Here is a 288,358-nt window from a genome sequence, read left to right on the forward strand (position 1 = left end):
ACATGAAGGGCTGTCATGCAGAGATGTAAGTTTTCTCTGAACTATGAGGGAGAGGGGGAATGCCACCAAATGTACAGAAATTCTTGTTTACCACTGAGCTGTCTGGACCGCAGAACCCTGGCTGATGCCTGGAAATTCCCCACCAACGGCATTGCTTAATCAGAGCTTGGGTAATCTGTACTGCATGGAAGTCTCACAGAGGAGGTTCCCGCACTGGCTGGCTGCCTGCACCCAGTAACCCCTGACACCTCTCCCAGGCCAAAGAAGGCCGTTAGAAGAAAACTTTTTCCACCTTGATAAGAAGTAGCTTACAACTGACTTTGTGTTTAGTTTGCTTAGGTTGGGGAAAAGAAAGAACATTCCATGCATGTTTTTAATAGTAAGAATTAAACCGGAAATATTATATTCAATAAACATAGAAAGTAATACTAATAAATGTATTTCGGTTGCATATTATGCCAGAAAGAGAGAAAACGAGAAAAAAAGAAATAAAGATGAAGAAAAATTGAGAAGGAATGATGGAGATAAAAGAGAGGAAAATAAGGCAAATAAATGGAAAAAGAGACAAAGAGGGACAGGGAGAGAGGAAAGAAGAAATGGAGGAAAAGAGTGAGGAATCAGAATATAAAGTGATATAATTGATTTCCTTCTCTTCCTTCCTGAAACATGACACATATCATGGCTAGTGCAAAGTGAAGGTTTTCTTTGTTTAATTTAGATCTTATGTTTATCAAAGATATGCATGTATTTTTAATAATTAAAAAAATAACCATGGCTGGGTGGGGTGGTTTGTGCCTGTAGTCCCAGCTACTAGGAAGGCTGAAGCAGCAGGATCACTTGAGCCCGAGAGTTCAAGGCTGCAATGAGCTATGATTGCACCACTGCACTCCAGCAAGATCTCATCTCTAATCATCATCACCATCGTCATCATCATCATCACCATCGTATAGTTCTACGAGGCTTATCATGAAAGCAACAGCTCCCCAGTCTCTCAAACCCATATCCTGTTTCCCATAGGCACCAATTTCCAGCCCTTCAAGTCTTACTTTTTATATTTATCTCCACTTTTCTAAATAACACAATTATACTGCTATTCTTTTTTTTTCAGTCTTGTGATTATCCATTCCAACTGTAAGGAAAAGAGTTATCTCTCTTTTACTCTATCTCCCACCCATACACACACCTTCCCCCATCCTCCTCATAGAGTTAGATCATCCTTTTGTTTAGATCATTTTTCAGCTACGATGTGAAGGCTGGACTCAACTGGGACTGTCTACTGGAGCACCTGCACATGGGCTTTCAGTGTGGCTGGATTTCTCCCAGCAGGATGGCTGGGATCTGAGAGGGAGCATCCTCAGAGCAAGCATTTCCGGACCACCGGGCAGAGGATGCGTGGCCTCTTCTCAACTAGCTCTGGAAGTTCTACAGCATCCTTCCCACTGCACTCTATGGATAGAGGAAGTCCCAGGCATATCCACATCCAAGGGGAGAGGACATAGATGTCACCTATTACTGGGGCGGGGGGGGTGTCAAAGAATTCGGGGGCTATGTTTTACAACTGTCAGGTTAGTTTTCAAATTAGATTGTTCTCCAGTCTCTCCGCTTTGCCAACTCCCAAATTAGGATTCAATTTTTCTTGAGTCTGTCAAGTCAGTTAGCACTTGTTTTTCTGCTTTTCAGCTTCTAGAATTTTGTTGCCTTGTCTCACCCATTCTCTTTGACCAAGTTTACAGTTGTTTTAGTGGGGTTCTAAAGGCAGAAGAGATAACTGGCTGTATTTGATTTTCACATTTAACGCAAAGTTCCATTTACTTCCTTAATTTTAAAAATGTTTTGGTCATATAATTTTACACTAATTTGTTACTATGATTGTGTCATCCATGATTGCTTTAAATAATTTTTATATCATTCTGTATATGACTGTATCTAGACCCCTCACCAGGCTGGCCACCCTTTTCTGGACAGTCTATTCTCTTTCAAAAACTTGTTAAAATGGACCACTTGACATTGAACCCAGGTCTATGGATATATGGCACTGTGAGACAACTGCCCCCTTGTTCTGAAGGAAATTCTTTGCTGTCACAGCCTGAGGCTGAATGGCGTTGCTAACTGCATCTCTACACTGTTGACTTACACTGAGCCTATTACCCAAGCCACCTTTACCCACAGGCTACTAGTAAACCAGTTGGATTTTTGTTGTTGTTATTCCAATCCTGTTCTTGTGCAGGGGGCTTGTGGACCCTGAATGGAATACTTTACATTTATCCCCAGCTACATTTCATCTTGTTAGCTTCCGATACAGTTAGGCTTTGTATCCCCAACCAAATCTTATCTTCAATTGTAATCCCTATAATCCCCACGTATCAAGGGAGAGACCAGGTGGAGGTAATTGAATCATGGGGGCAGTTTCCCTCATGCTGGTCTCATGATAGTGAGTTGGTTCTCACGAGATGTGATGGTTTTATAAGAGGCTCTTCCCCCTTTGCTCGGCACTCCTCCTTCCTGCCGCCTTGTGAGGAAGTTGCCTTGCTTCCCCTTCACCTTCTGCCATGATTGTAAGTTTCCTGAGGCCTCCCCAGCCACGCTGAGCTATGAGTCAATTAAACCTCTTTCCTTTATAACTTACCCAATCTCAGGCAGTTCTTCATAGCAGCAACACGCTAATAATACAGCTTCCATTCATGACTCCAGCCTGTTGATATCATTTGAATTCTGATTGTGCTTTCTTAGTACTAGCTAATCCCAGCTTTGTGTCATTTACAATTCTGATCAGCCAGCCATCTGCTACAACCAAGCCACTGGTGATACTCTGTAAAGCTCAGGACTGAAGATCTGGGCAACCCCATCAGCCCCCTCTCCCCAGCTGGGTGCTGATTCCCTGGGCACTGTGCCCAGCTCTTATAATCCCACTTGTAGCTACTTGGCATTCAGCCTATATTTCTTCATCATGACCACAGGAATGGCATGAGTCTTTTTGCTTCTCTGTGTGTATGGAAATTGTTTCAAAACATACTACATTAATAGAAAATGTGATCTATGGTAAAGCCAATAGATCAGGAGACAACTTCCATTGAAAAGGTAGTTTGTTACTCACAGTTCCCTAGAGAAGGGAGCAGGTCATATCACAGGGGACCACACGGGAAAGCACCAGAGGTGGTCAGGAGGCAGAGGGAAATGGGGGAGCTACAGTCAAGAGCCAGAAAGAGTGGGTGAGGCAGGGTGAGCAACTTTGGAGTTGGCTGGTATTAAATGAAGTTCAGCCTAATGCTGCCTCCTTACATATTTTAAGTTGAGCCTGAAGCTTTCTCTGTACAAAGCAAATTATAACCTAAATAGAGATGTAAACAGACTGTAACCAACTCTTAGGCCAATCACTGAGTTTTGGCCAATCAAAGGGGGCCAACTGCTCAAACCATGTTCAAATAAGGCAAGTTACTTACTATCTCTAGGAATTGGTTAGCCCTATCACGGGCAGTCCTTTCAGGGTAGCAAAGCCCTAGATGTCAAGGCATCAAAACATGTAAGATAAAAGACATGGTTAAAACACAGATATAGCGTACTTATCCTTCAGCTAATGTTGATTCAAGGCGGGCCTGTGAGACTCTCAGAGAAGTTCTGCCTCACTGTTCGTGACACTGCAGGTCTGATCTCTCGCTCACCCAAAAGAAGAAGAAAAGAAAGTGTCAGAATAATCTGGCCTTGGCCAGGCATGGTGACTCACACCTGTAACCCCAGAACATTGGGAGGCTGAAGTGAAACGGTTGCTTGAGCCCAGGAGTTGCAGATCAGCCTGGGCAATATAGACAAAATACAAAAATAAATTAGCCAGGCATGGTGGCACACACCTGTGGTTTCAGCTACTGGGGAGGCTGAGGTGGGAGGCTCACTTGAGCCCAGGAGGTGAAGCTGCAATGAGCCATGACTGCATCACTATACTCCAGCCTGGGTGGCAGAGGGAGACCCTGTCTCAAAAAAAAAAAAAAAAAAAAAAAAAAAAAAAGGAAAGGAAAGAAAAAGCGTGGCTACTATTCCCACAGGCCATTCCTATAAGCCCTCTCTGCTCATGAGCACTGGAGGTTCCCCTGGGGAGGCAGTAGAGATTCAGCACAGAAGAGATAGTCAGCATTCAATTATTGCATCCCTATACTCCTCGGTATGTTCCTTGGGAAGCGTGTGCATGTGTATATACTTCTCAGGGTAGATCTGTTCCTAGAACAATAGTTTTCCTAGTCTCCTAATTCCTATTGCAACTTCTTTTTTTTTATTTTTTTTAATTTTTATTTATTTATTTTTTTATTATACTTTAAGTTGTAGGGTACATGTGCATAGCGTGCAGGTTTGTTACATATGTATACTTGTGCCATGTTGGTGTGCTGCACCCATCAACTCGTCAGCACCCATCAATTCATCATTTTTTTTTCTATTGCAACTTCTTATGCATGAAAACCCCAAATCAAAATTCAAGACTGAGTTAGAATGAAGAACTGCTGGAATTAAGTGTCTATTTCCTACGAACCACTGAGATAAGCTAAAAGGGGCCACTGGTAAGAGTGAGTGACCATCCTGTGCTGTAGGTCATATTTCTCTCTCTCTGGGTGGGTGCATTTGGCCACCTCCTCAGCAGGCACTGGCTGTCTGCCACACACATGCCAACATGTGCCTGACAGAGCAGGCTGCATGCACCGGGATTTTAGCACGTGTCAGGAGCAGGCTCGTGAATCTCAATGTCTCCCCCTGGAAACTGCCAGTTCCTTGAATGAGTACAGAGCAGCTGCCAGGGACCCAGAAACCAGGTCTCAGCTGGAGGCAGGGGCTGAGTCCCAAAAACTGCACCTGAGTAACAATGGCCCTTCCGCCCTGGTGTCCCCACATCCCCATGTGTCACCAATGCAGCCAGCAGGTGCCATCAGCATGGGAGCATTGCTGAATCTCCAGTTGGTCCCCTTCCTTGGATGGCCATCCGCTGCCACAGCAGATGGAAAGAGAAAGCCTCTCCAGGCTCCTCTCCCTCCACAGCCCTCCACACATGCTGTGATCCCAGCATGCACGTTCTGGATCAGTAAGAGCCAGTAAGAAAATCTCTCCGGTCCCTTCCAACTCTTATGTGTCCCCACCCGCAGGTTGATGGATGGACCCCTCCTTTGGAAACCATCCTCCCTGGAAGCAAGGCCTGTTTTCCTGTTTTCTTCTCTGAGGGGCCCTCTCCCTACCACATCTCCTAAAATTGGGTGTGCACAGTTCCAGGGCACGGTTGATCTGCAGGCTGGCAGCAGAATCTTGGGAGACCATAGGCCTTTTGCTGAGGGTTGAACCCAAGCATCCAGGTGCCAACATGCCAAGCCCACAGCCTTGGCTTCCCTGAACTCTGCAGGCTTCCCAGGCCCCTTTGGAGCTAATGTTCCAGCATTCAGACCAGCACACCCGAGCCTGCAGTCTCGTGTTACTAAAATAAGCAAAGACATAAGCAAAGACTGCATGGGGGGCCCCTTCCAGGCACCAGGCCTTCTTTACACCTCACGCTTCCTAATGAAACAGAGAGAGCACTTCCCAGGGAGTCCGGGGACCTGCCACTAGCAGGATGTTAGAGGAATAGTGATCCTTCAAGTATACAGCGGTTTTCCTAAGAGTTGTCACTGTATTCTACATGGAAAGGAGCTTTTACAGGAGGTCAAGAGGTAAAGGAACGAACAGAGTTAAGAAGGTTTGTCCGATAACCCAGGAACGCTCCATCACACAAATCCAGGGGGCGCCACTCATACTGTGTTTGCTGGGAACTGCTCCCCCTGGGGCTGCGCAGCTTTCTACCTACTCTTTCCTTCCCATTTCTTCATCCAGTCCCGTGGTCATTTGGGACACAGTGCCCTACACTTTTGGCAACTTTCAAGTTAGTCTCTTAGAATGAGAGAGCCAGAGGGACCATCGGGTTTATGGCATCCATTCCTCCACTTTGGAGATAGGGAGGCTCTGGTCTGAAGAGGTAACTTGTCCAGACATCCTAGGCAGAGGCAAGGCCCAGATCCAGCGCTCCTGACTTCCTCTTCTGCAGCACTACCCTGTGTGTGGCTGCAGACCTGGGAGCCTCCTGGAAACACAGCTCCTCCAGCTCCAGCCCCAGACCTGCTGAATCAGAACCAGCCTTTGATCAAGCCACCCTGGTGACTAGCACATGCATGTAAAAGTTCTAGAAGGACCGATCCTTACCCACACCCAGGAAGAAAGGATAGAGCCCTCTAAATACACTCTTGTTTCCAAAATAACCCGCATTTCCTGCACTCTGGAAGGAAAAGGACATATCAAGTATGGAAAAGAGAGGGAGGGACTAAGGTGTGTTCATTTTGCAAAGCTGCTCATGTGGAGAACCCTGCCCTCCAGGTAGATGGGCTCAGAAAGCACGTCTGTGGGGACGGGCTCACGAAAGCCTGGGGAAATGTGACTCTGCAGTTCCCTCTCTGACTTATGCAATTGTTTGTTTGGACTCTTGACTGACACAAACATAGCCTCTTCACTCCTCACCCTACTGACGTCAAGAATACAACCCTTTGCAGAGAGAGGAGACCTCAGAAGAGTCTTGAAGAGGCCTTGAACTTGAACCCCGCAGAGCCAACAGCTGGACTCACTCCCTGCCTCCCAGAGGCATCATTCTGCAGGAAGAGGCTCAGCTCCTGGGCAACCAGACCCTCTCCCCACAGATGCCCCTTTGCTCTTCATGCCACTCTTGGTTTGGCTTTGGTTAACAGATGTCATTTCCTCATCCCTGCTAGAGTGCAGGCTGCTGCTTCTTCCCAGGGGCCAGCAGCAGGGCCTTGTCCACCTCTGCCCTAGGCCTCCCCTGGTTCTAGGAACAGCAAGCAGTTGTTAGGGGCTGAATTTTGTACCCCCAAAAGTCATATGTTGAAATTCTCCCCATTTCCTCAGAATGTGACTGTATTTGGAAACAGTGTCTTTAAAGAGGTAATTAGGGTAAAATGAAGCCATTTGGGTAGACCTTAATCAACAGGATTGGTGTCCTCATAACAAGAGATTAGGACACACAGAAGGTCACCAGGGGCGTGCGTGCGCATGTGCACACACACACACACACACACATGTAGAGGGACGACCATGTGAGGACAGGGAGAAGGCGGCCGTCCACAAGTCAAGGAGAGAGGCCGCAGGAGAAACCAACGCTGCCAACACTTGGACCTCATACTTCCAGCCTCCAGAACTGTGAGAAAACAAATTTCTGTTACTGAAGCCTCCCAGCCTGTGGCACTTGGTCACAGCAGCCAAGCTGACTAATGCACTCATGAGTAAGCACGATGAACCCAATTCTGACTTCACAGCAGCTCCTTCTCTGGGAGTTACCCATTGTTATCCATTCCTGTGAGGAACTGGATGGAAAGACTTCTTTTGATTTATTATAAACACGTGATAGAAGGATGTAGGAGTTTGTGCACAAAACCTAAGTAGTTTTTTCTCCACTGGAAAAGAATCTGCAATGCATCCAATTGTCTTATGATTGAGGTCTTTTTGTTTTTTTAATTTTACTTTAAGTTCTGGGATACACGTGCAGAATGTGCAGGTTTGCTACATAGGTATACATGTGTCATGGTGGTGTGCTGCACCTATCAACTCATCATCTAGGTTTTAAGCCCCACATGCATTAGGTATTTGTCCTAATGCTCTCCCTCCCCTTGTGGCCCACTCCTGGCATGCCCTAGTATGTGATGTTCTCCTCCCTGTGTCCATGTGTTGAGCTCTTTATTGGCATGTTTTTCAATCAGCAGTATTGTAAACTCCTTCTCTCAGTCATGATTAGATTTCCTTTACAGCTAGAGAACCTAGTCTATGGTTCTGATTTGGTCTGTTGCCCATCAGCCCACTGCCAATAGAAGAAGAACAGCACTTTTCACAAAACAAACAAACAAAAAAACGGCGATCATGGTGCCTATAATCATCGCGTGCATGGCTACATGGCTACACTCAACCATAAGGGTCTTGTTTGTATTACCAAGTTATTACTCTGTTTTGTGGCTCCTTCTTATTTCTCTGCATGCCCCTCCCTAGTTTTGTTTTTGTTTTTTAAATCATGATCCATGTTAGTCAAGGGATGGCCTGTCCCTGTCCTGGGCAATCTGCCCCTGCTCCCCTGTAGCTGGTGGTAAGCACATTCATGGCCCCTCCTTAACTATCGCTTTTAGAGATCAGGTGTGATTCTAAGGAAATGGGGTGTTACCTTTAGTTTCTTTCCAGACCTGAGGTTCTAAGTTTCCCCTCTTCTCCTCCCAATGTCCCCAAATGGGACAGGCTCAAACTGAGCCTCAGCCTTCATCACTGAGGGGTAGAACCCTCACCCACACACATGGGTAAGCAGGATTAAAACTGCCTTTGCAAAATTACGTCCGTGAGAAAATTATAGCAGTGAGGGAAATCTGATCTTGCCAACCCCCACTCTCTTGCCTTTAGCTTTCAAGCTGCCTTAATTACTCCTGGGCTTAGGCCAAGCTAACTTTGGAAGACATTTAGGTTATAGTTTAAATAATAGCCCTAAATAATAGCCCTCCTCCCAAACTCGACAGCCTTTGAAAAGCTAATGAGAGACCACCAAGCTAGGGCGAGGAGAGGAGCCTGAATTCTGCCAAGGCGTAGACATAAATGACTGCCAGCCATTATTCCGGAGGTGCTACAGATAGTGTCAGTCCTGTAGATTGGCCTTTTGAGATATCTTTTCAGGTTTTTTATGTGTCTGACACCCATGGCTCTACTTGGACCCACCAACCAATGGCTCCTGTGACCCCACCCAGGAGCAATTCAGCTCAAGAGGACAGCTTCGACCCTCTGTGATTTCATCTCTGTCCCAACCAATCAGCAGCAAGCACCCATTGCCTAGCCACCCCCACTCCTTCCCTCAAACCGTCCTTAACTCCTAAACTACAAGCCTTCCATGAGATGACATTGATTTGAGTAATAACGCCATCTCCCGTGTGACATGCCCAAACTCATGTCAATTAACTCTTTCTCTACTGTAATGCTGTGGTCTTTGTTTGCACAGCAGGCAGGAAGAACCCACCAGGCAGTTACAGGGTGTCTTGCCATCGGGCCATGGGGGCGGGGTCCACACCCAGCAACCTCCCTCGTACGCCAAATCTCCTGCCTGCCCCAGTTACCCAAGGAATCAGTCAGTGTCACTGGGGAGCCATAAATCTCACCAGTTATTTTAACAGAGAGAATTTAAATTAAAGGTTTGCTGACTAGGTATGAAGTTGATAACGAGGTAAAAGGAAGGGAAAAGAGGAGACCTCTTGCCAGTGGCTAGTGATGGAAGAGGGATGTGCCCCACTTCTCTGAAGGTCTGTGGGGCAGAGCAAAGGCCTCCCTGTCCCCTCTCTCTGCTTCCACTTCAATCTCTAAGAAAGCCTGAGCCAAGCCTGGCCTCTGCCCCCATCACTGGAAACTGCTTCAGGGTTAACCTTTGAGGAGAAACTTTGAACTGTAACCACCAAATGGGTTCACCTTGCCCGCTGCCTAGACAGAACCAATTTATCAAGACAGGGAAACTGCAATGAAGAAAGAGTAATTCACACAGAGCTGGTTGTATGAGAGACTGAAGTTTTATTATTACTCAAATCAGTCTCCCTGAGCATTCAGGGGTCAGAGTTTTTAAAGATAATTTAGTGGGTAGGGGCTTGGGAAGTGGGGAGTGCTGATTGGTCAGGTTGGAGATGAAATCATAGGGGGCGGAAGTGAGGTTTTCTTAATGTCTTCTGTTCCTGGGTGCGATGGCAGAACTGGTTGGGCCAGATTACTGGTCTGGGTGGTGTCAACTGATCCATCCAGTGCAGGGTCTGTAAAATATCTCAGGCACTGATCTCAGGTTTTTGCAATAGTGATGTTATCCCCAGGAGCAATTTGGGGAGGTTCAGACTCTTGGAGCCAGAGGCTGCATGACCCCTAAATTGTAATTTCTAATCTTGTAGCTAATTTGCGAGTCCTGCAAAGGCAGACTGGACCCCAGGCAAGAAGAGGGTCTTTTCAGGAAAGGGCTGTTACCAATTTTGTTTCACACTCAAACCATGAACTAAATTCCTTTCCAAAGTTATGCTTCAGCTTCTGCCCAGGAATGAACAAGGAGAGCTTAAGAGCTAGAAGCAAGAAAGAGTTGGTTAGGTCTGATTTCTTTCACTGTCATAATTTCCTCAGTTATAATTTTGCAAAGGCAGTTTCAGAACCAGTGAAAGGTGAGTGCTGGGTTAAGGGGGCTTGAGGGAACTTCTCCTGGGTGTTTCTCTTTTGTCCCATTTTCCTTCTTCCCACATCTCCATTCTCTTTGCTTTTATGCCCCTGCCCTGCCTGGGCACCAACCACTGTCTCTTCTCTCATGGCCTGAAAGGTTGCCCGTAAAGATGGAAGTGCTCAGTGTCTCTCTGTTCTCAGTGGGCTGTTAAAAACGTAATTGCACATCCCTGATCCACATACACAGTCTGCTGCTTACAGGAGAACTTCTCAAGTTTTAGGGTACTGAATTATAAGGTCTCCAAAGCATAGAGCCCATGGAGTTCAAGAACTTGAATTTATGTTACCACAAAGCAGTGATTAAAAAAAAAAAATACTCCAAGTCTGAGCTCTGCTCCCAGAGATTCTGATGTTGGTGTCTGGAGTGGGGTCCACTTGGGCATGAGGATTTCAAATAGCTTCCCAACTGCTTTAAAAGTGCAACCAAGGTTGAGAACTACGCCCTAAGATACACACAAATACAGCAAATAAATGCCATTGTCAAAATTTTAAGAATGGAGCAGTCTCAGTGAGGTGTAAAGAAACATGTGGCTAAGCACAATCCTCCATTGTCATCAATCCCCGCTTTCTGATGTTGGCTCCACCCAACTGGGCTTGAATAGGAATCTTTGACTCATCTTGAACTCTTTCTAAGACACTGGTAGTTCCAGAGTTTTCAACAATTCTGCCAGATTTTTATAAACTTCTTTCTTTTATCACAGGTTTTGATTTATCTGACAGAGTGAGAGACAGAAAGAGAGGGAGGGAGGAATGGAGAAGGAAAAGAGAAAGAGGGGAAGGGGAGAGATAGGGTACAGAGAGAGACAGGAGATGGGGGAGAGAAAGAGAAAGGATGGGGGAGAGAGAGAGGAAAGAAAAGAGAAAGGAGGGAGAGAGGTGGAAGAGAGAGGACAAAGAGGAAAGAGAGAGGGAGAGAAAGGGAGAGATGGGGAAGAGAGAGGGAGAAGGATAAAGAAAGAAGGGAAAAAGAGAGGGAAGAGAGAGAGCATGGACAGAGGGAAAGAGAGACAGGGAGGGAGAGAGGGGGAAGAGAGAGGGCAAAGAGGGAAGAGGGAGGGAGAGGGACAGATGGGGAAGGAGAGGGAGAGAGAAAGAGAAATGGGGGAAAAAGGGGGAAGAGAGGGAGCAAGGACAGAGGGAAAGAGAGACAGGGAGAGGGGGGAAGAGAGGGTGAAGAGGGAAGAGAGAGAGAGGGAGAGAGAAAGGGAGAGATGGGGAAGAGAGAGGGGGAGGGAGAATGAGAAGGAAGGAAACAATGGGAGGGAAAGGGGCAAGGAGAGAGAGAGAGTGAGAGAGAGCAAGCAGTTGCCTTGGACCCCAAGTCTCAGGCAGCAGTGACAGCTTCCTCCCCACCAGCTAAACAGGGCCTTTACTTGTCTTCCAGCTCGAGGGAACATCTGCCTTTCCTCCGCAGTGGTGCCATAAGAAAAGCTCACGGTCATATAACCTGTCAACTTGTCTGTCCTCTTTCTAGCATCAAGAATTCACAGGTTTCTTCCAGAGGGAAAAATAAAAGAAAGAACTTTTATAGACACTATGCAGCAGGATTTGAAAACATAGACTTAACACGGTTTTGACCATAGAGGGTATCTAGAATGCAGTGATCCCATTCAGGGATCACTATCAATTTCCTCTTTGTCCCTAATCAGATCACAGCATGTGGTTGAGATAAGGGGGGTGTATTGAGGTATGGGGTGGTATTCAGACAGAAGAAAATAAACAGACACAAACTCATCTTATTCTGGGTAATTCAGTTGGAATGGAAAGAAAGGGAAAAGGAATGAAGGAAGAACCCAAGGTCAGCTGATAGCGCTGCCTGCACACGGTGTGACGCCTTCAGAGCAAATGAAAACACGGCTCCCTTTTCAATGCTCTCCCTGGTATGGAGATGCTGATGTTGTATTTTAATAATATAATAACATTTCAATTAACCAGCCTTGCAGCCGTGCTCCACAGACAACACATTCCTTTATGTCATCTGGCGCTTTTTATTATTACAGTTTGGATGATGTATCCTCAACAAGGATCATTTCTCTCCTTTCTTAAGCAGAGCTTATTGGTTATAATTTAACATTGGAAATGAGCAAGAGTCACCATTTATGATGACTGTAAGGTACTTGTGCAGGATGAAAGTGGCATCTCCCAAGGGAGAGAGTGGGAATCAGAAAGGAGCCACTCTAAGCTGTTCTTTAAGCTGCACCACCCCGTGGAGATGGATAAGACAGGATCCGTCTCTGTTTAAGTGGTGGCTTTAGTGATATCAGCCCGGAACAGGGTGGAGAAGAGGCCCCTTAGCAGGATCATGCTGAGAAACAGGGTCCAAGAGTAAGCCCTCCTCATACAGGACAAGGCAGTGTTGTGTCCTAAATGATAATAGGAATCGCTTTGGAGAGATGCACTTGCCCACAGACAATCTGCAAAGCTACAGTTCCTGCTGAAGATGCTGAAGCCATGGGATCAGAATCCATTTCTTCCATGTCAGCGTTGACAAACCCGGACGGAGGAGGGTCTCCATTGACTTTTGGCCAAAGCCTGAGCTCTGGAGTTTTCCACTGAGAGGTGGAAAAGGGTAGAGTTCCCAAAGGAAGGGGCATAGGGCCCTGGGCAGGAGAGCTGTAGAGGGGCTCTTAGGAGCAGAGAGACTGAGAGATCGGGAGAAAGATAGCCTTGGAAGGTCTCAGCCTGGGAGACTCCTCTCCTTAGCCACAAAGGCTCAGACTCTTGTCCTCCCCTGCTGTGCAGGGAAACAGCCACCTGACCCTTCGGTGGTTCAGCCAGACTAGGGAGACAGAGAAGCTTGAGATGGGAAGGTATTTGCCTCCTGGTTGCCACAGGCTGAAATGCAGTTAAGGGTCAACCCCCATTTCTCCCCTCCTCCATCCACACTTAATATCTCTGGTCGTGCCACCCTGATCCCTGGCAGCCATAAACAGGCGATATTACAGGCCAAATGGCTGAGAGACTTGTCACTGATGGTCCTCAACCTCCCTGCCCTGCATACTCACCTCCTAGGCTACAAAAGATTGCCCCTCAGGGCAGAAAGTGAGGGACCCTTCTCTGCACCCACGCTAGACTGTGTCGGTCTTTAGTTTCTAGTTTCCTCCCTCATTGTCAAGCTGTCAGTGTTGTGTTTATTATTATTATTAAAAAGGGACAGGGGGCATTGATGTGGTTGTTTTAGCCAAAGATGCATATTCTAAACCCAATCACGAAGAGACATCAGACAAACCCACATATTATAAAACAACTGGCCTGTACCTCTCGAAAATGTCCATGTTGTGAAAGGTAAGGAAAGGCTGAGGAAATGTTCCAGATTAAAGGAATCAAAGAGATGTGATAAATACGTGTAACACAACATCCTGGGCTAGATACTCTACTGGAAAATGTTGGCATACCAGCTATAACTAGAACAACTGATGAGATTTGAATGCAGATTACAGATAAAATGATAGTATCTTACCCATAATCAACGTTCAATTTTCTGAATTTGATCATCATACTGGGGTTATGTGAGAAAGTATACTTGTTTTGGGGGAATACGCAAAAATGTTAAGGGATACAGGAACATGACATATGCAACCTACTCTGAAATCATTCAGAAAAAGTATGCACAAATAGACACACACAGACAGGCAAAGAATGATACAGCAAAGCAAATGTAGCAAAATGTCAACAAGTTGATACAGTGTATATAGGAGTTCTTTATACTATTGCAATTTTTCTGTAAGTTTGAAATTCTTTCGAAGAAAAAAGAAAAATATCAAAAGAAAGTGATGGGGAACTCCAAAAGAAAAGATCATGGGCCGGGCGCGGTGGCTCAAGCCTGTAATCCCAGTACTTTGGGAGGCCGAGACGGGCGGATCATGAGGTCAGGAGATGGAGACAATCCTGGCTAACACGGTGAAACCCCGTCTCTACTAAAAATAAAAGAAACTAGCCGGGTGTGGTGGCGGGCGCCTGTAGTCCCAGCTACTCGGGAGACTGAGGCAGGAGAATGGCGTAAACCCTGGAGGCGGAGCTTGCAGTGAGCTGAGATCCGTGCAGTGAGCTGCACTCCAGCCTGGGCGATAGAGCGAGACTCCATTTCAAAAAAAAAAAAAAAAAAGATCATGGAAGGACTATTTAAATAGAAGCAATTCATATAGAAACTAGAGGAGTTCAAAAAAAGAAAAAGAAATAAGTAAATGGAAGCAATTTGAATACATATGAAAAAATGTTCAACGACACTAACAACCCAAGCAGTACAAGGTGGTACTTTTTAAAATCTCATCCCATTAACCTGCTGCAGAAAAGGGTAACAACCACTTTTGGTGAGGGATCAGTGACACAGCAACTCTCATCCCTGCTCGTTAATGGACAGTGTTTCTGAAAAAGAACTTGAGACTGTAAAATGCTTTTAGACTCAGACCTTGAATAGAATTCTTAAAAACGTATCCAAAAGAAAAAAAAATCATTGATAGGGACAGAGATTTATATCTAAGCATATTCTCTGTGATGTTATTTACAACGGAAAAAAACAGCATGATTTAAGTGTCCAAAAATAGCACAAAGGATAAATAAATAATACGTGTATATAGGAAAATACTGTGTAGTCGTTTATAGCTGTGTTTCAAAAAAAAACATTGTTTTCCCTGGCACAATCCTACCACCTCCCAACCTTCTCTCACTCTAGCCAGTCTCCTCTTTCCTGGGGATATGAACCTGCTAGGACTTCAAACTCACCACGGAGCCCCTGGGGCACACTAAGGATCACAACAAAAGACTTTTGCTCGTAATTTTAACCTATTGATCCAGCAGCCCTTTTTCCTGAGTCTCCTGCTTCTGGTTCCTGAATCCTCTTGATTCTATCCTTGGCTTTTAAGGTTTTTCTTCTTTTATTGCATCGGTCTGAATTTCCGTCCTGGATTTATGTCAGTTCTTCCCCTTTTGTTCCACTCTGCCAGTGCAGCTTTCCTGACTGACAGCTCTTCGTTGCATTCTTCAGGCAGTTAACACATAGCCCCACTGCCAGTGCCAGCTCTGGCTTTCTAAGCTCTGGCTGGAGTTAACTCCTTGGCTTCTGATACCAACGAGGTAATTTTATTTGGTGAAAACTAAGATTTGGAGCAGAGAGATGTAAATCTAACACGATCTTAGTCCACAGCCCTCACTTGTCTCATGGGTTATTTAGAAGTGTGTTTGGTTTCCAAATATTTGAAGGCTTTTCCAGATTTCTTTTTGTTATTGACTTCTAATTTAATTCCACTGTGGTCAGAGAACATACTCTGTATGAGTTCCATATTTTAAAATTTATTGAGACTTATTTTATGACTCAGGATATGGTCTATCTTGGTAAATGTTCCATGTACGCTGGAAATCAATGTGCACTCTGATGTGGATTACAGAGTATTCTATAAATCTCAATTAGGTAAAGTTGGTTGATATGCTGTTCAAGTCTTTAATATTCTTTTTTTTATTATTATACTTTAAGTTCTAGGGTACATGTGCATAACGTGCAGGTTTGTTACATATGTATACTTGTGCCATGTTGGTGTGCTGCACCCATCAACTCGTCCGCACCCATCAATTCGTCATTTATATCAGGTATAACTCCCAATGCAATCCCTCCCCCCTTCCCCCTCCCCATGATAGGCCCCGATGTGTGATGTTCCCCTTCCCGAGTCCAAGTGATGTCATTGTTCAGTTCCCACCTATGAGTGAGAACATGCAGTGTTTCGTTTTCTGTTCTTGCAATAGTTTGCTAAGAATGATGGTTTCCAGCTGCATCCATGTCCCTATAAAGGACGCAAACTCATCCTTTTTTATGGCTGCATAGTATTCCATGGTGTATATGTGCCACATTTTCTTCATCCAGTCTGTCACAGATGGACATCTGGATTGATTCCAAGTCTTTGCTATTGTGAATAGTGCCGCAATAAACATACGTGTGCATGTGTCTTTATAGCAGCATGACTTATAATCCTTTGGGTATATACCCAGTAGTGGGATGGCTGGGTCATATGGTACATCTAGTTCTAGATCCTTGAGGAATCGCCATGCTGTTTTCCATAATGGTTGAACTAGTTTACAATCCCACCAACAGTGTAAAAGTGTTCCTATTTCTCCACATCCTCTCCAACACCTGTTGTTTCCTGACTTTTTAATGATTGCCATTCTAACTGGTGTGAGACGGTATCTCATTGTGGTTTTGATTTACATTTCTCTGATGGCGAGTGATGATGAGCATTTTTTCATGTGTCTGTTGGCTGTATGAATGTCTTCTTTTGAGAAATGTCTGTTCATATCCTTTGCCCACTTTTTGATGGGGTTGTTTGCTTTTTTCTTGTAAATTTGTTTGAGTTCTTTGTAGATTCTGGATATTAGCCTTTGTCAGATGAGTAGATTGCAAACATTTTCTCCCATTCTGTAGGTTGCCTGTTCACTCTGATGGTAGTTTCTTTTGCTGTGCAGAAGCTCTTTAGTTAATTAGATCCCATTTGTCAATTTTGGCTTTTGCTACCGTTGCTTTTGGTGTTTTAGACATGAAGTCCTTGCCCATGCCTATGTCCTGAATGGTACTACCTAGGTTTTCTTCTAGGGTTTTTATGGTATTAGGTCTAACATTTAAGTCTCTAATCCATCTTGAATTAATTTTCATATAAGGAGTAAGGAAAGGATCCAGTTTCAGCTTTCTACTTATGGCTAGCCAATTTTCCCAGCACCATTTATTAAATAGGGAATCCTTTCCCCATTTCTTGTTTCTCTCAGGTTTGTCAAAGATCAGACGGCTGTAGATGTGTGCTATTATTTCTGAGAACTCTGTTCTGTTCCATTGGTCTATATCTCTGTTTTGGTACCAGTACCATGCTGTTTTGGTTACTGTAGCCTTGTAGTATAGTTTGAAGTCAGGTAGCGTGATGCCTACAGCTTTGTTCTTTTGACTTAGGATTGTCTTGGCAATGCGGGCTCTTTTTTGGTTCCATATGAACTTTAAAGCAGTTTTTTCCAATTTTGTGAAGAAACTCATTGGTAGCTTGATGGGGATGGCATTGAATCTATAAATAACCTTGGGCCGTATGGCCATTTTCACGATATTGATTCTTCCTATCCATGAGCATGGTATGTTCTTCCATTTGTTTGTGTCCTCTTTTATTTCACTGAGCAGTCGTTTGTAGTTCTCTGTGAAGAGGTCCTTGACATCCCTTGTAAGTTGGATTCCTAGGTATTTTATTCTCTTTGAAGCAATTGTGAATGGAAGTTCATTCATGATTTGGCTCTCTGTTTGTCTGTTACTGGTGTATAAGAATGCTTGTGATTTTTGCACATTGATTTTGTATCCTGAGACTTTGCTGAAGTTGCTTATCAGCTTCAGGAGATTTTGGGCTGAGACAATGGGGTTTTCTAAATATACAATCATGTCATCTGCAAACAGGGACAATTTGACTTCTTCTTTCCTAACTGGATACCCTTGATTTCTTTCTCTTGCCTGATTGCCCTAGCCAGAACTTCCAACACTATGTTGAATAGGAGGGGTGAGAGAGGGCATCCCTGTCTTGTGCCAGTTTTCAAAGGGAATTTTTCCAGTTTTTGCCCATTCAGTATGATATTGGCTGTGGGTTTGTCATAAATAGCTCTTATTATTTTCAGGTACGTTCCATCAATACCGAATTTATTGAGCGTTTTTATCATGAAGGGCTGTTGAATTTTGTCAAAAGCCTTTTCTGCATCTATTGAGATAATCATGTGGTTCTTGTCTTTGGTTCTGTTTATATGCTAGATTACGTTTATTGATTTGAGAATGTTGAACCAGCCTTGCATCCCAGGGATGAAGCCCACTTGATCATGGTGGACAAGCTTTTTGATGTGCTACTGAATCCGGTTTGCCAGTATTTTATTGAGGATTTTTGCATCGATGTTCATCAGGGATATTGGTCTAAAATTTTCTTTTTTTGTTATGTCTCTGCCAGGCTTTGGTATCAGGATGATGTTGGCCTCATAAAATGAGTTAGGGAGGATTCCCTCTTTTCCTATTGATTGGAATAGTTTCAGAAGGAATGGTATCAGCTCCTCTTTGTACCTCTGGTAGAATTCAGCTGTGAATCCATCTGGTCCTGGACTTTTTTTGGTTGGTAGGCTATTAATTATTGCCTCAATTTCAGAGCCTGCTATTGGTCTATTCAGGGATTCAACTTCTTCCTGGTTTAGTCTTGGAAGGGTGTAAGCGTCCAGGAAATTATCCATTTCTTCTAGATTTTCTAGTTTATTTGTGTAGAAGTGTTTATTCTCTGATGGTAGTTTGTATTTCTGTGGGGTCGGTGGTGATATCCCCTTTATCATTTTTTATTGCGTCTATTTGATTCTTCTCTCTTTTCTTCTTTATTAGTCTTGCTAGCGGTCTGTCAATTTTGTTGATTTTTTCAAAAAACCAACTCCTGGATTCATTGATTTTTTGGAGGGCTTTTTGTGTCTCTATCTCCTTCAGTTCTGCTCTGATCTTAGTTATTTCTTGCCTTCTGCTAGCTTTTGAACGTGTTTGCTCTTGCTTCTCCAGTTCTTTTAATTGTGATGTTAGAGTGTCCATTTTAGATCTTTCCAGCTTTCTCTTGTGGGCATTTAGTGCTATAAATTTCCCTCTACACACTGCTTTAAATGTGTCCCAGAGATTCTGGTATGTTGTATCTTTGTTCTCATTGGTTTCAAAGAACATCTTTATTTCTGCCTTCATTTCGTTATGTACCCAGTAGTCATTCAGGAGCAGGTTGTTCAGTTTCCATGTAGTTGAGCGATTTTGATTGAGTTTCTTAGTCCTGAGTTCTAGTTTGATTGCACTGTGGTCTGAGAGACAGTTTGTTATAATTTCTGTTCTTTTACATTTGCTGAGGAGTGCTTTACTTCCAATTATGTGGTCAATTTTGGAATAAGTGCAATGTGGTGCTGAGAAGGATGTATATTCTGTTGATTTGGGGTGGAGAGTTTTATAGATGTCTATTAGGTCCGCTTGGTGCAGAGATGAGTTCAATTCCTGGATATCCTTGTTAACTTTCTGTCTCGTTGATCTATCTAATATTGACAGTGGAGTGTTGAAGTCCCCCATTATTATTGTATGGGAGTCTAAGTCTCTTTGTAAGTCTCTAAGGACTTGCTTTATGAATTTGGTGCTCCTGTATTGGGTGCATATATATTTAGGATAGTTAGCTCTTCCTGTTGAATTGATCCCTTTACCATTATGTAATGGCCTTCTTTGTCTCTTTTGATCTTTGATGGTTTAAAGTCTATTTTATCAGAGACTAGGATTGCAAGCCCTGCTTTTTTTTGTTCTCCATTTGCTTGGTAGATCTTCCTCCATCCCTTTATTTTGAGCCTATGTATGTCTCTGCATGTGAGATGGGTCTTCTGAATACAGCAGACTGATGGGTCTTGACTCTTTATCCAGCTTGCCAGTCTGTGTCTTTTAATTGGAGCATTTAGTCCATTTACATTTAAGGTTAATATTGTTATGTGTGAACTTGATCCTGCCATTATGATATTAACTGGTTATTTTGCTCATTAGTTGATGCAGTTTCTTCCTAGCCTTGATGGTCTTTACATTTTGGCATGTTTTTGCAATGGCTGGTACCGGTTGTTCCTTTCCATGTTTAGGGCTTCATTCAGGGTCTCTTGTAAGACAGGCCTGGTGGTGACAAAATCTCTAAGCATTTGCTTATCTGTAAAGGATTGATTTCTCCTTCACTTATGAAACTTTTTGGCTGGATATGAAATTCTGGGTTAAAATTCTTTTCTTTAAGAATGTTGAATATTGGCCCCCACTCTCTTCTGGCTTGTAGAGTTTCTGCCGAGAGGTCTGCTGTTAGTCTGATGGGCTTCCCTTTGTGAATAACCCGACCTTTCTCTCTGGCTGCCCTTAAGATTTTTTCCTTCATTTCAACTTTGGTGGATCTGGCAATTATGTGTCTTGGAGTTGCTCTTCTTAGGAGTATCTTTGTGGTGTTCTCTGTATTTCCTGAATTTGAATGTTGGTCTGCCCTACTAGGTTGGGGAAGTTCTCCTGGATGATATCCTGAAGAGTGTTTTCCAACTTGGTTCCATTTTCCCCCTCACTTTCAGGCACCCCAATCAGACGTAGATTTGGTCTTTTGACATAATCCCATACTTCTTGCAGGCTTTGTTCATTTCTTTTTCTTCCTTTTTCTTTTGGTTTCTCTTCTCACTTCATTTCATTCATTTGATCCTCAATCGCTGATACTCTTTCTTCCAGTTGATTGAGTCAGTTACTGAAGCTTGTGGATTTGTCACGTATTTCTCGTGTCATGGTTTTCATCTCTGTCATTTCGTTTATGACCTTCTCTGCATTAATTATTCTAGCTATCAATTCTTCCACTCTTTTTTCAAGATTTTTAGTTTCTTTGCGCTGAGTACGTATTCCTCCTTTAGCTCTGAGAAGTTTGATGGACTGAAGCCTTCTTCTCTCATCTCGTCAAAGTCATTCTCTGACCAGCTTTGATCCGTTGCTGGCGATGAGCTGCGCTCCTTTGCAGGGGCGATGCGCTCTTATTTTTTGAATTTCCAGCTTTTCTGCCCTGCTTCTTCCCCATCTTTGTGGTATTATCTGCCTCTGGTCTTTGATGATGGTGGCGTACTGATGGGGTTTTGATATAGGTGTTCTTCCTGTTTGATAGTTTTCCTTCTAATAGTCAGGACCCTTAGCTGTAGGTCTGTTGGAGATTGCTTGAGGTCCACTCCAGACCCTGTTTGCCTGTATCAGCAGCAGAGGTTGCAGAAGATAGAATATTGCTGAACAGCGAGTGTACCTGATTCTTACTTTGGAAGCTTCCTCTCAGGGGTGTACTCCACCCTGTGAGGTGTGGGGTGTCAGACTGCCCCTAGTGGGGGTTGTCTCCCAGTTAGGCTACTCAGGGGTCAGGGACCCACTTGAGCAGGCAGTCTGTCTGTTCTCAGATCTCAACCTCCGTGTTGGGAGATCCACTGCTCTCTTCAAAGCTGTCAGACAGAGTCCGTTTGCATCTGGGCAGGTTTCTGCTGCTTTTTTTGTTGTTGTTGTTTAGCTGTGCCCTGTCCCCAGAGGTGGAGTCTACAGAGACAAGCAGGTTTCCTTGAGCTGCTGTGAGCTCCACCCAGTTCGAGCTTCCCAGCGGCTTTGTTTACCTACTTAAGCCTCAGCATTGGTGGGGGCCCCTCCCCCAGCCTCGCTGCTGCCTTGCAGTTAGATTGCAGACTGCTGTGCTAGCAATAAGGGAGGCTCCGTGGCCGTGGGACCCTCCCGGCCAGGGGTGGGTATAATCTCCTGGTGTGCCCGTTTCCTTACAGCGCAGTATTGGGGTGGGAGTTACCCGATTTTCCAGGTGTTGTGTGTCTCAGTTCCCCTGGCTTGGAAAAGGGATTCCCTTCCCCCTTGCACTTCCCAGGTGAGGCGATGCCTCGCCCTGCTTCAGCGCTCGCTGGTCGGGCTGCAGCAGCTGACCAGCACCGATTGTCCGGCACTCCCTAGTGAGATGACCCCAGTACCTCAGTTGAAAACGCAGAAATCACTGGTCTTCTGTGTTGCTCGCACTGGGAGTTGGAGACTGGAGCTGTTCCTATTCGGCCATCTTGCTCCGCCTCTCCCAAGTCTTTAATATTCTTACTGAGTTTTTCTACTTGGTCTATCAGTTATCAAGAGGGAGTACTGAGATTTCCCACTATAATTGTGGATTTGACTATTTCTCCTTTGAGTTTCATTAGTTTTTGCTTTGTGCATTTTGAAACTTTGTTATTAGGTGCATAACTAGGATTATTATGTCCTCTTGATGAATTAACCACTTTATCACTATGCAACGATGATCTTCCTGATCATTAGTAATATTCCTTGCTCTGAAATTTACTAATATTGATATAGAAACTCTGTCTTTAGATTAGTATTTGCAAATATCTATCTTCCATCCTTTTACTTTTAACATATTTATGCCTTTATATTTAAAGTGGGTTTCCACTAGACAACATATACTGAGGGCTTCTTTTTTAAAAATCCAACTTGGTAACTACTGCCTTATTTACTTAGTGTTTTAGACCATTTACATTTAATGTGTTTATTTATATGATTGGGCTTAAATCTACTATCTGGCTGTTTTCTATTTGTACCTTCTATCATTTTTTAATTTCCTATTCTTTTCTCTTTTCTTGGATTATTTGATCATTTTGAATATACATTTTATCTCTAAGTTGTTTGGTAGATGTAACTCTCTTGTTTTTCTAATGGTGGCTCTAGGGTTTCTAGTATATATCTTTAGCTTATCACAGTTTACCTTATACATTATATAACTGTGTTTATTGTCTAAAAATCTTGCAACAACATACTTCCATTTCTCCCTTCTTGCCCTTTGTGCTTTTGTCACACATTTAAATTCTACATGTTATAAACTCCAGAATGCATTGTTACTGGTTTTGTTTTAGACAATCTTTTAAATAGATTTGAGAAAAATAAGAAAAAGTATTTTATATTTGCCCACATATTTACTATTTTTGGTACTTGCTTTGGTATGTCTGAAAAGTCTATTTCACTTCATTTTTGAAAAATGTTTTTTGCTAGATGAACAGTTTTTTCCTTCAATTTTTAAAGAGGTTACTCCACTGACTTTCGGCTTACATTGTTTCTGAGGAAAAGTCTGCTGTCATTGTTTTTATTCCTTTGGATGTATTATCCACCACTGCCTTTGCAGCCTCCCCCTCAACCCCCCCTCCACACACCCAGCTGGTTTTAAGATTTTCTCTTCACCACTGGTTTTCAGCAATTTGATTATGATGTGTCTTAGTGTAATTTTTCTTATTTTTCTTTTGCTTCAGAGTCATTGAGCATTTTGGATCTGTAGGTTTGTAATTTTTATCAAGTTTGGGAAAACCTCAGACATTCTCTTAAATATCTTTTCTTATATCCCCACCTCTTTACCGTTCTTCTGTGGTTCTAGTAACATATTTTAGGGGGCTTGATGTTTTATTGATGCACTGTTCATTTTTTTCCTCCTTGTGTTTCATTTTGGATAAGTTCTATTGCTCTGTCTTCAAGTTTACTTATCCTTTCTTCTACCCTACCTAGTCTGCTGTTAATCCCATATAGACACTGAGACTTTTTAAATCTCTCCAAGTTCTATTTGAGTCTTAAATTTCTTCCATTTCTCTTCTCATCGTGTTTATGCTTTATTCTATCTTCTTGAGCATCTGGAGTAAATTTCTTACCACAATTTTAATAACCTTGTCTAGTAATTCTATCACCTGAGTTATTTCTGGGTCTCTTTCTATTGACTTTTCTCATCATTGTTCATATTTTCCTGCTTCTTCATATGCCTGGAAGTTTTTGTTTTGATGCCATGCATTGTCAGTTTTCCATTGTTGAGTGCTGGAATTTTTTATTCCTAAATGTTTTCATATTCTGTTCTGGGATGCAATTAAGTTACTTGGAAACAGTATGATTCTTCTGAAGTTTTTTGAAACCATTATTAGGTGGCTGCATAACAGCCTTTCATCAAAGACTATTTTGTCCCCACTACTAAGGCAATACTCTTCTGATCAGTCTACTTGATGCCTCAGGTTTAAGGTCTTCCACTATGGCTAATCTAGCTTGAACTGAGCTTTGGGAACTTTTCTGCCTGCTTCATTCCAGTGGTTCTTTCCTCATTTTTGATAGTTTCCTCACAGGCATATGCCAATCAGTACTCAGATAAAGAATCAAAGGAGACCCACTTCACTTCTCTGTAGCTCTGTCCAGCTCTCTTCTCCATGGTAATCTTCCCTGTGAATTCTAATCGCCTGACTCTTCAAACTCTGATGTCTGTCTGCTAAACTCAGGGACTCAGTTCCTTTGGGGCTTCCCTTCCCTATGCTGTGGCCTGGAAACTCAACCAAGGCATAAGATAGGGCACTGTAGGCATCACCTTATCTCTCTCCCCTCTTTCAAGGATGACTGTGTTGTGCTGTTTTCCCATATCTAAAAATTGTTATTTCATAATTTTCGTTTGTGTGTTGTTGTTGTTGTTGTTGTTGTTTAGCCAGAGGGTAAATCTGGTCCTGTTACTCCACCATGGCAGGAGGTGGAAGTCCTCTACATCCCTCTCGTGAAATATGAAAAGTGAACTATACAACCTGCAATAGAATGCTATGTGTTTAGAAGTTTAATATGAAAAGGAACCACTGAGACCTAACTACATGGCTAAATCCCTTTTTCTCCTACTTAGGCAAAAGATACTACAACCAAAAGAAAATAACTTAAAATCCTAGAATTTCAAAGAAGCAAAAGATGTTTTAATCATCCAGTTCATCTCTTTCCTTTTGCATATGAGGAAATAAAATCTCAGAGGTGTTAAGGAATTGCCATATTAGTATTGGTCAGAGCTGGGAACAGAACCCAAGTTTCCCAACAGACAAACCACCAAACCATGTTATTTCCATTCTGCCCATAAACAATACTGACCATTTATCAAGTACTATTAAGTACAATGTGTCCATATTTTGTAAGCATTATCCTAAACTTCCTGACAACCCTAGTACTATCAGGGTAGGTACTACCATTGTCACCATTTTACAGATAAATTACCTGAAGCTCAAGGGGTTTAAATGATTTGTCTAAGACAGCTGCTCTCCAAGTATGGCCCCTGAAACTCTTCTGTGGGGTCTGCTGGGTTAAACTATTTTTATAATAATACTAAGATGTTATTTGCCTTTTCTACCATGTTGACACTTGCACTAAAGGTGTAAAAGCAAAGGTGGGTAAAACCACTTGCACCTTGGCATGAACCAAAGCAGTGGCACCAAACTACATTCAAAACTCTTGTATTTTTCACCATCATGAACTTGCAGGGCTTTTAAAAAGCCAGTTGGAACTTTATAATGTTCTAAATGAAACAGTATGTTATTAATTGTATTAATTATGGACACCTATGTAGCTGTCATTTTATTATTCTGTGGGACAAAATGGGAAATACACTGAAAGCACTTCTGCAAAGAAAAGTATTTCCTTGAGTGTTTGAGTTTCAGGATGAACTTGACACTTTTTTCTTGGAACATCATTTTTATTTGAAATAATGACTGACAAACTATGGTTTGTCGTATGCAGTTATATAGCAAACATTTTCCCAAAAATGAGGAAAGTGAATCTATCACTTCAAAGAAAACAACTGACAATATTTGTCATCAATGATAAGACGAGCTTTTGGGGGAGAATGGAATTTTGTAAAACTTATATTTTTCACTGTGAGCTTGACAGCTTCCCAATACTTCAAGACTTTCCTGATGAGATTGGTGAAGACACTAACAAAATGATTTCATGGTATTATACAATAAAATGCACCAATATTTGGAATATCTGCTTAACTCAGTGAATAAATATTTTCAAGATGAACAATGCCTGATACCCCAAAATCATGCATTAGTAAAAAAATTCATTCAAAGTACAAAATCAACCAATGTATTTTCATGTAATAGCATTTGAAAAATGTTCACTGATAATGCCTTCAGATTCCACACTGCAATTAACTGTTAAGAAACTGCCATGTCTTTGTAGAATCAAAAAATATCCCAAAATTACCTGAAAAAGCTATTAAAATACTTCCTTGTATTCCAACTGCATATCTGTGTGAGAGTGATTTTTTTTTTTTCATATACATCAACCAAAATGACATATTGCAACAGAGTGGATGAAGAAACTGATGTGAGAATCCAGCTGTGTTCTATTAAGCCAGGGAATAAAGAGATTTGCAAAAGTGTAAAACAATGTTACTCTTCTCAGTACATTTTTTTTTTTTGGAAAATAGCTTTTTACATAACAATGTGTTATTTTTGTTAACATGTAATGGGTTTATTATTGTTACTTCTAAAAAAGTTAGTAAATAATTACTTACGTTTTCTCCTATTTAATTTTGAATAGTCAGTATCAACAGACATAACCCACATAAACAAACGCTCCTCAGGGTCCTTTAAAAGTGAAGGGTCCTGAGATCAACATGTTTAGGAAGTGCTGGTCTTAGATAACACATCTGAGAGGTGGTGAAGCCGGGTCTATGTTCATCTGGCTCCCAAACCCATTTTGTTTCCAGGATACAATGTTGTCTGCCTCCTTACCCAAAGTCTCATCAGTATTAAAATGAAAAACAGAATTGGATTCCTAAAAGCTTTATTTTGCAATGTTTTCTATAATACTTAAGTTTTTCAATGTTCAGGTATTTTTCTTCTTCGAAGGATGAATTTCTTTTTATGGCTTGTTTTATATCTAGAAATGTTTTTTCTATAATGTTTAAGTTTGTGTGTGTGTGTGTGTGTATGTATTTTTTTTTTTTTTTTTTTGAGTAGTAGTCTCGCTCTGTCGTCCAGGCTGGAGTGCTGTGGCGCTACCTTGGCTTACTGCAACCTCCGCCTCCTGGGTTCAAGCAATTCTCCTGCCTCAGCCTCCCAAGTAGCTGGGACTACAGGCACATGCTACCAAGCCCAGCTAATTCTTTGTATTTTTAGTAGAAATGGAGTTTCACTGTGTTAGCCAGGATGGTCTCATCTCCTGACCTCATGATCTGCCTGCCTTGGCCTCCCAAAGTGCTGGGATTATGGGAGTGAGCCACCGTGCCCAACGATGTTTAGATATTTTTGAGGAAGCAAAAGTTTCTTGTCCTAAAGCTTTAGAACGCCATTAGGTATTGAAGATGACTCTTTTTGGGCTATAAAATAAAATGTAGTAAACATACTAGTTTTATATTGCATACAAAGTCCAAATAGTTGACAGCAGTCCTCTATTAGATTTCACAAAACAGAAAAAATTCTGAGCCAGGCACGATGGCTCATGCCTGCAATCCTAGCGCAAGAGACTGAGGTGGGAGAATCACTTGAGGCCAGGAGTTTGAGACCAGCCTGGGCAACAGAGCAAGACGCCATCTCCACAAAAAATTAAAAAATTACCTAGGTGTGGGCTGGGCATGGTGGCTCATGCCTGTAATCCCAGCACTTTGAGAGGCCAAGGCAGGTGGATCACGAGGTCAAAAGTTCAAGACCAGCCTGGCCAAGATGGTAAAACCCTGTCTCTACTAAAAATACAAAAATTAGCCAGGTGTGGTGGCGCACACCTGCAATCCCAGCTACTTGGGAGGCTGAGGCAGAGAACTGCTTGAACCTGGGAAGCGGAGGTTGCAGTGAGCCGAGATCACGCCACTGCATTCCAGCCTGTGCGGCAGAGCAAGACTCTGTCTCAGAAAAAAAAAAAAAAGTACCAGGCTGGTGGCCTGTACCTGTAGCTCTAGCTGCTCTGGAGGCTGAGGCTGGAGGATTGCTTGAGCCCAGGAGTTCAAGGTTGCAGTGAGCTGTGATGGTGGCACTGCACTCCAGCCTAGGCAACAGAGGTAGACCCTGTCTCTTAAGAACAAAAACAGTAATTCTAATTCTCTGACTGTGGGCTTATTTTTCATCCATTGAGACTAAGCCCTAGGAGTTACAGTGATGTCCCAGGGGGGCCAGCCTTGCTGGGAGATGCCCTTAGGAGGAACTCTTGCATGCCCTTCCTCAGCCGTGCATTCTCCGCAACCTCCCTCAGGCTTCTGTGCAGCTTCTCCATCTCCTTGTATTCACTCCCAACATCTATAGGAGAGCAGAAAGCTCACATCAGGATTTGGCGTCCGTTGCAGAAACGTCTCCAAAAAGCAAATCCCCCAACAATCCTGTCACTTGTCCCAGAATATGGATCTGGCGTGGTGCTTACAGATCAGACATCAAAGCAGGTATTCCTCCTCTTACCAGAATGCTGTCTCAGCATGGGGTCACCCTCAAAAGAAATACAAACCTACCCACAAGAAAAACCCTGAGAAGTCACTGAGTCTGTATTAAGGCCTCACAGGCGTGTGATATACAAAGCACACTGCACAATAACACCTCCCCTAACTCCTCTCCAGGCGGCTCCCCCTCTTCCCCCCACCCCAATCCCTATCCTCCCAGCACAATCCATTCTCAGTGAATGTTCTCTCTCTGGCATCTCAGGTTTTCATCCCATGATCTTCAATCAGATCATGTTCTCACAATGGTTAGTTTTATGTGTCAACTTGTCCAGGTCACAGGGCCCAGATACCAGGTTAAATGTGAGTCTGGATGCCCCTGGGAGGGTGTTTTTGGATGAGATTTACATTTAACTCAGTAGACCTCAAGTAAAGCAAATGGCCCTCCCCAGTGAGGGTGGACCTCAAACAGCCAGCTGAAGGCATGCATGGAGCCAAAGGCCAGCCTCCCGCAAGCAGGAAGGGATGATCCAGTGACAGCCTTGGGCCTTTGAGATGGAATTTTGCTCTTGTCACCAAGCCTGCAGTGCAATGGCATGATCTTGAATCACTGCAACCTCCGCCTCCCAGGCTCAAGTGCTTCTCTTGCCTCAGACTCCCAACTAGCTGGGATTACAGGCGCCCACTAGCTCACCTAGATAATTTTTTTTTTTTTTTTTTTTGTATTTTTAGTAGAGACAGGGTTTCACCATGTTGGCCAGGCTGATCTTGAACTCCTGACCTCAAGTGACCCACTCACCTCAGCCTCCCAAAGTGTTGGGATTGCAGGCGTGAGCCACTGTACCTGGCCAAGCCTTGGTTGGGCCTTTGTCTGCAACATCGGCTCTGCCTGGTTCTGCAGGGATGGCCTCTGGACTCGAATTGCCTCTCTTTCTGGAGTCTCCGTCCTGTGGGCCTCCCTGCATCAGATTTTGGGCCCACCAAGCCTCCACCATTGTGTGAGCCAACTTCTTAAAATAAACCTCTTCCTTCATCTATCCACACATCCTACTGGTTCTGCTTATCTGGAGGACGCTGACTAATGCAGTCCCCTTTGAAGGGACACTTCAGACTGAGCCCTGAATGCCTTTCTAATCCCCCCTGGCTTTCTGTACCCCAGAGGGTGACTCAGGCTGACTGGCCCTGAGCCTGGCCAGGGATGGGCCTCATGAGCAGAGGGGAGTTAGGACCCGGAGTCTTTTTGTTCTGTCCCATATCTGCAAGGCCTCCCTTCTCTCTGCCGCTTCTGAAATCAACCTAACCTTTGAGGTTTCCCCCAGGACCCAGCTTCACGGAAGTTTCCCCGTGTCCCGGCCCTGAATAACCACTCTGTCTCTGAACTTCAAGAATAACGATCTGAAGTCTGACTGGGTTCCCTCCCTCAGGGCTTTGCTTCAGTGTCACATTCCCAGGGAGACCTTCCTTTACCACCCTGTCTCCTACCCCAGCATCCCTTCTTCCCTTTCTTTGTTTCGCCTCCCTGCCTCATATCTCACTTATTAGTTTGCTTACTGCCTGCCTTCCACCACTGGGCTGTGAACTCCATGAGGGTAGGGACTCTTGCTTGTATTGGTCACCACTGTGTCCTCAGCACCCAGAACACTGCCTGGCACCCAGGAGATGATCAGAATTGTTTGCTGAGCAAATGCAAACTCCCCAGTCTAATGATGCACATTCTTACACATCTTGTCTTACCAACCAGGTAAGGCCCTGACAACAGGGACTGCCTTTTAGATTTCTGTATAAAGCATGCCCCCCACCCCCGACATGATGTATATTTGTTGTCAATGGTGAAGAGAAGGAAATAGGCTTAAATTATAGCAGGTGCAATTGACATCAAACTGAGGGAAGCACCTGGTCAAGGTCTCTGTGAGACCTGGTCAAGATCTCTGGCAAGCAGGAGTTCTTTAAAGAAGGCACATTGGAATGACTAGCATCTTAAAACTTAAGATTTCTACAGAGGCCTGGACAGAAGGTCGTGAGAGTCCACTACATTATAGTGTGAGGGTGTTGTATCTCCTTCCCTGGAGTCCGTTAGGATCAGGTTAGAGGTCCATCTAACCAGCCATAAATGGGGCATAAAGATTCCCAGAGAGATGGAGAAGTGCAGAACAGATCTTTAGAAGTGGCCATTGTGGCTGTGACTTTGGGAACAGCTCTGTCTACTTTCACCCTGGCAAACTCAGTGGTATCAGACCTATTCATTTCAGCAGGCAACTATCAATGTGATATAAAATATAAAAGGCATAAAATATACAGGGTGCAGAGCAAGGCTCCCCACCCTCTCCTACCCTCTAGCCTTCCGGTTCCCCACCCTCTCCTACCCTCTAGCCTTCCGGTTCCCCACCCTCTCCTACCCTCCAGCCTTCCGGTTCCCCACCCTCTCCTACCCTCCAGCCTTCTGGTTCCCCACCCTCTCCTACCCTCCAGCCTTCCGGTTCCCCACCCTCTCCTACCCTCCAGTCTTCCGGTTCTCCACCCTCTCCTACCCTCCAGCCTTCCGGTTCCCCACCCTCTCCTACCCTCTAGCCTTCCGGTTCCCCTCTTTAGAGGCAACGAGTACTGTCAGTGTTCTCTGTAGTCCATGGAGATTTTTACGCACATACAAACATATACATATGTATTTCCTTTTCTCACCCCCCCACTCACAAATGGCAACATATCATGTACATTTACTCACTTTGCTATTTTCCACTTTGTAATATATTTTGGAGATCATTTCATACCACTACCTATAAAGCTGCTTTATTTTTTCTAACAGTTGCACAGTCCTCCACTCGTTGTGTATTTAATTTAAGCAGTGCTTTACTTACAGATATTTGAGTTGTCCCCATTTTTGACATTAGAATGTTACCCTGAATAACCTTGTCTACATGCCACTCTCCCCCCATATAAGGATATCTGTAGGGTTGCTGCGCCAAATGATATGTGCATTTTAAATTTGGCTAGAAATTACTTACTTGCTTTTTCTACCAGTTTACCCTCTCCAGTTTATACCGGGGGCCTGATGGAGCCCATGGCCAGAAAGGGACATGGTTGCCTACACCAAGGTCCACAGCTGGGGCCACATCCCCAGGCTGCAGGTGGATTAAGAGAAGTCTTTCTCCACCATCACCAGACCATGAAGTTCTTCATAAGGAGGCATCAACTTAAAAGAAAGGCCTTATGGAGACGGCAGGGCAGAGCTGTGGATTTAAATTAGCCACTTTCCAGCTATGGGACCTTGGGGGCATTTCCTAATGTGAGTCTCTATTTCTGCCTCTGCAAAATGCAGCAACAACATCTATCCCTGGGAGCTAATGTGAGAATTCAGTGAAACCATGAGCACAAAGCTTGAGTATAATGCCTGCTCTCAGCTGGGTGCTGGGCAAAGGGTGGGGCTGTCGTTATCGTTATCATCATCATCATCATCATCTCCATTCCTTGCCCTGCTGATTCTTCCTAACTTAATACCTTTAAATTCAGGAAGGAGCAACCACAGCCAGGGCTGTCTGCACAATCACCCTGCATGCAAAGCTTTGGCATATTTACCTGCAAGCTCCTTGTAGAGGCCATCCCCCTGGGACGAAGCAAGGGTTAGCATGGTGGCGATGCTGCCCTTCACCTTCTCCAGGATCCCAGTCTACATGACAAGGACATTCAGTACGTTAGGATGGTGCAGCCCAAGGAAAAGTGGATCTTACAAAAGGGACCCCACCCAATCCCCCAGCCATAGAAGGTACAGACTGGGGTTGTCAAAGTAAGGCTTTGCAACCCAGTTGCAAAATGGTGAAACACTTTCGAGGACATCAAATGGCCCAGGAGGCAGCAAGACAACGTTTCTGTGGGCTCCCATCTGTATAGTATCTCCCTCCTTGCCTACAGACTTGTGGGGAACTGAAGCTCTGGTGCCAGCTGATCAAATCAGGAGCTAGTGGGGAAGCATGAAGGCATGGGGGAGAGAACGGCAATTGCAGAGACGGGAAAAGAGGGAAAGAGCCGGTCGCTCTCCCGCTGTCCTCTCCTCCATGCATCTGCTCACTAGGGAGATGTCTACTGTACACTTGCTCTGTGCCACTCACCTTACTGTACATGTCTGATTCTTCCCAACTGCCTCAGAACTGTCTTCTTGCTACTCTTAGTCCTCTCATCAACTAAAGCTCCTTTCTTCCCTCTTCTGTTTCTTGTCTTCCTTTGAAAAAATGTCAGGCTCCTTCCTCTAGCCTGGCAGAGTCTAGTTTTGAAGTTGGATCTCCTATGCTTTTTCTTTAACATTCTAGATTCCAGATCAAGAGCCCTAAGTGTACATCTCAGCTCTAGGCATGGGCCTGGAACCTATGACTCAAGGCCTCTAGGTTCCCACTTCCTTTAAGATCAGGGAATGACAGATTCACAGCTCCTAAACCAGGAGAAGCAGTCACCTCACGCTAGAGTGAAAACGAAGCAGTAAGCCACATTACTGATCAACATATCAGAGACTAATCTGTATATTCAACAAAATACTATTCCATTGTTTAATTTACAGGACTATTGCAAAGAGGTAATTTTAAAAAAACAGTAAATCTTCAAACATTATGTATAAAAAGAAATTTCTTCCACTGTATTGAACTAAAATATTTTAAACAATTAAAAGTTAACTGGCATTCTGAAAAAATAATCACAGAATGGCAACACTATGGTCTTGCCCAGTTTTAACTTCCTATGTTTCTGTAATTTCAGATACATTTGTACATGGTCAATACACACATTTTTTAAGCGACATTGTTTCCTGGGTGTCTTAAGATCCAGTGTCTATGTACGCAACGGGGAAACGGGAACCGGCTTTGTGGAGTTCCGCCAAGTTCTTGTCCATGAATTTGTAAACTGTGATAACATGTTAAAGGATTGAAACTAAACTGCTGCTGGTGAACAAGATGCCTCTTAGCCTACTCCAAGGGAAATTATATGCATTGAAGTGTAAAGAAGAATATTTTCCAAAACTGCAGTAGTGGTAGAGGAGAGGAGATTGGGCAGAAACAGGTTGGAGATGTTTCAAGAAGGCTGGTTCTGAGGTGGACCGAGACAGAAATGGGCCAGCTTCCTTGAGGGCTTGGGAACAGGATCAGCCAGCCTGGGTTGAGGCAGAAAATGCGGAGCCTCACATGGCCAGGGAGGAAGCCCACAGTGGCATGGACGTCAAGGATCTCTACTACTTGGGGGACAGGGGGTGGCAAGCCATGAGGCCCAGAGCAGAGGCAAGATGGTCCAGGTAGGCTTGGCAGAAGCATTTAGGTCCAAGGAAACCATCAGGAACTGTCTTTGGGGGTAGATAAAATTAAAGCTGAATGTGTGCTAGGTACCATAACTGACTGGCCTTGAGTAGTGTGTCGATATTTACTTATTGACTTTTTTTTTTTTTTTTTTTTGAGACGGAGTCTCGCCCTGTCGCCCAGGCTGGAGTGCAGTGGCCGGATCTCAGCTCACTGCAAGCTCCGCCTCCCGGGTTTACGCCATTCTCCTGCCTCAGCCTCCCGAGTAGCTGGGACTACAGGCGCCCGCCACCTCGCCCGGCTAGTTTTTTTTGTATTTTTTTAGTAGACGGGGTTTCACCATGTTAGCCAGGATGGTCTTGATCTCCTGACCTCGTGATCCGCCTGCCTCGGCCTCCCAAAGTGCTGGGATTACAGGCTTGAGCCACCGCGCCCGGCCTACTTATTGACATTTTATGTAGACAAGACATTTCCCTATTTAAACAATCTGTTTTGAGATCATGCTATTGTTGGACGTGCTGGAGCCAGGCTTCCTTATCCCATATCCAGCTGTGCATCTCCCTGGCTGTGTGGCTGGTTGATACAACTCTCGCTGCTGGAATTTTCTTCTCTATAAAATGGGAACAATGATAGTACCTACCTCACAGACTTGCTGGGAATTAAATGAGCGAACTTAGTCTGTAAATAGCTGAGCACATATCTAGCTATTACAGTCGCTGTGCTACTGGTGACTCAGGAAAGAGGAGGGGTGCAAGAGAGTGCTGGAAGAGCTGCAGCTCTCAGGTCAAAGCCCCAGAAAGCATCTGTTCCATTTGGGCCCAAATGCCTACTACGTCTTCCACCTTCTGCGCCCGCTTCCTGTCCTCTCCCAGGGCCTCTCGGGGTCTAGGATCTAGGCTGTGGGTGTAGAGTACCTTCAGCTGCTGAAACTGGTGCTGCATCCTTTCCTGGGCCCTTTCAAACATGCCCTCAGCCACCTGCCGGTCCACTCCTCTTCTGATGGCATCTTTCATCCGCTCACACGCTTTTTTGCCCGTGATCTGAGCTGCCTCTGGCAAAAATGATAGCCACAGTCACACCACGACAAGGACCTGCTTAGAAATCTTTGGCATCATGACTGGGCATGGTGGCTCACACCAGTAATCCCAGCACTGTGGGAGGCTGAGGTGGGCAGATCACCTGAGGTCAGGAGTTCAAGACCAGCCTGCCCAACATGGTGAAACCCCCGTCTCTACTAAAAGGACAAAAATTAGCTAGGTGCTGTGTGCACATCTGCAATCCCACCTACTTGGGAGGTTGAGGCACAATAATTGCTTCAACCCAAGAGGCAGAAGTTGGAGTAGGCTGAGATCACTGCCACTACACTCCAGCCTGGGCAACAGAGTGAGACTCTATCTCAAAAAAGAAAAAGAAATAGAAAGAAAGAAATCTTTGGTATTAGAAAGAAAAGCAAGCCAAGCAAACAAACAAACAACAAAAAGTATATATATATATGTATGTATATATATGCACTTATATAAAAATAACACTTTCAATATTTAGATAATAACCAGCATTCAGAAAACCTAATGACTGAATTCAGCTGAAACTTGCAAAATCACTCCCTACCCCTCAAACAATGGAGCCACCAAAACAGGAAAGAGACTGAAAGTGAGTTCACAAGTGAGTGAGTTCAAGTATTTGTGAATACTTGGAAAAAAGAATGAGAACCTGGACACTGGATTCTACAGCTAAATCAGCTGGGATGTTGTATGGAAAAAAGCAGGGTGTCTGGACCAAGGGTGGACACACAGAGAAGGGTCCTCACGCCCTGCAGTCATGTGGTTGCAATGTGTGGAATGAGAGAGCTGCAAAGACTTAGGGTGCAAAAGAATAGGGCCTTTGAGGGAGCTGCAGAAAAGGATATGAAAGGTGCTGACAGGAAGTCCCAGTGCAGGTGGCAATGCTGTCCCCCTCGGCCCCCACCTTCGTAACATAGCTTCAGGTCGCTCTGGACAGAGGCGGTGAGGGACTCATAGACCCTCCTCTTCCTTCTGAGGATGTGGTCCTCCAGGCCCCCGAGGATGGCGCTTATCTGGGAAGACGTGGCAAAAGAGGCCGTTGGTGACAATTCCTTCAATGAAAGCAGGTCAGGTATCCCAGTGCGTGGCCACCATTCCCTCCACCTTATATGATGCCTGGCTGTTTGTCTGCCATCTCCACAATTAGGCTGTGAGCTTCTCGTAGGCAGGAACTTTGTTCTAAGCATCTTTATACCCCAACTGCTTCCCTTGGTGCCTGGCACCTACAAACTACTCAATAAATATTTGCTGAGTCGAACTCAGGCACAGTCAAGGTCCTGGAATGGGCCCTCCCTGGGGGGCAGAGGAGATACAAGCTCTTTCCCTAGCATTGCCATGTAATTTGGGGTGGCACTGGAAGAAAGTGAGTCACAGACAAGAGTCTTGAAGCCTCAAAACTAAAAATTGACCTAAAATTGAACAATAACAACAAAAAGATTGACTTCTTTAAGTTTCACTGCATCGGATGCTACTTTATAACCTTGGCAAAAATGATAGATTAGTGAAAATGGTTCCAGTTGATGCAAATTTTCATACAATTAAGGCTTCTTTAAAGATTCTTCCTGGAAACTGAGTCAACTTTGCAACCTTGGCGTGTGCTTTCAGTTACTTCACAGTGGAACAAACTGTCCCACACCTCCTCTGAGGCAGTCATGCCCGCTGCTCTCCCCACATCCCATTGGGGTCTGTATTTCACAGCGCCTCCAAGGAGGTACTCCCAGACCCTGGACACTCCAGGGAACAAGCGGGAACAGACAGGCAACCTACAAAACCGGCCTGGGAAGAAAGCCATGCCCAACCTCACTGCTCTCCCCACTTTATATGGAACTTACCTCCTGGATCAGGAAATTGTTTTTGCAGCTATCATATTTCCAGCCACTTCTTATCCCAATTTCTATCATTTTCTCCTGCAGGGAGTGCTTAAAAGCATCAATGTGAGGCATCAGAGCTGAACCAGTGGGCTTCCCCGTCCTACAGAAGAGAGTGTCAAAAAAGTTTAAGAGAATGGTGGCTGCAGTGAGGCTGAAACAAACATGAAACTAGCTGGTGTCCTTTTATTCATTTAAAAGAAGGAAGATGAGATCTAACAGTTATCATATTCCTATAACGTGCCAGGCACTGTGCTGTGCCAGGCCTTTGACATAAAAACCTATGAAGTTTGTGAGATAATGCCCATTTAACAGGTGAGAAAATTGAGGTTCAGAGAGGACTGCTGATGTGTCCAAGGTCACACAGCTAGCAAGAGGCAGAGTCAGGCTTGGAACACTGCTTTAGACTGCAGGACGCACAGTCTTTCCACTGCCAACATGTGTCCACTTGAAAGGGTGGAACTTTAAATATACCTAAAAGTTGGGTAAGATCTGAGGAAGTGGAAAGAAGGAATTACTCCCCATTGGACAACATGGTAAGCACAGTGGTTTCAGAATAGCTCAGAAATAGGAAGTGAGAGGTTGCAGAGGAGAGAGCACAAGCTTTAAATCCTAGCTCTCTGCTCATGAGCTGGGTGCCATTGGGAAAGATGCACAATTTTCTGAATCTCAGTTTGTTCAGATGTAAAAAGACAGAAGCTACTCCTTAGAGTTGCTGGGAACATCCGATGAGCTAATGCATTCCAAGTGCTTAGCACTGATGCCCAGGACAGGTAGCTGCTCTCTCTTTGTCACCCGCTGGGTGGGCTACAGTGGAAGGCTACAACCAGGCAGCGGTGCAGGCAAAGGTTGGAAAGGCAAGCTGCAGGCAGGTGGAATGTCTTGAATGCATTCTAAGGAATTTGAAGTTTAGCCCACAGAATTGTAAACAGGGCGGGGGTGCAATTGGTGGAATGACACAATCCAAGACGTGCTTAAAGAAAGGTGGGGCAGGGACGGGGGCTCTGAGTAAGACACAAGCAAAGGCTGGAGAATGGTTCGAACAGCCACCAATGGGCAACCACATGAGATGCCAGTGGGAACGACAGAGACTAGGGATGGGCAGCTGTACTTGGGGACTGGGAGATTCTGTTTCTGTTGATGGAGTAAAGAATTAGAGGTCAAGGAAGGAGGGAAGGAGGAAGCACCAAGGAGGTATGGTCCCCAAACCCACACCATGTATGTGAGCAGGCAGAGTGTGTGAGAAACAGACACAGCATCTTCAGGGCATTCAGGGAAAGCTCTGAGGCTGGGTGTGGTGGCTCACGCCAGTAATCCCAGCACTTTGGGAGGACGATGGGGGAGGGTCACTTAAGGTCAGGATTTCAAGACCAAACTGGTCAACACAGAGAGACTCTGTCTCTACAAAAAATATTTTTTAAAAGTTAGCCAGGCATGGTGGCATATGCCTGTGGTCTCAGCTACTTGGGAGGCTGAGATGGGAGGATTGCCTGAGTCCAGGAGTCTGAGGCTGCAGTGAGCTAGGATTGTGCCATTGTACTCCAGCCTGGGCAACAGAGCAAGACCCTGTCTCATTTTTTTAAAAAAAGGAAGAAAGTAAGTTCTGAAGGCCATGTGTTTGCTTAATTTCACTCTCTCCAATCAAAATACCCTGTCCTGGGCTCAGATCCCTAAGAAAATGTATCCCCTGCTGCATGTATGAGATTTTTGAAAAATAATGGGAACCATAATATTAGTTTGAATGCAGCATCTTAATCTGTGTCCAGGTCATCATGGGAAATTTTTAAGTAAACCAAACCAAGAAGGCTTTTGTGTTTTGGCGAAGACTAAGCTTTCCTTCTCCAGTTACAAGCTACTCTTTACACTTACAGATCCAAAGTCTAAATGCTTAAAGACTGGCTCAACGTTCTTCTGATGTTTGTTCCCGAAGGTGCAAGATGAAAGATCCTTTACCTAAAAATGCTTCCAAAAACAGGGTCGATCTGGTCATAGATGGGCTGAGTGAGGGCTTCGTTTAGATCAATTCTTGCCAGAGTCCTGGAGGCATAGATGCCATTTTTCAGGCAAACAGCTTTCAGGGTCTGATGAAAACCTTGGTTTCCTTTACTCCTCTAGATAGTCAACAACAAATTAGCAGAGTTAGCAGGCATTAACTGGAAGGTCACTGGATTAGAATTGCCTTGCCCTGGCCAAAGATCATTACCAAGAATCACAGGAAAGGGTCGAGACAACATGCTCTTTAAACATATGATTAAACTAAATGAGGGAGGACAGTGGTCATGCCTCTAGGTCGTCTGGGTGCCGCTGCCATGGGCTTCCTAAGGTCCCTGTGCTCAGTTTGATCACAACCGTTCTCAAGCGATTCTGTTTGTGTTAGTTTACTCATTTGTCCGGCTCCTGTACTCGGCCATCAGCTCATTGAGATCAGGCACAGCATCTCATCCATCTTTACGTCCTCAGCTTCTGGCAATAACGTAAGTAGTGTTTGAGAAACATTTGCTAAATGAGCAATTATCGAATGAATAAATAAATGAATGAATGCCAATGTGCTATGACCCGACAATAAGTGTATGTCCTGAATTTTCTAAGGAGAGTCCAGATTTCATAAACTTTTTGTTAAACTTTTAATGAAATACAATTTGATTTGTATGTCTTGGCGATATTTTTTTCCCAGGGAAACAAATACACAAATGAGAGGAAAGAAAAATATAAAGCTAGACCTATGACAGACATTAATCAATTTCAGCCAGATGGTAATCATTAGTAAAGAGAGTAAAAATGTGTTTGCTAAAATTTCAGTAGAGAGCTCTGTGATTTTTAATCAATGATATATGTTTTAAGGGAATGGCCACATAGCATTGTATAATTCATATAATTCTTTTTTTTTTCTCTGCTCTTTTTACTTAGTATTACAATATGAGAATATCCCCAAATCATTGTAAATATGTTCCAGGCTAGCTGCAGTGGCTCACACCAGTAATCTCAGCAATTCGGGAGGCCAAGGCAGGTGGATCACCTGAGGTTAGGAGTTCAAGACCATCCTGGCCAACATGGTGAAACTCCGCCTCTACTAAAAATACAAAAATTAGCCGGGCATGCCTGTAATCCCAGCTACTCAGGAGGCTGTGGCAGGAGAATCGCTTGAACCTGGGAGGCAGAGGTTGCAGTGAGCCAAGATCACGCCACCGCACTCCAGTCTGGGCAACAAGAGCGAAACTCCATCTCAAAAAAAAAAGTTTCAAAAATGGCACTAATAACCATTTAATATAGTATTGTATGGATGAAAAATAATTCATTTTACCTCTCTCTTGTTCTTAGACATTACGGTTATTTTCCTATGTTAAATAATGATATGATGTTAATATATAAATGTCTTCCCAAATTTTTGATCTCAAAGAAACATTGTTTATCTGATAGGAGCACCTTGGGAATGTTTGTAGTCACAGAGGAAGAAGTCATTAAAAGGGTGATGAGAGGGGACAGTTGCGGGGGTAAAGTCCTGGAGACGCCCGAAAATGTCTGCAGTGGCTTCCTCCGCTCACAGCAAACTCTCAACAGGGTGGTCTCTGCCTCATGTCTTCGTCCTCTCAGCTCCCACTCACTCATTCACTTTCTGTGATCTGTGTTCTTCAATTATGGGATAGAAACAGCTCTATCCAAGGTAACTTCGTTAGCTATTGCTATGAAACAAATTACCCCGGACGTAGCGGTGCAGTGGCCTAAAAACAAACACCAACACCTGTCATCTCTCCATGATTCTGTGGGTCAGGACTGGGATGGCTGGGCTGGCCACTCTGGCTCAGGATTCTCCTGAGGTTTGGTCAGGTGTGGCTGGGGGCATAGTCATCTGGGGGAGGCTGGCGAATCTGCTTCCAAAGATACCCGGCTGCATGCTGGTGCTGGCTCCTGGCCTCAGGTGGGGGCCTTAGTTGCTCTCCATGTGACCTCTGCACCCAGTGGCTCAATTTCAGTACACAAAGGCGTCCCCCTGAGAAAGTGACCCAAGAGCCACCATGGAAGCTTCCACGGCCCTTGATGGCCTAGCCTCAGAAGCCACACACCATCACCTCTGCAGCATTCTCCTGCTCAGAAATCAGCCCTGATTCAATGTGGGGGAGACTCCATGAGGGCATAAATACCCAGAGGTGAGGACCCTTGGGGCCACTGGTGAGGACCCTTGGTGGCTGCCTAGCACAGTCACCAGTGAAACCCTCAGTGGCCAAATCCAATGGCCCTGGTTTGTTTGTTTGTTTTTACCTCTCAGGAGCATGTGATGTTCTTCTTAACAAACTTTTTTTTCTAAGACAGGGCCTCTCTCTGTTACCCAGGCTAGAGTGCAGTGGCACGACCACAGCTCACACCTGGGCTCAGGTGATCCTCCTGCCTCAGCTTCCTGAGAAGCTGGGACTACAGGGGCATGCCGTCATGCCCAACTTTTTTTCTTTTTTCTTTTTGAGATAGGTTCTTGCTATGTTGCCTGGGTGGTCTTGAACTCCTGGCCTCAAGCAATCCTTCTGCCTCAGTCTCCCAAAGTGCTGGGATGACAGGCAGGCATAAGCCATTGCACTCAGCCTTAACAAACTTTATTACTTCAGTTTTCTGATTGGAAAATAAGAAATTAAGCATTACACTAAAAATAAACATAAAAATAAGAAAATAGGCATTACACGATTTCCTTCTGCTACCTCTCAGGCTTTTCCTTCTCTGCCCCTCCCTTAACCCTCTTTATTCTTTTGCTTCCTTAACATGGCCTTTGTATGAGGCAATGTCCTATCACTGTCCTTGCCTCCACTCCTCCTCAATCCCATTCACTGGTATACGTGCATCAACTCCACGCAAGTGACAGCTACATCCTCCAGCCCCATCTCTCTCCAGGCTTCAGTTCCACATTTCCATCATTGCATTAGACATTCCACCTCCATGAAACACTAAATACATGATCTTCTGTAGTGACCATATTGCTTCCCCAACCAAAGGATAAGCTCCTCCCTGTCATATCTCCTTAGATCTTCTTTAAATTGAGGTGATTTGCTTTCTCTTGGGTGCAAATCTTCCCCAAAATGTTGCCACCTTGTTTTCCCATACCCCCTATGTCTGAACTATTGACAATCCTGATTGAGATGTCCTTCAGATTTGCTCTCCCAGTCACCTCTTCCTTCCTATTCCGTCTGCCACAACCTTTGTTGAGACTTTACTGTGTCTCGTCTCAACGAAGCAGCTACTGTAAGGGAAATGGCTGCGCTTTAGTCAGGAGTAGGCGGAGGCAGTCTTCCGGCACAGCATGACTCAGCAGGTTTGGAGTACAGGTGCACAACCCTGCACATGATGTAACCACGCCACATGAGGCGCATTAGATGATCACCCACATGAGCTCGTGCTTGGCTCAGAATCACTATTGTCTATAAAAGATATAATTACCCTGCTAATGCTGTATATGCAACTTGCTCATGCCTAGAGAAAGAGTAAAGCTATGTCAAAACTGTCTATGACTCCTCGTTTTTCCAGCTACCCACCACTCGCCCACTGACTCCCCTTAGACCTGTTAGACCCTGACACTTCCTAGCCAGGCTTTCTGCCTCCAGTTTTTCCCCAAGCATTACGCTTTCCAAAGCATTCATTCTGATGAAGCTATTCTTCTGCTCAAAACTTCACTATGTTCCAACTCTTCAACCTGGTCTAAAGTCTGCAGCAAGCTGTCAGCCTAATCCCCCAAAACCCTGCCCTGTGTACTTACGCTGCAGTTAGGTGGTACCTTCTGGCTCCCACATGAGCTCCGGCCTTCCTCCCCTGAAATGCCTTCCCTGCCCCTCCACTCCTCTGCCCAAAGACACACCACCATCCTCCAGGGCCAGGCTCCAACAACCTCCTCTCTAGAAGGTTTATTGAACTGTCCTCTAACCTGGCCTGCGACTTCTTTTCCAATATCCACCCCTCCTTCTCCAGTGTCACCTCCCTAGTCCTTCTGTTATGGAGAAAATGAACTCTATTCCTGCCCCCAGGATGGGACACACACACCGGCCTGAGCTATTCAGCACAAGACATTCCCTTTTTTCAGGGGTCATTTTAGAAATAGGTATGTGACCCATTTAGAGCCAAAGAAACACAGTGAGAGCTTTACTGAGGTTTCTCAAAAAGGTTCTCCACTCTTCTGAAAGTGGGCCTGGAAACGGCCATTCCCTTGTTCCTCTAGACCAGTGATTCTCAACCGGGACTCATTTTGTCACAGCTGAAGAATGGGGGCTGTTACCAGCACCTAGAGGGTAGAGCCGAGGGATGAAACAACCTGCAATTCACAGGACAGCCCCTCACAACAAAGCATGATCCAGTCCCAGCTGTCAATCATACTGAGGTTAACAAACCCTGCTCAGAGCTCATGGTGTTCAGATGTGAGTGCAAGAACAGCTGCAGCCATTTTGCCATCATGAGAGAAGCAGCCTGAGAATGGAGCCCACAGAGGCACTGGATTCAGCTCATCCCCCAGGCCCTCTCTTCCCATGGCTCTTGGGCACGTGGGCCAATACGCTTCCTCATGGCTAAGAATGGCTTCAGTTAGGGACTCTGATTTGCAGCCAAAAGATTCCAGACTGCCACAGCCCCCACCAGAATGCTCTCCCTTCTCTAAACATTCAGAGAACTTTCTGACTGTCCTGTGGTCCTTACCAGCATGCTCTTTTTTATTATAGGTCCCCAAATGCTCTCTTAACTATTTTAAGCAGGGATGTATCTTTCTATCCCTGAAACCTAATAAGAAAAACAGTTGACTTGTTAGACACTCTCTTTACGCTGAGTGCGTTGGTCAACCCAGCATTATCCCTCTATGGTCATTCTTTCAAGTTACCTTTACAGCAACCCTATAACATAGGTACCATGGTCCTCAACTTACACAGAGTAACCTGAGGCACAGAGAGGTTGAGTAACTTGTCCCCGGTCACATAGCTGGCGGATGGGGAAACTGAGGTACAAACCAGAGCCCATGTGGGATACGAAGCCTCTTGGCAACCGTGCCTTGTATTCCAAAGTCCTTGTTACGTGCAGAAATGAATGAATGAATGAATGCAGCAAAATGTACTTTTACGGGGATTTATGGATGTTAAACTATATAACTGGTTGGCAACTACAAGTTGCTGCAATCCTTTGCAGAGTAGTTTAGGAGATGCAACAGGTGAGTGCAGCAAGGGTTGGGTGTCCAATTATGAAGTTAGGCAGGCCTGGGTTAGATGTGGAGTCCATGCATGGCCATGGAGAAGGTATTTAGTCTCTCTAAGGCTATAAAATTAAAATAATAATAAGGGCATTTGCCTCACAGAATGGTTGTAAGGATCAGATAAGGTAACATGCAGTACCTGGTTCCACAGTCAGCATTTTGCTCCCATTTGCTGACTGAGTGCATGCATGCATATTATACGCATGGATACTTGGCTACCCATGCCCAACTGCATGGAAGACACTCCAGCTGTCATCCTCCTGTGTCCACACACGGACACTTTCCCCATTGACCCCAGAATCACCCCAATTTATCTCCTCCTTTACTCTTGGTTCTTTCAGCATTTATTCTTTGTCTTGTGCTACAGGAATCTCCTCCTTTCCTTTCATCCAAATTGCAGCACATGCACCTACTTATCTAGATTCTTTTTTTTTGAGATGGAGTCTCACTCTGTCACCTAGGCTGGACTGCAATGGTGCCATCTCAGCTCACTGCAACCTCTGCCTCTCAGGTTCAAGCGATTTTCCTGTCTCAGCCTCCCCAATAGCTGCAATTATAGGTGCCACCAACACACCCGGCTAGTTTTTGTATTTTTAGCAGAGACCAGGTTTCACCATGTTGGCCAGGCTGGTCTCGAACTCCTGACCTCAGGTGATCCACCCACCTCAGCTTCCCAAAGTGCTGGGAATACAGGCGTGATCCACCACACTCAGGCTCATCTAGACATTTAAACAAGCTTTTACACAAAGCACACAGATAACAACACCCAGAAGAGGCCAGGTGCTAGAAAGCCAGTATCACTGGTGCACATAGAAAAGCCTCCAGGAAGCTAACCACCCCATCACACTCACCTTTTCACACATTTTCTACTGCTTACATTCCAACTTTCCAAGGCCCATTAAAAACTATAACCACACACCATCCATGCCCTTCTCCCAGCACAGGGGACACCAAGTCATCTTTGTTACATGAGCAGTGTTGTCCATCACATCTTCCCCTTAATGGGTGCTACGGACTAAAGTGTGACCCTTGAGGTTCACATGCGAAGCCCTAACCGCCAGGGTGACTGTGTTTGGAGACACAGCTGGTAATGAGATAATTAAGGTTAAATGGGGTCATAAAGGTGGGCCCCTGATCTGACAGGTGTGGTGTCCCTCTGAGAAGAGAAAGGGATCCCAGGAGTGTGCGTGCACAGTGAAGAGGCCATGTGAGGACACAGCAAGAAGGTGGCCATCTACTATCTCCAGAAGAGGAGAGAAGCCTCAGAACTCACCCTGCTGATACCTTGATCTTGGACTTCCAGCCTTCAGAACTACGGGAAAATCAATGTCTGTGGTTCAGGCCACCCAGTCTATAGGATTTTGTTATGGCAGCCCAAGCAGACTAATACAATGGGCCTCTTTTTTCACCCCTTAGTCTTAGATAAATACTGCCTTGCACTTACATTTTCATCCTTCAGAAACTCTATACAACTAATTAAGAAATAAAACCACAATTTGAATGCCAAGTGAGAGGTTACAAGATGTTTCCTTATTGTGTAAGCTAATTGATAGACATCAATGCTACCAGATAGGTAGGGCAAGCGTTGAGCATCCTCATTTTACAGAAGAAAACCAAGAAATTTTTTAAATGGGTCTAGGGCTTTGCCAGGGGCTACAGGGTAGATATTTGGTGGAGCTGATACTCCAACCAAGACCCTAAGATCCCAGATTCCCACTCTGTCTTTGCTGAACTGTGCACCTTCCTTGGTCCTTTCGAGACACAGATGAACAACTGGTATTTACAATTTTCACTCTCTGCTACCCTCCTCTAGCTTTTTTTTTTTTTTTTTTGAGATGGAGTCTCACTCTCTCACCAGGCTGGAGCACAGTAGTAAGATCTTGGCTCACGGCAACCTCCGCCTCCCTGGTTCAAGCAATTCTTCTGCCTCAGCTTCCCGAGCAGCTGGGATGACAGGCACGTGCCACCACGCCTGGCTAAGTTTTGTATTTTTAGTAGAAATGGGGTTTCACTATGTTGGCCAGGATGGTCTTGATCTCCTGACCTTGTGATATGCCCACCTCGGCCTCCCAAAGTGCTGGGATTACAGGCGTGAGCCACCGTGCCTGGCCCTTTATCTCTTTTGAAGGGAATGGGATGATGCAAAAGGAGCTTGGGGATTGGGCAGGCCTCCCGGAATATCCGAGTTTTCCCTGGAGGGGTCACTCACCACCAAGCATGCCCTGAGGATGCAGCGGTAAGAAGTCCTGGCAGTCCTGACCCCTTCTTGCAGAGGTTGCTCCATGCAGGTGAAGCACTGCCCGATGGCCTTCTCCAGAAGCTCAACCTTCTCTTCCGCAAATCTCCGCAGGACACTCATGTGCAAGTGTTCATTCTAGGGACAAGGACCATAAAAGCATCAGGCCACCCCCTCCCTAAGGGCACCTTCTCCTCCAGCTTTGCTTCCTTTAAGCTTGTCACCAGCTTAAGATTCAGCTTATCACTCAGAGCTGACTTCTCTTTATTGTCCCCATGAGACCTTACTCATTGCACAGACCCCTTTGTGGGGTTAGAGAATAGAACAAATACCTGCCTGGTGCAACTTATTTCATTTCTTAAAAATCACAGTCTCTGCTTATTCAGCAACTTATTTCAGATGTATAATCCATCAAGCTATTTGGGGAAGTAGCTATCCACATATAAATCAAATTGTTATTAAAACAGGTTTTTCCAATGACATCTGATTCAACAAACATTTCACAAGCTTTGACTCTGCACGAAGCAGTTTTTAGGATAATGCTTCTCAAATTTTAATGTGCATACAAATCAACAGGAGATCTTAAAGTCCGAAATCCAAGACCCTGGGATTCTGCATTTCTAGCCAGTCCTCAGGTAATGCTGGTCTTCTGAGCTATGGACCACACTTTGCATAGCAAAGCTACAGGACCACAAAAATAAATCCATGCTTCCTTCTTCAAAGAATATAGTCTAATCAGGGAGAAAACATATATTCAAATAATACAAGGAAGTGACCACCAGAGAAAGCCTTGACTCCTAGGTGCCTGATATGGTTTGCTGTGTACTCACCCAAATATCATTTTGAATTGTAGCTCCCATAATTCCACGTGCTGTGGGAGGGACCTGGTGGGAGACAACTGAATCATGGGGTTGGCTTCCCCCATACTGTTCTCACGGTAGTGAATGAGTCTCATGAGATCTTATGGTTTTATAAGGGGAAACCCTCTTTGCTTGGCTCTCATTTCTCTTGTCTGCCGCCATGTAAGACGTGCCTTTTGCCTTCCACCATTATTGGGAAGCCTCCCCAGCCACGTGGAACTATGAGTCCATTAAACCTCTTTTTCTCTATAAATTACCCAGTCTCAGGTATGTCTTTATCAGCAGCACGAAAATGGACTAATACAGTGCCAAACTGGTAACCCATAGTGTTGTTCCCTGCATGGGAACTTCCGTGGTGGGCCCCAACAGTGCCTGCAGCAGACAGAGCCACACTCCCCAGCTTGGCCTTTAAGGCACTTCACAGCCAGAACTCATCCCACCTCTCCAGCACCACCATCCCTGTTTGCCCAACATGTCCTGCCAAGTAGCTACCCCTGGACTTGCTGCTATTCCACAAATGTGCTGTTCGTCTCGTGCCCTGTGGGCCTTGATGATTTCATCTTTGTTTCTTCCCAGACAAAGCTCAAAGGTCCTTCCCATGAGGCACCTTCCCTGAGTCCCCAGGTAGAAGTGGGACTCTCTGTCCTGTTCTCCCACTGCACTTCCCACAGTTCTGCACCACAGCACGTCTCCTATCGTATGACTTCTCTCTCGTTCCCTGTGTCTCCTTCCCTGGATAGAAACTTGCCAAAGGAACAGGCTCTTAGTCATGTTCTTTTATTTCAGGGCTTCAGGGCACAGCACAGACAGCAAAACCCACAGACATTTCTGGATTGAATGCATGGCCCAGAGAAACTGCGAGATAATTTGGGCTTTTAAATTCTATTCCAAATAGACAGAAATAGCTCTCGAATGGATGTGTGACATGATATAGGTAATTTAACTTCTCTGGTTCTCAACGGTATCATCTTTAAAGTAAGTGAATTGGGTTGAATGATCTTGAAAACAACCTCACATTCTAAAACTTGGTGAATCTTGGAGTAAATACGTTTTAGCGTTTATGGAGACTGTTTAGAATTTGGTGCACCCTGGGAATTTTCCTCATTTTCACCATTAAGAATTCTACAAAGCATTTTTCCCAGGACATCCTTTAGATTCTTTTGAATTTGTGTTGTCACCAATGATGAAAATGAAAGAAGAAAGAAGTCATGGAAAGAAAAACTGTGGCCATGATTCTCACAATGCCTCACTGTCAATAAATCCCTCTTGAATAAACAAAAGAATGATAAGAAAGGGAAGAGTGGAGAACAAAAGAACAATAAGAAACAGAGAAGCTGGCCCTTAGTATGAATCAATGCAGACTTTATTTGACATTGAGATGTGATCATCAACTTCCCATGAATTCTTAAAAATAATGATTGCTTATTTAAAATCACTACTCACACTCTAAATTTTTGGTTTCAGTGATCATCTTTGAAAAAAATCAATCATACACATATTTAGATTTGATTTTTCAAAATTCAAAGGAACTGACAAATTCTTGCCTTCCAACTTTCTATCAAAGAGCTAAGAGTAAGACCAATATCTAAGGCCAAGGAATTTTGAGCAAAGTTGCCAGCAACTCCCTAACATAGCTATTGCAGAATTGCCAGTCAGCCCCCTTCTCCTCTGTGTTTTCCGCTGCTTGGAGTTTGGCTGCAAGGGTGAATCTGAGCCCCTCTGAGCACTGCACTTCCATATTAGCAAAGAAAAGCACGTGGGGTGGGCACTTCCGGCCTTGATGGCAAAATGCCTTGTCCTTATGTGTGTAAAATACACCAACCACACACAGCCCACATCGGATTCATTTTCCATCAGCACTTCCAAAAGCAATCTTGTGCTGGGCAGAGAGACAAATTTCACCCTGAAGAACTGCTTTGGGAAATTGGAAGGTCAAATCCTTCCCCAACGATTTCAGCAGACAAACGTCAAATGAGAAAGTATCACATTCCAAGAGTTTTGTTTTGTTTCTGTCTTGTATAACTAGACCAAAACAAGTCATAAGAAATATGATTTAAAAAAGATTGAATTTTGCTCTATATGCCCCTTTTATGCAGAAGAAAGATCCCACACCACTAAAGCCTTTTTACAAGCCTTTATACACAACCAAAGGCTCCAGGTGGCACTGCTTACTCCCACGTGGAAGTCAGGTCTCGAGTGTCTGCCTCCCCTTGCCACCCCACAGGATCACCATTGGCCCACCTTCCCCATCCTCAGGATCAGCTCCTCGACCACTCACAGAGCCCTATTCATGTACTTCCTCTGCCCCTTCCCTGTTCCGGCCTAACAAGAAGACAAACACCTTGACTGTGCACATCTGATGGGTGAAGGCAAGTGTGGAAGTAAGTGAGGACCAACCAAACAAGAACAGGCAGAGGCTGTTTATTCAGAGCTCACTACAGCAATGGAGTCAGCCACCATTATTTGAGTTTAGCAGAGACTCAAAAGCAGGCAGGTGAGTGGAAAAGCTTCATGGTGGACAAAAGGAAAGGCTTCAGGGGTGCCCTGATTGGAGGCTGTTGGCCTGGGGACACTAGAGATGGGCTAGATAAAAGCAGAGCAGCCAATGTGGTTGGTTAGGTATAGACATTTGACTTTTCCAGTTGGTAGTAAGTTGGAAGCAGGGAAAGAGATTAGGGAAGTTATTCATCAAGTCCTGGCCATCTGGTGCTGATTGTTAACAGAGTTATTCTTCAACCTCCTGGATTGTTATTAGAGATAGCAGTTTGACTTCCTGCAAGTCTGACTTACAGATAGAAGGCTTCCTGGACTGTTTATTGTAGATAAGAGGTTGGTTTCTGGGCAGGTTGCTGCAGGTTGTGGGTCAGAGATCTATTTTTACACATGGTCCAGCCACTGTCTTTGTATAGTCCATCTCTCATAAGGAGACAACACAGCCAGTGACTGATGACGGTAAGAGGTTTTTCTCCAAAACCCCCCAAGTCTCTAATCTAGTAGCTTATCCCTCTTATTTTAGTGTTAAAAAGAAATCATCCATGACGAGATAAATACGTCAATTACTATGAGAAAAGTAATTTTAACTAGTTTTTCAGAAGGCCTGCATTCTTGCCAGTGAAGATAACTATCAAAACTCTACTGGAATTCCCTCCGAGCTTCCATCCTCTCACGTTATTTTCCTACGCTGCTCTGAGCTTGAGATTCTGACAGCACCAGAGACAGATGAAATATTTTTGGACTGTGTACATAAGCACGCCTCTCCAGGATAACTAAGAAGAGTCTGTATTCCACTAGAAGCAAGCCAAATCACGCCTGCCATCGCTTAAACACATTCCACCTTGTTCGAGTCTCAGGAGAGATGGAAAATAGCTACTATTTTGACATTTTTCTCTCAGCCCATCTGTCCCAGGTAAAATATTATTCCTTTCTCTTTTACCCAAATGTTATGATTTTAACCTTCTAATGATCTTTTTGTTCTTTTAGACTCTCTGAACTTCATATCTTACTTTAATATGAAAAGAAAAAATATCATAAGTTAATTTTCTAACTTGGTAAAAGGAAATGTCCTGCCCAGGTACGGGGAGAATATGAAAACCCAGTGTCTTCCATACCGGCAGGTTTTGTGTGGAGCTCAAACTATCTGTGAGGAGCAACAGGCCAAAGGCTTCAGTCACATACTTGGTCACCGTCCTCCTCTTCTTGTCCAAGAGCCTCTTCCTGACGTATTCTCTTAACTTAGGGATTTCTGGAATTCACAGACAGTAAAAATAATTGTAAAAGGCCAGAAGTTTATGGTCAATAGAATTCATAAAAGTTGAAAGACCAAGATGGCGGTCTGAATGAACTAGAGTTGAGATCCCAAGTGGGCTTGATACCTACAGAATTAACCTTTCTGAAAAGCACTTTTGCCGTGTCTAGGATCAATGACCGTGATGAATGGTAGATCAGCAATATTGCATATTCATTTTATTTAGCCGTATTAAAAAAACTACATGGAAAAGAACAGGCTGGTTGAAAACATGGGGTCTTTCCTTTGGACAGCTATCACCTACAGAGGTAAAGCAAAGTGCTCACAATTCTACAGTCTCAGCCCTTCGGTCCCCCTAGACTTTTCTATCTATGTCAACTAACCCTTAACACTGGAATAGCCCATGCTTGCTGTAGAAAGGAAGAAGAACCTCTGACATGCAGGATTCTAGATGTGACAGGATTCCTGTCACATCCTAACCCATTGTTGGTCAGAAGATAATAGATGCCACTCTACCCTTTTCCCCATTATTCCCATATGTGGCAATTTCTCTATATTATTCCTCTCCATATACCATGCTAATTTTGTCTTTTATACCCTTAATCAAGCAGTTCCTCCATCTCTGCGAACATTTCACACCTTTGCTCCTTAACCTCCACGCACATACCTACACGTCTAGTACAATGCATGCACGTCGCAAGCCTTGTCAAGTTCAGATGAGAATGCAGTCCTGACCCTGCCTGCCCACTCACTTTCCACTCAGTGTCTAGTGCACACAGAGCTCTAGATTCCCCGGGCTGCTGTTGCACTCATGGTCAGCAGCAACTAACTAAGCCTCAGTTCTACTTCAATTTTTGCACTTGGGTTAGTATTAGCTCCTCATCCATATTTCAAGTTCTGTGAAGAAAGAGTCACGCCTTATGCTTTCCCTGCCTCGCAGACAAAATATACAATAGTCGCTCACAAAATAATTCTAATGCCCATAGTTGGGTGGGAGGGGACTAAGGAAATAACCCAGTATTTTTTTTTTTTTTTTTTTTGAGACAGAGTTCTGCTCTTGTCACCCAGGCTGGAGTGCAGTGGCACGATCTCAGCTCACTGCAACCTCCGCCTTCCAGGTTCAAGCAATTCTCCTGCCTCAGCCTCCTGAGTAGCTGGGACTACAGGTGCCCGCCACCACGCCCAGCTAATTTTTATATTTTTTAGTAGAAACAGAGTTTCACCATGTTGGCCAGGTTGGTCTTGAACTCCTGATCTTAGGTGATCCACCTGCCTCAGCCTCCCAAAATGCTGGGCTACAGGCATGAGCCACTGCCCCCAGCTTTTTGTTGATGTTTTTTTGAGACAGAGTTTCGCTCTTGTTGCCCAGGCTTGAGTGCAATGGCACAATCTCGGCTCACTGCAACCTCTGCCTCCTGGGTTTAAGCAATTCTCCTGCCTCAGTCTTCCAAGTAGATGAGATTATAGGCATGCACCACCACACCTGGCTAATTTTCTATTCTTAGTATAGATGGGGTTTCACCATGTTGGTCAGGCTGATCTCAAACTCCTGACCTCAGGTGATCTACCCACCTTGGCCTCCCAAAGTGCTGGGATTACAGGGGCGAGTCACCACATCCGGCAACCCAATTATTTGACCTTTACCAACCCACGGTAAGATTTGGAGGCAAGAGGAATTGTGGTCTCTGACACCATAACAATGCAAAGAAGGGCCGGGCGCAAGGCTCAAGCCTGTAATCCCAGCACTTTCGGAGGCCAAGATGGGCGGATCACAAGGTCAGGAGATCGAGACCATCCTGGCTAACCTGGTGAAACCCCATCTCTACTAAAAAATACAAAAAACTAGCCGGGTGAGGTGGCAGGCACCTGTAGTCCCAGCCACTCGGGAGGCTGAGGCAGGAGAATGGCATAAACCTGGGGGGCGGAGCTCGAAGTGAGCTGAGATCCGGCCACTGCACTCCAGCCTGGGTGACAGAGCGAGACTCTGTCTCAAAAAAAAAACAAAAACAAACAAACAAAAAAAACAACAAAAAACATGCAAAGAAGAAAATATCTTTATTTGCAATTGGTATTAAAACCATGGCAAGCTGGAAAAAATTGTGTTGCACAAAAAGTTCTAGAACAGGAAATTTGAAGTGCCACTTGATCTTCAGAATTTCAGTGCTGGAGATTAAAAAAAAAACATAAATTACCCGTTTCCTCCTCGGTGAGGAGAGCCTGCTGCCAGTACTCCTGGGCGCTGACTGTATACACCAGATCTGAGGCTTCCAGAACCTTGAAGTCAGCTGGCAATTTTCTCTGAAGTGAAAGAGTCACACAGAAAACAGAATAACTCAAACCACAGCAAAGGCAATCATGCACAAGACCCACAAGAGCCTTCAGCCAATTTCAGCTCACTCACTTTCAGTTCTCCATGACCCCCTCTGGGAACAGACAATGTTCTCAAGGTCTGGTGTTGCCATCTGTCCAGTCCTAACAAGGTCAGAAATTATGAGGGAACTGCTGCATAGAAACTATTGTCTTGGGAGTTAAATATCAATTCTAGAAGAAAATGTGTAGAGAAAATAGTTCAAAGGTGTATTTAAATGTTCAGAGGAGTAATAATACCAGGATCCTTTCTCAAAACAGAAGTACATGCCTGGAATGGGCAGTGGTGTGCTGCAGCCAGCTCATACCAGCTCCTGAAAGCCAACAGCACACGCCACTTTCCTACTCTGCATTCCGTGACGTCACACTGGTAGCTTGAAATCGACAATAGTGGGACTGTTTCAATCCTGAATCTCAAACTGATAACCCAAATCCATAACCACATTGTGATCCCCAATTTACAACCAAATAATTTCAGCTGACATGTGACCATAGCTTATCAATACTAAGAGGCACATTGTTTCCCTGTTTAATATTTCTGAAATTGAGATGCATCTTGCAACTGCTGTAGGCCAGGTGGCAATCACAAGGTGGTTGTCACTGGCTGCATGTTAATGAGCTGAAATGTATCCCCCTCCAAAATTCACATGTTGAGGTCCTAATCTCCACTAACTCCTATTGACACCACAGGAATTGGCAAATGGTACACATCAGCCCTTTTTTTATCGTTTGTTTGTTTTGGGGGATTTTTTTTTTAAACAAAGAGCTAGTTGTTAAACATTTGCAAGTGCAACACAACACAAACCTGGCTAAAGTCCTATAAAAGCAACAATTTCTTAGGTAGTGAGTGATCATACACATCTTAATGCAGACTAATGTTGAAACAAATTATGATGTTAAATGTCAAGCAATTGGCTGGGCATGGTGGTTCACACCTGTAATCCTAGCACTTTGGGAGGCCAAGGTGGGCAGATCACGAGGTCAGGAGTTTGAGACCAGCCTGGCCAATAGGTGAAACCCCATCTCTACTAAAAAATACAAAAATTAGCCGGGTGTGGTGGTGTGCACCTGTAGTCGCAGCTACTCGAGAGGCTGAGGCAATATAATTGTTTGAACCCGGGAGGTGGAGGTTGCAGTGAGCCGAGACCATGTCACTGCACTCCAGCCTGGGTGACAGAGAGAGACTCCATCTCAGGAAAAAAAAAAAAAAAAAGTCAAGCAATTAAGAATTATTTGAGAAAGTCTTTTTTATGCTTAGAAAAACATTGTCGGCCGGGTGCAGTGGCTCAAGCCTGTAATCCCAGCACTTTCGGAGGCCGAGACGGGCATATCACAAGGTCAGCAGATCGAGACCATCCTGGCTAACACAGTGAAACCCCGTCTCTACTAAAAAATACAAAAAACTAGCCAGGTGAGGTGGTGAGCGCCTTTAGTCCCAGCTACTCGGGAGGCTGAGGCAGGAGAATGGCGTGAACCCGGGAGGCGGAGCTTGCAGTGAGCTGAGATCTGGCCACCGCACTACAGCCTGGGTGACAGAGCGAGACTCTGTCTCAAAAAAAAAAAAAAAAAGAAAAAGAAAAACATTGTCATGGAGAAGTCATGCTAGAATCATACATAAATAGTATTCCATATTCTTTCATTCTTCTCACTTAAAAAAAGAGAAAACCATTCACCTACAGAATGTGCATGCGTGGGTGTGGGTATTTGAGGGAGGTAGAAACCAGTGGAGAGTTGTCAATCTCTTTCTGATGCAAAGATATAAAAGAGCTGAGTGAGTAGATGCCCTGCAGTCCACTGAGACTGGTGAGAAGCCGTGTCCCTGGCAAACTGTAAGCACATGTAGTTAAGGCTGGAATACAGATATCTGTGTAGACTGCCAGAAGCCCACCCCTACCAACCCTCTTATAGAGTCAGCTGAAGTTGCATAAAGAATCTATCTGCTGAGATTTTGCTTTGATAGAGTTTTCACTCTAGGAAAAAGTTTAGGGAAAGCTGAAATTATTTTCTACTGGGAGATGAAATTAATGTAGAATTAAGTTTAAGTAGGGTTTTAAAACAGTTCCAAGAAAGGCATGTGCTTAGCTGTGCCCAGATGTTTGCATTATTTAAAATCTGGACCTAAATCTTGTATAACTTTTCTAAAAATTATTGAAGATTAGTTAACATTTATGCTTTTTATTATAGCAAAAAGAAATGTTTCTATAGTGTCAATGAAGTGACTCTAGTATAAAGGGTTCATATTATTGTAAAAGATAAGTAGAAACGGCTATAGTTGGAGGTAGGATCCAAGATGTTAGTAGATATTCATCAAATTACACCACAGAAACATTAGATACTGCTCTAATTTAAACACATGGCTTATGATAATAAAACGTAACACAATATATTAAAGTTTGTAGAAAGATATTGTATGTGAAAGAGGAGAAAATGGAGAAACTCATACCAGAAGGGAGGCCAGGCGTGGTGGCTCACACCTTGTAATCCCTGCACTTTGGGAGGCTGAGGCAGGCAGATTGCCTAAGCTCAGGAATTCAGGACCAGCCTGGCCAACATGGTGAAACCCCGTCTCTACTACAAATACAAAAAATTAGCCGGGCGTGGAGGCACACGCTTGTAGTCCCAACTACTCAGAAGGCTGAGGCAGAAGAATCACTTTAGCCTGGGAGCTGGAGGCTGCAGCGAGCCAAGATCGTGCCATTGAACTCAAGCTGGGACAACAGAGGAAGATGCTGGAAAGGAAGGAAGGAAGGAAGGAAGGAAGGAAGGAAGGAAGGAAGGAAGGAAGGGAGGGCGGGCACAGTGGCTCATGCCTGTAATCCCAGCACTTTGGCAGGCCAAGGTGGGCAGATCACCTGAGGTCAGGAGTTCCAGACCAGCCTGACCAACATGGATAAACCCCGTCTCTACTAAAAGTACAAAATTAGCTGGTCGTGGTGGCACATGCCTGTAATCCTAGCTACTCGGGAGGCTGAGGCAGGAGAATCCCTTGAACCTGGAAGGCGGAGGTTTAGATGAGCTGAGATTGCACCATTGCACTCCAGCCTTAGTAACAAGAGCAAAACTCTGAAAAAAGGAGAGGGGAGGGGAGGGGAGAGGAGGGGATTCAATGGAAGCAGAATTAGAAAGGACATAGTAAAATTGGAGTTAGATTGAAATCAGTAACATCAATCATGACCCAGCTGGGCGCAGTGGCTCACGCCTATAGTCCTAGCACTTTGGAAGACCGAGGCAGGTGAATCACCTGGTGTCAGGAGTTCCAGACCAGCCTGGCCAACATGGTAAAACCCTGTCTCCACTAAAAATACAAAAATTAGCCAGGCGTGGTGGCACATGCCTATAATCCCAGCTACTTGGGAGGCTGAGGCAGAGAATCTCTTGAACCCAGGAGGCAGAGATTGCGGTGAGCCGAGATCACGCCACCGCGCTCCAGCCTGGGCAACAGAGCCAGATTCTATCTCAAAATAATAATAATAATGATCCAATTTTTAAATCTTTTTTTAATGGTTAATTATGTTACCTGAAATCAGTAACATAAATCATGACTCATTTTTTAAATCCACCTTTTCTAGTTTTGTCATGAAAATTATGTTGCAGTGACATCACTCTGCCACTCTTACTTGTATGAAATAATTTTATCTGTATTGCTAGCACTCTGACTTTTGCTGTTATTGTTAGAGATGGGGTCTTGCTATGTTGCCCAGGCTGGTGTTGAACTCCTGGCCTCAAACGATCCTCCCATCCCGGCCTCCCAAAGTGCTGAGATTGCAAGTGTTAGCCAATGTTCTCAGCCCTATTTATTTATTTATTTAGAGACAGAGTCTCGCTCTGTCACCCAGGCTGGAGTGCAGTGGCACAACCTCGGCTCCCCACAACCTCTGCCTCCCAGGTTCAAGTGAGTCTCCTGCCTCAGCCTCCCAAGTAGCTGGGACTACAGGTGCATGACACCACACCCAGCTATTTTTTTTTTTTTTTGTATTTTTAGTAGAGATGGGGTTTCACCATGTTGGCCAGGATGGTCTCGATTTCTTGACCTCGTGGTCCACCCGCCTTGGCCTCCCAAAGTGCTGGGATTACAGGCGTGAGCCACTGCACCTGGCCAAGAATGTTTTGTAAATGCTAAAGGGAGTAATGCTAAAGGGAGTCAGCTAAAAGGGCTCCCACTAGCCAAAAAGTGACACATTGAGCATCAAAAAGAACACAACAGTTCTGTGAAAAGCTATGAGATCATTATGATCCTGAAACTGAGTAAATAAAATAAGGTATGTTAAAGTAAAGGCATTAACCAGTTCAAACAACATGCCTGAGACTGTCAAAATACAGTCTATAAATTCCACTTGGTGCGAGTCCTAAAAGTTTACCTAACGTATGTAAAAGAATGTTAACTGTCTTAGCAGGGGCACAAAAATCCCATTAGGTCAAATCAGGCAGTAAAACTTTGTAAATTAGGTTAAAATAAAAATCGTGTGAGAGTTTACAGTAAAAACAGAGTCAAGGCAGCCAGCTGTGGTGGCTCACGCCTATAATCCCAGCACTTTGGGAGGCTGAGGCGGGTGCATCACCTGAGGTTGGGAGTTCGAGACTAACCTAACCAACATGGAGAAACCCCATCTCTACTAAAAGTACAAAATCAGCCGGGCATGGTGGCACATGCCTGTAATCCCAGCTACTCAGGAGGCTGAGGCAAGAGAATTACTCGAACCCGGGAGGTGGAGGTTGCGGTGAGCCGAGATCGCGCCATTGTACCCCAGTTTGGGCAACGGGAACCAAACAAACAAACAAACAAAAAACTGGGTAAGACAAAATTTAAGGGAAGGTCAAGTGACCCATAACATACCAGGTAATAAGAAAAGATGTGGAGCTGGAAAGTCGCATTACTATAGGATGGGGCCCAAATCACACATCTTGGAAGGATCTATGTGCCTGTGTCTCAGTCTTGAATCTCAAACTAATAACCCAAATCCATAACTACATTGTGATCCTCAATCTTCAACCACATAATTTCAGCTGACATGTGACCACAGCTTATCAATACTAAGAGGCACATCGTTTCCCGTTTAATATTTTTGAAATTGAGATGCATGTTGCAACTGCTGTAGGGCAGGTGGCAGTCACAAGGTGGTTGTCACTGCCTGGGTGTTATGGGTTGAAATATATTCCCCTCCAAAATTCACATGTTGAGGTCCTAATCTCCACTACCTAAAAATGTGACCTTATATGGAAATTGGGTCATTGAGGATAAAATGTATTAAGATGAAGTCATACTGGAGTAGGGTGGGCCCCTAATCCAATGACTGGTATATTTAAAAAAACAGGAAATTTGGATAAAGAGACATACACATGAGAAGAATGGCATATGAAGACTGGAGTTGTGCTGCCACAAGCCAGGAATTACCAGAAGCAAGGAGAGAGAACTGGACCAGATCCTTCCCGCAGCTTCAGAGGGAGCATGGTGCTGCTAACACCTTAATTTTGGACTTCCAGCCTCCAGAACTGGGAGAGAATAATTTTCTGTTGTTCCAAGCCACCCAGCTGTAGTGCTTAGGAGGTTCATACACTGCACATGGTGAACTTGGTCACAGCTGTTTACATTGCCCTTCCTTCTAATGAGTTGTATGCATTACTTAACTGCCATTTAATATGCCTTTTAAAAGATTATGTTATGATTCAGCATTGAAAGGTCAGCATTTTCCAGGCCTTTACATCAAAAGGCCTGGAAATGGAAACATGGGGCATATATTTGATGTTAGTGGAAAAAATGCTCCTGGTTGGTGGAGTAGACAGTAATTCCAGATTTTCTTGCAAAGCAACACTGAAGTGCTTCAAGGGACCTAGGAAAGGGAGACATCCACATACAGATGAAGCTGGGTTGTGTTTTGATACTGAGGTATGTGCAAAGTGACTGCCTATCTCAAACGCAGCCAAAAAAAAAAAAAAAAAGTGATGGAAACTCAAGGAATGCCTTATCAAGAACTTCCGTCTCATGTTTCCTGTGATTAAAACTAAATTTGCTCCAAGGCCAGGCACTGTGGCTCACACCTGTAATCCCAGTGCTTTGGGAGGCCCAAGCAGGAGAATTGTTTGAGCCCAGGAATTAGAGACCAGCCTGGGCAACATACCCTGTCTCCACAAAAAATTTAAAAATTAGCTGGATGCATACTGGTATACCGGTAGTCCTAACCCCCTGGGAGGCTGGTGGGGGTCGGGGGTAGTGGAGGGCAGGCAGAAAGATAGCTTGAGCCCAGGAATTCAAGGTTGCAGTGAGCTATACTTGCGCCACTACACTCCAGCCTGGGTGACAGAGTGAGACCCGTCTGGAAAAAAAAAAAAAAAAAGTTCCAAACGATGGCATGTAGCACAAGTCAAGGTTTCACAATATTTCAAACTGAAATAAAGTGGTTGGAGAATGAAGGTATCACCTTGCCATCAGAGGTGTGTGTTGGAGGCCTCAGAAGAACTTGCACCATAGCAGTGACAGCTATAGTCACCCTGCAAGCTGATGTACTGCTGCCCAGGCCCTAACTTATACAAACCAATTCGGCATGTTTACTGGTATAGTTGTAAATTGTGTATTGAAGTATTCCATGTTTCCATTTCCAGGGATAATATGATCAGGCACTCATACAATGCATATTTCTTTAATACCAAAAAGAACAATTTAGGAGACCATGACCAGCTTTACTAAATTTTGCCTCATTAAAACTGGCATTCAAGAATTGCCTGGTACAATATTCTGGCTTAAGCATGAAGCCTAATGATACTGCGCTAGAAACAAAAGCTTTGAAATTTTCAGTTCCACGTTGTACAGCAGACGTTTTCTGTATCAATATCTTTGAAGACAAAATACAGAAAGAAATTGAATATAGAGCTGGACATCGGCCAGATGGTTTTACTACTGAATCCAATACCGAAGATTTTGTTTCAGCCAAACATATCATCTGTCACATTGTACTTACTCTGATATAGTCCTTATGTTATTTTGTTTATATTTTATCTTAAACTTGGTTTTAGTTTTATAGTTGTATAAGATTGTTATAGGCCAGATGCGGTGGCTCATGCCTGTAATTCCAGCACTTTGGGAGGCCGAGGCGGGCAAATCACCTGAGGTCAGGAGTTCAAGACCAGCCTGGCCAACATGGTGAAACCCCATCTCTACTAAAACTACAAAAATTAGCTGGGCATAGTAGCAGGCACTTGTAATCCCAGCTACTTGGGAGGCTGAGGCAGGAAAATCGCTTGAACCCAGGGTTCGGAGGTTGCAGTGAGCTGAGATTGTACCACTGCACTCCAGCCCAGGCGACGGAGCGAGATTCTGTCTCAAAAAAAAAAAAAAAAAAAAAAAAAGACTATGATAGTAGGGAGTTGTATGTTTGTACCCATTTTAGTGATAAAATAGTAAAAATAAGAAAACACTAAACGCAGCTCAGGCCTTATCCCCATCCACCCCCTCTTACTCCCCCTCCGAGCCTTTCCAAGCTACTCACCTGTCATTCACCAAACACAGCAGCCTATGTCAATGGTGTTCTTGCTTCTGCCTCAAAAGCGCCTTCTCGACTTTTTCACCTCACTAAAGACTAGTTTCTTTAAAACTCTGCTCTGCAGAGCACTGTGGTGCCTGCTGAGCTGTAGTGCCAGCTACGTGGGAGGCTGAGGCAGGAGGATCATTTCAGCCCAGGAGTTCAAGACCAGCCTAGGCAACATAGTGGAAACCCAGTCTTTAAAAATAATAATAATAAAATTGGCCAGGCGCAGTGGCTCACACCTGTAATCCCAGCATTTTAGGAGGCTGAGGCAGGCAGATCACCTGAGGTCAGGAGTTCGAGACCAGCCTGGTCAACACGGTAAAACCCCGTCTCTACTAAAAACACAAAAATTAACTGTGTGTGGTGGCATGTGCCCGTAATCCCAGCTACTTAGGAGGCGGAGGCAGGAGAATCCCTTGAACCCAGGAGACAGAGGTTGCACTGAGCCAAGATTGTGCCACTGTACTCCAGCCTGGATGACACAGCGAGACTAAGTCTCAAAAAAAAAAATAATAATAATAAAGTAAAATTCTGCCCAGAGGCTGAGTTTTCCTTGCATACCTCCCCAGTCCCACCTCCCCTGCCACCAGTGTGACCTGGCATCTTTCCTCCATGTCCCACAGCACTCCAGAGTTCCTCCACTGTATGGAGATCCCAGACTCATGTGGGCCTCCTCCTCTGTGGACCACAGGCTCATCTGACCCTCCCGACAATCACAGGAGATAGATATCATTATCTCCCCACTTTAAAGATGAGAAAATGGAGCCTCAGAGGTAACTGAAGCAGTAGGACTGAGTTAAATCCAAAATGTCTCCTCTAGGTCAGTAATCTCAGTACTTTGGGAGGTCAAGGCAGGTGGATCGCTCGAGCCCAGGAGTTTGAGACTAGCCTGGACAACATGGTGCAACCCCATCTCTACAAAAACTACAAAAATTGGCCAGACATGGTGGTGCATGCCTATAGTCCCAGCTACTTGAGAGGCTGAGGTGGGAGGATCTCTTGCACCTGGGAGACAGAGGTTGCAGCAAGCCGAGATCACACCGCTGCACTCCAGCCTAGTCAACAGAGTGAGACCCCCGCCTCAAAAACAAAACAAACCAAATGAACAAACTGTCTATTCCAAAACTTTGCCCTTGCAACTACACAATACCAGGTATACATTTGTATCTCAAAATCTAGTTGCTGGGATACAGAAAAACCCATAGGGAAACCTGTTAACTCACCTTCAGCTTTTCCTTGAGAATTCTAGTCCTTTGTAGTTTTATCATTTCATTTCTTTCTAAAACAGCCTCTCGCTGACTCTGAATAGCTTGCTAGGTTGTAAAAGGAAACAGAAGCATGCAGAGAGCAGTGTTATCAACAGTAATGAGGTGGCAAGACACACATTTTTTTGGCAGATCTTCATTTGGTCCAGACAATCAAATATGCATGCACTGTATTAGAATTATACACAGTTGCCGGGTATGGTGGTTCATGCCTGTAATTCCGGCACTTCGGGAGGCCAAGGTAGGTGGATCACGAGGTCTGGAGATCGAGACCATCCTGGCTAATCCAGTGAAACCCCATCTCTACTAAGAATACAAAAAATTAGCCAGGGGTGGTGGCACATGCCTGTAGTCCCAGCTACTCAGGAGGCTGAGGCAGGAGAATCGCTTGAACCCAGGAGGCAGAGGTTGCAGTGAGTTGAGATTGCGTCACTGCACTACAGCCTGGGCGACAGAGTGAGACTCTGTTTCAAAAGAAAAAAAAAAACACAGTTGACCCTTGGACAACACGGGTTTGAACTGCATGGGTCCATTTATACATGGATTCTTTTTCAATAATTGAAAAACATTTTGAAGATTTGCGACAATCTGAAAAAACTCACAGACAAACCCTGTAGTCTAGAAATAACAAAAAGTTAAGAAAAAGGTATGTCATGAATGTATAAAATAGATGTAGATCCCAGTTTATATTTGATCATGTACTACCATGAAATGCACGATTCTATTATGAAAAGTGAAAATTTATCAAAACTTCTGTAAACACCTATAGACTGTACATGGTACCATTTGCAGTCAAGAGAAATGTAAATAAGCATTAAGATGCAGTATTAAATCATAACTGAGCAAAATTAACTGTAGTACACACTATACTACTGTAATAACTTCAGAGCCACCTCCTGTTGCTGTTGTGGTAGCTCAAGTGTTTCAACTATCCACTTAAAACGCCAAACACCACGTGATGCTAATCATCTCCAGGGAAGCAGTGCATCGCTCCAGTAAATTGCATACGGCACTAAAAAGTGATCTCTTATAGTTCTCATGTATTTTGCAGCCTGTTTAGTGCAATACCCTAAATCTTGAATAACACCATGGGACCCATCTGAAGTCCAGTGATCCTGGAGCAGCTCCCAAGTCACAGAGAAAAGTCATGACATTGCAAGAAAAAGTTGAATTGCTTCATATGTGCCATAGATTGAGGTCTGCAGCTGCTATTGCCTGTCATTTCAGATGTACAATTCATCTTGTAAACAGATGAAGTAAACTTACTCTATTGATAAATACAGTGCCGTATTGTAGATGTATTTTCTCTTCCTTATGATTTTTTTCTTTTTTTTTTTTGAGACAGAGTCTCGCTGTTGCCCAGGCTGGAGTGAAGTGGCGCCATCTTGGCTCACTGAAACCTCCGCCTCCCAGGTTCAAGTGATTGTCCTGCCTCAGCCTACTGAGCAGCTAGGATTACAGGTGCGCACCACCACGCCCAGCTAATTTTTGTGTTTTTAGTAGAGACGGGGGTTTCACCATGTTGGTCAGGCTGGTCGTGAACTCCTGACCTCGTGATCTGCCCACCTCGGCCTTCCAAAGTGCTGGGATTACAGGCATAAGCCACCACTCCTGGCCGTGATTTTCTTAATGACGTTTTCTTTTCTCTAGCTTACTTTATTGCAAGAATACAGAACATAATACATATACAAAATACATATTAACTGTTTATGCTATCAGTAAGACTTCCAATCAACTGTGGCTATTAGTAGTTAAGTTTTTGGGGAAGCAAAAATTATGTGTGGATTTTTGACTGAGCAGGGGTAATAAAAAAATAAAAAACTAGTTCATACTTACATTTCCCGCCTTTCTTTCTCTGAAATGAAATTAGGAAAATGTAACAATTACTTAACTTTTACGATGTGTCACTGCAGTCTTTGACTTTCCCTAAAAGCAGCACATACTGCTCTGTGTCGTGCCTTTTCATAAGCTCTTTCTTGGACCCGATGCTCTCTCTTCTGACCCACCTCCAGCGTCCACTTGAGAAAAGTGCCTTCATTTCTCAACGGCCAGCCGGCGTTTTGTCAGCTGTGAACATTTTCTGTGACCTCACTCTCTGTCCCAGTCAAAAATGCAGCCCTCTCACCCTGGATTCCCATAGCATCTGGCTTGTTCCTTCATGTATAACCTTTAACCCTCTTTTAGATGGTGAGCTCAAAGACTGGGCAATGTGCCTCTGAATCCACAGCCCCTACCTATGTTCAATAAATGCTTATTATTAACACATTAGATTTTATTATTATTATTATTTTGAGACGGAGTCTCGCTCTGTCGCCCAGGCTGGAGTGCAGTGGTACGATCTCAGCTCACTGCAACTTCCGCATCCCGGGTCCAAGCGATTCCCCTGCCTCAGCCTCCTGAGTAGCTGGGACTATAGGCACACACCACCACGCCCGGCTAATTTATTTTGTATTTTTTAGTAGAGATGGTGTTTCACCATGTTGGCCAGGATGGTCTTGATCTCCTGACCTTGTGATCTGCCCACCTCAGCCTCCCAAAGTGCTACGATTACAGGTGTGAGCCACCACACCCAGCCTAATTGTGTCAATTTTAATGTTGGCATTGGAAAGAGAGGGCTGGAGATATTCTCTGCTGGGTGAGATGAGGAGAAATGCAGGAGAAAAAAATGAAGCTGCAATTCCAACCCAGACCATGACAGCAAGTGAATTCCTGAAGACGGCAGTCAGACCTAAGCTTCAGTGAGTGGACGAAATGGTGGAGGGGTGGTAAAGGAGCTCCTGTTGGAGGTGAGATGCATCCGTGACATCATATCCCGTGAACACACACCCCATGGATACAGGAAAGCCCAGTTTATGCCCACTGATCCCCTCTAAGGACTAATCACACCCCCTCTCACTCTCAAAATTGTCCCAACATAGAAGGTTAGTTATAGTCTTCCTAGCTATAGCGACAGCAGAGCTCTCCATGGAAATCAACATCTATTAAGCCCACAAATGCTTACCTTTTATTTGTTAGAATACAGCTCTTAGAGAATGCATCTACCTTCACCTAAAGTTCTACAACTTTTGAGGACCTGTTCCAAGTGAGTTAAAAAGCTCAGGAGTCTCTGGCTGGGGATGCTGGGCTTAATACCCAGGTGATGGGTTGATCTGTAGAGCAAACCACTATGGCACACATTTACCTATGTAACAAACCTGCAGATCCTGCACATGTACCCTGGAACTTAAAATAAAAATAAAAATAATTTTTAATGATTTTTAAAAAGCTCAGGAGTACAAAAACCTAAAACATCAAAGCTGTACCCTGGGCTGGGTGTGGTGGCTCACTCCTGTAATCCCAGCACTTTGGGAGGCCAAGGCGGGCAGATCACCTGAGGTCTGGAGTTCAAGACCACCCCGGCCAACATGGTGAAAACCCATCTCTACCAAAAATACAAAAATTAGCCAGGTATACTGGCCGGCATCTGTAATCCCAGCTATTCAGGAGGCTGAGGCAGGAGAATCGCTTGAACTCGGGAAATGGAGGTTGCAGTGAGCTGAGATTGTGCCACTGTACTCTAGCCTGGGCAGCACAGCAAGACTCCGTCTCAAAAAAAGAAAAAAAAAAAAAAAAAAAAAGCTGTACCCTGCCAGGTAGGACTATGGGTTTGTACTTCCTAGTTACAGGGGTGTCTACACTTTCTACATCTGTGGAGCAGGTGGGATCATCAAATCGCACAGTGCAGGAGGTACCATCTGCATCTGGTACATGTGAGTAGCACCCTCAGAGCTGTGTAGGGGACACCAGCTTGGCACTAAGCAGCTACCTTGGAAAGTTCAGATTCCCGAGACAACCCAACCAAGGGTCCTGATGTCCCAGGAAGTCACCCAATCTTTTGTTTCCTCCCCAACAGTCACTTCCTGAAGCCCCGTAACCATGTTACACAGTCAAGCTCCATGCTACTGTAGTCGGGACACACAGAGGAAAGCCCCTGAATAAAGCGCACATCCCCGTGAACCCAGCACTATACCTTAGGTATTCTGGCAAGTGGAGTTTGTCCGTCTTGGTGACCACAAGGGCCACGTCCCTACAGAAGCCCCGCTGGCAGGCTTTGATGCTCTCATTCAGAAGGTCTTCGTGGGCTCGTCCCCCAGAAACTCGCTCTATGTCACTGATCACCCAGATCACTGAGCACTTGTCAATGGTCTGCAAAACATGACCACAGCATGTGTCAGCACAGGAATGGAGTCACAGTTCCTGAGGACCGATTCCCTAACGTATCCCTTAAGTCTCTCCCTCGAGTCCCACCCCTCACCGCTCCCCACCACACTCTGTGCACTAGCTGGACTGAGCTACGTGCCATTTCTCATATGTGCCTTGTTCTATTAATTACCTGGCCACAGTCTCTGCCTAGCCCCCATCTGTCCCTCAAGACTGCGAAGGACCCCTCAAGCATGGGCTGGCCTCTGCATCCTGTAACACCTGGACTTACCTCCCGCATCGCCTCTGAGACACAGTGACGGCACCAGGTCTGCTCTCTGCCCCCTGATGGGAAGTGACCATCTGCACCTTTCCTCTTGGGATCCACCTCACCTCAAGCCCAGTGCTTAGCACACAGGAGAGGCTTCATAGTAGTTTGTGCCATTAGAGATTGACAGAATTCCCTAAATCAGTCCTCCAGTCCCAGTCCCAGATCCATCACTGGCTTGCTTTATCTCAGTTGTCCCCTGGGGAAAATTCTTGTTTTTCCAGGGCTAAGTTTGGTGGCGCACATACCCCCAAGCTGTCACCTGACGGCATCATTTTGATGTTTGACTGCCCCTGCATGTTTAGTACAATGCCACCAGACGGCAGCAGGGAGCCAGAAACCACATGACAAGTTGCAAAGGCCAATGAACATGAAATAACAACATATTAATGACATAAATGTTGCTTTACTAAATATGCAACTTTCACGTGATAATCATGCATAGCCTTGTGACATTTCTCTAACTGTATTGTTACTCTTGTCTTACCTCTACATAAATGAAAATCTGGTTCAACTCAGGGATTGAGTTCATCTGTGGTTCCTCAGTGCTTTGCATACAAAGGGGTGACAAGTTTGTGACCTGATAATTAAATCATCATTTTGCTTTATACCAGTAGTATTTAACTAGTAGAGTTTTTGTGCCCCAGAAGATATAAACAGTCTCCAACTTGTGATGATTCAGCGTACAATTTTTCTTTTCAACTTTACAATGGGTTTACTGAACGACTGGTAAGTCCAGGACAATAGGGACTAATGATGGTTATGATTCCAGCTTACAGGGGGCTTATCAGGATGCAATTCTATGGTGTGTCAATGAGCATCTGTATTTGGCAATGTCTGGAGACATTTTTAATAGTGACAACTTGCGGGGTACTTGCACGTAAAGGCCGAGGATGCTGCTAAACATTCTTCAATGCCCAGGACAGTCCCACCCCCGCCCCCATCCCACAGAGAATTATCTGGCAGCCCAAAATGTCAAGAGGTTGAGAAACCTTGATCCAGGGCAGTGGGTTTCAGCTTGCTTTTAGCAGGGGAGACTTTTTCAAATGAAATCTTAGTTAGAATTCCAACATATAAACTTGATTTTTAAAAAGCAGAACTGCTGTGGTTGAATTGGGAGTGGAGGACCCAGAACCACCATCTGCACAATACCCTCTACCCTCTGTCCATGAACCTTTTGGCTCCATAAATCATTGCTTAAAAAGCATCAGTTTCTCGAGTTAGACAAACCTCTTGGATTATAGGGAAGTAAATGAGGCCCAAGTGGTAAAGAGACTCGTATAGGGCCACACAACGATGGATCCTGTCTCTCCTTTATAGGTGAATGGACTTTGACTTAGGCAAGAAAATAAAAACCATCACAGTCCTTCTGCTTCCCAAACGATAATCAACTTAGAAAAGCTTTGGGCTTGGCCGGGCGCGGTGGCTCAAGCCTGTAATCCCAGCACTTTGGGAGGCCGAGACGGGTGGATCACGAGGTCAGGAGATCGAGACCATCCTGGCTAACACGGTGAAACCCCGTCTCTACTAAAAAATACAAAAAAATTAGCCGGGTGAGGTGGCGGACGCCTGTAGTCCCAGCTACTCGGGAGGCTGAGGCAGGAGAATGGCATGAACCAGGGAGGCAGAGCTTGCAGTGAGCTGAGATCTGGCCACAGCACTCCAGCCTGGGCGGCAGAGCGAGACTCCGTCTCAAAAAAAAAAAAAAAAAGAAAAGCTTTGGGTTCATCCTAAGTCAAAAGAACAAAGCTGGAGGCATCACGCTACCTGACTTCAAACTATACTACAAGGCTACAGTAACCAAAACAGCATGGTACTGGTACCAAAACAGAGATATAGACCAATGGAACAGAACAGAGTCCTCAGAAATAATATCACACATCTACAGCCATCTGATCTTTGACAAACCTGAGAAAAACAAGAAATGGGGAAAGGATTCCCTATTTAATAAATGGTGCTGGGAAAATTGGCTAGCCATAAGTAGAAAGCTGAAACTGGATCCTTTCCTTACTCCTTATACAAAAATTAATTCAAGATGGATTAGAGACTTAAATGTTAGACCTAATACGGTAAAAACCCTAGAAGAAAACCTAGGTAGTACCATTCAGGACATAGGCATGGGCAAGGACTTCATGTCTACAACACCAAAAGCAACGGTAGCAAAAGCCAAAATTGACAAATGGGATCTAATTAAACTAAAGAGCTTCTGCACAGCAAAAGAAACTACCATCAGAGTGAACAGGCAACCTACAGAATGGGAGAAAATGTTTGCAATCTACTCATCTGACAAAGGGCTAATATCCAGAATCTACAAAGAACTCAAACAAATTTACAAGAAAAAAGCAAACAACCCCATCAAAAAGTGGGCAAAGGATATGAACAGACATTTCTCAAAAGAAGACATTCACACAGCCAACAGACACATGAAAAAATGCTCATCATCACTGGCCATCAGAGAAATGCAAATCAAAACCACAATGAGATACCATCTCACACCAGTTAGAATGGCAATCATTAAAAAGTCAGGAAACAACAGGTGCTGGAGTGGATGTGGAGAAATAGGAACACTTTTACACTGTTGGTGGGATTGTAAACTAGTTCAACCATTATGGAAAGCAGTATGGCGATTCCTCAAGGATCTAAAACTAGATGTACCATATGACCCAGTCATCCCACTACTGGGTATATACCCAAAGGATTATAAATTGTGCTGCTATAAAGACACATGCACACGTATGTTTATTGCGGCACTATTCACAATAGCAAAGACTTGGAATCAACCCAAATGTCCATCAGTGACAGACTGGATGAAGAAAATGTGGCACATATACACCATGGAATATTATGCAGCCAGAAAAAAGGATGAGTTTGCATCCTTTGTAGGGACATGGATGCAGCTGGAAACCATCATTCTTAGCAAACTATCACAAGAACAGAAAACCAAACACCGCATGTTCTCACTCATAGGTGGGAACTGAACAATGAGATCACTTGGACTCGGGAAGGGGAACATCACACATCGGGGCCTATCATGGGGCGGGGGGAGGGATTGCATTGGGAGTTATACCTGATATAAATGACGAATTGATGGGTGCTGACGAGTTGATGGGTGCAGCACACCAACATGGCACAAGTATACATATGTAACAAACCTGCACGTTATGCACATGTACCCTAGCACTTAAAGTATAATAATAATAATAATAATAATGAAAATAACTTGACTGGAAAGATATAAAAATAAAAATAAAGGACCACCCTTTCTACTTCCATCACCAAAAAAATAAAAAATAAAAATAAAAAAAGAAAAGCTTTGGGCTCTGGGCCAGATGTGGTGCTCACATCTGTAATCCCAACACTTCAGGAGGCTAAAGCAGGCAGATCACTTGAGCTCAGGAGTTCAAGGCCAACCTGGGCAATATGGTAAAATCTCATCTCTACAAAAAAAAAAAAAAAAAAAAAATGAGCCAAGTGTGGTGGTGTGCACCTGTATGTAGCCCAGATCCTTGGGAGGCTGGGACAGCAGGATTGCTCAAGCCCAGGAAGTCGAGGTGGCAGTGAGCCATGATTGTGCCACTGCACTTCAGTCTGGGCAACAGAGCAAAATGCTGTCGCAAACAAAACAAAACAAAACAAAAGTAGAAGCAGCTTCCAGCTCTGTAGTGTCAACAGTGGGCAGAGAACGGTCCAGCCACTGGAAGGCCATAAGAATGCCAGGCTGGGTGCTCCTCAAGGGCAGGGCCCCCATCACCTTTATATTCTCCTTGGTCCTGGTAAGCCACAGGTGCTTAGTGTTCACTAACATGAGAAAAGGACAGCAACCATAAAGGGTGCAGTGGTTAAATTTCAGACCCCACACAAAGCTCCCCACTGCCAGGGTTTGGTAAAGTTAGTGTCATAGAAGATACAAAAAAGTTTTTCTATAAAACCAGAACTGCCAGACTGAGGAGTAGATGAGATGGCACCCCACCACCGCCACCTGCATCTCCCCAGGCCCCTGCGATGAGAATGGGACTTAGAGGGGTTCAGAGACATGCCTCAAGTCACATGACTTCTAAGTGGCAGATCAGATTCAGGGACATCTGAATTCATAATGGGTTTTAGGGAAGGCAAGGCTGGCAGCCTGACAGAGGGAGGGCGACTGTCTTATTCTCCCTGCAAAGAGTGGGGTCTTGAGTAACTTCTTGTGAGAGGAGGTCAAAAAAACCCACAAGAATGCAGGGGAGCCGGGCCAGGCAGAGCACGCTGGGAACCATCCCTCGCTTCAGCCTGACCTCTTCAGAGCACATTTTCTGAGCCAGAGCTGCTGGCTTTGATAAGCTGCCCAGTGTATCTGAACTGGCTGCAGCCGCAACTCCATCCAGGGAGAGGCCCTGGCAGCCTTCCTGGGCTGTTGCTCTCTTGGCCAGGCCTGGAACTAGCCAAGGTTCACGATTTCCACTCCAGGATCCGAGGTCTTACAGAAACTAAGGCTCACAAGGCCAGGTCTGAGCCACCAACCAAGGGGAAGGACACAGGGACTGCCTTTCTCCTACAGGAGGTGAATAATGTACAGCATGCCCTGGGGGAGGTGGGGTAGACAGAGCCCCAGCAGGGAAGTTAAGAAACCTGCTCTCCAGTTCAAGGCTGTGTGGTCCTGGACAAGTGACTTCCCCTCTCTGAGCCTTCATGTCTTCACCTGTACAATCAGGGCAGAGGCTAGAGCTTGCCCTAGATTGTGACTGGAAGCTGTGGTCAGCAAGCTCCCCTGGCGCACAGTCATTCATCTAAACAAACCTGTGGAGTTTAAAGAACTGAATTCTTCGGCAGCTGCTGTGCTGCTCACAACTCACTGATGCTGGTCCTTGCTCCCAGTCCCCTTCCAGCTCCTGGGCTTCTGTGTTCCTCCCACCCTCTGCTCCAGAGTGCCTCTGTTACCGTGCCCTTTCTCAATCACATGCCCCAGTCCCTCTCTTCCTGCAAGTTTTCCCAGGAAGCCAAACTCTGGAGCAGTAGTACTAAAGACCTGGAACTTTTCCAGGCATGTCTTCCATAGTCTCCCTCCTCCACCGACCCCATGCTCCTTCTCCCATTCACCCAGGAAGACTCACCCTGCCCCCACCACACCAGCTTCCTCAGCCCTCCAGCTCTGTGCTGATGCTGCTTACAGTCAACACAGTTGCAGTCTCTTGGGTTCTGGGTGACTGGCTGCAGCTTCTCTGCTTTGTCCCCAACACTTGGCCTCCCAGTTCCACTCTGTCCTTGGTCACTCTGATTCCTCTTAAGCCACTCTATTGCTCATCTTTCTCATACATCACACACACTTGTCCTGGCTCCAACAGTCATGTCCTATAATTCCTCCCTCCCTACTTTCTCTGGCCACCATATCCTGCCAGGGCCCTGAGACTTAGAACATAGAAATTAGAAGAATTTAATTCCAATGAGCTCATAAAATCCCTGAAGCTGAAAGCAGAGCATTCTTTGTTGCTTGAGAAAGGGTAGAGGAGTTGAGGGAAGAGAGAACTAAGCCTATGAAAGACAGTCACCTTTTTCCACATCTCGTCCCTCTTGCTGTTGAAGTCGCCTGTGCCTGGGATGTCCACCAGCACGACCCCTTCTGGGATCAGGTCGGATTTGGGAAGAGTCACTTCCACATGTTTGATCAAGGGCCAGATGTGCATCTCAGCGGCCTCTCCATCCCAGTCTCTCCTCTGTGTGCGGATGTAGGGGTCCAGCTTGATGGACAGCTCTTCTGCCTGAAGAAGAAGGACAGAATCACGCATGCCAGCCTTGTTCCCAGCTCTGTTCATCCTGGTTGGCTGTGATGCAGGTTCATGGTAAGTATGCTTAGTAAGCATAAGAAGTGCATCTGACAGAAGGCCTGAAATCAGGTCTGTAGGACCTAGAACCTGAGAGCCAGGAAGGACCCTGGAGATGAGGAAGTTCAAGCTCCTTACCTTGCAGATGAAAAAAAAAAAAAAACAAAGTCAGCTAAAATGGGATGTTAGGGAAGTTATAGCATTGCTGAATAATAGATTTATCTTCTAAACTGCATTCAATTCTGAAATTAAGGTAATATGTAATTGACATTTTCATTACCAGAAAGCTAGCAATGACTATAGAAAATTAACAGTGATATGGTAACTATATTTTCCAAATTGAAAATTGATCTGAAATTGGATCTTAAAAAGGGTTTTTAAAATTTATCTTCCGATTACAAAAAATACCTTGATATGTAGGCATTTCTAGGATATTTTAATGATGGTGGGTGAGAGAGGGAATAGTTCTTAAACCACGGTTTCTGCTTAAACATGTCTTGGGACAATGACACATCCATGCCAGCAACTATGACAGTAAATCTCAACTGGGGTACTTCAGAGGACAGAGGATTTGGGATGTATGGTGGTCATTGTTAAATACATTTCTATAGAATAGTCCTGAAAGAAAGATAAGAATATCAATTCCTAAGAGAGTTTAAATTAAATCGCTGGATTTGTTGCAGTCTGGGTAAGGAGTAAGAGATTTCATCAATTTCAACCAAATGATAAACAGCGAAAGAGGAGATAATAAAAGCTCTTTAAGATATTGTGATTTTAAAATAGAGCAGATACCGTAAGAGAGAAGTCCAGGAAAAGACATGGGCTTGAAAAGTCTCTTTCTACTAGAGGGCTAAGCCCAATAAACTGGTTCTGGGCAAACATCATTATAGAAGGCAAACTCGGATTCTAGGATCTCCAGTGGAAAGCCTGAATTTGTAAGCTCACTTATTGAGATGGTAATTCTGTTCACCTTGTTTCCGTGGGTAAATGTATGATGCTGGGAAGGAGTATTTCTAAATATAGAGTTGGCGAAGACATTGATATCCTTGTGTAAGCTGTATGTATTCAGATAAAGTCACTAGTTTTGTAATCATTGTGTTTCTCAGACATAGTCTATGTTTTAGATATTAGAAGTATAATCATTTTAATAGTAATATTCATCTTAAAACTATAAGAAATGGGTACTGTGTTTGATTTTCCAGATATACAAGAGATAGCAAAGTGCTTTGAAAAGGTTTCATTCATTTGATTTTTAAGTGTGCCTAGTCAAGTATTTAAACATTTTAGAGACTCAAATATATCGAACTTTAACCGTATGCAAAAAGCCTAAGGAAATGTGATTAATTATGTAAGTATCATGGAATATTTAAGGAAGGTTTGCTTTGTTAATCAGGAGATAATTGAACATTAAACTTTAGGACGCATATAAAAATTGTACCCATTTTACCAACAGTCACTAGATTTATAAATAGAATGGCAATATTTTAAAGGTGTATTTAAAGGTGAGAGATACAAGAAAAACTAGGTTTTTAAATGTATAGCTTTCCTAAATTGAATGTTGATTCCACAAATATTTTGTTTTAATTCAGAAATTGAATTTTAACTTAAAATAAACATTGTTTATAAAAGCAAGAATACTACTAGTTGCCTATCCAATGTCCATCCTGTTCCTCCTTTATGCCAGCAGAATCCTGATTTTCTATCTGATTGGAAAGGCAGTGGAGTGAGACTGGTCTAAGCAAATCATGACAAGTCTGCTTTTCACTTTTTCTGGACCCCCTTTCAGCCAAGAAGGGCCATGTGGCTCAGTTCTGAACTCTGAAATCTACAAAGAAATTTGTCAGAGGTATTTCTGGGAAAGCTTTTACTTTCTCATGAAAGGGGAGATGTGGCTGACGCCAACTTTTTCTCCACTTCTTCCTTCCAGGAGGCTAGCATGAAGTCTAGCACTTCGGGAGCCATCTCATGACAATGGGGTCGACGGAAGGCCAAGGGAACCAGAGATGCTGATCTTGACATTGCTGAGCCACTAAACCAACCCCACCCCTACTGCTCCCAAACCTCTTACATGAGAAAAAGAATAAATCCCTGTTTGTTTAAGCCACTATAAGTCTTCTTCAAAAATCACTGGCAGCCCAAACTATCCCTAATTATTCTCAAGTAACTGTAAATAGTCTTATTTTGTGCACAAGAGCTCCTCCATTCACATACTAAAAATTCCCATTTGATAGCCATAAATAATGAGGATAACTTGGGCTATGGATACTTCTGATTTGGGTAGTAACTTATTTCTTATTTCACACAAACACTGTACCACAAGCCCGTCCCCTGAAACAGATTCAACTGTTAGACATCAGACGCAGGATGAAATCAAGAAAAAAACGAACTTGATGCTACCTCTTCAGCCTTGAGGGTGATGACTCTGGAGGTGGGGATCTTCCTTTTGGGCTTCGCCCTCAGTAACTCCTCATAGTTCTTACTTTCTGCCCCATTTCCATAAATCATTTGTAGCTTCCAGGTGGCTTCCTCCACTGCCTCATCCCTGTTCCATGCATCTGCCTCTTCTCTGCCCAGCTCCTCCGTCCTGTGCAGGAGTTTAGTCAGGTTCTTCAGCTCCTCCCTCCATTCCTGCCAAGGCAGAGTAGGGCCAAGCCCCTCTTGACACAGACACAGAGAACACCGACAAACAGAGGCGCCCACTGCCCCCTGTGGAGGGCCAGGGGGCTGCATATTCAGAAAATCTAGGTCGTCTATCTGGGATCTCGAAGAGGGAAATGGCTTGCCCAAAGTCTCATAACAATGCAAGCATCAGGCTAGACCCCCCTAGCTCACTTGATTGAACTTCCTCCTGGGATGGGCTCTTTTCATTAAACAAAGGCATGAGCTATATTTGCAAGGAATATAATGTTATCTCTGAGAGATAGTGAGAAGGAAAGAAAGAAAAGCGAGGAACAAAAGGAAGGGAAAGAAGAAAGAAAGGAGGGAGAGATGGAGGGAAGAGGAAGGAAGGAAGGAAAAAAGAAAGGAAGGAAGGAAGGCAGGCAGGCAGGCAGGGAGGGAGGGAGAAAAAGAAGGAAGGAACGGACGGAGGGAGGAAGGGAACACTTACCTGGTCAGACAGAAGGTGGATTTTGGCCTCATACTGTGCACAGCAGCCGGAGCTCACTTGTACAATGCAGGAAGTACATATGCTTTCTCCAGACACTGGTAGAAACATTGCTTGCTGGATGATGGCATTGATCAGGGAGCTCTTCCCAGCCCCGGTGCTTCCAAGTAATCCAATGTAGATTGGGTCCACTGTCGGCTTTTCAATCAAGGCAAGGAGCCTATTTCTGGGTGAATTTTAAAATGTACATTGTCATGACCATCAAAGTTTAGAGGGAACAGCATTGAAACAGAATGCAAAGGAACTGAATTCTAATCCTGGGCACGTCACTAAAATCTTCTGAGTCTCTGTTCTCTCCTCTGTCAATGGAGAATATCAATCCCTATTTGCTACACAGAGTTGGCCTGGGGATCAAATGAGATTATGCAAAAATATTTGGTAATGATCATTCCACACAATCCCTATAATGTCTATATAGATGTGAGGTATGTTTATTTGTATTCACTGGAAATTGCATATTCTTTGTTTGTTTGTTTGTTTATGTGTCTGAGACAGGGTCTCACTTTGTCACCTAGGCTGGAGTGCAGTGATGCAATCATGGCTCACTGCAGCCTCAATCTCCTGGGCTCAAGAAACTCTCTCGCCTCAGCCTCTGAAGTAGCTGGAACTACAGGCGTGCCCCACGACACCTGACTAATTTTTTTGTCTTTTGTGTAGAGACAGGGTTTTGCCATATTGCTCAGGCTGGTCTCAAGTGGTCCACCTGCCTCAGCCTCCCAAAGTGCTGAGATTACAGGTGTCAGCCACTGCATCTGGACAGAAATTGCATATTCTTGACCCTAGAAATACAGTGTATACAGAGGTGAAGTATTAATAGTGTTAGGAGCAACACAGAGTCTTACTGAACAGAAGTTACAGCCTCAGCACCACTCAACTCCTTCAAGTCACAGAGGACAAATAGTTGGGGACATGAGCTCAGAGTCACACAGCCTGGGGTGAATTCTGGACCCTCTCACTGACCACTGGTGTGACTTTGTTCAAGTCTGGGCCTCTCTGAGCCTCACTTTCAGTAAAATGGAAGTAATCATAATAGTTCCTACTTTATAGGAGTCTGGGATGGATTAAATTATATTTCACATACATATATATACACACACACACACATATATACACATACACACACACACATATATATAAAGCACTTAGCAGATTACCTAACAGTGACAGCTCAATGAATGGCAACTATCCCATAGCGACAGAAATTTGTATCCTTCTTTCTTAGTTTCTAATTAAATAGTCCCTTTCCTTGTTGGGGGGAAGCACCTATAATAGCCTAAGGACAGATACTGACATAAGATTTCAGGGTTGCAGATTTCAGACTCACATGAGATATTTGACTCCATTAGGGATACTATCGTCCAGGAAGACAGACTGAATTAGTTTCTGATAAGTGTTGCTCAAAACTCTTCTGGTCCGTGATTCCAATTTTTCATCTGGAATTAACAGAGAGAGGTCACCTGTAGGTACCTGGCAGGGATAAAGTACTAGGTCTCCAAAGGAGGTGTCTGCTGAACATCACAGAGAAGGAAAAAAAAAAAAAATGAAATGAAAAGCCGATTAAACAAGATAGCAGGTTATCTCACACTAGGGATGGTGGCTCACTAGAGATAGCGATCATTGGTTCTGAAAATCTCCAAAGAGCCAGGCTGCTCTGAAACTCTGGTAACAGAAGTTATGGTATGCTTTGCCATGGGCTTCAGCCCATTCTAGATTCTTCCCTCCTGTGTCATAAAAAGAAAAAAAAGTGCAAGGACACCATGTTGACACCCACCGAAGCACCAACCTAATCATCTTCACAGGCTTTGTTCTAAGCAGGAAGAAGTTATTTTGATAACAACCCTCCTGCCCAGAGATGCCTGGAGACAAATTGCCTAACTGCATACTGCTGCAGAAACTTCGAGCCCTCTCTTTCCAAAACAGGTTCATTTGAAGATGTTTCATCCAGCTTCAGAATTTAACTTCCTCTTTCTTTGACCATTTTAACATACTTGGAACAGAACAGAACCATGTTAAAACAACAGTTTCAGGACACTCACATTCCTTAAGAGCACTCTGCTCCACAGAAGGAAATGCTCGGAAACGCTGGTCTCGATCTGATTTCCTTCTTTTTCTCATTGGTTCTTTATATAAATCATCTTCAACTAGAGATAAACAGAGGATATATAAGATTATACGGGTTGGGGCATGATATTCACCTCAACCTCTAGAGTAGCTGGGACTACAGGCACATACCATCACACCTGGCAAATTTTTGTAGAGACAGTTTTTCACCATGTTGCCCAGGCTGGTCTCGAACTTACCAAAAACACAAAATGTTTTGGATTAGCTAGGTGTGGTGGTGCATATCTGTAGTCCTAGCTACTCAGGAGGCTGAGGTGGAAGGGTCACTTGAGCCCAGGAGTTGTAGGCTGCAGTGGGCTATGATTTTGCCACTGCACTCCAATCTGGGTGACAGAGCAAGACCCTGTCTCAAATATATGTGTGTGTGTGTGTGTATATTTTTATATATATAAAGAGGAACTGCTTCCAGCTCTGTCTGCCCATAAACTCATTGGGGAAAAAACACTGTTGGATCATTCCAGTTTGGTTCCTACTTTCCAGAGTCACAAGACTGTCTGCATTTGGTTCCAAAACGTAGAGTTCAATCTATCTCCCCAGATAAAAAGCTTCTATTTGCAACTCCTCAGAAGCCAAAGTGGCTGGACATTCTTCACCAAACGCCAAGTTTTAGGAAATCAACCAACTGTGTAGAGAAAAGTTGAAGACAGGGTTAAGTGTGCAGTGAGGAAAGGCCTCTGGGTCTTGTCAGACTAGGAAAGAAATCGGCCTGGTGCAGTGGCTCACGCCTGTAATCCCAGCTCTTTGGGAGGTCAAGGCGGGCGGATCACGAGGTCAGGAGATGGAGACCATCCTGGCTAACAAGGTGAAACCCCATCTCTACTAAAAATACAAAAAATTACCCAGGCATGGTGGCGGGCACCTGTAATACCAGCTACTCAGAAGGCTGAGGCAGGAGAATGGCGTGAACCCCGGAGGTGGAGTTTGTAGTGAGCCGAGCTCGCGCCACTGCACTCCAGCCTGGGCGACAGAGCAAGACTCCGTCTCAAAAAAAAAAAAAAAAAAAGAAAAGAAAAGAAAAAGAAATCAACTAGAAGCAGAATGCAAAGGAAAACAGGGGCCATGTGACCAGGAAAAATCACATATTCTTGAGCCTCAATTTATTCATCTGGAAAATGAGAGAACTAACAACAACAACAACAAAAATACACATGCATTACAAGAGTTTGGATGGATGCCCTCCAGAGATCCTTAAAAATTGGGGGAAATTTTTTCCCTTCTTCGCTTGAAGACATCAGCAGCTGCTTCCTTACATAAGCAAGAACAGAAATCACCTAGAAGCAGATCTTTGTAGCTCTGTGGAGATTCATTCACTTAAGTTGTTTCCCTTGGTTATGAAGTGAAGGGCTGGTTGGGCCCATCATCCTAAAGAAGGGGTATAACCAAAATGTTGTGTTTTAGACAGATTTTGGAAAACACCCCTTGGTCATATTTACCTGGCTAGAAAGGGGTAAGAGGTGGATCTTTGGGGTGAAGGTTGTTGAAAATGGTTCTAACCCAGGGCTCCTGGGGCTGGCCCGTGCCTTAGAAAATGGCCATGAGGTGAACTGAAAGAGTTGATCCCCAAGAATCACAGGGAGGCCATGAGGCTCCAAAACTGAGTGTGACAATCTGAGGTCATTCCCTGAAGAACCACAGAGAAGAAACGTCACATGGCACCCAAGAATGGCAGCCCACACAGAAGGCCCAGTCTCTGCCCGTGGGCTCCAGACACAGATCTCCCAAACAATTCAGGCAGCCTTCCCTCTCTGTTCAACCTTGCATCTTCCAGCACAAATGGAAGCCAACGCACACCCCGTAGAATATTCTAGTGCAAGTCATGCTATTTGCCAAGGCCTGAATCTCTGCCACCTCATGCTCCACGCTCATGCTGCAACTGAGAGCTGAGAGAGGTTACACTTCAACCCTTCCGTCTCAGACATTCTAACTGATGATTGAGCTCAAATTCAAGAATTCGCCCTGGCTCAGTTTGAGGACTGCCTTAGAACAAAATACCAAGAGGTTGCTGGCTCGGTGGCTGGAGCTGGAGAGCAAGAGGCAAAGAAAGAAGAGTCTGCTGGTTAGGCCCCAGGCCAGTTACCAACTGAAGAATACTTTAATCTGTGCTCCAAAAAGCATCTCAGAACTCCAGGATGTGTCCACGACCTGTCTGTGGAAAGAGTGGAAAGGGATGTAGACTTTGTAACTCAGGAACTCTTTTGGATAAACAATGTTTGTCTAATCTCTTAGCCATGTGTATAAAACAAGGGCCAAGTTCACACATCCAGGGCCCTTATTTCAACATTGTAAGGACTGGCAACAAATCTGATAAGAGTTTGGAAGTTTATTTCTCAACTAAAGCAAAGGCTAGGAAGTCCAATACAGCAGGGTTTAAAACTTTTTCTTCAATTTCTAAAATGCAAAACTATCCGGAAAGGAGAAAATATTCCATCTTGGATTTATACCATATAAGGGTAGTATTTTTATATTAGATTGTAATAAAAATAAACTAGTCTGAACTTAGATCACAGATCTTATTATTCTTGTTCATCACTTAAGCCCTTCCTTGCCCTTTCCAGCACTCCCCATCAAATCCTCCGAGGAGCCAGCGGTTGCGGTGGATAGCGGCAGTCCAAAAAGTGTAGTATACCACTGCTGTTCCTTCCTGCTGCCACAAGGTGTCACTTTTGAAAACTGATCCCCCAACAGCCTGAGCTGAGATGCGGTTTCATTATTGATTGTTGAACTTTTTTTTTTTTGAGACGGGTCTCCACTGTCGCCCAGGCTGGAGTGCAGTGGCAGGGTCACAGCTCACTGCAGCCTCAACCTCCTTGGCTCAAGCAATCCTCCGACCTCAGCTCCCAAGTAGCTAGAACTACAAGCAGTCACCACCACGCTCGGCTAATTTTTTTTTCTTTTTTCTTTTTCAGCGATGAGGTCTTGCTGTGTTGCCTAGGTTGGTCTTGAACTCCTGGGCTCAAGAGATCCTCCTACCTTGGCCTCCCAGAGTCCTGGGATTACAGACATGATTCAGACCATTGCCAGAAACTGCCAGAAATCTTCCAAGCAAAATGATCCCATTCCTCAAGCTCAACTGAGGGAACCCCAAAGTGGCAGTTCTTCCTATATGCCTGTTCAGGCTTGCTTCAGATGCTAGCATCACCCCCACTAACCCAGAAACACTGCTTCACCTTGCCCCTAAGGAAATCTATCCCCTCGGAGTGGGGAAACGTTCCCTCTTCAGTCCTCAAAACACAAAGGATATGATACACGACTGTTTTCTGCAACTGGGGGTTACATCCCTGTCATCGTCCTATAGGGAAGGCTCCCTCATTGGCTCCAGGGGCCCTATATCTGCCTTCTGAGGAAGGGAAGCCACCCATACTGACTCCAATGTGAGTCACCCTTCCATGAGCCACTCCAAGGCACCTACATCTCTCCTTCTAAGGAAAGCCGTCTAATGTCATTCCAGGGGTCTTGTAAGAGAGGCTACCATTAGAGTGTTCAAGGTGACTTTCTGGAACATTATTATTATTATCGAGATGGAGTCTCACTCTGTCACCCAGGCTGGAGGGCAGTGGCACAATCTTGGCGCACTGCGACCTCTGCTCCCGGGTTCAAACGATTCTCCTGCCTCAGCCTCCCAAGTAGCCAGTATTACAGGCACGCACCACCACACCCAACTAATTTTTGTATTTTTAGTAGAGACAGGATTTCGCCATGTTTGGTCAGGCTGGTCACGAACTCCTGATCTCAGGTGATCCACCCACCTCGGCCTCCCAAATTGCTGGGATTACAGGCGTGAGCCACCGTGCCCAGCCTGGAACATTATTTTTTTTTAAAGGAAAAAGTCCCACTTATTTAACTGCTGGCCAAACAGTTCACTTCATGATGAATAGGCTATTTCAGTTACTGTTGAAATATCTGATCTTCATTCACTATTTAAACTTGTCATGAGAAAGCACCTTCTGAATAAAGAGTAAGGAACAATGACAACAGTTAAATACAGTCCCAATCTATTTGCCTTTTATCCTATAACAGTAATCAGTTCCTATATCCTCCATTAGAAGATACTGCAGAGGTGTTACCTGGATGTGGTTCCTGGCCAAAAACATCCTTCATTTCTGCCATTCCTTGTTACGTGAACTCCTGCTCTTCTCCGCTTAGGAGAACCAGCCTATGAAGACAAAGTACAAAGACAGGTGGGGCAGCAGAATTTGAAAATACAGAAAGCAAAACCTAAGGATGTGTCAATCTGCTTGTGCGGTGTTTCTGCCCATTCCAACAACTTATCTCTGAATCCCTCACATCTAGTACACTACTTGATGGAAATATAACAAGATTAGTGTTTGAACACCGATTTCCAATATTTAGGCCAGGTGTGGTGGCTCACACCTGTAATCTCAGCTCTTTGGGAGGCCAAGGGGAGGCAAATCACTTGAGGTCAGGAGTTCAAGACCAGCCTGACCAACACGGTGAAACCCATCTCTATGAAAAATACAAAAATTAGCTGGCGTGGTGGTAGGCGCCTGTAATCCCAGCTACCCGGGAGGCTGAGGCAGGAGAATCGCTTGAACCTTGGAGGCAGAGGTTGCAGTGAGCCGAGATGCAACCACCACACTCCAGCCTGGATGACAAAGTGAGACTCTGTCTTCGGGGGGGGGGAAAAAAGAGTCTAAACCAATAGTACCTGAGAGCTTTAGGATAACTCATGCTGAAATGAGAATAAGCCTCTGGTGACCAGAGCTGTGAAGGTGAGTGTATATAGTAGCTTCACTGCTTTGGGTGGCATCGGTGCTCCACTGGGGCAAGCCTTGAACCCTGTGCCAGTGATATTTAGTTCCAGTAAGTCTCAGCAGGAATCTGGGAGGTAGATGGAACATTAGATATTCCTAGAGTTCCCTTGAGTTGCTTTGGGGGACTGCTGACTGGGGAAGGAGATGCAGTGACTTGGTTCCCTGGACCTTCCTCACCAAGCGCAACTTCCACCAAGAGGACACCCCTCCTGGGCTCTCCTTGCAGCTTGCAGCATAGAGGGTCTGCGGGAGGGAGAGGAGAGGCACATCCGAAAGAAGAAGGGACAGATTCAGCTGGTCTCCAGTCCACTGGCAGATAGGGTTTGGACACAGAGGGAGAACTCGACCCATGGAGGCTCAGAACAGAGGGCACTGCGCAGATAGGGTGGAATCTGCTAGCCTGGAGCTGCTTCATCTCCACCCATAGAGAAGAATTAGAAGAACATGAGTGGGAAACACCCAATGTGCTTACTTGCCGTTATCTGATGTTTCTGTTTGGATCACTCAGCCGTGTATTTCCAGAGCAGAGTCACCAGCCCTTCTGAAATATGCAAAATCACCCCTGATCTGTCCTACTAGACCTACAGGCTGTTATTTAGGGAAACTATGTCTCATTTACACATTAACCCCAAATTAAAATCACCATCATCAGTTAGTCTTAGTTTGGTTTGCAGATATTAACTGACTAAACGGCTTCTGTATTTGGCAGGTGCTGGGTGAATGGGGTGAGAACCCCTATTAAGTGCGAGATTCTGAGTCTTAGGTAGACCTCTTTCCCTCTCCCTTCCTCCTCTCTGCAGCCCACTTTCAGACCATCCCACACTCTTTACAGTTCTCCAAAGCAGGGTATCCTATTGAACTCTTGAGCATTTTAGCACATGTGGGATGCCCTTCCCTTCTTCTCCCAGGTGAATTCCTGCTCTTGCCTCAAAATCCTATTTTAGTGTTTCCTCTGTGAAATGGTGTCTGATACCCACTCATTCCCCTCCTGCGTTCCTGCTGCTCCATACACACCTGTGTTATAACACTGATTGTACTGTGCTTACATCTCTTCTTCCTGGTTGAACCACTCAAGGTCAGAGGACTGCATTTTTTTCAGTGGTGCATTTCTATCAAGAAGGGCAATGACTAACTAAATGTTAGCTGATTGAATGGATAACATAATGGATGGGAAGCTTTTGATAAGATTCTACACCAAAGGATGTTTAAAAGCTAAATTTGTTGTTTTTGTCTGGTGGTTTGTTTGCTTGTGACAGTCTTGCTCTGTTGTCCAGGCTGGAGTGCAGTGGCACGATCTCAGTTTATTGCAACCTCCACCTCCTGGGTTCAAGCAATTTTTCTGCCTCAGCCTCCGGAGTAGCTGGGATTAGAGGCATTGCACCATCATGCCTGGCTAATTTTTGTAATTTTAGTAGAGATGGGGTTTCGCCATGTTGGCCAGGCTGGTCTTGAACTCCTGGACTCAAGTGATCCACCTGCCTCAGCCTCCCAAAGTGATGGGATTACAGGTGTGAGCCATCATGCCTGGCCCTGAATTCATTTTTGATATGTTAGAGTCCTTGCTTAACGAATAAAGCAAAGAGTAGAAATCAATAGTCAAGCATGCAAATGAAGCAGCACTCACAGTGAGGACTGCTCCACAGGGATGAGGAGTATTTGATGTGAGGAAGGGAAGACACAGGTAAAGGCAGAAGATGGTGGTGGGGGGCGGGGGGGCTTCATGGTGGTCTTCAAATGCATTACCTTACAGTTGCAAATAAAAGAGACATCCTGCATATTTTCTAGGGTTCTCAGAGGGTAGGAATAGATCCACTAGGTGGAAGGTACAAGAAAAAATTTTGGCTTAACATTCTCAAGTAATCAGAGTCGTCCAAGATAGAATGAGCTCCCTTACGAAGAAGTGAGTTTTCTGCCTCTAGAGGTGTCTGAACCTATATTGATATGACCACCTAATAATGACATTGGGATAGATAAATTTTAAGCCTTCTTCAAATCCCAAGATTCTATGTTCTTACTTGAAAATTTTCACCAGGAAAGCTGGTAGTAGAAGTGTGCTAATGAGGTCACCAAATTTCACAAGAGGCACAAGCAATTTCTGGTTTGGAATACTGAGTCAGAAATGCTAACACACATCAAAACCTAGGTGCGTTATGAGAAAAAAAGATAGATGGGCTATAAGTGGGTAAACATACCATAACGCATGTCAATAATTTTAGGCAGGGTATGATGGCTCACATCTATAATCCCAGCACTTTGGGAGGCTGAGGAGGGAGTATCGATTGAGCCCTGGAGTTTGAGACCAGCCTGGGCAACCAAGTGAGATCTTGACACTACCAAAAAAAATTAGCCGGTTGTGGTGACACACACCTGTAGTACCTGCTATTTGGGAGGCTGAGGTGGGAGGATCCCCTGAGCCCTGGAGTTCAAGGTTGCAGTGAGCTATGATTGCGCCACTGCACTCCAGCCTGGGTGACAGCAAGACCCTGTCTCAAAGGAAAAAAAAAAGCTGGATATAGAACTAGGATTACCCCTAAGAAAAAGATCTGTTGTTTTCTGAAGAGAGCAGCTCAAGGAGCAAATCCTATGAAAGGTTAGGCATCATATTATCACAGTGAGCACTGGAAGCAAAACAAAATGTATGATCCAAGCAGTGGATAAATCCACGGTCGACCTCCAGGACAGCTGGTGTGCTGGAATTCAAATTCTAGGAGGAAACCGTGGAGCCAGATAAAGTACAAAAGAACTGACAGGCCAAGTTGATAAGAGGCGTGGTCATACAGACACTAAGATTAGGGTCCTTCAGTTGAGAGAGCTGTGGATTAAAGGGCAAAAAATCAAAGGGCTTTGAGTTTAGAGCAGACGCAGTTGTGGTCACTGAATTCTGGAATACGGGCGGTGGTTCTGGCTTCTTTCGGAATCACAGGAACTTTAGTTCATTTGACTTTATTTACTAAATCAACAGTACACAAAGTCCGGCAAGGGCCGTTAGCATGTAACTAGCTGGGGTTGGGTTGGGTTTAGCTGCATGCAACAAAGACAGAAAACCACACACCTTCCTCCGTAGCAGCATCTATGGTTTCCGTATACAAGTAATGTGTGAACTCTAACTGAAATTTGGAATAATTGGAAATTATGTGGATTTGGTTGTAGTGGATTGGGCTTCAAATTCCTTTGGCCAATGTTCAAAGACTGGCGTGAAGGGATCATTTGATGACCAAACAAAAACACTGGCAAGTGGAAAGGGATCATTTGCAAAAAGGCTAAGCGGACAGAAGAAAATAAACACCAAGTACTTAAAAAGGAACAGCGATAAACAAATGGGGGTAGTTTGGTACAGACATTCAGTATATAGTTATTGGGTTGAACTAAATGATGAGGTGGGAAGAACATTAGGCTAGAAATCAGGTGTGGAAGTTTCCAGCTCCAGCTTTGCCGCCAATCAATAAAGCTGGAGGACTTCAGACAAGTCGTTTTATCACCCTGACCTCAGGTTTCCCAGGTGTAAGGCAAAGACTGAACTAGTCCTTAAAGTGTGAGTGTTCTCTGATTTAGATAGGTGGTAAAAAGATGAAAATTCTCATTTTGAAAATGTTACTTGTTATTGAAACCAAGACCGTACCAATGATTAGGGATTCCGTGTGGCCAAGAGCAGTACACCGAGAGCACTGTGATTTCAAGTGCATTATATTAAGGAGAAAATGAGCCATAGGAGTATAGTCCTTCTTCAAATCATCCTGCAGTCTATTTCCCCCCAAAGGGAAGGAATGGTGGTGTTCACTGTGAAAATTTGGTTTCTGTGGAGAAGCAATTGGTAACAGTCCAAATGTATTGCTCAGATAGGCAAAGTTCTGCCTGTGTGGTTTATTTTGCTTGTATTTCAGCTATGTGGTTAGCACTGAAGTTTTGCTTTTAGTGCTTATTTACATTCCTGTGCACTGAACCGAAGAATAGCATCTTTTAAATAAGATTGTGGACATTCAGCTAGATATAGGAAGGTCACACAGAACTGGTTTCCTGATAAATAATTGTAACTTTTCACAGTTACTCTTGCTTCTCTCCCTCTCCTTTTCTTCTGTTTGTTTTTTGCTTATTGTCTTTTTCTTACAGGAATATCACAGAGGCAACACAAATGCAGGTCATTCCTGTACTAGAACGGCTGCATATCATGGCATTGAATAAAGAATGCGGGCTGGGTGTGGTGGCTCACGCCCGTAATCCCAGCCCTTTGGGAGGCTGAGGCAGGTGGATCACGAGGTCAGGAGTTCGAGACCAGCATGACCTGCATGGTGAAACCCCCATCTCTACTAAAAATACAAAAATTAGCCAGGTGTGATGGCACGCGCCTGTAATCCCAGCTACTCACGAGGCTGATGCAGGAGAATTGCTTGAATCTGGGAAGCAGAGGTTGCTGTGAGCTGAAATCACGCCACTGCCAGCCTGGGCAACAAAGTGAGACTCTGTATCAAAAAAAAAAAAAAAGAATGCAAGGGCCCCTTCTTCTACAGATCCAGACCCTGAGGACCAGGAAGGGGAAGAAACTTGTCCAAGGTCACATAGTAAGGTTATGGCAATGAGGGCTGAAACTCAGGTTTCCTGACTCCAAGTTCAATGTTCTTTTCATCACATTCAGCACCTCTAATAGGCACTATTTAAACAAGCCCCCTGGAGCTCAGGCATAGGGGAATGGAGGAAGTGGTGCCCACAAAGGAGGGTTCCCTCAAACGCATAGCAAAGGCATTTCATGAGAAGGAAGGCTGTTGAGTGGGGAGAGTAGCAACTTTGTATGCAGGAACTCAAGCTGAAGCCACTGCCTGCAAACTGCTTTTTTGTTTTTTGTTTGTTTTGTTCTTTTTTTTTTTTTTTTTTTTTGGGATGGGGTTTTTGCTCTATTGCCCAGCCTAGAGTGCAGTGACACATGATCTCAGTTCACTGCAACCTCCACCTCCCAGGTTCAAGCAATTCTCCTGCCTCAGCCTCCTGAGTAGCTGGGATTATAGGCACCTGCCATCATGCCTGGCTAATTTTTGTATCTTTAGTAGAGACGAGGTTTCACCATGTTGGCCAGGTTAGTCTTGAACTCCTGACCTCAGGTGATCTGCCCACCTTGGCTTCCCAAAGTGCTGGGATTACAAGCGTGAGCCACCACATCCAGTCTTACTGCCTGCAAACTCAAAGACACCCTCAGAAGTAAAACAAGCCAGAGAGAGACGAGAGAGAGAGAGAGAGACTATCAGAGGAGTACATTTTCACTGCATTTTTTCTGTGTTCAATGCAAAATTCAATGTGTTTATTACAAATGACAAATGTCTTTTTCTTTTCCCCTAATTATTCTCCTTAGGCAGAATCTCATTTCACCCTACCTTGCCTCGCATCATTAACCCTTGCCAAAACTATTTACTTACTTAAATTTAAATACTTAAATTAGCACAGTTTCTCAAAGGGGCATTCTGGTCATTAACATTGGTTTACTCTCTACTTTTAATAAATATGGGAAGTGCTTGGTACATAGCAAGCACTAAATAGTCTGTTGAATGAATGATGGTAGATATAATTTTTTGAGATCTGTCTATATCTAGATATAGATATATAACTTAGATGGTAAGATTAAGAATAGCAGGAATTATATTTATTATTTTATTTACTCATCCATTCATTCAACAAATATTTGTGAGTACCTATGGTGTACCAGGTACCGTTCTAGATACTGCGGGTACAGCAGGGAACAATATAGGCACGGTATCTGCAAACAAAGGGCTTCCATATTCCAGATGTGAATGGTGGAGTGAGAATTACTAGGGATTTGGAGTCAGAATGCCTGGATTTTTGCTCCTGCTCCCACACTTCAGTACAACACAGAGCAAATCACCTGATCTCTCTGAGCCTCTATTTCTCCAAATAGAGGATAGAATTGGTTAAAAAAAAAAAAAAAAAAACTTTATCAAGAGTTAATTGGCCGGGCGCAGTAGCTCATGCCTGTAATCCCAGCACCTTGGGAGGCCAAGGTGGGCAGATCACGTGAGGTCAGGAGTTTGAGACCAGCCTGGCCAACATGGTGAAACCCTGTTTCTACTAAAAATACAAAAATTAGGGCTGGGCGCAGTGGCTCACGCCTGTAATTCCAGCACTTTGGGAGGCCGAGGCAGGCGGATCATGAGGTCAGGAGATGGAGACCATCCTGGCTAACATGGTGAAACCCCGTCTCTACTAAAAATACAAAAAATTAGCCGGGCGTGGTGTGGTGGCGGGTGCCTGTAGTCCCAGTTACTTGGGAGGCTGAGGCGGGAGAATGGCATGAACCCAGGAGGCGGAGCTTCCAGCAAGCCGAGATCACGCCACTGCACTCCAGCCTGGGCAACAGAGCCGGACTCCATCTCAAAAAAATAAACAAACAAATAAATATATATATATATATATACACATTCATAAATTAGCCGGGTATGGTGCTGCATGCCTGTAATCCCGTAATCCCAGCTACTTGGAGGCTGAGGCCAGAGAGTCGCTTGAAGCCAGGAAACAGAGGTTGCAGTGAGTCAAGATCGCACCACTGCACTCTAGCCTAGGCAACAGAGCAAGACTCCATCTCAAAAAAAAAAAAAAAAATGAAAGAGTTTGTTGTGAGAATTAAATGTGATAATGAATGCAAAATTGCTCTACAGGCACTTATGCATCTGTAAAAATGTTATTTTTTTAATATTTTGTGAAAATAGTTAAACTAGAAATGAGTACCAGTATCATCCAGGCCACGTCTGTTAGTCTTTGGGGAACAAATGCCACCTTAGCTGAGATCCTGACTCCCATTCTTGTCTCCACTGATTAAGCACATTGAGCATGCTCTACCATCTTCCTTAAAGAATCTTTGATTAGCTGGGTGCAGTGGCTCACATCTGTAATTCTAACATTTTGGGAGGCCAAGTCGGGCAGATCGCAAGGTCAGGAGTTTGAGACCATCCTAGCTAACACGATGAAACGCCGTCTTTACTAAAAATACAAAAAATTAGCCAGGCGTTGTGGCACACACCTGTAGTCCCAGCTACTCTGGAGGCTAAGGCAGAGGAATCGCTTGAACCCGGGAGGCAGAGGTTGCAATAAGCCGAGATCATGCCACTGCACTCCAGCCTGGGCGACCGAGTGAGACTCCGTCTCAAAAAAAAAAAAAGAATCTTTGGTCAAGTTTTTTCGTGCTCTCACAAGAAGGCGAGCTCAAGAATGAAAGAAGGAAGAGGAGGAGACTATTAATGAAATGATAGAATGTTGATGAAATTTAGAATTTATTTCCTTTCTCTTTGAGTTTGGGTTTAGGTTTAAGTAACTTTGGTGTTGGCAACATTTCCTAACCACCTTGTTGGCCACTGCACTGCTCTTCCAAATAGGGATGTCCCAGGAGGGCAGTTTAAACACATTAGCTCAGAAGCAAAAGTGAAACAAGGGCCTCCAAATCTCTAAAGGAAAAGAGATATGTTTTCAGCATTAACACATCGGCTAATGTGTTCAGCATCAGAAGTGTGGACACCAGAAGCAGTCATAGCAGAAGCCAGGCTTTGGGATGACATGTTTTTCTCCATCTTTCTTCCCTAGGTAAAGAGGTAAGCAAAACAAGCAGATATTTTCATAACGTATTTTAGCAGATTCTAGCGAAGCGAATTTGAATCTTCTCATATTGCTCTCCCAAGCTTGTTAAAGCTAATGAGGCATAAGATGACACTTTCCTCCTTATCAGGAATTCATACATCTGCCAGTAATTTCTGCAATAGCTGTTTTCTTTTGGGAGGAATGATTAATGACTTGCCTAAGATCACATTGTTCAGTAAAATTCAAACTAAAACCTGATTCCCCCCATTTCTAGCCCACTGGCCTTTTTACATAGCCTTAAAATTCACTTAAACAGCCTGGGCATGGTGGCTCACGCCTATAATCCTAGCACTTTGGGAGGCTGAGATGAGAGGATCCCTTGAGTCCAGGAGTTTGAGACCAGCCTTGGCAAAAAAGCAAGACCCTCATCCCTACAACATTTTTTTTAAAAAAGTAGCTGGGCGTGGTGGCATGCATTTGTAGTCCCAGCTATTCAGGAGGCTAAGGCAGGAGGATTACTTGAGCTAGAAGGTCAAGACTGCAGTGAGCCATGTTCACACCACTGCACTCCAGCCTGGGTAACAGAGCGAGGCCTTAAAAACAAACAAACAAAACCCCCAAATTCACTTAAGCAAACAGAAAAGTAGTTTTTCCCTCAAGAAAGTATTTCCCTCAAGAAATAACTTGCTTTAAGAAAATCAAATGAGAGAGAAGAGATAAATGTCCCATATACAGAAGAATTCCAAATAATTTACCTAGCTACTCCATCCTCAAGGAGGTAGAACAAAACTCCCTGCTCCCTAGGTAAGTGCTGTGCATAGCAACTTCTTTCCAAAGAGAACAGGGCAGAGATTAGAGCAGGGAAAGGGTCACTTTATAGCAGAGAAACCACACAAGCATTGCCTCCGCCAGGTGGTCAAGGTCAACACCAACAGTCCTAAATCATGTTGACGATGTTGTCCCTTGATATGATGTGATGAGAACAGCACTTAAACTCTGTGACTCCTTCCCCAAAACCTGTAACTCCAGTCTAATCATGAGAATAACCTCAGACAAATGCCAATAAAAGAAGCCTACAAAATACCCAACGAGTACACCTCAAAACCACCAAAAAGTCTGAGAAACAACATTACAGCTAAGAGAAGCCTAAGGGAACATAACTAAATGTAATGTGCTATCCTGAATAGGATTCTACAGTAGAAAGCAGACGTTAGATAAAAACCAAGAATCTGAATCAAGTACAGACTTTAATTTAACAATAACATATCAGTATGTGTTCATCAGTTGTAACAAATGTACCACACTAATATAAGATAATAGGGGAAGTTGGGTGGGAATTACATAGGAATGCTCTAAACTATCTTCTCAGTATTTCTGTAAACTCAAAACTGTTCTAAAAATTAAGGTCCATTTTTAAAAAATCAACCACAAGTTACAGTATAAATTACATAAAAGAAACAACTTACCAGATGTCACTGAACAGAAAACAAAAAGTTCTGCTTTGGTTATAGGAGTCCACAGAGGAGATGGTGGCAGCTTCTCCTTGGTTCAGGTATTTGGAACCAGCTGGGGTACGCAGCCCTTTGGGCCACAATCGCAAAGCCACGTTTACAGAACAGAAGTGAAACTGACTTGCCATCAGGGAGCTATTTATCATGGTCTCCTCCCACAGATACTGATTTATGCTGTCTTCTTTCACTGAAATCTACATTTGCCAGGGGTGGTGGCTCACTCCTATAATCCCAGCACTTTGGGAGGCCAAGGCAGGCAGATCACTTGAGGTCAGGAGTACAAGAGCAGCCTGGCCAACATGGTGAAACCCCATCTCTACTAAAAAAAAAAAAAAAAAAAAAATTAGCCAGGTGTGGTGGCAGGACCCTGTAATCCCAGCTACTCAGGAGACTGAGGCAAGAGAATTGAGCCTGGGAGGTAGAGGTTGCAGTAAGCCGAGATTGCGCCACTGCACTCCAGCCTGGGTGACCGAGCAAGACTCCATCTCAAACAAACAAAACAAAATCTAAATGGTACATGAAATGGGGATCTTGCATCCTTCTCTGCCATATTCCTACAAGTAGGCAGATCTGTCTTTTTTCCTTTCCAGATGCATCGCTGCGTCCCTCCACAGCATCCTTTCCCTGAGGGTGAACACTATTCAGATGACTGGCTCACTGGAGCAGATAGGAAAAATGCCCCAGTTCCGAGAGAGACAAAGCACTGGCTCCCAGACACCCAACTATAAGACATGACTGGGAGAGATGGAGGCTATGAGATAATAAATATAAACTTATTCTTGACCCAAAGTCTTAAAATTCACCAAAAATAACATCTGCCAAAAATAAAACAACACTGGATTGTTTGAGAGTATAAATGAGTGATATACTGCTTTACATCTCTTTCTGGAACTTAAATTTTAAATCCGTATATTTTTATTTTATTTCTTTATTTATTTAGAGACAAGGTCTTGCTCTGTCACCCCCAGGCTGGAGTGCAGTGGCACGATCATAGCTCACTGCAGCCTCGACCTCCCAGGCTCAAGCCATCCTCCCACTTCAACCTCCTGGGCAGCTGGGACCACAGCCATGTGCCATCATGCCCGTCTAATTTTAAATTAAATAAACCCAGAAAACAAAAATTTTAAAGTACTGTCCAGGAGAGAAGAAACTAAAACTCACTCCAAATACAGGGAGAAAGCTGTTCCTTGAACCCTCAGCTTCAGGGTGTAACTTTTTTTTTCTTTTGGTGAGACAAAGTCTCGCTCTGTCACCCAGGCTAGAGTGCAGTGGCATGATCTCAGCTTACTGTAACCTCTGCCTTCTGGGTTCAAGAGATTCTCCTGTCTCACCCTCCTGAGTAGCTGGGATCACAGAGGTGCACCACCATGCCTGTTTTTTTTTTTTTTTAAATTTTAGTAGAGACAGGGTTTCACCATGTTGGCCAGGCTGGTCTTGAACTCCTGACCTCATGTGATTCGCCCACCTTGGCCTCCCAAAGTGCTGGGATTACAGGCGTGAACTACTGTGCCAGGCCAAGGGTGTATGCTACCTCTAAAAGCCAACTCAGTCATTACCAAGACGACCCTCAGTACTCTAGGTATATATTTAGTCCGAAGAAGGGATTCAGAAGGTAAAGAGGTCAGAACAGGGAAAGAATTTAAGATAAATGTTTAGACTGTGGTCTTAAAAACTGCTTTGAACTTTTGGCAAGATGATGTCCCTCCTCCATAAGAAAACCACAGAAACAGCAAGCTAAAGTTCAGAGCAAAGAAAATCAGCACAAATGCCACCCTGGGTGCTGAGTCTTATACTGATCTCTAGGCAAAATCACACCTTACACTTAACATTCATGTCACGCGTGCTCAGCTCTCCCTCTACTGGCTATTTATTAGCTTCAACAATTCACCACAAATGCTACTAAATTACTTAATTACTAAAATTAATTTTGAGCATGTTTAAAGCTTCCTGGGGCCAGGCACAGTGGCTCACGCCTGTAATCCCAACATTTTGAGAGGCCGAGGTGGACGGATCACCTGAGGTCAGGAGCTCGAGACTAGCCTACCCAACAGGGTAAAACCCCATCTCTACTAAAAATACAAAAATTAACTGGGCATGGCGGCACACACCTGTAGTCCCAGCTACTCAGAAGGCTGAGGCAGGAGAGTTGCTTGAACCCGGGAGGCAGAGGTTGCAGTGAGCGAAGATCAGGCCACTGCACTCCAGCCTGGGTGACAGAGCGAGACTCCATCTCAAAAAATAAAAATTAAAGCTTCCTGGGTTCCTTTGTTTGCTTGTTTGTTTTAGACAGGATCTCACTCTGTCACCCAGACTGAAGTGTAGTGGCGTGATCACGGCTCACTGCAACCTTGACCTCCTGAGCTCAAGTGATCCTCCCACCTCAGCCTCCCAAGCAGCTGGGACTACAGGCATGTGCCACCACACTTGGCCTAAAAAAAAAAAAAAAAAAAAAAACTTTAGTAGAGATGAGGTCTCCTTATGTTACCCAGGCTGGTCTCAAACTCCTGAGGTCAAGCGATCCTCCCATCTCAGCCTCCCAAAGTGTTGGGATTACAGGTATAAGCCACCAGGCCCAGCCTCTGGGGTTCTTCATGGTAGTCCTTGGCACCTGCTATTGGACACCTGAATGCTAGGCCTGTTAGATGTTTCTCCATTCTCTCAGGCTGAATTTCCATTGAACTTACAGAAGCAATGAGAACGTCAACAGAGCGTCATCATCACACCCAACCACCTATCCAGTGCTCTGCCCTCCAGCCTGTTACTAGATGAACTATCCATGCACCCATTAAAGGCCAATCCCTTCTCTGTGCACCAGATTCCATCCCTCTCTCTAACTGAAGAACCACGTAGAGTACCTCCTCCTCTTCTCTAATTCACCAGACTTTCACTCTCCACTGGATTATTCCCATCTGTGAACAGACTTGATGTCATTTATTCCACCTTAATAAACACTCCCCTGAACCTCCATTTCCCTGCCAGGTATTAGTACATTTCTCTGCACTTCTTTATGACAAAACTCCTAGGCCAGGCAGTGTCAGCACTTTGAGAGGTTGAGGCAGGAGGATCACTTGAACCCAGGAGTTCAAGACCAGTCTGGGCAACATAAGGAGACCCCCCATCTCTACAAAAAATAAAAATAAAAATTAGCCAGGCACGGTGGCACAGGCCCGTAATTCCAGTTACTTGCGGGGCTGAGATGGAAGGATCACTTGAGCCTGGGAGGTCGAGGCTGCAATGAGCTGTGATTGCACCACTGCACTCCAGCCTGGGTGACAGAGCAAGACCTTGTCTCCAAAAACAACCAAACAAACAAAACCCCACAACTCCTCAAAAGAGTTGTCTCTACTTACTGTCTCAAATTCCTTTCCTCTCAAGCTAATATAAACCTATTCCAGCCAATCCTTCACCCTTCCCATTCCAATAAAACTGTTCTTGTCAAAGTCCACAACGATCCTGGTCAATTTTCAACCTTTATCTTCCTTGAGCCATCAGGAGCATTTGACCTGGTTGATCATTTCCCCGTTTGACAAACTTTCTACACTTGGCTTTCAGATAACCACTGCCATAGTTTTCATCCCATCTTCCTGGAAGTGCCCCTCAGTCTCCTTCGTTGGTTATTCCCTTGCTCCTCAACCTGTTAATAATAAAATACCCCAAGGCTTCATCTTTGGTCTCTTTCCTTTCCACAGCCACCTGTTTCATAGCTTTCAATTTTGCTCACATGCCGATGGCTCTCGACTGATATCCACTGTCAACCTCTTTCACGTCTTCCTGTTCACTAGTCATCAGAAAATACAACAGGTTCAAACCAATCCCCGCCAGCCCCCTGAAACACCTCTCCACCTAATCTTCTCCATTTCAGCTAATTATAACTACATTGTTCCAGTGCCTTTGTCCAAAAGCTTTGGTGTCACACTTGATGTTGTCGTCTGCCTTTCATATTCCACATCTGATCTGTCAGAAAGTCTTGCTGAAATCTTCAAATTATATTCAGAATCTGAACACTTCTCACCACTTTCACTGCTGACTACCCCGATTTGAGTCACAATAATCTCTGGCCTCATTCAGTGGTTCCTAAACGTTGATGCACGTTGGAATAACCCAGGCTCTTTTAAACATGCTAATGCCTGACTTCCACCCCTTGATATTCTGATTTAATAGGTGTGGGATGGGATCTGGGCACTGGGATTTTTCACTGTTCTCCAGGTGATTCCAATTGCAGCAAAGTTTGGGAATCATTGGCCTGGCTATGGCAACCGCCACCCACCTGATCTCCCCACTTCTACACCAACCCCCTCCCGCAGTCTATTCTCAATGCAGCAAATAGACATGCTCTACATGCAATTCTAGTAGGGTACATGTTCCTGTCTTTATTAATGGGAGAGATTCTTAATCTCCAGCCCATGGACAAAAGAGATCATAGATGGGTTTCAGGAAAACATCCCAAGTCCTACCTCCAAATTTTGCAAAATTTTGTGCCTGTTTTTCTGGAGAACGTAAACCAGTGTCTGAGACAGATCTCAATCTGGAGGTTTGTTCTGCCAAAGTTGAGGACACACTCAGGAAAAAGAGACATAAGTTATGGTGGAATCTGTGGCCTGTGGTTTTTCCAAAGGGAGTTTTGAGGACTTCAATATATAAAGGGGAAAGAGCAGGCAGGAGGGGAAAGAGAAACAATGCATCCATTTCACACTCAGTAAATCTGCCTTTTACAGAAGACAAAGTAAACACAGAGGAAGGAGTCAAATATGCATTTTTCTTGGGGTGGGCTGAAGGGTGATTTCTAGTCTTGTCTTTGTCCCCTACCTGTTAATTTACACGGTCAAGCTGGAATTCAACAAAACTGTTGTAAGGTGAAGATTTTGCCGCTCACAAGGAATTTCCCTGTGAACAACTCCTCTGGGAGGATACCTGGGGAGATACGTGGCCTTCTACCTTTGCAACTGTTTAGGAACAGAAGGAAGGCAGTTTTTGCATGACTCAGTTCCCAAACTTAACTTTTTGTTATCGTTGTTGAGACAGGGTCTCACTCTGCTGTCCAGGCTGCAGTGCACTGGACAACAGAGCACGATCTCCACTCACTGCAACCTCCACCTCCGGGTTCAAGAGATTCTCCTGCCTCAGCCTCCCTAGTAGCTGGGATTACAGGTGCGCACCACCACGCCTGGCTAATTTTTGTACTTTTAGTAGAGACACGGTTTCACCACATTGGCCAGGGTGGTCTTGAATGCCTGACCTCAGGTGATCTGCTGGCCTCGGCCTCCCGAGGTGGGCATAGCGCTGGTATTACAGACGTGAGTCACTGCGCCCGGCCCCAAGCTTAACTTTTTTCTTTGGCAGAGTTTAGGGTCCCGAGATGTTATTTTCCTTCCACAAGAGACATCCACAGCTTTCATGATGGTTACCGATCATATGTGCCATTCATCTAAGACCAAGGTGACCACTTGTTCCCAAAGCCTGCACCTTGGATTGTTACTCGATTCCTGCCTGGTCTCTTCCAGGCCCTCGGTTAGTTTCCACAACTGGTGAAAGTTCCTCCTCCTTGGTCTCGCCCATTCACGTTCCCACCAGCCCCCCCCGCCCCGGATGTGACGACCCTGGGCTCCCACTCCCCCTCATGGGAGACTACCCACTTCCACCCTTTTACTTAGACTTTCTGACGTAGCCTCTATCCAAGAGCTGTGTCCCACATTTGTACTGCCCAGGTCGAGCTTTCTAACCCCAAGATACCACTCTGTTCAGACGCTCCCATCCTCCGTCCCTGAGACCCGGGAAAGGCTCGCACCTGAGGGGCCTCTGGCGCCGCAAGCTACCCTGCTAGTCGCAACAAGGGGCGGGGCGTGGCTTTGTGCACGTCGGTCCGGGAAGAGCTTTACGATACGTTGACCGACATTTTACGACAGGCGGGGTTGCTTTGTGGCTGTGAGCTTTCCCCGAGGTCTGAGTTTGTGGCTGCAATTTTATACCTGGTGGCTCTGCTACGGCGGCGCAGGAATGAGGCAGAAGCGGAAAGGTGCGAAAGGGGAAGGATATGGGGAAAAGGGGTGGTCTGAAAGGGGCGAACGCCCAGGCAATCAAATGCTGAACCGAACTTTTCCCGCGAGAATCCGCTACCCAGTCCAGTCGCCCCGCCACCTAGGGTCAGTCTGTCCATTCCGGCCCCCCAGCCTTCTCGTTTTTCCTGTTTTGCTTTTGGAAGCACCCTACCTTTCCTCTTTTCCTCTTTGGCAGTCACTTGGTGTCTTTTGTTTGAATGGCAGGGAAACCTTTATTCCAAGATACGTCCTCCGAGGAGTTAACGTCGATTTAACGGGTTGTGGGACTTTTCATTTGTTAAGATTTGTTTCACGACACATTTGACATGTTAGTTTGAGAGTTTCTTTTAAAGCCTTATGTTAAGATATGAAAAAAAAAAGCCTTAATTATCCTTGGATTCAGTGTAACAGTTGTGCATGCAATTATTCTCATTTTTATTACCTCCTGAGTTAGCATGGAACAATTCCACCTTTGGTTTTTCAACAGGACGGATTCAAATTTGAAATATTCTCTCACAGGTTCTGTTCCTGTTTCTATGCACTCGTTTGACCAGCTGGTCTAATCATGGTAATGGTTGTCAGAATAATAGCTACCATTTATTGAGCCTATATTTTGAAGTCGGTATCATTTCCATTTCACAGATGAAGCTGCGATTCAAAGAGTTAAGTAACTTTCCCAGACCAAAATTATACTTAGGTATGGAGCTGGTTGGCCAGGCTGTATCTATGACCTCAAAAAACATAAAATGGAAGATAAATATATCGTTAGTCACTATGCTTCTTGACATTAACTGCTATTTTTCTTGCAAGCAACAATTCTAAGTGTCCAAGTTACCTTCGATTGGGTCTTGTCATATTTGCATGCCCTAAATCAATTTGTTATCTCACTCTAACTTGCTCCTTCTCTATCTGTCGGGATTCTTTTAGCGTCTTCTGTCACCAAGTCATGTTGGTTCTTACTTAGAAATTACCTCTTGAAATAGTTTATTCCTCTTCATTTTGGCCGCCAACCTCCTAACCCACCTTCATCACTAACTAATATTTGAATGGTATTTTAGCTTTCATATACATTATTTATGTGAATCTTAGAATGGTTTTGTGAAATTTGGATGTATTATCCTAATTTTGCAGACAAGGAAATGGGCGCTCAAAAGTTGTTGATCTCGGCCAGGCGCTGTGGCTCATGCCAGTAATCCCGGCACTTTGGGAGGCCAAGGCAGGTGGATCACTTGAGGTCAGGAACTGGAGACCAGCCTGGCCAACATGGTGAAACCCCGTCTCTACTAAAAATACAAAAATTAGCCGGGCGTGGTGGCAGGCGCCTGTAATTCCAGCTACTTGAGAGGCTGAGGCTGAGGCAGGAGAATCGCTTGAACCTGGGAGGTGGAGGTTGCAGTGAACCGAGATCGCACCCACTTCAGCCTGGGTGACTGAGCAAGACTCTGTCTCAAAAAAAAAAAAAAAGGTGGATCTTTTCCTTTACCACACACCTAGTAGGGATTGGGACTGGATCCTGTCTTAGATTTTGTGGGTTTTTTAAAACAATGTTGCCTTTCAAGAGCCATTTGCATAGTATCCAGATTATATGTGTTCTTTTTTACTTTCTGAATCATTCTTTGTACCGATAAATATTCTTACCTTCCTTAAACATTACTTTTATCTTTTTATTTCCAAAGTTGAGAATATGTAATTCTTCACTGTCTACTGCATTCCATTTCAATGCCTTTGCCTAGCGGCCAGGGTCCCCTGTAATCTATTCTTTACTAAACCCTGTTAGAAAGGTGGATTCTAGTTAGACCGTGCTCTTTCACACAAAGATAGGTAATTCCTATGCCTGACATTATTTGTTCTGGATTGCCTTCTGTTTTGCATGTCCAAATCTTGCCCTATCTTTAAAGATCCCTGTGCCATTTCCTCCATGAAGCCTTTTCCTACTCATTTACTCTTACAGTTCTTGATACACTCAAGAGCTATACAAGTGATTTCCAAGTATTTTTCTCTTCTTATCGGCTGATCCCCTTTAACCCTCCAAATAAATTCTTATACAGAACCTCAATATCTAAACAGCTGAAAGCAGAGCTGCTGTGGTGGAAATAAAGAGACCCCCTCCTTTTTTTCCCCCCTGCCCTATTTTTCTCTTCCCTTCTCCCTTCCTCTGCCATGACCACCACCAGTCCTACCTCTGTTACATAGCCCCTGAGGCACCTTTGTAGAACTCTGAAAGTGCTGAGTTACATGGTTTGGAAAGCATTTAGCCTTTGATTATAGATGGACTTTGTTTCTCTCAAAAATTGTGTATATGTTAGCCTTGCCTCATTAAATTAGATGCAGCGTGCTACAGTGAAAAAAGCATGGAAGTTGTGGTGAAAAGAGCTGGATTTGAGTCTTGGCTCTGCTGTTTACAATGGCTTGTTAACTTGCCTTAGCCTCATTTTTCACATCCATAAAATGGGGTAACAGTACCTACCTTCCATGTTACTGTAAGGGTTCAAATGAGATAAAGTAAATGTGAGGCCTCCATAACTGCCAGGGCCTTCCATCCACACTTTTCATTATCTTTTAGCTTTCTCTACAATATGAGTTCTCAACCCCCTGGGCCGCGGACCAGTACCAGTTCATGGCCTGTTAGGAGCTAAGCCACACAGAAGAAGGTGAGCAGCAGGCGAGCAAGTGAAGCTTCATCAGTATTTGCAGCCACTTCCCATCACTCATGTTACTGCCTAAGCTCTGCCTCCTGTCACATCAGCAGTGGCATTAGATTCTCAAAGGAGCCTGAGCCCTGTTGTGAACCGGGCCTGCAGTGGATCTATGTTGTGTGCTCCTTAAGAGAATCTAATGCCTGATGATCTGTCACTGTCTCCCATCACCCCCAGATGGGACTGTCTAGTTGCAGGAAAACAAGCTCAGGGCTCCCACTGATTCTATGGGAATAGAATTTATTATGGTGAATTGTATAATTATTTCATTATATATAACAATGCAGTAATAAGAATAATAAAGTGCACAATAAGTATAATGCGCTTGAACCATCCCAGAACCGCCCTGCTCCCCGGTCTGTGAAAAAATTGTCTTCCACAAAACCATTCCCTTTTATCAAAAAGGTTGGCAACCACTGCTCTATAGGCAAGAAGCTTGCTTGCCTACAGCTTCCAAGCTGATATGCCACAACTTTTGTCCCTGGGAAAAGACTGGCATTTTTTACCTTGAAGAAAAGAGCTCAGATTGGCCTGGCTTAGAGATATGCCCATCCTTGAACCAATCCTTGAGCTGTGCTTGAGTAGATGAGGTCATACAAGAACCTGTGAGCTTCTGCTGTTGCCTTTGGATGAGAGCGGGAGCTCCAGTTGCCAGAAGCTCATGATGGTGGACAGACAATATTTTAGAAATGCATTAAGATTCTTAGGCAGATACCTGGGTTTGAGTTTCAACTTTACTCCTTGATAGCATCTTTATGTAATAGGCACATATTCTTGTTCTGTCTACCTCTGTTCTGAGAATCACCTGAATTCATGCCTCTAAATGTTCTTTATGAACTCTAAAGTAGTATGCAAATATTAGTAATTACAACTCTGGAGATAAAGGGAAGAGAATTACTTTGGTCCTTTCGTGTGTGATTAGGTTCTTTCTCACCTTGTTTCTACTCCTTCTTGTATCCTTTCCTGTATGTATTTGTAATCATCTCATAGAGTATGTGCTTCTAAAGGGAGCTTTTCCCATATCTATGTAAAGCCAGGTTTGTTTTAAATTAAAGATACAAAAGATATGATCAAATCGTAAATAATAGAGGTTTAGCATCTTCTGAATTTGAGCTATTCATTTGGCATATTTGTATGGTTTTGGAAGGAAAACTGCTACTAAATCAGATTTTAAAATCTTGATTGAATGATATGATTTTTGACATTGTTGAATATTAACTTTCCAGGAGATCTCAGCCCTGCTGAGCTGATGATGCTGACTATAGGAGATGTTATTAAACAACTGATTGAAGCCCACGAGCAGGGGAAAGACATCGATCTAAATAAGTAAGTGGATATAAAAAGATAGCAAGCTTGTTCTCAGGTAGCAGATCTCTTTTACGAAATTATCTAGTACTACTTGTTTTCCAGCTCAAGTTTTGTTTCAGTTGAGAATTTTAGCTTTCTGCCTTGCCTTGTCATTCATTTCTTAATGGCAAAATTGTCTCAGCTTAAGAATACTAATAGCTTCTAACGTTTATTGGGCACTTACTGTATTCCAGACGCTGTTGCTAGTGCATTATATGTATTTGCTCAGTTAATCCTCTCAAAATTCTGTGAGATAGGTACTGATATCAGCCACACTTGACAGGTGGGTAATCTGAGCCAGAGAGTGGTTAAATAATTTGTCCATGGGTAAGTAACTAGTAATTGGCAGAGCTAGGATTTAGAATTAGGTCAGCCATCTCCAGAGCCCATGTTCTTCTGTGCTGCATTGCTGCACATCCTACTTTCCTTCCCTACTGTCTCAGCTGAAGCAGCAGCTTTCTGTCAGGAAAACCCTCGCTTTGGAGCCCCTGATCTAATCCAACCCTCCCCTACTGTGGAACTTCTTTGACACATTCATCCACTTCCTCTCCATAATCATATTCAGCTTGGACTTTCCTACAGTCTCAAATAAGAGTTGTCTTTCATCTCTGCATCTATTTTTTAAAAAAACTATAATATATAGCTCTGTGTAGATCTTCCCAAATGAAAGGGTTCTGTCTCCAACCCTAGGTCATCTAATCACCACGTACAGGAATGACATTTTTTGAGACGTTATGCTCTGATACTTGAGATGCTGCAATATTTTACCCCTTCCTTGAATCCTCATGCTTAGTAAATATTTGCTACAGGAATAAATAAGTAAATAATTATCCTCTTCTGACTATAAAGTTATTGTATTTTACTGATTTTTCTACCATGTCTTTAGCAGTTTTTCTTCCTTTTTTTGTTATACCCCTGATTATACAAATCTTCAATTTCTAGTGAACATTTCTACATCTTACATATATTTGTTGTTCTCTTTAATTTAGCACATCTAAAGCTAAAGTTGCCATCTTCCTTAAAACTCGCCCCTCCTCAGATGTCACCAGCCTATTATTGGAAGGTCTCTCAGTCTGGCTTCAACCTGCTTTTCCAAGTTTTTAAACCTCTGTACCTTTACATTGAAAATCTGCTTTCTGTCAAGTTGGTCTACTTGTATTTCTTAAAATATATGCATTCCTGTTTTTGCATCTGCACATAAATCAGCCTCTCTGCCCTCCATGTCATCTTTGTGTCTTTACTGACTAAGACCTACTCTTTCTTCTGTGCTCATTTTCCATGAATATCTCCCCGGCACACATCAGATTCCTCCCTGAATTCTGGAAGCACTCATTGTTGGTATGTGTGTGTGTTTTATGACATATGTTTTAATCATTTATACATTAATTTTTTCAGCATGCCTGTCTGCAAACATGTAAACATAGAACATGAAAGGACTGTGCCTTGCACATTTGAACATACCAAGTATTCAATGTTCAGGCAACCTCTTGTACACGTTAGGTACTCAGTTAATATTTGTTGACAATGATGTGAGCACTTCACAGATATTTCTAGATGGATTAAAGTTAGAAGACAGGGTGACTGTTAGAGTTTGGCTAGCAGGCACAAAGAAAAGCTGGTGAAAGTTTTTTTAAACTTTCAAAAATACATACTTTATTTCCTATTTGGTTCTGTGTAGCCTTGATTTTTTTTTTTTTTTAATTGTTTTGCCTAGGACAGTAGTTGTCAACCAGGGGTGATTTCCTCCTCAGGACATTTGGCAACGTCTAGGGACATTTTTGAGTGTTACAACAGGAAGACAGGAAGAAGGCTGGTAATGCGTAGAGGCCAAGGATGCTGCTAAACATCCCTCAATTCACTGGCCACCTGCCACAGGAAAGAACTGTGTGGTCCCAGACATCAGTAGTGCTGAGGTTGAGAAAGGTGGAGTCAGAATAGTCATTTGAAGCTGCAGCACTATTCTGAACTAGATCTATATAGTGTCATTGTCCTTCTCCCTCCATAGTCCTGGTTTTCTTTCTGATACTCGAGGGTGGGAAGTAGTCATTCACTCGTGAATTTTGTTCTTCTCTTTCCCTGATAGTCACAGATCTTAAAACTATTCTTGTCACATGATGAAGGGATTAGAGAGTGACAGTTGTTAATGATATTGTTTATAGATCATCCTCTTAATAGCTTGTCCTTAAAATACCATGATCTTGATAATGTGAGATGCTTTACTTTCAGGGTGAAAACCAAGACAGCTGCCAAATATGGCCTTTCTGCCCAGCCCCGGCTGGTGGATATCATTGCTGCCGTCCCTCCTCAATATCGCAAGGTCTTGATTCCCAAGTTAAAGGCGAAACCCATCAGAACTGCCAGTGGGGTGAGTGATTCTACTCATGAAGTGTCGACACACTGGGTATCTGTTCTGGCAGAAGTCCCTGCCTCATGTAGCACCCGTGTGGTGAGGTGGAGGTTGGGGATTCTGACTAATGAAGTCCCCGTATTAGGATACGTGCTGGAATGGAGACCTGTGCTGAATGCAATGAGAGCAGAAAAAGGAAAAAAGTATAATTTTGATTAAAGGAGTAGAAGACGTTTTGACTTCTTTAAAAGTATAGATTCAGGCTTGGTGACAATCACAATAGGATAAATGTTGGTCATCTTAAGCAGGTAGCTTTCAGTATAATTGATGCTTATGAAAGGTGCTTTTGAAAGGCAGTTAATGGTGCACAGTAGTTCTATATATGGTCATTATGAGCACTGTGGAAGTCCAGAGGACAGCGATGTCCCTGCAGCAAAAGGGGCTGGGGAAGGCCCAGTAGAAAGCACAAAGCTTGCTTGACACATAAGCCAAGAAGAGCAGTCTCGAAGCATCATGGGATCTAGGACAGAAGGGCTAAAGCACAGAGGTAGAGAATGACAGGAAGGGTGTGGTGCATGCAGGGAATAGCGAGTATGCCAGACCGAAGGGCGTTGACAGTTCAGGAGAGTAGGACTGTGCATTGAACAGGTAGTTTGGGATCAGCTTATAAAAATCTTAAATGTCTAGCAAAGCAGCTAGATAATAGGAAACAAAAGTTTTGAAAAAGGGAGTAATATGAACAAAGTAGATTTTCAGAAAATTTATTTGGATACAACATGCAGGGTAGTTTGGAGACAAAAAGACTAGTTTAGACGTTCTTGGTATGATCTCAGTATGCAGTGTTAAGGACTTGAGTTAGGAGGGAGACTCTAGGATGAAAAAAGATGAGGGTGAGATACATGCGCGGAAATCGATAGAATTAAGACCCTCTTGACATATGGTCCCCAGAACGAAATTCTCTTCCTGATGTGATCCCACAAGTTCATTCTGTTATTTGAACTGGGATATTATATTCCAAGCAGCTTGTGTTGACTTAGTGACCATGTCTCCTGGATCACGTTACGTTTGTGGCTGATTAAACCCTAAAACTTGAACATACAATGTACCACCAAACCTCATTTCTTCTTCTTTGTACTTAAGTGTTTTATTTTGTTTTGTTTGTTTGCATCTAGTGTAAAAAGTTTGTTGACCAGGCACGGTGGCTCACGCCTGTAATCCCAGCACTTTGGGAGGCCGAGGCAGGCAGATCACGAGGTCAGATCGAGACCCTCCTAGCTAACATGATGAAACCCCATCTTTACTAAAAATACAAAAAAAAAAAATTTGCTGGGCGTAGTGGCGGGCACCTGTAGTCCCAGCTACTCTGGAGGCTGAGGCAGGAGAATGGCGTGAACCTGGGAGGTGGAGCTTGCAGTGAGCTGAGATTGCGCCACTGCGCTCCAGCCTGGGTGACAGAGTGAGACTTTGTCTCAAAAAAAAAAAAAAAAAAAAGCTTGTTAAGAAAAACTAATAGTCCATGCCCCACCTCCCTTTTTCTACCCTAGGGCAACCATTTTTAACTCTTAGCCAATTTCTTTAGCATTAACTTCCATATCCCTAAATAAAATAACATTCTTTATATAATAGATAAGTCTTGACTTTTTTTTCCGTGAGACAGAGACTTGTTCTGTCACCCAGGCTGGAGTGCAGTGGCACAATCTTGGCTCACTGCAACCTCTACCTCGCAGGTTCAAGAGATTCTTGTGCCTCAGCCTCCCAGGGAGCTGAGATTACAGGCATGTGTCACAATGCCCAACTGATTTTTGTATTTTCAGTAGAGACAGGGTTTCACCATGTTGGCCAGGCTGGTCTCGAACTCTTGACTTCAGGTGATCTGCCCGCCTCAGCCTCCCAAAGTGCTGGGATTACAGACGTGAGCCACTGTGCCTGGCCGACTTTTTAGGGTTAAGCATTATGTGTGGGCTTGCCACTAAAGAAGACAGAAACTTAGCAACCTTTCAGCCTGCCTGGTAAACTGAGGCTTCTGTGATACCACCCTCTCTGTTTTTCCTTCTATCTCTGATCATTTCTGTCCTTCCTTTGAGGGCTACCCTTGCTGTGCTTGCCTCTGAAAGTTGGTGTTTTCTTTTGTCCTGGGCCCATTGTGTTTGGTGTTTCACATGCTTGCTTTGGTAACCTCATCCATTGGATGATTTTACCGTTGCTGTATGCTGACTCCCAGCATGAACCATTCCCTGAACTTCAGCCTCCTGTCAGATTGTCAGTTAGGTATCTGTCCTTTGACTGCCTAAGAACCTCCTCAAGTATAACATAACCCAAACTAATACCAAACGTGCTTATTCACCTTTCCTGTCCATGTTACTTCATGGTACCACTGTGCACTCAGTTTCCAAAAAATATGAAATGCATTTTCCATTCCTACTGCCACTGGTAGGAATGCTTTGGCCTTTATTATTTCTTGTTTAGATTATTTCAGTCATTTCCTTACTCGTCTACTTTGTCCTACGTGCATGAAATTCATCTTTGACAGTGTCACAAGAGTGATCTATTGAAAGTATCAGAAGCACACAGCTGGTGGCCATTCCTTATCTACTGCCATTCTCACCTCCATGCCTTTATTCTTGCTGTTTCTCTGATGGTGCTTTGTTTATTTTATACAGTAGTTTTAGGTTTACAGAGAAAAAAAAATTATATACTTCCTCTAGCGCCTTCACATCTACTCCAGTTTCCCTATTATTAATATATTGCATTGTTTGGTACATTTGTTATAATTGATGAACCAATATTGCTGTACTATTATTAACCAAAGCCTGTGGTTACATTAGAATACTCACTGTGTTCTACATTCTGTAGGTTTCACCAATGCATAATGTCATGTATCCACTATTACAGTGTCGTACGAAATAGTTTCACTGCCCTAAAATCTCCTATTTGTGGCTGGGCGCGGTGGCTCATGACTGTAATCCTAGCACTTAGGGAGGCTGAGGTGGGCTGATCAGCTGAAGTAAGGAGTTCGAGAACAGCCTGGCCAACATGGTGAAACCCCATCTTTACTAAAAACACAAAAATTAGCCGGGCGCAGTGGCAGTCATCTGTAATCCCAGTTACTTAGGAGGCTGAGGCAGGAGAATAGTTTGAACCAGGAGGCAGAGGTTGCAGTGAGCTGAGATCATGCCATTGCACTCCAGCCTGGGTGAGAGCGAGATTCTGTCTCAAAAACAAACAAAAAAACCCAGCTCCTATTTGTCCCTCTCCCTCTCCATGCTCCAGACGTAACTTGACTACCACTGAGTGTTTTACTGTCTTTAATAAAGTTCGATTTTTCCAGAGTTTCATGTACAGTAATTGGAATCATACAGCCTTTCCACTTAGCAATATGCGTTTAAGTCTGCCATGTCTTTTTGTGGCTTGGCAGCTCATTCCTTCTTTTTAGTTGCTGAATGATATTCCATTGTACGGATGTACCACTATTTGCTTATTCATTCACCTATTGAAAGACATCTTGGTTGCTTCCAATTTTTGGCAGTTTTAAACAAAGCTGTGTGAAGGTTTTCAGCTTACTTGAGTAACTCAAGAAGTGCAACTGGTAGATCATATAGTAAGACTGTGTTTCACTTTGTAAAAAACTGCAAACTCTTCCGGTGTGACTGCACCGTTTTGCATTCCCACCAGCAGTGAGTGAGCGCTGTGATGTCCACATCCTTGCTAACACTTGAAGATGTCGGTGTTTTGGATTTTATTTAATTAATTTATTTATTTTGAGACAGGGTTTTGTCCTGTCACTGAGGCTAGAGTGTGGTGGCATGATCACAGCTCACTGCAGCCTCAGCCTCCCAGGTTCAAGCTATCCTCCCACCTCAGCCTCCCAAGTAGCTGGGACAATAGGCATGCACCACCACACCAGCTAATTTTTGTGTTTTTTTGTAGAGACAGGGTTTCACCATGTTACCTGGGATGGTCTTGAACTCCTGGGCTTAAGGGATCCTCCCACTTTAGTCTCCCAAAGTGCTGTGATTATAAGTGTGAACTGTGGTGCCCAGCCAGTGTTTTGGATTTTAGCCATTCTCACAGTTGAACAGTGGTATCTCCTTGTTTAGTTTGTAATTCCCTAATGACATGATGTTGAGCATCTTTCCATACACTTATTTGCCACTGTATATCTTCTTTAGTGAGATATCTATTCACATCTTTTGCCCTGTTCTTAATTGGGTGTTTTTTATTAGGTTTTAAGAGTTCTTTGTATATTTTAGCTGGAAATGGTTTATCAGGTACCTATTATGCAGATATTTTCTCGCAGTCTGTGGCTTGTCTTTTCATTGTCTTTCTTGGAGCACAACTTTTAAATATAGACAAGTAGGTTCATAACCCATTTTGAGTTTGTATTTGAGTTCGTGTTTGTGTTTTCCTTGAAACACCATGGTTGTTAACTCGGATACATTACTGTCATCTAAGCCTCAGACCTCACGTAAGTTTCACCAACTGTTTCAGTAACGTCCCACAGAACCTAGTTCAGAATCACCTATTGCTTTTAATTGTCATATCTCTTTAGTCTGGACATTTCCTTTGTCTTTTTTGGACTCCATTACCTTAACACTTTTGAAGATTTCAGGCAAGTTATTTTGTAGCATGTCCCTCAATGTGGGTTCATCAGCTGTTTCCTCATCATGAGATTCAGGTTATGCGTCTTCAGCCTGTGCATCACAGAAGTGGCACTGCGTTCTTCTCATTATCTTCCATCTGGTGGTGCCTAGATTCAGCTTTCCTATCACTGACATTTCTTATTTTGATCAGGGTGCTGTCCACCAGACTTACCCTCTGTCAAATTATTTTTTCCCACTTTGTATGAAGAAGTATTATATGGAGAAATACTTAGAAACTAGGTAAATATCTTGTTTCTCATCACATACCCAGTTCACACCTTTATTTGTGTGAAGGAATAAATGGTTTCCTATTTGGTGGGTTGTCATCTGTTACTATTTATTTTGATGCACAAATTATTGCAGACTTGACCAGTGAGAGCCTTTTCAAGGTGATTTCTATATCTTTTTAAAATGTCCTCATCATTCTTTGAGCAGTTTCTAGCTTTCTGTCACAATAAAATGTTGCAGGCTCGGCCAGAAATGGTAGCTAATGCATGTAATCCCAGCACTTTGGGAGGCTGAGCTGGGTGGATCACCTAAGGTCAGGAGTTCGAGACCAGTCTGGCCAACAGGGCGAAAACCTGTCTCTGCTAAAAAAAAAAATACAAAAAATTAGCCAGGCTTGGTGGCACATGCCTGTTATCCCAGCTACTTGGGAGACTGAGGCAGGGGAATTGCTTGAACCCAGGAGGTGGAGGTTGCAATAAGCCGAGATTGCGCCCTTGCGCTCCAGCCTGGACAACAGAGTGAGACTCTGTCACCAAAAAAAAAAAAAAAGAAAGGAAAGAAAAATGTCCCAGGCTCATCTTAGACTTTCTTTGCTCCGGCCCTGGAATCAGCCATTTCCCCAAGGAGCCCTGATTTCTTTTAGTGGAGAAGGATATTTGGAAACTAAGACCTGAGTACTGCTTACTGCTATTAGGGTGTTACTGCCGCCAGACTCTCTCAGTGGACCAAGCGAGGACATATATATGTATAGCTGCATACATATATGCACACATATACATGTAACACATTTCCATTTGTATTTATTTATCAGTCTACCATATGTTGAACACTCTGATTGACCACAATACCTTTAATTCTACCCAGCCTATAGAATTCATTCTGCTTTTCTCTCTTTCCATGTTTGTAGCTACTTCTCTGACAGTGAGAAGCCTGGCTTGCATTCGCTTTCATAAATGGCCAGATTTGACCAAGTGCCCTGGATGTAACCAATCTCACGTCTCTGCCACTGCCTCCTGTCCTCACCTCACTGAGACTCTGTCAGACCCCTCTGAAGTTACTTACACCCAGACCCTGAAACATGAAGCTGTTAGTTTAATAGTCCCTGCTGCAAATATTGAGATCCAGTGTGTTCATGAGACATTTGAGTCACAAAGGTTAGGTTTATATATAACTTCATAGAATTGCATAAAGTAATTTTTTTCTTACAGGCTATTTAGTAAGACAATCAGAGAGAGAAAGACTAAGAATCACTGTGGCTTTAACAATTTAGTTTGTACTTAATTTATTGTAAAATGGAATATAAATTCACATATATAATACATATGGACAATTTAAAGATAATTAATATTAAATAGAGATCACTCTTGTACCCAGTGCCCAGCTTAAGAAATACAGCCTCGTCAGTACTTTTGAAGCCCGTTCTTGCCACTCTCTGGTTACATTCCTCTCCTTCCTTCCGAGGGATAATCACTCTGTGGAGTGTTGTATTAATTATCCTATAATAGCTTTTTTATTCATCTTTCTTTTATAGATTGCTGTTGTGGCTGTGATGTGCAAACCCCACAGATGTCCACACATCAGTTTTACAGGAAATATATGTGTGTAAGTATGGTGATTTTGTTAAATTGTATGTGTGTGTGTTTTAACTAAGTATGCCCCCTCGAGCCCTTAGTCAGTACATGCTGGTAATATTTAAAACTTCGACTTAATAGATTTATAGATTACTCCTTTCAAACAAGCAACCATTAGATATTTTAGTGCTTTAAAATTGGAATATATGGGGCCGGGCACAGTGGCTCACGCCTACAGTCCCAGCACTTTGGGAGGCTGAGGCAGGCGGATCACCTCAGGTCAGAAGCTTAAGACCGGCCTGGCCAGCACTGTGAGACCCCATCTCTACTAAAAATACAAAAATTTAGCTGAGCGTGGTGGCATGTGCTTCTAGTCCCAGCTACTTGGGAGGCTGAGGCAGGAGAATCGCTTGAACCTGGGAGGTGGAGGTTGCAGTGAGCTGAGATCACACCACTGTACTCCAGCCTGGGTGATAGAGTGAGACTGCATATCAAAATAAATAAATAAAATTGGAACATATGGATATTTTAATTTGTTGCAATATATAATTTTAAAAATGTAGGTTATGGAACTCAAAATAGTAGACATTGGGATATGCAACTCAAAACAGCACATTCTGTTTAACTCATAAATGAAACATGGGAACATGAGCTGCCTAAATTCCACGTCAGAAATTTAAAATGAATTTGGATCAGAAACGTATCAAAATAAAAAATTATCCTTATATGTAACCTTTAGATTTCTCAAACTCACCTATTTGAAAGAATTAGCTGAAAAGTTTGCATGATTCTGGGTAGGAAGATAAAAAGGGGGAAAAATTTTCTTGAGTGTGGTTCCCAAGAGAACATTGAGTATTGATTCAAACTTAGGAAAACTTCATTTTTGTTATTTGTCTCTAAAAGCTTAAACCTCTGAAATAACCACAACGGTAGTATTTTGAAAATGGGTGTAATAGTGTCCCTTTACATATTTATCTTATTTACTTGTTGGTAGAAAATAACGTTATTTACAGATACTGCAAAGGTAGATTCTTCTGTTAGGATTTGAAAAGGAAGCGCGTTTGTTATCAGGATTCTATGGAGACGGTAGATGCTTGGAACTAGCCGGCTGAACTCAGTTTTGCATCTGACATTCTTATTCTTTTGTTGTATTGGCAGATACTGCCCTGGTGGACCTGATTCCGATTTTGAGTATTCCACTCAGTCTTACACTGGCTATGAGGTACAGTAACTTTGAGGCCGTCCTGATGAAGTGTTGCATCATGCTTTACTTATAGTATGGTTTTACCAGTACTGGCTTTCTGATAATTTTTTGTTTTTGTTTTTGTTTTTTTTTTTGATTATGAAAGCTGTTCATTCACCAAATATTTACCAGTGTCTACTAGTGTCCTAAATTGTTCTAGCCACTAGAGAAATACTTACATAAGCACTTCTTATCCCAAACGTTGTTCTAAGTGCTTTATAACTGTAAACCTTATTGCAGTGTTTTGAAGATAGACATTATCATTATCCCAGTTTGCCGATCAGGAAACTAGGGCATAGTGGGCTTAAACAGCTGGCCCAAAGACACACTATTAGTAAGAGACAAGCAGGTTTCGAACTCTGCTGCTCACCACTACATTGTACTGTTGCTTTAGCAGTGGAAAATGGAGAGGGTCCCTTTGTCTTCCGGAATTTACATGTTTTTTTCTTCTTTTTTTTGAGATGGAGTCTCGCTCTGTTACCAGGCTGGAGTGCAGTAGCACGATCTCCTTCACTGCAACCTCCACCTCCTAGGTTCAAGTGATTCTCCTGCCTCAGCCTCCCAAGTAGCTGGGACTGCAGGCAAGCACCACCACGCCCAGCTAATTTTTGTATTTTTAGTAGAGACAAGGTTTCATCATGTTGGCCAGTCTGGTCTCGAACTGCTGACCTCAAGTGATCCGCCCGCCTCAGCCTCCCAAAATGCTGGGATTACAGGCATTAGCCACTGCACCCAGCCTGGAATTTGTATTCTAATAATGGAAGGTAGACAGTAAAGACACAAGAAAAAGTATCAGGCACTCAAAAAATGCTAAGCAGAGATGTAAAATTGAGTAAGGTGATGGCAGCTGAGATGGTTTAGCTGTGGTGGTTAGGAAGGGATTCTGTGAGGAGGTAAGATTGAAGCGAAGTCTGAATGACAAGGACCTAGTCCTAAGAATATGTGGAAGGGGCATTCCTAGCAGAGAAGTCACTAGAATAAGACCCAAGGAGGGAAAGACATGGGGGTGTTGTGCAGTGCAGAGAGTGAGGGAAGCATGAGGCTGGGAGGCAAATGAGCTGGGGTTTGTAAGCAAAGTTAAGGAGTTTCCATTTTAGGGTAGGAGTCATGAGAAGCTATTAGGATTTAAGGCAGGGGAATGATACAATCCAATTGAGTTTTTTTAAAGATCATTTTGATGGCCATGTAGAGAAAGGGTTAGAGTGGGAACCAGAAGGAAGGTAGGAGGCCAGTGAGGCACTTTTGAAGGAGTCACCCTCCTCAGAAGAGCTCAGAAGCCAGGAAACCTTGTGACTTTTTTCTCATATGTGTTTTCATTTTTTTTCCTGTTTTCTAGGGTTCAAATTTTTTAAAATACAAGAGGAATGATTTTGTGAAAAGGCTTCCTGTCATTCCTATCCCCTAGCCATTTTTTGCTCTTCCCCTTACCACTTAGTGTCGTCTATTATTTCCTCCCCATCCTTCAGGGATATTTGAGGGAATACAGCATACACAGATTGCCTATCCCTTATGTGAAATGCTTGGGACCAGAAGTGTTTCAGATTTTGGATTTTTCTGGATTTTGGAATATTTGCATATGCATAATGAGAAATCTTGAGAGTGGAACCCGAGTCTGAACATGAGATTCATTTTTGGTTTATGTACACCTGATACACCTAGTCTGAATTAATTTTATACAGTATTTGTAATAATTTTGTGGATGAAGCAAAGTTTGTATTAAGTACTTGCATGTGGAATTTTCCGCTTGTGGCATCATGTTGGCACTCAAAAAATTTTGAGTTTTGGAGCATTTTTGGTTTTTGCATTAGGGATGCTCAACCTGGACATATTCTTTGTTCGACTGATTCCATATAAGGTCGCATATCAGAGTCCTCTTTTGCTTTGCCTTTTATTTTACAATATTTTAGTGAACATTTTATGTCAGTACATTGTTTTGTGGCTGTACAGTTTTCCACTGTATGATGGTAGCCATTAAAAATTGTGTGGTATTTTAGAAGCTTATTTAAAAGTTACTTTAGGCCGGGCGCGGTGGCTCAAGCCTGTAATCCTAGCACTTTGGGAGGCCGAGACGGGCGGATCACGAGGTCAGGAGATCGAGACCATCCTGACTAACACGGTGAAACCCCGTCTCTACTAAAAAATACAAAAAACTAGCCGGGCGAGGTGGCGGCGCCTGTAGTCCCAGCTACTCGGGAGGCTGAGGCAGGAGAATGGCATGAACCCGGGAGGCGGAGCTTGCAGTGAGCTGAGATCCGGCCACAGCACTCCAGCCTGGGTGACAGCACGAGACTCCGTCTCAAAAAAAAAAAAAAAAGTTACTTTATTACATGACTCTAGAATATGTATGCACGTCTGTGTCTGTGAGCAGAACACTTTGGTGACCCCGGGATTCCAGACATGTTTATACAAAAGACAGATGTGATCCAAGGAGACACCCTGCTGTTGAGGTGCTTGTGACAGTGCGGGTGGACACCTGCCGAATGTGATTTAGAACATTGTTTTGAACCCTGACAAGACTGAGAAAAATTAATGGGGGTACAAGCCATGTTTCAGTGTTCTGAACCATGGAGAGTTTTTTTTTTTTTTTTAATACAATCCTTTTGAAACTACTTTTTATTTTTAATTCAGTGTGAGCATAACAATATTTTTCTCTTCTAGCCAACCTCCATGAGAGCTATCCGTGCCAGATATGACCCTTTCCTACAGACAAGACACCGAATAGAGCAGGTACATTTTTTAAAAACATGTTTTTAAAAAATTAGCTGTTTATACTTACTAAGAAGTCATTGTTGGTTGAGTCAAATTGAACCTGAAATAATGAAAAACGTGTTTTTCCCCTTTTTAAGTTTTCAGTATCCGTCTGAGGGAGGATTTGCCATGCCTAGCAAGGTGAAAAACACTGCTTTCTTTAAAGGCTGTATTTATTGTTTAAGGGTTTTATATTCTCTAAGTTTTTTGTATTTGTAGAAAATTATTAGTAGTATGAAATTTGTGGAATAAAAATGTATGAAAGTTCTTAGACAATAGGTGGATGTGTTGACTTTTAACTTCCAAAAGTCAGAATAAGAAGTATTTTGACTGGCCAGGCCCAGTGGCTTATGCCTGTAATCCCAACACTTTGGAAGGCTGTGACAGCAGATCACTTGAGCCTAAGAGTTCGAGACCAGCCTGGGCAACATAGCAAAACCCCATCTACAAAAAATAAAAAAATTTGCATGGCGTGGTGGTGTGCACCTGAAGTCTTAGCTACTTGGAAGGCTGAGGTGGAAGGATCCCTTGAGCCCAGAAGGTCAAGGCTGCAATGAGCTGTGGTCATACCACTGCACTTCAGCCTGGGTGACTGAGCAAGAGCCTGTCTCAAAAAGAAGTATTGTGACAGATTTGTTGGGTGGAAATAGGAAATTTCCTACAAAGGAATACAAAGAAACTTGTGGGGGTATGGCATTATTCTATCTCATGATCATGATCATGGTGGTGGGTAGATAATTCTAAATGCTCTCATCCATTGTACACTTAAAGTTAGTGGATTTTATCGTATGTAAATTATACCTTGGTGTAGCTGACTAAAAACAAGTACTACGTACATGACCTTGCACTGTTCAAGAAATCTGAGCATTAATACAGATTTTCTTTATTTACAAGTTTATTTTAAACTTGTCCAATTTAAAGAATGTAAAGCACTGTCCATAGTAACAGTAATGTATAGTAGGCACATCCAAGTCTAAAGTAGATAGTAATACATGCTATAGTGGATAAGTTGTGTCTGGGTTTATTTATTGGCTTATTGGTGAATACTGTTCAGTTTTCATATCCACTTTGCTGTCACCCAAGCGTATGAGGAACAGGATTGTCAGTGACAGGAGAGGACCCCACGTGGGGGAGCCTGCATTTTTCCAAAAAGTGGGTTCTAAACTGACCTTTGTTTCAATTTCTTTTTGAGCTATGATAGTTAATTCATTTAAAATGTAAAACTGTTAAGCATGAAATGTTTATGTTTACCAAAAAAGGAGCATAATTTACAAGATTTAGAAATGAATATAGAGCAGTGATTCTTTTCTTAAATGCACTAGAATTACCTGAGTAACTTCTCCAAAACGTGTCAGATCTTCACCTCTGGGTGTTCTGATTAAGTCAGCTTTAAGGTTCTAGCAAGATATTTTAAAAAGCTACCAGGGTAATTTTGATGAGTATCTCTTGGAAACAACGATAGATATAGAAATAGAGTATTATTTTAGTGTTGATATATGTACACACATGCATATATATAGTTTTTCTGTATAAATTTTTTTGCTATTTTCAGAAATTACTGTCAATACCTATTTTTAAAAATTAGAATCTTGGCTTATTGTAGTCAACAAAATGAAAGATTGGTATCATTCTCTTCCCTAGTAGAGGAGACCTAATATTTATTAATTAATTTATTTTTTTGAAACAGGTGTCACTCTTATTGCCCACGCTGGAGTGCAGTGGCACAATCGCAATTTCGGGTCACTGCACCCTCCGCCTCCTGGTTCAAACCATTCTCTTGTCTCAGCCTCCAGAGGAGCTGGGATTACAAGCACGTCTGTCTAATTTTTGTATTATTAGTAGAGATGGGGTTTCACTTTGTTGACCAGGCTGGTCTCAAACTCCTGACCTCAGGTGATCTGCCAGCCTGGTCCTCCTAAGTACTGGGATTACAGGCATGAGCCACTGCACCTGGCCTGAATATTTCATTCTTAATCAGACTTTCACTTTTTTTTTTTGAGACGGAGTCTCGCTCTGTCACCCAGGCTGGAGCGCAGTGGCCAGATCTCAGCTCACTGCAAGCTCCACCTCCCGAGTTTATGCCATTCTCCTGCCTCAGCCTCCCGAGTAGCTGGGACTACAGGCGCCCACCACCTCGCCCGGCTAGTTTTTTGTATTTTTAGTAGAGACGGGGTTTCACCGTGTTAGCCAGGATGGTCTCGATCTCCTGACCTCGTGATCCGCCCGTCTCGGCCTCCCAAAGTGCTGGGATTACAGGCTTGAGCCACCGTGCCCGGCCCACTTTTTTTTTAGAAAGCAGATTTGAAGTGCCTCCTGTGCCTAGAATCATCCATCAATTTTAGACTGCTGTCTTCATTTTTCTTTCTAATTTATTCTTGTTTTCTTCCATTACATCAAATTCTTATTATATTACATAATCATTCATGTATCATTGTTGACCATAAATGCCACCTTTTTGTCCCCTAGGCTTACCACCAAGTCTGACATAAAATACATGATCAATAAATACTTATTATTCTGCATATTGTATTATATTTGTCTTTACTGGTTTCTAGTTTATATTCTTCGTGTTTTTAAATTTCCACTTTGTACGTATTAAAGTCACACCTCTTATTTGTTATTTTATGTTCTCATTCTCCTTATTTGAGTTGTACTCACTTTTTTTCTTTCAGACGAGCCTATTTTTTATCCACAGAATTAGCTGAATGTGTTTCATTACTTCTGATTTTTAAACTACTGATGAAAACACCGCAAAATAAGAGATTTGCAATGCCTTCTTAGAGTAGTTGCTTTTGCTTACATCATTCTAATGCTGATGAATTTGTCTTTCAGTTAAAACAACTTGGTCATAGTGTGGATAAAGTGGAGTTTATTGTGATGGGTGGAACGTTTATGGCTCTTCCAGAAGAATACAGAGATTATTTTATTCGAAATTTACATGATGCCTTATCAGGACATACTTCCAACAATATTTACGAGGCAGTCAAGTAAGAAATTCTTATTTTATCACAGTCTCCAGAGTGATTGTCAGTTTATGCTCCTAGCATTAGCTTACGAGAATGCCTTCTGCCCTGCATCCACATTCTTACTTCTCATAGTCTTTCTCGTTTCGTGGAAAGTTCTCATTTTCACGGAAATAATCCTTTCACTGAAATAATCCTTTTAAAGAAAAAATGAATATAGTTTGTTGACATAGTAGTGTTCTCAAACAGAGAGATTCACCAAATATGGTCCATGAAGGTCTTTTCAGCCTTAGGCTCGTCTAAACAACAGTAGTTGTGATTGGCCTAATTAAGTTTTTCAGCCCACCTAAGAAGGGGACTGGGAGTGTGCTTTATTTGAAACATTTAACTGCTGTAAAATCAGCAAAACAAGGTACTGGTAGTTAAAAACTTAATTTAGAGTACATATTTCATAATTATTAAATAATAACTTTATGATTGGGATCTTAGTCTGTCTTGTGCTGCTGTAACAAAATATCTGAGACTAGGTAATTTAATGAACAGAAATTATTGACTCACAGCTTTGGAGGTTGGGAAGTCCAATATCAAGGTCCTGGCATCTGGCAAGGGTACGTCATCACATGGCAAAAGGCAAGAAAAACAAAAAGCGGGCTAATTCACCCTTTTATAATGGCATTAATCTTACCCACAAGGTCAGATTGCTTCTTAAAGGCCCCACCTGTTAATACTGTTACAATGACAATTTCAACATGAGTTTTACAGGGGACAAACTCATGTTTGTCAAATCATGTGTTATTCAAACCACAAGTTAATTTACTCATTTTGAATTCTAGTTGACAAAATTATGCATTATTTTGACTCCTTGATTTTAGCAAGAAGAATACTACAGGTTAGTATGTAGTTCAGTGATTTAAGAAGTGAAAGTCTTAAAATAGTTTTTGTTTTCAGGAATTGTGGGAACACCTGGATAGTTACTGTTTTCCTTATTTAACAAATCCTTCTTGAGGGCCCACTAGATACTGTGTGCTGTTTTAGATCCTGGAAAGTGGTGATGTTTAGGCTGAGCCTGAAGTACAAGGAGAAGTTAGGCCAACAGCAGAAAGGATAAGATAAAGGCCCTGAAATGGGAAACAGCTTGGGTGTTCTAGGGACAGAGAAGAAGCCAGCATGGCTAGATCTTGTGTTAATCCATTTGTGTCACTATAAAGGAACACTTAAGACTAGATAAGTTATAAAGAAAAGAGGTTTAATTGACTCCAGTTCTATAGGCTTCACATGAAGCATAGTGCTGGCATCTGCTTCTGGTGAGGCTTCAGGAAGCTTCCAATCATGGTGGAAGGTGAAGGGGGAGCCAGTACATCACATCACGGGTTGGGGAGGTGGCACACTCTTTTAAACAACAGATCTCACATGAAACAACTGAGCGAGAACTCACTTATCACCAGGGAGACAGTGGTAAGCCATTTATTTATGAGGAATCCAGCCCTAGGACCCAAACACCTCCCACCAGGCCATACCTCCGACATTGGGGATCACATTTCAACATGAGATGTGGAGGGGACAAACACTCAAACCATGTCAGGTCGCAGTGAACAAGAGAAAGAACATCATGAGATGGGGTTGAAGTGTTAGGTAAGGGCCAAGATACATGCTTTTGAGGAGTTGAAATTTTATTTGAAATGCAGTAGGAAGCAGATGAAGGGGAAGTGGCATGTTCTGGTTAACAGGTAGGGTCATTCTGTCTACTGTCTGGCTAATGGATTAGAGGAGTACCAGGGTGAAAGTGGGAAACCAGATAGAAGGCCATCTGATTACATCCATCCCTGCTCAGCTGGGGGCGGCAGCAGTGGTGATGGAGAGGAGATTGAGATAGAGAAAGGGATTAAGCCTGACACTAAGGTTCTGGCTGTCAGAAATGGTAGGAAGGTAGGGTAGGGCTGTATACTGAGGTGGAAAAAACAGCGGAAAAAGCAGAGAAAAATCTCAATGGGAGAAAAATCAAGAGTTCTGTTTTGGGTGTGTAAAGTTTGAAGTGCCTCTGATACATTCAAGTGGAGATGTCAGTGGGCTCTGAATACAAGAGAAGTCTGAGCTGGTGGTACAAAACTGGGGATTATCAGCTCATAGGTAATGTTGCCAACCATGTAAATGGAGGAGACCACCTCATGGGACAGTTGTGGATCTCCAGAGTATACTAAGTGAAAAGCAATTTTTAGAGCAATGCTTACAGTACAATCCCATTATTTGTGTGTTCATGCACATACACACATACACATCTGTAAATAAATGCATAGAAAAGGTGGCAGAATAATGGTCATCATAGATCTTAGAGCTGAGGAGGAAGGGACATGGGAAATGGGAGCAAAGGAGGATATTTCCCTTTGTTCCATGTACAGTGGGCCATGTTGTCATGGTGTTTAATATTCACTTATTTAATACTCATAGTAAACCTTTGAGTTAAGTGTTCAGATTATCCCTGTTTTTCAGGTGAGGAAGCTGAGGCACAGAGAAATGAAGCAGTTTGCCCAAAGTTGCAGAGGTGGTTGGTGGTAGAGTGGGATGTAAACCCCAGGTAGCTTTGCTTTCAGAGCCTAACTTTGCAAGCTGTGCTAGGTGTCAGAATGTGAGTGTGTCTGTATGTATGTGCACGTGTGTGCACATCGTCGGAGCTTGAAGGTCTTGGGAGGAATATGGCCTGTTTTTCCTTGCCCCTCTTCCCTACCACCCTCAGGCTTTTCTCTGGCTTCTTTTTTATATGGGGTGGGGGTTTCATATAGCTAATTATAAGTTTGTTCAAATAGTGCCACCTCTTAAGATTTTTTGTGTGGGACCAAATTTTGAGTAGACCTAAGAGTGGTTTTTATTACCCTGTAAGTAAAACAGTTCTTGGCACATAGTAAGCACAAGCAAATGCGTGAATGAATTTCAAATGAATGATCAGTTAGCTAATGACCTGAGTATGGTTGCCTCTTGGAAATGGGGGCAGTCACATCTTTTTGTGCCCTCCCCACTCCCCTGCCCACTTAATTTCCTTTGTTCTCCTTGGGTTTGTAAAAGTGAAAAGAAGAGAGGAGCTTTTTCATAAAATTTAATACCAAGGGTAGCTCAAAGAGCCCATGTGAAAAATTCGGCAGCTGAGAGAGTTTGTGTGCACAGCATCCCACTTCTGTTCGATTGACTCTAGGGAATGTAACAGGCGAATTCTGTGTCCGTGAACCTGGACCTGTAGCATTATGATCTCTTCCTCCTGCAGGGGCTTTAATAGCAGATGAGATGGTGACTATGTTGTTATTGCTCATTCAAAACTGATCAAGAGGCCGGGCGTGGTGGCTCACGCCTATAATCCCAGCCCTTTGGGAGGCCGAGGCAGGCAGATTGCTTGAGGCCAGGAGTTCGAGACCAGCCTGACCAACATGGCGAAACTTCCACTCTACTAAAAATATAAAAATTAGCTGGGTGTGGAGGCTGGTGCCTCTAGTCCCAGCTACTCGGGAGGCCAAGGCACAGAAACACTTGAACCCAGGAGCTGGAGGTTGCAGTGAGCTGAGATTGCACTACTGCACTCCAGCCTGGGCGACAGAGTGAGACTGTGTCACAAAAAAAAAAAAAAAAAAAAAAAAAACAACTGATCATTAATGAGTCATTCTTAGTAAACGCTGAAGTCTTCAAACTTTAGAGGAGTAATGATGTCATCCAGCTAATTACTCTTAATAATACTGAAAAATCAAACTATACCTTGCAATTGAGGAAAACCAACCTTTATTAGTTCAAAGCCAGGAGACGGGAATGGCAGCACAATGTTCTCTCAGAGGGTTACTGACCACAATTTATTCAGCTCTGAAAATTCCCTGGCAGGGACATCTATCAAGATTAGTTTTTCTATGCACGCTTATATACTTCTATACTCCCTTCTTGGACCTTAATATGTAAGGTCTTCAAGATAAGAAGAGGAGTACCAGGGTGAAAGTGGTACCAGGTCTTCAAGATAAGAAGACCTTACATATTAAGTGGAATTGAGCTGTAAATATCTTAGACTTGCCTGTCTCCCCCATACAAATTTGCCACTAAGCTTTTCATCACCTACAGTTTGGGTCTCCTGAGGTATATGAAGCAGGCCAACTAAGATCTGCATAGTGAACTTTTAGGATGTATCTAGTTTGACATTTTCATCGATTGAAACTAAAAATTTTGCTTTATTCTTGGTGTAACGTTTCATTTTTGCAGAAATGTTCTAGTGCTAGTGGTGCTTGAATGTAAGTTGTCCATCATTGGGTTGAAAATAGGGTTGTCTAGTACAGCGTACTCAGTGTTTGTAGAAAAAAGCCCTGTGAAAGAGAAAGCCTCTTTCAGTAATATTCTAGGCAGTGCCAGTGTTGTTTTGTTTCTGTTCCTGAATATACCTCAAGAGGGCAACAAACACTTTATTTTCAGATAAAAATTTATATACGATTTGGGTTTTCATTGCAACACATGTCATGAATGGCTCTTGAGAAGTAATAAAAGTACAATCTGGGAGCCATAAAACCATCAATAAATTACACTGAATTCTGCCAACACATATTTTAAATGTTTTGCTGTTTTCTCTTAGTCTCTATATTTTTGTGAGATATTCCAAAAAAAAAAAAAACCCGATTTGTGGCATTTTGTTTCTTTGTTGGGGTAGAGTTTTACTACAGACCCCTCATAATAGAGTTTGTATTTGTTTTGAGGGAAACTTTGTATTTGAAGAAATAATAGTCTCGTTTGTGCTATAGAACTAGAGACAGAAAGTATTTTCAAGTGTTGGCATAATTGTGAAATAAAAAACAGCCAGCCCAGAGAAGTTGTGGTTTTGACATAATGTGGCCCTCGGAAATGTCTGGATTTGACCTTGCCCTTCTCTCTTATCCTGCACAGAGCGTGTGCGTGAAAACTGGTTGGTTTGCACAGCGTAGCCCACCGCTCTTAGATGTAAGGTGATGAACTTTGTTTATTTTACTTTGGTTTTTGCTTGCTGGACTACATAGATGTAAACTGACTTTCATTAGCTTAGCTGGGTTTTTTTAAAGATTAATTTTAAATTAGGTTAAAGATGATATATTGAGACCGATGAGTCAGCAAGCAGCGTTTAAGGTTAACAGTCTGTTCACATTAGGGTCAAGTTTTACTGCTGTGTTAGCTCAGGTGTCCCTGCTGTGTTTTCATATGTTGAACCTAATTAAAGTTTTGCTTCTTAAAATAATAGGAGTTAAGGTAAAGAAAAGCCCCACCAAGCAGAGAGCCTGGTTATTATTTATGGCAAGCTAGTAGCAAGCCATGTGTTACATATTCTTGCAGATGGAAAAATTCGAAAGTTGAGTGAACAGAGAGTTCAAGGACAAAACAGGTATGGCTTTTGTGAAGGCTCATTAAATCAAGCAAAGTGCTAATCACTCAGTACTATCAGCTGGACTGAGATTCTTCCATAGTCTCCAGAGAGCAACAATTACAGGTGACTGTCATCGGGTAACAATCAGGCTCTGGCGATGAAAAAGACCGGTAGTGGGGTCTGAGTCACCCATTCACTAGAATGCAAATGTTGCCAAATAACTCTTAAAGGGTTTTGTTCCTTTTTAATCAGCTTTGCCCAGAAGCAGTTTTACATTCAATCTTTAAGGCTCCTTGGCTGTTTTCACAAGATGCAATTTAAAAGGGTAGTTACCCATTAAAAAGTGGGTGAGTCATACTTTCTCCCTGTGGAATTTTAAATTCATTTCCGTTCCTTCCTCTTTTTCCTCCCCATTAACGACTTTAAATCCTCCAACTGTGTTCTTACCTGTCTTAGAAAAGCTGAAGTGTGGCCGGGCGCGGTGGCTGAAGCCTGTAATCCCAGCACTTTGGGAGGCCGAGACGGGCGAATCACGAGGTCAGGAGATCGAAACCATCCTGGCTAACACGGTGAAACCCCGTCTCTACTAAAAATAAAAAAAAATTAGCTGGGCGAAGTGGCGGGCGCCTGTAGTCCCAGCTACTCGGGAGGCTGAGGCAGGAGAATGGCGTGAACCCGGGAGGCGGAGCTTGCAGTGAGCTGAGATCCGGCCACTGCACTCCAGCCTGGGGGCAGAGCAAGATTCTGTCTCAAAAAAAAAAAAAAAAAAAAAAGAAAAGCTGAAGTGCTAGGTAATGCTAGGTACCAGGCCCAGAAGACAATTTCATAGACTTGCAGAGCTGCGACAGAAGCAAAAGGAACCTACAGAGGCCTGAGAGTGGCTGACTGTGTCCCTGCTGCCCTGGGCCTCATTTCTGGCAGCCCTCAGGACCTTCTGCATTTCTGGGCTTTGACACTGATACTCCCTACCTCTCACTTTTTCTGTTGACTGTTTTGTTTTTTCTAAGACCACCAGATCGGGCGCAAAGGAACCAGCGACTAGGCAAGGGTAGGAGCAAAACTGCAAGTTTATTTTGGTCACCTAGCTTCAGGGGAAGAAGGTGGGTAAGGAGAGGTCTGTTGGCCTCCGGCAAATGAGGCCCACAGAGTTCTCCGTGCTGCCCTCGGAGGGAGTTCCGACAGTCCCGACTGCAGTGAGGAAGCTGGGAAGTCCGCGCGTGGCACTCGTCCGGAGCGGCTTTTCTGGGAGTGGGAGGGGGATAGGCGGGGCACGGGCGTGTCCGGGGGCGTTCTGCAGGTGCGACCAGGTAAATCTTGGTCTCTTCAGATTGACGTCACCTGGCGCATGCCCAGTTGGTCTGCACCTTCCCGGGTGTCGGCTGCATTTTCGCGCCTGCGGGAAAAGTTGGAGGGGGGATGAAGAACCCGGAAGTGCGCCATCTTGCCTCCGTTCGTCCAAACATTGACCATTTTACTTTCTCTTTTGGTCACCCAGATTTCCATACATGGTGACCAGGATCCTTAACATTGGCCGGAGAACGTAGGATACAATTTTAGTCACTTTAAGAGAGTTGATACTGTTTTTCTTTCAGCATTTTATTTGAAACAAATAAAAATTAAACAGTTTTCAATGAGCATCCACATACCCATCATCTAGATTCTATAATACTTGCTTTATCACATATCTGTCAGTTCCACTATCCATTCATCAGTCTCTTTCATGCATACTTGCGCTCTTTTTTGATGCATTTCATAGTAAGTTGTATGCTTCATTATGCTTCTCCCCAGATACTTCATCATGCATCACTGACTAGTGTTCACTGTTTGCAGTGTTTTTCTTTCGAAGTAAATTTACATACAGTACAAAACGTGTGGCGTAATATATATATGAGAAACACATATATTAAATATACCATTTGATTATTTTTGACAAATGCATATACCTGTGCTACAAAGTCCTATTAAGATACAGAATGTCACTGTCATCCCAGAATGTTTCTGGGGAAAGTTCTCACATCCCTCTTCCTAGTAAATCCTCCCCTGCGCCTCCCAAAGGCAGCCATTCTTCTGATTTTTTTCACCATCACAGATTAGTTTTGTCTCTTCTGGAACTTTATATAAATGGAACCATATAGCATACTCTTGTAGGCCTCTCTCACTGAGCATAATATTTTGAGATTTATCCATGTTGTTGGGTGATTCATTTGTTGTTACCTATTTAGTGGTGAGTTATTCTATTGTATGCAGAGATCACAGTTTGTTTACCATCATTCTATTGATAGATGCCTGAGCTGTTTTGTTTGTGGCCATTATGAATAAAACTTCAGTGTACCTTCTTGTATAAGTCTTTTTGTGGCTATATGTATTTATTTCTCTTGGGGAATAAATAGACATAGAATTGCTATATAAGTTTAGTTTTACAAGAAACTGCCAGTCATTTTCCCAAAATGGCTCTATTATTTGTACTCCCACCAATAATGTATGAGCATTTGGTTGTACCACATCTTCACCAACATATGGTGTTGTCAGTCTTTTTAATTTTAGCCATTCTAGTGGGTGTATAATGGTGTCTCGTGGTTTTAGTTTGCTTTTTCCTGATGACTAATGATGTTGAACACTTATGTGCTTATGCTATTTGTATATTTCCTTTGTGAAGTATCTGTTAAAATCTTTTGCCCATTTTTGATTGGGTGGTTGTATATGCTAGCTGCCAGTCCTTACCCAGTCTGCAGTCTGGCTGTTTGTCATATTAATGATATCTTTTAGCCAGTTTTTAATTTTGATAAAGTAGAATTTAGCAGTTTTTTCTTTCGTGGTTATTGCTTTTCTGTATTGTCTCTAATAAACCATTGCACATTCCCAAGGCACAAAGATATTCTCCTGTGTTTTCTTCTAATTACAGTTTGAGCTTTCACTTGCAGGTTTATGTTCCATCTGGAATTAATTCTTATGTGTAGTATGAGGTGGGGATCACGGTTTCTTTTTCCCCATATAGACATCTTGTTGCTTTAACATTACTTCTTTAAAGACTTTCCTTCCTCATTCGGATTATATTTCACCTTTGTTAAAAATCGAAGGACTCAGTAAATGTGGGTTGGACTCTTTTCTGTTTCATCGATCTGTTTTCAATCCTTATGCCAGTGCTACACTGTTTTGATTACTGTGGCTTTTTAGTATGTCTTGAAGTCAAGTAATGTGAGTCTTCTAACTTTGTAATTGTTTTTCAAAATTGCTTTAGAAATTCTAGATCCTTTGCATTTCTATGTAAAATTTAGAATCAGCTGGCCAAAGTCTATTAAAAAGTATAATGGATTTAGAATTGTGTTAAAACTATAGAACAAATGGAAAGAATTGACAATTTATTGCTTCTTCCAATTACAAACATAGTCTATCTCCTTGTATACTTAGGTTTTTAAATTCTCTTAGCAATCTTCGTTGTTGAGATTTTGTAAGCCTTTTGTAAACAAATTTTTTCAAAATATTTGTATGTGTTTTGGTGCCACAGTAAATGAAATGTAAATTTCATTTTAAAATTTTTTATTATTATTATTTTTGAGTGGGAGTCTCGCTCTGTCACCCAGGCTGGAATGCAGTGACACGATCTCAGCTCACAGCAACCTTCACCTTCTGGGCTCAAGCCATTCTCCTGCCTCAGCCTCCCGAGTAGCTGGGATTACAGGCATCCGCCACCATCTCTGGCTAATTTTTGTATTTTTAGTAGAAATGGGGTTTCACCACGTTGATCAGGCTGGTCTCAAACTCCCGGCCTCAAGTGATCGGCCCACTTCGGCCTCCCAAAGTGCTGGGATTATAGGTGTGAGCCACCATGCCCAGCCATAGATTTCATTTTTTCAAATTTTTGCTGCTAATATATATATACATACAATTGATTTTTATATATTAATGTTATATCATAAGACCTTACTAAATTCACTACTTAATTCTAAAAGCTATTTTTGTAAATCCATTAATATTTACTTCCTAAACAATCATGTCATCTGCAAATGTGCATTTTACTTTTCCCTTTTGGATTTGCATGCTTTTCTTTCTCTTGCCTTACTGTACTGCCTAGGACCTTCAGTACAGTGTTAAACAGAAGTAGTAAGAGTGGGCCTCTCTGTCTTGTTCCCAGTGATACAGGGAAAACATTTTTATTTCAGTATTAAGTGCAGTGTTGCCTGTGGATTTTTTATAGTTACCTGTATTAGATTGAATACGTTTATTGAGAGGGTTTGTCATTAACTCATTTGTCTAATGCCTTCTCTGCACCTATTTAAATGATCATATGATTTTCCTCCTTTATTGTGATAATATGGATTATTTTGATTTTTTTTTTAACACTAAACCTCACAGTTCTAGGATAAACCCTATTATATCATCATCTTTACATATTGTTGGATTCAACTTACTGATACTTTGTAGAGGATTTTTGTGTCTACGTTTATACGGGGTGGCAGCCTGTAATTTTTATAATTTTGTTGTCAGGTATTAGTTGTTGGTATTAGTATAATTCAGGCTTCACAAAACAAGTAAGGATGTGTTGTTCCCTCCCCTGTTTTCTGAAACTGTTCATGTAACATGAATGTGATTTCTTCCATAAATGTTTGCTAGAACTCACCAGTGAAACTATCTAGGGCTGGAATTTTCTTTATGGAAGGGTTTTAGATAATTAATTCAGTTCATTTAATAGATATGGAGCTATTCATATTTTCTGTTTCATCTGTGTCCATTTTAATAAGTTATGTTTTTCAAGGATTTTGTTTCATTCATTTTGTCAAATATTTTGGTATTACGTTGCCTTATTAGGCTTTTAATGTCTGTGGAATCTTAGTGGTCACCCCTGTTTCAACCCAGATACCCATCATCTGTGTTCTCTCTATTTTTCTTGTTTACCCTAGTTAGGGGCTTATCAATTTTGTTGTTCTTTTCAAAGAAGTAGCTTTTGGTTTTGTTTATTTCCTCTACTCTGTAGACTTCTGCATTTATTTATTTATTTATTTGTTTGTTTGTTTGTTTGTTTATTTATTTATTTTGAGACGGAGTCTCGCTCTGTCGCCCAGCCTGGAGTGCGGTGGCCGGATCTCGGCTCACCGCGAACTCCGCCTCCTGGGTTTTACGCCATTCTCCTGCCTCAGCCTCCCGAGTAGCTGGGACTACAGGCGCCTGCCACCTCGTCCGGCTAGTGTTTTTGTATTTTTTAGTAGAGACGGGGTTTCACCGTGTTAGCCAGGATGGTGTCGATCTCCTGACCTCGTGATCCGCCCGCCTTGGCCTCCCAAAGTGCTGGGATTACAGGCTTGAGCCACCGCGCCCGGCCAATCTGCTTTTATTTTTATTCCACTTTCTTTCGGTTTAATTGCTCTTCTTTCTCTAGTAAAAGCTTGACCAGGCACGGTGGCTCATGCCTGTAATCCCAGCACTTTGGGAGGTGAGGCGGGCAGATCTGGCCAACATGGCGAAACCCCATCTCTACTAAAAATACAAAAATTAGCCATGTGTGGTGGCGCGCACCTGTAATCCCAGCTACTGGGGAAGCTGAGGCAGGAGAATCGCTTGAACCTGGGAGGCGGAGGTTGCAGTGAGCTAAGATCACGCCACTGCCCTCCAGGCTGGGTAACAGAATGAGACTTGTTCTCAAAAAAAACAAAAAGGTTGGCCATCATTTTAGACCTTTTCCTCAAATCACTGCTTTAGCTGAATCCCACACATTTTGATGTGTTGTATTTTAATTATTCAATTCAAAATATTTCTTAATACCCTTTATATATATATATTTTTTTGATCCATGGAATGTATAGGAATGGGGTGTTTAATTTACAAATTTCCAGACAATGAGGTTTTTCTTGATATCTTATTAATTTCTAATTTATTTTCATTTTGGCCAAAGAACCTACTCTGTATAATTTTGGTGTTTTAAAATTTATTGAGACTTGTTTTATGGCCCAGCATATGTGGTCTCTCTTGGTGAACATGCCATGTGTGTTTGTAAAAAATGTATATTCTCAGTTGCTGGGTGTCATGTTCTATGAATATCAGTTAAACCAAGATGGTTGGTAGTGGTGTTCAGGTAGATTTTATTTTTTATTATTTTGTAGTTCTGTCAATTGCTAAGAGATTGAAATCTCCAACAGTGATTGAAGAACTGTCTACGTCTCTCTTCAGTTATATTAATTTTTACTTAATGTAATTATTTTGAAAATCTGTTATTAGGTGCATACACATCTATGATTGCTGTGTTTTCCTGATGTATGAGCTTTTCACCATTATGAAATTACCTCTTTATCTTCATGAGATGTCCTTCCGCATCCCTGGTCTTGCAGTTTACTTGGCATTAATTTAGCTGTCACAGCCTCATGTGCTTACTGTTTGCCCTGTGTATTATCCTTTGCCATCCATTTGCTTTCCACCCGTATGTTTCTTTATCTTGAAAATGCATTTCTTTAGACAGAAGTCTACAGTAATTGGGTCTTTTTTTTTTTAATCCATTTTGCTCGTGTCTGCCTTTTAATTGGAGTGTTTAGTCTGTTAACATTTGTTGTAATTATTGATACATCAATTTAAGCTGATGGTTTGATTCGTATCTACCAGTTTAATCATCTCCTCACTTTGATTTTCAGTAGCCAAGAATAATAGTTGTCATGAACACTATTGTGGTCTAATTCTTTATAATGTATTTTTTTCTATATCCTTTAATAGGGAATGTCTTCTTAAGAGAAAAGGAGAAGACTCCTTATATCTAGTGCAATACCTTAAGCATAGAATTCTGGTACTTAGTAAATGCTCAGTGAATGCAGTGGAAAGAACTTTCTCTTAAGAATCAGGAGACATAGCCTCCAGACTTATTTATATTATTATTTTGCATTATTATCTGGTTTAATTCACTATTTTGTGTGTGTGATTTAGTTTCCTCATCTATAAAAATGAGGAGGTGTAGGACTATATTATCTCTAAAATTATATCTGTCATCAATGATTTGAAGCTTTCTAATGGAATGAGAATTTTTATCTAAAAGATATGTTCACAAGTTATTCTTCATTTAGCAACCACTTTCTGACAATCATTTTCTATGTTTTTATGTATATAAACCTTAAATTTCAATGTGGATATAATATTAAAAGAATATAATATCTGTGATTCTTTTTTCTTTTCTATTAATAATGTGTTGCTGCTCGTTCTTTACCTAGACGAGGGGACTACAAAATGATAGTTTTTGTCAGCCATGAACAGAATCAAACCTCAAACAAAATGTTATAGGTTGTTTTTATGTATCTTAAGCCCTGCCAGCTAATATGATAGGGCACAACGGTCTTTGATTAGTCTGTAAGCTACAGTGCCACCAGGTTGGTTTTTCATAGGTAGTACTCATTTTTAAATCAAAATTCTGTTCTTTGTTACTTCATTTTGTGTTGGGCAGTGGTTAATTTATAGAACCTCATGACAAAACCACCAATATCGAGGAAGCAGACTTGACTACCATCTCAAAAAAAGATTGGGCGGAATAGTTATTTTTAAATCCTCAAGCACATCAAACAACTCATTTAAGTCTAGAGTATCACTAACAGAGCATTGGGCAGAACTTCAAATTTTATTGAGGTATTTTCAAGATATGGTAATAGTTAAGAAGAGGAATTTGTTCATGGTGCTGCTGCCAAGGAGTTACACCAATAACTCGAGGTGTTATCAACAATTCAGACAAATCTGGCTGTTCAAAGAAGTGAGTATACTCCACTGACTTGTTTTGGGACCATAGATGGAGAAGAGATTATATGTTGTGACTAACGAAAATGAATATTTCATCTCTGTACCATTTTTTACTGTGCGGTCTGGTTTGAGCAGGTTGAGTATGAGGTTGCAGGATGTCCACAGAGGGAATGTTCTGTAAGCCGTTCAGGAACTTTGGCCTTGAGTTCTTGTGAGAGTTTAAGCAAGACTAGACTCAGGCACATCCAGTTGCAGTAAGGACAGAGGTTTTGAAAGAGGAGCTGCCACGAATTATTCGTAATGAGAGGTGCCCTATCTGATACCACAGCTTCTTGGAGTGAAACAAAAGATAGTTTCCAGAAGATAATACTGAAGAGACTTTAAAATCAGTGTGCTATCTTCCTTCCATCAGTGTCCGCCTGGTTGGGCCCTTAGTGCAAGGAGACGGTGATGATGGATAGTGCTTTTGTCAAAAGGTCGCTTTCTTCTTTCCAGAAATAGAAACATGCTTCCCAAGAAACAATCTAAATCTATTTATATTTCTGCCACTTCTAGCTTTTTGTTCTGTAGTCGTATCTCTCTTTCTTTTTTTTTCTGTAAGTCTTATCCCCCCAGCTAGATCCTTAAGCATGTCTGGGACAAGAACTATTATAGTTTTACTTTCTGAAGAATACCTGGCCTACTGCTAGGCACCTTCTAAGGTTAACTTTTTGCAAGAGGAAAGATAAGCTGTAGATGTATCTAGAGGCTGCTGTTGGAGTGAAGAGAGACCTCCTGTGTTCCCGATTATGCCTAATTCATTTATTCCTTCTTCAAATTTGTAATTTTTTTTTTAATTGACAGAATTTTTAGTGTTGAAGCCTTTTAGCGTCTAGACGTGTTTGAGACTGCCAGCTTTCAGAGGCTTCCTGTCCAGATGGAGAGACAGACATATCCACACATAACAAGGCAGACTACTTGTAGTGTGGGCAGGGTGCTTTGGGAATGGGAGCGCTGAGATCTCACTGGGGGCAGAGGGGTTCTGGGAAGATGTCATCGGGGGAGAAATGTATTGGAGCTCTGTTTTGAAGGCTGATAGCTTTTGGTTTTTGTTTGCTTTTAAATTCCTGGGTTATTGTCCCATTACTCTTCACCCCTGCTCCACAATTTTTAAAAATTCTGTCAGCATAAGGTTTTGGCTTAAGCTATGCTTCAGAGAGAACATTAGCATCTTTTATAGCTGGTGCCATTCCTATGGCATACAGAAAAGCGTAGGATTCAACATAGCCCCATATTGTTGGGCTGTACAGGCTTAAAATGAATCTGTAATACCACAAAAAGAGCAGTAGAATTGGAATGAGAGGATCCCTTTTGAGTCTTGGCTTTGTCTCTCAAGAAGTTGACAGAGTTGCTGCATGCAGAAGAACTTGTAGCCCCCAAGAGTATGGGAGTTGGACTGGGTACTGAAAGAGAGCCATGCTTTGGGATGGCTGTCTAAATGGCACATACTGTTGGATAGCTACCTTAGTGATACAAGGGGATCACATTAATAACAGGCCATAAAATATCAGCTTAGATTGGTTGAAAGCCTGTATGCGCATATTTGCATGTTAAAGAATAGTTATGTTGATATGTTTACATCTCTGTTAAATGAATAGATTTAGTGAGATGTAGGATTAGATATAGTATTATCCAAAAATTTTCATGAGAATACAGTAAGCCTATGGGAAAAATACATTGTTTTGTCATTCAAATTTGATACAAATTTCTGTTTAATTGCTTTTTGGATGAAACTATAATTCTGGAAAGAGGAAATACAGTGAAAGCCTTTTTATAAATATAAAATATTGACTTTTCAAAACCTGAATTGTTTTTTTCTTCCTCCATTTCTGTTAATGCAAAAGGTAATGACATTTCCTGCCTGAGGAAAGACATTTTTGAAATGGAGTTAAATTATTATTTGAGAATAAGGTTTCCTTCTATGGCCTGTACTATATTCTGATGACTTATAAAGAGACCTTGTACAGCAGTGTCCTCTGTATGTCCTTGGTGGGGCCTTTGACATTCTGTGCAATAGGAAGACTAGCTAATAAATTTTCTCTTTCCTCTACACAGATTCCCATTTGTGTAATTGCCTCCCCTCTAGTTGTTCCCAGTGATGTAAGCTACTATTATGCCACTACGCTTGCTAACTTAATGGTATCACTGTTAAGAAATAACTACAGGTTTTTAAAAAATACCAATTGGAATGCCTCATTCTAGGATATTCTCATTTACCTTTAAAAACGTAGTCATTTAGAACTTTTTGCTTTCTGTTTTTTTTTCAACCTTTGTATTGTGTGCCTTCTTCATAGTATATGAATATTTATTTTTATTTGAAAAATGTTTTCCCTCAAACCCAATACTTGATGCTAGAGGAAGGTGTGTTACGTCTCTCCTGTGGCATCATGTACTCCTGTTACTGCGTGCCTTAGTACCCACCTGTTTAAGAGGCACAGGACCTGATGATTCTATTGTTTCAGAGAAGCCAAATTAGTTTAAATCCTGTCTTAGGCAAGATTTGATAAGGTCTGAGCCTTTTTTCTGTCTCATAGTTCATCTTTTAGTTTGAACTACTTGTTTACCTTTAGTCCTGTTGCCTCTGGTAATCCTACCTAAAACCTCGTGGAATACAGAAATAAACAATGCAAAAGAGTTCAAATGTCCAGAATGAAAGACTTGAGAATTTGTTCTCTAGATTGGTGATTCTTAGCTTTCTTAGTTATTATTACCAATAAATAAGTCCGTTTTTATTGACAATTAAGAATGAAAGGTGAACCTCACGGAATTAGTTACAAAAATTACAGAAATTTTATGATTTTTACTTTTCAATAAAGAGCAATGAACTTCTTCAGAAAGAAAGAAAATAAATGGCAATTTTTTTTAAGGCTTCTCTTATCCTCCCCCCAAAATTGAGAACATTGTAGAAGGGTGCATTAAGAAAAATGGTTGGTTCTAAGAATTGAGAGATGCTGGCTGGGTGCAGTGGCTCATGCCCATAATCCCAGCATTTTGGGGGGCTGAGGCAGGCGGATCACTTGAGGTCAGAAGTTCAAGACCAGCCTGGCCAACATAGTGAAACCCCGTCTCTACTAAAACTGCAAAAAGATTAGCTGAGCGTGGTGGCACGCGCCTGTAATCCTAGTTACTTGGGAGGCTGAAGTACGAGAAATGCTTAAACCCAGGAGGTGGAGGTTGCAGTGAGCCAAGATCGCGCCACTGTACTCCAGCCTGGGCAACACAGTGAAACTCTGAATCAAAAAAAAAAAAAAATAGATGTTGAAAAGCAGAGAAGTCTGGGGTCCATACTGAGTTGTCTAAACAGTGTGGTAACTGAAATACAGAGCAAGGACTTTGAAGTCAGGTGGACCCAACTTCAGATCCTGACTCCAATTTTATTAGCTCTGTGCCCTTGAACGCGTTGTTTACTCCCTTTCAACTTCAGTTTCATCACTTGTGAAATGGAGATAATAGGACACACTTCATAGAGCTGGTGGGAGGATTCAGTACTAGAGTGTGTGGCACAGAGCTTGGCCCACAAAAGACTGTAAATGTGAGCTCCTATCCCCTCACTTCACTAGCCTGCTAGCAAGAGACTTACTTCTCTGCCTCTTTGGCCATCATTAAGGCCACTAACTCAAACAGCATGAATCTAAAGTGGTGCTTGCTACTCTGATACGTGATTTTAGTAAAAGACAAAAGTGATTGGTAATTTCGTAAATCATTGCTAAGATTACTAGACTCGGTGGAAAGACTTTTGTGTATATAGAAGACATTTCATCTAAACTATTCCTGTAATCATTACATATACCCTCCCCCCTTTTTTCTTTCATTTAAAATGACTCAAAAATATAGAGTGGGAAATAAATAATGCAGATGGTTTTCACTTATGTGAAAAATGGTTGCTAGGAATTGAAAAATAGGTTTTCACAGTTAAAATCACTGCTTTCAAGGAGATTATGGTTGCAGCTTACTGCAGGAGAATAATAATGATAATGATGATAATAACATTACTATGCTAGCTCAGTCACATCAATCCTATGAGGTGTAGATAGTATATTATCCTCATTTTGCAGATAAAGGAACCGAAGCACAAAGAGGTTAATAGCATCCTCATGTGCATAGTTAGGAAGTAGCAGAGCCAGGATTTGAACTTAGACAGCCTGGTTCCAGAGCCTACACTCTTTACCACTATCTCATGCTAGGAGGACAGAGAGAAGGCAGTTTTTTTGAGAGGGAGTAATGTCTTAAAACCTGCAACAGGTTAATTATTTTAGATTTGCTCTACAGGTATTCTGAGAGAAGCCTCACAAAGTGTATTGGAATTACTATAGAGACCAGACCAGATTACTGCATGAAGCGGCATTTAAGTGATATGTTGACCTATGGCTGCACAAGGCTGGAGATTGGGGTGCAGAGCGTTTATGAAGATGTGGCTAGAGACACCAACAGGTAAGATGGTGGCAGGTGATCTTGCACAAGCCTTCCTCCAGCTTCACCAGTTTTCTCTACATTCATACCCAGCCTTTCTTCCTTCTGACCTTAGGGGAAGAAGCATGGGTATTCCTCCTTTTCGAAGTTCTTTCTTCTGTCTATCCTCTTACTTCCATCCCCTCTTTCCCTCATTTTCAGTTTTTCTCTAGTGACTCTTTTCCAGCAGCCTGTAAACATGCTCATCTGTCTCCCTTTTCTTGTCCTAAGCAGCCTTGTCCATATAGAAAGCAGGGGAGAGGACTCAGGGTTAGTAGTTTAAAGCAGGAGAGAAGGCCAAAAACAAAGAAAAGAGTGAGTAAAAAGAACATCAGGGTAATGTTGAAGAGATTCATTTTTGTGGAGCAGATACCAACTAGCAAAAAGTATGGTGATGCCATGGTTGTTAACTTTGAGAAATTTGGGACTGCAAGGAAATAAGAGTTGTTAGAGCTTTATTATGCTCCCTCTAGAAATATATCTTTTAGTTGAAAAGAAAATGCCCGTGAAAGGTTTGCCCGTGAAAGGTTAACTGTATAAGGAGCTTCACAGTTAATTGCTAAATTAGTGGAGTAGGGGAGACAATTGAGAGTTTATTAGGCAGCTGAGATGATTGACCAAGAATTGTAATGGTGGGCTTCGGAGGAAGGATGTGTTGAGTTGGATGTTAAAGGCCCCTTTATTCTGTAGGGATTCGGTAGATGTGGTTGGTGTTGTGCCAGGAGAAGGAAGCAGAGGGGAACTAGGGAGACAAGCACTGATCAGCATCTTAGAAACAACCAAGAGGAATGCCAGGCCGAGGAGGATGGAATTTTCCCTTAAGGAATAGAGATCTGTTGAATATTTTTTAGCATGGGGAAGAATCTCATGGATATAATGTTTAAGAAAGAGTAACTGAATAGGATGCTCTTATGTGGGAAAAGGCTTCAACTAGGGAAACTGTGGAGTGGTGTAGCCTTCAAGGGCTGTGCTAGAGAGACACCTGTGCAGATGGAGGGGAAGGTGAAGCTTTCTGAAGAATATGACATCTGAGTTGAGACTTCATGGAAGAGTCTGAGTTCGTCAGGTGCAGAAGATGAAGATTGAGGCAGAAAGAACATATGAACAAACTCCTGGAGATGGGAGTGCGTGGCACATTTGGGGAATTTGGAGTGGCTTAGTTGGGTTAGAATGTGAGATAGGAGAATGATAAGAGATAAGGCTGAAAAGCAAACAAAGGGCCCGATTATTAGGGGCCTGAAGAGTCAGCCCAGGGAGGCTGGACATTAATCCAGCGGAGCAAGCCACCAGCAGGCTGAAAGCTACAATGTGATGGAGCATATCTGCAGCTTAGAAAGATGCCTTAGTTACAGTGTAAGGGGCAGGTCAGAGAAGAGCAAGTTGGAAGGGAGATCGGGTACGAGGCTGTTACAGAAATTAAGCAGGAAATACAGATGTCCTGGAAAGAAGTGAATGGTGGTGCTTGGTGACTGACTGGAAGTGAGGATAAGAGAGAATGGGAAGTCAAGGAGGCTTGGAGAGAACATAGGTTTCATTTGGCTACACTAAGGTTCAGGTACCTGTAGAATAGCCAAGTGAAGGTTGACTTTAGAGCAGGACTAGGCAATAGACAATTCAGCAGTGGTCAAAATGTTCTGTGCCTGCAACCAAGTTTTCCATTTTAATTCTTCTAAATATAAATTTTAATAACCACACGTGCCTAGTGGCTGTTATTTTAAATAGTGCTGCTTTAAAGTATTGGTTATTTGGGTTTGGAATTCAGGAGACAGGCCTGGCCTTGTCCTAGGAATTGGGAAGTCATTAGCAAAAAGAGATTAGAAATTGAAGTCATGGAAATGGATGGGAGCATTCTGAGAGAGTGAGATGGAGTCTGTGGTTTTTAGGATCCTTCTGCCGTGAATGGGAACACCTTGGTGGCGGAAGGATTGCCACAAGGCTTCAGTCTAGTTGCCCAAAACTATTATTAGGACTTGTTTCCTGCTGGATGTGGCTCTAGAATGCTAAATTAAGATGATTTATCCACGTGACCCCAAATGACTCTGCCTTCTCACTAAGTCATTCTCTCTCTCTACTGTTTTTTAAGGCTCCTCCAAACCCACCAGTGAAATCTATTTTGTCTTATAGGTTTCAGTCTTCCTCTCTGTCTACAAATAATTTCACAAGATCTTTAAAGGAAAGAACATAGCAGCTTGCTGCTTCTGCATGGTTTTGAGCTTTTAATTTTTAATACAGATACTTACATTCATAAGCTTATTTTGACTGGTGATGCTAAACCAAATAATTTTAATACACCTTAACTTTTGCTACCCCAGTGCTTTACTTTCAAGACTTTGAGTAGATGCGTAAGGGAATTTCTGAGAAATATCTCAGAAATAAAGTTATTTACTTCCAGGCCTCTGAGAGGTGGGGATGTAAAAAATAACTTTCTGAGGTGTCTTTTCCCCCAGCCATATGATTTTGGTTATGGAATTTCTGTTACCTGTCTCAGAGATTGTTTTCCCCCGTTCCTTGTGTTAACTTTGTCACCTATTTACACAAATAGGTAGTGATTTTCACAGGTAGTGATTTTCTTTCCTTAGGGGTCACACTGTGAAGGCAGTGTGTGAGTCATTTCACCTGGCCAAAGATTCCGGTTTCAAAGTGGTGGCGCATATGATGCCTGACCTGCCAAATGTGGGACTAGAGAGAGACATTGAACAGTTCACAGTAAGTGTGGCTTCAGCCAGGCGCGTTCAGAATGCCTCTGCATGTTTCTTATCCCATCTGCTCTTGTTGCCTGTTTACTGATGTTTTCCATTGTTAAACAAATGCATCCTTATTATAGAATACTAGAAACACAGTAGGGTAAGGGACATCACCCACAGCCCCATCAGACAAAACTCTTAACATTTTAATGGATTCTTTCCAAGATTTTTCTATGTTTAGGCTTTTTTGAGGGTGAGGTTGTCTCTGCAAATGTAACACAGACATACAAATATATATGACATAGAAAATTATTGTAATAATTTTTTCACTTAACATTATAACAAACGTTTATCCATGTTGTGGCATTGTCGCTGTTAACATGTTAACATATTTAAATGGCTTTTTAATTTATTTATTTATTTTTTCCTTTTTTTTTTATTATTTAAGTTCTAGGGTACATATGCATAACATGCAGGTTTGTTACATATGTATACTTGTGCCATGTTGGTGTGCTGCACCCATCAACTCGTCAGCACCCATCAATTCGTCATTTACATCAGGTATAACTCCCAATGCAAACCCTCCCCCCTCCCCCCTCCACATGATAGGCCCTGGTGTGTGATGTTCCCCTTCCTGAGACCAAGTGATCTCATTGTTCAGTTCCCACCTATGAGTGAGAACATGCGGTGTTTCGTTTTCTGTTCTTGTGATAGTTTGCTAAGAATGATGGTTTCCAGCTGCATCCATGTCCCTACAAAGGATGCAAACTCATCCTTTTTTATGGCTGCATAATATTCCATGGTGTATATGTGCCACATTTTCTTCATCCAGTCTGTCACAGATGGACATTTGGGTTGATTCCAAGTCTTTGCTATTGTGAATAGTGCCGCAATAAACATACGTGTGCATGTGTCTTTATAGCAGCATGATTTATAATCCTTTGGGTATATACCCAGTAGTGGGATGGCTGGGTCATATGGTACATCTAGTTCTAGATCTTTGAGGAATTGCCATACTGTTTTCCATAATGGTTGAACTAGTTTACAATCCCACCAACAGTGTAAAAGTGTTCCTATTTCTCCACATCCTCTCCAGCACCTACCTGTTGTTTCCTGACTTTTTAATGATTGCCATTCTAACTGGTGTGAGATGGTATCTCATTGTGGTTTTGATTTGCATTTCTCTGATGGCGAGTGATGATGAGCATTTTTTCATGTGTCTGTTGGTTGTATGAATGTCTTCTTTTGAGAAATGTCTGTTCATATCCTTTGCCCACTTTTTGATGGGGTTGTTTGTTTTTTTCTTGTAAATTTGTTTGAGTTCTTTGTAGGTTCTGGATATCAGCCGTTTGTCAGATGAGTAGATTGCAAAAATTTTCTCCCATTCTGTAGGTTGCCTGTTCACTGTGATGGTAGTTTCTTTTGCTGTGCAGAAGCTCTTTAGTTTAATTAGATCCCATTTGTCAATTTTGGCTTTTGCTACCGTTGCTTTTGGTGTTGTAGACATGAAGTCCTTGCCCATGCCTATGTCCTGAATGATACTACCTAGGTTTTCTTCTAGGGTTTTTATGGTATTAGGTCTAACATTTAAGTCTCTAATCCATCTTGAATTAATTTTCGTATAAGGAGTAAGGAAGGATCCAGTTTCAGCTTTCTACTTATGGCTAGCCATTTTCCCAGCACCATTTATTAAATAGGGAATCCTTTCCCCATTTCTTGTTTCTCTCAGGTTTGTCAAAGATCAGACGGCTGTAGATGTGTGGTATTATTTCTGAGGACTCTGTTCTGTTCCATTGGTCTATATCTCTGTTTTGGTACCAGTACCATGCTGGTTTGGTTACTGTAGCCTTGTAGTATAGTTTGAAGTCAGGTAGCATGATGCCTCCAGCTTTGTCCTTTTGACTTAGGATTGTCTTGGCAATGCGGGCTCTTTTTTGGTTCCATATGAACGTTAAAGCAGTTTTTTCCAATTCTGTGAAGAAAGTCATTGGTAGCTTGATGGGGATGGCATTGAATCTATAAATAGCCTTGGGCAGTATGGCCATTTTCACGATATTGATTCTTCCTATCCATGAGCATGGTATGTTCTTCCATTTGTTTGTGTCCTCTTTTATTTCACTGAGCAGTGGTTTGTAGTTCTCCTTGAAGAGGTCCTTTGCATCCCTTGTAGGTTGGATTCCTAGGTATTTTATTCTCTTTGAAGCAATTGTGAATGGAAGTTCATTCATGATTTGGCTCTCTGTTTGTCTGTTACTGGTGTATAAGAATGCTTGTGATTTTTGCACATTATTTTGTATCCTGAGACTTTGCTGAAGTTGCTTATCAGCTTAAGGAGATTTTGGGCTGAGACGATGGGGTTTTCTAATATACAATCATGTCATCTGCAAACAGGGACAATTTGACTTCTTCTTTTCCTAACTGAATACCCTTGATTTCTTTCTCTTGCCTGATTGCCCTAGCCAGAACTTCCAATACTATGTTGAATAAGAGCGGTGAGAGAGGGCATCCCTGTCTTGTGCCAGTTTTCAAAGGGAATTTTTCCAGTTTTTGCCCATTCAGTATGATATTGGCTGTGGGTTTGTCATAAATAGCTCTTATTATTTTGAGGTACGTTCCATCAATACCGAATTTATTGAGTGTTTTTAGCATGAAGGGCTGTTGAATTTTGTCAAAAGCCTTTTCTGCATCTATTGAGATAATCATGTGGTTTTTGTCTTTGGTTCTGTTTATATGCTGGATTACATTTATTGATTTGCGAATGTTGAACCAGCCTTGCATCCCAGGGATGAAGCCCACTTGATCATGGTGGATAAGCTTTTTGATGTGCTGCTGAATCCGGTTTGCCAGTATTTTATTGAGGATTTTTGCATCGATGTTCATCAGGGATATTGGTCTAAAATTCTCTTTTTTTGTTGTGTCTCTGCCAGGCTTTGGTATCAGGATGATGTCGGCCTCATAAAATGAGTTAGGGAGGATTCCCTCTTTTTCTATTGATTGGAATAGTTTCAGAAGGAATGGTACCAGCTCCTCCTTGTACCTCTGGTAGAATTCAGCTGTGAATCCATCTGGTCCTGGACATTTTTTGGTTGGTAGGCTATTAATTATTGCCTCAATTTCAGAGCCTGCTATTGGTCTATTTAGGGATTCAACTTCTTCCTGGTTTAGTCTTGGAAGAGTGTAAGTGTCCAGGAAATTATCCATTTCTTCTAGATTTTCTAGTTGATTTGCATAGAGGTGTTTATAGTATTCTCTGATGGTAGTTTGTATTTTTGTGGGGTCGGTGGTGATATCCCCTTTATCATTTTTTATTGCGTCTATTTGATTCTTCTCTCTTTTCTTCTTTATTAGTCTTGCTAGCGGTCTGTCAATTTTGTTGATCTTTTCAAAAAACCAACTCCTGGATTCATTGATTTTTTGGAGGGCTTTTTGTGTCTCTATCTCCTTCAGTTCTGCTCTGATCTTAGTTATTTCTTGCCTTCTCCTAGCTTTTGAATGTGTTTGCTCTTGCCTCTCTAGTTGTTTTAATTGTGATGTTAGAGTGTCAATTTTAGATCTTTCTTGCTTTCTCTTGTGGGCATTTAGTGCTATAAATTTCCCTCTACACACTGCTTTAAATGTGTCCCAGAGATTCTGGTATGTTGTATCTTTGTTCTCATTGGTTTCAAAGAACATCTTTATTTCTGCCTTCATTTTGTTGTGTACCCAGTAGACATTCAGGAGCAGGTTGTTCAGTTTCCATGTAGTTGAGTGGTTTTGATTGAGTTTCTTAGTCCTGAGTTCTAGTTTGATTTCACTGTGGTCTGAGAGACAGTTTGTTATAATTTCTGTTCTTTGACATTTGCTGAGGAGTGCTTTACTTCCAATTATGTGGTCAATTTTGGAATAAGTGCAATGTGGTGCTAGAAGAATGTATATTCTGTTGATTTGGGGTGGAGAGTTCTATAGATGTCTATTAGGTCCACTTGGTGCAGAGATGAGTTCAATTCCTGGATATCCTTGTTAACTTTCTGTCTCGTTGATCTGTCTAATGTTGACAGTGGAGTGTTGAAGTCTCCCATTATTATTTTATGGGAGTCTAAGTCTCTTTGTAAGTCTCTAAGGACTTACTTTATGAATCTGGGTGCTCCTGTATTGGGTGCATATATATTTAGGAGAGTTAGCTCTTCCTGTTGAATTGATCCCTTTACCATTATGTAATGGCCTTCTTTGTCTCTTTTGATCTTTGATGGTTTAAAGTCTGTTTTATTAGAGCCTAGTATTGCAACCTCTGCTTTTTTTTGTTCTCCATTTGCTTGGTAGATCTTCCTCCATCCCTTTATTTTGAGCCCATGTATGTCTCTGCATGTGAGATGAGTCTCCTGAATACAGCAGACTGATAGGTCTTGACTCTTTATCCAGTTTGCCAGTCTGTGTCTTTTAATTGGAGCATTTAGTCCATTTACATTTAAGGTTAATATTGTTATGTGTGAACTTGATCCTGCCATTATGATATTAACTGGTTATTTTGCTCGTTATTTGATGCAGTTTCTTCCTAGCCTCGATGGTCTTTACATTTTGGCATGTTTTTGCAATGGCTGGTACCGGTTGTTCCTTTTGATGTTTAGGGCTTCCTTCAGGGTCTCTTGTAAGGCAGGCCTGGTGGTGACAAAATCTCTAAGCATTTGCTTATCTGTAAAGGATTTTATTTCTCCTTCACTTAATGAAACTTAGTTTGGCTGGATATGAAATTCTCGATTGAAAATTCTTTTCTTTAAGAATGTTGAATATTGGCCCCCACTCTCTTCTGGCTTGTAGAGTTTCTGCCGAGAGGTCTGCTGTTAGTCAGATGGGCTTCCCTTTGTGGGTAACCCGACCTTTCTCTCTGGCTGCCCTTAAGATTTTTTCCTTCATTTCAATTTTGGTGAATCTGGCAATTATGTGTCTTGGAGTTGCTCTTCTTGAGGAGTATCTTTGTGGTGTTCTCTGTATTTCCTGAATTTGAATGTTGGCCTGCCCTACTAGGTTGGGGAAGTTCTCCTGGATGATATCCTGAAGAGTTTTTCCAGCTTGGTTCCATTTTCCCCCTCACTTTCAGGCACCCCAATCAGACGTAGATTTGGTCTTCTTACATAATCCCATACTTCTTGCAGGCTTTGTTCATTTCTTTTTCTTCTTTTTTCTTTTGGTTTCTCTTCTCGCTTCATTTCATTCATTTGATCCTCAGTCGCTGATACTCTTTCTTCCAGTTGATCGAGTTGGTTACTGAAGCTTGTGCATTTGTCACGTATTTCTCGTGTCATGGTTTTCATCTCTGTCATTTCGTTTATGACCTTCTCTGCATTAATTATTCTAGCTGTCAATTCTTCCACTCTTTTTTCAAGATTTTTTGTTTCTTTGCGCTGGGTACGTAATTCCTCCTTTAGCTCTGAGAAGTTTGATGGACTGAAGCCTTCTTCTCTCATCTCGTCAAAGTCATTCTCTGACCAGCTTCGATCCGTTGCTGGCGATGAGCTGCGCTCTTTTGCAGGGGGAGATGCGCTCTTATTTTTTGAATTTCCAGCTTTTCTGCCCAGCTTCTTCCCCATCTTTGTGGTTTTATCTGCCTCTGGTCTTTGATGATGGTGACGTACTGATGGGGTTTTGGTATAGGTGTCCTTCCTGTTTGATAGTTTTCCTTCTAACAGTCAGGACCCTCAGCTGCAGGTCTGTTGGAGATTGCTTGAGGTCCACTCCACACCCTGTTTGCCTGGGTATCAGCAGCAGAGATTGCAGAAGATAGAATATTGCTGAACAGCGAGTGTACCTGTCTGATTCTTACTTTGGAAGCTTCCTCTCGGGTGTACTCCACCCTGTGAGGTGTGGGGTGTCAGACTGCCCCTAGTGGGGGATGTCTCCCAGTTAGGCTACTCAGGGGTCCGGGACCCACCTGAGCAGGCAGTCTGTCCCTTCTCAGATCTCAACCTCCGTGTGGGGAGATCCACTGCTCTCTTCAAAGCTGTCAGACAGCATCGTTTGCATCTGCAGAGGTTTCTGCTGCTTTTTTTGTTGTTGTTGTTTAGCTGTGCCCTGTCCCCAGAGGTGGAGTCTACAGAGACAGGCAGGTTTCCTTGAGCTGCTGTGAGCTCCACCCAGTTCGAGCTTCCCAGCGGCTTTGTTTACCTACTTAGGCCTCAGCAATGGCAGGCGCCCCTCCCCCAGCCTCGCTGCTGCCTTGCGGTTAGATGGCAGACTGCTGTGCTAGCAATGAGGGAGGCTCCATGGCTGTGGGACCTTCCCAGCCAGGTGTGGGATATAATCTCCTGGTGTGCCCGTTTGCTTAAAGCACAGTATTGGGGTGGGAGTTACCCGATTTTCCAGGTGTTGTGTGTCTCAGTTCCCCTGGCTAGGAAAAGGGATTCCCTTCCCCCTTGCACTTCCCAGGTGAGGCGATGCCTCGCCCTGCTTCAGCGCTCGCTGGTCGGGCTGCAGCAGCTGACCAGCACCGATTGTCCGGCACTCCCTAGTGAGATGACCCCAGTACCTTAGTTGAAAATGCAGAAATCACCGGTCTTCTGTGTCGTTTGCGCTGGGAGTTGGAGACTGGAGCTGTTCCTATTTGGCCATCTTGCTCCGCCCCCGGCTTTTTAATTTAATATGCCATATCTTGCTTAACCCCTTGCAAGTTTTTCAGAATAAGGTATTACTGGTTTTTTAATATTATTTTGAAAACACTGCAGGTAAATGAGTTTATGTGTATAATTTTTTGTCGTATTTAGGTTAATCTGTTTATGATAAATTCCATGGAGTAGAATTATCAGGTAAAGGTAGAAACATTTTAAGAATCTCACTCTATTAATAAGTTGCTTTGCAGAGAGTTATAACAATTTATACTCATTTCAGCAGAGTTTTTCTTCACAAATAATTCTCTCCTGTTTATTTTCTATATATGCTTATACATGCACACACACATATGTACATATATTTTACTCTTTGCTAGTTTGATCGAGAAAAGTGCCATTTTAACTTGCATTTTGAAATTGTGATAATACATTTTTCAAGTTTGTATTTACTAATTACATTTCTTTCGTATTTTTGGAATTGTGTGTTTTTATCCTCTGACTCATTACTCTATTGGGATAAGAATATTTTTAATATTAGTTTATATGAACTTTTTAGGTAAGGAGATTATGGACTCATTGTTTTTTATATTTGTTTCAAATATTTTACTTAACCCGTTATTGACCTTTTAGTTGTGCTTCCATTAAGTCGATCTTTTTTTTTTCTTCTTCTAATGCTTCTAAGCGTAGAACTATCTTTCTGTTCTTTGAATTTTCACTGTGGGTTGTTTTATTGTTATTTTAACCCTCACAGTTTCTTGATCCATGTTAACTTTGTTGTGGGAAATGAGATTGGTCAGGCCTTTTGTTTTTCTTCAGATTCTCAGATAGGGCAAGTGTGTTTTAGGGATATCCTTTTATTGAAGGTGATGACAATGTTTGTTAAGTTATTTCATCTGTAAAAGTACTTTTAATTTGCTCTGTTTAGAAAAATGCAGTTCACCATGTCTTATTTGTGAAGTTAATAATTCTTTCCTCTCAAGAAGTTTACTTTTATTATTTTTTAAGTTGGTGAACTGCACCTGAGGACCTGTTTATGAGATAACATTATTTCACAGATATCCCTCTTCGTAATTCCCCCACACTGGCTGTGTAATAGATTGTGAGTCTGGTATCCTCCCCTCAGTAACTAATAGCCAGGTGCTCAGAAACCAGGCCAAAAAGGCACCTGAAACACATATTGTTATTATTATTATTACTACTATTTTAATACTTTAAGTTCTACGGTACATGTGCACAACGTGCAGGTTTGTTACATATATATACATGTGCCATGTTGGTGTGCTGCACCCATCAACTTGTCATTTACATTAGGTATTTCTCCTAATGCTATCCCTCTGCCTGCCCCCCATCCCACGACAGGCTCCAGGGTATGATGTTCCCCGCCCTGTGTCCAAGTGTGAAACACACTTTTCTTTAGCACAGCTCCTAGATGGACCAGTAGGATAGCCAGAACTCATAAAGTGTAAGTGCTCCTGAAAAATACAGTATGTTTCATACTGTAGCAAGCCATAGCAAACAGCTGAGTCTTGCTATGTATTTTCCTTGGTGTCTTCAACGTAAGGAATAGTTCAGTAATAATAATGAAAGGACTACCCTTCCTGTAAACAGATTTATTCACTTGTTTGTAATCTTTGCAGGGAAACACACAGGGAATATGAGTGGATCATATTTCTTTTCTAACTGCGTCGTAGTAAAGTAACAGAAGGGAGCTAAAATGAAAAATATGAGTTCTTTCTAGAAGAATTCTCTACAAATTAAATTGTTTTAAAATAAATAATTTTTAGAAATTGATAAGAGGCAAACAGCTCAGTAGGAAAATGGGCAAAAAAACTTGAACAAGCATTTCACAAAAGAGAATATTCAAATAGCCAATAGACCTATCAAAAAGTTCTCAAAGTAATTAATCTTCAAAGAAGTGAAATTTAAAACTACAATTGGTTTCTCAGTTTTCTGTAGCACCTTGGTCTTGTATTATGGATGTAATTTATCGCTGAAGAAATTTATTACAGATATTTTTTATACATTTTATTTTTCTTTATGCAATGCCTCTGTTTCCTCCAAGTGCCTTTTTTTCCTTTTTGTTTTGGTTGGCCCCTTAATGTCCTAGGCTTTCCCCAAATTTATGATGATCTTCAGTCAATTTCTTATGCCTTTTTTTTTTTTTTTTTTTTTGAGATGGAGTCTCGCATTGTCACCTGGCTGGAGTGCAATGGCGCAATCTCAGCTCACTGCAGCCTCTGCCTCCCGGGTTCAAGCAATTCTCCTGCCTCAGCCTCCTGAGTAGCTGGAATTACAGGTGCCTGCCATCATGCCTGGCTAATTTTTTGTATTTTTAGTAGAGAGTGGTTTCACCATGTTGACCAGGCTGGTCTCGAACTCCTGACCTCGTTACCCACCTGCCTTGGCCTCCCAAAGCGCTCGGATTACAGGCGTGAGCCACTGCGCCTGGCCTAAAGCAATTTCTTATGCTTTTAAGAGTAGGGGATTGAAAAACCGGATGGCAAGGCCTGTGTGCCTAGCTTGCAGGTGTGCTTCACTGAAGAATGCTCTTTTAGCAATAAGCTCTCCTTTCTTTAGGGGATTCCTGAATGTCAGTATGGTGAACTCTTATGTAGAGCCATTTGATTCATCCAGAGATGAACTCTCCAACTTCCTGCTTTGGGCTGGGTGGCCTGGGTATATCTCAGGAAGTTGGTTGCTGACATCCAGAGAGTGGGGTGGAGAGTCCACCAGTCTATGTGCTGGCTTTTCCCTGTTTTCAGCCTTGGTCTTCATGTAGACTTTCCTTTGTACCTGGAATCTCAGAGCCCGGAGGCTTTCCAGTTTCTCCAGGGACTAAACGTTCTCATCTGCCTGTTCAGGAAAGGCTAAGGGTTAACAGATAATTTCCTCTATGTACACACTTGATCCAGTACCCCTGTTTTTATTTCCATGTCTCTCCGCTGTCCTGCCCAGTTCTTGGTACCTCTGATCCGTGAGCCTTTCTGGGACTCGGCAGTGCGATTGAGCAGGGCTTTCGTTTCTGTCTCCTTTTGCTGTTTTCTTTACTTGCAAAGTCATTCACAAGCCTTCCTAGTTTCTGTCTTTGAAGAATATGTTGCCATCTTGGGTCTCTTCCTTGCCTCCTTTCTAGTCCTCTTTGTTATTCTGGGTTTATACTTTTTAAAAAAATTCTTTCCTGTTCCTTTTCTTTTTTATTTCTTTTGAGACGAAGTCTCGCTCTGTCGCCCGGGCTGGAGTGCAGTGGTGAGATCTTGGCTCACTGCAACCTCCGCCTCCCGTGTTCAAGCGATTCTTGTGCCTCAGCCTCCTAAATAGCTGGGATTATAGGCACGCACCACCACATCCAGCTAATTTTTGTATTTTTAGTAGAGACGGGGTTTCACCATGTTGGCCAGGCTGGTCTCGAACTCCTAACCTCAGGTACCTGATTTGCCTGCCCCGGCCTCCCAAAGTGCTGGGATTACAGGTGTGAGCCACCGCGCCTGGCCCCTGTTACTTTAGTGTGGTTTTGGAGGGAAAGAAAAACATTTGTTTTAATTCTCTAGTGTAACCAAAAATTGAGAACCAATCAGTTTTCATTCTTTCCAAAGGAATGTATCAGTCCATATGTCTCCGAAACTTATTTTACAAGCACCAGAAGTACCTTTCTAAATCCCATGTTCAAATGTGGATTCAGACTGGGTGGACAATGGCTTCCATACGTGCTCTTTGTGGAATGGCTGCAGAATATTTATTAAAGACCTGATGATTCTTTAAAATACATATGTTATAGGAAAATCACACAATTACAGAAGAAGATCTCTGAAACTAAATAGTACATAAAGAATACAGCATTTAAGAACATGACAGATGTCAATGAGAGATGGAAAGGTCTATCGTTACATTTCTTTGTAAAGCAAGTTTAACAATGAAGAGCTTTGTAAGAATGATGTGGCAAAGATAAAAAGGATTTTTTCCAGTTTACAAGATAGAGCCCTACCAGCTGAGTAGATACTCCTGCCAAGGTGGGAGTGAGAGGGGACTGTGTGAGTCCACTTTCATTACTCCAAAATATATTATGCAAAACAAGATTAGAACAAATTATCATTGCTAAGTCATGGAAAGGAGAATGCCTGGTGTCTCATTGCTACATCCCAAAATAAAGAAAGAAAGCAGCCAGCTGGGGTGATACAGTATAAGAAATGACTGTGGCAAAAGTAGATGAGTTAGATGTATTGCTCAGTGTCCGGATAACAAATGGATGACGTGTAGCCCAGGATAGGAATGGTGCCAGTTGGCTTAGGGACAAAGTAGTCATATTCAGGGATCAGCAAACTTTCCCTCTAAAGGACCCTATAGTAAACATTTTAAATTTTGTAAGCCAGATGATCTCTGTCACAACTTTTGAAATGTTTAAACAATTAAGTATATTCTATTATTAAAGGAAGATATACTTTAGACGTGAAGGCACACATTGAATAGATTGTCATGTGGTGATAAGAAAGAGGTAATACTGGGTTCAATGGGATTTTTTTTTTTTTTTAAGTGGGACAGCTAGTATTTGAAGGTCAGAAGGGCCTCTCTGAAGAAGTGGTGTTCAAACTGAGACCTGAAGATTCGCTAGATAAAGAAAAATTGATGAATTTTCCAGGCAAAGGAAATTGCCTTTGCAGGGCTGGAAAGGCAAGATGGTGAGGGGTGGCATGAGATGAGATTGTGCAGGAGACAGGCTGGAATGGTGAGGGCCTGGTGCAGTCCAGCACACACTTGCTTTGCCCCAGTGAGGCTACGGAAACAAGGAGTTTCTGTTCTGTGTTATGCCCTACCTGGTTAGAAGCAAAGGCTGCCCCAGGGCCTACAGGGTGTGCCAGAGAAGCTGTCCAAGGGTTGAGATTTCACCCTGGGTGATCTCTGCATAACTAATGGAGAAGTCATTTTCTGTTCTCTATTCACAGGAGTTTTTTGAGAACCCTGCTTTTCGTCCCGATGGTCTGAAACTCTATCCTACCCTGGTGATTCGTGGGACTGGGCTTTATGAGCTTTGGAAATCAGGAAGATATAAGAGTTACTCTCCTAGTGACCTGGTCGAACTGGTGGCTCGGATCCTAGCCCTTGTGCCTCCATGGACTCGAGTGTACCGAGTGCAGAGGTAGTGTGTTATCTTTTATTCCTAAAATAGTTGGTGACTAGTCTGTTCACCATTTCTCATGGAAATAGTCTGATTTCATATTAAGGGTTTTGGATTTTTTAATGGAAATAAGGTAACTGGAATGCCATCTGTAAATAGAGAGGGATGGAAATCATAGCATGTCTAAGCCACTTTGCCAATATCATATTTATTTATCTACCCATTCATTCATGAGCCTGGAGATGGAGCCATGACGGTCAGTAGGCATGGTGCTTGCTTCCGAGCAGCTTATAGTCTAGTTCAGTGTTTCCTCTTCCAGGTCTGCTTCCGTCTAGATGCAGTAATGGGTGTGAGCATAAGAAGTGTGGTCATATGTGCAGTCTCTGTTCTAGAGCCTCTGAAAGAAAAAGAGTAGCAACAATCACTCTTTACAGATATTAATGTAAATATAGAGGAAAGGTGACATATTTCTGATGGCATAAAGAAAATAAAATAATCTGAACTGCCTTCTTCCTAGGAAAGAGAAAGTAAAATCTCATTTACAATCAGAAACCTTATTTGCCTATTTATACATACATACATACGTACATACTAGAAACGTAACGTAACTTCACAGAAAAATTTTAGAAGCCGTAAAATTTTCTGTGTACCTACAGTCCTAACAAAGCCGATTCCCACACACACCTTCCCACCACCCTGCCAAAAGCTACCCAGGCTCCAATATTACAAATGCAAGGCCAGAAGGAGACTGCAAATGCATTACATTCAGCTGCTAGAGCAGGACTCCACTGAGCACAGAAACTGTGTGACTGATCATGTAAAGCAATGAACACTGGAAACAAGCAGAATTAACAACTCAAGGAAAATTATCAAGGATATAAAGTAACGGACTTACTTGAAGGTCAAAGGACATTTACATGATACTTCTGCTGCATACTGATTTCTCACAGTTTTAAAATCATTGGCCAAACTCCAGGATCTAAATTGCCTATATGATCTTTATTTTTAAAAATACACCTAAGAATACTAAGGAGATTTTAATAGAAAAATCAACTGTTGAAATTGCTTGCGTGGCCCTTCCCCTTGTTGTTCAACCCTTCTGAAGCAATTCAGTCCAAAAGACATTAGGTGGCACAGAGCAGTGTAGGTGTCCGCATGCAGGAGGCAGGGAGCCACAGCAGTCCAGAGCAGGGTGAGAAGGTCACTCTTTCACATGCAGGAGGCAGAGGCGTGGTGCAGGCTGTTGAAGTCAGAATGTGACGAAAAGGGCATTCATTCCCACCAAGGGCAGATCTGGTACAGGATGTCAGAGCTGTACATCCTCTAGGGGTGGGTTGGGGGTATATGCAGAAGAGGAGACAGCAAGAAAAGGCCAGTTACTTACGGGGAGTTAATCTATTCGGCAGATATATTAATGATAATGGGTGCTGGGTTTTTTTGTTATCTTAGAAGTCAATTACAAATGTTGAAAAAGGAGAAAATTACTGTGAGCATTGTGGTGTTTTGGAATAGGAGATATTGGTCTGAACTCATAGTTTCCAACGCTTAGGTAGATGTAGAAATAAGTGTAAATGTAATGAATAACAACACAGTCAGCCCTCCATATCCTCTGATTCTGCATTCTTCATATTCAACCAACTGCAGATGGAAAATACTCAGAAAAAACAGTGAGTGGTTGTTGCATCTGTACTGAACATGTACAGATTTTTTTTCTTGTCATTACTCCCTAAACAATACAGTGTAACAACTAGTTATAGTACTTACAGTGTATTAGATATCAATAAGTAATCTAGAGGCCAGGCGTGGTGGCTCACACCTGCAATCCCAGCATTTTGGGAGGCCAAGGTGGGTGGATTAACTGAGATCAAGAGTTCGAGACCAGCCTGGCCAAGATGGTGAAACCCTGTCTCTACTAAAAATACAAAAATTAGCCGGGCGTGGTAGCAGGTGCCTGTAATCCCAGCTACTCGGGAGGCTGAGGCAGGAGAATCACTTGAACTCGGGAGGTGGAGGTTGCAATGAGCAGAGATCATGCCATTGCACTCCAACCTGGGTGACAAGAGTGAAACTCCATCTCAAAAAAAAAAAGTAATCTAGAGGTGATTTAAAGTATACAGGAGGATGTGCATAGGTTATATGCAAATACTACACCATTTTATATGAGGGATTTGAGCATCCATGGATTTTGGTATCTTTGGGAGTCCTGGAACCAATCTCCTTTGGATACTGAGGGACAACTGTAAATATAGTGTGTGTGTGTGTGTGTGTGTGTGTGTGTGTGTATAGCAGTGAGTGCACCTAGTTTTGAGTGAGCACAGCTGATTTCCAGATCTTGGTCTCTAAATGCTCTCCATTACGAAAGGGAGCATCTTGTGCCAAAAAGTAAGGAAGTGTTCAAAGAAGAAAGGGGAAGCTGGCTTAAAGGGCTCCCATTGGCCAAATCTGGGACAATTTGAGCATCATAATAAATATTGATACTAACAGATTGTAAACAGCTGAATAAAATAGGAATCTACACATTTATACCGATACGCATAATTAATAAATTGTAAGTGTGATTCAGAAACATAATATTTGCAGTCAGTCCATCATTCTCAGATTCCTTATTTGCAAATTTTCCTACTCACTAAAATTCATTTGTGACTCAAATCCAATACTGGCATTTTCACAGTCATTCTTGGGCATGCTTGGCAGTGAAAAATTTGAGTTGCCCAGCATGTCACCAGCTGAGGTCAAACAGATGGCGCTCTGCCTTCTCGTTTCAGCGCTCACACTGAGAGCCAGTGTCCTTTTTGCAGTCTGTTTCATGCCATGTTTTTCAAAGTTTTATGCAGTTTGTTGAGGATTCACTGTTTAGTGTGGCCTCCAAGCATAGTACTGAAGTGCTGGCTGTTGCTCCTGAGTGCAGGAAGGCCGTGACGTGCCTTCTGGAGAGAATACATGTTATGTAAGCTTTGTTCAGGCATGAGTGATGTGCTGTTGGCCATGAGTTCAGTGTTCATGAATCAACAATATATATAAGTTGTGTTTAAACAGAAACACACATACAACAAGGTTATATATTAATGAGCCGACAAAAATATTGTGACCAGGACCTCACAGGAACCTAACCTGGTATTTTCCCTAGGAGCAATTGCTCAGTGTTCAATTGCAAAGTGTGTTGGTGACACTTTGTAGAATGTAACTACTTACTGCCTGCTAACAGAACTAGAACCGAGTACCAACTGTACATAGTTTGAGAGTATCTGCCCCACCATACTTAACAATTACAGAGTGAAAGAGAATAACCTGATAGTGGGAAAACCTGGCAGCTGATCAAAGTGAACATTATCAGTAATAGGACAAATCGCAATTCTGGGCCGCCTGATAGAGGGTATGAGAACATAGCATCACTTCTCTGTTACTCAGCCAGAACTTCACGATCTGAATCCAATAGTCAGGAAATGTTAGAGAAAACAAAATTGAGGAACATTATAAAACATAACTGGCCCGTAATCTTCAAAAGTATCAGGATCAAGAAAAGAGTTCCAACTTGAAGGAGACTATGCAGACATGACAATTAAATACAAGGTTCTGAACTGGGTCCTTTGACTGTAAAGGACTTTATTGGGACACTGGTGAAACTCAAATGATGTCTAGGATTAGACACTAGTGAAGTATCCATGTTAACTTCCTCATTTTGATGGTTCTTTTGTGGTTATGTAAGAGAATATCCTTGTAGGAAATATTTAAAGTATTCTCAGGGCGTTGGGACATCTTATTTGCAAACTAACTTTCAAATAGTTCAGGAAAATAATTATTTGTACTGCACTTGGGACTTTTTGTGTAACTTTGTGATTGTTTCAAAATCTAAATTAATACAATAGACAACAAAGATGCAGTAAGTAGCATTCACAGAGACAAAAGAAAAAGATGATTTGCATGTGTTATAACTGACTCAAGCAACCAGAGAGCAGTAAAGATGCGGCTTCTCAGCCGCAGAGCATGGCAACAGATAGCACAAAATAGTTAGCAATTTCACATCCAGAAATACCGAGAGTAACAAGGCATGGATCTCACAGGCAATCAGATGAAGAATTTGCATTTTCTCCCTTCATTTTCAGCTTAAATTTCTTTCTGCTGTAACCAGTGAGTCAAAAGCAGCAGAGACATTGCTATACCATTAAAAGCTTAATTTTATAGACTTTTAAATACCACTATGGGACATTATCCTGGCCTACCAACAACTGAGAAAATAAGGACTTGAAGAAAACGAGGGCAGCAGATATAGGCTCCATAGGAAAAATGTAAAGGAGTGATGACAGGAAGAGTGGAGAACACTTATATGATACAACCAAAAGGTCATATGATAAGAAAGCCATGACATTATTAATAAGCAACATATGAGGCCTGTTAAGGAAACCTGGCTGTTCTCAGTTCTTCTGATATGACCCCGTTACACTTCTCCTAGGGAGAATTGGCCCATAGGAGAGTCCACAAGCTCTGATTTCAGGAGGCCCAACTGTCACATATGTTCCTCTATCAATACACCACTTACGGAGCTTGTGAGTGAGGAGTGGCACAGGTGGATGTAGGCTTACGATTTCGAAGTGACACTCTTACTTCACACATAGGTGGGTGGATTAAAATGTAATGGAATAATGTAAAACAAGAGGCAGTAGCGCAATCTCTTTCAAAATGTGGAATTAGTAACGTCCTCAATGAGTCTGAGGACAGTTTATTGTTTGAAGATAGTGGTGACTCAGCTCCTAACATAGTAATGCCATTGGTGAAGAGAGTCATCCAGAGTCTAGCTGTGATGTCAGGTTTTTATGCTTTAGGACTGATAATGTAGTTAACTGTGAATATGATCATTTGCTAGATTTTTTTAGTACAAAGACTAATATCTTCATAGTATTTTCCATTTTGTTTTATTCTTATTTGTTACGTAGTTTTGGTGCTTTTGATATGTAACTATGATACTTCTTGTTAGACATGTTTCTGTTAGAATTCATTTTTTTTTTAAATGTAGCTTACTGTGGACTGAGGTTCAATAAAGCATTTACTTTTTTGTAAGCATGGGGAGAATTCCTTGAGGTGCATCATGTTACTTTATGTTTTGCATTGAGTGTTTACTAAACTATTACTGTGACTGCCTACATAAGAACTCATTCGTATTTATTATATTTTGCTACTTCCTTTTTACCCATTTTTATCTCCACATTTTCTTTGTAAAACCACACTGAAAAATGATTCAGATTTATTTTGTATTGCAACTTGCTTTTTATTCTCAACAGCCATTGAAACCACTGGAATTTTAGACTAGGCTTATGCAGTGCTGAGGTAGCATATGAGATTTCACGTTCTAGTCAATGTATTACATCTTGTGTTTCTGCTGTGTACCACCACTCCATGATCTCATACACTTCTCTTTTGATCATGTGATTTTATACTCCCCCCCACCAACAGTCTGTAGAATATTACTAAATATCCAGATCTTATGTTTCTTCCTGATTTCTAGCCATAAAATATTCTATTTACATGAGCCAAATAATGTTTTCTCTGTAGAACTAAACCACTTTCAATATATGTATTAACAACAAGTTAACATTATTTTTCCAGAAATTTCCTTACAAAGTTAGAGTGCATCTTTACATATCAGTATATTTTATACACTGGCAAATTTGCCATTGGCACTTTCATGTTCCATTTCTTAAGGATTTAGAATAATCTTCATGGTTATAAACTTAATGGCAGAATAGTACTCTGCAATGTTAATTTGTATTTTTCAGTAAACTGTTTGCCTTGTTAGACATTTAGGTTCTTCCAGGTTTCTTTGATTTCTTCTTCCTTTTTTAAATGTAATTATCCTGGCCTCCACTACAGCTAAAATTCATGTACATAGAATTTTCTACTGCTATTGAAGTAATAGAAGTAGTATAATCTGGGCGAAGGATTTCCCGCGGTAAAGGATCTAAGCATTTTTTTATTATTATTATACTTCTTAAATCCTTTCTGGAACAAGGAGAAAATAAATAAATGTTACAGCTTTTGCTATGAATATTGATATGGCTTTCCAAAGGGATTATACCAGTTTAGAGTAAACATTTACTGGTTTTATCACAACCTCTACAGAATTGGGTGCTTTGTAGTATTTTTATTTTATTTAATTAAGGGTATTAATTTGCATTTTGCTAGTTTCCCTTGTAACTGGTTATTATTTGTGTTTCTTCTTACATCAGTTGTCTGTTTATATTTAATTTGCCAGTCATGAAATTTGGATTATAAATACTGTCTTTTTATTGAGAAAGCTCAGAAAAGTTCATAAATGTTGCCTCATTTTGAATTCTTTCCTCTTACCCAGACGAATGGGAGACCAGGAAACCAAGAGGCCACATTCATGTTCCTATAGGACACTTAGCACATAACAACAGTCTAATAGCTGTGTTCTAGTAAAACAGCTTCATATCTTTATTCGAAAACCTTTAATTCAGCCAGCACAGTGGCTCACGTGTATAATCCCAGCACTTTGGGAGGCCATGGCAGGTAGATTGCTTGAACCTAGGAGTTCAAGACCAGCCTGGGAAATGTGGTGAAACCCCCATCTCTACCAAAAAATAAAAACACTTTAAAAATTAGCCAGGCAAAGTGGCACCTGCCTATAGTCCCAAGTACTCAGGAGTCTGAGGTGGGAGAATCACTTGAGCCTGGGAGGTCGAGGCTGCAGTAAGATGTAATTGCTCCATTGCGCTCCAGCCTAGGCAACAGAGTAAGACCCTGTCTCCAAAAAAAAAAAAAAAAAAACCCTGAAATTCCATTTCGAAGTGTTTTAAATTTTATATTCAGATTTAACTAGAATTTGCTATGTCTGGACTTTTAGAAAGTAACTTGTATCAGGCTGGGCACAGTGCTCACACCTGTCTTCCCAACACTCTGGGAGGCTGAGGTGGGCAGATCACCTGAGGTCAGGAGTTCAAGACCAGCCTGGCCAACATGGTAAAACCCTGTCTCTACTAAAAATACAAAAAAATTAGCTGAGCGTGGTGGTGGGCACCTATAATCCCAGCTACTTGGGAGGCTGAGGCAGGAGAATTGCCTGAACCTGGGAGGTGGAGGTTGCAGTGTGCTGAGATTGTGCCACTGCACTCAGCCTGGGTGACAGAGCGAGACTCCGTCTCAAAAAAGAAAAGAAAAAATTAAAAAAGAAACTTGTATCAAAAGCTAGATAGTAAAATTTTGATATAAAAGTGCTCAGAAACATGTTAATTGCTAACTTAGACATTATAGCCAAATGTGTATGAGAAGGCTAAGTGTTTATACAGCATCAAGTGGCTGAGAAACTTTCTGATTTTGGAAGAGAGATTCATGGGGATTTTACTCAGCAGTGTTTTTTTTCTAGCTTAAAGTTTTAGAGCAATTCTGAGACTGTAGAAAATTGATGTTAGTCTAAGACTGCAGTTAAGCACCCTGACTCAACGTGTTTAATTTGATATTAGTGATGTCTTGCTAGGAAAAAACCACTGGCAAAGGAGAAAAGTCTTCCAGGATATTTAGTTCAGATGATTTTTAATAATTATAGATTATTTATTTTTGTTTTAAACCATAGTAAAGGAAAATCATTTGTGTCTTTCTGTTCTGTGCCTTTAGAAAATATGCCCAGCCTCTATGGAGGTTCACCTAGTGGCAGCTTCCACCAATTACAGGCAGCACACTGTTGACTGGTGAAGCTGAACTTACAAGGTTTATGTGGAGAAGGAACTTTTTTTTTTTTTTTCTGAAATGGAGTCTAACCCTTGTCACCCAGGCTGGAGTGCAGTGGCGCAATCTCAGCTCACTGCAACCTCCGCCTCACAGGTTCAAGCGATCCTCCTGCCTCAGCCTCTTGAGTAGCTGGAATTACAGGCTCCCATCACCGTGCCTGGCTAACTTTTGTACTTTTAGTAGACACAGGGTTTCGCCATGTTGGCCAGGCTGGTTTCAAACTCCTGACCTCAGGTGATCCGCCTGCCTCGGCCTCCCAAAATGCTGGGATTACAGGCATGAGCCACCACGCCCAGCCAAGAAGGAACTCTTTTTAGGCAGGTATCAGAAGGGAGAATGGAGGAAAGGAAGATAATTTAAGTGAGAACACAATGTTTCACACTTTTAAAATTGTACTGTATTTTACTGATAGATTACTTGATGTTTTTAATTGGTTATTTTCCCCACCCTTCCCTACCCATTACCTTTTTTTAAGAAAAACTATTTATACTTTTTAGTTTTATGACAGTTGAGTCAGTAACATCTTCCAGGGGGTTTTTATGAAGCAGCATCCTAATAGAAGATTCTGTTCTAGCCCTGAAGGGTGCAGTCAATGATTAAATGTAAAATTCTGTCCAGACACATGATGAAGCCACATTAAACTGTTGCTGCCCTCAGGCTATTTGACAGCTGTCTGCTGATGTGATATTTAAATCATGATGAAACAGTAGAATAGGAATACCAATTCACAAGCCAAACATGTTTCTGAAATATGAGCAACTGCAGACAAAAAAAAGGCCTAGATATCACTTGAAAGGTTTTTGATGAGCAAATTGCAAATATCAGCACCTCTAATCTTGAAATCTTACCTGTTGAAATAGAACAGTGAATATTTTTGTATGTAATCAGTCTTCAGGCCAAGAAAGTAGAATTCGATTGAATCAAATTGGAGAAACCTAAAAATAATTTTAACTCCTACCTAGATGAATGTAGCAAGCTCAGATGGTCAGTAATCTCATCTAGGTTTTCAACTCCTAGAAGACTGTAACAATGCCTGCTTATATAGTCCAGATTGCTCACTGCAGTACTCTGTCCATTGAACATGCTCAGCATACATAGAATTATCTCTTTTCATTTTCAGTTGAAAAGACTTTGTCACTGAAACTGGCAATTACCACATTTCTGTTCCTTAATGAGGAAAAACTTCCATCTGGTATACTCCCGGCACGATACTACCAAAGACCATTGAATCCATGTTGCATTCTCGTAGTGGCAGACGTAAATTTAAGGACATTTGTGAATTGTCAGCATCAGCATAAATGCCTGTGTTACCAGGTCCTCACTGACTTGTGCTCTCTGGTAATCAGGGCCAGCTTCAAGGATATGTGACCCATGCAGCCTCATAGGGTCTTGCACTTGGCTTAATGCTCTGCTCTCACCGTCTTGAAATTATTAATAATTTTTTTCACAAGGACTCTCGTGCTCTCATTTTGCACCGGGCCCCACAGATTGTGTAGCAGCCTCCTGGGTCTTTTTATCATGCACTTCTGCCTACCAACACTATATGTAAAACCTTCCCTAGATAGTTTACATCTATTGAAATTTTAATGTCTTTTAAAAGTACCAGTTTGTTATTAAAAGTATTTGTAGAGATCATCTCCCCTTGCCTTCCCATCTCCCCTTCCCACTGCCTGTGGAGACAGTGCCCCGGAAGTATGGCCAGAAGCATGTCTGGCACCTGACTGATGCAGAGGTAAGGGGAGGGAGTGCAGAGATGGCAGCTGTAGTTTTTGGGAGATTAGTTACATTGAGCAAAGAAGTTACTTGATTTAGCAAACGGGTAGATGTCCTAAAGATAAGGAGAGGCAGTTTTTTCACTCCCTGAAGGGATTTACAAACATTTAAAAGGTGAAAACTGAAAAGAATACCAAGGTACCATGTTAGTATTGGAATTATCAGTATGAACTTACGGGTTTAAAAATGTATTATATATACATATATATATATATAGTTATAGCATGTATGTCTATATATATAAATATCTCTGTGTGTGTGTGTGTGTATGTGTGTATGCATGCATATATTTCTTAGTAGTGTATACTGAGAGGTTCTAGAGGCAATGACACCCCAGCAGTAATGAACACAGTGAGTTCCAAGATCTCACTTTTTTTTTTTAATTATACTTTAAGTTCTAGGGTACATGTGCACAACGTGCAGGTTTGTTACATATGTATACTTGTGCCATGTTGGTGTGCTGCACCCATCAACTCATCAGCACCCATCAACTCGTCATTTACATCAGGTATAACTCCCAATGCCATACCTTTCCCCTTCCCTCTCCCCATAATAGGCCCTGGTGTGTGATGTTACCCTTCCAGAGTCCAAGTGATCTCATTGTTCAATTCCCACCTATGATTGAGAACATGCGGTGTTTGCTTTTCTGTTCTTGCGATAGTTTGCTGAGAACGATGGTTTCCAGCTGCATCCATGTCCCTACAAAGGACGTAAACTCATCCTCTTTTATGGCTGCATAGTATTCCATGGTGTATATGTGCCACATTTTCTTCATCCAGTCTGTCACTGATGGACATTTGGGTTGATTTCAAGTCTTTGCTATTGTGAATAGTGCCGCAATAAACATACGTGTGCATGTGTCTTTATAGCAGCATGATTTATAATCCTTTGGGTATATACCCAGTAATGAGATGGCTGGGTCATATGGTATTTCTAGTTCTAGATCCTTGAGGAATTGCCATACTGTTTTCCACAATGGTTGAACCAGTTTACAATCCCACCAACAGTGTAAAAGTGTTCCTATTTCTCCACATCCTCTCCAGCACCTGTTGTTTCCTGACTTTTTAATGATTGCCATTCTAACTGATGTGAGATTGTATCTCATTGTGGTTTTGATTTGCATTTCTCTGATGGCCAGTGATGATGAGCATTTCTTCATGTGTCTGTTGGCTGTATGAATGTCTTCTTTTGAGAAATGTCTGTTCATATCCTTTGCCCACTTTTTGATGGGGTTGTTTGTTTTTACTTATAAATTTGTTTGAGTTCTTTGTAGGTTCTGGATATCAGCCGTTTGTCAGATGAGTAGATTGCAAAAATTTTCTCCCATTCTGTAGGTTGCCTGTTCACTCTGATGGTAGTTTCTTTTGCTGTGCAGAAGCTCTTTAGTTTAATTAGATCCCATTTGTCAATTTTGGCTTTTGTTGCCGATGCTTTTGGTGTTTTAGACATGAAGTCCTTGCCCATGCCTGTGTCCTGAATGGTATTACCTAGATTTTATTCTAGGGTTTTTATGGTTTTAGGTCTAACATTTAAGTCTCTAATCCATCTTGAATTAATTTTCATATAAGGAGTAAGGAAAGGATCCAGTTTCAGCTTTCTACTTAATGGCTCACCAATTTTCCCAGCACCATTTATTAAATAGGGAATCCTTTCCCCATTTCTTGTTTTTCTCAGGTTTGTCAAAGATCAGATGGCTATAGATGGGTGCTATTATTTCTGAGGGCTCTGTTCTGTTCCATTGGTCTATATCTCTGTTTTGGTACCAGTACCATGCTGTTTTGGTTACTATAGCCTTGTAGTACAGTTTGAAGTCAGGTAGCGTGATGCCTCCAGCTTTGTTCTTTTGACTTAGGATTGTCTTGGCAATGCGGGCTCTTTTTTGGTTCCATATGAACTTTAAAGCAGTTTTTTCCAATTCTGTGAAGAAAGTCATTGGTAGCTTGATGGGAATGGCATTGAATCTATAAATTACCTTGGGCAGTATGGCCATTTTCATGATATTGATTCTTCCTATCCATGAGCATGGTATGTTCTTCCATTTGTTTGTGTCCTCTTTGATTTCACTGAGCAGTGGTTTGTAGTTCTCCTTGAAGAGGTCCTTTACATCCCGTGTAAGTTGGATTCCTAGGTATTTTATTCTCTTTGAAGCAATTGTGAATGGAAGTTCATTCATGATTTGGCTCTCTGTTTCTCTGTTACTGGTATATATAAGAATGCTTGTGATTTTTGCACATTAATTTTGTATCCTGAGACTTTGCTGAAGTTGCTTATCAGCTTAAGGAGATTTTGGGCTGAGATGATGGGGTTTTCTAAATATACAATCATGTCATCTGCAAACAGGGACAATTTGACTTCTTCTTTTCCTAACTGAATACCCTTGATTTCTTTCTCTTGCTTGATTGCCCTAGCCAGAACTTCCAACACTATGTTGTATAGGAGTGGTGAGAGAGGGCATCCCTGTCTTGTGCCAGTTTTCAAAGGGAATTTTTCCAGTTTTTGCCCATTCCGTATGATATTGGCTGTGGGTTTGTCATAAATAGCTCTTATTAATAATGAGATGTTCCATCAATACCAAATTTATTGAGAGTTTTTAGCATGAAGGGCTGTTGAATTTTGTCAAAGGCCTTTTCTGCATCTATTGAGATAATCATGTGGTTTTTGTCTTTGGTTCTGTTTATATGCTGGATTACGTTTATTGATTTGCAAATGTTGAACCAGCCTTGCATCCCAGGGATGAAGCCCACTTGATCATGATGGATAAGCTTTTTGATGTGCTGCTGGATTCAGTTTGCCAGTATTTTATTGGCATCGATGTTCATCAGGGATATTGGTCTAAAATTCTCTTTTTTTGTTGTGTCTCTGCCAGGCTTTGGTATCAGGATGATGTTGGCCTCATAAAATGAGTTAGGGAAGATTCCCTCTTTTTCTATTGATTGGAATAGTTTCAGAATGAATGGTACCAGCTCCTCCTTGTACCTCCGGTAGAATTCAACTGTGAATCCGTCTCGTCCTGGACTTTTTTTGGTTGGTAGGCTATTAATTATTGCCTCAATTTCAGAGCCTACTATTGGTCTATTCAGGGATTCAACTTCTTCCTGGTTTAATCTTGGGAGACTGTAAGTGTCCAGGAAATTATCTATTTCTTCTAGGTTTTCTAGTTGATTTGCGTAGAGGTGTTTATAGTATTCTCTGATGGTAGTTTGTATTTCTGTGGGGTCGGTGATGATATCCTCTTTATCATTTTTTATTGCATCTGTTTGATTCGTCTCTCTTTTCTTCTTTATTAGTCTTGCTAACCGTCTATCAATTGTGTTGATCTTTTCAAAAAACCAGCTCCTGGATTCACTGAAATTTTGAAGGGTTTTTTGTGTCTTTTTGTGTCTCTATCTCCTTCAGTTCTGCTCTGATCTTAGTTATTTCTTGCCTTCTGCTAGCTTTTGAATGTGGAAGGATTCACATACATTCAACAGGAATGTTGAAGCAAGGATTTGCTCTTGCTTCTCTAGTTCTTTTAATTGTGATGTTAGGGTGTCAATTTTAGATCTTTCTTGCTTTCTCTTGTGGGCATTTAGTGCTATAAATTTCCCTCTACACACTGCTTTAAATGTGTCCCAGAGATTCTGGTATGTTGTATCTTTGTTCTCATTGGTTTCAAAGAACATCTTTATTTCTGCCTTCATTTTGTTGTGTACCCAGTAGACATTCAGGAGCAGGTTGTTCAGTTTCCATGTAGTTGAGCGGTTTTGATTGATTTTCTTAGTACTGAGTTCTAGTTTGATTTCACTGTGGTCTGAGAGACAGTTTGTTATAATTTCTGTTCTTGTACATTTGCTGAGGAGTGCTTTACTTCCAACTATGTGGTCAATTTTGGAATAAGTGCGATGTGGTGCTGAGAAGAATGTATATTCTGTTGATTTGGGGTGGAGAGTTCTATAGATGTCTATTAGGTCCACTTGGTGCAGAGTTGAGTTCAATTCCTGGATATCCTTGTTAACTTTCTGTCTTACTGATCTGTCTAATGTTGACAGTGGGGTGTTAAAGTCTCCCATTATTATTGTATGGGAGTCTAAGTCTCTTTCTAAGTCTCTAAGGACTTACTTTATGAATCTGGGTGCTCCTGTATTGGGTGCATATATATTTAGGATAGTTAGCTCTTCCTGTTGAATTGATCCCTTTACCATTATGTAATGGTCTTCTTTGTCTCTTTTGATCTTTGATGGTTTAAAGTCTGTTTTATCAGAGACTAGGATTGCAACCCCAACTTTTTTTGTTTTCCATTTGCTTAGTATATCTTCCTCCATCCCTTTATTTTGAGCCTATGTGTGTCTCTGCATGTGAGATGGGTCTCCTGAATACAGCAGACTGATGGGTCTTGACTCTTAATCCAATTTGCCAGTCTGTGTCTTTTAATTGGAGCATTTAGTCCATTTACATTTAAGGTTAATATTGTTATATGTGAACTTGATCCTGTCATTGTGATATTAGCTGGTTATTTTGCTCGTTAGTTGATGCAGTTTCTTCTTAGCCTCGATGGTCTTTACATTTTGGCATGCTTTTGCAATGGCTGGTACCAGTTGTTCCTTTCCATGTTTAGTGCTTCCTTCAGTATCTCTTGTAGGGCAGGCCTGGTGGTGACAAAATCTCTAAGCATTTGCTTGTCTGTAAAGGATTTTATTTCTCCTTGACTTATGAAACTTAGTTTGGCTGGATATGAAATTCTGGGTTGAAAATTCTTTTCTTTAAGAATGTTGAATATTGCCGGGCGCGGTGGCTCAAGCCTGTAATCCCAGCACTTTGGGAGGCCGAGACGGGTGGCTCATGAGGTCAGGAGATCGAGACCATCCTGGGTAACCCGGTGAAACCCCGTCTCTACTAAAAAAAAAAATACAAAAAACTAGCCGGGCGAGGTGGCAGGCGCCTGTAGTCCCAGCTACTCAGGAGGCTGAGGCAGGAGAATGGCGTAAACCCGGGAGGCGGAGCTTGCAGTGAGCCGAGATCCGGCCACTGCACTCCAGCCTGGGCGACAGAGCGAGACTCTGTCTCAAAAAAAAAAAAAAAAAGAATGTTGAATATTGGCCCCCACTCTCTTCTGGCTTGGAGAGTTTCTGCCAAGAGATCTGCTGTTAGTCTGATGGGCTTCCCTTTGTGGGTAACCCGACCTTTCTCTCTGGCTGCCCTTAAGATTTTTTCCTTCATTTCAACTTTGGTGAATCTGGCAATTATGTGTCTTGGAGTTGCTCTTCTCGAGGAGTATCTTTGTGGTGTTCTTTGTATTTCCTGAATTTGAATGTTGGCCTGCTTTAATAGGTTGGGGAAGTTCTCCTGGATGATATCCTGCAGAGTGTTTTCCAACTTGGTTCCATTTTCCCCCTCACTTTCAGGCACACCAATGAGACGTAGATTTGGTCTTTGCACATAATCCCATACTTCTTGGAGGCTTTGTTCATTTCTTTTTCCTTTTTTTCTCTAGACTTCTCTTCTCGCTTCATTTCATTCATTTGATCTTCAATCATTGATACTCTTTCTTCCAGTTGATCGAGTTGGTTACTGAAGCTTGTGCATTTGTCACGTATTTCTCGTGTCATAGTTTTTATCTCTGTCAGATCATTTATGGCATTCTCTGCATTGATTATTCTAGTTATCCTGTCTTCCATTCTTTTCTCAAGATTTTTAGTTTCTTTTTGCTGGGTACGTAGTTCCTCCATTAGCTCTGAGAAGTATGATCGACTGAAGCCTTCTTCTCTCAGCTCATCAAAGTAATTCTCTGTCCAGCTTTGATCCATTGCTGGCGATGAGCTGCGTTCCTTTGGAGGGGGTGATGCGCTCTGATTTTTTGAATTTCCATCTTTTCTGCCCTGCTTTTTCCCCATCTTTGTGGTTTTATCTGCCTTTGGTCTTTGATGCTGGTGACATACTGATGGGGTTTTGGTGTGGGTGTCCTTTCTGTTTGTTAGTTTTCCTTCTAACAGTTAGGACCTTCAGCTGTAGGTCTGTTGGAGATTGCTTGAGGTCTACTCCAGACCCTGTTTGCATGGGTATCAGCAGCGGAGGCTGCAGAAGATAGAATGTTGCTGAACAGCAAGTGCTGATGTCTGATTCTTGTTCTGGAAGCTTCGTCTCAGTGGTGTACCCTGCCGTGTGAGGTGTGAGGTGTCGGTCTGCACCTAGTGGGGGATGTCCCCCAGTTAGGCTACTCAGGGGTCAGGGACCCACTTGAGCAGGCAGTCTGTCCATTCTCAGATCTCAACCTCTGTGCTGGGAGATCCACTGCTGTCTTCAAAGCTGTCAGACAGGGTCATTAACATCTGCAGAGGTTTCTGTTGCTTTTTGTGTAGCTGTGCCCTGTCCCCAGAGGTGGAGTCTACAGAGACAGGCAGGCCTCCTTGAGCTGTGGTGGGCTCCACCCAGTTCGAGCTTCCCGGAGATTTTGTTTACTTACTTAAGTCTCAGCAATGGCGGGTGCCCCTCCCCCAGCCTCGCTGCTGCCTTGCAGTTAGATCTCAGACTGCAGTGCTAGCAATGAGGGAGGCTCCGTGGGCGTGGGACCCTCCCGGCCAGTGTGGTATATAATCTCCTGGTGTGCCGTTTGCTAAGACCTTTGGTGAAGCGCAGTATTAGGGCGGGAGTTACCCAGTTTTCCAGGTGTTGTGTGTCTCAGTTTCTAAAGGGATTCCCTTCCCCCTTGCCCTTCCCAGGTGAGGCAACGCCTCGCCCTGCTTCAGCTGTCACTGGTCGGGCTGCACCAACTGACCAGCACCGATTGTCCAGCACTCCCCAGTGAGATGAACCCGGTACCTCAGTTGAAAATGCAGAAATCACCCATCTTCTGTGTCACTCGCACTGGGAGCTGGAGACTGGAGCTGTTCCTATTCGGCCATCTTGCTCCAGATTCGATCATAGTTTCTAAATACCATTCTCGACTAAAAGAAATTGGGGCTTGGAAAAATGACCATTTCCAGGGCTGGGGCAGCAAACATAGAGGATGAACATAGAACATCTTGTTGTTCCAGAGAGTAAGTAAATAACCAAAGAATGACGGGGTCATTCAGAGGGACCCAGAAACCAGCCTGAATAGGTACCCACTGGCAAAATCTAATGTCAGCAACAAAATAAATAATGTTATTATTAGTTAAAAACTTGTATAAAATAGGAATCTCTAAGTTTATACTGATATACATAAATGAATAGATAAATAGGAAAGAAGGGAAAAGTCTTTCTTACATACAAGGTCAACTAGTAAATGTAGGAGGGATGGTAGAAATAGTCACTATTTGGCAACCATTATAGGAAAGGTGATAGAAACAGGAGTCATCAGTCGATGTGAGACTAGTAGTTGCAGGTTTGATGAGGAACAGGGTGTTGTCATGACATTGACATTTCTCCGCATGTAATATTACTCAGATGTAAAGGGGGAAATGGTGACCATGGTGGAGATAACCAGCAGACACAGTTTTGATCAGGGCATACTGTGATGAAACAGGTCAATATAGCATGCCTATGTGATTCACTGAGACGGGGCATCATTTCTGTGGTATTCCTGCCAAGAATTCATGGACTCTGGTCATGAGGAAACACTGGACACTTCCAGTGAGAATAAAGACTTTCTTACTGGATACCATTAAGTATGGTGTTAGCGATAGGCATTTTTAGATACTGTTTATCAAGTTGTGGAAGTTCCCCTTTATTCCTGGTTTACTGAGAGCTTTTATCATGAATGGGTGTTGGATTTTGTCAAATGCACTTTCTGCATTGACTAATATCGTGAGATTTTCTACTTTAGCTCACTGTTGTGATGAATTACGATAAATTGCACTTGGTTTCAACATATTCTTTTTATGGATTTGATACATTGGATTTAATTTGCTAATATTTTGTTGAGGATTTTTCCATCTATGTTCATGACAGATGTTGGTCTGTAGTTGCTGTGATCTGAGTGTTCCTCCTGCACGAAAAAATAAAAAATTCATTTGTTGAAATCCTTACCATCAGGAGGTGGGACCTTCTGAGATGTGATTAGGTTAATAAGGCAGAGCCCTCATGAATGGGATTAGTTACTCAAGAAAAGAGGCCCCAGAGAACTGCCTCATTCCTTCCATCATATGAAACACAGCAAGAAGGCACCATCTGTGAGAAAGTGGGCCCTCACCAGACACTGAATATGCCAGTACCTTGATCTTGGCCACCAGAACTGGAAGAAATAAATTTCTGTTGTTCATAAGCTAAACAGTTTATGGTATTTTGTTAAAGCAGCTCAAACAGACTCAGACAGTAGTTTTCTTGTAAGTTCTTTGTCTGGTTTTCGTATTAAGGATGCTGGCCTCATAGAATGAGTTAAGAAGTACTAAGAAGTATTCCCTCTGCTTCTATCCTCTGAAAGAGATTGTAGAGAATTGGTATAATCTTGCTTAAATGTTTGGTAGAATTCACTAGTGATACAGTCTTATTCAGATTGTGTATTTCTTCTTGTGAGTTTTGGCAGATTGTATCTTTCAAGGACTTTGTCCATTTCATCTAGGTTATCAAATTTGTGGGCATAGAGTTGTTCATAGTCTGCCATTGTTATCCTTTTAATGTTCATGGGCTCTGTAATGATGTCTCCTCTTTCACTTCTGGTACGAGGCATTTCTGTCCTCTCTTTTTTGTTAGCTTGGCTGGAGGCTAATCAACTCTTTATTGGTCTTTTCTTTTTTTTTTTTTTTTTGAGACGGAGTCTTGCTCTATCGCCCAGGCTGGAGTGCAGTGGCTGGATCTCAGCTCACTGCAAGCTCTGCCTCCCGGGTTTAGGCCATTCTCCTGCCTCAGCCTCCCAAGCAGCTGGGACTACAGGCGCCTGCCACCTCGCCGGGCTAGTTTTTTGTATTTTTTAATAGAGACGGAGTTTCACCGTGTTAGCCAGGATGGTCTTGATCTCCTGACCTCGTGATCCGCCCATCTCGGCCTCCCAAAGTACTGGGATTACAGGTTTGAGCCACTGCGCCCGGCCTATTGGTCTTTTCAAAGAACCAATTTTTGGTTTCATTGATTTGTTTCTCTGTTGATTTCCTGTTTCAGTTTCACTAATTTCCACTCTAATTCTTATTATTTATGTTCTCCTGCTTACTTTGGATTTAATTTACTCATTTTATAGTTTCCTAAGATGGAAATTTGGATTTTTTTAGCTTAGATTTTTCTTTTCTTTTTTTTTTGAGACGGAGCCTCGCTCTGTCGCCCAGGCTGGAGTGCAGTGGCCGGATCTCAGCTCACTGCAAGCTCCGCCTCCCGGGTTTACGCCATTCTCCTGCCTCAGCCTCCCGAAGATTTGTCTTCTAATATAGGCATTCAGTGCTATAAATTTTCCTCTAAGCACTGCTTTTGCTGCCCTTGTTCTTTGTTTCTATTTTTGTTTTCCATTCTTTTTCTGCCCTTTGTGGTTTTAATTAAGCAGTATATATTACTCAGTTTTCTCTCCTTTCTTAGCATATCAGTTATTGTTCTTTTTTTACTTTTTTTTTTCCAGTGATTGCCCTAGAATTTGCAATGTGCATTTTCTACTAATCTAAGTTCACTTTCAGATAACACTGTACCACTTCACAGGTAATGTGATACCTTATAATAACAAAATAATCCTAATTCCTCCTTCCTGTCCCATGTATCATCGCTGTCATTCATTTCACTTAAATACATGCATAAGTAAGAATATCTATATATGTGTGTATATACACACACATAAGCTATCTATAGCAGCATACATAATTGAATACCTTGCTGTTATGTTGAACGAACTCTGTTGGATCATTTTAAAATAAGAAAAATGAAAGGTTTTATTTTGCCTTTATTTTTGTTCAACATTTTTCTTTATGTAGGTCTGAGTTTCTGACCTATATCATTTTCCTTCTCTCTAAAGAATTTCCTTTAATGTTTCTTGCAAGGCAGATCTATTAGCAACAAATAACCTCAATTTTTGTCTGAGAAAGCCTTTTTTCTCCTTTATTATCCTTTGAAAGAATACTTTCATAGGATACAGCATTCTAGGTTGGTGGCGGGTGTTTTTTTCCTATCAGCACTTTAAATACTTCACTGTACTCTCTTCTTGCTTGCATGGTTTCTTAGGGGAAGTTGGATATAATTTTTATTTTTCTCTGTACATAAGGTGTTTCCCCCATCCCCAGCTTCTTTCAGGAATGTTCTTTATCTTTTTATATTCTGTAGTTTGAAAATGAAATGCCTACGTGTAGGTTTTGGGGGTGTTCACCCTGTTTGGTGTTCTCTGAGTTTCCTGGATCTGTGGTTTGATGTCTGATATTAATTCTGGGAATTTCTCAGTTACTGTTGTTTCAAATATTTCCGATATTATTTTGTTTCTTCTCTTTCTGATGTTCTTATTACACATATGTTACACCTTTTATTTATTTTAGAGACAGGGTCTCACTCTTGCCCAAGCCATTCTACCACCTCAGCCTCCCACGTAATCGGGACTACAGGCGTGTGCCTCCATTTTTTGAGGGTATGTGGTCTTATTATGTTGCCTCGGCTGCTCACGAACTTCTGGGCCTCGGCCTTCCAGAGTACAGAGATTATAGGCGTGAGCCACCGTACCCGGCCTGTGTGACACATTTTGTAATTGTTCCACAGTTCTTGGAAATTCTGTTCTATTTCTTTCAGTCTTTGTTGTCTGCTTTTCCATTTTCAAAGTTTCTCTTGATAATATCTCAATCCTAGAGATTCTTTTCTCAGCTATGTCTATCTACTAATAAGTCCATCACAGACATTCTTTATTTCTGTTTCAGTGATTTTTTGATCTCTAGCATTTCTTTTTAGTTTTTCTTTGGATTTCCATCTTTCTGCTCACATTCCCCTCTGTCCTTAAATGCTAGCTACCTTTCCGTTAGAGCCTTCAGCGTGTTAATTATAGTTGTTTTAACTTCCTGGTCTGATCATTCCAACATCCCTGCCATGTCTGTTCCTTATTCTTGCTCTGTCTCTTCAAGTTGTGTCTTTTGCCTTTTGGTATGCCTTCTAATTTTTTCTTCATAGTCAGACATGTAATGTTCTAGGTAAAAGGAATTGCTGTAAATAGGCTTATAGTAACCTGATGGTAAGATGACAGGGGAGGAGAAGTGTTCGCTAGTCCTGTGATTAGGTCTTAGTCTTTCATTGAGCCTATGCCCCTGGACTGTGAACTTCACAAGGGTTTCTCGTTTTTTCCTTCCCCGTTAGATGGGACAGGATGACTAGAGTGGGCAGAAGTTGGATATTTCCTTCCCCCAGATCAGTTAGGCTCTGGTTAACTAGTTTCTCCTACGGGAAGGCCTTCTTAAGAAAAGTAGTGCTAGGTCATTTTTCAAAATGGTTTCTTTTCTCCTCTGCCAGCCAGAAGCAGAAGGGTTTATTTCTCTGATATTTACTGTGGGGACCTGGCCAAGCTACTGGAGGTAAATCTCACAATATTGTAGGAGTTGGCCTGTGACTGGGTCCATCTGGAGTTTTTAACTCTCAGACTTGTCTGAGCCTCCAGCAGTTCATCAGTTAGAGTTCAGATTTTCTTACTTTAGAGTTGGTTTCTCACAGCAGCTTCCACTCAGGAGTCTCTGCTCTGTTAAGCCATGCCTTCAAGTAAGGAGTCTGTGGTCTCTGCTCTGGGAAGCCACAGCTCCCTCTTTTTTCCTGTCTGTCTCTCCAGCCCTGGGGCAGTAGTTTACCTTGTATCTTCCCCTCTTATAGGTCCAATAAGAGTTGTTGACTTTTCAGACTGTTGACCTTTTACTTGTTTGTGTGGAATAGCAACTTTCAAGCTCCTTAAATGCAGAACTAGAAACTGGAAGTTCCTCCTCTGCCTGCTTTTCACTTAGGTATTTTTGTTGCTGAGTTATAAGAGTTCATTATATATGCTAGATACAAGTCCCTTATCAGATATATGATGTGCATATATTTTCTCTCATTCTGTGAGTTTTTTCACTTTTTTATTGGTATGATTTGCAGCACAGACATCTTTAATTTTGATGTAGTCTTTTTCCTTTGTCACTTGTGCTTTGGCGTCATGTGTAAGAAACTCAGCAGTGGCTGGGCACAGTGGCTCATGCCTGTAATCCCAGCACTTTGGGAGGCCAAGGCGGGCAGATCACCTGAGGTCAGGAGTTCAAGACTAGCCTGGCCAACATCGCAAAACTATCTCTCTACTAAAAATACAAAAATTAGCCGGGTGTGGTGGCAGGCACCTGTAATCCCAGCTACTCGGGAGGCTGAGGTAGGAGAATCACTTGAATCTGGGAGGTGGAGGTTGCAGTGAGCCGAGACCATGCCACTGCACTCCAGCCTGGGTGACAGAGCGAAACTCCATCTAAAAAAAAAAAAAATGCTCAGCAGCATGAAGTTTACTTCTGTGTTTTATTCTAATAGTTGTGTAGTTTTAGCTCTTACTACATTTAGGTCTGTGATCCATTTTGAGTAAATTTTGTATATGGTATGAGGTAGGGGTCCAGTTTCATTATTTTGCCTATTTGTTGAAAATACCATTATTTTCTCACAGAATTGTCTTGGCACCATAAATGATTTTTGATGTGTAGGTCTTAGATCCTAGTTTTGAAACCGTTACTGAACATCCAGGTAGCTCTGACTATGGTGATTTACCAGATGTCATATCCTAGAAAATCCTTGTGGAGTTCACATGTCATTTACAAGCTTTAGTCGTTTCCATAATGAGGCATACTCAGGGTCTGCCTAACCAAATTGTCATTTGCCAGTAGAGAACTTAGTGTACCAAAGAAGGGCCTGATTTTTTTCCCTGATATCAAATTAAAGCTCCAAAGTGCCTCAGCTTTTTATGATTGTAAATTATCAGTCTGTCTAGATGAATTTTAATTAACGTTTTCTACCTTTGCCACTTATCAGATTAATGAATTCTGTGTGTTTAATACCTGTCCACGTTTGTCCCTATCAAGTTTCAAAGTATGCTTTTTAGAAATTAGAACAGTTCTTTGAATTCTGTGTGCTAGTGAAAAGAGCAAGTATAAAGTTGTGCATATGGATTAATAAGCAAATCATTTGCTTCATAGGTAGGGAGGGAAGTTTAATTTGGATGTAGGGAAATGGCAGTAGGATAAGAGCAGAACAACAGAGCATCATTTATGATTGGAGAGCTAATGGAGGGAAGTTGTCCTGTTGGTTGCGAGATGGGTTCTGCAGCTCCTCTGTGGGCGGGGTAGGCTCCATGGGCAGGTCTCTTACACATCGCTGTCCTGGATTATCTCCTCTGAGTCCGTTCTACAAAGGAGACTCTTTAAAACCATGTTTTCTACCTATGGTAACAGAGCTGATGCGAGTTTAATCGATGCTTCTTTTAAGGGTTTGAGATTTTTTAATTGGTTTTTTTTTTTTTTTCTTTTTCTTTTTTATTTTTTATTATACTTTAAGTTCTAGGGTACATGTGCATAACGTTTATATCATGTATAACTCCCCAGTGCAATCCCTCCCTCCTCCCCCCTCCCCATGATACGCCCCAGTGTGTGATGTTCCCCTTCCCGAGTCCAAGTGATCTCATTGTTCAGTTCCCACCTATGAGTGAGAACATGCGGTGTTTGGTTTTCTCTTCTTGTGATAGTTTGCTAAGAATGATGGTTTCCAGCTGCATCCATGTCCCTACAAAGGACGCAAACTCATCCTTTTTGATGGCTGCATAGTATTCCATGGTGTATATGTGCCACATTTTCTTAATCCAGTCTGTCACAGATGGACATTTGGGTTGATTCCAAGTCTTTGCTATTGTGAATAGTGCCGCAATAAACATACGTGTGCATGTGTCTTTGTAGTAGAGTAATTTTTTTTTTTTTTTTTTTTTTTTTTTTTTTGAGACGGAGTCTTGCTCTGTCGCCCAGGCTGGAGTGCAGTGGCCGGATCTCAGCTCACTGCAAGCTCCGCCTCCCGGGTTTACGCCATTCTCCTGTCTCAGCCTCCCGAGTAGCTGGGACTACAGGCGCCCGCCACCTCGCCCGGCTAGTTTTTGTATTTTTAGTAGAGACGAGGTTTCACCGTGTTAGCCAGGATGGTCTCGATCGCCTGACCTCGTGATCCGCCCGTCTCGGCCTCCCAAGTGCTGGGATTACAGGCTTGAGCCACCGCGCCCGGCTGTAGTAGAGTAATTTTTAATCCTTTGGGTATATACCCAGTAGTGGGATGGCTGGGTCATATGGTACATCTAGTTCTAGATCCTTGAGGAATCGCCATACTGTTTTCCATAATGGTTGAACTAGTTTACAATCCCACCAACAGTGTAAAAGTGTTCCTATTTCTCCACATCCTCTCCAACATCTATTGTTTCCTGACTTCTTAATGATTGCCATTCTAACTGGTGTGAGATGGTATCTCATTGTGGTTTTGATTTGCATTTCTCTGATGGCGAGTGATGATGAGCATTTTTTCATGTGTCTGTTGGCTGTATGGATGTCTTCTTTTGAGAAATGTCTGTTCATATCCTTTCCCCACTTTTTGATGGGGTTGTTTGTTTTTTTCTTGTATATTTGTTTGAGTTCTTTGTAGATTCTGGATATTAGCCCTTTGTCAGATGAGTAGGTTGCAAAAATTTTCTCCCATTCTGTAGGTTGCCTGTTCACTCTGATGGTAGTTTCTTTTGCTGTGCAAAAGCTCTTTAGTTTAATGAGATCCCATTTGTCAATTTTGGCTTTTGCTGCCGTTGCTTTTGGTGTTTTAGACATGAAGTCCTTGCCCATGCCTATGTCCTGAATGGTACTACCTAGATTTTCTTCTAGGGTTTTTATGGTATTAGGTCTAACATTTAAGTCTCTAATCCATCTTGAATTAATTTTCGTATAAGGGTAAGGAAAGGATCCAGTTTCAGCTTTCTACTTGTGGCTAGCCAATTTTCCCAGCACCATTTATTAAATAGGGAATCCTTTCCCCATTTCTTGTTTTTGTCAGGTTTGTCAAAGATCAGATGGCTGTAGATGTGTGGTATTATTTCTGAGGACTCTGTTCTGTTCCACTGGTCTATTTCTCTGTTGTGGTACCAGTACCATGCTGTTTTGGTTACTGTAGCCTTGTAGTATAGTTTGAAGTCAGGTAGCGTGACGCCTCCAGCTTTGTCCTTTTGACCTAGGATTGTCTTGGCAATGCGGGCTCTTTTTTGGTTCCATATGAACTTTAAAGCAGTTTTTTCCAATTCTGTGAAGAAACTCATTGGTAGCTTGATGGGGATGGCATTGAATCTATAAATCACCTTGGGCAGTATGGCCATTTTCACGATATTGATTCTTCCTATCCATGAGCATGGTATGTTCTTCCATTTGTTTGTGTCCTCTTTGATTTCACTGAGCAGTGGTTTGTAGTTCTCCTTGAAGAGGTCCTTTACATCCCTTGTAAGCTGGATTCCTAGGTATTTTATTCTCTTTGAAGCAATTGTGAATGGAAGTTCATTCCTGACTTGGCTCTCTGCTTGTCTGTTACTGGTGTATAAGAATGCTTGTGATTTTTGCACATTAATTTTGTATCCTGAGACTTTGCTGAAGTTGCTTATCAGCTTAAGGAGATTTTGGGCTGAGACGATGGGTTTTTCTAAATATACAATCATGTCATCTGCAAACAGGGACAATTTGACTTCTTCTTTTCCTAACTGGATACCCTTGATTTCTTTCTCTTGCCTGATTGCCCTAGCCAGAACTTCCAACACTATGTTGAATAGGAGTGGTGAGAGAGGGCATCCCTGTCTTGTGCCAGTTTTCAAAGGGAATTTTTCCAGTTTTTGCCCATTCAGTATGATATTAGCTGTGGGTTTGTCGTAAATAGCTCTTATTATTTTGAGGTACGTTCCATCAATACCGAATTTATTGAGCGTTTTTAGCATAAGGGCTGTTGAATTTTGTCAAAAGCCTTTTCTGCATCTATTGAGATAATCATGTGGTTCTTGTCTTTGGTTCTGTTTATATGCTGGATTACGTTTATTGATTTGCGAATGTTGAACCAGCCTTGCATCCCAGGGATGAAGCCCACTTGATCATGGTGGATAAGCTTTTTGATGTGCTGCTGAATCCGGTTTGCCAGTATTTTATTGAGAATTTTTGCATCGATGTTCATCAGGGATATTGGTCTAAAATTCTCTTTTTTTGTTGTGTCTCTGCCAGGCTTTGGTATCAGGATGATGTTGGCCTCATAAAATGAGTTAGGGAGGATTCCCTCTTTTTCTATTGATTGGAATAGTTTCAGAAGGAATGGTACCAGCTCCTCCTTGTACCTCTGGTAGAATTCAGCTGTGAATCCATCTGGTCCTGGACTTTTTTTCGTGGGTAGGCTATTAATTGTTGCCTCAATTTCAGAGCCTGTTATTGGTCTATTCAGGGATTCAACTTCTTCCTGGTTCAGTCTTGGGAGAGTGTAAGTGTCCAGGAAATTATCCATTTCTTCTAGATTTTCTAGTCGATTTGCGTAGAGGCATTTATAGTATTCTCTGATGGTTGTTTGTATTTCTGTGGGGTCGGTGGTGATATCCCCTTTATCATTTTTTATTGCGTCTATTTGATTCCTCTCTCTTTTCTTCTTTATTAGTCTTGCTAGCGGTCTGTCAATTTTGTTGATCTTTTCAAAAAACCAACTCCTGGATTCATTGATTTTTTGGAGGGTTTTTTGTGACTCTATCTCCTTCAGTTCTGCTCTGATCTTAGTTATTTCTTGCCTTCTGCTAGCTTTTGAATGTGTTTGCTCTTGCCTCTCTAGTTCTTTTAATTGTGATGTTAAAGTGTCAATTTTAGATCTTTCCTGCTTTCTCTTGTGGGCATTTAGTGCTATAAATTTCCCTCTACACACTGCTTTAAATGTGTCCCAGAGATTCTGGTATGTTGTATCTTTGTTCTCATTGGTTTCAAAGAACATCTTTATTTCTGCTTTCATTTCGTTATGTACCCAGTAGTCATTCAGGAGCAGGTTATTCAGTTTCCATGTAGTTGAGCGGTTTTGATTGAGTTTCTTAGTCCTGAGTTCTAGTTTGATTGCACTGTGGTCTGAGAGACAGTTTGTTATAATTTCTGTTCTTGTACATTTGCTGAGGAGTGCTTTACTTCCAATTATGTGGTCAATTTTGGAATAAGTGCGATGTGGTGCTGAGAAGAATGTATATTCTGTTGATTTGGGGTGGAGAGTTCTATAGATGTCTATTAGGTCCGCTTGGTGCAGAGATGAGTTCAATTCCTGGATATCCTTGTTAACTTTCTGTCTCGTTGATCTGTCTAATGTTGACAGTGGAGTGTTGAAATCTCCCATTATTATTGTATGGGAGTCTAAGTCTCTTTGTAGGTCTCTAAGGACTTGCTTTATGAATCTGGGTGCTCCTGTATTGGGTGCATATATATTTAGGAGAGTTAGCTCTTCCTGTTGAATTGATCCCTTTACCATTATGTAATGGCCTTCTTTGTCTCTTTTGATCTTTGATGGTTTAAAGTCTGTTTTATCAGAGACTAGGATTGCAACCCCTGCTTTTTTTTGTTCTCCATTTGCTTGGTAGATCTTTCTCCATCCCTTTATTTTGAGCCTATGTATGTCTCTGCATGTGAGATGGGTCTCCTGAATACAGCAGACTGATGGGTCTTGACTCTTTATCCAGTTTGCCAGTCTGTGTCTTTTAATTGGAGCATTTAGTCCATTTACATTTAAAGTTAATATTGTTATGTGTGAACTTGATCCTGTCATTATGATATTAACTGGTTATTTTGCTCATTAGTTGATGCAGTTTCTTCCTAGCCTCGATGGTCTTTACATTTTGGCATGTTTTTGCAATGGCTGGTACCGGTTGTTCCTTTCCATGTTTAGGGCTTCCTTCAGGGTCTCTTGTAAGGCAGGCCTGGTGGTGACAAAATCTCTAAGCATTTGCTTATCTGTAAAGGATTTTATTTCTCCTTCACTGATGAAACTTAGTTTGGCTGGATATGAAATTTAATTGGTTTTTGATGCATTGGATATTAACTTCTCAGTGATCAGTTTTCTGCATACAGTCATCCTTCAACCACAGAGGCCCTACCTTTAGGCCTCTGCTCTCTTCCCATGTCCAGCCATCCATGGTATCCCACACCTCTTCATTCATTTTCTTCTTAATTAACTAAGGACATAGAGAGGAGCGCTGCCCCAGGTGTAGTCCTGAGATGCTATCTCATGTTCCTAAATGCAAGAAGGCTGTTGTGTGCCTTAGACAAATTGCATATGTTAAGCTGCTTTGAGTTATAGCGCTGTCCATGAGTTATAGTGCTGTGGCCATGAGTTCAGTGTTAATGAATCAGCTATATGTTAAATAAGGTGCGTTTAAACAGAAACGTGCATCAAACAAGGTTATGAATTGATCAGTTGAAGATGTTTTAGGGGCTCACAGGAACCTAACCCTGTATATCCCCTGTGGACAATGCTTTAGTATTCACTAATTCAGTATTCACAACAGCATAACTATCATGGATAACAAGAATTAAATGTATTTGTCATGTAATGGGCACTAACACTGGTTGCCACTGACTTTATCAGATTAATTTTGTGCCACGTATGATGATGTTTTAAATGTTAAGTTTTATGTATTTCTTATATGTGTATATATATAATGTATAGCCATATATTTAATAATTTGTATATTTGTGAGTTCTTTATAAATTATTTTAGGGTAAAAAAGGGCATTTGGAAGACTTTATGTTTGGCTTGTACAATCTGAAACAGTAAAATTTTTAAAATATACATACGTTCCTTGCCAAAATCAACCATATTTTTTACTTTAATAGCTTTCATTTAGCGTCACCTGATTACTAATTTTAAAATGTATTTGATTTTAAGAAAATTATAGTTTCAAAGATAGAAATTTATTTTGCCAAAAACTGTAAGTAAGCCATATATGCAAACTCTGGTCACTGTAATATATACATTTTATATCACTCTCACTTTGAACCCTCCAGTGTGTCTTTGCCTTAAAGAATTTTGACTTATCTTTGATTTATAGAGTATTTATGGCAACTCTCCTGGCTTCCAGAGCCTAACAGACTTATTTGTATAGCTTTTAAAGCTAATTGATTGGCTTTTGATACTTTTGCTGGAGGAATATCTTATTAAAATCAAATGGATGAATTAGCTAATTGCATTTAACATTTGAAGGGATAAGTGAAAAGAGGAGAAAAAGACTCAAGTTGATTCAAAAGCAGAATGAGAAGAAAAAATAATTGGCATATTCTCCACATCTTTCCTCTGATCAACCACATAGGAGACAAAACAAATTAGAGACTTGTCTTTGAATAGGAAGCAGATGTGCGGAGCATATTCTTACTTCAGATTTTGTTAACTGTTTTATCTTTAGATACTGATTTTTATCTAGAGGAGAGTGTTGGAGCAACTAAAATGGAACTCATAACTTCAGCTCTTGATGGAAGTTTCCTTGATGCCTGGCACTTTATGCTGTATTAATGCTAGGAAACAAATTTTATTTCCTCCTATCTTTAGGCAAGCTGTTATTCCTCTAATGCATAGTCACTTTTAACTTAGATTTTTGAGAAACAAGGAAAAAAGATTTATTCTTTGAGACCAGTTGTTGGCTAAGGCAGGCTTTTGAGCATCCCAGTTACTTGTCATTCAGCAGCTGTGTGGGAAAGTGTAAGCTACATTGTTGAACAAATTTCATAAAGGAAAAAATTTATTTCTTGATTTATTTGGTACAAATGTCTCTTTACTCAAAAAATCTTTACAAATGGTTATTGGGCATTCAGACATTTGTTTAGCACTCTGTAGTCTTATAAAGTGATTTCAATCAGGTGCCTTTCACAGAAACCCTGAAGGTCAGGGGAAGTCATAATTTCCTTGATGAGAAAGCTGAGGCGTAGAGAAGCTCCTTGTTAGGAGGCTTTGCCTCTGATTTCCTGGTCAGATTCATACGTTTCTTGCTTTTTTGTTTTTGTTCTATTTTTTTAATATCCTTGCCGTACTGCTGTGGAGAATGATTTCTATTTTGCAACAGCTTATGTTTTTCTCCTGTGTACAGGGATATTCCAATGCCTTTAGTCAGCTCAGGAGTAGAGCATGGTAACCTGAGAGAACTGGCACTTGCAAGAATGAAAGACCTCGGAATACAGGTACGAGCAAATATGGTGGTCAGGCCACAGCTGTTGAGAAAAAGAGGAATCTGAAACGCTAAACGACTTTGCTGCTATCACCCCTAAAACTAGACTTGCGGGTCAGGTCAGAAAGTCCCCAGATGTTGAAGGCATAGTCACTGGACCATGTCGGAGCTGAAGCCAGTGGTGCAGAGGCTGCCTGCTGTTCCTTCATTCCCTTCTGCTCTCTTCTGCCTGCTCAGATTGCCAACTGCGTGCTCCATTCCAGTTTTTAAAAACAGTTTTTCTTTTGAAGTACTAGGAATTCAGTTATTGACTGAAGAAAAGGAAGATGTGATTCCTGAGAAGAAAGTATAATCATTTGAAAAGACAAGGATTATGGGCATGAAATAATTGCCAAAACTGCTATTGCCCCACATATACCAGTCTCCCATCCCTCTGGCCATTGAAATCCCTTCTTTGGTCACAGATACTTACTAAGCATCCCCTCTGTGCTGGCCCAGGATGTAAAAAGAGCCCAAGACCCTGCAACTTAACAGTCTCTGTGGGAAATTGTTAAGTCACAGGAAGGTTTGAAACTCCAGTACTCAGGAACTTCTTAGAGCTGCTAAAGGAATAAACCAGGAGTGGTGTTGAGACCAAGGGCCGACTCCTGGTCTCTGCCTTCAGAGATTCTGGATCAGTAGGTTGGGATGGGACCAATCTGTTATCCAGCACTAGGTACATGGTTCTCATGCACAGTTCAGATGTGGGCCACACTTTGAAAGACATTGTTCCAAGGATTGCATATGGTGTTTGTGGACTTCCCTAAGACATTTTATTCTCTCACTCAAATTATTATGGAGAAAATTTTTCAGATTGTTCAAGGGAGAGTTTGTGAACATTATTGGCATATTCTACCAAAAAAAAAGTGAAGAATTTTATGTTCCAGAAAAATAGCAAATGCATTTATAGTAATTAATGGCACCAAACAAAATTGTGTGCCTGCTTTGCCTCCCAGACTCAAGCTGTTCATGTTCTCCATCTCCTCTCGCCTCCAAGAAGGCCACTGACCTTCAAGAAGGTCAAGGTGACTGACCTGGCCTGGTTATCCCAACAATCTCGTTGTCCATCCATCTTCTTTAACCCTCACCCCTCATAAGCCTTGTTAGCCTCTGTTAAAGTAAGCTAGGATTGAGTCCAAAGGCTGGAATTCAGTCATAGCCAAAATATATCTAGTTCCTAGAGGCAACATCTTGAGCAGAAAATAAGCACACACCAAACTCTGCCTTTAAAAAAGCATGCCAAAAAAAAAAAAGAAACAGCATGCAGGTGTTCATTAAGAACATGGAACAGTAATACATTCCCATGCTAGCTACTATATAGAACTACTGTAGTGAAAGGACAGCAGCTACACTCAGTAGATTAATAATTACCGAGATTGATCATCTTCGTCTGCTATACAGTTTTTGTTTACTGGAATTCATGGATTCCACATCAGCAAAGCATTATCTTGAGCAGTTCCTGGGTTGTAGAAGTAGCTTTAATTTTCTACAACTGAATAATGAGCTCTTATTTTTCTCTTGGAATTATATGCATGTATGGCAGTCCTTCATAAATATACTATTAGTAGAAAAGCTTACGTGACATCATCAAATTTCCCACAGTGATCTTTTCTCACTGGAAGAAAATGTTTATGGTTTGTTCTGTAAGGGGGAAATACACCATAGGATATATAATTGAATAATTACAAGGATTTATAATAATGAAAAGGACTGTGTAATTGTAAATGTCTGGTAGCGTAGCATGCACTGTGGGTTGTAGAATAGAAGTGAGAGCCACATTACAGATGCTTGGCCATGCAGACCAGGCATTGCATTGGCATTGTCTGTAGGCAGCTCCATGCCTCCTCAGATATTCAAAGAGCCATTTGTGATTGTGCTTCAGAGTATGTAATACACAGCTCTAGGTTCCTTCCTCCCTCCCTCCCTTCCTTCATTCCTTCCTTCCCTCCATCTCTCCCTCCCTCCTTCCCTTTCTTCTTCTTTCCCTTCCTTTCTTCCACAGTGCCCTTCTTGCAAAAAAACAAACAAAAAAAGCCATCTTCAACATGTACTTTTTGGATATTTGTAAAATGATACAAATATGGTGATGCTAAAAATGTTAACTGCCATAAAATGGAGAAGGTTTTAAAAATTTAGGAATTTACTTTTTACTGTTTATATACATACTTCTGGATTGTACTTTCAGATAGTTATATCACCCAGGCAAACCTGTTTCTTACTCTTGTGACTTACATTCTTTACTGCTAAGATTATATTGTATATTGATCTTTTTTGAATTCTAAATTTATTTTAAAAGCAATACTGTACTACTTCATACATTCCTATTCTGGTTTCCCCTATCCTCAGATTGATTAAAGGTGGTTTTATTTTGAAATTCAGCTCTTTTATCTCATTATAAGTTATGTGCAAACTTAATTTTGAGCCCAGGATTTGGTGGAGAGGTTTAAATAAAAATAAAGATTGAATTACTTACCAGTTTTATATTTGTGCCCTCCCCCTGCTCCGCCACTTTTTTTGACAGTGTCGAGATGTGAGAACCAGAGAAGTTGGAATCCAAGAAATTCATCACAAAGTACGGCCATACCAGGTTAGTCTCTTCAATGTTGTAGAGGGCCTAGGTACTGTCCTTAGATCTTTGCCAACCCTGCGCCCACATGTTCTTAACCAAGGACAGAGCCCCAGAAGTGAATAACTAAGAGCAGAGACTAATCAAGGATTAGATACCGGTGTCAAACCATGAAAGCCAAATAGGAGAATTCTAGAAGAGCCAGGTTAAGAAAACGAAGTCTGAACCTCATTCTAGATTAGCACTGTCCAATGGAACTTTCTGCAGTGTTGAAAATGTTCTATGATCTGGGCTATCCAGTATCCCATATGGTGGTGACTGTTGAGCACTTGAAATGTGGCTTGTACAAATGAGGAACTAAATTTTTAATTTTATTGAATTTTGATTAATTCAATTGTAAATAGTCCCCTGTGACTACAGGCTACATTTGGGAAGTGTGTAGTATGATCTGCTTCTCTCTTTGTGTGTAACTATTCAGCTGTTGCCCAATGGTGATAAGCAAATGAATAGATCAGCCCTTATCCACAGGATCCACAAAAATTAAGCATAATGCCTTAAGGCATTGATGGTATGTAATGAATTAACTTCTCTCTTATACTTGTATAATGTCTAACTGTATGCCAAATTTTCTGTAGGATTTGATTCTCTTGTGGAGCCCCATTTGAGAAAGGCTGGAATAGATGATCTCTGCATTGATGTTTCTGTTTTCAGCATGAATTAGTTAATTGACATTTTTCACATGTAGGACCTTTTGAGAGAAAAAGCAGACCCAACACAATTTGCCAAATTCTTGTGCAGTTCAGTTATTTAGCAAACATTGTTGAGAAGGAATATGTGTTAGTCTGAATTGTTCACCTTGCTCTGGTTACAATCTGCTCATCTACCGAGTGTTTCTGCATGTGGCCGTGTCCATGTGTATACTTTTCTCTGTGCATGCATATTGTTACATATGGCTTCTATTTAGGAAAAGTACAAGAGCCATTTGTACAATGAGCTGAAGAGCCAAAAGCCTGTGCAGACTGCTACCACAAAGCCTCTCCCCAAAAGCTACCCTCCATGATTGAATTTTCTTTAACATTTTTATCCCATAAAATTATGCATAATATTTTAAGTGCCCTGTGGGAGGCCATAATTCCTTGAAATTTCATCACGGTGCCAGTGACCAGCATCACATTTTTCTTCCCCAAAGGTAGGTTTCAGTGGAGACGATAAGATTAGAAGGTGAAACCCAAACCATTGAGCACCTGACAGTTTTGAGACAAAGGGGTGCTCCTGAGAGCTACCCATGTGACGGATTTTGAAATTTTACATTAGAGACTCTTCATGGGGAGTCAAATGCGTGGAAGCCTTTACTGAGCTGCATCTCTGTAAGAGTCTCAAGGTTAATGAAGTTCAAGTATTTGTGAAATTATACAGTTGTTTTCCTTTTATAATAGTCCATGAACAAGGTATGAACTTTAATCTTGGTGCTATTTGAGAGTAGACAAGTAAAAAGAAACATAATTAGTGATTATTCATTCCTTATCCCTAACTAGATATTAACCTAAATAAATACATACAATTACAAAAATGAATTTGGTTCTTTAATTTTGAATAATATTTTTTGTGGCTTTTTACTAAACAGGTTGAACTGGTAAGGAGAGATTATGTTGCAAATGGTGGCTGGGAAACATTCTTGTCATATGAAGACCCAGATCAAGACATTTTGATTGGCCTCCTACGATTACGCAAGTGTTCAGAAGAAACTTTCCGTTTCGAATTGGGTGGAGGTGTCTCCATAGTACGAGAGCTGCATGTGTATGGAAGTGTGGTCCCTGTGAGCAGCCGGGATCCTACCAAATTTCAGCATCAGGTATCCTGTATTCCATTTCTATTTGACTTGTAAGAAACTGCCTAAGTAGGAAAAGAGAAAAGGAATGGGGTGAAGACAGGAGGAAGACACAGAGGTGGAGGAGAGGGGAAAGAGAAGCATAGAAACAGAGGAGCCAGTGTTTTAGTTGTTCAGAGATATTTTCTCCCCAGATTGTATCCTTTTGGGAGGAAAGGACAAATTGAGATTCAGTCAGTTGGAACATAACAAATTGAACCACATGGAAGTGGTATTTTTTTGAGATGGAGTCTCACTTTGTCAACCAGGCTGGAGTGCAGTGGCATGATCTTGGCTCACTGCAACCTCCGCCTCCCTGGTTCAAGTGATTCTCCTGCCTTAGCCTCCCTAGTAGCTGCGATTACAGGTGTGCACCACCATACCTGACTAATTTTTGTATTTTTAGTAGAGATGGGGTTTCACCATGTTGGCCAGGCTGGTCTTGAACTCCTGACCTCAGGAGATCCACCCACCTTGACCTCCCAAAGTGCTGAGATTACAGGCATGCGCTACTGCGCCCGGCCTGCAGTTAGTATTTTTGAAAGTAAGAAATTGTCTAATACTGGCAATCTCATATGGGTCCACTTACTGTGGAATCAGGTTAGATGGTGATGGGAAAACACTTATGAAACACTTCTTAAGGTTAAGCCATATTATACATAGAGGAACCCTATTCTAACCCCAGACAACCTACCTTAATAACTCACTTCTTAAAATTTCCAGAAAATGTGTTAAAATCTAATGGTGGATATGATATAAGCTCCAAAATTGATGATTTAAGAATTTTGCCTGGTTTCTCAACTCTTAGAAAGTAGAGAGGTGGCCGGGAGTGGTGGTTCACACCTGTAATTCCAGTACTTTGGGAGGCTGAGGCAGGTGGATCACCTGAGGTCAAGTTCAAGATCAGTCTGGCCAACATGGTGAAACCCCATCTCTACTAAAAATACAAAAATTAGCTGGGCATGGTGGCACGTACCTGTAGTTGCCGCTACTCGGGAGGCTGAGGCAGGAGAATCACTTGAACCTGGGAGGCAGAGGTTGCAGTGAGCCGAGATTGAGTCACAGTGATCTCGCCCAGTGCAGTGAGCCACTGCACTCCAGGCTGGACAACAGCGGGAGATTCCATCTTAAAAAAAAAAAAAAAAAAAGTGGAGAGGTGACTAAGAAATTAAAGACATATTGCCCCAGACTTCCATCATTTAGAGATTGCCTAGAACTTACCTAAAAAGAGACAAAATTTGAGAGGGAATTACTGTCTTCCTGTGAATAGATTACATCATCCACAAAATGCCTTTTGGTAGCTCTTGTTCGAAAGTTACGCCTTTTTCGATTGTCTACTACAGTGTACCTTTGGTATGATTGAATGGTTTCTTATTCCTTACTCCCATAAGTGGGCCTTTACACTCTTATTTTAACAGATTTTAGCAACTACTAAAGTATATAGCCTTCTTGTTTTATGGACCCCTCTTAATGAACTGCCTTCCTTTTTAATTCCCACTCCTCTTTGTTGCTCTGTGCAGGGATTTGGCATGCTGCTGATGGAGGAAGCAGAAAGAATAGCTAGAGAAGAACATGGATCTGGGAAAATCGCTGTGATATCAGGTAACTGGGGGAGGGCGAAGTTCATGATTCCTTCCCATTTTGAACTTGGCACCACAGTGAAAACTATGTTGGTACCCTCTTGCCCCTGTGGATGGTTATTACGTTCAAAATTGAGCTGAGCTGACTGGCGAAGGACTTGTGCTCAAACAAAAGTTACAAAAGCAGTTTAGTGGAATAGAGCTTTCCGAGCCCTCTGAGAGTCAAGACCTGTGACCTATATCCCCTCTTCTGCACTCTGTCACACTGGTCAGCGTGGTTGCTTCCTCCCTGTGCTGTGCCCAGTTACTCTATCTGAGGAAATGGAATTTGAGTGTGTTTCACTATTGTGGAGATTATCACTATTGTTCAGAAATTAAAATAGAACTTCAGTTGCCAGTACAAGCTGTTTAAAGGCCAGATTCCTGCTCTTTCAATTTTCTTCTCAGTAACTTCGATCCTGGGGAACAGCTTTCCCCTGTTTGGGAGTAAAAAAGTTTTCTCCAGCCCTCTTAGGGTCCCTGGCTGGGTCTGAAAATTAAATGACAAAGGCAGATTAACAGGGGAAAAGCATACACATTTATTGCATATAAATTTTATGGAACAGGAAAGCCTTCATAAGGAAGTAAAGACTCTAAGAAATGGCTGAGCCTGAGTGTTTTTATATGAGTGCAAAGTCATGAAAAAATATGACATGACACAGGAGTAAGAGCTAAGGGTGAGAAATGGGGATGTTTAGCAAGGCCTGTTCATTTAGATTCCTCAAGGTACCCCTCTGCCTTCAGAGGTGAAGGTGTTTGTTTGCTCCAGGTGGTATGAGGGCACCTCCCTCATAAGCATCTCATGACCTGTGTCAGGGGAGAAGAAAGGGGAAGGTCAGAGGGTCCTTCCTGCATACGCCATTTTCTGATTCCTTCACCTTAAGATACTCAGTATGCCAAGGCACTGTCTTTGGGGTAGTGTGTTCTGAACCCCATCAGGAGCTTCCCCATTTCTTATCTAGGACAGCAGGTCACTGGGGAAGTGGGCATGAAAAGGAAAACCCAGTACAGCGTGTGTGAGTGGAGCAAGAAATGACATAGATCCCTTTCACATCTGCTGTTCTGTAGTGTACCCTTACAGAAATCGCTGTTCCCAGTAGAAGCTAACAGGGTGAGAGCCATGATCAAAATGTAGGTTATTTTTCACCCAGCATGTTTGTTTTCCCACTCGAATACTACAACATTCCTAAAGCTCAAATACGCCTTCTGAGAACATCATCTCTTCTGAAAATGAAAGTTGAAATGAGGCTTTTTTAAAAAAATAATAATAATAAGTCATTGCCAATCAGTAAATCAATACCCATGCTCGGGTTTTAATTATTATAATTACGAAAATGTAATGACTCAGGCTCACTTATAATCATTTAGTGTGGTTGAGGCTTTTGGCATTATCCAGACAGATTACTAAAAGTTTTTTTTTTTTTTAAACATGTCCAGCTTTATTATTTTTTTTTTTTCTGTTATCTTTCACAGAAAGAAGAGGTAACTAAACCAGGCTCACTTCATTGGTACTGTTACCTGTAATAAAAAAAGGTTCACTTCTCAACTGTTTAACCTGTAGTTGATCAGAAGTACCAGGCAAAGGCCAGACTGACTTGGAACCCCTCTGCACGTGCATCTGTGTAGAGTTGATAACACCTGAAATTTCCATGGCCCCTTTTGTCAGAGCACTGTCACTGTTCTAGTAAAGTGCTTGTGAAACTTCAGTGTGCTTACAAATCACCTGGAGATCTTGCTAAAATGCAGACTCTGACTCAGTGGGCCTGGGTGGGGCCTGTGCTCCCAGGTGATACCTGTGCCATCACTTTATACCTACGGCCACACTTTATACACAAGCAAGACTTTAGTATTCTCTTTCATGTGTATTCTCTTTTCAGTCACTGAGATAATCATAACGCTCTGTGATCCTGGCAGTGCTGCACTCCCGGAGTCTGATAATAGTCATGCGACTTTCTGGTGTCTGTGGGAACCTAATCAACGTTAAAACTAAAGAGCATGCATATTCTATCACTGCTCTGCATTATTTCATCTGCCTTCATGACATCTGTGTCTTTTTACAATGTTGCATGCAGAGAGGACCCCTGACTTGCCTGAGGTCATATCCAGTTGTTCATAAGAGCCTCAGTTTCTGCTTTTTATGAGCAGGGTGATTTCCATTTTTTAAGTGGAAATCGGCATCTGTCCTCTTTCTGGCATATCTACCTACCTAGCTTTTTATCATAGTCTAAATAATAGCTCAATTTCAGATCATCTGCATGTAGAGTTTCTCAAATAACAAGAAGAGACTTGCTCAAATTAACAGGGAAGAACCTTTCTCTTGTCGGCTGGTATGATAGATCTACTTCATTTCTATACAAGGGGCTTCTTTTGGCCAGTGGGTTTCTGTAGGAACAGTTCTGGAATGCCTTCTTGGGACTCTAGTGAGTTCAGGAGGAAGGATGCCATAAGCATTACTTCCTGTCACCCTGCCTGGAAGCCCCACTGTTGCTCTCTATAGGGAAAACTACGTAAGCCTGGACTTTCTGTTTGACTTAAGCACTGGTCACCCTTCAAATGAAAGAACTAAGAACACTTGCCGTCTGGATGATGCATTTTTATTTCTCCAATTGAGTAATCTATTACTGTTCTGTGTAAGTTTCTGAATCAGATGCCGGAGAAGTTAGTCCATTATTCAGAACTTCAAGGAGGGCAGATGTGAAGAGCTTATTATTATATCATGCTTTTAATGTTGTGTTTTTCCGGTTTTTGCATTTTGACTTTGGTTTCTCTGATATGAGTACGGTGTTGCGTGTACATGTGTTTTAGTTTTTTGTAAATAGTCAGTTATTCTCCATAAATTAATCCTTAGAATGAAAATCTCTTTATGATAGTGCTGGTGTCTGTGGGCTGCATTTTGTCAACGTTACCTCATTGGATTAGCTGAGAAGAGGCACTGATTTGGGTGGGGGGATGGGGGTGGGGAGGACAGGTGGCCAGGATTCCATTCCTGCTTTGCCAGTAGCTCTTCTTGTGATCTAGATAATTTTACTTGCTCTCCATGGGCCTTTATTTCCTTATTTTTAAAAAATGGATGTGGTTATCTTTTACACTTCTGACTCTAGAATTCTACCCCTTAGTATCTTCTTTAGTTCTCAACATGACCAGTTATGTTTTCCTGATTAAATTGTAGGTGGGACCTTTTCTGTGCCATATTAAGAGACTCTAATTTCATCAGTAATAGATATCAGTCTCATTGTAAGTTGGGTGTTTGCTGATGAAAATGGTGATAGTTTCCCGTAGGTAATTAATCCTAGGCTTTGTGAATGCCTATTAACTTAGGTCACAACTGGCAATACTGTTTGACCTAAGTGTTTACTTTTTTCCCAGCCTTGTCCTCAGTTTGTAAATCTATCCTTGTTCCAGGTATGTAGGCTTTTGTGTAAGTTGTACACAGTGGTGGCCTAGATGTTCTGTCCTGGCATAAATAGTAAGCTTGAGTAAGGGAAAGACAGAATAATTTATCATTTTGTTTATTCTTGTGTAAGAGTAATGCATTTAGGTAGAATTTTTTTTAATTGAATTTTGATTCGTTATGACTTCCCTTCATCTTGCCAGCAGATTTTCTCTGTAACTTGGGTTTATAATCTTGGATTCAGCCTCTAAACAATATTATGAGCTACACAGTAGATCTGATTTGAGTCACTATAGAAAGACTCTGGGTATTCTTTTTTCTGTATTTAAAAACAAATTGGTTTTTTATCTGTGCTACTTCAATAGACTTTGTTTATAGGTATACACTGTGTGTTTTATAGCAGATTATCTTTTTAAAAAGATGACTACCTTTATGGCTACATGAGAAAATGGAAAACTTTCTCGCGTATCAAAATCAAACAAAGCAATTTCTTGAAAGAGAGGCCTTTAGGTTTATTCTGTTTTTTTCTTAGTGAACTGTGTTTTAAAGTGAACCATCAACTCTAAATGTGAAAATTAAAGTAAAAATGAAATGTTCAGTTTCATCAGCATCAAAATCACCGTGTGTTGAGGGGTCACGTATGAAATGAAGAGACGTATGAAAAAAGAAGATGTGTGAAATGTCACCCTGCCCTGCGTGAATGTTCGTGTTGGGCTATGGGAAACTCACCCACCTTCCCCTCATTGATTGTCTTTGACTGCAGAGGAAGATAAGTTTTCTCCCAACTTAGACTGCAGATTAGTTCGTAACTCAAGAATAATTACTTCACAGTAAGAAAATATTCTTTTTTTACATATAAAAATGGACAAATCAGTGTTATGAGAACCACCAGTTTATAAAATAATGTGTAGGCAAAAAATAACAGCTAATTGCTGCCAAATATCTAAGCAATTAATTAGTCCCTATTAATTCCAAGTGGTATCATTTGCCAGCTTAACCCGTATATCTTCTGTCAACACACATCTGTTCAAGGTTAACAAATTATATTTACTCAGAAACCATGATGTTTATCTACTTGGATGATCAGCATTCTTTCCTTTAAAAATGTTAACATGAGCAGTTTTTGTGTCTCCTCTCTTACGATATAAAGTGCAAGGAATTATACTGGAGAAGCTAACCACAACATCTGAAATGCCATCACTAATAATCACCATGGAAACGGAGATCTCTGATGTCACACTGCCTGTACCATTTCTAAAAGGGCAAATATAACTGTAATAGTCACTATTTAAAAAGCCATTTAACACCCCCAACAGAATGAGTTTTTTTCTTCTGGCAATTTTGGCTAGGTATCAGATCCAATCGTGTGACTGTTTCAGTTTGCCAAGCTAATTGCTATGCAGCAAGATGACCAGCTATTCCCCAAGCTCCTCTGACTACCTTCATCATAAGCACTATTCTATTTGTGTCCTTTCAAGTAGAAAATTAATATGGCCATTGGCCAAGAATCGTACAAGGCCAATGGATCGCACAGTGATGGTGAGAAATGAGGAAAATGTCTGAATGGTCGATGACAGAAATCACTGAAGTCAGAGACTGATAGCCATTTTGTTTAAATCTATTAAAAAGCCAGAGAAGGGGAGAGGAGAGAAGAATTTAAATATAGGGTGATTAAACGAGTCACTATGGAGATGAAATCATCCTTAATCACGAAGGTCTTAGTTATATGACCCTAAAACTACATCACAGTGCCTCCTGGTCAGAAAATAAATGTACCTGTGCCTTCTACAATCTAATATGGCTTTCTAGGGCTACAGTTAATGGTCTTGTTTGCCAGAGCCGCTGATTAATAAAATCATATGGGGGCAGAAAATAGCAGTTATTTTGTTGAAACATTTAAACTACAAATGGCTGAGATTTACTTATTCGATCTTCACCTGTCTCCCAGGCTACTACAAATCTCCCTCAGTTTCAGGTGAAGGTAGTTTTATTCCTTGCATTATAATCTGGTTGAAAAGAAGTGTACATTCATAACTAGGTTTGTCTGAAAATGGACTCATAATCCTTACCAAAATGCCCAGAAAAGCATTTCTTCATTGTAGCGTGTCTATTTGCTAATGGACACAGGAAGCCGGCCAAATGCAGACCAGTTTGTGGCACCTGCACGTGTTAGTCTAGGGCTTCTCAGAAAGGAGGGGAAAGAGTGTTTGCCCTTTTGTACTCTGTGCTTTAGTCCTTTACATCATTTATCTTTGTGACAAATTATCCCCTAAATGTCCCCTAATTAAATGTACATTTTCTGGGTTTTGTATATTCCTCTGTTCCATTTCGGTATTCTAACAATGATCATATATGTTTCTTTTTTGGTGTACCAGTAGTATTTTTAAAATCATTATTAATATCTTTTTAAAGACAATAGATACAACATAAAGTATTTCTTTACTATAAGAACTCAATTTCAGCATCATTATTAGTCAGACTGGAATTGATGACATGGAATACTACTTTGCTAGGTAATGAATTAGCTAGATGTTTGCTAGTTGGTGTCTTGCAGCTGCACTGTGGCAGCATTGTTGTGTAGCTCTTCCCAGGAATCTGTATTCCATGACTTGACATTTACTCATTTGAAGGTGAGTCAGGTACCAGTTTGTAGTACACCGCACATCAAGTGCATCAGACCATCTCTCACTTGGCATCACAGACTATGTTAATTAGTACACATGTTTTGAATATTATTGAATAGGGCACTAATGAGTTTCTACTGTTTGGATCTTGGAGGCAACTGACTTTTTGTGACTTTTTCAGGCAGAAGCTAGTGATACTGATTTGGAATGGCTGATTGGCATTTGAAGAACAGCATTTGGCAAATGCTGTTGCTAATCCCAGGTTCATGCAGTCCATCCTCTTACGTTTCAGAGTGTGCACATTGAGATCTTGAAGTCCAGCCTTGCCAGTGTAGACACACAACACATTTGTAGACTTTCTCCCATTCTTGTTCCTCTTAGTTTATGGATATAGGGAATGATGGTCTTATGCTTTTGCTTTGGAGGAATAGGGTTATATCATGTGATTCCTAATAACATTCCTGAAAGGTTTGGGAGCTTTGAGATGAATGACTACCTTTATTTAAAATTAGAACTTCACAGGCTTTTTTCTGAGGAAGCAAGCCCTCTCCACAAGCAGCCTGCCCTACACTACTCACTACTAGCTGTCTCTCAGAAGGTCTGTTTTAATATTTTGTTGCAATGTTGAATTCTTATCAATGTAACTTTAATATGAATAGTACTGTTCTTTTCTCTAAATATTTGTCATTGCCTTAATTCATTCAATTTGATAAAGCTTTTCTATTTTAGATCTGTTAGAGGCAGGGATTTGGCAGGTTCTTCTTTGGGTGAACAGGTATTACTGAATAATGCTGGAAAATATTGGTGCTGCCTTCCTTAGCAGCAACCAAGATACTAGTTTTGTGGAGCCTTTTAGTTTAGAGATTTCTGATTCCAACAGAACACATGCAAGGAATTTCTTATTCTTTAGTTGGCCTGGCTTAAGCTGTTGTCTCTGACCAACAACTCACATTTCTAAGACAGTGCCTGTTAGACTTAGAATTGTAGTTTGTGGCCATGGGATCATTTCCTTATGCACCCCATCCTCTAGTCCCTAAGCAGACCACTGTCCACTTGTCCACCATTCATGAATAAATTGCTGGGGTTCAGTAAAGCAGTCCACATGCCCCAGATCTCTACATGTATGATCTGCTACCTCACTGCAAATCCTAATAATTAGTGTTTGTTCTGGTTATTATTATATAACATACCACCCCAAATTTTAGTGGCTTCAAACAACAACCATTTTATTTGCTTAATGATTCTGTGGGTCAGAAATTCAGCAGGGCATAGAGGGGATCTCTGTTCTGTGATGTCAAGGGCCTCAGCTGGGGTGGCTTAAATGGCAGTCAGTTGGCTGGGATGGTGTGTCTGAAGTTTCCATTCTGACTGGGGCTGTCCACATGAGCAGCTTGGTTCTTGTCCACGTGTCTGCTCCACGTGGCTTGGGCTGCTTATTAGCACAATGGCTTGGGTTCTAAGAGGAAGGAGCAAAGGCCTGGTCTTAGAAGTCCTAGAATGTCTATATTAGTTATCTGTCATTGTGTAATAAATTATCCAAAAACTTAGTGGCTGAAACAACAAACATTTCTTATCTCATGGTTTCTGTAGATCAGGAATCTGAGAGTGACTGAGCTGGGTGCCTCTGGCTCAACATCTCTCACAAGGCTGCAGCCAAGGTGTCAGCTGGGGCCATCTCAAGAGTCCATTGCAGCTGAAGGATCCCCTCCCAAGTTCACTGTGCAGTTTTTGGCAGGCATCGGTTCCTCACAAGCTATTTGTCTTGGGGCTGTGGTTCCTCGCCATGCTTCGTGGGCCCCTTTGTAGGGCTGCTTGTCACATGATGTGACAGCTTGCTCTCTCAGTGGGAGTGATCAGAGAGGGAGCAAGCCCATTCAAGATGGCATCCATGGTATTTTTATAACCTAATCTCAGAAGAGTGTTAATGAGTCCAGCTCACCCTCAGGGGGAAGGAATTACACAAGTCTGTGAATACCCTAGGCAGTGAACTTTGGGAGTCATTTTAGAGACCGCCTACCACAGTGTATCTTCTACCCTGTTCTGTTGGTTGGAGTCACTGGGCCAGGCCAGATTTAAGGGGAAAGGAAGTGAATTCTATCTCTGTAAGGGAGAAGGCAGCCATCTTTGGATGCTGTCAACTGTAGTGGTGGAATACATCTCCATTGCTTTGTGATTAGTAGGCATCCAGTACCTCTAATGCCTTTTCCAAAGATAGACCCTTTGGGTAGACCTAAATTCAAGAGTTCTTGTCCCAACCCTAGTATCAGATTTTCAGATAGTCAGGCATGGCAACACAATCACACCTCACGCTTTCCTAGGCAGAGCTTGGCAGGTCCAACAAAACTCAGCCTGCACCTGACCCTTTGTGTGCTATCTCTCTTCCATGAGGACATGCCTCTCTGTTTCCCCTTGCAACCCTATTTTATACCTGATGCCTTAGGTGCACATGCTGGCCATTTATATTTTTCTTCCAGATGATGGAACATAGAAGCCTGTTTTTGGGCTGATACATGATTTGCCTCTGGAGCTTTCCTACCCTTAGATATTTATTCTCCCCCTACAAACACATGGAGAAATTTTATGCACTGTAAGAAAACTTTTTTCATTTGGGGAGTTGATAAACCATATGTAAAGCAGAATTTGCCATTTTAACCATTTTTAAGTGTATAAATCAGTGGTATTATTTACATTTGCAGTGCTGTATGACCATCACCGTTATTTCTAAAATTTTTAACACCCTAAACAAACTGTGAACTCATTAAGCTAGTAACTCCCAGTTCCCCCCACAGTCCTCTAATCTATTTTCTGTCTCTGTGAAATGGAATCATAGAATATCTGTTCTTTTATGTCTGGGTTATTTCACTTACCATGATGTCTTCAGTGCTCATCTGTGCTGTAGCGTGTCTCAGAATTTGCTTCCTTGTTATGGCACAATAATATTCCGTTACATATATATACTACATTTTGCTTATCATCCATCAGTCCAATAGACATTTTGGTTGTTTCCACCTTTTGGCTATTGTCAATAATATTGCAGGGTGGACAAATACCTATTTGATTTCTGCTTTCATTTCTTTTGCACATACACCCAGAAGCATAATTACTAAGTCAAATTGTATAACTCTATATTTAACTTTTTGAGGAAACACCAAACTATTTTCCACAGTAACTGCCCTGTTTTTCATTCCCACAGTGGCCCCAGTGCACAAGGATTTCAGTTTCTCTACATCTTTGCCAACACTTAAGATTTTTCTTTTTTTTTTTTTTTATAGCCATCCTAGTGGCATTCTGTGGGAGGTTTGACTTATATTTCCATAATGATTACTGATGTTGAATGTCTTTGTCATTTTTATCTTCTTTAGAGAGATGTCTATTTGGGTCTGTTGCTCATTTTTTAACTGGATTGTTTGTCTTTTTGTTGTTGAGTTGTACGAGTTCTTCATATTTTCTGAATATTAGACCTTCATAAAATATGTGATTTGCAAATGTTTTCTTCCATTCTGTGGGTTGCCTTTTCACTTTCTTGCTACTTTCCTTTGATGCACAAAAGTTTGTAATTTTAATGAAGTCCAGTTTATCTATCTTTTGTTATTTGTGTCTTTGATGTTATATTTAAAAAACCATTGCCAAAGTCAAGGACATGAAGATTTTCCTCTATGTTTTCTTCTAAGGGCTTTATATAAAGTTGTAGCTCTCAAATTTAGATCTTTGACCTATTTTGAGTTCATTTTTGTATATGAAATAAGAGTCTAATTTCTTTTGCATGTGGATATCCAGTTTTTCTAGCACACTTGTGAAGAGACTTTTCTTTCCCCATTGAATGCTGTTGACACGCTTGTCAGAAATCAGTCGAAAAGAGAAGTGAAAGTTTATTTCTGGGCTCTCAGTTCTATTTTGCTGGCCTATATGTCCATCTTTACATCAGTACTGTACTGTTTGAATCACTGTAGCTTTGTAGTAATTGGGAAGTATAAGTCTCCACCTTTGTGCTTCTTTTTCAAGATTTTTTTGGCAATCCTGGGTTCCTTGAAATTCCATATTATTTTTCACATGGCTGTTTTTATTTCAGCAAAAGTCACCATTGGGATTTTGATAGGGATTGCATTGAATTGTTATATGCCTTTGGATGGTATCATCATCTAACAATGTTAAGTTTTCCAGGCCATGAACACAGGATAGCCTTCCATTTATTTAGTCTTCTTTAATTTATTTTAGCAATGTTTTGTAGTTTTCAATGTGCCAGTCTTGCACCTCCTTGCTTAAATGTATTCCAAGATATTTTATTCTTTTGATGCTATTGTGAGATTTTTAAATTTTTGTTTTTGAATTGTTATTAGCATATAGAAATAAACTGATTTTTCTTGCATATTGATTTTGTGTTATGCAATTTTGCTAGATTTATTAGCTCCAATAATTTTGTATGTGTGTGGATTCTTTAGCATTGTCTACATATAAGATCATGTCATCTTGAATAGAGATAGTTTTACTTACTCCTTCCAATTTGGGTGCCTTTTATTTCTTATTCTTGCCTAATTCCTCTGACTAGAACCTTTAAGTACTGTGGTGAAAATGGGCAACCTTATCTGGCTTCTGATCTTAGGGGGAGAGGTTTCTGTTTTTCACCATTGAGCATGATATTATTATCTGTGAGTTTTTCACATATGGCCTTTACAATGTTAAGGAAGTTTCCTTCTATGCTAATTTATTGGGTGTTTTTATCATGAATGGGTTGTGGGTTTTGTCAAATGCTTTTTCTGCATTTGAGCTGATTGTATGATTCCCCCCCCCCGCTTAATTCTGTTATGGTGTATTACATTGATTTTTGTGTGTTGAACTATCCTTGCATTCCAGGGATAAATCCCACTTGGTTGTGGTATATAATCCTTTTAATATGCTGCTGAATTCAGTTTGCTAGTATTTTGTTGAGGAGTTTGGCATCTGTATTCTTAAGGGGATGATGGTCTAAAGTTTTCTTTGTAGTGTCTTTATCTGGCCAACAGAGTAATGCTGGCTTTATAAAATGAATTATAAAGTGTCCTTCCTCTTCAGTTTTTTGCAAGTATTTGAGAAGGGTCAGTATTAATTCTTCAATTGTTTGATAGAATTTACCAGTAAAGCCATCTGATTTTGGGCTTTTTCTTATTGGGACATTTTTTATTACTGATTCAGTTTCTTGTTACAGATTTATGTAGACTTTCTGTTTATGAGTCCGTTTGTATATGTTTCTAGAAATTTGTTTCATCTGAGTTATCCAACATGTTGGCGTATAGTTGTTCACAGTATTTTCTTACAGAATTCTTATTTCTGTACAGTAAGTAGTTATGCCCCCTCTTTATTTCTGTTTTTGTGATTTGAGTCTTCTCTTTTTTAACCCAATCTAAGGTAAACATTGCTAGTTGATCTTTTCAAAGAATGAACTTTTGGTTTTTACTTTTTTAATTTATTCTCTCTCTTTTTTTTTTTTTTTTTTTTTTTTTTTTTTTTTTTTTTTTTTTACTGAGACAGAGTCTCGCTTTGTCACCCAGGCTGGAGTGCAGTGGCGTGATCTCAGCTCACTACAACCTCCGCCTTCTGGGTTCACACCATTCTCCTGCCTCAGCCTTTGGAGTAGCTGGAACTACAGGCACCCGCCACCACGCCTGGCTAATATATTTTTTTTTTTTTTTGTATTTTTAGTAGAGACAGGGTTTCACCTTGTTAGCCAGGATTGTCTGGATCTGACCTCGTGATCCGCCCACCTCAGCCTCCCAAAGTGCTGGGATTGCAGGCATGAACCACCGTGCCTGGATCTTTTTTAAAAATTCTCTATCTTCACTCTAATCTATGCTTTTCTTCCTTCTGCTAGCATTGGGTTTTGTTTGCTCTTTTTTTTTCCCCTCTAGTTCCTTAAGGTGTAGAGTAGGTTACTGATTTCAGATATATCTGCTTTTAAAATCCCAAATGTGATCATTTGTATCTGCTTTTTTAATGTGAGCATTTACAGCTATAAGTTTCCCTCTGAGCACTGTTTTTGCTGCATCCTGTAAGTTTTGTAATGTTGCATTTTGCCTTTCATTTGCTAAAGGTGTTTTCCAATTTTCCTTGTGATTTCTTCTTTAGCCCATTGGTTAAGAATGTGTTAAGTTCTGCATATTTATGAGTTTTCCAGTTTCCATCTGTTATTCTAGTTTCATTTCTTTGTGATCAGAAAAGGCATTTTGTATAATTTCAGTTCTTTTTAAATTTATTAAGACATGTTTTCTTGACCTGACATATGATCTCTCCTGGAAAATGTTCCATGTGCACTTGTGGAAAATGTACATTCTGCTATTAGTGGTAGCATGTTCTATATATGTCTGTTAGATTTAAGTGGTTTAAAGTGTTGTTCTAGTTCTCTCTTTCCTTATTGATCTTTTATCTTAATTTTTAAATTAATTGTTGAAAGTGGATATTGAAGTATCCAAGTCTTAATGTAGAACTATTTATTTCTCCCTTAAGTCCTGTCAAGTTTTGCTTCATATATTTTAGAGCTCTGTTGTTGGGTGCATATATGTTGGTAATTGTATAAATCTTCCTGATAATTGAACATTTGTCACCATATAATGGTCTTCTGTGTCTTGTAACCTGTTTTGACTTAAAATTTGTTTTGTCTGATAATGTCACTGTATGACTCTTTTGGTTATTAGTTGTTTTCTTAGTGGTTACCTTGGGGATCATAATTAACATTTTAAGCCTCCAGTCACTCAGTTTGAATAATACCAACTTAGTTTTAATGCAAACACTCTGCTCCTATACATCTCTGTCCCTCCCCCTTTGTATTGTTATTGTCAGAGATTACATCTTTATACTTAGATATCCATTAACCTAGACTTAAAATTATTATTTAATGAATTTTCCTTTAAATAATATAGGAAGAAAAGAGGAGTTACAAACCAAAAGTGCAATAATACTAGCTTTTATGTTTACTTATGTAATTATCTTTATTAGTGTTCTTTATTTCTTCATATGGTTCCAAGTTACTGCCTATTCTTCCATTTCAGGTTGAATGACTTCCTTTAGCATTTCTTATAGGGCAGGTCTAGTAGTAATAAGCTTCTTTAGCTTTTCTTAATCTGGGAATGTACTAATATCTCTTTTATCCTTGAAGGATAGTTTTGTTGAATATAGAATTTATGATTGGCAGGTTTACTTTTTTCTTTCAGCCAGCACTTTAAATGTGCCATCCCATTGCCTCTGACCTCCATAGTTTCTAGTCTAATTGAGAATTCCTTGTATGTGATGACTCATTTCCCTCTTGCTGCTTTCAAGATTCTCTCAGGTTTTCAACAGTTTGACTCATATTGTGATCATTGTGGATCTCTTTGAGTCTATCCTGCTTGGAATTTGCTGAGCTTCTTGAATGTATAGATTCATGTCTTTCATCAAATTTGGGAAGCATTCAGCCATTTCTTTAAATTTTTTTTTTACCCTTTATGTCTCTCATCTCCCTCTGAGACTCCAGTGAGGCATATATTGGTATGCTTGATGGTATCCCCCAGGTCTTTTATTTTTCTACATTTTTTCTTTCTGCTCCTCAGACTAGATAAATTCAATTGCGTTATCTTAAAGTTCACTGATTCTGTCTGCTGCCTCCTCATAACTGCCATTGAACACCTCTAGTGAATTTTTTATTTTTACTATCATACATCTCTGTACCAGAATTTCTATTTTTTAATATAATTCCTGTCTATTGACATTCCTTCTTTTTAATAGTATCCCCCTGATATCCTTTCTTTTTCCATGGTTTCTTGTAACTCCTTAGGCATATTTAATGCAGTTGATTTAATGTCTTTGAGTAGTAATCTCAATATCTGGATTTCCTCAGGAATAATTTCTGTTAAATTCTTTTTTTCTGTGAATGAGCCATTCTTCCCTGTTCTTTGTATGCTTTAGAATTTTATATTGAACTACTGAGAACTACACAATTAGTATAATGTGGTAACTCTGTAAATCATTCTTCTCTTTCTGAGGAATTGCTTTTGAGGTCTGTAATCGTGCATTTGTCTAGTGACTTTTTTTTTTTTTTTCTTGAGATGGAGTCAGTCTCTCTCTGTCACCCAGGCTGGAGTACAGTGGCATGATCTCAGCTCACTGCAACCTCCGCCTCCTGCGTTCAAGCTATTCTCCTGCATCAGCCTCCCGAGTAGCTGGGATTACAGGCACATGCCACCACGTCTGGCTAATTTTTTTGTATTTTTATTAGAGACGGGGTTTCACCCTGTTGACCAAGCTAGTCTCAAACTCCTGACCTCAAGTGATCTACCCGCCTCGGCCTCCCCAAGTGCTAGGATTACAGGCAGGAGCCACTGCACCTGGCCCTGTCTAGTGACTTTTCCAAACTATTTTTGCAAAGTCTGTGTTCTTCATTGTGTGTGTAGTCACTGAAATTTCTGTTCTTATCTCTATGATCAGCCTGTGACCTGAGAGAGATTTTCTTAAATGTCTGGTTCAAAAAAAAAGGATATGTATCTCTTCAAATCTTTTGATACACTCCACGAAGGAAGCGAGATGGGGTCAAAACAAAGACAAGGGTCTGCACTGGTCCTTCCAGGAACCTCCAAAGTGAACATAATACACAGCCCCAAATTTTTGGAGGACTAGGTCCTTATTGCCCACTCTAGTTCCAGCCAGCTGCTCCAGGAAAATAAGTTACCGTTCCTGTGGCTACGGTGGAGCTAAGGAATGGGGGGATGGTTGATGGCTTGAGCATGCTGTTCCCTGAGTGAAGTTTTACAGCCTCTCCCCTCACCAAACACTCCCCTAGTTTCTATAAATATCTTATCAAATTCCAGCATTCCAAAACAGTTGGTTCCAATTATTTTTTTGCAGCTTAATCGTTTTAGCAGAAGGATGAATCTCTAAAAATTCCTACCTTGCCATTTTCCCTTTTGAAGTCTGTATTTAAAGAGACTATAAATAGAAGGGGTCCCTCTTCCTACCAGTTTATAAGATAGTACAGTCGGACATGAGTAAAGAAGTGAGAATGATGTGTGATATAGCAAACATCCTGCACTGATAGGAACAGAGACACTCTATTTTTGAATCAGATGATTGTGGGCCATCCTATGTCACATCATGGGCCAGACTCCCTGAAAGAAAAAAACTTTCTTTTTTTTTTTTGAGACGGAGTCTTGCTCTGCCGCCCAGGCTGGAGTGCAGTGGCCGGATATCAGCTCACTGCAAGCTCCGCCTCCCGGGTTTACGCCATTCTCCTGCCTCAGCCTCCCGAGTAGCTGGGACTACAGGCGCCCGCCACCTCGCCCGGCTAGTTTTTTGTATTTTTTTAGTAGAGACCGGGTTTCACCGTGTTAGCCAGGATGGTCTCGATCTCCTGACCTCGTGATCCACCCGTCTCGGCCTCCCAAAGTGCTGGGATTACAGGCTTGAGCCACCGCGCCCGGCCGAAGAAAACTTTCTAAAGCTGTAAGATAACCCACCAGCATCACTCAACTGTAAGTTACCATGGTAGTATCTATTTAGATTCTGTAAATAGATAAATTACAGTTTGTAATTTTAAAAGTTTGTGTATTAAAAAAACCTTTGTAAATTACCTGTTTTTTTTCTTTGTTCTTATCTTGGTAGTCTTTTCAAAATGTGTAGAAGAACCTTTAGGTTGCTGAGTAGGAGACTCTCTTGAGATACTCTGTATTTCCACAGTGATGGAGAATAATGTGTACTGTGTTAGTTGCAATAACCAATTTGAAGAACTAAGATTATTCATGGGTAATCTTTGTATGATTTTAATAGAATGGGGAAAAATTCTGAAAGGTTTAGGGTCGTACAGTTAATTGGTTCATTTTCAAACATTCAGGATAAAAACCTTTTCCCAACTTTCATATCAGTGTGCATTGTTGAAGAGTAAAATATTGCCATCCTGGCAGGAGATCAATGAGAAATAATAAAGTCTCATTTCAATAACAAGTGAATGAAACTAATGAATATATTTCCTTGTTTTAATGTTGGTAGACATATCAAGTAGGCAATAGTTGATTAATTGAACCCAAAAGCAATTAAAACAGTTTAATTTGTTTTTATTTCACTGATTTCTTATAATTAAACCATCATAAATCAACTGAATGTTTTGCATCTAATCAAAGCAGAAATTTAAGCTTTAAAGGATAGATTTACAAGTTTGGCTATGAGAATATGATGTGGCCTCAATTTTAATTCCATCTAAGAACACATTACTGGCAGTGAAGGGTGGCCTGTGTCCTAACAAGTAAGCATCGAAAAACAAGAATGCGCCTGTAATAACTGATGCATTTTCCTGCTTCAGACATGAAAACATTTAAATTATTAAGCCAAGGTTTTTCTTAAGGAATTCCAAGAGATAAAACTCTTCAATTTCCAGGCTCCTAGTACATACTGAGCAAATACTTGATCAATTAAACTTCATTATTTCTTCTTCTATTAAATCACATTAATAATTCCATGTTCGTTCTTTGTCCAGTTGGAATCACAACCCTGGCTCACTTGTTTTTCCATAGACTTGAAGAATTGATTTCATTCCCCATTTAAGCAGTCACATAGTTGAGATTATTTAATCTTGCCTTCTTTTTCATTTTAAAAGTTTACTGGAAGCTGTAACAAATAGCAGAGTTTATAAAATGTTAAATAACACCTGTATGTCTTAGCTCACTCAGGCTGCTATAACAAAACTGGGTAATTTATAAATGAGAAATTTCTCATAGTTCTAGAGGCCTCGTGACCTAATTGTCACCCAAAGACCTCACCTCTTAATACTATTGCATTGGGGATTAAGTTTCAACATATGAATTTTGTGGGGGATACACATTCAGACCATAGCACTCTATAACCCCCACTCAGGTCAACAACCAGCATCCAAGAAGTGCCTCTGTTGGCCCCTCCCTCTTCCTTCCCAGTATCCTAACTTTTTTGGTATTTTCTTCCTAAGTTTGTATCCCTTAACTACATAGTCTCGTTTTGTTGTTGCATATTTTTGTTCTGGTTACTTTTGCTCAACATTGCTGTGAGATTGAGCCAATGTTGTAGTAGCAGCATTTCATTCCTTTTCATTGATATATGGGATTCCATTATGCTGATAGTTCACAATTTATCTGTCTTAACTCTTGCTAGGTTTCCAGGTTAGACTTACGAATATTCTTGTGTATGTATTTTGGGACACATAAGGACATATTTCTGTAGAATGTACACCTAAGAGTGGAGTTGCTGGGTTGTAGAGAGTACATAGATTTAGCTGAGGATTCTGCCAAGTGGCTTTCTAAAGTGCTTCTACACATTTTCACTATTACAGGAAATGTATGAGTTTCAGTTGTTCCATGCTGATAAATGAGTGGCATTTCTTTGTGGTTTTAATTTGCGTTACCTGATAACTGATGATTTTGACTACCTTTTCATGTGTTTACTGGCCATTTGGAGATCCTCTTTCTGAAGTTGCTGTGTGCACATGTCTGTGCAAGTTTTTCTAAAATCCCCAAGATATTATTATTATGTACAGTTAGTATTCACTTAGATTTACTGATAAAATTGACCCTTAAACAACACAGGTCCACTTATACTCGAATTTCTTTCAACCAAACACAGATTGAAAACACAGTATTTGTGGGCTGTGAAACCTGCGTATACAGAAGGTGACTTTTCATAGATGCAGCTTCTGCAGGGCTAACTGCAAGACATGTGCAGAGTTTGGTAGGTGGTCCTGGAACCAGCCCACCACATATACCAAGGGCAACTGTATATTTACCACTTTCTTTGCTCTTCTATCTTTGCTATATCTTTAAAGTATTTTCTTCATTTTCATTGACATGTAGGATTCCATGATGTACTACAGCTTAGCTGTTTTACTGTTGATGGATATTTCGGTAGTTTGCACACCTTGTTTTCTTTATACCTTTATTATGAATTTATTATCTGTTGGTAGCAAGTTGTTCCAGTTTTGATTGTATACAAATGTCTTTATTTTGCATTATTATTAAAGCAGTGGTCCCCAGCCTTTTTGGCACCAGGGACTGGTTTTGTGGAAGACAGTTTTTCCACTGATAGTAAAGGGGTTGGGGTGATGGTTTCAGGAGTCAAGTGTGTTACATTTATTGTGCACTTTATTTCTGTTATTACATTGTAATATATAATGAAGTCATTATATGAATCAGTGGGAGCTCCAAGCTTATTTTCCTGCAACTCAGCAGTCCCATCTGGGGATGGTGGGAGGCAGTGACAGATCATCAGGCATTGGATTCTTATAAGGAACACACAACCTAGGTCCCTCACATGCATAGTTCACAGTAGGATTTGTGCTCCTTTGAGAATCTAATGCCACTGCTGATCTGACGGGAGGTGGTTACCACTTGTCAGGCAGTAACGTGAGCAATGGGGAGTGGCTGTAAATGTTGTGTGGCCTGGCGGTTGGGGACCCTTGTCTTAAAGGTCGTCTTTACTAGGTATAGAATTCTGGGTTTGCAGGTATTTTCTTTCAGTACTTTGTATCTATCTTTCCCATGTTTTCTGGCTTTTAATGTTGCAGGTAAGAAATCAGCTGTCTTTGAGGATATTCCCTCAGGCTACTTCTGTAGTTTTTTTAAATAAATATATTATTTTTATTCTTTCAGACTGTCTTCACTGTCTTGGTTTTTCTCTAGTTTTACTAGGATATTTCTAGGTATGAATTTCCCGTTTGGGCTTCTTTAGACTTCTTTAATCAGTGAACTGGGTTTTAAAATCAGCTCTGTGTGATTTGCAGCCTCTAACACATGCATATTGATTCTTTCCCATTCTCCCTCACCTCTCTTCCTAGGACTCCAGTTAAACATATTTTAGACCTATTTATTGTATCCACTGTGTCTAATACCCTCTTCCCCACCAATGTTGCTTTGTTGTCCATAATTTCTTCTGACTTAATCTTTCAGGTTACTGATTTAGCTCTGTCTGATCTGCTAGACCCATCCATTGATGCATTGGTCCCACACTTTAACATTTCCTAAATTTCTGGTATCTTTTTCCATTCTGTGATGTCATGTTTTAATGTTTCCAGTTGTTTTCAGACATTGAACATAGTAAGCATACCTGTTTGCAGTCTGTGTCTAGTGATGTTATATCTGGAGTCTCTGCTGTTTCTTGTCATGTCCTGTCTCAAAGTGCACCTCATCATTTGCTGGGCATTTGATATGAGAATTTGCTTTCGGGAATACTTGAAGACCTAGGTGACGCTCGCTTCCTCCAAGGAAGACCTGTTTCCTTTAGCCAGGCATCTCAGAGTTATAGTTGTCTAGGACCAAGACTGTAGTTTATCTAGAAGATTCCTATGCCCACCACAACAGTCCCTCCTCCCAATTCAGAGCCTTTCAGAATACAATCCAGAAGAGAGGGTGCTATGCTTGGGTCCCTGTCTGTGCCAGGCTCTGAATTCAGACCCATGTTCCATCTCTTCAAGCCTCCTCGAGGTGTGGAAGCAACTGAGAGGCAGAGTTGCTTCCATACCTCCTAAACAGCAGGGCGCTGGGGGAGTCTTATGACTGCTTCTCTGTTTCTGGTGGCCACAAGATACCGCCCCCACGCCCCCGATATCTCAGCTGCCCTTCCTAGATCACACACCCTGAGACACAAACACTTCTAACTCCCTTCTGGAAGCTCACATTTTCTCCTTATTCTTGACCTGACAATTAAGAGCTCTTAACAGTCTCTGATATTTTCCCAGCAGAAACATTTTAAATTTTGTCCCAATATTTTCATTGTCTTTGGCTGGAGCGTTCCTCTTAATTTTCTCTGCCACAATCAAGCCTGAAGTCATCTGTTCGCTAAGCTTAAATACTCCTGATTCTTCTGCCCTGCTCTAGCTTCCATCATTGAGCCTTCTTTGTTGTTTTCCTCCAAACTCTGTGTTGTAGTGCTTGTCGTTAGTTGTTACTGAAAAGTTTCCCTTCCATCCTGGCTAACACTGTGAAACCCCGTCTCTACTAAAAAATACAAAAAACTAGCCGGGCGACGTGGCGGGCGCCTATAGTCCCAGCTACTCGGGAGGCTGAGGCAGGAGAATGTCGTGAACCCGGAAGGCGGAGCTTGCAGTGAGCTGAGATCCGGCCACTGCACTCCAGCCCGGGCGACAGAGCGAGACTCCGTCTCAAAAAAAAAAAAAAAAAAAAAAAAAAAAAAAAAAGAAAAGTTTCCCCCTTCCCTTTCTCACATTTGTAAGCTGAATCTGTTTACAAAGTTTCTTATTGCCTGTTATCAGACCCTTTTCTGTGATTTATTCTTCAGTTTCTTACTAAGCCATATTGTTAAAAATGGAAATAGCCACCATGTTTGTCTCATCTAATGAGTTATCAAAGGATATTGAAAAACTGGACACAGATACAGGAGGTGAGGTGATTAAGACAAATGGCAAGTCCTTTCTTTACCAGAAAAGAAGGGATGTGCTTACCCACTCTGACTCAAGGTCCAAGACCAGAGTTGGGGGAGTTGGGTGGGCCTACCCCATCACATAGGTGCCAGGCGCATTAGAAACGCTCTGGGCCATGGGGTCGGGCAGGCTGGGTCTCAGTTACAGTTCTACTTCCCTATCCTGTGGCCTTGAGTTATGACCCATTCTGAAACTCACCTTTCTCCTAGGACAATAATTGCAGTCTTGTTACATTGTAAAGAAATTAGCGCATGGAGAGCCTCTAGCAATCCAATGCCTGGCAGGTATTTAAATCTCCCTCTAACTTCTTTTTTTTTTATTTTTTTTTTTATTTTTTTATTTTTATTTTTTTTTTTTTAATTTTTGAGACGGAGTCTCGCTCTGTCGCCCGGGCTGGAGTGCAGTGGCCGGATCTCAGCTCACTGCAAGCTCCGCCTCCCGGGTTTACGCCATTCTCCTGCCTCAGCCTCCCGAGTAGCTGGGACTACAGGCGCCCGCCACCTCGCCCAGCTCGTTTTTTTGTATTTTTTAGTAGAGACGGGGTTTCACTCTTAGCCAGGATGGTCTCGATCTCCTGACCTCGTGATCCGCCCATCTCGGCCTCCCAAAGTGCTGGGATTACAGGCTTGAGCCACCGCGCCCGGCCTCTAACTTCTACCAAGTGGTTTTTTTGTTTGTTTGTTTTGAGATGGAATTAGAATCACAAGCTAGGTAGCACTTAAGTTCATTTCCTGCTCTTGATTTGTGATTTATTTTCCCTTTTAGAAGAAAGGTGTACTTATTTTTAGTGTCCAAAGACATTACTCTGGTATTGCATTTATCCCCTTAGAACAAAAGGCTGCAGTAACTTGGAGGAACAAAGAGTTGGTTTTCAACAAACTCAAGTACCACACAGACTGGCTTACTCCATCTCCCCACTCTTTCCCCTACAATTTCTCTCTCAAATAGAATCACAGCAGAATTTAAGTAAACATCTGGATTTGTGGCCAGGCACAGTGGCTTGCGCCTGTAATCCCAGCATGTTGGGAGGCCGAGGCACGTGAATCACCTGAGGTCAGGAGAGCGAGACCAGCCTGGCCAACATGTTGAAACCCCGTCTTCACTAAAAATACAAAAATTAGCTGGGCATGGTGGCAGGTGCCTGTAATCCCAGGTACTCTGGAGGCTGAGCCAGGAGAATCCTTTGAACCTGGGAGGCAGAGGTTGCAGTGAGCTGAGATTGCGCCATTGCATTCCAGCCTGGGCGACAAGAGTGAGACTTTGTCTCAAAAACAAAGAAACAAAAAAAACACATCTGGGTTTGTTGCCCCCCACCCCCGCATTTTGTTGTTGTTGTTGTTGTTTTGTTTTGTTGTTTTGTTTTTGGCCTTTGGTTAGTCTAAAGTTGTGTGATTTGATTTCCCATTTTTACTAAAGAGCACTGAGCAGCCCAGGATGAGCGTGCTCCTGTAGCCAGGGGCCCAGGCTCCAGCATATGCATTGCCTGTGATTCCCCCCTTTCCCAAATCCTTCAAGTTAGCAGATTAAGCCACATGGTGTGTATCTTTTGGAGAGGGACATGGAATCAAAGCAGAGGATTTCTTTCTCATCATGAGGGGCTTGAGGACATTTGGTTCAGAAAAGGATCAGAGAGACGCTGTACCCCTGGGTCTCCTCCGGGTTGGAGATTCACAGGGAGGCCAGGGGCTCTTGTCAGCCCGCCTTGGAGCAGTAGCCAGAGGTCATCCTTGGGAGAGGGGCTTTCCCACTGAGTGCTGAATGACTACTCCTCTCAGCCCATCCCAGAGCAAGCAGTGTCCTCTGCCTTTAATGTAACCCCTTTCCATGGGTCTATCTGTAATTGATCTAAAGTATGCAGTGGAAGTCATTTTAATAACTTATATATAGTAAAACTCATGTACAAATAAGCAGGCTTGTTTTCTTCTCCCAAAGGGGGTGGATGTCCTGGGGCAGAGGCAGAGGGAGGCCACCACAGAAGCTGTTCACTCTAGACACTTTGCAAGGTATTATTTTCTCACCTAACTCATCTCATCATCATTGCTGGTAGAGTGGGGAAGATAAAAATATTTATCCTGCCTACAGAGTAGGAAAAAGGTCATGTAGGAAAGCTCAGGGTGTAGATGAGAGAACTTGGGAGGATAAAACAAAGCCAGTGTTTGGACTCCCCCAACTCCTGCCGTTCTTTCTTGAGACAGAATCTCACTGTGTCCCCCAGGCTGGAGTACAGTGGCACGATCTCAGCTCACTGCAACCTCTGCCTCCTGGGTTCAAGCAATTCTCACACCTCAGCCTCCCGAGTAGCTGGGATTACAGGCACTCACCACCACACCCAGCTAATTTTTTGTATTTTCAGTAGAGACAGGGTTTTGCCATGTTGCCCAGGCTGGTCTCGAACTCCTGAGCTCAGATGATCTACCCTGTTGGCCTTCCAAAGTGCTACAAAACAAAGTCTGCATTTGGACTCTCCCCACTCCTGCTGTTCTTAATGCTGGCTCTGTAGCAGGGCACCCTGAGGCTGCTGCGTGGAGTGAATTCCTGCTCATTCCCCATCCCAGGGGAGCACTTGGCTCCTCATACAGCCTGTGGGCGCCTCTTCTCTAGGGGAGGCAGAGCAGTTAGGCTGAGGACTCGGAGACGGTCCAGGCAGCCTGCACGTCAGTCCAGGAGGGTGGCTGACGTCAGCTCTGAAGGATGATTGCTTTTTCTTGGCTGGCTAACAAAAGGAAAGTTACTATGACAGAGGACTTTCTGGGAGCCCTGCTGAACATGGAGAGGGGATCAGAGCAGAGCAAGGCCCTTACCCCAACCCTGGTAGTTAAGTGCAGGGCTAATGCCTTTCCCAACCTGTTCTGCAGGTTATAGAAACAGGAGGAAATTTTTCTTTCAAAAAACAAGAGGCAGAAAGAACTTTAGCTCTTTAGGTGAGCAGAGGTTAGAGTCCAGACTGGCTAGAGGTGAAGCTCCCTCCCCTGGATGCCAGCACTTCGCAGAGGACCCGGAGACAGTGTTCCATCTCAGGGCTGAGCTTGCCATCTCAGGCCTGCCGCGTCTTATTGAAAATAAGGACAAGAGCTTCAATACACAGCTTTCCTCCAAAAGGCCCATCGTGAGAGGCCTGAGTGCCCCTGCCCAAGGTGGTAATCGTTTCTAGGGCACACCTCCTATAGAAAGGAAAAAGTAGAAGGCCCAAGGAGCCTGTAGCTCCATGGGAATCATGATGAGAAATGCTTAGATGTACCCCAGTAAAGCAGCTCTTTCAACCAGCATGCCTAAGAAATCAGGGCACTCTTGATTGTTGAACTTTCTGGTTATCCAAGGACTGTCTGGTCCTGTGTTAGATGTAAGGAACTCTTGTCTCTCACCTCTGCAGCCATTTATGGTAGACAAATATAGGTTGATGCATATTTTTGGAAGTGAAGCTCTTGAACCAACAATTACACATCTTCCTTCTGAAAATTAGGCCATCATTTTCATTTGACAGAGGACATATAAAAGAGCAAAACTAAACATGTCTCCAAGAACTGAGCTGAGCTGAACCAAAAGGAAATGTTAGAGATGTTTTCTAAGTTCATGCGAGTAGAAAGCTCGAAGCTTGAAGTCTCCTGGGTGGGAGGTGGAGGTTGCAGTGAGCCAAGACCGTGCCATTGCACTCCAGCCTGGGCGACAAGACTCCATCTCAAAAAAAAAAAAAGAGGTCTCCTGGGTGAATTGTCCCTGCTAAAGCTGAGTGATGGGTGCAGGGAGGTTCAATGCACTGTCTTCTGCACTTTTGTGTGTTTGACATTCTCCAAGATACATTGTTTTAAGTCCATGGAAAACAGTATCTGTTTTGTAAAAGTAAAATAGAAATATATAAACAGCCAGAAATATTTCTGAAAGATTTGGGGCAGTTTTTGTTAAATAGAGATAATAATATAAGTCAGGAAGGTGCCTCTTAATCTCTCAACTAACAAGGTAGGAAATTTGTACCTAGGTTAAGAAGTCGTCCTGCCGTTTAGCTCTTGTACATTGAATCATTCCATTACCCAACACCCAACAGAGAGCCATTTTTTTTTTTCCACATACATCCTCCAGGAACACATTTCTTTGTATATACACAACATAAGAATGGCTGACCAGCACATGAGAGATCTGCAAACATTTATTGCATCTTGCTTATATGCCAGACACTGATAGAAGCCATTGACTTTAAAGAGCTGACATCCTAGGGAGGGAGACAGACCTGTGCAGTGTGATTACTAAAACAATGGAACTCTAATTAAGGCACACAGCCAACCTGGAGAGAGGGTGCTGTGAATTCTGGCTTTGTAGACAGGGGAAGTATCTGCAAAGGTCTCCTGGTGGGACCTTGGGGATGAGTGGGAGGGTGGCTGGGAGTGTCCTTGTAGACAGAGTGGGCGGCTGCTGAGGGAAGCACCCAGAGGCAGTGGCTGAGCCCGGGTGGTGACGCCAGGCCTGGTTTGCTGATTCTGGACCTAGTCAACTGTGCCAGGAACTAAAGTCGAAGAGTCTGGGCAGGAAAGACTTTGTGGATCAGGCTAAGGAATTTGAACTTTATCTTGGGACATATCATTAGTGATTCTAAGCAGGAGAGCAGTGTGTTCAGAATTACTCTGAATTCTGATTTTAAATAGTGGCTTGACCTCGTTTGTTTTTCTCTTCCTGTCCTCGAGCTTGTCAGTTATGATATTTTTAGTTACAAGTCACAGAAAACTCAGCTCAGTGGCTTGTACCCAACATGCATGAACCTTGAAGACATTGTGCTAAGTGAAATAAGCTGGTTATAAAAGGACAAATACTGTATGATGCCACTTCCATGTGGTATCTACAGGAGTCAAATTCATGCAGACACAAAGTAGAATGGGGGTTGTCAGGGGCTGGAAGAGGGGGAGTAGGGTTGGTGTTTAGTGAGTACGGAGTTTCAGCTTTACAAGATAAAGAGTTCTGGAGATGGATGGGTGATGGTTGTACCACAATGTGAATGTATTTAGCAACACCGAGCTGTATACTTAAAATCAAAAATATCCTCAAAATGGCTTAAACCAAATGGAAAATATTTCATAAGAAATATATAGAGAAGCTTTGGGACTGGTTAATTTAGGGTTCAACAGTTTCCAAAAGAAGCCAGGTGGCTATGCCTTCTCACTCTGCATCAGCCACTTCAGCCCCTTGCAAGACAACTGCCCCAGTCCAAAATTACCTTGCAAAGCAACATCCAGGAAAAGAGACCATCCCTCTCTAAGTCCATTTTCAATTGCTTTTAACAGAATACCTGAAAAGGAACTTATTTCTTACAGTTTTGGAGGCTGAAAAGTCCAGGGTCGAAGGGCTGGATCTTGTGAGGGCCTTCCTGAGGGTGGGGACTTTCTGTGGAGTCCTGCGGTGGCACAGGGTAGCACATGGCATCACGCAGTGGCAGGGCTGCATATGCCAGCTCAGGACCCTGTTCCTCTTGTTGTAAAACCACCAGAACTCATTATCCTATTAGTCCATGAATAGATGAATCCTTTCATGAGAGCAGAGCCCTCACACTCTAGTCACCTCGTCATAGCCCCACCTCTCAGTAATAGGGATTAAGTTTCAACGTGAGTTTCAGAGCAGACAAATACCTAACCCATAGCACTCCCTGTGTCTCTTTAAGAACAAGAAACGCTTCCAAAATCAGTGTTCAGCATCTTGGCATGAATGTCTAGCAGCCATTCCACATGCAGCCTGACTGGAGCCCCCCCTCCTGATTCCCCTTGCAGCTCTTCCCACCGTCTCCTCACTCCCAGGCAGCAGTGGCTCTTATTTCTCCAGACTCTTCCTTTACTCAGGCGAAATACCTTGGAGTCACCTTGGCCCCTGTCACACCCCACATCCATCGGCAGATTCTTTTCGCTCTGCCTTCCACATGTGCCCAGGCTCCGGCTGCTTTTCACCACTGTGACTCAGCCTGAGCCACCACCATCTCCCACCTGGATTATTGTCATCGATTCCTACCTGGTCTCCCTGTTTCTGCCCTCGGTCACATATCCATTCAGTGAGCAAATATTCACCATGTACCTCACATGTGCCAGGCATCGCTCTGGGTACTGGCAGCTCTACAGTGAACAGAACAAAACCCCTGCCCTCCTGGAGCCTTCATTCTGTTCTCAAAGCAGCAGTCAGATCGTGCCCCTCCTTTGACCAGCATCCTCTCATTCTTCCATCCCACTCAGAATAAAAGCCAGATTCCTTAGGAGACCTGCATGATGGTGCCTCCTTGTTCTTGAGTAAGGACAAACGCACGCCCATCTCAGGGCTTTCACATTTGTTTTTCCTGCTTGGGAATCAGTTGGCCTGAACAACTGGCAGTGGAGTGGCCATTTACAGAGAGGGAGCCTGGGTTTTTGACTTGCTACACCTCCCATGCCGATTTAGACATTCAGGTGGGTTGTGCAGCACCTGTGGACGAATCTGAGGCTCTGAGTGACAGATTTAGGGGTTGCCAGTGTATATGCAGGTTTATGCTCAGTGTCACAGGAAGCATGTGCACAGAAGAACTGCATATTGCAGTGATTTCAGTTAGGGATACGAGGAGGAACCAGCAAAGGAGACTGAGGAAGAGCAGCCAGCGAGCTAGAGAAGAATCAGGAGATGCACTTCTCCAAAGCCCAGTGCAGGGACATGCAGAGAGGGAGCGAGGGAGTGCCTGCGGCAGGTGCTGCTGATAGCTCTCCCCGCCCAGCCTCAGCTGTCTCACTCCCACATACAGACAGCCGGGCTCTTTGAGGAACGGGTCCAATATGCAGGGGTAATGGACCTTTCGTACCAACTTCAACTAGTTCATGTTCCTTGAATGCTGAGACATCATAAAAAATAAAATTTGGTCTCTGTTCCTGGTTCCTGACATAGAGCTTCTAAAACCCTTATAATTTCCTGAGCTGTAGGGGTTCAAGGGGCATCTTTTGTTCTAATATGGTGACTCTTGGTGAGCTTCTGGGTGGGGACCTGTCACCAGAAAGATCAAGCTATGATGAGAGGGTTGGACTTTCAGCCCCACCCTTCATCCTCCAGGGAGGGAAGGGGGCTGGAAATGGAGTTAGTAATTGATCATACCCTACACGGTGAAACTCCATAAAATCCCTAAAAGATGGCGTTCAGAGAACTTTCCATTTTGGCAAACACATCCACTTTCTGGGAGCATGGTGCACCCCAGCACAGTGGGGACAGACAGTCCTGTGCTCAGGACCCTCCCAGACCTCACCCTGTGTGCCTCTTCACCTGGCCGCTCACTTGTGTCTTTTATCATATCCTGGAATAAACTGGTAAACGTAAGTAAATGTTGCCCTGAGCTCTATAAGCCATTATGACAAATTATCAAATCTGAAGAGGGGCTTGTAGGAACCCTCTATTTGTAGCCCAGTCGGACAGCAGTTGTAGGCAACCTGTAGACCCTCTGCTTGCAATTGATGTCTGAAGTTGCGGGGCAGTATCTGGACTGAGCTTGGAACTAGGGGGCTTTGTGCTCAACAGAGTAGGTAGTATTCAAATTGAGTTAAATTGTAGAACACCCAGTTGGTGTCAGCAGAGAACTGGACAGTTGCTTAGTGTGGAAAACCTACACTTCTCTTCACAGACCACACTTCATGAGCCAGGGCCATTCCAGCAAACCTGCTTCTTTGACACAAGCTAATGAGGAAAACACTTTTTCCTGTTAAGCCTTGTATACTCCCAACAACTTCTGACAGTAGCCACAAGTGTACCTTCGCTACTGGGTGAAGATACCTTCGCTACTTGAGTGGAGATTCCATCTTTCCCCCCCACTCTTCTCTCTTTAAAACTTCTGGGAAGCCATCCATCGTTTGGCCTCATCTGAAGCATAGGCAGCTCAGACAGTAAATCTACCTCTTCTCGTTCACCTGTAACACCTAAGGTAGTGCTTGGTGCTGCCTGTGGGATAGTGAATACACAGGCTCCAACATACGGGTGAGCACATTTGCTGTTGCCTGTGAGTGTGTGTGTCACATACCCTAAGCTTATGTTAAAAATCAGGGAAAGAGACTAACTTCTCTCCACTTAGTAGTTTCTGTATTCTAATGCAGCCTGAATTCAAAGTAATAATGTTCCAAACTTATTAAACTGAGATTTTATGTGGGAGAGAATTTGGTCTCTGGGTGGGAGAAGGGTATAAGGCTGAGGGAAGCACATGCTGACTTTTGAGAATTACTAAAGTGAACGCTCCTTTTTTTACTTCCATTTTTCTGCAGGGGTCGGCACCAGGAATTATTATAGAAAGATCGGCTACAGATTACAAGGCCCGTACATGGTGAAGATGCTGAAATAATGGCCACACCAGTCCACCTTTCTGCAGTATCCTCCCTGGCAGAACACAGAGAATCAGGATTTCTTAAATACTCAACAGAGAGGCTGAGCAGAGCAAATAGGGGACTTCACCCTCATCCCGCAGCTGCAGAGACTGGAAACTGCCTTCAAGGCCATGGCTGGTCATCTGCTGACCACACCCCAGATCCGTCCTCTCCTGTGTGCACCCAAAAAAAATCATTTGCATTTTTGAGGCTTAAATCATCTATCCAGTTTCTAAATTTTGCATGAGGCCTGCAGGTGGCCTATTTTGACTCAGACGGTGACAAAAGCAAATTAACTCATTTGGACACCATAACTCATGAAATAAAACTGATTGTCATTCGAGGAGCAAACTTAGGAGTAGGTTATTTATATACCCTAGGGACAGAAAGTCAGGTTGAAACAGGAAAACCACCAGACTCTGATCTCAGGCCTTTAACGACATACGCATTGGAGCGCAAGTTAGGAAAATGAGCTTTTGTTTTCATGGAAATCATTCTGATTACAGTGCTGATTTAGAAATAGCAGTGTGACGGGGAAAGAGGAATTGCAGTTGTGGGGGAGTGAGCTGGCAGCAGCCGGCCACCAGCCTCTCCCAGGCGGGAGTCCACCATCCGAGACGGCGATGACAAAGAGCTTCATTTCACGTTCTTTGTTGTCTCTACTTCCCACCCTCTTGGCAACTACAGAGCAGTGTGGGCAGCCACAAGTGTGGTCCCCAGAGAGCGTCTGGCTTTCCTGTTTGTCTATCCCGAGCGGGTGGAGTCTGAGATTGTGTGCCCCTAAATCAAGATTTGCTTCCACAGAAGCCATTACTTGCAATCTTTTTTTTTTTTTTTTGAGAGAGTCTCGCCCTGTCACCCAAGCTGGAGTGCAGTGGCGCCATCTCACTGCATCCTCAGCCTCCCAAGTAGCTGGGATTACAGGCACCCACCACTGCACCTGGCTAATTTCTCTATTTTTAGTAGAGATGGGGTTTCACCATATTGGTCAGGCTGGTCTCGAACTCCTGACCTCAGGTGATCCATCCACCTCGGCCTCCCTAAATGCCGGGATTACAGGCATGAGCCACCGCACCCAGCCTTTAATTTTTTAAGGTGGATTTTGGTTGTTATAAATGGAGAAAGGTAAGAGTTCAAGTTCAACTTGTGTGAAAGCAAAACAATGGAAAACAGGATTGGCTTCTTCAAAGTTTCCTCTTGTAGAACTGCCTCTTTGAGATTTCAAGGTAATCTACTTTGGAGACTCTGCCTGGAGAGGGTCAGTTCCTAAGTTAAGAGCATTGCTTAACCTTGGCTCCTGTGGCATTTTACAAAGGTTTAAAGGAATTGATTCCTCTGAAAGGGCCTAAAAATAAAAAGTCCTTAACATACAAAGGAGAGTCATGTGGTTTTTTTTTTTCTCTCCCTGTAAATGCAGTGACATGTGCCAAGAATGTGCAGGTTTCAGTTTCCAACCTATGGCACTGTTCATTTCCTCCTGGGTGCTGTTTGCCATTTCATTAAACTGCTACGAGGCAAGTGGCAGTGGCTTTGTTATGGGCTCACTGTGGAACTACCATGGCTTTCCATGAGTGTCGTTTAGGGACTTAGCTACTTCTCAATTATGCTTTTTTACCCTATAAAAATAAAACTAATAAAGCACACTCTCGCTGGCTGTCAGAGCTGTGTTGCTAGAGACAGAACCAGCCGCACAGCCCTGGAGCGCAAAGTCTCTGGGCCTCGACCTTCTCATCTGTGCTAGGTGCCCAAATGGATCAACACACATAACTTACAAGAAGGGGCTTTTGTGAAATGGTAAAAAGGGCTGCACATGGAAAGTTCACTTCAAAAGATGACAATTTAGGGAATTTGAAACGAAATGACAGGAACTTGCACCTTTCTGATGGCTGTCAGCCTTATCTCAGGATTCACGAGAATCCCTCTTTCTAGCTCATCCCTGGCCTGCCTTGCCGTATCTTGTGGCCTGTGCCAATTGGCAGCAGTTGGGGAGCTTCCCCGGTGTGAGAGCTCCTGCTTCCCTCTGCCACCGGAAGCTTCCGCTTCTCTTGTGACTGCCAGGGCTTGTTCCGGCACGGATGGTGCTTGGTGCCTCCACTGTCCGGCTGGTCTGGCTGCTCTGAGGCCTGTGGGGCCACTTCATAAGAAAGCTCAGTTGGGCACGATCCTGCTGGCCTCGGTGTGAAAGCATCACAGCTGCAGCCTGATCCCACCTGAACGGAAGGACTCCTTAGCAACCACCTCCAACCCAGAAAGCTCTGCTTTTAGCTCAACTTCTGGGACATCACCTGAAGGTTTTTTTTTCTTCTTCTTTTTTTAATTCAAGTCATATCAAAAACAGACTGAAATAAATTTGAACAGACAATGAGATTTTTAAAATACATTATCACCAAGCTAAAGGGCCTGGTAAAACTCATTGTTCCATTTGGGAACAAGCAAACCCCTTTTCCATTTACCATCTCTGCAGACCCAAAAGTACCACAAAGACAACTCAAAAACCAACGCCTGTTCCCCTAAAACGTCTTTCAGATTGCAAATTTTCATTGCCAATGGGTTTTTCGCTTTTTTGTTTTCAAGATTATCACATTGAAAACAGAAAATCTTGTTCCTAAAGAACTCACAGACCCCTGAGTTTACAAAAAAAAAAGCACAAGATCTGGAATCTGAAAACCTGGTTTCCTCATTAACCATGAAGCTTTGAGCAAGGCCCCTCCCTGTTTCTGAGCTACCATTTCCCTATTTGTCAACATGTGTCGCTCGGGGCAAACGTAGGAATCAGATGTGGCATTTGAGAGACACTGCATAAACCAGGACATACACCGATAGTTGTTGCTCCCCCCAGTGAAGTGGCTTCCCTGCTGATGTGTGACCTTGGGCAAGTCAACCCTGCAAAGTTTCTTCATCTGTAAAATGGGAGTGAGGACTACAGAAGCCCATGTATGCAGGGTTCTTAGAACAGGAAGCGTACTATAGAAGCACTAGCTTTGATTGCTAATATCTAACAAGTGCAATCATCCGCCCATTTTTTTCTTCAATGAGGGAGATTCTCTGCTGACAACAGAATTTCTGATTCTTTGCTACAAGCTAAGTTTTTCTTAGAAGCCCATGTCAGAAGAATAGTATCTCTAATGCTCCAAGACCCTATCTCCTTCTCCTCTGGTCTATTTTATTCACACAAGTCTAGGGTTGCACACACTGTCAAATCCATTCCTTGAGGGCCAAGATCCTAGGTGAGATTGCAACAGCAAAAAGCATTTTGAAATGCTGCTGTCTTTGGAGTGGCTTCCCGGAAAGGTGTCCAGTATACAGCACGCATTGCCGATCCCTGTGTGAGCTGGTGGCTGTGTCCATCTAAGGAGTCTGGCAGCCATTTGTGGCAGGGGTTGGGATGGGGAGGGGACACCTCTCTATATATTGGAGTTGTGTACACCAGCAATACGTTTGTGTTTCATTCTGTGAAGGCATTTCCAAAAATGATGTTTCAAGAAACCTATTTTAATGTAGACAAATCCATGCCTGGGAAAAAGTTGCCACTCGGCTGCTTTTCTCTATCCTGCCTTCATTGCCGTTACCCAGATGTGCAGCTTTATCTCCTTTGTCTCTACAAGCCTAATTCCCCCCTTGTCCACCTGGAAAATTTCTCATCATTCAGGGGAACAAAGGTCGATTTGTTGAGCCTCCACCAGGCCCTGGACTCTGCCTCAGGTCCTTTCACCTTCTTCATCTTGGGAAATCCCTCCAACCCCCGCCGTCCTCAAGGTCAATAAGGTAAGGTGAATAGTCTCCACTACTTTTTTTTTGTTTTTGAAACAGGATCTCACTCTGTTGTCCAGGCTGGAGTGCAGTGGCATAGTCATGGCTCCCTGTAGCCGTGCAAACTCCCAGGCCCAAGCACTCCTCCCACCTCAGTCTCTCAAGTGGCTGGGACTACAGGCATGCACCGCTACACCCAGCTAATTTTTTTATTTTTTATAGAGGCGGGAGGGGCCTTGTCGTGTTGCCCAAGCTGGTCTTGAACTCCTGGGCTCAAGTGATCCTTCCTCCTCAGCCTCCCAAAGTGTTGGGATTACAGGCGTGAGCCACCGTGTCTGACCTTGTCTCCATTACTTAAGTAAGGAAGGCAGGCTGGTGTCTTCACCTCTGAGCCTGGCATCACAGGAAGCCACTGTGGCACCCAGGTGCAGTCACAGTGCCATTCCCCAAATATCTGGGGATCACGTATACTATACTCTGAATAGGACCCTGGCGTGGCCCAGTGCAGCGGCCCTGATCTCAGCCACTAAATACTAAGATGCAGGCTTCGAGACCGAGTCAGTGACTCAGCCCTTCCCACCCCACCCAGCCCCACTCTTCCTCTTGTAGAGGAAAGCGTTTCCAGTCAGCGTATGTTAGACCTGGGCACCGAGCCTGTGCCTTCAGGTGTGAATTTCACCCTCACGGCAGCCTGTGAGAGAAGCCCTATTATCAGCATCCCAGCAGTTCCAACTGGCGGGAGTGGAAGTGGATGATTTCCTTAAGAGATAATGCAAAGTACAGAAAGAGTCTGCTCTTTTCATTTAAATGAAAATAGCGCTTGGGGGCTCTAAAAATTATATATGCTTATTACAACAAATGGAAGTGAGACAGAAAAGCACAAAATAACCTGAAATCCCACCATCAGTGCCAGCCGTGGCTAACATTGTGATGAATGTCCTTCCAGCCATCTCTCTGCACAACAGACACACACAGACATGCAATCAGTTTTACATAAAAGAGTCATATTGTACATGTTGCTTCTTTTTTACTCTACAAGATGTAAAGCAAGCATCTTTCCATTTCAATATGGATCTACTTGAATTTTTTTTTTTTTTTTTTTTTGCTTTTGAGACAAGGTCTCCCTCTGTCACCCAAGCTGGAGTGCAGTGGTACTATCTCGGCTCACTGCAACCTCCAACTTTTGGGTTCATATGATCCTCCTGCCTCAGCCTCCCAAGTAGCTGGAACTACAGGTGCACACCATCACACCCAGCTGATTTATTTTTTTGTAGAGCCGAGGTCTCCCTGTGTTGCCCATGCTGGTTCTCAAACCCCTGGCTCAAGCTATTCCATCCTTTGCAGTGAGTACCTAGTGGTCCCCTTTCTGCAGATGCACGGTTGATTTCAGCGGGCCTTTCTAATCTCACACTCTCATCATCACAGTACCTAGAAGCACCAATCTGTTGACTCAATACCAAGATTTACTTCTTTATTTTCTACAAACACTCATTCATGGCTGGCCCCCTTTGTGCCCCCACCCCGACCCCCCTACCCCTTTGGTTGTCCTGCCACCAAGCCTTTCAGTCCTTCACTCACAATGGGGAAGGCCTCCCTGGCTCGCGTGTGGCCTTTCTCATCCAGAGGGCAGCAGCACATTTCATCATGAACAAGTCCCATCACACGAAATGTCAAGATGCCTGCTCACTGGAAGGCACTGGAGTGTGACACCCTTTACTGAGGTGAGAGGTGACTGTACCTTATCTTTTTTCCCCTGATGTAAGGGACTGCGTCAAGTCAGATCCCTGCACCAGCTACAGCCCTGCAGAGATGCTCGTCAACTTGTCTGCAAGGCTAGAAAATGTGACCGCCAGGGAGACTTGATGGTACCTGCTGTCACCATCAGGGCAGGCAGCAGAGGGGCTCTCAGCGCTTGGTTCCCCTCCCCCCACCGGCAAAAAGAGTGGTGGGACATTCAGATGCCTGGGTGCCAGGCTTGCTTCCGCCTCTGTCCAGCTCTGCAGAGACAGGGTCTGGGTCACCACCTGTCTAGGGTGCTGAGGCAGCAAGCAAAGATCACCTGCATCTACCTGAAAGAAAGAAAGTACAGGAACATTTTGGCGAGAGGAAGAAAGGGAAGTAATGCGTTGAGCAGTCATGTCTGGTATTGCCCCACAGCGGTCCTCTGAGGGTGGAATTAAGGTCCCCATTTTACAAATGGGAAACTCAGGCTCAAAACAGCTCAGTAAATTAACCAAGGCCACAGAGCTAGTCAGAGAAATGAGTGTGAAGATGACAGACTGGCCCAATACAGTGGGTCATGCCTGTAATCCCTACAATTTGAGAGGCTGAGGTGGGAAGATCCCTTGAGCTCAAGAGTTCGAGACCAGCCTGTGCAACACAGTGATACCCATTCTCTATAAAAAAAATTAGCCAGGTGTAGTGGTGCACACCTACAGTTCTACCTGCTACAGAGGCTGAGGCAGGAGGATCGCTTGAGCCCAGGCGTTGGAGGCTGCAGTGAGCCATGATTGTGCCACTGTACTCCAGCCTGGGTGACAGCAAGACACTGTCTTTAAAAAATAAAAATAAAAATAACAACAAAAAACCACACACACACACACACACACACACAACAAATTGACATTTGCAGACTTGCAGAGATTCATACTTTGAGCAGTGGTTCCTCTAGAATTTCTAAAACAAAGTTTCTGACTGGCAGTTGGGTTGGAGAAGGATTTATCTTGAAGCTACGTGGCCTGGCAGACATCGTTTGCTCCCCACCACCTGTTCCAAGCCACTTCTTAGCACAACAACTGCCAGTGGGCTCTTGAAAGACCTCTTGATTGAAATATACAGACAACAGATACATCCAAATAAAAACTGGTAAATAGGGACAATATGGAAAGAATGAACTAGTAGCAGGAAATCAGTCTGCTTAAATAGAAAATTGAAACTAAGTAACTCTGGGAGTTACTGTTACAGAAAAGAATGGAAGTTTCTGGGTTAAAATGGAGGTTGGAACACACACATCTAGTATTGCTTCCACCTGGAGCTAGATGTGTGCATTCCATCCTCCCTTTTAACTGATGTTAAAGAGAGGTGAGGGCCTGGCACGGTGACTCACGGTGAGTCCCTATACTTGGGGAAGCCAAGGTGGGAGGATTGCTTGAACCCAGGAGTTTGAGACCAGCCTGGGCAACATAGCAAGACCCTATCTCTACAAAAAGTTTTTAAAACTCAGCCGGGTTCACACCTGGCTGTGATGGCACACACCTGTAGTCCCAGTGATTTGGGAGAGGTTGAGGCAGGAGAACCACTGGAGCCCAGAAGTTTGAGGCTGCAGTGAGCTATGATTGAGCCACTGCATTCCAACCTGGGTGACAAAGTGAGATCTGTCACCAAAAAAAAAAAAAAAAGACTAAGTTTGCCTGATGCTTCCAGGTGTGGAAAAAGAGACAAGTGAGCCATGCAGGGGAGGAAGCCAGAATGGGGTGTCTAGGGTTTGTCCAAAAGGCCTTCACAGAGGGGCAGAGAGGTCCCAGCACAGAGAAACTGAAAGTCCCCTCTCACCCCACATCCCTCGGGCTGCAGAGGAATAAGTGGCCAAGACTACAGGTGGGAGCAGTCTCCTTCCCCACTCAACCCTGTGGGGACCCAGAGGCCACAGAGCCAATGTAGGCTCCTAAGGCCCCTGCCTCCCTTATTTCACCTCTGTCCCCAGCACCCCAGCCCTTCCTCCTCCAGGAAATAGGGAGGAAGTGCGGGTGCCCCTGTGGCAGGCCCTCCCTGGAAGAATGGAAGTTCCACCCTGGAAATGTGGATGTCATACATCATTGTTCTCATTGTTGAACTGAGATCGTGTTGAGAGGCTCAGAGAGAAGGAAGGACACCTGTTGCCTAAGACAAGTCATAAAAGTCAGGGGAGGCTGAGGTTTTCATCCCAGGGCTGGGGAAATAAAATAATAGTTGGCCTTTGAGAACCTCCCATCAGCTTGTTCAAATAACAGCAACATTCTGATTGTGTTCCCAGCTCAGTCTGTTCAATTAGCAGGCACATGGACAACACTGGATTTCCATTTTAAATTGAAACAAAACAAAACATTTAACGATCACTTTTGTTTTAATAAGTTATTACTCCCTTTGAAAACAGAAACTTTTTCTTCTGTACCAAGATGTCGGCGCCACAGGTGGAATTTGACCTTTCTCTGGAACTAAAGGATTTAGCTTTGAATTTTCTGCCTGGGAATATTTACAGGGTGAGGCCGTTTTCAGCCACAGGAGAGTTTATGGTGAAATGAAACCCATAGTGTCAGTACTCTCGGGTTAAGATTAGAGATCCTTTCTGTATTTGGAGTTTAAAGTGTCACTTTTCAGAGAATTTGACATTTCAGATTATTTGACCGATCAGCTGTGATTCCAACTTAAAACAGGCAGCTGATTTTTAGACTTAGGATTTTAAATGGAAAGATGTGAGAGAATTTGAATAAATTTGCAAGCAATGCTGGAATGTTTAAGAAATCTTGAGATTTGCTATATTTAAATTTTTAATGTGTTAGATTTATAAGACTTTTGAAAAGTTATTTGGGGCTGGGCACCATAGCTCACACTTGTAATCCCACACTTGAGGTCAAGGAGGGCAGATCACTTGAGCTTAGGAATTCAAGACCAGCCTGGGCGACATGGTGAAACCCTATCTCTGCAAAAAATACAAAATTTAGCTGGGTGTGGTGGCATGCACCTGTAGTCCCAGAGGTGGGAGGATAGCTTGAGCCCAGCAGGAGGTTGAGGCTGCTGCGAGCCATGATCATGCCACTGCACTTCAGCCTAGATGACAGAATGAGACCCTGTCTCAGGAAGAAAAAAAAAGAAATTACTTGGAAGGGTTTTTGCTTGCTGAAGTCATAAATTGCCTAGTCGGGCACTTAAAGTACATAAAAAGAAAATTAAGATATTGAATTTATATAAATTTGTTAATATGGTTTTAAAACATTGAAGAAAATTTTATTTTTAAAAGCTTTTAAAATATATATATATATATATATATATATATATTATAGAGACAGGGTCTCACTATGTTGCCCAGGCTGGTCTCAAACTCTTGGCCTCAAATGATCCTCCCACCTCGGCCTCCTAAAGTGCTGGGATTGCAGGCGTGAACCACCACACCCGAACTCAAAAAAACCTTAACCGACTTGAAAATAGGACTGATTTGGAAGATGCATGCTTAACTCACACCAGGCATGGAGAAGGGCAGTGAATCACACATGGCACATCCTGAAATCTCAATCCTCTTGTCACTCGTGGGCTCTGGAAGTTGCACAGCAAGTTCAGCCACATTCTATAACTGTGTGAGCTGGTTCATTGACTCTATTCATTTATCACCAAGAATCCACGATAGTAGGGAAATCCACAGAGCACTAGTGGAGCCCGCTCTGTCAGGAGAATCCAGGAAACCTAGAGGAAGGGCTGTGAGGGATGAGTGGGAGTGGAACAGGGGAGCAGGCATGGAAAGAGAATTCCAGGCAGAGTAGCAGGGAGGCCCCAGCCTGGGAAGGTGTCTCAACATCAGGTTGGAAAGACCAGTTCTAGAAAGAAATAGGCTAAATAAGAGTGAAGTCAAGTCAGGCGCAGTGACTCATGCCTATAATCCAGAACTTTAGCAGGCTAACGCAGGAGGATTGCTTGAGCCCAGGAATTCCAGATTAGCCTGGCCAACGTAGCAAGACCCTGTGTCTACAAAAAATTTTTAAATTAGCTGGGTGTGGTGGTACATGCCTTCAGTCCCAGCTATTTGGGAGGCTGAGGCAGGAGGATCGCTTGAGCTTGGGAGGTTGAGGCAGCAGTGAGCTGTGATTGCACCACTGCACCCCAGCCTGGGCAACAGAGCAAGACCCTATCTCCAAAAAAAAAAAAAAAAAAAGAGTGAAGGCAAGAGAACATCTGAGAACTCAGTATCAGGATTCAAACTATAGCAGCAAGTGGACTGGAAGGGTGGGGGAGTGGGGAACATCAACAAACGCAATATCCTTTAAACAAAGATAGTATCCCACAGTGACGCAGTGGCATAAAGAGGTAGCGTCCTGGGACTCTCCTCCTGTGAGCTGCCCCAGGCCTGGGACCTCACCTGTTCTTGTGTTCCCAGAGCCTGGCACCCAGAAGGTGTTCCATAAATCTTTGTTGGAAGGATGACAAGAAGGGAAGGATGGGAAGAAAATGTCTAAGATGGGGGAACTATTGGAATGAAGTTGAGAGACACTGACTCAGCACATACTGTGGTTCAGCTGATGTTTTCTTTTCCTTTTTCTTTTTTTGAGACAGAGTCTTGCACTGTCACCAGGGCTGGAGTGCAATGGCACGATCTGGGCTCACTGCAACCTCCACTTCCGCCTCCTGGGTTCACGTGATTCTCCTGCCTCAGCCTCCTGAGTAGCTGGGATTACAGGTGCACACCACCACACCTGGCTAATTTTTTGTATTTTTAGTTGAGATGGAGTTTCACTATGTTGGCCAGACTGGTCTTGAACTTCTGACCTCGTGATCTGCCCTCCTTGGCCTCCCAAAGTTTTAGGATTACAGGTGTGAGCCGCCACACCCAGCCTGTTGTTTTTTTGTGTGTTGTTTCTCTTTATGATTTATCCTGCCCAACACAAAAGTAAGCAAAGCAGCTTCATATTGTCTAACTTGCTTTTAATATTTTACTTGAAATGTCATAACTAGAAAGTTTTCTGTGCTTTAAAATGTCAACATCGACCTCCTGCTTCACCCTCCTGGTCTTGTTCCCAGTGCTTATTCTCCTGGGCCCCTTTGCCCAGGGGTGTGACGGCGCCTCCCTCCCTTTGGCTTGTATAACATTACGCAGTCCAGCCTCCCTCCTCCTCTCCCCTTCCTACATAGACACACTCCACTCTGAGTTGTGAATCTATTCGTGACAACCGTATCCCCTCTGCATGGGCACCAGTCACCCATTTCCACTTGCGCTGTTGACATTTCTGCTGTCATGTCCCACTGTTGCCTCAAAGTCATCTAAAATTAAACTCCTCTCCCTCCACCCCCACAAAACCACTGCCCTTCTTGACTTGGACCACTGTTAATGGCATCAGTATCCTCCCAACCACCCAAACTCCAAGCTTTTAGTCACTTTGGACTTTGCTCCCTTCCTCACCCTGCATATGTAGCTAATTACTAAGCTCTTTCCTCAATTTTTCTCTAACATTCATCTGAGTTTTCACTGCCTTGCTCACTTTGACACACAAGTCATAATATTTAGAGGTACACAGTGATGCTTCCATACGTACAATGTAAGTGATCAGATGAGGGTAATTAGCATATTCATCATCCCAAACATCTATCATTTCTTTGTGTTGGGAGTGTTGAATATCCTACTCCTAGCTACTTCAAACTATATATTATTGTTAACTAAGTCATCCCACAGTGCTACAGAACACTACGACATTTCTCCTATCTAGTTGGATTCTGTATGCTTTAACAAATATATCCCTGCTCTTTCTAACTGATCTATCTGCCTCTATTTTCTGCCTCCTTTAATCCAACTTGTCAGATTAACCTTCCTGTAACAATCATAAAAGCAACAATAGCTAGCATTTATCAAAACTTGCTATGAGCTAGGCACTGTTCTAAGAGCTCTACATATAGGCATACGTTCAAAACTCACATCAGTCTCATCGTGTTACTTTTTTTTTTTTTTTTTTTTGAGGCAAAGTCTTGCTCTGTGGCCTAGGCTAGAGTGGTGCAATGGTGCAATCCCAGCTCGCTGCAACCTCCGCCTCCCCAGTTCAAGTGATTCTCCTGCCTCAGCCTCCCGAGTCGCTGGGATTACAGGAGCATGCCACCACGCCTGGCTAATTTTTATATTTTTAGTAGAGATGGGGTTTCCCCATGTTGGCCAGGCTGGTCTCAAAGTCGTGACCTCAAGCGATCCGCCTGCCTTGGCCTCCCAAAGTGCTGGGATTACAAGCGTGAGCCACCACGCCTGGCCTACTCTTATTTTATAGATAAGAAAACGTGAGGTACAGATAGGTTAAGTAGCTTGCTCAACAACACACAGCTAGGATGTGGCATCGGAGGATGACCCAGGAGGTCCGCATTGCCTACAAAATGAACTGCATCTTCCCATGTCCCCACCTCCCTCTCTCTGCTCAGCTACACTGAGGTCAGCAAGACGCCCAGTGTGCATCTCTTCTGTGCCCCAAAACACAACTCAGTTAGCCCCTTCCCACCTCCCTTCCAGGGCCATCTGAGCTCACCATGGTCTTGTGAGCATTGCCGACGCTACCCGTTAGCACCACAGGGGTACCTTTTTTTTGGCGGGGTGTATGTGCTGACATAGGACATGGACTTGATGGGACTATTTTGGCATGGAAGACGTTTTAAGGTGGCAGGATCCAAACAGTCATATCAAAATGTAAATGCACTACTGCCTTTTAGGTTTTATTTTGTGTTTAATTGGCATAAAATATCCATAATAGACTTCCTTAACCCTCATCCTATCCCTCAAGTGCTCTCAGCCCCACAGATGCTCAGGGGATAGAGGAGCGGTCTGTGTTGCGCATCGCTTGATCTGTTACCTCTCTATTCTGATTTTTCACTAGGATATGCATCCACATAGGACAAAATTCTGAAGGGACAAAGGATATAGCATGAAAAATAAGTCTCCTTTATACCCCATCCCCTGCCACCCTGCCCCTCCCAAAGGCAACCACTCATCTTTTCAGAGAGTATATATCCAGTGAATATCAGGCATATCAATACAGATGCCTGATACTTTTAAAGATGAAAGTGCACTCATGTGTTTTCTGACATTATGATGATCGAGACACAAATATTAAAAAGTATCCTGATGTTAACATGGCGACATTGACGTGTCCTGCAATTCCCCTCCAGCTCTTTGTAAAAGGGATGAAGTCTTACACATCCTGTGCCTCTGCTCTCCAATCTCTTCATGTCCCCCGGGCCCAGTGCTGGTCCAGGGTCTGGGCTCAGAGCAGACATTCAATGATATGATTTGAAGAAAGCTCAGACAAAAGCCTGGTCTAGAACGAGGGCAGGAACCAAGTGAGTGGTGGAGAGGGAAGAACTGGGGGTGGAGAGGGAAGAACTGGGAGTGAGCCCAGGAGGGAAAAGTGGAAGCAATGGGGAAGAGGAAATGGCAATGCTTACCTGGCACTCTCCTCCCCTATCCACCAAGGCACTGATCAGCCCTTGACAGCCCACTGTGGGAAAGTCCCCAGTCCACCTGCTGCTGGGGTACCCATTCATCCAAGCCTGACCACCCGAGGCCAAGGGGCTGCAGCTTAGCCCACTTTCCCTGTGGTTTATTCACTTTACAGAATTAGACTCAGCTCGACTTACCAGGCCCGGGTCTCTAACCGTCCTTACCATCCCTGAGAGAAAATTGCTTCTCTGGTGACTCACAGGGAAGGAGCCATAAAGCACTGAATCACCGATGCCCCCTCCTACCCCGCTTAGTAGTTTCTGCTTGTGTTTTCCCTTCCAGAGACAATTTTGGATCTGTTTCTGTGGCCGTGGCCCCATACGATGGCTGCCGGCTGAACCGAAGTTGGCAGTAATCTTTTCCCCAACTCATTGTTTACCTGAGACTGGCTGTCACTGATAAATGCCTTGCCTTGCCTGGCTACTAACCACGGTGAAAAAGAACAGAAAATCAGATCAACAAGAGAACAGATTTGTGCTTGGCTGAAGCCCACGCTGTTTCCAAATGATAAGAAGTTCATGCCCCTGACTGAGGCTGTGAGGAAACCTTTCTCTAATGGGTTTTGAAAATTGTTTAAGAATAATTGTGAATAGTGTGACTTTGAAAAGGCCACCACAAAGGGAAAATGCAACACTCCTTTAAGACATATGAATGTTTTTGTCTGAAAGAAATGCCCAGCAGTTGACATGCAAAAAAAAGAAAAAAAGAAATTGAAACTAGAAACTAGAGACAGACCTTACATCTGTCACAAAAATTAACTCAAAATAGATCACAGACCTAAATGTAAAACACAACTGTAAACCTCCTAGAAGATAACACAGGAGAACATTTTGATGACTGAGTATGGCAAAGACTTTTTAGATACAACACCAAAGACAAAGATCCATGAAAGAACCCATTGATTAATTGAACTTGATTAAAATAAAAAACTTGAGCTCTGTGAAAGACACTATCAAGAGAGTAAGAAGAAAAGCCACAGACTGGAAGAAAATATTGCAAAAGACATACCTGATAAAAGATGTATATTCAAAACATACAAAGAGCTCTTAAAATTCAACAATAAGAAAATAAACAACCTGATTTTTAAAACGGGCCAGGCTGCACATGGTGGCTTACACCTGTAATCCCAGTACTTTAGTAGGCCAAGGTAGGTGAATCACTTGAGCCCGGGAGTTTGAGACCAGCCTGGGCAATATGGTGAAACCCCATCTCTACAAAAAGTTATAAAAAACTAGTCAGGTATAATGGCACATGCCTGTAGTCCCAGCTACTCAGGAGGCTGAGGTGGGAGGATCACCTGAGCCTGGAAGGTCAAGGTTGCAATGAGCCATGATTGCACCACTGCACTCCAGCATGGGTGACAGTGAGACCCTGTCTTGAATAAAAGGGGGCCAAAAACCTAAACAGACACGTCATTAAAGAAGAGATATACATGGTAAGCAAGCATGTGGAAAGATGCTCCACATGACGTCTTTAGAGAAATGAAATTTACAACCATAAGATCTCTACCTATTAGAATGGCTGAAGTCCAGGACATGAACACCACCAAATGCTGATGAGGATGTGGAGCAGCGGGAACTCCCATTCGTTGCTGGTGGGAATGCAAAACCAAACATCATTCTGACCTTACCTTCCCCGCAGTCGTACCCTTGGTATTTACCCAAATGAGATGAAAACTTATGTCCATACAAAAGTCTGCTCATGAATACTTACAGCACCTTTCTTTATTGTTGCCAAAAACTGGAAGCTACCAAAATGTCCTTCAGTAGGTGAATGGATAAATAAACTGCAGTATATCCGACAGTGGAATATTATTCAGTGCTAAAAAGAAATGAGCTATCAAGCCATGAGAAGACATGGAGGAAACTTCAATGCATATTGCTGAGTAGAAGAAGCCAGTCTGAAAAGGCTACATAGTATTATTCCAAATATATGACATTCTGGAGAAAGCAAAAAGTATGGAGACAGTGAAAAGATCAGTGGTTGCCAAAAGTTACCAGGAAGAGAGGGATGAACAGGTGGAGCACAGAGGCTTTTTAAGGTAGGGAAACTCCTCACTCTTTCACTCCTCACTCCTCACTCTTTCACTCAGCATGTTTCTGAGGCTTACTCACCTTTGTAGCATGTACCAGTACTTCATTCCTTTTTAAGGCTGAATAATATTCCCCTCTAGGAATATACCACATTGTTTATACATTTATAGTTTGATGGACACTTGAGTTGTTTTACCTTTTACCTGTATGATACTGCAGTGGTGGAAAGAGGTCATTATATATTTATCTAAACTCAGAATCTGCAACACCACGTGTGATTCCTAATGTAAACCATAGACTCTGGTGATAATGTGTCAATGTAGATTCATCATTTACAGCAAATGCACCACTCTGATGTGGGATGCTGATAATACGGAAGGCTGCCGGGGTGTAGGACTGGGGAAACGTGGAAACTCTCTGTACTTTCTGCTCAATTTTGCTGTGAATCTAAAGCTGCTCTAAAATTTGAAATCTATTTTTAAAATCCTAAGGGAAAATATTTTAGGAATAAATTAGGCTGGGTACAGTGGCTTACACCTGTGATCCCAGCACTTTGGGGGCCCCAAGTGGGAGGATCGCTTGAGCTCAGGAGTTTGGGACCAGCCTGAGCAATATAAGGAGACCTCATCTTTACTAAAAATCAAAACAATTAGCCCAGTGTGGTGGCACACGTACCTGTAGTCCCAGGTACTCAGGAGGCTGAGGTGGGAGGATGACTTGATCCCAGTAGACAGAGGCTGTGGTGAGTTAGAAATCCCATTCCCTTTCGTCATCACCCCCTTATGCTTGCCAGCCCCCTTATCTGTGCATCACTGCATTCCAGTCTGAGTAACAGAGCAAGATCCTGTCTCAAAAAAATAAAATAAAATAAAATAAAGGCTGGGCACAGTGGCTTATGCCTGTAATCCCAGCAATTTGGGAGACCGAGGAAGGCAGATGACCTGAGGTCAGGAGTTCGAAACCAGCCAGACCAACACGGAGAAACCCTGTCTCTACTAAAAATACAAAATTAGCCAGGTGTGGTGGCACATGCCTGTAATCCCAGTTACTCAGGAAGGCTGAGGCAGAAGAATCACGTGAACCCAGGAGGCAGAGGTTGCAATGAGCCGAAATCACGCCATTGCACTTTAGCCTGGGCAACAAGAGCAAAACTCCATCTCCAAAAGAAAAAAAAAAGAATAAATTAATACTCAAGGTCATGTGGGAAAAAAAAAAAAAGATACCCAGTGGATAAAGGAGTTGGGAAGGGGAGGGGCTGATACAGGTGCAGGAGGGGCTGATCAAGATTCCTGTTTGCTTTACCATGTTCAATTAATTTAACAACAAAATTGCCAGGTTTATGAGAATGAGTGTTCCCGAGCAGTCCTTGGTATTTCCAACAAAACTCCAAATACACATCCCAGCAATAGACAACCACAGGGCTCCCTCAGGCCCAGGTCCAGGCCCAGTGAAGCCATCCCCCATGCAGACCAGGCTCTGTCTGGACTCTGTCTTTGCCCCAGTTGGAATGTACATATGTTCTGCCTCAGCCTTTGAGACCAAACCATCAACATGTAGCACAGTCAGTGCTTTTTTTTAAAAAATGGGCCATCTCCTTGTATTTTTCCCTTGTTCTTTCCCCATTCTAATAGGCTCCATGCTTAGTCTCAGGATGTAAACTTTTATCACAAGTTTTTTTTGCTTGAATTAACAAGTGGATTGGCTAGACTGTAAAAGACATCAGGGAGACAGAAGATGAAACCCAGAAGGAGTTAGATGCTGAGCCAAAGAAGGCTCTGTGCCAGGTCCATCAGTTGCTCAAGTCTTGATGGGCATCCGGGGTCAGAGGCTCCCAGCTGTACATTTGAATCACCTGGGCAGCCACACGTCTCAACAGGATCAGGCACAGATGACTCACACATCCAAGGCTAAGTGAAGAGAGCAAGTGCAGCCATCACAGAATGAACAAGGACCTAACCAGCAACTTGCACAGATCTCTGCATGTGAATAACTAAAATATGCAGTCAAACATGTGTGCACATATTTGCATGCATCTCAGGTATTATGCATAAAGTATATGCATAATACAGGTAGATACATACTCATGGACACACATGTATACAGGAAATGATCAGAAAAAGGCCTCCAGGGTATGTACCTTTAGCCAAAATGCAAAATAAAATTTTAAGTTTTCATCATTATCATATTAATATTAATAAGCAAAATGATTGCAATGTAATGCCAGGTGGCATGTTTTTTTGGATGACAAGTTGTGAACACAACTTTTTGTTCTGTTTCCTTATTGTTGTTACTTATTCTTGTAAAATTATACAGAGTTCCACACTAATAATTATCCTGGATTTGTTCTAGACATCTGAATCTAGAATGTAAGCTATAAATATATTTATACTAACTTTGTCTTTTTTAAAAAAAAAAACAGCTTTATTGGGATATAATCCAAACACCATACAATTCATCCATTTAAAGTACACAATTCAGTGGTTTTCAGTATCTTCACAGGCTTGTGCAACCATCACCACAAGTTTTAAAATTTTTCACCTCCACAAACAAAAACCCTTTAGCCATCATCCCCTTATCCCTGCCAGCCGTAAGCAATCACTAATCTACTTTCTGTCTCTATAGATTTGAATGTCCTGGACATTTCATATAATGGAATCATGTAATACATGGTCTTTTATTATTGGCTTCTTTCACTCAGCATGTTTCTGAGGCTTATTCACCTTTGTAGCATGTACCAGTACTTCATTCCTTTTTAAGGCTGAATAATATTCCCCTCTAGGAATATACCACATTGTTTATACATTTATAGTTTGATGGACACTTGAGTTGTTTTACCTTTTGGCTATCATGAATAATGCCACAATGAATATTGGTGTACAAGTATCTGTTAAAATCTACGTTTTCAATTCTTTGAGATATATACCTAGAAGTTGAATTGCTAGGTTCTCTGGTAACTCTATGCTTAGCTTTCTGGGGAACCACCAAACTGTTTTCCACAGTGGCTGCACTATTTTACATTCCTACTAGCAATGGGTTCCATTTCTCCACATCCTCACCAATACTTGTTAATATCCTTCATTATTATGATGTTTATTATAGCCACCTTAGTCGGTATAAACTGGTATCTCATTTTGATTTTGATCTGTATTTCCCTGATGTCTAATGATGTTGAGCATCTTTTCATATGCCTGTTGGCTTCTTTAGAAAAATGCCTCTTCAAGTTCTTTGCCTATTTTTAATTGAGTTGCTTGTGGTTGCGTCCATTTTTTCTTAATGGTTATTGTTTTTAGTCCAATTGGCCACATCAGTTAGTAAGACCCAGAGGTTCCTTAAATTTTATATCCCCCACTAATGTGACTTCAGCAAGAAGACATGTCTATTTTGGACTGTGCTGCTGCCTTGCATTGCTCTGTTGTCCTTAACTACAAGTTCTGTCATTCTTATGTCATTTGAAGACTCAGAGTAAAGACTGAGATTCCAGGACCTGAACTCAGCTCTGGATCCAGCAAACCTGATAGACATCTATAGAATGCTCCACCCCAAAACAACAGAATATACATTCTTCTCATCACCACATGGCACTTACTCTAATATTGAATCACATAATCAGAAGTAAAACACTCAGCAAATGCAAAGGAACTGAAACCATAATCGTCTTTCAGACCACAGCACAATCAAATTAGAACTCAAGATTAAGAAATTCACTCAAAGTCAGACAACTATGTGGAAATTGAACGACTTGCTCCTGAATGACTCCTGGATAAATAATGAAATTAACACAGAAATCGAGAAGTTCTTTGAAACTAATGAGAACAAAGAGACAATGTACCAGAATCTCTGGGATGCAGCTAAAGCAGTGTTAAGAGGGAAATTTATAGCACTAAGTGCCCACATGAAAAAGCCAAAAAGATCTCAAATCAACAACCTAACATAGTGTTGGAAGTTCCAGCCAGAGCAATCAGGCAAGAGAAAGAAATAAAGGGTATTCAAATAGGAAGAGAGGAAGTCAAATTATCGTTGTTTGCAGATGACATGATCCTGTAACTAGAAAACCCCATTGTCTCAGTTCAAAAGCTTGTTAAGCTGATAAGCAATTTCAGCAGTCTCAGGATACCAAATCAATGTGAAAAAATCGCTAGCATTCCTATAAACAAACAACAAGCAAGCAGAGAGCCAAATTATGAAAGAACTCCCATTCACAATTGCTACAAAGAGAATAAAATACCTAGGAATACAGCTAACAAGGGAAGAGAAGGATGTCTTTAAGGAGAACTATAAACCACTTCTCAAGAAAATCAGAGAGGACACAAACAAATGGAAAAGCATTTCATGCTCATGAATAGGAAAATGGTCATACTGCCCAAGGTAATTTATAGATTCAATGCTATTCCCATTAAACTACCATTGACATTCTTCAAAGAACTAGAAAAAAAAAAACATTTCAAAATTCATATGGAACCAAAAAAGAACCTGAATAGCCAAGGTGATCCTAAACCAAAAGAACAAAGCTGGAGGCATCATGCTATCTGACTTTAAACTATAATCTACTACAAGTCTACGGTAACCAAAACAGCACAGTACTGGTACAAAAGCAGACACACAGACCAATGGAACAGAATAGGGAACTCAGAAATAAGACTACACACCTACAACCATCTGATCTTTGACAAATCTAACAAGCAACGGAAAAAGGATTCCCTACTTAATAAATGGTGCTGGAAGAACTGGCCAGTCATATGCAGGAGATTGAAACTGGACCCCTTCCTTACACCTTATACAAAAACTAATCCAAGATGGATTAAATACTTAAATGTAAAACCCCAAACTATAAAAACCCTAGAAGAAAATCTAGGCAATATCATTCAGGACATAGGCATGGGCAAACATTTTATGAAAACACCAAAAGCTATTGCAACAAAAGCAAAGATTGACAAATGAGATCTGATTAAACTTAAGAGCCTCCGCACAGCAAAAGAAACAACCTACAGAAAATGTTTGCAACCTATCTATCTGACAAAGGTCTAATATCCAAAGCCAACAAGGAACTTAAATATATAAGAAAAAAATTAAGAAGTAGGCAAAGGACATGAACACATGAACAGACACTTCTCAGAAGACGACATTCATGCAGTCAACAAATATATGAAAAGAAGCTAAACATTACTGATTAAAGAAATGCAAATCAAAACCACAATGAGATACCATCTCACACCAGTCAGAATGGTGATTATTAAAAAGTCAAGAAACAACAGATGCTAGCGAGGTTTCAAAGAAAAAGGAACACTTTTACACTGTTGGTGGGAGTGTAAATTTGTTCAGCCATTGTGGAAGGCAGTGTGGTGAGTCCTCAAAGATCTAGAGGCAGAAATACCATTCAACCAGCAAACCCATTACTGGGTATATACCCAAAGGAATGGAAATCATTCTATTAGAGATGCATGTGTATGTTCATTGCAGCACTATCCGCAACAACAAAGACATGGAATCAACCCAAATGTCCATCAATGACAGACCGGATAAAGAAAATGTGGTACATATACACCATGGAATACTATGCAGCCATAAAAAGGAATGAGATCATGTTCTTTGCTGGGACATGGCCGTTATCCTCAGCAAACTTATACAGGAACAGAAACCCAAATACTGCATGTTCTCACTTACAAGTGGGAACTAAATGATGAGAACACATGGACACATGTTGGGGAACAACACACACTGAGGCCAGTTGGGGGAGGGCAGAGGGAGAGAGAGCAACAGGGAGAATAGCTAATGCATGCTGGGCTTAATACCTAGGTGACAGGTTGATCTGTGCAGCAAACCACCATGGCACACGTTTACCTATGAACAAACCTACATATCCTGCACAGGGACCCCAGAACATAAAATAAAAGTTGAAAAAGTAAGATTAAGAAAAAAACAAAGAACAAACTCCAGGTAGCCACTGGTCCAAGGAAGATGAAAATACACATGGAGCAGAACTGATTCCAACCGACAGTCCAGAGCTCAGTTCAACACCTGCAGGCCTGAAGCACAGCTACCCAAGCTGATTCACAGACCCAGGAGGGAGAAAAAGTAATGTTTGTTGTTGTATACCATGGAGATTCTGGGTTTGCTATGAAGCAACAGCCAACTAAAAACATTCTTCACTTAAAAAAAAAAAAAAGACTGAGATTCACTCTGGGCACCACTGTCAGACATCTAGTCGAAGTATCATCATGTCTTGAATAGAGTTTGATGCAAGGAGGATTGTTATTTTTGTGACTTAAAGGGTTCAATCCTTCCCTTTCAATAAAGCAATGGACAGTGGCCATCTCCACATAATACAACTATGAATAGTCCCTACTGTTCAAAATGTCCAGCTTTAAAGACTATATATTACTTTCATAATGTAAAACCTTTTTTCTAATAAAAGAGACATTTCATTGCCGTGAATAATTATAACTTCTCCTTTCAATTTCTCTAAATATTGGTTTAGCAGCAACCAGCTATCTTGCCTGATGAGGATAGCTCACCTCATCAAAAAGTCAAAGAAATTGAGGGCTCAAATTGTTCTCTTTCATCTATCACTGGGCTGACTTCAGAGGGGCAAAAGTGCTACCAGCATTTACTGTCAACTTTCACCAAACTGAAGGATATTACCTGGGCAGGGTATAATGCTTTCTTGAGATAAAATCAGCAACTGAATAAAGTGGAATCTATTAGTCTGAAAGCACAGTCATGAGTGCTAGGTTCTCAGGCTTGATCTGCTCTCAATTGGCTAAGTTGGGAAAATTACTTCCCCTCTCCTGCCTGCATTTATGTGTAGAATGATGAGATTTGATTAGAACCTTAGTCTTTCCAGCTTTAGCAATCCAGGAACCCCACTTACAGAGGCTAAAAGCCCAAGGAAATTACTGTTTTGTAGAAAATATCTTTTGTGTGTAGGAGAGTGAGGGATTGTATGAGGGAGGCAGAACTTATCCCCATGAAACAATTGACACAGGCACAAAGACGTGGGCTAGGATGTTCTTTGTAGCATTGCTTACAATCATGAAATACAGAAACAATGTGATTTTCCAACAGTAGGGGAAGGATTATACAAATGATGGCATAATCAAAGGATGTAATATTTGGTAGTCATTTAAAATTATGCAGATCTGGCCAGGCGCAGTGGCTCATGCCTGGAATCCCAGCACTGTGGGAGGTCAAAGCAGGAGGATTACTTGAGCCCAAACTCATCTCTACAAAAAATACAAAAATCAGCCCGACATGATGCACCTGTAGTCCCAGCTACTTGGGAGGCTGAGGCGGGAGGATCCCTTGAGCCCAGGAATTTGAGGCTATGGTGAGACATGATCATGACACCACTGCACTCCAGTCTGGGCAACAGAATGAGACACTGTCTCAAAAAAAAAAAAAAGAAAGAAAAGGGTAAAATTATGCAGAACTGTTCCGACTGACACAGCTATTAATAACACCTTAAGTGGAACATCTACTTACAAAAAAGTTTAAGTGTATCTTTTTGAAATATATATACCTACACACACCTCTTGAAAGGTTAATAGTGATTATTTTATGGTGGTGAAATTGCTCTTAAGAGTTTTCTTTTGGCTTGTAGTTTCTAATTTTCTATCATATGCATGCCTTATTTGTATAATTCAAACAAATATACAGGGTATGTAAGTCAAGGTTCTCCAGAGAAACAGCCAGTAAGAGACAGACAGACACACACACACTCTTACACAGAGAGACAATGGGATATACAGGTTGGATACCTCTTGCCTGAAATGCTTGGGACCAGAAGTGTTTTGGATTTCATATTTTGGGGAATTTTGGAATATTTGCATATACATAGCAAGTAGGTAAGTTGGGAGTGGGACCCAAGTCTAAATGGGAAATTCATTTATGTTTCATATACATCTTATACACATAGCCTGAAGGTAATTTTATACAATATTTTAAATAATTTTGTGCACATCCAGCCTGCACATGGGCCATTGTATTGCCCTTTGTGGGCGTGCTTGCGTCACTGAGCCTGGGCATTTGAGGAAAAGACAGAGCGCAGCTGAAGGGGGCTGGAAGGGCCTTTATTCCCTTGGGGACTGTGAGTTGTACCCCCGCATTTTTGACGGTGATGCACCACATAAGGTCAGGTGTGAAATGTTCCACTTGTGGCATGTTCATGCTCAGAAAGCTTCAGGTTTTGAAGCATTGCAGTTTTCAGATTAGAGATACTCAGCCTGTGTAGATATGTATAAACAGAACCAACAGGATATATACCTGTATTTTGTATGTGTATTATGTGTATATATACATGTGAGTGTATGTGTGTGTGTGTGTATATATGTATATATGTGTGCAGATATATATCAGGCTAAACTGATTACGGGGCTAGCCAATCTGCAATCCACATAACAAGACAGCAGCCTGGAAGTTCAGGCAGTCTTGAGGCACAATTTCTTCTGCCCAGGGGAACCTGTTTCTGATCTTAAGGCCTTCAACTGAATGGATAAGACGCTCCCCGCAACCCCCGGCATTATCTAGGGTAATTTCCTTTACTTATCAAGTCACCTGACTGTAGGTGTTAACTACATCTACAAAGTACTCTCTCAACAACACCTAAACTCATAGCTGATCAAATAACTGGGTGCCACAGCTTGCCAAGCTGAAATACAGAAGAAACCATCACTCAGGTGATTTCTGATCAAATAATGAGATACAATAACAAGATGGAGACCTTAACTTTTAAGTTCAAGGGTACATTTGCAGGTTATATAGGTAAATTTGTGTCATGCATGTTTTGTTGTACAGATGATTTCATTACCCAGGTATGAAGCCTAGTACCCATTAGTTATTTCTCCTGATCCTCTCCCTCCTCCCACCCTCCACCCTGACAGGCCCCAGTGTGTGTTGTTCCCTTCCATGTGTCCATGTTCTCAGCATTTAGCTCTCACTTATAAGTGAGAACATGCAGTATTTTATTTTCTGTTCCTGCATTAGTTTGCTAAAAATAATGGCCTCCAGTTTCATCTATGTTGCTGCAAAGGACATGCTCACTTTCTTTTATATGGCTGCATAGTATTCCGTAGTGTAAATGTACCACACTTTCTTTATCCATTCTACCACTGATGGGTATTTAGGTTGATTCCATGACTTTGCTATTGTGAATAGTGCTGCAGTGAACATATGTGTGCAAGTGTCTTTATGACAGAACGATTCGTATTCCTTTGGGTATATACCCAGGAATAGGATTGCTGGGTCAAATGGTAGTTCTGGTTTTAGGTCTTTGAGGAATTGCCACACTGTCTTCCACAACAGTTGAACTAATTTCCACTCCTACCAACAATGTGTAAGCTTTCCTTTTTCCTCCGCAACCTCGCCAACATCTGTTCTTTTGTGACTTTTTATTCATAGCCATTCTGACTGGTGGGAGATGGTATCTCATTGTGGTTTTGATTTGCATTTCTCTAACGATCAGTGATGTTGAGATTTTTTTTCATATCCTTTTTGGCCACATGTATATCTTCTTTTGAAAAGTGTTCATGTCCTTTGCCTACTTTTTAATGAGGTTGTTTGGTTTTTTTCTTGTAAATGTTTACGTTCCTTATAGATGCTAGGTATTAGACCTTTGTAAGATACATAGTTTGAAAAAGTTTTTTCCCATTCTGTAGGTTGTCTGTTTACCCTGTTGCTAGTTTCTTGTGCTGTGCAGAAGCGCTTTAATTTAATTGGATTGCATTTATCAATTCCTGCTTTTGTTGCAATTCCTTTTGGCATCTTCGTCATGAAATCTTTGCCTGTTCCTATGTCCAGGATGGTATTATCTAGGTGGTCATCCAGGCTTTTTATAGTTTTGGGTTTTACATTTAAGTCTTTAATCCAAGATGGAGACATTTTAATCCACCAGGATCTCGGCAAGGTTGGGATAAGCAGGCTGATAGAATGAAGGGTTGTTCCCGGCAAGAGATCCTGCAAGAGCCTGGAGGGGGCGCCCTTTCCAAGCCCTGATGATGGGGGATCACTTGTGTGAGCGGGAGAAGGTGGCAGGAAGTAGAGGAGACAACAGCCAGGTCAGAAAGCGAGCCAGGGCTGAGATGATTGCTCCCCATGAATTTTTAGTCACCAAATTGACCAGAGACCTGTGGATCAGAGCTGCTGATATGGAAGTAGGAACATGGGAGAAAGACCAGAAAAGCCAGGGCAGCCAGAATGAGGAAGCTTAATGTCCCAGGCAGTGGAAAGGAGTTTGGGTTAAGTTCAGCCAGACTTCCAGGGGTGCTGGAGCCCCTGGTGATATTCGGTGTTGACGTGTCAAGCCTGGATCTAAATGGCTTTACAGAGTTCCTTTTTTTCCTCACGCTGGGGGCAATCGGGTAGCATAGACTGATGGAGCATACGTTTCATATAGATTTTTAGGTCATTAACAGTTCTAAATTAACCAGCTGAATGCTCTCACTGCATGAAGGAACAGGCACGGCCAGTGGGGGTTCTGGGTTATCGACTGATTGTTCAGCAAAAGTGAGGCTAAAGAAAGATGTTAAAGTGAAATTTAAGAGCATCAATGACGACACAAAAATATCCAAACAAAACCTTGCTGCTTCATTTGGGAACATTACAAAGCAAGTAAGGATGATCCTTGTCTCTTATTACATTTGGCAAACAAGGAGAAAGGAGTTGTTTCATTTCTGTTTCTCAGTCCTGGCAGATGAGTTTCCAAAAGGCTCCTAACTTACTCTCTACAGGGCAGGCTGCTCGGGTTGGGATTTTCATATCTCTGTGCCTTTTTGAAAGCTGTATAAAGATATATGTTATGATGATGGTTGTATGTTCATGTTTTTATATTTTCAAGGCTTATTAAATTTTGCCTCTGTCCTTCAACTAAATGTTTTCCACTCATATGATCACTCTGAAATTTAAAACCAGTAGAAAATATTTTATTACTTTGACTATGCAAATAGTATTCCATGCTGGGCTGCATAATGTATTGGAATTACATTTCTCTATGCATTCAATTTCACAACACTAGACCACTTTTTTTTTTTTTTTTTTTTTTTTTTTTGAGACGGAGTCTCGCTCTGTCGCCCAGACTGGAGTGCAGTGGCCGGATCTCAGCTCACTGCAAGCTCCGCCTTCCGGGTTTACGCCATTCTCCCACCTCAGCCTCCCGAGTAGCTGGGACTACAGGCGCCCGCCACCTCGCCCGGCTAGTTTTTTGTATTTTTTTTTTAGTAGAGACGGGGTTTCACCATGTTAGCCAGGATGGTCTCGATCTCCTGACCTCGTGATCCGCCCGTCTCGGCCTCCCAAAGTGCTGGGATTACAGGCTTGAGCCACCGCGCCCGGCCTAGACCACTTTAAAGAGAATATCTCTAGCATCAAGGACAAACATATTCTCTACTTTGACATCCCATCAGCTCCTTAAAATGCCACCTTATAAGGCTCCTTAGAAAAAGTCACATTTTATGTTGGCTTATATGTTTCTTGTGTAGTTTTTTTTCCCTTAAATTTCTGATTGCCTTTCCTTTCTTTAATTATTTGTCTTTATAGTCTCAATTACTTCCCAACCTTGTAGTCATACTCTCGTTCTACCTCTGGTTGTCTTCTGCCTTGTGGGCTGGGACTTTCAAAGTCTCCCACACAGTTGTCTCTCAGAACTTTCCTGTCCTGTCTTCTAGAGTTGAAATCTATGATTTCCATGTTTTCCCCTTTCCTGGCTTACCCTCTGGATTTGCTGGAAAACATCCTCAAGTAACTTCCTAAGAAAGGTAGATAATATTAGAAACAAAAAAGGGAACATAACTGCCAATGCAGAAATAAAAAGATACGGGGACTATATTATAAATAAGTTTGCTAAATTTGAAAACTTACTTGAAATGGATCAATTTCCTTAAAAAATGAAGTCTACCAAAATGAAAATAAGTAGAATAGCTGAATCATCTCATAACTGCTGAACAAACTGAGTCAACGGTTAAAAATCTTTCCACGAAGAAGCAGTCATACAACTTTAATGGAAAAATCTACTCATCATTTCAGGAATAAATTTCAGTCTTACCCAAATACTTCCAAGAAGGTAAAAGGAGAAATACTCCCCAATTTATATCTTTTTGTAACTAGCGTAACCGAGTTTAACGTTAATATCAAACATCAGACAAGGAATGTATTCAAAAGGAAAGTTACAGGCCAATCCCACTCATATATTAATATTAATATTAATATTAATAAAAACTATGGCAGGGGCTAGGCGCAGTAGCTCATGGCTATAATCCCAACACATTGGGAGGCTGAGATGGGTGGAACGCAAGGTCAGGAGATGGAGACCATTCTGGCTAACACGGTGAAACCCCATCTCTACTAAAAAAAAATACAAAAAAAATAACTGGGTGTGGTGGCGGGCGCCTGCAGTCCCAGCTACTCAGGAGGCTGAGGCAGGAGAATGGTGTGAACCCGAGAGGCAGAGCTTACGATGAGCCGAGATCGTGCTACTGCACTCCAGCCTGGGCGACGACAGAGTGAGATTCCGTCTAAAAAATATATGTATATATATATGGTAGGAATATGTGCTGCTCAACAAAATTCACACTCTCCTTTTTTTCCTGGGCACATAAATTATATTTCTCAGCCCTGCTTGTGGTTTGTGTGACCAGAGGACCACATCTAACTAATGAAGTGTGAGCAGAGGTGATGTGTGCAATTTCAGTCCAATGCTTTTTTAATGAGCCCTCAAACTTCCCTTACACTCTTTTTCCCTGTCCACTGGCTGGATGCAGAGGGTTGCAAGATCCACAAGACAGAAGGAACCTGATCACCACCAACTGGATTATTTGATGGGCAGAAAATAAACTCCAGTTGTGGAAAACCATGGAAATTTGGAAGGTTTATTTTGTTACAGAAGCTGGGATTATCCTTCATCAGAGACTGATATTTTGAAGTGTGTTGCTGCCATAAGAAAATCCAAAAAGTGACCATAGCCTGGCAGTGGCAAGCTGTAAGAAAATAGATTTTTGTAGGCGAAACCAGCATGTGGCAAATCGTTAGGTAAAACTGTCACGTGTGATAACTTGGCAGGAAGACTTGCATGACCCCACAGTTCTAAGGAAAATGGGTGGCTAGCCAGAGTGTTAGTGTGTGTCAGTTTTGATTTGCAGCATCTAGCAGGTATTACACAGAACTGGACACAGACAAAAACGCCTGGTTTGAAAACAGAGACAAGGAAATAGAGCATAAAAGTTGGGGATAGGAGTTTAAACGATCAGTTTCTTAATTACTCAGAGGGATTCAGCACTGCAACAAGGATGAGATGAGAATGTTGTTCACAAGGTAGCTCTCATTCAGTTGAAAAAGAAACCCTTGAGTGTGAGGAAGGAAACAAAGAAGGCAGGTTTGAGAATTATGTCCAGAACTATGCCATCCAATTCAGGTGGTGGTTGAGCAGCAGAACTGCGGCTAGCCTGAATTTCAACATGCTCTAAGAGTAAAATCAACACCAGATTTCAAAGACTTGGTATGAAATGAATGTAAAATAGCTCATCAATAATTTTGAATTGTATTGCCACCAGGAGAAAAAAAATTCAGGCCTAGCCTTAAGAACTTATGACTGTAAAAACAAACTTTAGACTCCCAAACCTGAGTCTGCAAGAAGTTTCCATACATACGTGGTTCAGATTCTGGGCTCTCAAAATTTCTTAAGAAGGCAAACTTCAAAACCAAATACTTGGGCCAGGCATGGTGCCTCATGCTTGTAATCCCAACACTTTGGGAGGCTGAGGTGGGAGGCTCACTTGAGGCCAGGAGTTTGAGACCAGCCTGGGAAGCATGGCGAGATCCTACATCTATAAAAACAAAAAATAAAAAGTTCATTGGGCACAGTGGTGCACACCTGTAGTCCTAGCTTCTTGGGAGGCTGAGGCAGGAGGATCGCTTGAGCCCAGGAGTTCAGGCTACAGTGAACTGTGATCGTGCCTCTGCACTACAGCCTGGGCCACAGAGCAAGACCTTATGTATTTAAAAAACCAACACATTCTGTACTAAGTATTTATGATAAATCACCTTCGATTCAGACATAAAGCATGTAAAACGTAAGACATTAGGAACATGATAGAGAAAAATAAGATATCAAAAACACATTTCGTTTTTACTAATCAAATTCAAAACAATAGACTTAAGAATACTTTACGATAATTCCTTATACTTTTGAATCTATAAGGAGCTTAAAGTTTAAACAAAGAGCATGTAGATATGTTTGTTGTAGAATGCTGTTTTCAGCAATTAAAGATTGCTGAAAGGGTTTTCAGATCTGCCCAGGCTTTGAAACCTTAGTACCCAGGTACATCTAGAATACATGCTAGTTAAAATACTATTTTGTGCTCTGCACAGAGAATTAATTATATTTCTTTAGTGTACCATTAAAAGCAAGCACTATTTGGTATTGCACATGTACAATATAACAATAGCAAGAACAATCTAATTGCTGAGCCTGTGGCAATATTATTCCTTTATGAAAGTGGCATACTCATAAAATGTTCTAAATTTTCTTTTCTTTCTTTCATTTTAGGTTTGGGGTACATGTGCGGGCTTGTTATATGGGTAAATTGGATGTCACAGGGGTTTGGTACACAGATTATTTTGTCACCTAGGTAATAAGCATGGCACCCAATAGGTAGTTTTGTTTTGTTTTGTTTTGCTTTTTGAGACAGAGTCTTGCTCTGTCACCCAGGCTAGAGTGCAATGGTGCAATCTCCACTCACTGCAAGCTCTGCCTCCCAGGTTCAAGCGATTCTCCTGCCTCAGCCTCTCAAGTAGCTAGGACTACAGGTGTGAGCCACCACACCTGGGTAATTTTTGTATTTTTAATAGAGACAGGGTTACGCCACGTTGGCCAGCCTGATCTCGAACTCCTAACCTCTTGGCCTCCTGAAGGGCTGGGATTACAGGCATGAGCCACCATGCCCTGCCCCAGTAGGTAGTTTTTTGATCCTCTCCTTTCTCCCAACCTCCATCCTTCAGTAAGCCCCACTGTCTATTGTTCCCTTCTTTGTGTCCATGTGTACTCAATGTTTAGCTCCCACTTATAAGTGAGAACTTGCAGTATTTGATTTTCTGTTCCTTCGTCAGGTCGCTTGGGATTATGGCTTCCAGCCCCATCCATGTCCCTGCAAAGGACAGAATTTCATTCTTTTTAATGGCTCCATAATATTCCATGGTGTGTATGTACCACATTTTCTTCATCCAGTCTACCTTAGATGGCTTTTGGGTTGATTCCATGTCTTTGCTATTGTGAATAGTTCTGCAATGAACAGACGTGTGGATGTAACTTTATGATAGAATGATTTCTATTCCTTTGGGTATATACCCAGTAATGGGATTGCTGGGTCAAATAGCAGTTCTGTTTTTAAGTCTTTGAGAAATTGCCACGCTGTCTTCCACAATGGTGAATGATTTACACTCCCACCAACAGTGTATAGGCATTCCTTTTTCTCCACAACCTCGCCAGCATCTGTTCTTCACTTTTTAGTAATAATCATCCCGACTGGTGTGAGATGGTATCTCATTGTGGCTTTGATTTGCATTTCTCTGATGATTAGTGATACTGAGCATTTTTTCATATGCTTGTTAGTAACATGTATGTCTTCTTTTGAGAAGTGTCTGTTTATGTCCTTTGCCCACTTTTTAATAGGGTTGTTTTCTGCTTGTTAATTTAAGTTCCTTATAGATTCTGAATATTAGGACTTTGTCAGATGCATAGTTTGAAAAATTTTCTCCCATTCTGTAGGTCATCTGTTTACTCTGTTGATAGTTCTTTTTTTTTTTTTTTTTTTTTTTTTTTTTTTTTGAGACGGAGTCTTGCTCTGTCGCCCGGTCTGGAGTGCAGTGGCCGGATCTCAGCTCACTGCAAGCTCCGCCTCCCGGGTTTACGCCATTCTCCTGCCTCAGCCTCCGAGTAGCTGGGACCACAGGCGCCCGCCACCTCGCCCGGCTAGTTTTTCGTATTTTTTTAGTAGAGACGGGGTTCACCGTGTTAGCCAGGATGGTCTCAATCTCCTGACCTCGTGATCCGCCCGTCTCGGCCTCCCAAAGTGCTGGATTACAGGCTTGAGCCACCGCGCCCGGCCGATAGTTTCTTTTGCTGTGCAGAAGCTCTTTAGTTTAATTAGGTTCCATTTGTCAATTTTTGCTTTTGTTGCAATTGCTTTTGGAGTCTTCATCATGAAGCTTTTGTCAGTTCCTGTGTCCAGAATGATATTCCCTAGGTTATCTTCTAGGGTTTTTATAGCTTTAGGTTTTACATTTAAGTCTGTAATCCATCCTGCATTGATTTTTATATATGGTATAAGGAAGGGATCCATCTTCAGTCTTCTGCATGTGACTAGCTAGTTATCTCAGCACCATTTATTGAATAGGAAGTTCTTTCCCCATTGCTTGTTTTTGTCAACTTTGTCAAAGATCGGATGGTCGTAGGTGTATGGCTTTATTTCTGGGCTCTCTATTCTGTTCCATTGGTCTATATGCCTGTTTTTGTACCAGTCCCATGCTGCTTTTGTTACTGTAGCCTTGTATAGTTTGAAGTCAGGTGACGTTATGCCTCTAGCTTTGTTAATTTTGCTCAGGGTTGCCTTGGCTATCTGAACTCCTTTTTGCTTCCATACGAATTTTAAAATAGTTTTTTCTAATTCTGTGAAGAATGTCCCTGGTAGTTCGATAGTAATAGCACTGAATCTGTAGACTGCTTTGGGAAGTATGGGCATTTTAACAATATTGATTCTTCCTATTGATTTGTGTCATCTTTGATTTCTTTGAGCAGTGTTTTGTAATTGTCATTGTAGAGATCTTTCACCTGCTTGGTTAGCTCTATTCCTAGGTATTTTATTTTTTGTGTATGACTATGGTGAATGGGATTGTGTTCTTGATTTGACTCTCAGCTTGGATGTTAATGGTGTATAGAAATGCTACTGATTTCCGTACATTGATTTTGTATCTTGAAACTTTGCTGAAGTTGTTCATTAGTTCTAGGAGCTTTTGGGCAGAGTTTATGGGGTTTTCTAGGTATAAAATCATCTACAAAGAGAGATAGTTTGACTTCTCTTCCTGTTTGAATGCCTTTTATTTCTTTCTCTTGCCTGATTGGTCTGGCTAGGACTTCCAATACAATGTTGAATAGGAATGGCGAGAGTGGGCATCCTCATCTTACTCTGGTTCTCAAGGGGAATGCTTCCAGTTTTTGTACATGCAGTATGATGTTGGCCATGGGTTTGTCATAGGTGCTATTATTTTGAGGTATGTTCCTTCAATGCCTAGTTTTTTTAGGGCTAACGTGAAAAGATATTGAATTTTATCAAAGTATTTTCGGTATCGAGATGATTATATGGTTTTTTGTTTTAGTTCTGTTTATGTAGTGAATTATAATTATTGATGTGAGTATGTGGAACCAACCTTGCATTCCAGGAATAAAGCCTAGTTGATTGTGGTAGATTAGATTTTTGATGCACTGCTGGATATGATTTGTTAGTATTTTACTGAGGATTTTTTGCATCTATGTTCATCAAGGATATTGGCCTTAAGCCTTCTTTAAATTTTGTCTCTACCAGGTTTTGGTATCAGGATAATTCTGGCCTCATAGAATGAGTTAGGGAGGAGTACCTCCTTCTCAATGTTTTGGAATAGTTTCAATAGGAATGATATCAGCTCTTTTTTACACAACTGGTGGAATTCAGCTGTGAGTTGTTCAGTCCTAGACTTTTTCTGGTTGGTAGGCTTTTTGTTACTGATTCCATTTCAGAAGTCATTATTGGTCTGTTCAGGGATTAAATTTATCCCTGGCTCAATCTTGGGAGATTGTATGTTTCCAGGAATTTGTTCATTTCTTCTAGGTTTTCTAGTTTGCAGGCATAGAGGTGTCTGTAGTAGTCTCTGAGGGTTTTTTGTATTTCTGAGGAGTCAGTGGTAATGTCCCCTTTGTCATTTCTGATTGTGTTTATTTGGATCTTTTTATTAATCTAGCAGTCTATCAATCTTATTTTTTCCCTCAAAGAACAAACTCCTGGATTTGTTGATCTTTTGCATGGTTTTTTGCATTTCAATTTCCTCTAGTTCAGCTCTGATTTTGGTTATTCCTTGTCTTCTAGCTTTGAGGTTGATTTGCATTTGTTTCTATAGTTCCTCTAGGTTTGTTGTTTGGTTAATTTGATATATTTCTAACTTTTTGATGTGGGTATTTAGTGCTATAAACTTTCCTCTTAACACTGCTTTAGCTGTGTCACAGAGATTCTGGTATGTTGTATCTTTGTTCTCATTCATTTCAAAGAATGTCTTGATTTCTGCCTTAATTTCATTGTTTACCCAAAAGTCATTCAGGAGCAGGTTATTTAATTACCATGTAACTGTATGATTTTGAATGATTTTCTTAGTATTAATTTATATTTTTATTATGCTGTGGTCTGAGAGTATGTTTGACATGATTTCAGGTTCTTCGAATTAGTTGAGAAATATTTTACGGACAATTGTGTGGTTGATTTTATAACATGTGCCATGTGCAGATAAGAAGAATGTATGTTCTATTGTTCTGGGACACACACAGAGGGAAGATCATATGAGGACCCAGGGAGAAGGTGGCTGTCTAGGAGTCAAGGAGAGGCCTCAGAAGAAACCTGACACCTTGATCTTGGACTTCTAGCCTTTAGAATGTGAAACAATACATTCTGTTGTTTAAAATCTCTGTATTTGTTACAATCTCTGTACTTTGTTATGGTAACCCTAGCAGATTAACACACTAGTCATTTGGGTCTCTGTGGGAATCCTTCTCTCATCAGAACAAGAAAAAATCCTCAGCCCATGGGGAACATTCTGACAGTGCTGATGCAGGAAACAAAAACAATGTTGTGGCCCAACTCCAGCCTCGTGGGGAACAGGATTACAGCTAGCAAACATTGTCTGACCTTCAGAGGTTGGTCAACTTATTTCCCTTTAAAATATTTATTTGGGAATATAGTTTGATTGTTTTTCTTTGCCCTCCAGATATTTTCATAGGAATAACTTTCATTTGTATTATATAGTTTACTCAGATAATTGAAAGAGGTGTTTCAATCAGGTATTTAGCTGCAGGAGTATAGTTCATTTCACTACTAAGTATAATTTAAAGCTGCAGTCACATAAAATCTCTCTGGGGTTACTTTTGGTGTTTTTGTTTTTGTGACAAGGTCTCACTCTGTCACACAGGCTGGAGTGCAGTGGCAAGATCATAGCTCACTGTAGCCTCCATCTCTCAGGCTCAAGTGATCTTCCTGCCTCAGCTTCCTGAGTAGCTGGGACTACAAATATGCACCACACCCGACTAATTTTCTTTTTCTTAGTAGAGACAAGGTCTCACTATGTTGCTCAGGCTGGTCTTGAACTCCTGAGTTCAAGCCATCCTTCCACCTTGGTCTCCCAAATTGCTGGGAATACAGGTGTGAGCTACCCGCCCCCGGCCAAAATCTCTTTTTGGAATGAAATGTAGCCAAAAATGTGTTTGTAAATGCCTAGTAGAGCTTGCATAGAAGACCTTGATCAGAGCACACAAATGTGTTTGATCCATGCTGTTGCCACCACACGTAGCCTGAACTAGCACCCACGAGGATCAAATATCACCTGGAGCCAGTAAATGGGAAGCTCTGTTTATTTGGGGGCTTTCTGAAATTATCATCATTAGGGAGAACAAGCAAAATAATTTAGTGATTTTCCTCATATGAAACTCACAAAGAAAAACAAATATACTCAGCAGGGATCTTTCTCCTTTCTGTTCCCAAGGCTGGAAAATTCTGTATTGGGGCATATTTTGGAACACTTACAGGTTTTTTGTACTATAGTGGTATTACACATTTGATTCAGCAGCTAAATGAATGTGACCTGGCTTTTACTTCCTAAATTTCAGTGTCTTAAGGGTTTTGTTGGTGTCAAAGTAGAAGATGGAACCACTGCACAAAATCCAGAACTTCAGCAATGGTTCTAACACCTTTTACTAAAGCCCATCTTGGCATCATCAGCTCAGCTGTGTACAGGGACATTGTATGTCTCAAGTGTTGGATTTGAAAATGCATGCTTATGATTAATAGAACTCATGATGCATCTAAACAACATCTAATCAGAAGCTGTGAGCCACCACTCTTATGGGGAACCATGTCACACAGAAGACTTCTATAGGGACTATCTATACCCACAGCCCACATTAATTGGTCCTGGCAAGGTACCCAGAGATAAAATCCTAAATGAAACCTGATCCCAACCTGGTGTGAACTGTAATTACGATGGTTCTCACCTAGCTGGTTGTGTTTTATTTAATAAAAAACTTGGACTGGAAATGGGTCATATTTTGGGCAAATGCCTTTGATAGCTGCATTAACCACTCTATGACTCTGGCTATTCATGAGGTTTCCCAAAATAACACCTTTGGCTACTACAAAGCTATGTGGAATTACAGTTTTAAATGTTTGCTAGTCTTCCTCTTGGGGTTCTACATTTGATTTCCATTAAGAGGTATCACATGGAAAAATCACTGATAGCTCAGAGGTGATGGCATTGATGTAGATATTCCTAGTGATTTTGAGGTCTGGCCATTTGTACCATTTTCAAAGAGTTAATATGGGTTATTTTTCAGCCTCTCTTTTATGCCTTTCAACCTCTGTTCATGAACCCCAAACCAATCCCTTATCTAAAAATTATCAATACTGTGACCCAGGTCACTTTTGACACAACTTACTATGTTTGGGAATTCAATCTTTAGTTTACACATTACTAGTATCCTTATGTGTTCTAGATTTGCATCTGATTTCTGGACATCTTATAGCTGAATTTTACATGCTCTTAAAGGGACATTGGGAGTGACAGGAGGTAGCCAAATGCCTAGGTAGATGGGGCAGGTCCCTGGTGAAACCCCAACTCCAAAGCTGAAGACAACGTAAAGCCTGAAAATCAAGCTACAAGTCAAATCCATGGACCAGATTGAGAACCTGTCTTCACATTTGGCATGCTTTCCTCCAACTGATCCCTACCCTTTCCTAATTGGTTTTCTACACTGCTATGCCCACCTTTGAGTGGTGCCTTTGCTTCAGCCTTTCTTTGCATACTCACAAACCAATCAGCATGCACTCCCCTATTCTAAGCCCATAAAAGCCCCAGACTCAGTCACACTGAGGAAGAAACCACGTGATTGTGGGGATAGGGGACCACCCCTACATCCCCTCTCTGCTGAGAACTGTTCCATTGTTCAATAAAATTCTTCTCCACCCTCCTCACCCTTCAGTTGTTGGCATATTCTCTCCTCCTTCTTGGATGTGGGACAAGAGCTCAGGAACTCCCGAATGCAGGTACAAGCTATAACACAGGTGGCCTAGGGCACCACACCCAGCCCGGCCAAGGGCTGAGCCAGTGCACAAGCCAGAGCCAGCCTAGGCAAGCTGAGTTGGGTTGAGGATGCCTCCTATGGCAGGTAGCATGTCCCAGCAAGGCCCAGGTAGGGGCGTTGCCAGCCAGAGGTCCCCAGTTGACAAAGTGACCAAGAAAATTCCTGTATTGACATGAAACATACTGGTATTGTGGGCCCCTGAATTTACTTACCCTCAATGTGGTTTCTCAGAATGAACATCAAGATTTCCCCAACATTCCTGGGAGGAGCCTTTTACTAGTGAGGAAGATGACAACTTCCTCCATGACAATTATTGGATAAAAGAACTGTGTGATTTTACATTGGGTGATACAATAAGACCTTCCTTGAGAAGGAAGGTCCATCAGAAAGGGGAGGTAGTACCAGAGTCAATGCCATTAGAACCAAAGGAATTTTTCTCAGAAACTTTAAAATAGCTGATAAGGTGAACTTTTTACATTATTAAACTAAGACCAGTGATACTTAGAAACCACCTTGGTACAATTTCCAAGTAGGATTTCCATGGTATTAAGAAACTAATTTGACTTTAAGCAGCCAGCCTGTCTCTGTAGTGTTCAGCTTTGCTCCCAGGAGACTGGTTCATTATATTGTCATTGCTGAAGATTTTTTTTTCACCTACATCTGTCATTTTGTAAGCAAACCATTAAAAATGCTTTTTAAAAGCTACTTCCAGCCGGGCATGATGGCCCATGCCTGTAATCCCAGCACTTTGGGAGGCCAAGGTGGACAGATCATGAGGTCAAGAGATTGAGACTATCCTAGCCAACATGGTGAAACCCTGTATCCACTAAAAATACGAAAATTCTGGGCATGGTGGTGTGTGCCTGCGGTCCCAGCTACTTAGGAGGCTGAGGCAGGAGAATCGCTTGAACCCAGGAGGCAGAGGTTGCAGTGAGCTGAGATCGCACCACCATACTCCAGCCTGGCAACAGGGCAAGACTCTGTCTCAAAAAATAAAAAGCTACTTCCAGTATATTATTTTCACTATAAAGTTGTATTTTATTAAAACAGCTAATAAACTAAGCCATTAATCACACTGATAGTATTTATCATGTTTTTGTTTTTCATTGTCTTTATATCAGGAGATACCTGGGTACTGAGGTGAGCTTGCTTTAAAATTTCACCATCGAAAAAAGCAGCCCTGGGTGATCACAGTATAAAAGGATGAAATAGAAATATCACTACAAGCTGGATTACTCATTTTTAATTTTTACTGTTGTACCTAAATTAGGTACTGTTTTACCCAAATTAGACAGTGCTGAATCCTATACAGTCTTATTCATACTTGTTGAATTTTTAAAAATGTACTCTCAAAAGCTAGGCCGGGCGCGGTGGCTCAAGCCTGTAATCCCAGCACTTTGGGAGGCCGAGACGGGCGGATCACGAGGTCAGGAGATCGAGACCATCCTGGCTAACACGGTGAAACCCCGTCTCTACTAAAAATACAAAAACTAGCCGGGCGAGGTGGCGGCCGCCTGTAGTCCCAGCTCCTCGGGAGGCTGAGGCAGGAGAATGGCGGAAACCCGGGAGGCGGAGCTTGCAGTGAGCTGAGATCTGGCCACTGCACTCCAGTCCGGGGGACAGAGCGAGACTCCGCCTCAAAAAAAAAAAAAAAAAAAAAAAAAAAAACAAATAAAAATGTACTCTCAAAAGCTAAATTATGTTATACACAATTGTAATTGTGTAGAAAGTATATAAGTGTCTAACCAAGATGCCAAGACTTTTTATATGGCTCTGTTAGAGGCCATACATAGTAAATGTGTGTTTTCCACTGTAAGTAACAGCAACAAATTTAGTTCTTAATAAAATGTCAGATTCATTCTTATACCTGTTTTTTCTTTGATGGTGATAATTGGCCTTCAATTCAGCTTCAGCTGAATGTTAACATTTTGCCATTTGAAGATCAACTGCAATAAATATTCAGTTTATTTATAACTGGTCACCTCAGTGGAGACCACTTAACCCAAGTCCCCATACTCCTCCAAAGTTAATTTAGAGCAGCTGAGACCTTCCTTCCTAAGTCAGACACTACAGAGCTAGATGCTGAAAGGGGTCTAAATCCCCGAGTTCTCGCCTCCACTTTCCCCAGGGTGCCCACAGAGAACAGGATTTATGGGGACCCTGCAGGGAGAGGCCATGTTTCTCTCCCCACCACCACCCCCGCAACCAGCAAGGCGTGTCGGCCAAGAACCTGCGCTAGTGCAGAGACAGAGGCTTGGCTTTAGAGACCCAGATGCACCAGCGAAAGCAAAGTTCATCAACATTAAAGCGAGCAGAAATGGATCTTAGCCACCGTGGGGAGAAAGCTGTGGGGCACACTGGACTTGGCTTAAGCTGCTTTTAAAGTTTCTGAAATGGGGCACTTTTGCTTCTCAGAGGACTCATGTGCTTAGGTGGGCAATCTCCCACAAAAGAAAATCAAGAATAAATTGCAGACACCAACAGAACCTTCTGTGTCTCTTCCTCAGTCAAGGCAATAGATCAGGGTGAAAGAAATGGTATGACTTGCAATGTTGGCAGAACGAAAGGGACATTGCGAAGGAATATTTATTTTTGGTTTTGCTTTTCCTGTCATTACTTCAACTTGTGACCCTTTGCTTTTCAGGCCAGGAAGCCCCAGGCCAAAGTTCCTCTTTGCCCCAAAAAGAAAGAGGTCAAGGAGAAACTGAAGGAGGAAAAAAAAAATTACCTTTAGGTTTCAAAAGTACCACCACAAATGCTGCTTCCACAGGGATTTACCCTCTATGCTGAAAGAATCAACGACTGGACAAAATATATGGGAAGTGGTTTTCAGGAGACTGGCAGTAAAGTGGTGAAGGACTTGATCCCTGAGAGATGAGAAGCAAACAGAGTTAGCCTGTGATGGCCTCAGGCAAGGCCTGGGGAGGGTGTCCAGGAGAGAGTCGCATGGCAGCAGAAGGAACCTGGTAAACCCCTTAAGCTGGGGAGATAAATCCCAGACTTTGGAGGGACCAAGGCGGCTGGAGTTTGAAGGAGAACTGCACAGAGGGAGAACTCTGGATTTCAGTATTGAGCATACATTAGTCAATACACACCTGTGATAAAACTATCTAGGGCTAGGGGAAGACCCACTGAGAGGATTAGAGGGAACAGAGGCCAGGATCACACAGGGCTGGGATAGCGCCAGGATCAATAACAACTAAGACATCAAAGCTTGACAGTAATCCTTTCAGATGATGGGTACCCGAGTGCATTTCCATTTTGAATGGAAACTGTTATATGGTGCTAGACCGGAAGGGAAGGATTCATGACCTGGAGCCAAGGGGTATCCCGTGTGCCATCGCTCTCAGCGGCCAATGGGGAATTTATGTTTTCTGTTATCACAGATCTGGGCTCTGCAACTCATGGTTCCCAGATGGAGAACCCTTCTTCCAGTGGACACAGCAACTTCCATTGAAGTTTAAGCTATGACTGCCTCCTGGGTACTTTAGCATCTCGTGCCAAGGGACCAGCAGGCAACAAGGAGAGATACCAACCCAGCAGGGCCAATTGACCCGGGTCATCAGGAGGAGGTAGGGCTGCTGTGACAAAATGGGGGTAGGACGGGTCCACTTGGTCACCTCTCGGCACTCCCTTATCCAGTTTGACAGCAAATAGACCAGGAATGGCAGGAGTGTCAGCCTGAGCAGGGGGTGACAGCCTGTGTTAGGCCACATTAGCCACTGGGACCAGCAAAGGTGCTAGCCGAGGCGGAAAGAGATCCTGGATGGAGACTGGAAGAGGGAGATGAGTCCTCGGGTAGCCAGGAGACCAGCTGCAGAAGTGAGCACTGCAGCTCATCCCACAAACCCTCCTCTTCCACATTTCCCCCAGGAAGAACAGCGGCACTGGCCTGTTCTACAAAAATCCTGGAGTCGCTGCTCCCAGAACATAAGATGAAGAAGCGAATCCAAACAGCATAACAGTACAGTGTAATGGACACAGGGATGCACCACCCAGATCCACTGCTGCCAGGGGCTATGAGCAGATGGCCTGCAGCTGTCAGTCCCTTAAGGGATTGCCTCAAGGCAGAGAGCTGCCTTGCCAAGATCACATCAGTTCTCAGGGCAACCCAATGTGGGACAACTCTGAAGGGTCATCCTAGCTCCAGAGCTCCCGTGGGGTGGGTCAAGGCTGCCACTGGACCTGCATCACAGTTGGATGCCTTCCTGCTTCTTCTGCAGGAGCTGATCCCAAGGACACTCCTTGGCCAGCATGCTGCATTTCATACTCTGCTTCCTAAGAAGGCAACCTGCAATGCTAAGATCACCCATTAGGAAGTAAAAAGTAGAGGAGCTGGTTTTCAATGCAAGCCATGTAGGTTGGAGGGCTCACTTGTAACCATTGCACTATGCAGTCCACTTAAACCGGGAGCTTAGAACTCCATGAAAAGGTTGAGGCATAGGGGAAATCTCTGACCCTAAACCTAAAAAAAAAAAAAAAAAAAAAAAAAAATTTTTTTTTTTTGAGACAGAATCTCACTCTGTTGCCCAGGCTGGAGTGCAGTGATGTGATCTCAGCTCACTGCAACCTCCACCTCCTAGGTTCAAGCAATTCCCCTGCCTCAGCCTCCTGAGTAGCTGGGATTACAGGTGCCTGCCACCACACCCAGCTAATTTTTCATATTTTTAGTAGAGATGGGGTTTCACCATATTAGCCAGGACAGTCTCGATCTCCTGACCATGTGATCCGACAGCCTTGGCCTCCCAAAGTGCTGGGATTTCAGGCGTGAGCCACCGCACCCGGCCCAGGACTGGAATTATTGAAGACTGCTTAAAAGTGACTTGAGGCCAGGCACAGTGGCTCACACCTGTAATCCCAGCATTTTGGAAGGCTGAGGCAGGTGGATCACCTGACATCAGGAGTTCGAGACTAGCCTGGGCAACATGGTGAAACCTCGTCTCTACTAGAAGTACAAAAATTAGCTGGTGGTGGTGCATGCCTGTAATCCCAGCTACTTGGGAGGCTGAAGCAGGAGAATCGCTTGAACTCAGGAGGCGGAGGTTGCATTAAGCTGAGATCACGCCACTGCACTCTAGCCTGGGCAACAGAGTGAATTCTGTCCCCCACTCAAAAAAAAAAAAGTGACTTTTTTTACTCACTTTTTTTTTTTTTACTTAAGCAAATGAAGCTTGAGATAGAAATTATAGGGACACAATTAAGGGTTTTGTTTTTGCAGATCTGAGTCTTAGAAATCACATCCACTGCAAAATATCTAAAATCAGTGAGATTTCATTATTGGAATTAAATAATCAGAATTATGGCACCCATTAGGCACATAACCATTTCTATATTGTTCCCTAGAATCATCTAATATGCCAGTCTACAAAAATCTTTCTGTGTTTCCAAACATCAAGGCATGGAACTAGAGAGAACATATCTGCAAGTCATCCCATTAGAAGTCATTCTTATTCCTCTAGTAGTAGACCAAAAGACACCTTCCCCAAAAATGATATCCACATCAAATCTCTGGAACCTGCGGATGTGACCTTATTTGGAAAAGGCTTTTTGCAGATGTGATTGAGTTAAAGTTCTTGAGAGAAGGATTATCCAGGTCAGCCCTAAATTCAGTGACAAATGTCCTTGTAAGAGAGAGGTGAGGGAGATTTGAGACAGAAGAGAAGACACCCACACACAGGAGAGGAGGCAATGTGAAGAGGTAGAGAGTGGAGCAATGCAGCCTTAGGCCCAGGAATGCCAGGAGAAGATGATGGAAGAGGCAGGGAAGGGGTTCTCCCTTAACGCCCCCACAGGGACTTTAGGTCACTGGATCTCAGACCTCTGGCCTCCAGAACTGTGAAAGGATAAACTTCTGTAGTGTTAAGCCACCAAGTTTATGATAATTTGTTGCAGCAGTCACGGAACACTAATATGTCATCACACCTTCAGCATCAGAACACATCCAGGACTGTTTTGACAGTCTACAGCTTTACAATCCTCAACTAGCCAAAGAGACAGTGGCAATAACCAGACTTCCCCATGTATAAGCACTGTGGGTACCATGTTGCAGAAACACTGCCTGCGGCTGTAGACACAGGAGTATTGATCTGCCTGTGGATATGAATTACAGCTTCTCTCCTGAGACAGCGCAGAGGCAGCGGGTGTGTGGATTTTTACATCTCGAGCCTATTTTAGCCAGAGCTATGCTCAAGGTCAAACAACTTAAAATCCAATAGACAGTCTTAGAGCAAAGAATTGATCTCACTTGTATGTTGCTAATAAAATAAAAAGTAACCCATTTATCAGGATGACATGCAACTGGTTAGCACCAAGCTGGGAATCAAATCCTCTAAAGAGAAGAAATCCTGTTTTCCACTGTAAAAAAAATGTGTGGATACACTTGGCAAGGATGTCGGAATAGGGAAGGGGACACTTAGAAAGTCAAGGAGAGACACTGTTCTTCCTCTTAGAGTAACAAGGAAATTCATTTCACAACACACCGTTTTGACAGTAGCATTGTGAATAGAGCCTATTGTTATCTCTGCCCTCTGGGAATATACAGAAAGACTGCCTTATCTGTCGAGGCTCAGGAACCTCATGGGGGCTATTTAGGAGCCCCAAATCTCACCATCTCCTCTCTGGGGAGTTTGGGGGAAAGTGGAAGAAATGAATAAAGAATTAGTTTTTTTAAAGTCTTCGAGAAATCTCCCAAGTGATGGCAAAGTATTCAGTGTGAAGGTTTAAAAGTGAACAGGCAGAAAGGAATAAATGATACACCACTTAACCCTCTGAACAATCCTGAGGGTTGAGTGTTATTGTTCCCATTTTATAGATGAGGCAAGTGAGGTTCCAAGAAATTGAAGGACTTGAGGTCACAGTAAGACACAAAGCGAGGACTGGAAAACAAACCTGACTCCTAATATCCTGCCCCTTGAACTCTACCACATTTCCCCAAAGTCAAATAGATATGTAAATAATAAGGAGTGTGTAGGCAACCCCTTGGAAGAGAAAGCCGTATACCTCACAACCCGTGAGATATGGAGGGCAGTCAAATAAAATAATTAATTTGTTCATATATCAGGTTAGGCTGGGAGTAGTGGCTCACACTTGTAATCTCAGCACTTTGGGAGGCCGAGGCAGGCAGATCACCTGAGGTCAGGAGTTCAAGACCAGCCTGACCAACATGGTGAAACCCCGTCTCTACTAAAAATACAAAAATTTGCCAGGCATGGTGGCGGGTGCCCATAATCCCAGCTACTTGGGAGGCTGAGGCAGAAGAATTGCTTGAACCTGGGAGACAGAGGTCGCAGTGAGCCGAGAGCACATACTGCACTCTAGCCCAGCTGCCAGAGTGAGAATCCATCTCAAAACAACAACAAAAAATCAGGTTATGTCTATGTTTAACCAGTAATATATATGGGGCACAGGGAGACAAATAGGGCACTGTTGTCTCTACCTTGAAGGGGCATGAAGTCTAGAAGGAGAAATGTGAATTACAGAAATGACAAAGCAGGAACAGTGGGCGCAACAGGACACAGATGCTGACCCACACGGCAGCCCAGCGGGAAGAGGCGACTGCCAGGGACAGGTGGCAGGAGAAACTTTAACCCAATTGTGAGAAAGAAACTTTCATGCTAAAGAAAGCATATACAAAGAGAGGCGAGATGGGATATAAAAATGCTTTTAAAATGTATAAAATGTAAAGAATTATTTGAGAAGTCCGTATGGAAATTCACACTGGACAGACTTCAGCTTTTGTAACATCCAGGGTCAGTCCCCAGAACAGAATTAACTTAGCTCCTCAGATCATTATAAATCTGAAGTTGAAAAGGATTCTTTAGAACCATAATTATGTTATAACTAAGTTTTCATTACAGCGGTCCCCCTTATCCGTAGGGGATACATGCTAAGACTTCTAGCGGGTGCCTGAAACTGCAGATAGCACCAAACCCTCATATATCCTATTCTTTTCCTATATATACACATCTGTGATAACGTTTAATTTATAAAGTAGGCACAGTAAGAGATAAACAATACGAATAATAAAATAAGACAATTATAACAATATACTGTAATAAAATTTATATGAATGTGGTCTCTATCTCTTCTCCCCCTCTCAAACTATCTTATTGTATGATAGTCACCCTTCTTTCTGTGAGGAAGAAGGGGTAGAGCAGGATGGCATGGATTTCATCATGCTACTCAGAACAGTGTGCAACTTAAAACTTGTGAATTATTTCTAGAATTTTCCACTTATGCTTTCAGACTGAAGTTGACTATGAATAACTGAAACCACAAAGACCAAAACTGAAGATAAGGGGGGACTACTGTAATATGTAATGCCTTAGTTTAGTATATTGAAACAATTACAGTGAAATAAGTATAATCAGAACTGAAAATTAGGGAATAGATAAGTTAAGGTTATGAAGACACATGGAGAGATAAACTATTATGTGATATAATGTGCAGTGGGCACCTCTACTTCTGTGCTGATAGAGTAGACACATTTTTCCTTATCCCTCTGCTAGGTACTATTAAACTCTGGACAGTGAGGGTAAAATAAACAGAAGACACTAGGAGGTGGAGAAAAGAAGACCAACTAGGTAGGGACTGTGGTTTCCAAGTAACCTGGTGGTGAGCTCCCTGGGTTTTTTTTTGCTCCACACGTTGCTGACTTGGGACTGAAGAAGCTGCCAACCCAGAAACACAAATGGATGTCAACCAAGAAAGCCCCAACCAAAGCCTGCTCTGGGGCAAAACGACAGGAACGGGATAGCCAAGAAGACAGTAACCACTCTACTCCAGTCAAACACCAAAGAAAGAAACTATGACCCCAACCACACCCATGACAGCAAGGGCCAAGTGGAGAGCTCATCAAGCTACCACAACATGCCCCCAATGCCCTCCAAACCAGATGGTGTCAGAGAAAGCTGAGGACAGATCAAGATGTTAAGCACCTTCCAGGTGACAATGATTTTTTATCACCACCACCTCCCTGTAGTGTCAGTGGAGACCACACGGGGAACCTGGATTTCTGCCCCCACCTAGGGTAGTCATGAGGTAGCCTTTCTTCACCCCAGTGGGGTGGTGTCAGAGGTTGCCTGATGAAAAGTCGTCTTTCACCACCAAGCAGCAGTAACAAAACCAGCTTCCCCTCCCCCAGAAAATAAAAAGTATTAGTGGCGACTACGTGAGAGGATCAACAACAGGCTACTCAATCCCCTCCCAGTCAAGTTGGCATTAGTGGAAGCTTAGTAATTCTTACATCTATTCAGCAGTAACAAGGAACCCCTTCCTCTCCCCACTGAGGTATCAACAGAGGCTGAGAGAGGAACCTGGACCTTCACCTTCACCTGGCAATAGCAACACAGTATCCTCCCTTCTTCTGCTGTCGGGGTGTCAGACAAAGCCAGCTAAAACAGAAGGTTTACAAAAATTCAGAGTCTCATAACATAATATCCAAAATGTCCAGCTTTCAGCTAAAAAAACCCATTCATCATACCAAGAACCATGAAGATCTCAAACTGACTTTAAAAAGAAAATAGATGACAACACTGAGATAACAGGGATGTTACAATTACCTGACAAACAGTGTGAAACAATCATGGTGAAAATGATTCAACTAGTGATTATGAACACACATTAGAAAAATAAAAATATAGAAAATCTCAGCAAAAAATAGGAGATATAAAGAAGAGTAAAAACAAAACTTTTAGAACTGAAAATGAAATAACCAAATTTAAAACTCAATAGATGGGCTCAACAACAGAAGAGGGGGGACAGAGGAAAGAATCTGTGAACTTGAAGACAGGACAATAGAAGCTACCCAGTCTGAACAACAAAGAGAAATTCAACTGAAAATAAAAATGAACAGAGCCTCAGGAACCTATGGTACTAAAACAAATTAACCATTTGTATCACTGGGGTCTCAGAAGGAGAAGAGAAAAGGATTGGATTAAAAAACTACCTGAAGAAATAATAGCTGAAAACTTTCCAAGTTTGGCAAAAGACGGCCTACAGATTCAAGAATCTAAGAAACCCCAAATAGGATAAACTCAGAAGAATCCTCACCAAGGAGTATCATAGCCAAATTTCTAAGAACTTAAAATCTTGAAAGCAACAAGAAAAATATGACACCTTACTTTAATGAGAAACAATTCAAATTACAAGGGATTTCTCATAGCTAAATGAAGTTCTCTAGACAGAAAGGAAACAACTTAAACTTTGGAACATCAGGAAGTAAAGAACATGATAAACAAAAATAGGGTTAAATATAATAGACTTTACTTAAGTTTTCTAAATTACGTTCAATGGGGTTGAAGCAAAAATAACATCATCTCAGCCTGGGCGATAGAGCAAGACTCCATCTCAAAAAAAAAAACCACCATCTGCTGTGGTTCTACATGTATGTAAAGGAAATATTAAAGAATTATATTGTAAACAGAGAGGGTAAAGGACTATAAAGGGAGATCATTTCTACAATTCATGAACTGGTAAAATGTGAATGGCAAAAGACTGTGGTAAGTTGTATATATACAATATAATAGTTAAGCAATCACTAAAGAAATGATATAAATATACTCCAAATGATATAGCTAAATCAAAATGAAATTCTAAAAAATGTTCAAGTGACCCACATGAAGGAAGGAAAAATAACAGAGAAACAAAAAACAGAACAGAAAACAAAAAATAAAATGAAAGATGTAAGCCCTAATTAGTGCAATAATTACATTAAATATAAATGATCTAGATAAACCAATAAAAAGACAGGGATTGTCAGAGTTAATTTAAAAAAGATCCAATTATATGATGTCTACAGGATACTCACATCAAATATAACGATGTAATGGTGAAACCCTGGGTCTACTAAAAATACGAAAATTAGCCGGGCATGGTGGCAGGCCCCTGTAATTCCAGTTATTCAGGAGGCTGAAGCAGGGTGAATTGCTTGAACCCAAGAGGCAGAGGTTGCAGTGAGCCAAGATCACACCACTGCACTCCAGCCTGGGAGACAGAGTGAGACTCTGTCTCAAAAAAAAAAAAAAACTATCCATCTATATACATATAATAATGTAAGCAGGTTGAAAGTAAAAAGATGAAAAACAATATATGATACAAATATTAATCAAAAGAAAGCATGATTTGCTGTATTAATGTCAGATAAAATAGGTTTTAGAGCAAGAAAATTATTAGATACAGAAAGAAACATTACATAATGTGTCAATCTACCAAGAAGACATAGCACCTCGAATGTGAATGCACCAAACAGCACTTCAAAATGTATGAAACAAAAGCTGAAAATTGAAATAGATAAATTCATAATTACACTCTTCTCTCAAAAATTGATAGAACTACACAGAAAATTGGGAAGGAGATAGAAATATCAGACAATACAGGATCTAACATTTGTAGAACACTATATTCAATAGAATACACATTCTTTTCATGTGCCCATGGAACATATACCAAGATAGATCATATCATGGGCCATAAAACAAACTTCAGCAAATCCAAAATAATTTAAGAACATGGTAGCCAATCCTGATGTGGCAACCTGGATCCTGATGCCAAGCAGCTCCCCTGTGGGCTAAGCAGGGGCTGGCATCATGGATTTCTTCAAAGCACTGCTGGAGAGGTCAGCACCTTGAGGCTTCCAGCTGCAAGGGGGCAAGGACCTCAATGTGCCCTTCTCCATTTCCTGGCTCACTCCTGGAGGCAAATGATCTGAGCCTGCATAAAGTGCCTCAGCTGGGTCTCAGCAGGTCTCAGCCAGTTCACAGCAAACCACAGGAGGTTCTGGCTCCTGCCACAAACCACCTGCAGTTCACGCTTGCACCCAGCACCTTCCTCAACAAGACAGCCTGGCCCTTCAGGTCACCCCCACCTGCTGGCAGTGCACCACAGCAGAATGGACAGCTGCTCCAACTGCTGGTCCCAGATGCCATCAAGCAGTGGCTAATAGAGAAAACAAGGACTGGCCACCACAGCTTGGGACAGGCCAGTCACGTTCCTTTAGCATCCTTGTTCACCTCATAGACACGGAGTTCATACAAGACCTGGATGAGGAGCACCTGAAGAAATCAAGGGAAAAGTATGTCCTAGGGCTATAGAGCCCACACTAACCTGCCTCCAGGATTGGCACCACCAGAACTCTGCCCATATGCTCAATGTACAGTTGTAGATTAGCTCTCTCCAACTGGCTGCCCTCTCTGTCCACCTCTTTCTATTCCTTCTGTCCGTGGCAATCCATAAACACAGCATCACAAAAATTTAAATTACAATACCATTGCAATCACTCAAAAAAAAAAAAAAGGAAATGCTTAGGTATAAATTTAACAAAACACATTCAGGTTTTATATGCTGAAAATTCCAAAATGCTGAAAAAAGAAATCAAAGATCTAAATAAATGAAGATACATACCAATAATCCAAGAATACCATGTTTGTGGATTGGAAGACTCAACATAATGAAATTATCAATTATCCCCAAATTAATATGCAGGTTTAATGTACTTCCTATTAAAATCCCAGTAAGACTTTTTTAGAGAACAATCTAAAATTTATATAAAAGGCAAAGGAACTAAAACAGCTAAAACAATTTTGAAAAAAAAAGAATAAATTTGAAGGAGTCAGATTATTATTCAGCAACTGTAATCAAGACTGTGTGGTATTGGTGGAGGAATACACACAGATGACTGAAACAGAATAGAGAACTCAGAAATAAACCCACATAGGCCCAATTATTTTTTGACAAAAGTGCAAAAGCAATCTAATGGAGAAAGGACAGCTTTTTCAACAAATGGTGCTGGAGCAATTGGACAACCATAGGTTTACAAAAAAAAAAAAAAAAAAAGAACCTTGACCAAAGCCTCACATTTCATACAAAGTTTATTTAAAGTGGATCACAGACTTAAATATGACACAAAATTATTAAACTTTTAGAAAAATATAAGAAAATCATCAGGATCTAGACAAAGATTTTAGGCTTGACACCAAAATCACAATCCATTTACAAAAATTATAAATTGAACTTCATCAAAATGTAAAACTTGCACTCTGCAAAAGATCCCATTAAAAGGATGGGAGAAAATGTTTGCAAACCATATATCCAACAAAGAACTAGTAACTAGAATACATAAAGAATTCTTAAAACTCAACAGTAAAAACCAAGCAATCCAATTAGAAAATGGGTAAAAGACATAAAAAGACATTTCACTGAAGAGGATGTACACATGGCAAATATGCACATGAAAAGATGTTCATCAACATTAGTCATTAGGGAAATGCAAACTAAAACCACAGTGAGATATCCCTACATACCTATGAGAATGACTTAAAAATAATAGTCACAATACCAAATGCTAACAAGGATGTAGAGAAATTGGATCATTCATACATTACTGGTGGGAATGTAAAGTAACACAGCTATTCTAGCCGACAGCTTGGTAGTTTCTTAAAAAACTAAACACACAACCACCATACAACTCAACAACTACATTCCTGGGCACTTACCCCAGGGAAATGAAACTTATGTGTGCACAAAAATTTGCACACAATGTTTATAAGCAGCTTTATTTGTAACAGCACAAAATTTCAAACAACTCAGATGTCTTTCAGCAGGCGAATGGTTAAACACACTATGGTACATCTACACAATGGAATTCTACTCAACAATGAAAAGGAACAAACTATTAATAACAATTGATAGATATCAATAACAATCTCGATAAATCATCAGAGCATGATGCTAAGTGGAAGAAGCTAACTCAAAGGTTTACGTACTGTATGGTTCTATTTATATAATATTCTTGAAATCATAAAAACTGTAGAAATGGAGATTAGTGAGGATGGGGGTGGTTATAAAAGGGGTACATGAGGGATCCTTGTAGTGATGGAAATGTTCTGTATCTGGACTATTTCAATGTCAATATTCTGGTTGTAATATTGCACTTCTAATATTGCACTGTAATATTGCAGTTTCATAAAATGTGACCATTGGGGGAAACTAAGTAAAGGGAGCATGGGATCTTTCTGTATGATTTACAACTGCCTGTCAATCACAATTATCTCAAAATTTAAAAAATGCAGTGGAAATGGACTACAAGAGGATATATACAATAATTGCAACTATGTAAAAATATGGGCACAGTAGGGAAAGAGCATACAAACTGAAAATTCTTTGGAGTATAATTACAGAGAATTTAGTTTCCTAAAATTTAAAACCATTATTCTTTCACTGCATCTTTTATAATTTGTCTAAGGTCTTTGGGACAGCATTGTGCCGACTGTTTCAATATTTTTTACCAACATGTACAAATACCAGGTTTCAATTTTTGTTGCCAAGGGAACAAAAAGTACACCCAACTTAATCTGTCCATCAATGAGTCATATAAAATCTCTAAGCCTTGGTTTCTTTGGAAGATCAATAACATCTCTTCTATCTGCCTCACTGCATTGTTAAATGAGGCTCAAAATGGTAAGGTGCTTCCAATCTGAAAAGCCATTGTAAAGCCAATGTAGTATGCAATTGCAAAGTGGTCCCCCATTTTAGATAGCCAATAAGAAGAGTTTAATCAACTAAAATTGACTGAAGCAAGGAATTAAATTTATCTAGTGTTATGGGCCAAGTTGTGTCTCCCTGAAATTCACGTGTTTAAGCCCTGACCTTTAGTTCCTCAGAATGGGATTGTGCTTGAACACGGGGTTCTTAAAGAGGTAATTGAGGTTAAATAAATTTATTAGGGTGGGCCCTAATCCAATATGACTGGTGTCCTTGTAGGAAGATTACGACATAGACATGCACAACCATGTAAGGACACAGGGAGGAGATGGCCATCTCCAAGCCAAGGAGAGAGGCCTCAGGAGAAACCAACCCTGATGGCTCATTGGCCTTGGACTTCCAGTCTCCAGAGCTGTGCAAGGATAAGTATCTATTGTCGAAGCCATCCAGTACGTGGTACTTTGTGATGGTAGCCAAGCAAACTAATACGCCAACCTTGAATCCTCCATTAAAGGTCTGACTGTTCGCGAGCTATGTCCAACAAAGGGTCCCACAGCATACTAACATGGATGTAACCTGGCCTTGGAATCAAATCACCCCTGGCTACAATTCTGTGTCTGCCACTTGTGAGCTGTGTGACTTGGAGAAATGACTTCCGCCTCTGGACCTTAGGTTCATCATGTATTAAAGGTGGTTCCTTCCTCCCAGGGTTAAATAAGGATGCAGTGAGACTGGATTAAATGAGGAGATGCTTATGAAGGCCTTACCCATACAAGGCACTGTGTGTATTAGCTTTCCTTCCTTATCTTAAGGATTGTGTATCCCCAGATAAATCGATACCATCTTCACTCATAGAGTCCCTGGTACTTTTACACATGTTCACATTTTCATATGATTTTCAACTTAACCAGTCTTCGGTTAAGATAGGAAGAGTGGGCTGAGTGCCATGGTTCATGCCTGCAATCCCAGCATATTGGGAAACTAAGGGAGGAGGATTGCTTGAGCCCAGGAGCTCAAGACCAGCTTGGACAACATAGTGAGACTCCTTCTCTACAAAAAAATAAAATTAACCAGGCATGGTGACACATGCCTGTGGCCCTAGCTACTTGGGGAGCTTAGCTGGGAGGACAGCTTGGGCCTGGGAGATCAAGGCTTCAGTGAGCTGTGATTGTGCCACTGTACTCCAGCCTGGGCAACACAGCCAGATCCTGTCTCAAAAACAAAAAATAACAAAATAAAAACAAACAAACAACAACAAAAAAACTGGTAAACAGAGAAACCTAAATGATTTGGACACAATACAGAGCTAAATGGTAGAAGAGTCCAAAATCCAGGCTTCCTGGCTTTTCTTTGACCAGAAATATGGAAACTCCTAGAGTGGAAAGAGGCTAACCCCATGCACGATAAGAATTTCTCTTGTTGGAGGCTGTGTCACAGGTCATGGTCACTCATATTTGGCTAATAAATCTCTTCAAGTATTTTACAGAGTGTGGCTCTTTTCATCAACAATGTGTATGGAAGGGACAGAAGTAATTTTTCTAATTTAAATAAAGGGTATCCCTGCCCCCCAAATCCATCCAGATTCGTTCTTCCCAAACACGAACTTCATTCTGTTTCTTTGCTATCTAAGATCCTTCTCTTACTTTTCTTCCCTGATGTTGGAAAGAAATTGCATCCAACTCGTTCCGTCTGACCATCACCTCCCCATGTGGTCAGCCTCCAGCTCCTTGTGCAGTCCTTCTAACAACCCCCCTCCACCTTGCGGGGCTCACTTCCCAGCTCACCCTTTGGCCACACTCACTTTCACCATCAAGCCTCTGCTCTCGCCCTCCCTCCCTCCCCTCCTCTCCATGCAAACTAACCTTGAGACCAGCAGGGACTGCCCAACCCCCTCTTTATTTATTTATTTATTATTTTTTTGAGGGAGTTTTTGCTCTTGTTGCCCAGGCTGGAGTGCAATGTCATGATCTTGGCTCATCGCAACCTCCCCCTCCCAGGTTCAAACAATTCTCCTGCCTCAGCCTCCCGAGTAGCAGGGATTACAGGCAAGTGCCACCACATCTGGCTACTTTTTGTATTTTTAGTAGAGATGAGGTTTCACCATCTTGGCCAGGCTGGTCTCAAACTCCTGACCTCGTGATCTACCCACCTCACCCAAAGTGCTGGAATTACAAGTGTGAGCCACTTTGCCCAGCCAGGGACACCCTTTTTTAGGGCCCATGCCCTGACCTCTACTGCCCCAACCATGGAAAAAAAGGAAAATTCTGAGTTCCTTCAAGGGAAGCTCCAAGCAGCTCACTAGCCCAGAGAGGCAAATAGGCAACTTTATAAGAAGATCATAGTAGCCTAAAATTATAGGCAAGGGAATTTGGAATTCAGAGATGTTTGGTTACCCTAGACGAACCAAGATATATCTTAACAAATGTCCCTGGATTCCCCCACCAAGGAACCCTACGTATGTACAGACCCACTGACATGTAGACCTCAGATACAGGGAAACTGAGGGCTCAACTCTGACCGTCATTCTTTGCTCTAATTTCTTCCTGAGGGGCTTGGAGGGAATCACATCCGGAGTCAGTTAACATTTTTTTTATCTGGGCACACATTTTTAAACAAAGCTTCTCTTCCTTAACCAATTGTAAATCAGATAATCTTTGACTCTACGACCTGAAAACCCCCACTTAAAGACCTCTCACCCATTTAGGCCAAATCCAACGTGTAAACTCCAGGTATTGATTTGCAATTTTGCCTGTAGTTTTTGTTTTCCTGAAATTAAACCCTGAATTTTCCTGAAATTAAGCCCTAGGTCAGGGTTTAAGCAATAGCTGCCTGGTCTGCCTTGCTTGGCGCCCCGCAAATAAACGCCTTCCTTTCTATCCCTGCGACCTCAGTGGGGATTTCTGGACTTTGTGCACGGTGCAAGCGGACCCCAGTTCAGTTCTATAACCACCTTGCCTATTCAAGGCCAATTTTATTCCACTCCGAAGCCTCCCAGACAACAGCAACTCCCCCATTTCCCAACCCTCTGTGCCCGTTTCATTAATCAATTGACCTCAACTGGTCCCCCGCCCCCACCCCCAGGACTCAGCAGCTCCCACCCTGCCGCAATCACTTCCCCCTGGAAAACTTTCCAAATTAATCAGTAAGCCAGGACCTGGGGCTTTTACTGGAAAGTCAAATGACAGGATTTGTTTGAAGACTCTTTTTCATTCAAAAATAAGCAGGGATGTTAGCTCAAGACACACACCCACACACACACACACACACACACAAATTCCTTCTTACAAGGCAAACATTCCGTTTTATTGGATCTAATCAGATCCTCAGGATATAGACCTAAGAATAGACATCTGTACTTCTCTCTCAACACCAGAGGTAACTGGGTGCCACCCTCCAGCAACACTGGGGCATAGCTGAGGAGGAGGAGGGGAGGGGAGAGGAAAGGTCAGGGGTCAAAGGTCACTAGGTACCTTCACACTGGCCAAGATGAACTCTGGAGAACTATTTCATAAAAGCAGATCATAAAACAGCCTTTGGTTCCCTCATGGAAATAATATTGTAACTGGAAACCGATTCAGCACCATAAATATACTGAAAGCAAAGACATCCCATCTTTATTAGTCTATTTTCCCACTGCTATAAACGACTACCTGAGACTGGGTAATTTATAAAGAAAAGAGGTTTAATTGACTCACAGTTCTGCAGGCTCAACAGGAAGTATGACTAGGAGGTCTCAGGAAACTCACAATCATGGCAGAAGGCAAAGGGGAAGCAAGCACATCTTCCCATGGCAGCAGAAGAGTGAAGCGGGAGGCGCCACACATTGTTAAATGTGCAGATCTCGTGAGAGCTCACTCATTATCGTGAGAACAGCAAGGGGGAAATCCGTTCCTGTGATCCAATCACCTCCCACTGAGGCAGGAGAATAGGGAATTAGGGTAACCAAGGGTTAAGGCAGACGCAGAAGAACAGCAGGTGCAGCCAGTTCCAGGCAAGATTGGGCAGCACACAGGCCACATCCTGGCTCCTATGATAACAAGACAGGAGTTTCCACTTCAGCCTCTGATTGGTCATGTGCCAATCCTTCATAGGGTGTAACCAATTGAAGGCCTCTCAAGGGCACCTCGGAGTGTTACCAAATTCTTTTAGCCTAATACAAACCCTAAACAACAATGCAACTCAGGGGCTCTTGATCTGCTTGCTCCAGCCTGTTCCCACTCTGTGGAGTGCACTTGTACTTCATAAATCTGTGCTTTCTTTGCTTTATTCTTTTGTTGCTTTGTTTGTGCTTTTTGTTTATTTGTTCAACACGCCAAGAACCTAGACAACTCACAGTCAAGACCTTCCATTTGGTAACACCACCAGGCCCCTCCTCCAGTTCAACAGGAGATTTGGGTGGGGACACAAATCCAAACCATATCACCATCTATAAATCAGTTCTTAAATTACTTACAAGAAAAACCTATGCAAGAATTGGCATAAATATACCATACATGTTAATTAAAAGAGAGGTTCCATTATATACTCATAAACACATGAATGTACAATTCTACTATCAAATGTACTATCATAAATGTTATCTACTATGAACACATTAGCTATCATTGTAAACATCGAATGAATACTTATTTTCCTTGCCTTCTTGGCATTTGGACAAGTTTTGTGAAGATGATTTGCAAGGTCCAGGTTTTCTTAAAAAGTCCGTAGAGAAAGTTTGAACAGATGTAGCAAAGACAGTGATTCATCTTAGAATACTTGGTGCAACTTAGAACAGCCTCAGAGCCTCATAGGTGACAGGTGGGCAAGTAGAGGTGGCACGAAAAGCATGGAAGCCTGAGACAGTGCCCAGAATTATTCTGGAAAGAGAAGAGAAAGTAAAGAGTCATCCAAACATTAGTGAATTTTTTGGCAGGTGGCAGGGGGAGAGGAGGACCAACATGGGCAGTGGCCACAGATACTGAGGTGGCTGAGTCCCGCATTTGCTGTGGGATGGTTAATGTGACACGTCAACCTGGCTGGGCCCCGGTGCCCAGTTGTTTGACCAAACACCAGTCTAGATGGTGCCATGAAGTTATTTCTTAGATGTGATTACATTTAAATCAGTAAACTTCCAGTAAAGCAGACTACCTGTCACGATGTGGGTGGGCCTCATCCAATCACTTGGAGACCTTAAGTGCAAAGATCAAGGTTTCCCAGAGAAGAAGAAATTCTCCTGAAGACTGCAGCAGAGAAACCTTACCTGAGTTGCCAACCTGTTTTGCAGAATTCACGCTCAGGACTGCAACATCAACTCTTATCTGAATTTGCAGACTGTCAATCTCCCCTGCCGGCTTCAGACTTGCCAGCACCCACAACTGTGGGAGCCAATTCCTTAAAATAAATGTAGGCAGGTAGATAGGTAGGCAGGTAGAGAGATAGGTGATAAATATATAGATAGAGGGATGATAGATGATAGACGGATAGATGCGAGAGGAAAAGAGAGAGAGAGAAAGATAAGTATCTTTTGTTAGTTGTTTTTTCAGAGAACCCTGACTGATACAATCTTCTAGCATCTTGAGCCAAGAAGGAAACAATTGTGCATAGAGTGGCCTGGACAGTAGAGAAGCTATAACAGATGAGGAAAACTGTGGCCGAGAACTCCAGTTCACTCCATCCCTGCCTCACTTTCCCAAAGGCAATAGGAGCCTTCTGAGTTCATGGGATGGCCCTGAACACCAGGCTTTTCCGAAGTAGGAGCCATCCACCAGAATCACTGCCCAAGCAAACTATCAGAAAAAAATCACGCAGGGCATCAAAAGTCCAGAATGAAACCACGGACGCTTTTTGTGGGTCAATCAGATGAACTTGGAATGAGGCCAGTTCACCTTTGTGAGCCCCAGGGATCATCAGGCCAATGTTTCACGATCAACCGTGTGTTTAGCATAGAGCCAGGGCTTTGGGGGCGGAAGGACTGGCTCCCTCGATTTCTGGCCTCTGGAAACAACAAGGACAACCTGTGTTCTCATTTGTAAAAAGAAGATAATTTTGACCCGAGGCTCACAGGGTGACTGTGAGCACTACATCGACCGCCGCGTGCTTCCTGAGCCAGAATACTAAATGAATAAAAACTGAACCCAGTGGCTCCTTATAGCTCAGAGCTATTTTCTGATTTTCTTTTTTCTTTTCTTTTTTCTTTTTTTTTTTTTTTGAGACAGAGTCTCGCTCTGTCACCCAGGCTGCAGTGCAATGGCATGATCTCGGCTCACTGCAACCTCTGCCCTCAGGGTTCAAGCAATTCTCCTGCCTCAGCCTCGTGAGTAGCTGGGATTACAGGCCCACGCCACCACACCCAGTTAATTTTTGTATTTTTAGTAGAGACGGCGTTTCGCCATTTTGGCCAGGCTCGTCTCAAACTCCTGACCTCAAGGGATCCACCTGTCTCAGCCTCCCAAAGTGCTGGGATTACAGGCATGAGCCACCATGCCCAGCCAGCTCAGTGCTATTTTCAAGGCAGCTCCTAGGACACCTCCCACAGGGAAAATAATCCTCTTTGGTTGTGAAAACACAGGACTTCATGTAGGGGTCCCCCAAATCGTAGGGAAGTAATTTTCACGTCTTTGAAGGATATGAAAATTAGACCCCTCAGGGGAAAATACGGGCTGAGAGACAGTGGCCAATCGTGAGGTCCCTGATAAAGAAGGAATTGGATTCTGGCAGGTGATGCCTCTCTGCAGGACAAGGACAGGAGTATTGCTATTACACCCTCAAAACAAGGAGCCCCACAAACCTTAAGACGGGAGAAGAAGAGCCTCGGCTGCTGCAAGACAATGAAAGCAACCACGCACTTCAAAATTACTAACATGCTTCATTCCCACATTGATGCCCCAAAGCATCATTAGACTATCTTTATTTCTTTTTTACACATGAAGAAACTAAGGCTCCAAAAGACTCGACCAAGGCCCCCCACATTGTGAGAGGGGGAGCTGAGACCCACGCACAGGCACGTGAGTCTCTCACCTGCCCCTTCCATGACACCTGTGCCCTTGTTCACAAGGTCATGAGGTGACGACTCTATGCTGGGGTCTGAAGATCAATGAGCCAGACAAGGCTCTAAGACAATACACAAAGATAAAGGTAAACCGGTCAATACTTTTGTTTTAGGAAAGGGCACCTTCAGAGAATGATCAAGATGAACAAAACTTCCCACCCTCCTGGAGCTTTTCCTAGAGAGGAAGACAGACATTATATCAGCACAATTTCCATCTACTGTCAATCCCTGAAAACATAATAAGATAAAATAGAATAGAATAAGATACACCAGCAGGACTGTGTCGTCTTATGAAGGAGAAGGGCAGGAGATCCCAGGAACTTGTGAGAGGCAGGAGTGGGTTGGGCGGAAGCAAAGGCTTCAGGGAAGATGTGAGGTTAAGCCGAGAACTGACAGAAGTTCAGGCCGGGGCATACACACCCCTGAGTCCACGTACACAAAGCCAAAGGCCAACAGGACCGGTTGTATTCCAGAGACCCGGCGTAAACCATGCTGATATTAAAACATGGACATGGTATGGCTCAAAGTGTGGAAATCTGTACATATTCTGAGTTCAGTAGGAGCCCTCCAAGAAATCCCCTGCTTGGGACTGGCCCCATTATGACCTGTTCACCTTCATCGGCCACAAATCCTGTCGGTCTAATCCCAATGAAGCCCTCAAAGCAAATATGTAGGATTCAGGCACATGGACCTCAGTCTGCTTGATTTCAAAGCATGAAATCATTGGCTGTTTTCCCCAGAGGCTACCTGCTCAATACAGCTTTCAAGCTGAATGCCATCTCCCGTTCCCTTGGGTGAAGGCCTGCATTCCATGAGGAAGTCCAAACTGCTGCCACTTCCTTCCCTTTTCTTTCCATCCTAAAGGAACCTGCAGCCCCACATTGGCTGGGGTCTTTGCACCTCTCTGAACCAACTAGAGGAAGTGCACGTAAGTGCCCAAGAAGAGAGCAGAGGGAGATGAGTAAAAGTGAAGTGCTTGTATGAGAAGCTACAGACAAACCCGTGATAACATTTTAAAGTCAGTTTTAATTCTGAGAATGTGGAAGTCAAAGCCCATCTGATGTCAGATTGAATGAATAGATTAAAAATTCAATCAGCAACAGCAGAGACTTGTCAATGATTTCAAAGCCCCTCCAATCCCTTCTGCGTGGGCAGCAAAGTGAGCCTGGCAAAAATGCAAATCAGATTGTTATCAGTCCCCTGTGTAAAACCCTTCCATACCCACTCACAATAAATCTCAGACTGCTCACCATGGCTTCAAGGCCTCAAGCCTCTTTTTTCCCCAGCTTGCTGCTTTCCAGACCCACCAGGCTTTCAGTTCCCACACACACCATGCTTCCTGTGCCTCTGAACAGCCGTGCAGGCGGTTCCCGCTGCCTGCAGCATGCTTCTGCCAGCTGGTAACTTTTGCTTACCTCTCCACTGAGAGAGGCCTCACTCAACCATCCCATCTCAGTCGTGTTTTCCTGGATTAGTCTCACCTTGATGCTTGTGTATCTCCTTCAGTGCACCAAAGACAGTTTTGGTACATATTTTGAGTTCAATGCGAGCCCTCCAAGAAATCCTCAGCTTGGGAGTGGCCCCATCATGACCTGTTGACCTTCATCCGCCACAAAACCTATAGGTCTGATCCAAACCAAATCCTCAAAGCAAATGTGTTTGTTTATGCAAAGTCCTGTCTCCCCAACTAAAATGTCAGGTTGCAGAGAGCAGAAGAGGTCGGGCCTTTGTAGCTCACTGATGAATTCCTGTTGAGAGACACTTACCCATGAGCTGCTCAAGTTCCTGCACATCTTGAGAAAGAGCCCTTACTTCTGGGGTATCTTTTCAAGGATGTCTGTATGGTGAAAACCTGTGGTAGACAGAGTATCTCCTTCCAGAGCAAGTCAAGTGCACGTGCTGTCCAGTATCATGAAAACCACATCTCCTTCTGGAACGAAGGACAGGCAGGCTTGTTGCCTGTGATTTATGAAGCTTAAAATAGCAAATATAAATATCAACCAAGTGAAATGGTATTTAGGATGCCTGTACATAGGGAGTAACAAACACAAAATTCACAATGACGTCTGCCTCTTGCAGGGAGGCCAGGGGATGGAATCTGTGAGAAGCTGCTGAAAGTTTCCATGCCATTGGGTATGCTTCTGCCAGCTGATACCCGTGGACTCTCAACTGAGAGACGCCACACTTGACCATCTTATGTTGGCAGGATCTTCCTGGGTTAGTCCCACCTCGACACCTGTATACGCATAAAAGACAATCTACCATATGTACCATGTATTATGTAATATATACATAATATATATAATATAGGAATATGATAACATAGTAATATATAATCTACATATCCATTGTAGATAATATATACATATTATATGTCATCTATATTATTAATATATATTACATATATGTTTATACACATATAATATACATAAGTGGTCCCCAACCTTTTTGGCACCAGTGACCAGTTTCATGGAAGACAATTTTTCTTTTCTTTTCTTTTCTTTTTTTGAGATACAGTTTTGCTCCTGTGGCCCAGACTGGAATGCAATGACATGATCTCAGCTCACTGCAACCTCTGCCTCCCGAGTTCAAGCGATTCTCCTGCCTCAGCCTCCTGAGTAACTGAGATTACAGGTACCCACCACCATGCCTGGCTAATGTTTTGTACTTTTAGTAGTGACAGGATTTCACCGTGTTGGCCAGGCTGGTCTCGAGCTCCTGACCTCAGGTGATCCAACTGCCTTACCCTCTGAAAGTGCTGGGATTACAGGCGTGAGCCACTGTGCCCGGCAGAAAGACAATTTTTCTATGGACAGGGGAGTGTGATGGTTTCCAGATGATTCAAGCATATTACATTTACTATGCACTTTATTTCTGTTCTTATTACATTGTGATATGTAATGAAATAATTATATAACTCACCATAATATAGAATCAGTGGGAGCCCTGAGCTTGTTTTCCTGCAGCTAGACGGTCCCATCTGGGAGTGATGAGAGAGTGACAGATCAACAGTCATTAGTTAGATTCTTAGAAGGAGTATGAAGCTGGATGCCTCGCACACACAGTTCACAATAGGGTTTTTGCTCCTATGAGAATCTAACCCCGCCACTGATCTGACAGGAGGCGGAGCTTGGGCAGTAATGCAAGCGATGCGGAGTGGCTGTAAATGCCAAAAAGTTGTGCTCACACGCTTGCCGCTTACCTCTTTCTGTGTAGCCTGGTAACTAACAGGCCACAGACCAACACCGGTCTGTGGCCCGGGGCTGGGGACTCCTAATACAGAGTACATAATATGTAACAATGTCCTAGTTGTTAAGTTGGGTGGTAGACTCACAAGTGTTTGTTTTATTATGTGTCATAGCCAATATGTAGTTTAAAATATCATTTCGTGTTATCTAATATTCCATCTGATAGTTTCAATAGTAACAGTGGCCATTTCAAGGTAGTAAGATTTAGGCATGATTTCCTTCTCCCATATAAGTTTCTGAACTTTCTAAGTTCTTTTCAAACAATAACAGATTATTTCTAGAATCAGAAAACATAAACTTTGTAAAATATATGAGAAAAATGTATATTCGCAAATTAAAAATGGAAATGTGAAGACCTTTCCCATTTAAGGAGAAGAAGAGTCATGGATGATTTTTCTACTGATGTGTTTAGAGACCTGAAGATCCTCTGTAGTTTTGGCTTTCGAATCTCTCCACCTGCTGTGTTTCATGTACTTGAAGCACTTTTCTCATTTCCAGTCTCAGACTGGAAGGAAGTTAGCGTTGAACCACACCCCAGTGAATACCTCAATTCTCTGGGAAATTGAATTTTTACCTGGATGGAGAGAGGCGGTCCATGGGTCCACTGATAATGCATGGCCCCAACCCTGTGCCCTAGACCATCCACAGGAGACTCAAGCTGGCTGTGGTGCAGGCATGGAGCTGAGAGAGGCTGGGTGTTTTAGGGCAGGGAGACTTTCCCAGAGTGGGCAGGGCCAGGGACCTAAAAGAACCCTGGGAATGACATTGGAATGTTTAGTAGATTAGAAATCATGGCCACAACATTCTCAAGCATCTCCTGCCAGGAGGAGGTATCTAGTTCTCTGCCTCTTTAGTCTGGGCGGGTCTTGATACTCGCTGTGGTCTCCTGAATGTGGTACAAGCAGCATTGTGTGTGTTCCAGAACTATGAGGCCTGCAGCTTCCATTTCCTCATCCTTTTTTACCCAACTACCATGTAAAGAGGTCCAGGCTGTCCTGCTGGAGGGAAGAGCCGCATGGAGAGTGAGACCTGAAAGATGAGAGACCATAGGGAGGAAGACGCTGTAGGAAAGAGACCCATGATGCCGCAGCGGACAGTCAGTACAAAGGCTCCATCTATGTGAGGGAGGTCATACTAGGTTCTCCGACCCAGTTGATCCTGCTGATAACACTTGGAGCGGAGAGCTGAACCCACTGAGCCCTGCCTAAATGCCTGACCCATAGAGTCATAAGCCATAAAATAGTTCTGATTAGCTAGAGTTCCAGGTGCTTTGGACCCAGCAACAGATAACTGATACAGGGTGATAGAACAAGGAAATAAAAATACATCTCAATTAATTGAAAAGTTTGCAGGACCCACTATTAAAAATTAGACAGGAAGTCAGACTGTAATTGGGCCATCTGACTCTGTCAACTCATCCAAAAAAAAGCAAAATCCGGCTGGGCATGGTGGCTCACACCTGTAGTCCCAGCACTTTGGGAGGCTGAGGCAGGCAGATCACAAGGTCAAGAGATCGAGACCATCCTGGTGAACATGGGGAAACCTAGTCTCTACTAAAAATACAAAAAACAAAAATTAGTTGGGCATGGTGGTGTGTGTTTGTAGTCCCAGCTACTTGGGAGGCTGAGGCAAGAGAATTGCTTGAACCCAGGAGGCAGAGGTTGCAGTAAGCCGAGATCACACCACTGCACTCCAGCCTGGTGACAGAGTGAGACTCCATCTCAAAAAAAAAGAAAAAAAAAAGCAAAATCCAACAGCAAATTCTTGAAGGATAATCTTAAAGATGAGAGAGAGTGGCTTATGAATTTTACAAGGTGTGTCATACAAAGGGCTTTCTAGAATCCTCTTTGGACTCTCTCTTTATCAATTACTTGTCAGTAACAGCAACTTCCAAAAGTCAGTCTCTCCCCTTCTCTGTCTTCACACATATACACATATGCACACATGCATGAACACACAGACACACACAGGTGCACATGTACACACATCGTATTAGGCTGTTCTTGCATTGCTATACAGAAATACCTGAGCCTGGGTAATTTATAAAGAAAAGAGGTTAAATTGGCTCGTGGTTCTGCAGACTGTACAGCAAGCATGGTACAGGCATCTGCTTAGCTTTCGGGGAGGCCTCAGGGAGATTTTACTCCTGGTGGAAGGTGAAACAGGAGCAGGCACTTCACATGACCAGAGCAAGAGCAAGAGGTTGGGCGGGGGGGCATGCCATACACTTTTAAACTACCAGATCTCATGACAACTCACTCACTATCACAAAGGCAGAACCAAGGAGATAGTGCCAAGACATTCATGAGAAATCCACCCCTATGATCCAATCACCTCCCACCAGGCCCCACCTCCAACACTGGAGATTACATTTCAACATGAGATTTGCGGGAATAGATATTCAAATCATATCGCACATATACAAATGCACTTGCACACACACACAGACATGCATATACACATGTTCACACATATACAAATGCACACATACACACACGCACGCACACTCACGTGCATCCACACGCACACACGTACACTCATGTACATGCATCCACACACATGTACATGCATCCACACGTACTCATGTGCCTATGCACATACATGTGCATGCATGCACACACACAATTCCCTACCTCCCTGCCATGTTGCTCTACCTGCACTTCCTCTTCCATCACTGACTGTCATCTGTGTCGCAGTGACTCTCCTTATTTTCTAAAGCCCCCTCTTCTTCTCCAAGTCCTCTTCTTTTGTGGAGAGCAGCTACTTGGAATTCTGATGAATCAATTCTCCATTTATTACATACTCAAACCACAATAGCCACCCTTGCCACGTTCCATGTATTTCCCCTCTTCATTTTTTTTCCCTGCAGATTCTATGGTCCAACGCCAGGGAGCCCTTTCCATTCCAGCTCAAATGCCACAGTCTCAAAACATTTTTTTCATGCTTCTCACTCCCACCCTCCATATCAACAGCCCATGGAATGAGCTTCTGTCTTTGCTGACCTTGGGGTTATCCTCCTATCTTGTTCTACACAGGTCTGCCTCTATTGCTAGTTTATAACCTGCTCGCGTCAAGTGCTGTATCTTATTAATCTTTGTAACCACCACAGGCTCTAACTCAGCACCACGCACATGGCAGGCATTCAGTGATATTTGTCAAATTGAATGTAATTTAAACTAGGTCACTCATTCAGGTCTGTGCCAGGAAAAAAAAAAGTCACCTTTTCTGAGATAAGCTGGGGTCACTTGCATATCAAGTCAGTCCATACTGAAAGTAACATCAAATGACAAATAATTTTCTATTTCAAAACTAGAAAAGTAATGGATTTTGTTTGGAAAATAAGGATAGGAATGATGTTTTCCTTCTACTCTTCAGTGTTTTCCTGTATTTTGTAAATAAATGTGTGCTCATTTTACAATAACAATAAATTTTTACATGAGTAACTCAGAAAACAGAAATCATATTATCATTTATGACATTATGTCCACTGGATACTTTCTTTCAAAGTGCTCTGAAGGCAGATATACTTGTTTCTTCAGCCTGAAAGAATCATTTACCAGTTTCCTGATGCTATCAGCTAAGTATTCCACCGAAGAGGGAAAAATGACGCTTGGTCCAGCTCTGTGATAAATGGAAGTTAAGCATCTGAAAGCCCATCAACCCACACGCCCAGCTGGCCAGCTTCCTTGTCTCCAGCTGATCCTTGGAATTTAATCTCAGTCCCAAATTTATAGATGAAATTCTCCCATCACATCCCATCTAGTTGAATTGTCAAAATGACTCTAATTTTGTTCTCTTTGACAGGGTCTTGCTCTGTCGCCCAGTCTGGAGTGCAGTGGCACAATCATAGCTCATTGCATCCTCGAATGCCTGGGATCAAGCAATCTTCCTGCCTCAGCCCCTCAAGTAGCTGGGACCACAAGTGTGCACCACCACACCCAGCTGTTTTTTTTTGTTTTTTTTTTTGGCATTTTTTGTATAGCTGGAATTTTATCATGCTGCCCAGGCTTGTGTCAAACGGCTGGGCTCAGGCAATCCAGCTAAAATCGCTCTAATTTCATTATTTGAAATATTTTCAAAGTTAAACTTCCAGAAACATCTCTATTTCTATTTTGGGAGACTATGTCTTGACCTTTCCTTAAAAGAGTCTAAGATTGTCTTTAAGTTGAAATAAGATCATAACTCCTCAACCAAGCATACAAATCGTTCCCCTCGTCTAGCCTGCACTTTCAGCTTCTTCTCTGGGCATTCCCTGGAAGCCTGTTTCTCAGAGTTGTCGGCAGAGCACCTGCATCAGAATCACCTGAAGGCCAGGCGCGGTGGCTCACACCTGTAATCCCAGCATTTTGAGAGGCGAAGGCAGAAAGACTACTTGAGCCCAGGAATTCATAGGCCAGCCTGGGCAACATGGCAAAACCCCATCTCTACCAAAAATACAAAAATTCGGCAGGCATGATGGTGTGAGCCTGTAGCCCCAGTTACCCAGGGGACTAAGGCGGGAGGATCAACTGAGCCCAGAAGGTCGAGGCTTCAGTGAGCCATGTTCATGCCACTGCACTCCAGCCTGGGCAACAGTATGAGGCCCTGCCTCAGATGAGGAGAAAGAGAGGAAAGAGAGGAGAGAGAGGAAAGAGAGGAGAGAGAGAGAGGAAAGAGAGGAGAGAGAGGAAAGAGAGGGAGGGGAGGGGAGAGGAGGGGAGGGGAGGGGCTGGGAGGGGAGGGGAGGGGAGGAGGAGGAGAGTAGGAAGCAGGGAGGGAGAAGGAAGGAGGAAGGAAGGAAGGAAGGAAGGAAGGAAGGAGGGAGGGAGGGAGGGAGGGAGGGAAGGAAGGAAAGGAAGGAGGGAGGGAGAGAGGGAGGGAAGGAAGGAAAAGAGAGAAACAGAGAATGAAGATCATCCTGCATACTGCTTTAAGTGTAAACTCCCAAACCCACACACAGATCCAGACAGAATTGAAAACATGTTCACCAGGTGATGTTCAGGTTCACAAAAGCCTGAGCACCACAGCTTCAGAGCCGCTAGAGGCTCACCATTCCTCAACGGAGCACGCCATTTCCCACCCTCTGCCTGGAACAACCCCGCTTCCTCCTCTGCTGATGCCTGCGTGTTTTTCTAGACCTAGCTTGACTGTCAGCTGCCCCATGAGGCATTGCCAGCCCTCGCAGGAAGAGTCAATTATTTCCTCAACTCCCCACACTTATCACTTGATATATATACAACTATAATAACTTGCATACCTGTCTGATCTCTATTGAACAGGACCTTGTGCTTTTTTAATGAAAAGTAGATTTTTAATTTCTTAAGGTGATCTGCGGGTCAGGAGTGATGGGAACAGGAAGCTCAAGCCCAGTGTCTCTGGCCTGTGGCACAGCACCAGCCACACCCTTCTCCAAAGCCCTGAATTTGAACATAAGGTCAGACTATGGGTACTAGGGATCCATTGAGTGTTCTTGAGCAGGGCATGCATATGTGAGAGCAGGGTGGTGTGTGGCTGAAAGAAGGCACTGTGTCCTGGGGCAGTTGTCCCTCTTCCTCTCTCAGGTTTACAGTGGGGTTTCTCTGCCTTGCACTAACAACATGTGGGACTGGATTATTCTCTGTGGTGGGGGCCATTCCACGCATTATAGTATATTAAACAGCATCCCTGGCTGCCACACACTAGATGCCAGTAGCACCTCCTGGTTTGGAACACCAAACATATCTTGAGACATTACCAAGGATCCCCCTCTGGTGAGAGGCACTGTTTTGGAATGGGAGGTGTGAAATCAAACAGAGCGAAGGCCAAATCCAGCAGGCTGGACTTGCTGCTACACCCATCCATCCTGTTTTCTCCACTGCAAAATGGGCACATGAGTGTCACGTGTAAGAGTGTCTGGAGCCACGAAAATGCTCCATAAACATGAGCCAGGCACCTCATTACCATGAGTTCAGCCCCCTTATTATATAGAGGATGATGCTGAGGTCCAAAGGCCTCAAGGGCAGGAATGCAGGATTTTCTACCAGCTTGGGTCACCTGTGGGCCATCCATCCGATTCTGCCAGACTCAATCAGTTCCTCCTCCTGAGCAATCAGCCACGAACCCTGATGCATGCAGGCCAGTAGGGAACTTATGATTTTCCTATGACTCATTAAGACAAACACACTGCTATTTTAAGAACATTCAACCTTGTTCTACCTAAAATTTTGCATCACCTGCTGGTGGCCGGATATCACGTGGCAAAGGCTGAGCTGGCTGTAGGTATACAGCAGGCACTCAGCAAGTCTTAGTTTTGGTGAATGGTGTTTCCACATTGGGTCAGCACATATGGACCCAAAGTGTGGGTCAGAAGCTTCTTGAGAATCAGAACGCCACCTTCACTGCCAGCAAAGCTTCCTGGATGAGGTGAGCAGAGCAAAGGAGAGGAAACTGGGGAGGTATGTTAGGGCCCAGGTCAGGAGGGTTGAGAAGCGCAGGCTGGAGACGATGGTATGGTCTGCACATGCCACTGAGTGGCAGCACAGTATGCTGGTGAGACCACGGCCTTCCAACTCCAAAAGACTATGTTTCACCCTGCTGGCCATTACTGGCTGCATGACCCCAGGTAAGACTCCCTGACTCTCCATTTCCTCGTCTGAAAAACGCAGATGGTACCACCTACTTCCCAGGTAGGGCTGCCAGATGAAATGCAGGATACCCAGATGGGTCTGAATTTCAGACAAATAATTTTTTCAGCCCAAGTAAGTCCAGTGCAATATTCAGGACATACTTTTACTTTTTGTTGTTGTTTCTTTAGAGAAACAGAATCTCACTCTGATGCCCAGGCTGGAGTACGGTGTCATGATCACAGCTCACTGCAGCCTCGACCTCCTGGGCTTACAAGATCCTCCCTGCTCAGCCTCCTGAGTAGCTGGGACTACAGGTGCCTGCCACCATGCCTGGCTTTTACTTATTTTATTTTATTTTATTTTTATTTTATTTTATTGTTGTAGAGATGGGGTCTTGCTGTGATGCCCAGGCAGGTCTCAAACTCCTGGCTTCAAGTGATCCTCCTTCCTCAGCCTCCCAAAGCACTGGGATTACTTTTACTTTACAAATGTATTGTTTATATGAAATTCAAATGTAATGGAGCATCCTGTATTTTATTTGCTAAATCTGACAGCCTTATCTGAGGGTATCACGGGAATCAAAGAAAATGATTCCAACGGCCTGTCAGAGGCACGCACACAGTAGGCGCCATGTTTTCTAAGCGACAGCACTTAGGAAACAACAGGAAACTATTAACATTCCTTGAGCAAGAGCAGGACACAGCCATCCATCTCAGAGGGTCTAAATTTAGCTCTGGCCAAAAACAATTATTTGAGATTTCTTAACACGCCTAGAAGTAGAAAGTCGAAGTCATTTAAAATATATCACGTAAGTAGCTTTCAATTATAACTTTATCTTTTCCAGGTTCCGCCCCAGCAACTTTGTAATCTAGCGTGTTTGAAGTGTCTAAAGACTCTCAGCATAATGAATGGAGGTAATCATAGTCTTTCCCAGAATGCCTCGGCTTTGATGATATAGTGTGGCCGCCGTGTGGTCTGACTCGAATGACAATTGACTAACTCATGTTTCTGCTCAATTAACTTCCAGCCCTCGGTAGCAGAGCTGGGGTTTTCAGCTCTGTCTCCTGGCAAGTCCCCTCCCACCGACAGCCTCAATCTCCAACCAAGGCTCTCCTCGAAGAATGGGATACATTTATCTTTCATAGCTGACTCCTGGGAGCAAATGAAGAAGTTAATAAATTAGTAGAGGAAATCATATGGAACTTAACCAAGGTGTACTTTTCTCTAGGATCGCTAAAGAATCAGATGGGGGCCGGACGCGGTGGCTCACCCCTGTAATCCCAGCACTTTGGGAGGCTGAGGCGGGTGGATCACAAGGTCAGGAGATCCAGACCAGCCTGGCCAACATGGTGAAACCCTGTCTCTACTAAAAATACAAAAATTAGCTGGGCATGGTGGCATGTGTCTGTAATCCCAGCTACTCAGGGCAGACTCTGCCAAGTCAGGTGGACTCCAGTTTCTTCTTCCTGCTTTTTTGGATGCAGGATTGAACAACTAGAGGCAAAATCTCTCAATTTTTCCTACAGCCAGGTGTGTCTGTGGGACTCAGCTCTAACCTATGGGTTGTAGTTGAAAGTGACATGTGCAACTCTCAGGTCACTTGTTGAGGATGGCACCCACTAGTCCCGGCTCCTGGGTGAGGTCATAAGACAGAAGCCTGGAAATAAATTTGAGAGAATAAACTTCCGGCCAGGCACAGTGGCTCACACCTGTAATCCTGGCACTGAGATGCCAAAGCGGATCACTTGAGCTCAGGAGTTTGAGACTAGTCTGGGCAATATGGTGAAACCCTATCTGTACAAAACAATTTAAAAAAAATTAGTCAGGTGTGGTGGTGTGCACCTGTAATCCCAGGCACTCAGGAGGCTGAGGTGGGAGGATTACTTGAATCTGGGAAGTGGAGGCTGCAGTGAGTTCTGATGGCACCACTATCCTCCAGCCTGGACAACAGAGCAAGACCGTGTCTCAAAAAAAAAAAGAATAAACTTCTGTGTTCTTAAAGCCACTAAATGTCATTGGGTCACCTTGTTACATTGGCCTAGACTTTACTCCTCATAGCTCAGTTAATCTACAGAGCTCAATTTTCTTGTATTTATTTATTTATTTATTGAGACGGAGTCTGGCTCTGTTGCCCAGGCTGGAGTGCAGTGGCGCGATCTCGGCTCACTGCAAGCTCCACCTCCCGGGTTCACGCCATTCTCCTGTCTCAGCCTCCTGAGTAGCTGGGACTACAGGCACCCGCCACCACGCCCGGCTAATTTTTTTGCATTTTTAGTGGAGACGGGGTTTCACCATGGTCTCGATCTCCTGACCTTGTGATCCGCCCTCCTCGGCCTCCCAAAGTGCTGGGATTAGAGGCGTGAGCCACCGCGCCCGGCCCAGAGCTCAATTTTCTCAGATCAGTTATGCTTAGGATGAACTCCAACACCGTCTAGACCAAGCCCTACTGGGCTGTTATAGGAGGAATTGTATTTTCTGGAATATTCCTATGGTGAAGCCCTAACCCCCAGGACCTCAGGATAGGACAGTATTTGTGTTGCCAGTAGGTCAGTTCAGATTCTTGACTTCACCTCACAAAAGAATTTGAGAACAAGACCAAAGTCAAAGTCAGCAAGAGGGTTTCTTACAACGTGAAAGTTCCCTCTGACAGCTGATGAGAGCGAGCCCCACAAAGGCGAGACAGCACTGACTGACATGGGGAAATCCCTTGATGGGAGGCTCACAAGGTTATTCATGAAGGGGCAGGAACAGGCATTGCCGTGAAGCATGTTTTAGTTGGTCCCCTGGATGCACATGTGGTATTGTTGTACATGCTAGTACATACATCACATCTCATTTGCACCTTAACTCTCCACCTGGGGTGTGTTTGTTGCTATTATAACAAGCATAGATCAACCCAAGGACACCGAGCATGGGCTTCTGTGCTTGTGTGAATTTGGGGATTTTCAGCCGGGCTCAGTGGCTCATTCCCGTAATCCCAGCACTTTGGAAGGCCGAGGCAGGTGGATCACCTGAGGTCAGGCATTCAAGACCAGCCTGGCCAACATAGTGAGACCCCATCTCTATTCAAAATATAAAAATTAGCCAGGTGTGATGGTAAGTGCCTGTAATCCCAGCTACTTGGGAGACTGAGGTGGGAGAATAATTTGAACCCAAGAGGTGGAGGTTGCAGTGAGCTGAGATCACACCATTGCAATCCAGTCTGGGCAACAGAGAGAGACTCTGTCCCTAAATAAATAAATAAATAAATAAATAAATTCGAGGATTTTCCCCTCTGCCCTTCTCCCTCCTTGTTGCAGGATGTTCTAGCTATCACCCCTTGAGATCCCAAGATTGCTGGGATCTGAGCCCAGGCTATAGTTTGCACACTGTCAGGTGGTTTGTTCTCTCCTCCTATTTGGCAAGTTTTTTTTCTCCTTTAAGGGAGTCTATCGCCAGTCTATCTAACCTATCTCATTTGGACACAGGCTCTTTAAAGAGGTGATTAAGTTAAAAGGAGGCTGTTAGGGTGGATCTTTACCCAAGAGGACTGGTGTCCTCCTATGAAGACACAGACACACATAGAGGAAAGGCCAGGTGAGAACATGCGGAGAAGACAGCCATCCACAAGCCAGGGCGAGAGGCCTCAGGAGAAACCAGCCCTGCTGGCACCTTGATCTTGAACTTCCAGCCTCCAGAACAGTGAGAAAGTAAATTGTTGGTGAAGCTGCCCAGGCTGCGGTACTTTGTGATGGCAGCCAAGGGGATGAATACAAGGACACCGTATAATGCAGTTTCTGTGAGTGGGGCACCCCTGCTGTCCCTGCAGCTGCCTGCTTTCCATAAGGTCCCACCTGGCCCACAGCTCTACAGTGAGTGCCCCACAACCACTCCCCTTCCACCTCTGTTTATTTCCTTCCTGGCATCAGTCACACTCTGTGATTCTATTGTTATTTATCCTTGTACTCACTCATTGGTGCCCTCTGTCACCATGAGGGTCTCCTGGCAGCAGCAGAGTTCACTCCCTTCATCCCCATCCTATCACCAGCACATGCCATCAGGCGTGACACGGAAAGGTGCTCAAGGACAGGTGTCAAGATAACGAATTACTGGTGATTTAGAGTCAAATATATATAAATATGTCTAGAGAACTACAATGGCTCAACTGAAGGCAACTTTTGGGGAAGAGGAGAGATTTCAGGGCCAGACAGAGATGTCGTCCCTGAGGAAGAGCTGTGTGGTGGTTAATTCTATGTGTCAACTTGACTGGGCCACAGGACAGCCAGATATTTGGTTAAATATTACTCTGGGTGTTTCTGTGAAGATGTTTCTGGAAGAGATGAACACATTTGAGTCAGGAGACTGAGTGGAGTGGACAGCCTTCCCCGGTGTGGATGACATCATCCAATCCACTGAGGGTCTCAGTGGAACACAAAGTAGGAAACAGAGAATCTCTCTCTCTCTCTCTCTCTCTCTCTCTTCTCTCTCTCTCTCTCTCTCTCTGTCTCTCTCTCTCTCTCTCTCGCTTTCGCTCTCTCTGCCTGACTGCTTGAGCTGGAACACGAGTCTTCTCCAGCCACTGGACTAGAGTTTACAGGATTTACACCATCAGCTCTCCTGCTTCTCAAACCTTCAGACTTGTACTAGAACTAAACCATCAGCTCTCCTGGGTCTTTATCTTGCCAACTGCAGATCCTGTGACTTCTTAGTTTCCCTAATCACGTAAGCTAATGCCAATCAATCAATCTCTGACTCCTCAGAAACTTCATTCCGTTGCTCTGGAGAAACTAGTGAATACAAGTTTAGACAAGATGAGTTGAGCTTGGCACAGGTACAGAACTAAAGGGTGGAGAGGAGTGGTGGGACGTCTCCTCAAGTCCAGCTGAAGCGGGCCACCTGGGAGAAAGGGGTATGGGTGAACTGCAGGAGTGGTTGCATTTGCTGTCACCCCTTGAGATCCCAACAGCGTTGCTAGGAGACCCTCCTGTTAGTCTTCTTTCACAGACAACACAAGGCACATGTAAAACTGAGGCCTGGGAGAAGTACTGCTTTGATCTGAGAAAGATGGTGGAACAGCCAGCCAGGCAGAGCTCTGAGCAGCAGGCTCCAGCCCAGGGCTATAGGACTGGAAGCCACAGTCCAGCACGGGTGGGAAGCCTCTCCACTCATGTGAGAGCCCCAAGACACTCACTGGGAATTCCCAGAAAGACCTGAAGGAAAGGGGACTTCTGAAGGAGAAGCCAACAAATGGAGGTTAATGAGGTGTAAGTATCTTTTTTTTTTTTTTAAGATGGAGTCTCGCTTTGTTGCCCAGTCTAGAGTACAGTGGTGAGATCTCAGCTCACTGCAACCTCTGCCTCCCAGGTTCAAGCAATTCTCCTGCCTCAGCCTCCCGAGTAGCTGGGACTACAGGCATGCGCCACCATGCCCAGCTAATTTTTGTATTTTCAGTGGAGATGAGCTTTCACCATGTTGGCCAGGCTGGTCTTAAACTGACCTCAGGTGATCCGCCCACCTCGGCCTCCCAGAGTGCTGGGATTACAGGTGTGAGCCACCGCAGCTGATCGAGGTGTAGGTATTAATGCTAATGAGATCCCCTGGAGTTTGGAAGGCTAGTGAGCTTCTGTATGTGTTTGCATGATATTGGTGATGTAAAATTTAGCAGTCGCTTGAATGCATACCCACAAAGGTGATGGCGTATAATCATCAAACCTAAGAGCTGGAATCCTTGGGGAAGAAAAAGGGAGAGAAGAAACATTCGCTGAGAATCTTCTACAGAGTGTCCTGATGGAAAGGGATGTGTTGACCTTTAGGTGGTAATAATTCATATCAGCTGCCACCGTCACATCATGGGTAATGTCATGCCAGCGGTACCTATTTTGAACAGTTGATAACTTAGGTAATCAAACCAAGCATTAGGGCAGGGCATAGTGGCTTGTGTCCGTAATCCCAATGCTTTGGGAAGCTAAGGCAGAAGGATCACTTGAGGCCAGGAGTCCGAGACCAGCCTGGGCAACATAGCAAGACCCCATCTCTACAAAAAAATAAAATATTGGCCAGGCATGGTAGCACTTACCTATAGTCCCAGCTACTCCAGAAGCTGAAGCAGGAAGATGTTTTGAGCCCAGGAGTTCCAGGTTATAGTGAATTATGACTGGGCCACTGCACTACAGCCTGGGTGACAGAGCAAGATGCTGTCTCAAAAAAAAAAAAAGAAAGAAAGAAAAAGAAAGAAAAAACAAACAAGCACTAGTTAGCACTAGCACACCCTGGTCAAAATATTTTTTAAGTTATAAATTTGTGTGTCTTTAAATTGCTTATTTAGATATTATTATAACCATTTGTGTAATTCAAGAAATTTATATTTACTCTAATCCTCACACTAAACCTGTTTGGTTCCTTGGTCCCAATTAAGAGACGAAGCAACTGAGACTCAGGAAAATGAATGTTTACCCAAAGCCACGTTGCTGGTGAGGGCAGAACGGAGATTAAACCAAGGACTGGCTGACTCCAGAAGTCTTTCCACTCCACCACGCAACTTCCTTAAAGATCACCCAGCCCCACCTTCTCATTCTACTGATGACAAAACTAAGATCCCAAAAAGTAGGTGACTCCGTTGTATAAAATGGCCAGTGAGTGCCGAAGCTAGTTGTAAAGCTCAAATCTCCAGTTCAATTATTTGTCTCCTGGGGCCTGCGGTACCCACCTTGTAGGATGTCCTCATCCTCCAGTCAGAGACCACAGGAACACACCTGCAGCTGGACAAGTCCAGTTTATCACGCGTTGCAGCCAAGGAAAGCATACTCCATCAGGGAGCGTGGAGTGTCCCAGTAAGAAGGTGTTCAAAAGGACTTAGTCAAGGGTTTGGGCATGTGTTAGGTGGTTTGAGGAAGGCGATGCTCCAGAGTAGATGCTGTCAGGAAGCAAGGGGAACACTGTGACTCGATATCTTAATACCTCTTACCTAGGAGGAGGGAAACTGCACTCAGGCTAAAGCTGTAAGTGGTAAAGACACAGTCCCGTTGTCTGGGAGAAGGCTGTATTCGTCCTCTATTGCTTTGTAGCAAATGACCACAAACTTAGTGCCATAAAACACCACCGAAGTGTTCTCTCCATTTCTGAAGATACTACAGGACTGAAGTCTAGGAGTGGCATGGCTGGATTCTCTCCCAGGCTCTCACTGGACTGGGGCTGCCATTGTCTTCTGGGCCCTGGATCCTTTTCCAGGCACACTGGCTGCTGGCAGAATTCATTTCCTAGCAGCTATGGGACTGATGTCCCCATTTTCCTTCTAGCTGAAGTTCAGGGCCTGCTGTCAGCTCCTAGAAGCTCCCTGTAGTTGTTGCTGCTTGGTCCCCGTGAACAGTTCCCAGGATGGAGTTTGCTTTCTTTCAGGCCAGCCCGCCTGTGTCCCTCTAACTTCCTCTTCTGTGGCCAGCTGGAGAAAACTGTGTTTTTAAAGGGCTCATATAATTAGGTCAGGCCCACCTGGATAATTTCCCTTTTTTTTTTTTTTCCTGTCACCCAGGCTGGAGTGCAGTGGCTCATCACAGCTCACTGCAGCCTCAACCTTCCTGGACTCAGGTGATCCTCCCACTTCAGCCTGCTCAGTAGCTGGGACTACAGGCATGTGCCACCAGGCCTGGCTAGTTTTTTTTTTGTATTCTTTTGCTGCTCACGCTGGTCTCGGACTCCTGGGCTCAAGCAGTCCTCCCGCTCAGCCTCCCAACGTGCTAGGATTACAGGCATG

At 42.6% G+C, this 288,358-nt stretch overlaps 2 protein-coding genes and 1 long non-coding RNA gene across 10 annotated transcripts; 2 read left to right on the forward strand and 1 right to left on the reverse strand.

The window, feature by feature from the left end:
* Nucleotides 1–26,027: 26,027 nt before the first annotated feature.
* NUGGC (nuclear GTPase, germinal center associated) lies at nucleotides 26,028–96,669 on the reverse strand. Of its 7 annotated transcripts, none has more exons than XM_033229385.1 (19): nucleotides 90,776–91,054; nucleotides 81,033–81,121; nucleotides 76,884–76,988; nucleotides 76,172–76,280; nucleotides 74,791–75,013; nucleotides 74,079–74,309; nucleotides 71,409–71,618; nucleotides 65,386–65,561; nucleotides 63,213–63,231; nucleotides 61,335–61,424; nucleotides 52,417–52,522; nucleotides 50,088–50,221; nucleotides 45,593–45,757; nucleotides 38,133–38,290; nucleotides 36,144–36,282; nucleotides 35,216–35,324; nucleotides 34,165–34,301; nucleotides 31,554–31,644; nucleotides 26,028–27,852 (listed from the first exon to the last, which is right to left on the reverse strand). In XM_033229385.1, exons 2-19 carry the CDS (start codon nucleotides 81,073–81,075, stop codon nucleotides 27,707–27,709), a joined length of 2,391 nt encoding a protein of 796 aa, XP_033085276.1. In that variant the 5' UTR covers nucleotides 81,076–81,121; nucleotides 90,776–91,054; the 3' UTR covers nucleotides 26,028–27,706. The 7 variants fall into 7 exon arrangements, with proteins under 7 accessions (XP_033085276.1, XP_033085275.1, XP_033085274.1 ...); XM_033229384.1 differs by lacking the exon at nucleotides 90,776–91,054 and adding an exon at nucleotides 96,606–96,669 and having other exon boundaries at nucleotides 26,584–27,852; XM_033229383.1 differs by lacking the exon at nucleotides 90,776–91,054 and adding an exon at nucleotides 96,582–96,664 and having other exon boundaries at nucleotides 26,584–27,852.
* Nucleotides 96,587–214,317, forward strand: ELP3 (elongator acetyltransferase complex subunit 3). 2 transcript variants are annotated; one of them, XM_033229391.1, is made up of 15 exons: nucleotides 96,587–96,833; nucleotides 100,778–100,877; nucleotides 103,125–103,263; nucleotides 109,645–109,715; nucleotides 110,843–110,906; nucleotides 113,586–113,654; nucleotides 116,508–116,662; nucleotides 133,995–134,156; nucleotides 136,754–136,886; nucleotides 148,377–148,567; nucleotides 178,038–178,128; nucleotides 180,676–180,741; nucleotides 182,345–182,572; nucleotides 184,108–184,189; nucleotides 212,845–214,317. In XM_033229391.1, the coding sequence occupies exons 1-15, from the start codon at nucleotides 96,815–96,817 to the stop codon at nucleotides 212,919–212,921; spliced, it is 1,647 nt and encodes a 548-aa protein (XP_033085282.1). In that variant the 5' UTR covers nucleotides 96,587–96,814; the 3' UTR covers nucleotides 212,922–214,317. The 2 variants fall into 2 exon arrangements, with proteins under 2 accessions (XP_033085282.1, XP_033085283.1); XM_033229392.1 differs by having other exon boundaries at nucleotides 96,669–96,833; nucleotides 136,754–136,880; nucleotides 148,374–148,567; nucleotides 212,845–213,294.
* A 66,008-nt stretch (nucleotides 214,318–280,325) lies between these two features.
* LOC117094140 lies at nucleotides 280,326–281,763 on the forward strand. Its single transcript, XR_004441452.1, has 3 exons — nucleotides 280,326–280,426; nucleotides 281,474–281,543; nucleotides 281,657–281,763. It is a non-coding gene; the product is annotated as an uncharacterized LOC117094140 (long non-coding RNA).
* The last annotated feature ends 6,595 nt before the right edge of the window (nucleotides 281,764–288,358 follow it).

This window comes from Trachypithecus francoisi, unplaced genomic scaffold, assembly GCF_009764315.1.
Source record: "Trachypithecus francoisi isolate TF-2019V2 unplaced genomic scaffold, Tfra_2.0 Contig01440, whole genome shotgun sequence".
Taxonomy (NCBI): Eukaryota; Metazoa; Chordata; class Mammalia; order Primates; family Cercopithecidae; genus Trachypithecus; species Trachypithecus francoisi.

What these genes read in the sequence shown, in the direction of transcription:
- NUGGC (XM_033229385.1), bottom strand. Translation starts at nt 81,075, where the DNA reads ATGGCAGAAATGAAGGATGTTTTTGGCCAGGAACCACATCCAG. An exon ending in TCACCCTCAAGGCTGAAGAG is followed by an intron (nt 71,619 to 74,078) that starts GTAGCATCAAGT and finishes CTTCTTCTTCAG; the next exon opens with GCAGAAGAGCTGTCCATCAA. An exon ending in CCTCACCGAGGAGGAAACGG is followed by an intron (nt 50,222 to 52,416) that starts GTAATTTATGTT and finishes TGTGAATTCCAG; the next exon opens with AAATCCCTAAGTTAAGAGAA.
- ELP3 (XM_033229391.1), top strand. An exon ending in CCATCAGAACTGCCAGTGGG is followed by an intron (nt 103,264 to 109,644) that starts GTGAGTGATTCT and finishes TTTCTTTTATAG; the next exon opens with ATTGCTGTTGTGGCTGTGAT. An exon ending in GAAAATCGCTGTGATATCAG is followed by an intron (nt 184,190 to 212,844) that starts GTAACTGGGGGA and finishes ATTTTTCTGCAG; the next exon opens with GGGTCGGCACCAGGAATTAT.